The sequence below is a fragment of the Artibeus jamaicensis genome, unplaced genomic scaffold (assembly GCF_021234435.1).
Source record: "Artibeus jamaicensis isolate MK-2021 breed Jamaican fruit bat unplaced genomic scaffold, CSHL_Jam_final contig_685, whole genome shotgun sequence".
NCBI lineage: Eukaryota > Metazoa > Chordata > Mammalia > Chiroptera > Phyllostomidae > Artibeus > Artibeus jamaicensis.
In genome coordinates, this window is record NW_026521924.1 from 26,146,037 (window position 1) to 26,429,926 (window position 283,890).

Consider the following 283,890-nt stretch of genomic DNA (forward strand, 5'->3'; position numbering starts at 1 on the left):
CTGGGGCTGCTTCCAAGCACCAGTGCGCTCCAGCCCTGGTTTCTGCCCTGGGCCATCGCGTCCCTGCCCCAGGCCCTGCAGAGGTGCTGAGGAGGCGGGGGCTGGAGAAGGGCCAGCAGGGAAAAGGCACCAGCCTGGCCAGCTGGGTGCAGGAGCAGGTGGGGGAAGGGGCCTGGAGGGGCCATCCTCCTCTCTGCTGAAGCCTCAGGTCCCCCAGATGTCTCCCACCCTGCCTTGTTTCTCCCTCCAACTCCTGGTCTCCCAGGACTGTGGGGTCTCTGCTGGCTCCACTCTCTACCTTGCATGCCTCCTACATCTCAGTTTCTTGGTCCCTCCCAGCAGGGCTTTCAGAGAGGGGCTGAGGGCTGGGGAGGGAACAAGGAGCTGAGGGAAATGGGTAGCAGAGGGCAGGCAGGAGGGCAGGAGACAATTCAATTTCCAGAGTTGGTCCTGGCAGCACAGGTGATAAGAAAGCCATTTCTGTGCTGGGCTTCTAATCCACGCCCTCCTGCCTTTGCATTCTGAGGCTCCCTCCTCCCTCTGCCCACCTCTTTCCACCTGCCCCACCTCCCCTGCACAGGCCCAGAGTTCCACGGGGGGCGGGTGGGGTGGGGAGGGCCGGGGCTGGGACCTCCCTGCCGAGGCAGCTCAGCAGAACAGCTGGTGGCGGCAGGGCTGTGGGTGGTGGCGAGTGGGGACTTGCTTTAGTGGGCGAGCTAATCTCATTTGGATGCTGCAGCCTGCACAACCCAGCTGCATGCTAAGTGGCCCGAGGCAGCAGCCAGACTCAGGACAGACCAGAGAGAGGAGATGGGCCCATGTGTGTACCCTGAGAGCCCAGACACCAGCCCTGACTGGTTAGTGGCATGGGGCAATAAGGGTGGCTGTGCACCCTGTGGGGTCAGAGGTGACTCCCAGAGGGAGGGGGAGGCTTGCAGGGCAGGAGTGCACACCTCGGGGTGGGAGGCGTCTACAGAGCCAGCTGCCTCCCGCTCTTTGGAGGTAATTGGGGGGCCCGTGGAGCTGATGGGAAAGCACAGGGGCAGTGCTGGGACAGAGGAGGAGAAGCAGGCGCTGAGGCCAGATGGGAGGGAGGCGTTGAGCCTCAGGGCTCTGCTCGGTCAGTGGCTGCTCTTGGGCCTCCAGGGCCTCGTTTGGAGGGAGGCCCAGGGAGGTCTGCAAAGGGCCCTGGCTGTTAAAAGATGACCAAGGCTTTGACTCTTGGGAGGTGGTTGAAACCATCTTTGGCTCAGAGAGGGAGGATGGAAGTGCCCAGGATGTGAGGCCTGGGTAGGCGCCAGGCAGCATCTCCACTCTGTCAGCCAGGCGCCACCCCTCAGGGCCGCCAGCTCCCTCTGCACCCTGGGAGCCTCCTGGGATCACACAGGTAGCTCGCGCCTTTGGGCAAAGACCTGTGGCTCCTACTCAGGGTTGTGGGGACCACCTGTGTCATGGTGAGCGATGGAGACTGGGGGTGGGGGGCCACTCGTGGAAAACTCCATGACTCAGTTTCCCCATGCGCACCTAGGCTGCTGATGAAATGAGGCGGTGCACGTCCAGTCTCTGGCCCAGTGGCCGGTGTCAAGGAGACGCTGTCATCACTTTTCCGCATCACGGCCAGCACAGTGCTGGGTACCTGGTGGTGCCCGAAAACCCTTGAAGCACCACAGTGCCCCACCGCTGGGGTCCGATGGGCCTGTGGAGGACAGCTCTGCCCTCACCTGCTCTGTGGCTGCGGGCGAATATCTTTGCCTCTCTGACCCTCAGATTCGCCACCTGGAAATGGGAACACGAATATTCACCTTGCAGACATGTTTTGAGGAGCTACATAGGAAGAGAAACATAAACATGAATAAGACAAAAAACATAAATAGAGACAGTGTCCCATATGCAATAGGTGCTCGAAAAATACTCGTCCACTCCTGCAGGAGCCCCTGTTAGTTATAACTCTCGGGGCACGCGCGGGGCTCAGGGAGGGCTCCGGGGAGGCTCCAGGGCTGGAACAGAGGCCCCCTGGCACTGCCAGGGGCACGAGAGAGACAAAGTCTCTGGCCCTCAGTGGCATCACCTGTTCAAGGATAGGACTGGATGGGTCTGTGGCTCATAGCTTGGCTCCGGGCTCTCAGGGTCCCCGTTGGGGTCCCTGCCAAGCCCCTGGGGCCCCAGGATTGTCTTTCCTGATTCACCCAGACCCCCTCGCCCTACTCACTGTGGGCTACAAGAGACTTGATCTGGAAGTGTCTTAGCTGCTGCGAAACCTCAGAGGGGTGAGAGCCCCCGATACGTTTATGGCCAAGGGTCCTGGCAGCAGAAACCCTGTGGGATGGGGATCCGTCCCCACGGCCCTGCCCACGTGGACCCTCCTCAGCTCTGCCCGGCAGGGGTGGAGTGAACAGGAGAAGCGACCCCACCCTTCCCCAGCCAGCTGGAGCCGGAGCCCTGGAAGCCAGCGCCATTGGCAGTTAAAGTCCCCCCGGTTGTCTAATTTAATCACAGCTGTGTGCACCGTGACTCTATAAATAATTTTTAGTGCGACATAACCATTATTTCACTAATTGCTTCACGCACACCCCTGGCCCGTGAGATGAATTAAAGTTTGCTGAGTCAGCACCTCTGGCTGAGGCCGCTGGGGACTTGGGGAGCGCGGCCCAACAACTGGGCCGTTCCCAGGCCAGCTCAACTCGGGACCCCGAGGGGAGGTGCCACTCAGGTGACAGGGATGGGGCCGGGAGGGGTGAGGAGGAAGGAGGAGAAATGGGCTGATGGGGGTCGCCGAGTACAGTCTATGGGTGGGATCTGCACGAGGATCCTTGCGGAAGGGGCCATCGGGGCCGCAGCCAGCACACGGACTTTATCAGTCCGTGTGCCCCGACGTGGGACGTGCCGACCCAGGGCGACGACACCTTGCTGCGGTCTGCACAGAGACACTGCGTAGACCAGTCAGAGCGGACGCGAAGGACGCCTCTCCTGGAAACAATACCATGCGTTCTAGGTCTGCAGCTGAGTGACCTTGGGCAAGTCACTTTCCTTCCTCTGGGTTATGATTGTTTTTTAATCCTCACCTAAGGATATGTTTTTTAAAAAATTGATTTTAGAGCGAGAAGGGAGAAAGAGAAACGTCAATGGGAGAGAGCAAACGACCAGTTGCCTCCTCTATGCTCCCTGAATGGCAATCAAACCTGCAACCTACGTACATGCCGTGACTGGGGATCGAACCTGCAACCTTTTGGTATAAGGATGACGCTCCAACAGGGCTGGGTTAAGATGTTTTGACAGTTTATCAAGTCACATTATATCTAAGGCTGGGCTTTGAACTCAAGCCACTGGCTCTAGGCACTGTATCCGTCCCACTGCTCCAGCCTATTATGAAGTTAGTAGGTGTGGCTTGAAACACAGGTTCATGTGGGTGCACACATTTGGGAAGCATCGTGTGAAACAAGTGTCTTTCCTGCCCGACTCTCCGGAGAGTCTGTAGCTCGTGCCAAAAGCAGCGTGGTTCTCAGAGAGGGCGGGGGGTGGGGTAGCATTTCCTGAATGCTTGTGGCCACAGAATTCTTTATTTGAGGATTCTTGTTCACGCTGGGATAGTGCCTGTCTCTGGATTTATTAATGATTTAACCCCGAGGGCAGAGAGCTCTTCTGTTCCTGACCTGCTCGCTGCTGAGGTGGGACAGGGAGCCGTGACTCTGGACTCTGGCACCTCCTGATCTGTCGTCCCCGAGCAGACACGGACCTTCCTGTGATCAGTGCAGAGTGGCGAGAGGCCTCCGGGTCCCGAGTCCACCAGCCTCCCGGTTCCTCGAGAGCAGCGTCGGGTCTGCCCGGTTGTTGCTGTAGCCCGGGGCTGGGGTCAGGGAATACCTGATGAGTCAGTGAGTATCTTCATGAATGACGTGAAAAGAGCTGGCAGCTGAGATACCTGGTTTCATGTCCTGCCCGAAATCTTACTGCTGCATGACTTCTGAGCAGATGGCTTCTGTGAGTCCGTCGCCATCTGAGCTCTCCTGTGTCCAGTTGTCAAATACAGATCAAACTCTCAGTCCCGCCCATCCTGAAGGGCTGAAGTGAGGCTCCCACGTGACGGTGGATGTGAAGGAGGGCTTTCTGGAGTGTGAACTACTGGGCAGAGCAGGGGTGTCCTTACTATTCTCGCCGCCTCCTTGCACGGGACTGGGACCGTGATAATGCATTCACGGGGACTGCTGACTGAGCATGCACTTGGGTCAGGCCCTCTGCCTGGGCCCTTTCACATGTCATTCTTGTCCAGGAAGCCTCACGGCGCCCTGAGAAGAAGACACTGCCCATTTTTTGAACTAAAAAGCTGAGGTTTGGAGCAGCGATGCAGCTTACTCAAGGTCACGTAGCTAGACTTGAACCCAGGTCTCTCTCACCCCAGAGCTCATTTTCTTTCCCTCCACTCTGCTCTGATTGGCTCCCGTGCTATCACCTCGCCCTCCTGTCTCCAGAGTGATAAAGTGGCCTATTATTAGTGCCAGCTAGCAGAAGAGGGACTATTGGCCCCAGTCATTTGCTATATGTTAACAGTGACAAGGGCAACCGTTTGTTGAGTGTCTACCACGCACCTGACATTGAGCTGGCTGCTTTAGATTCATTATGTCCCCCTCCCCCCCCGAACCTTCACGCATCCTCACTCACAGACATGGAGACCGATATGGAGCAGTCGTGCAACCCGCTCAAGAGCATGCAATTAAAAAACAAGTGGCCGATCAGAATGTCACCTGAGTTGGGCTGAGTCCATGACTTGGCTCTTTCCTCAGATTCCCAGGTTGCTGTAAAATCCATGGGCCCTAAATAGCCAGCCCCAGGCTGGGAGGGGTGGCCCATCTCTTCCTGGGCTTCAGGGTCTGACACGCCGGGTCCCTCCACAACAGCTGCATTGACACGTCCCCAAAGCGAGTCAGGAGTGTTTGGGAGTCCCCTTCCCCTCCCACTCCCCGGGCTGCCTCCTTGGCCCGCAGGCCCTGTCCTTTCTGCCTGGCTCAGCATCACTGCCTGGGAAACACAGCGCTCTGACCCGGCTTCTCCGAGGTCCCTGTTTAACATCCAGGGGAGGCTGGAAAGAGGAGACGGGCCAGCAGGGAGCTCAGTGACTGCAGACAGTCGCGGTTTAAACCTGACCCTCGGAAAGCTGCCTCCGGACGACAAGCTCAGTCTGCTCACCTCCCTGTCACCCTGTCAGCCCGTCTGCGACGGGGACAGTGACCTCCCTGGGGACCCATCTCCCCTCCCAGAGTCACAGCCACGCTCCTGAGGGAGGCATTCAAGACCCTTCGCATCCAGCTCTGGCCTCTCTGTCTCTCCAGTCTTATCTCTTGCTTGTTTATTTAAAAAAAAATATATTGATCACGTCTGTGCCTGGCGGTGTTCTGGGTCCTGAAGAGACAGCAGAGAAGAGAACAGATCAAATCTCCGCTCCCCTGAGAGGACCTGACAGTGAGCGAGGTAACAAATAAATGTATACTGCCAGGCAAAGGGAGGGACTTAAAAAAATAACCCAGACTCCCCCCTCAACAGACTCAGGGACTCAACAGACACAGAATTCAGGGAGCCGGTGAAGTCAGAGTTGGGGTCGGGGGAGAAATCACCTGTTTGTTTCCTAAACCTCTGACGGAAATAGCGCATTCCTCTCCCTGAGGAATGTTGACCACGCACCTCGACTTCATTAGCCACGCCTGCAACTGTCTCCAGCCGCAATCAGATATTTCCTATCACGTTAGACTTGTTGCAGATACTTCGAAGCATCACTGACACTCATCGCCGCGCCACAGTTGTGGTTGACAGAGCTGCCTCCACGCCTCGTTATTTAGTGCATTAATAAAGACACGCCGGAGCACTGTATCACAGCATTTGTTTTGCAAATATTTTGAAAACTGTATTCCAATATAATTGATTTCCTTTGGAAGTCTGCACATTTGCTTCTGTGCCCATCTGGGTAGGTGTCTCGGGGCGTCACCACTGGCCCTGGAGTCTGGGGCCCCCGGGTGGGTCGCAGGCTGGAGAACGGAACCATGGCGAGGCGGTCGCAGGGAGAGTGGTCAGGGGGCCTCTCCGAGGAAGTGATATTTGAGCAGTGACTTGGAGGAGGCAGGGGAGGGGCCTCACAAAGGTTTGAGTGAAATTCATCCTGGGCAGCAGGAACGGCACGTGTAAGGGCTCTGAGTGGGAAGGAGCCGGATGGCCAGCACAGCTGGAGCAAAGTGACCTGTGGGGGCAGGACAAGGAAGCAGGGTTTCCATCAAGTCAGTCCATCAAGTAAGGAGTTGGGGTCTCATCTCGAGTGGTATGGACGCTACTGCAGGGTGTTGAGCAGGGAGCCAGGCTTCCCGATTTATCCATCAGGGGTTGCTGTACATGCCGGGGAACAGGGCCAGAGCACTGGGTGAGAAGGGAGCAGGGAGACCAGGTACACAGCAGCTGCTATGATCCAGGTGAGGATGCTGGTAGCTTGGACCAGGGCAGGCCAGGGAGAAGTGGTCGAATTCTGGAGATGCTTAGAAGCTGGAGCCGAAGGCTTGAACGTGGATGCAGAATAATGCACCGTGAGCTTTCACATCTCTGTGCCTTAGCACACGCTCTTCCCTGCATGCTGTGTCTGTCGGTCCTCAGTCCAGAACCCTCCTCTGATTCCCCACTCAGTTGGCAGAGCCTGCTAGGTGCCCACTCTTTATCCAGTTCCATTTTTCTCCTTACTAATAGATCCCCAATGTTATCTGGGGGAGTAATGCCACCACCTTAAAAACCACATATCCCAGTCCCCTGAGCATCTAGGGGTTACCAGGGAGATATAATAAAAAGTCTCAGTGGCAGCAGGGGCTTCCAGGAACAGGCTTTCTGTAGGAGGCTGGCTCATCCTTCTGCCCCTCTTCTCCCTCTTTCTTCCTCCCTGGAACAAGGACACGATGGGTGAGGCTCCTTCTCCAACAGCTCTTTTGAGACTGTGAAGGGTCAAGAGTATCACAGTGACCTCAAGCCTGACATCCTTGAGGAAGGTACTCTATTGGAACTTCTCATTGAGAAGAAAAGGCAACTTCTATGGAGTTCAGCCTCTGTAGATGGGGCTCCATTAGCAGCAGAGCGATGATCTCCCCTGACACAGCCGCCGTCCAGCTGGACGGCTGCACCTGAGCACACAAGCCCTCGAGACCCCACACGCCTGATGCTGGGTCTGCCATCTCTCCCTGAAGGAACGTCTTTTTGGGGAACAGGGGCATCTGGGGGAAAAGGAGCATCTGGGGGAAAAGGAGCTAACAGTACAAGAGCAGCACCTGTCCACCTACCCACCCACCCATCCACTCATCCACCCACCCATCCATCCATCATCCACCAAACTGTGCACCCATCTATGCACCCACCATCCCTCCATCCACCCACCCACCCACCCATCCATCCATCTGACACGTTTGTGTGTCCATCTGTCTTAACAAAGTTTTATAAAGTCCCTACTACTATGCACTGGACCCTGTTCCAGACGCAGGGGCTAGAGATGTGAACGACGCGTTTCACTGGATTTTTCAGCAGAACGCCTCTGCCAGGAAACCTCGGGAGCAGGGGACCGTGACCACCCCCACAGGGGGAGACGGGCTCCAGATGCCACCGATATGTATTCCTTTTAAATGCTTTGAGTTTTGTATCATGCGTATGTATCCACAAAACGTTTTTTAATTTAAAATATATGTACATTTCATCTGGAGTTTCAGAATTTTCCTTGCTCCTGAAAAGATTTGAGGTGGCTGACAAGAACACACAGAGACCAATAGATGCAGCCTGCTGACAGGGAGTTGTCGGTCTCATGGGGCAAAGGAATGAGTAAGCAATTCCTTCCAGTGTCACCTGAGGGGCAGAGGGTCACACAAGATACCCTTTGGTGAGGTCTTAAATGATCCTGGCAGCTGTGCTCTGCCATGTCCCCCAAACAATGACCATGACCACCTTCACCTCATTCCTGGCTGGACCAGCCTCTAGATTGGATGGCCAAGACTTCTCCCATCCCCCAGGGTTCAGGCTCCTGTGAGCTGACCCCCAAGTCACTGGGCCACATGTATGTCCATATGCCCAAGTCAGGGGTGGCTGGGAAAGCAGCCCAGGCCTCGGGGAGCACCACCATCCCCAGTGGCGCGTTGGCCCTGTGTTTACTCCTTGGGAGCCCCACTGGGACTGGGGTAGAATGTGCGGGGCACAGGGAGGAACTTGTCTCTGGCGCCCTGGTGCCCAGCAGGGCCGTGAAGGCCCCCACAGCCTGGGGCTCGGCAGCGGGGCTGAGGGCTGAGGGGAGGCAGAGCTGGGAATGCGCAGTGGGCCGGGGGAGAGCGAGGCCCAGCCGGGCTGCTGGGACAATGCAGCCCTTTTCAAAACAGCCCTTTGAAATCGAGCAAGAATAACTTTAAACAATAAGATGCTTCTCTCTCCCCCTCGGCCGTTGCCCAGGCAACACCAGAGTGCTTTACAACTGTTTAGTTTTTTAAGAAACCAAATCTCCCTTCCTTTGGTCAGCTACTGCCAAGAAGATGAAGAGACAGCCGCGGCGCCCCTCGGGGCCCATTGTGTGGGAACCCGGGTCAGCCGCCCGCGGCTGTGACATTTAAATCTGACGCTACATATTATATATGAACCTGGAATCGCGCTCCTCAGTGACTCGAGCTCTCTCACAGGGGGAGGCCTCAATCTCCCGCCCCGGACTCCTTGTCTCCCTCCCCCCCCCCCACCGCCTGTGGCTCCAGCACTTTGGGGCAAGGGGGGGCGGCAAGTGTCACAGCAGAGGCTGACCTCCCCCTGCAAAGCAGCTGGTGGCCAGGGTGGGTGTCCAAAGGCACTCTGTCCCCCCACCACTGCGCCACCTGCCCCAGGAGCGCCCTCCTCCAGGGGTTATAGCACCCCCCGGTGGGCAGCGTTCACCACACCCCCTCCCAGGCTCCCCGAAAATCCCTGCTTTGGAGGGGCCTTGACCAGAACACATGCAGCTCGCCTGGGTCACATGTCCCTGCTTGCCAGGCAGAGTGACGCCCATTATCTCTTCGGGGCTCCAGCGGCCCAGCGAGGGAGGCTTTTATATGTAATCCCCGGGTTACATATAAAGAAACCCAGGTGCAGAGTTCTGAAACAAGGCACTGGATGGTAGGCACTTTCAAACAGAAATCGTACAATTGTCCAAGGAGGTAGGTATTCCCAGGAGGCCACTTAGTCTGAGTGGCAGCTGGGGCTGCAGGGTGCACGTGACAAGTAGGGGGGTGTGGTAGGATTTGGGCCCCGGCCCCGGGGACTGCAGAGCCTGTGTAAACCGGAGTCTCACCCCAGGCTGCCCAGGGGAGGCTCCATGACCCGGGGACAGAGGGCAGAGCTCCCCTGGGTCCTGGGGCTTGGTCATCGTGCTACTCTGGAGGGGCGATTGACCCCCCCACTTTGATCCCAAGGGAGGAAAGTGATGAGCTTTGGCAATGTGAAGTTCTGAGTGGTGTGTCCCCAGGCAAAAGAATGTGTTTAAAACCTCACTTTGGTCCTGGCTGGTGTAGCTCAGTGGATTGACCACGGGCTGTGAACCAAAGGGTTGCTGGTTCGATTCCCAGTCAGGGCACATGCCTGGGTTGTGAGCCAGGTTCCCAGTGGGGGCCATGCGAGAGGCAACCACACATTGATGTTTCTCTCCCACTCTTTCTCCTTCCCTTCCCCTCTCTCTAAAAAAAAAGAAAAATAAATAAAATCTCACTTTGCTTGCCTGTGAAATGGCAGCGTGGCCTCGAAGATCACAATAGCTGCCACTCAGGGGGACCCGAGGTGGGTCAGGCGGCAGTCCAGGCGGCGGTCCCAGAGCATTCGTGCATCGCTCCGTTTAATCACGGCCCTCGCTGCACACACAGGCGCCTCTGTTGTCTCCCTGCCTCTCCCTGCCCAGATGAGGACCTGGAGCCCCAGGGAGTGGGCCCAAGTCACACCTCTAAATACTAGAGCTACTGCACATGAACCCGAGGGACAGGTCCCGGCAGGGATCGGTCCGTTCGGAGCGGGAGTTGGGGGGTGGGGAGGGGGGTGACTTCCGGGAAACAGAACATGGGAGGAAGTTAAATTTAGAAAAGTCAGCCCAGGTGAGAACAAGTCCCTTCTCCAGCTCAGCTGCAAAACCAGGATGGGGCAGTGGTTTCGGCCACAACCCAACCCGAGGGGCGACGGCTCCACACTGGTGAAATGGGAAAGGCCGTGGTAGGGGAGGGAGGACGGAGGCTGCAGACAGGGTGCCTTAGCTCTGCTCCTGGCCCCTGCGCTGCAACAGGGAGACCCCACCCACGGCCGGTGGCCCTGTATGGGGGTCCCCAGAGGCCGAGCTGAGTCCCTGGCAGTGAAAGGGAGCAGAGGCTGGTGACAGGCTACAGGAATAACATCTCCAGCGGACACTTCCGCTCTGCTTCTTGGGCCGTTCTCTCCCGGGAAACTGCTGGTGTTCATTCTCTCCACCCCAGCTCCACCCTGAGAAGGTCCCTGTCCCCCGCCCCCGCCCACACACGCCTCGTTTAGCGCTGCTAAATGGCAAGCTCAGAGATGCGGCAAGGAGGGGCTGGGGTAATGAACTCCCATTGGCTTCCTTCACAAGATCACTGTCTTAATTTACGAGGCCTGAGTGAGTCTCATTTCCCCAGTGCGCGTTGAGTAATTAACTATTAATAAAAGCATTACTGAGCGAACCACGGGGGCATGTTTAATTCATGGGGCAGCCCTGCCACAGGACGGAGGCTCTGGCTCAGTGGGGGATTCCTCCCAGAGCAAAATAGGGCCAGTGGGATGCTGCCCCTGCAGCCCCTCGGCCCCCTGCGGGGGGCTGTTCTTTATGTCCCTAACTGGACCAGTCCCAGGAGGGTGCCCGGGCCCCTGCTGCCGACCCAGCCAGAAGGCCAGGCTGCAGCGATGTGCAGGGCAGCCTGGGACGTGTGAGCCCCAGGGAGGTCCTGCCGCACCTGGGGGCTGGTGAGGTGAGTGACCTCGGGCGGGTGGCCTAGACTCTCCGAGCCGTTTCTCATCGGGAAAGTGGGGTGTCAAGTAAAACCAACTTCCAGGGCGGGGCTGCAGGAATGGAGTCAGGGGTGGGAGAGAATGTGGTGAATGATCTGATGCCTCTCAGGTATGTGGCAATGTATTTGGGACCCCTCGTTCCCCACGCAGAGACACAGGAAATTGGTGAGTGTCGGCAGGAGGGGCAAGGGAGAGGGCACCTGCTGGTTTAAGAGCGACCTGGGAGAACATGTCCTATCAGGTTACTGCCTGCCTGCCTGCAGGACTGGGGGCTTTGCAAAGGAGGCCCCTCCCCTTCCCCCCGGATTAAGTAACCCCTGCAGTGCCCAACACACCCTCCTTGCCCTCTGTCTTCCCATCAGCCCCCCACCCCCGTGACCTAACTCTCGTGTCTGCTTGGCGACTCGCACTCAGCCTTCCAGACTCAGTTCAGTGTGGACAGCTCCTCCCGAATATCTTTGCTCTCCTGCCCGGGGCCGAATTGGTTGCTCCTTTGTCTGCACCTCCCATTCACTCTCCAAATACGGCATTTATTCACCCATCCGTCTACCCGCCCACCTCCATCTGTCCATCATCCATCCATCATCATCTATACCAACTGCCTGTATCAACATCTCCGATCATGTTGTTTGGAAGTTTTGGACAAGTCTGGCTTTCCCTAGACTAGTGGTTCTTATTCTTTTGGGGGCCAAGCACCCTTCCCCAGAAAAAATGCCCATGGGCATGTATTTGCCAGATGTTCTCTCTCCCTCTTCAGGGACCTCTGGTCATCCTGGAAGCCAGGCTTGGATACCCGGTGTGGACACCTCAGAACAGAAGGCTGATTCCCCAGCTGCCAGGAGTGGGGCTGGAGGGCGGCCCTCCGCTGCAAGCCCTCTTTGGAGATTCTCTGGACTGGGAGAGAACAGCCTCACTCCAAGTCACACCTCCTTCCAGGAGTAGGCCCGCTTTCAGTGACAGATCAGTGAGGACACGGCAAGGCCCTCACCCCCCACCCCACCTTGGGACATGTCTGAAGGGTTATCTCACCTCGGGGCTCTCCTCGAGGCCCTGCGCCCTCGGTCGGGACTCAGCTTCTCTCACTCCACACCTTGCATCCTTCTCCTGCCTCCCCCGTGTTTCCCCTACGACCACTTTCTAAACAACATCTAATCCCCATCCCCAAGTCTACTTCCCAGGGAACCTACTGGATTAAAAAGGTCCCGCAGAAGTTCCTGGGCACAGCGACAGCATCTTAATGACTTCTATTATCTCCAGCAGCTCCCACGGGGCAGGGAGCATCGTAGAGGCACCAGGAAAATTTATCAAGTGCCTGTTACTGCATTTTCTCCTGGTTCTCTGTTCCCTGGCTGTCATCCGGCAGGAGAACTCTCATCAGACACCCAGGGGAAGGGAGAGCCCCACCAGCAGGAGGCCAGCAGGACCAAGGCCGTGGGTCTGTTTCTGGGAAATGAACCAGTTGCCAATGAAACTGCAGATAACCATGGGAACAGAAGTCAAAGTAACTGGTTACTACAGAGCCAAGGTAAAGGGCCTGGCGGCTGTCAGGGCTGTGAGGTCAGGGTGAAGGCTCAGGGCATGGCTGGTGGGCTGGCAGCCAGCAGGGACGGGTGGTGGTGGTAGAAAATAGCTTTCTTGCAGGGCCAGCCATTCAGGTTAGGACGGTCGCCGAGACCTGGAAAACCCTGACTTTAGTTCCCACTGTTGGAAATTCCTTCACAGAACAATATCCAGTAAGTGCCTCTGCTGTGCCACCCAGAGGCAAGGTTGGTGACCCTAAAAGCCGGGACTCCAATGCTTGTCCTCCTTTCACTGGCTGTGTCCCCTGGGCAGGTCATGACTTGTCTCCCATGGCTGACATTTACTAGGTGGCTATCACTGCCTGCCCAGCACTGTGCTACTGCCCTGGGGTTGGCTGCGCAGGTGGCCTGTGTGAGAGGCCCCGAGGGTGTCCAGGGACTGGTCCATTCTGGTCTTCTCCCTGTTTCCCTGGTCCCCTGCCTCAACACACCCCCGGGCTAGAAGGAAGGATGACCCCACTTGCACCTCTCCAAGGACAAGTGTCTCTGTCCCGAGTTCAGCCCACTGCCTGGTGTGGCATCGGTGTCCCCTGGATGCCGGAGACCCAAACAGATGAGCTGAGCCCCCACTCTCAGGTCTCTGCAGGTCAGGGACCCGACTCAGTCCATTGCCAGTCCCTGATGCCGAAGTCTGCACCGAGTACAAGGACCATTCTCTTGGTTCCATCAAGTCCACTTGCAAGCCCCTGGGATTTTCCTTTTTTTCTCAGCAGAATGGAGCAGAAACAGATGGAGGTAAGGCCCCAAGCCCTGGTGGCGGAGAAGGGCACCGGGGTGAAGATGAAGGCATTCCTAGTCCTGCCTGCCGCAGGTCCGCCCCGCGGGCAAGCCGTGCCTGGCTCTCATCCCCACCACGACTGCAACTGCAGGCTCCTCATATATTGGGGGCAATCACCTTCCTTGCACGGGAGGCTCCCGGGAGAGTCGGTGGGCATGTAAGCACTTAAAACTGGAGCCTGCAGGTCAGCCCTCATCCCCTCCTCCCTCCTCTGCAGAAGCCCTGAAGCTGTAGCTTCATGGGGACAGACACCACAGCCTTGGAGAGACAAGTCACATCCTCAGCCTCCTGAAACCTGTGCAAGCAGTTACCATGGCAACACTGCAGCCCTGAGATGCAATGGCTGCAGACAACATAGGTGCTTCTAGGGCTCAAAGCTGAGGGTGAACATGGTCTGGCCTGGGAGGCCAGGTGATTGGGTGGGAGAGGAGCGGGAGGAGGGTAGGGAGCCCTCCTCTAGGATTGCTGGTAATTGCTGCTAAGTGAGGGGCTGTCACTGAACCCAACATGCAGGCGGCGGGGCCCCTGCTCTGTACCCTGTAATTATGGCACCAGACAGCAGCTCTTGCTCCCTGTGTGGGAAGAGGGGGACAGTGGAAGAGGGGAAGGGAGGTGCAGACGGAAGGTCTCACCCACCTGAGACGAGGGGGCTCTGGCAAGCTCTCCTGCAGCCCAAGCAGCTTCTCAGGCAGAGGCCGGGGTGAGGTCCTGGCCCCTCCTGCTGGCTCTCCCTGTGTCACCTTGCTCGGAGCATGAACTCCCTCCAATCCTGGCCTCTGAGCTTGCAGAGTCCAAGGGAGCCAGGGGTGCAGGAACCAGATAAGGCACCACCTCGGGTGGAAGTCTGCACTGAGGACCTCAGGCTAGTCTCCCCCCAACCCCCGCCTCAGTTTCCCTCACTGCAGGACTGGGAGCAGGACTCAATTTTTAAGGTTTCTCCTACAGCAGGGGTCTGAGGCAACAAGTCAACCCTGCTCTGTCAGTTTCACTGGGATGCTACCACGCCTGTTAGTGTCCGTCCGTCTGCCAGTGGCGGCCTTCCTGCTGCCACCGACAGGCTGAAGAGGCTGCAGCAGAGGCCATATGGCCCCCAAATGGGACGTATTTACTACCTGGCCCTTTACAAAAAGTTTGCTGGCCCTGTTCCTGAAGCATTAATGTTCTCCCAGACTTAAAAGCGAGCTTTCGTGGCTCCAATCTGATTAAAACAATTCATAACAAAGGCCGTCCAAGTCACCACCGGTGGACATCCATGGTCTTCCTCCCAGGACCCCTGCCTGCATCGGATGGTTACCCAGGGTAGGTCAGGCAGTTCCGAGCCACCTCATGGTGCAATGGCGCCACCTGCTGTGAATGCCTAAAAGCACTTCTACTTGGGATGATGTGACCCCCTGGCCCTCAGCCCCTCCCAGGCCAGGGGAACTGACTCCCTGCCTCCTGGACGGACTGTGGTGTGACGGGTGCAGGGTAGGTGACCACAGGAAGGTCCGGAGGCTGCAAACCCATCCGCGTACATTCAACGGCCACACACATGGTCACACAGAGCTGGCCGTGAACCCTATGTCGGCCACTCATTTAGGGTCTTGGTTCCATGGGCGTTGAGAGGATTTTCAAAATAAATACTCACATGACACCGAAACTGTTTCCTATCTTCAGAACAACTCTGAGACGACTATTCTCCCCATTTCACAGATGACAAAGCTGTACAGAGAGGTTACATAATTTGGTTAAGGTCACACAGCCAGTAAGTGACACAGTCAGGACTCACATCCAGGCTGTGAAAGCTTTCAGGTCCCCAGAATACGGGACTCGGTACAGGTGTGTCTAGGCTGCCAGACAGGGTCCTGAGGCTCCATCAGGGGCACAAGTGATGCAGTGCTGAGGGCCTGGAGTGTGACCAGTCTCCTGCAGGAGGCCCCGGGCAGAGAAGGGGGACGGGCCAGGCAAGGACCGCTCCTCCCGGTGCCCACGTCTATAGGCAACATGAGGCGGCCAGAGGACAGAACACCCTTTATTTGCAAACCGTGAACAGGTCTGCTCTCCGGGGAAAAACTGTCCAGCGAAAAGCTTCTCTCCATGTCCCCGTCCCAACTGCTCCGCAGTCCACACCAGGCCCCTCGGAGAGGCCTCTGGAATCCTGGTCCTGGCAGCCAGTTGAGAAACAGCCTTCCCTCCGTCTGCTGCAACTCCAGCAGAGTGCGGCCCGACTCGGGCCGGGCTGAGGCACACCGGGCACTCGGCCGTCAACCAACTCCTTGACCCAGCCCTGCTGCGTGGTCACGTGCTCCCGAGTCCCCGCCCGGGGCCACTTCTGGCCCGCTGCTCCCAGCTGCTGTGAGGAGCCACCGGGTCCCTGAGTTGCCACTTGGCACAAAGGTTGGGAGAGGCGGGTCACTGCTATGCCTGGGCCACAAAGTACTCTTCCTCCTCCGCCGCCTCGTTGCCATCCTCCTCCGGCTGGCTGCTCCGAAGCAGCAGCTCCAGGTCTGGGCTGGAACCCAGCCCCTTGGGGGGTTTGGGGCCACTGTCCCCTGGGGATAAAGAGAGACAGGTTACAGACCAGGTACTGGCTTCTTGGTGTTTCTCAATGCGGGGTGCGCTTCGTCACCCAGCCCCACCCCAGCTGCTCAGAGAGGAGTCCAGTGTCTTCTCAGAGGGGTGGTGGCAGCAGAGCCACCAGGCACATTTCCTGAATTAGAGCACCAGCCAGCGCAGAGGCAGCTGAACGGCGCAGACTGGCACTGCTGTGGCAAGCTGAGGGCCTCCTGCCTCTTCCTGGCAGGGCTGGGGTGTGTGAATCAGAGGGGCTGGAGGTCACAGGGGAGGGTGTCACTGGAACAGGCTTCTGAAGGGGCCCTGGTCACCTCTGGAGGGCAGGGCCTTGAGGGCGACGTGCAGGGATATCCCCGAGAGGCAGAGGGCGAAGCCCAGCCAGTTCAGGAGGCTGATCTGGTCACCCAGCAGATGGGCTGCCAACAGCAAAGTGCAGACTTCCTGCGGGCAGAGAAGCAGGAAGGGGAAGTGATCAGCCGGCCCCTGAGCCAGGAGGGCGAAGGCACCGAGCACACCCATGGGAGGCGGCCAGGCTTTGCCCCAACTCCCAGGCCAGGGCGGGCTGCCCCGCAGGGCAAGGCAGCAGCTTCCGCGGGGCTCCGAGGACCAGGCCAGCAGGCAGGGCTTTCCGCCTGTGTTACTGAAAGGCAGCAAATGAGGCGCTTCCCAGGGCCGTCAGGATGAAGACAGACAAACCAAGTGCGCCGTGTTCCTGGGAAGGAGGAAGCCGCCCTTCCAGGAGGCACCTCCATGAGGGCCCTCCGCTGCCGCGGAGGGTGCACATCACCCGGGCTCCGCGGAACACGCATGGGTCCCGGGGTTGGCCGCATAAGGTGGCTGCAAGTGGCACCGTGACAGGACGCAGTCTGAGGACCACGGTGTGCGCCTTGTCATCTGGTCGGCAACAGTAGACCCCCGGGGAGCCCTGCATTTCTGCTGCCGGGCCACACGGCTCCAGTGCCACAGAGGGAGCCCTCCATGCCCGAGGAGGAGGAGGGAGGCGTGGTGGTGGAGGGAAGGGGAAAGGGGAGAGAGGGGGGGCCAGACCGCTGCCAGGCGGTGGGAAAGGCGGGCTCGGCAAGCACACGGCACCTGTGACCGCACTGTCCCTGGCTTTGCCAGTGGCAGATGTCACCAGTCGATCAGAGAACGTGTCACTGGTGAGTCTGGACGGGGGTGGGGCACTTCTCTTCCACTGCTGGCACTCCTGGTGAAATGCAAATGCGCCCCGAGCCTAGTGGAGCCAGACTCTGCACCCCAGCTTGGCCACCCGGCTATTATCTTGGGTAGCAGCAGCTCTTCCTGTCTGACGGCCGGGCTACCCCCACCTCATAGGCCCGCAGGGAGGACGGGAGGGGTACGGATGGGAGCATGACGCCCAGCGCCAGAATGAGCTCCCTCCTCTGCAGGCCCCGGGGTGTGAGAGCTGGGACGGGAGCTGCTGGTAAAGGAAGACCTTCGGGGGGCTCCTCTCCAAGACAGGCCCGGGGTCACCTCTGAGTCTGTACCTTGAAAATGCCCGCAATGGAGAGAGTGAGGCTGGAGGTTCTGGACACCAGGAGGAACTCGGAGAAGCCCAAGCCGAAGGCAAGAACCCCGCCGAGGACGAGGCTGCCGAGCACCCGCAGGAGCAGCCCTGCGTCCTGGAACCGGAAGACTTTCTCGGACGTGGACAGATGGAGACCTGGAGGCAATGGGGGAGAGAGGGGTGGCCATGTCCTGGGTGTGCCTGCCAGGTGGCCCCACGCTCCCTGCAGGCGGTGAGCCCTGCCACCTCACCTGCGCAGGGCAGGCTTCCTGGGCACCTGAGGACAAGGACTCCCACACAGATGGCCTGAGGCTGGGGGAGGCCGGGGAAGCGGTACAGGCTGCCAGAGAGCCCCGGGGCGAAAGGAGCGGAGATCCTCACAGGGAGTGACAGGGAGGACTCTGGGGCCCCAGGCTAAGTACAGGCACAGCCCGCAGAGGAAATCCACGGGGGCGCCCTGCTCTTCCTGTGACGCTCCCCGCCCACCTGTGGAGGGGCAGGAGGGCGGCACTTCATAGGCCTTCCTTCGCAGCTGTGGTAGCTGTTGGTAGCTAACGGGCCAGAAAGAGGAGGGGCAGCCTGTCCGGTGAGGGCTGTGGACGCCCTCCCTGCTCCATGGGGCGGTGGGGCGAAGGGGAGTCCCTTGTTCTCAGTCTCAGGCGAGCCACCTATAAACCGGGACAAAACCCTGTCCTTACCAAGCCCAGCCGTTTGAATCCAGGCCTTACTATCGCACAGCTGTGCGACCGGGCCGAGACACATGCCCAGTTTCTGGAGCACGTTTCCCTGATAATAAAATGGAAGGGTTGGGACCAGACCAGGGTTTCTCAAACAGGTGGTGTAATTTGATGAACAGTTCTCAAAAACAATGTGTTGTAAATAGACTACAAAAAACACAGTCCCCTCGCTCCGGGGACACCCACACAGGCATCCAGGCACTAAATTTTGCTCTGACTTCTCCAGTGCCACACCTCTGAGAGGGCAATCCCGGGGTCCCCCCCTGCAGGAAAGGCCACTCAGAGCAGGGTGTGAGCTGAGCCCAGAACTGGGCACTGAGGACACACCTTCGGGGGCAGGAGGCTGGCCTGGGGCTGTGAGATTTTTGGAGAGAAGCAGCAAAGAAATGCAGAGTGACAGAGTTGCCCCCTGATCCCCCACAGGCACGGGGCCTCCCAGTGCAGGACCTCTTGTCTGGGGCTGTGCTCGGCAGTTCTGCAGAGGCACGGGCAAATTGAAGGGAACTCGGGGAAAGCAACAGAAGTAATGAAGGCGCTTGGGGGATTAATTTACAGAAAAGATTAAAGGAGCTAAATCCATGCAGCTTTGCTAAGTGACAGCGGCGACCAGGGGCTTTCGGATGAGGGTTTGCAGAGATGGGGAACCATGTAAACACCCAGGGAAGGAGGGACGGTGTGGCGTTTGGTGCAGGGGGCATAATGAAGGGATGGGGAGAGATTTTAAAAAGGAAAAAAAATGAGGCGGCAGCACAGAAGTTTCCCGGACAACGGGGCTGCGGAATAATTTTCTCAGAGAGGTTCGAGACGCTTCACTGCTTGAAACTTAAATGGATGTAGAACAGAAGGGACTCCAGGACAAAGAATAATCCCAAAACATGGGAGGGAGGGGCATGGCGCTGCACCTGCCGCCGTCGAAATAATGCTCCCGCTCCTCCGGGAGAAGACAGTGCAGGGGAACCGCTCACCTGCCCAGGCTCCTGAGCACGGGCCCCGGGCCCCTGCACCTGCCCCCAAATCCACGCTCCGCCAACCCAGCAAACACTCCTCTGACCTACTGTTCCCACTTCCTGGGATGCCCTGCGCCCACCAGCCTGTCCGAGTCCCAATCACTGCCCGCAAATACCCTGTTGGAGGAGCCTTTCTGACTTGGCTTTGCACCCTGCCGTGCCGAGACAACTCAGGACCCTCCTTCCGCCCAAGGGGCAGCACGCAGCGCGACGGCTGAAAGGAGGGGCTCTGGAGCCTGTGCCCGCGCCCACTCTTGGGTTCCTTTAGGAGCCCTGGGACCCGAAGCAAGGTTATCGTTACTGCTCTTGGCCTCAGTTTCTTCCGCCTGCGAGATGGGGATGTTAATAGCACTGCCCCGTAGGGTTTTGGGCAGCATTAAGAGTTAGTTGTATATAAAATGATTAGAACAGCCCTGGCGTACCTTTAGGGCTGGGCACATTCACTGTCACCATTGTCTGCTATTCCTCGTACACTTTCTATGATACCATTTATCGTGCTGGACTCCGGCCATTGGTGTGAGCATCTGCCCAGTCCAGGCAAGGCCAGGGGACGGGCCTCTTCTCTGCTCTTGGCACCCTCTGCAGCGAGCACAGCGCTGGGCTCAGAGCAGGGGCTGGGGATCTGCGGGCCACGGTGCCCGAGGTGGGCGGCCTGACCTACCTTCGAAGATGGCAAAGAGAGGGAAGAGCCCGAGAAACATGAGCGGCTGCAGGTGGAACATGGTGTCAATGGGGTTCTGGAGCCCTGTGGAACGGGGACATGGGTGAGCCGCCAGGCCGGGGCAGCCCGCCTCCACCGCGCCTGCCTGGCACCCGGCCCCTTCTCACCAAGTTCCGCCTTCTGCAGGAGAATCTGGGTGAGGGTCCAGCGGATGCCGCCAATGAATGAGGCCCCGAGCACCAAGGCAAAGCCCTCCATGTTGAACTGCGTGGACTTGTAGGTGAACATGAAGAGGCCCCCCGCGATGAGGAGGACCACCAGGACCAGCGCCGCACGCTACCAGGAGGGAGAGCAGGGGGCATCTAACTTGAGAGTCTGAGGTCATCACACCTGCAGCTTGAGGGCCAGCGGCCGGTCTTTGCCGTCCCTCCTGCTCCCACGGCCAGCTGCTTCCCGTGGATGTCTGCAGGGCCGATTCAGCTGGCACGTCCCCAGCACCCCTACCTGCCCTAAACCGTGGAGGTGCTTTGCTAGGGCTGTCCTAGGCCCCCACCTGGCCTCGCTCCCCCCCAGGACTGGGAAACAAAGGGTACCGCCTCACACAGCAGGGGGCCTCTGACCCAGCCTGACCCACACGGGGCTCTCTTCCCTGAGTCTTTCTGCCTTTGGTCATTAACCCCCCTCCACACTTTCTAAACGTTCTCAGCAGCGTCCAGTCCCACGTTCTTCCTCAGCAACGGGAGTCTCTGCCACCTGGCGGGGCTGGTTTCTTCTGTCACGTAGTGACCAGCCACTGCTCAGACCCTCCCCATTCTGTGCTCAGCATCTGTGGGGGCAGGAAGGGCAGGGGTGATACTGGGCCTCACCAGCTCTTCCAGCTTGAAGATCAGAGAGAAGATCAAGATGAAGAGGACGGCTGAGGATTTGGTCATCGTGTACCTGGAAGTGAAAATCAGAATCACCACAACGTGTGGCTGGAGCCCAGGGCTCAGACCCGCCTAGAGAGAGGAGCTCACAGCACCATTGGTAGGCTGAGAGGGAGGAGGGGTGGAGCTTCCTGACTTCCCCGAGGGTACTGGCTCCGCTCAGGGGAGCAGTGCAGTCGGGCACAAAAGACGGCAGAAGGTGGCCTGAGTCATCTGTGCTGGAACGTGACCTTTAATTGAAAGAAATCTCTAGGGAGCCTCTCATTATCCTAGGGAGAACTGGCTGCAGGTCCAGCAAGGCGCTCACCAGGCCTATTATTACCTACCCCCCAGTGGAGTTGTGGGGGGAGGAAAAAAGGGCGGGAGGAGGAGGCCAAGTGACTGCTCCTGGGCACAGAGTCGGACATGACGAGTCGCTGTCCCGCCTCCCTCCATGTGGCCGTGGGCACTGCCCTTCCTCCCCCACCACACCTGTCCTGTCTGACGGAGCCCTGGCCTCCCCAACCACTGAGCAGGCACTGCATCCCCTGTGTGCCCAGCTAAAGGGCGAGGCTGGCGAGTTTCTGGAGAGCTGCTGGGTGTCAGGGCGCAGCTGCCAGAGCAGGGCTGGTCCCAGAGACTGGTGGCGGACTTGTGGAAGGGGCGGGCGTGGCCGACACTCACAGTGAGACGGTGATGTAGAGGAAGCTCCAGTTGGACAGGCCCACGTCCAGCGCCGTTGCCAGTGCTGTGGAGGAAAGGGGCGCTCACAGGACCGTGGGGGACAAAGCGTAGGGGGCGTGGGGACACCAGTTACCAGAGCACGGCCGCGAGGCACTCGAGTGCCTCCAGCTTGGCCCTGCTCACCCCAGCTTTCTACGGGGGCCCGAGGGCCTTCCTTTCCACCCAGCATCGAAATGGTGAACTCCTGGCCCCGGCCGGTGAGATTCAATGGGTGGAGTTGGAGCGTGACTGTGCGGCAAACCCAGAGGTCAGGCTGAGGGTTCAGGCCGCGTCCCTAGGTTGCTCTTTTGGTCCCCCAGTAGGGGCTCATTCGAGAGGCAGCCGACTGATGTTTCTCTCTCTCACTGATGTTTTTTTCCCTCTCTCTCCCTCCCTCTCCCTCTCTCTAAAAATCAGTGAACATATCCTCAGGGAGGATTAAAAAGAAAAAAGTATAAGAAGAAATATTAACTCCATGCCAAAAACTAGGGGAAAGGGCCTGCTCCAGCGTCCAGGCTGTGGCCCTCTGACTGGCAGGGGCCTGTGCTGTTATCACTTGCCCACTATCCTGAACACCCCCCAATGACAGTTGTCAATCTGATCCTGAGAACCTGGCCCTCCAGGACCAGACCCCTCCCTGCTTCTCATTTTCCCAGTGACCGCTCACCAAGGCCCAGTCCTCACCACCTGGGACACTCTCAGGTTTTCTTTTGGGCCATCGCACACACCAAACCTCTCCCTCCCAGGACCTGCTGGCCCTGCTTGCCCTCCAGGCCTCGGCCACCTCAGCCCTTGTCTGGGGAACCTGCCCAGCCCAGTACCCAGCCTAGCCCAGTCCGGCTCACTTCCCCTCTGCCCAGCACTAGCTCTGGGAACACAGCTCAGTGCACATGTTCAAGGGCAAGGGAACGACAAAGCCACTGCTGCACTGGGGCTTCTCCAAGGGGTGGGGGGGTGTGAGGGGGAGTATGTCAGAAGCAGAAGTGCGGGTGGGGAGGGCAGGAAGAAAAGGAAGAGAGGAGTGAGGAAACACGGGGGGGGGGGGGGCAGGGAAAGAGCCTCAATTCAAGCCTCTTGAAGGCTTGAAGGCTTTCTTTTGCTCCTGGCCTTTGGCTTCCAGAGTAACCATCCCCCCGCCCGCCGGCCCTCCCCACAGACACACCTGTCGGAGCCACTCTTCTGAGGTAGTCGGGCCAGCTCAGCACCACGCGGGCCCTGTGGCTGGAGCACTGAACCAGCGCCCGGGACAGGGCGGAGAACAGGAAGATCACGGCCAGGTGCAGCATCGTCATGAAGAGGGGGAAGTGGAAGCTCTGCGCGGCCCAAAGCACAGCCGGTCCAGGCGAGGTTTGCACAGCCAGCCCTCACCTGGCTCCCTCTCTGCTCCCCCACACCCACCTCTACCTGGTGGCCCTGGGGCAACCTCGGTGCTTCCTAAGGACTTTTACCTACATTGCGATCAGGAGAGACTGAGCCCCAGTTTTGGAGGTTGCACACACAGCGGATGGAAGAATAGGGCTCATTGTGAGCTGGGTGCTGTCCGCACCCCTTCAGCCACCTGTTAGCTACCTGCGCCAGCCCCTGCTCACAGCTCACCCCGGGTAACAGCCAGTGTGGGCCAGGATGGCCATGGCAATTAGTAGAGCACGGGGTGACTTTTCTCCCTGTTGGTCGGCAGCTGCTTGCTGCCCAACCCCCCAGTCTCTCCAGCGCATCTCTGTGCACCAGCCCCCTCCCCCATCCCCATTTCTGCTGTATGCAAACATTTCAGGGGAACCCCTGGTGTGGCAGGGCTGGCTGTAGGGCCCCCGTCTTATCGCTAGTGTGACTGGCTTCCAGGGTGACTGGTGGAGGCCCATGCCTTCCTGTTGCTAAATATTAGGGACACTGTGGCCCCAGGCCCCTCCTCCCAGCCCCACTCCCCGCCCCAGCACCACAGGTCTTCCTGAGTTACCTTCGTCAGCCATTTGTTGTAGAAAGTGATGCCGATGGAGAAGCAGTAGTAGAGAAGGACCAGCCCCAGAGTCAACACCGCCTTCCACACAAAGGCCACGTCCAGGGCCCACCTCCCCATCCGGGGCAGTGGCAACCCCCAGCCGGGGCCGGTGGGGGCAGGCGCCTCTCCTGAAGACGGGCTGCAGGAAGAGCCGCTGGGCCTGGGCCTCGACTTTCACCAAGATCGTCGTCTGCTCGGAGCTCTCTTCACCCCCATGATTCAGGGTGGTTCTCGGAGCCCCAGGCGGAGCCTCACCCGAGGGGCTGGGGGCCCGAGCTGAACCTGGCCATGGTGAACCGTCTGCAGGGCTCGTGGGGCCCCAGGTCTGGGGGCTAGAAGGATGGAAGGCAGCTCTGGTGGTCCGGGCCGAGTGAAGGCCGCCGGGCCCACCCGCCCCGTGCCTGTCCCGCAGGGAGTGGACGGGGCGCACGGGACAGCGGGAGGAGCCCAGCCCCAGCGAGCAGAGCAGAGCGCCCTGCCACATCCGCCGTCTCCTCGCCTCAAGCTGTTCTCCTTGAATTACCGAGGTGACCTTTTAAAACGTGAATCCGGTCATGTCAGACCACTGCTCAAAGCCCTTTGGGTGGTTTCCAGTGCTCTGGAGATACAGATCAAAACCCTTCCTGTGGCCAAAAGGGCCGACCGGCCTCTCCGGCTCCGCTGCAGCCCTGGCGCCCTAGTCCAACCAGCCAGGCTCCTTCCTGCTGCCTCCAGGGACCTAGTGCTCTGTCCCCGCCCCCGACTTTCTCAGCAGATCTACTCAGCTTCACCTCAAATGCTGCTTCCTCAGCCCAGCCTCCCCCCCCCCCCCCCGCATGGGAAGGCTGCTCTCGCAGCTCCCCTATGATTCCTTCATCCAACTTGTGCAGGGTGTGAAAACGTGAGTGATGTCAGTGTCCCCTGGAAGGCTCCCACGTCCCTGCTAGCCTTACCCCCTCCGTTCACCCCCCAACCCACTCTACGGTCTCTGTACAGTGATGCCTCACTGCGAGACAGTGGGCCTGTGGGTTTTGGGGACTAGTCTGGTCTCAGGAGTTAAAAATGGCCTGGGAAACACGCGCCTGCCTGGCCCCAGTCCCTGACAGCCACTCTCACAGACAAGGACCCTGCTTAGGTTTGTGTCAAACCAAGCCCCTCCCTGGCCCCCCATCACCCAGCCAACCCCAGGGAGTGCCCAGAGCATGCCAGGCCCCGGGGAGACCTGGTGCACCCCCCAGTCCAGCATTATCCCGCCTACTGCTTCATCTGCGCCCCTCCTCCCGTCTCCTCCTTTGAGACGGTCCCACCCTGCTGGAATGCCACCCCCTCAAGGCCTTCCTGGCACCACGAGATCAGGCCTACCCCAACCTCCCCTCCCCGGTCCTTTCTGAAGGGACTGTTTACGTTGGCGCTGTACTCTGGAACCTGGGTCATCACTTCCCTCCCCGCCCGGCCAACTGGGAGCTGGAACAAGGTTCATGTCCCAAAGGACACCCTAGGGCTCGGGTTCTCTTCAGGGGAACTTTGGAAACCCATGGTGGTGTTGTGGGGGGCACCCCTGGCTTTCAGTGAGCAGGGACCGTGAGGGGGTGGTCCACGAAACCCAGAAATGTCCTGCATCCTGCGTGACTTCGAGATTCCAGTAGGTGAAAGACCTGCTTGTAATTCCCCGAACCCAGAACCTAACTCTGTTTCGCCGGTAACAGAGCAGCTTTACCCATGGCTCTCCCAGGCACTGACATTTCCGAGAACACGTTTACCACGTACGCCAGGGGGAGAGGGAACTGTTTTTGATACAATGGGCACTACAAGCTCCCGTCTGGAGAAGACCCAGCACAAAGCAGGTTGAGCGGCTGCCAGACACGGGGGTGGGCCCTGCCCTCCCAGAGGTTCTGCAGGGGCGGGGAGAGCACCCCTGCTTCATTGTAGCTTCCAGTATCCTGTGCCTGCCCGGGAACTTACATATTGAAACATTTTACTACCAATGGCTTCCTTTTATTCCTCTTTTACATTATGGTGAGGGAACAGCCAATTTTTATAAATTTATGTGTAGGCAGTATTTTTTGAACCACAGGTTTCATCTTAAGGTAAAAAGGGGGGAACACTGTTAACAACATATTTATCATTAAAAAGAGGGTGTTGCCTCCATGACGCTGAGAACCAAGGTGCTACTGGGCCTAAGGTGGGCCCACCCCTTGAAATGCCTTCTGAAAGCTGATCTCCCTGTTGGATGCCAAACACCCAGCTGCCTACTTGTCTCTTCGCTCGGACGGCTAACGTCGGGCGCCGCACACCCAGCCTGTCTGGGACAGACTGCTATGCTCCAGGAATCACCTGCCCTCTGTCCAAACCTGCTCCTCTTCCCATCTCAGCCAGTGGAGCCACCGTTCATTCACCCAGTTGCTTAGGCCATTAACTGTGTTCTCATCCTCAATTCCTTTTCCCCTCAGTCCACGGATTTCAATCAACAAACACGGTCAGAGCTATCTCCCCGAAATATCCCCAATATGATCACATCTCTTGGCCTCCACCGCCACCATCCAGGCCACCATGCTTTCTCCCCCCAACACGACGCATCAGTCTTCCATGCAGTTCTCTCTGCACCCCCACAGTCAGCGTCCAGTGGCTATCACAGCTGGGGTGGCGTCTAACTGACCTCGAGGCCCACACTCTGTCCTCCAGACTGGGCTTCACCCCCATGGCATTGCTGGGATTGGAGCCAGAGACCACGTTGTGGAGACGAGCCCTGCCCTGCGCACTGTGCCACACTTAGCAGCACTTCTGGTCTCTACCCAGTAAATGCCTGTAGTAGCCCTGCCCCTCGTCCCAATAATGACAGACAAGAATGTCCCCAGACATTGCCCAATGTCACCTGGGGGCAAAACTGCTCCCTGTAGAGGACCGCTAACACTACACGGGTGACCGCAGGGCCCGCCAGCACTAAGGGATCTTCTTTCTAGCATTCACTCCCCGCGGTTCCTACCCACGGCTCCCAGGCCAGGGTAGTCTGTTCCCTCTGTACCTCTGCGTCTGCTGCTGTTTCTGCCCCAACACTGCAGTGCCCTCGGCCCTCTACCCCCCCCCCCCCATTCAAGTCCTGCCCTTCCTTCAAAGGCCCAGACCAAGTCTCCCACCTCTAGGAAGTCCTCATGATTGACCCAGACCCCAGGGAGCACTGTCTCCAAGTTAACACTCCTTCTCTTATTATCACTTGGAAGGTCGCTGAACCCCAACACAAAACCAGACCTCAGCGAAGAGGGCTCTTGGAAATCATCTGGCCACTTACTCACTGTGCACTTATTAAGCACTCTCCCACATCTAACATTGGAGATAGAGACCCTGACTGATAAGGTCCCCACCCTTATTTCATGATAAAGGAAACCAGCCTTAAAGGAGCAAGTGCCTTTTTCAAATCTCGCTTGCTCAGGAAAGGAATCCCTCGCTCTGCCCTGCTTCCTCAGGGGGCAGCGCAGGTCGGAGCAGCAGCATCGCCTGGTGCACCACCAGGGCACCCAGCTCCCCTAAATCACCCCAAGTGTGACATGAGCCATGCAGCTTAGTGCTCAGAAGGGTGGGCTTGGACTGGGGAAAGCCTGGGATCCAGCCATGGCTTCCCTACTAGCTACTTCTTGACCCGAAGCTACCTGACTTCCAGGTCTCAACTTTCTCACCTGCAAAGGAGGATGAATCAGGAACCTCCTGGGAGGGAAGTCGGTGGCATCAGGTAAAGCCTGTGATGGTGCCTCACGTAGGGGCTTATTCCCTTCTCGGTCCCCTCAGAGTGAAACTTCCCCAGCCTGTCCCACTGCGTCACCACGCCCTCCTCCTTGTTCCTCCTTCAAGGGCCAAGTCGCTGGTCTCATCGGCATCTTAAACATCTGACCCCTTCCTCTTCCTGGGAAAACCTCTTGGATGCCACACCATACCCTCTAGGCGGCCTTCTGCTTTTCTGGACTCCCTCTCAGTCCACACAACCTGTAAGCGCTGGGTGCCTGAGGACCGTGGCCTCTCTTATCTTCATTCTCCTCTTGTGTAATCTCAGCCCAGCTGACTGGCAGGCCAATGGTGTCTAAATTCCTTGCACTAGCCCTAACCTTTCCTACAAACTCCAGGCTGGTACATCTAACTTGAACCTAAAACTCTTCGATTCCCTGATTCATGCCCACAACATCATTAGTAAATGCCAGCATAACACATCTGGTTACGTCAGCCTAAACCTCCAAGTCAATGCCTCTTTCCCTCTTCCCTCAAATCCTGTCCCGTCAGGGCCATCCCAACAAACTCCTTCATTCATCTGCGCTCTTGGCCTCTACTCCGCCATCACAGCCCCAAGCCACGATTACTTTTCAAGTACTGACTGCAACAGTTCCCGATGTGGTGCCCCTGAACTCCACCCCTTCCAAAAGCTTTCAGAACCGAAAGCAGACCATCAGCCACGTCTCAAACCGCAACTCCTCAGAAGGCCCACCAGGGCCCACCAGGACCCAGCACCTGGCCGGCGCAGGCATCGGCGACCTCGTTCTCCCATCACTCCCCTGGCATCCGGTACTCGGCACCCAGCTCGCGGGCCCTGGCCATCTGTCAAACACAGCAGGCCTGCGTCCTTCGCACCTGCTGTTCCTCTCCTACAACACTGTTCCGCAGACCTTGGCGTGGGGGCTCTCCCCACGCCAGCCCCCTCCTCGTCCTCTTGGCACCTCCCACCACCTGACCTTTTCTCATCTGCCCACGAGTTCACTGTCGGCTCCCCACTCCCACCCCACCGCGGGATGCAGCCCCTCCGTGGGCACAGCCCTGCAGCTGCGATTCCCGTCTGGGTCGAGGGAACTCAGGAAATACCCAGGGCCGCGCGCGCGGAAGGCGGCCGAGGGGGCGCGCGGAGGCCCGGGCCCCTCCACGGCGGGCGGGAGTCTAGGCACGCGCCCTACGCCGCGGCGCACAGAGTCCGGCCAGGCACCGGCTCCCGAGGGCGCCTGGGGTCCAGCCGCACTCCACTCACCTCGGCGGCGGGTGCTCCCGCCGGGCTCCTCCAGCCGGAAGTGCAAGGCCCGGAGCTGCGGGATCGGGAGGAGCATTTCCGCCAGAAGCCGCTGGGGGCGGGGCCGGCTGCCCATGGCGGGGCGGGGCGTAGGTGCCTTCTCGGCTTACTGCCCGCGGGGACCCCCGTCGGTGGGTGCTCTCCACGGGTAGCATTCCTTGAGTCGGGCACCGGACACCCCCTCAGGCTGTAGGCATTTATCCTCCTTGCGCTCAATCCGGCCTCGTTCTGGAGCCGGTGCCTGCTGCAGAGCCCCGCGGGGACCCAGAAAATAGTCACCTATTTACTTCCGTTGAACGAATTGTTTACTTTATTCCAAGCTGGTGCTGGGCAACCATGTAAAAAAGCAGAGATAAATCTCTCACGGGCTTTTTCTTCTGGTTGCTCAAGCCGGCTGGGGAATGCTCAGTTAGGGCATTACATTCCAGGAGTTAGAAAATCCATGGGAGGTAGTAAATAATAAACATTTGTGAGCCATTTTCTATGTGCCAGAAACTTTGTAAGAACGATCTCAATTTCAATAGGTCACGTAAGGGGAAAGAGCTTGTCTCGGAGGAAACGGGGAGGGGATAAGAATAAAAACCATGGCTGGGAAAGTAGCCAAGGGGCAGGATGCAGTGGCCCCAAAATGCCAGCTAGGGAGCTTAGGTCTTAACTCACGTTGTAGGATGGATTAGAGGCAGAGCCAGCAGACAGGGAGGTCCATTTGGAGGCCAGGGCAGGCCAGGGTTGCAGATGGAGGACCGCTTTGAGGCTTTTTGCTCCCCTTCCACCTCAACCCACCTCCTGGGCTAAGACTGGCTGCAAATGTGGATCCTTGACTTAGCTGAGCTCCCTGGCCCCTCTGAACGAAGGTTCAAGGCCAGAATGTAAGCAGTTTATTATGCAAACTGCTGCTTTCCCGGTCCCCCCACCCCCAGCAGCAGCTGGCATTTCACAGGCATTAGTTCATTCTACGCTTACCTGTCACTTATAATTGCACCCATCGCTGCCCAAGGTCTCAGTCCTCAAGGCCTGTACTGCACGCACTTTCTATGCCTTTTGAAAGAGCTTGTCCTTGCCCCTTTTCTCTGAGGCAAGAGAAAGTATTTCCATCACGGCCCTCATTCAAGCCTCCCAGCTACCAAGGCTGAGGTTTGCAGCAACAGCCCAAGACACCAGCTGGAAGGCTGGGCACTAAGCACGGCGACACAAAGGGTGAAGAGCGTGTCTTCTTTGTAAGGTACAAGTACTCGAGCTGTTCCCTGGCTGCGTCCCTGGCAGGAGGAAGCAGGAAGATGTGTTCGCAGGAGTGTGCAGTATGCCTTTCCCTGATGCACCCAGCAGGCCTGAGCAGAGAGCACTTGGTCGGGATGTGACATCTGTGAGCAGGTATGTGTGTGTGTGGGGGGGGCGGGTGTAGAGGCAGGCTGGTTGAGGAGGAGAAAGTAGCTCTCGGGAGGGGGCTGAGGACTCCAGCTGCAGCCCTCCAAAGTCTCCCCAGCACAATGCAGTGAAGGCGTGTCAAGGTGCAAGTTCCCTTTGGCAGGAAACCAGGAACAGAGGAAGAGCTGTTGATAGGAACCGCAGTTTGTACATGAAAGAGTATTTATTGAAAACATGGTTACTAACAGGAAGCTCCTGGCTGCTCGCAGGCTGTACAGTCTTGGCTCACAACTGGAAGTGTTACTATTTTTTTTTTTGCCTCCAATTTTATTTCCCCTTAAACATTCCATTCTAGGATAGGGAGAGCTTATATATAAATATATATACACGTCTGTATAAGTATGGCCTATAGTAAAGAAAATATATAGTACACTCTTCATTGGGTAGGACCTACCATGCCGGGCTACCAATACTGAATGCTGGGTTGACAGACGTCCAAGGAGAGAGGCTGTGCGTGTGGTTTACAAGTGCGGCAGCACCAGGGATGCCCCGTTGGCACAGCTGTGGCCTCGGCCAGCGCCCTAAAATCATGGCCCAAGGGAGGAACCACAGCGCTGGGATGGGGAGGTCTGGAAGGCCAAAGGAAAGCCACCCGGAGGGGGACACACTTCAGGTTCAGTGGGAGAGCTCTCCCAGAGGAAGGGAAGATGGATGTGTGGGGGGAGGGGGGTGGCTTCACCTGACCTCACCAGCCTAGGCCCGGGCTCATCTGGGCTCTTCCCGCAGAGTTCCTTGAGACTAAGAGAGTGGGACTCAGCCCTCCTGACTCTGACTTGCCAAGATGACGGACTGGGAGCTTGTAGGTAGAAATCACCATCTGCCCAGACAACTGCGTGGGCGAGAGGGCTGGTGGCTCCGGAGGCCAGGGCTTTAGAGACGCACCTCAGCAGCAGCAGCAGCAGCAGCAGCAGCAGCCTGTGGGCCCTGCGTGAGGCCGGAGAGAGCCCTCACAAAGACGACGCAAGCAAGGGCAAGGCCTCTGCTTAGGTCTGACACAGGCAGGCACGGGCCCGCCAAAGGCGGCCTCTCCAAGGCTCCCAACACGTCGGTCCTCTGCAGGCAGCTCTTGCCCACACGGGGAGACAGCTGACCACTGGAGAGCAGGCTCAGGAAGAAAAGGTGAGTGGCTTTTGTCAAATCCACCTCCAGAAGCAGTTTCTCGGCCTGAAGAGCAAGGGCATCTGCTGCTCATTCCTCATGGCCCGGACCCAGGCTCCGGTGCTGGGGAAGCCAGAGCACCTGCCTTCACGACTCCCAGGAGACGGGGTCCCGGAGGAAGCTCTGGGTGGTCTGAGGTGGGTTGGAGGAATGGTTGGTGTTTACTGGCCACCACGGTCACTACAGATTCTGTACAAGCAAAGGACAAGGCACCAGACCAGAGTGTTTCTTCTGGGCCCCAGATCCCTTCCTGGGCAGCGCTGCCGGCGGCTGCAGGCTCAGCTGTAGTGATAGACGAAGTCGTAGCTGCTGGGCTCCTTGGGCACCGGTGGGGGGGCCTCGGGAATCTGGACGTTCTCCAGGTCCAGGAGCCGCAGCTTCATCTCCATGCTCAGCAGGGTGTCCAGGTCACTCTTAGTCAGCTCGCTGGACATGTCCTTCCCCAGAAGGGCGCTGAGGCCGTCAATCCAGATGCAGTACTAGGAACAGCAAGTTGCCAAGCATCACCTGGCGGCCCCTAGCCAGCAGGAGGGCCCGCCGAGGTCCCTTTTCTAGGGTCCACACCGGTCTCTTTGGGCCCTACTCGGAGACGCAATTCTGACTTGGGATAACAAGGAGAAGCTGGGGGCTGGTCACTCCCTTTCTCAAAAGACCTTTTGGTTTTTATGACGGACTGACATTTAAGCTCCCAAAGATATTATAAAGTATAATTTTGAAAAATGCAATTACAGAATACAGCACAAGAAGACCTGAGCACCCAGGCATCAGGTTCCTGAAACTGCTCCTGAAATTAGTAATAGGGGAAGGGAGAATACCCGGTAGGTGAGAAAGCGGGACACGAAAGCAACCACTGGGGACCTCACACGAAGTGCACTGAAGAACACCCAGTCAATAAATGTGGAAATTAAATACCAGAGAAGTGAAACCTGAGGGTGTCAGGAGAGCAGGGAGTAACAGGGACTTGTCAGCCCACCCCTCCCTAACCTGTTATATCTTTTCCTGGTGCCTTTTCTCACCTGTCTCCCCACCTGCTAGTGCTTCACTCCCCCTCCCCCGCCCCCCACTGGCAGCTCTGGCCCCGCCTAAGTGTCTCTTCCTCCAGAAGCCCCGCCTCTTGCTTCCTCCGATGGCTCTCAGAGCTCCCCAGACCCATATGGTTTCAACCGCAGTGAGTCAGGCAACATCTCATGGCTTCTGTGCTGCCAACGAAACTGTAGGCCTGTGTCAACAGCAAGACAAAGCCATCTGGCTTCAAAGCCCAGGCCAGATCTACCCCTTCGGCAGGAGCCCTGAGGTCTGTCAGGTTCGCTGGGGTAGGTGGCCACACAAACGGAAAAGAGGAAAATTTCCCTACTCCCAGGCAAACAGGTTATTCCTAGCTGGCCCATCTTTCTAAGACCCCCTATAGCTACTGCTGAAGGGTGACCTGAGGGCCTGGCTCTGGGGAAAAGGACCCCCCGCTGGCACATTCTCAGTGTCCGACAGCGTTGCGGCTTCCTGCCCTTAGGGACTGGGCATTTCCTGTTCTGCCCGCTCCTCGCCTCCTGCTGAGGAACCGCAGGGGGCTGGGCTGTGCAAGGCAGTGCCACGCCGCTCACCTCGTACTTATTAGGTGCGATGAAGTTTAGGGTCTCGTCAGGGTCGTACAGGATGGAGAAGGCCAGTTCCAACACCTCCTGCAGGAAAGAGGTTTCAGTGAGTTGGAGCAATGGCCCGGCTTGGGCTCTGCACACCGAGATCTCGGTCAGAGTCCGAGGAACGTGGCACCACCGCAGAATGTGCTGGTTCAGTTTGGACGCCCTCAGAGCCCCAGGGCATGCGCACAAGAGTAGCTGGAGATGAGGCCCAGTGGTGCCTGACCGACCTTACCTCGCCCACCCCCCACCCAAGTCAGGTCTAAGATGTGGTGATACTTTTAAGATCTGAGAAAAGGCATTACTCAGTACTCAAGAGCTCCCGAACATCAGAGTCCGTGACAGTGTACTACCTTAGGTAAGTATGTCGGCAATTAAACCGAAAGGTCTTAACAGTTTAAAGCCAATGAAAACAAATTGTGGCCAAAGATGGAAACATTTGGTTACTGACAACATAACTGTTGTGGGCTGAAACTGGTATGATTTGCTTGTTAAATCCCGAGTCCATAATAATACTAAAAAACAAAACAAAACACATCCAACAGTGGGGACTGTTGGGTGATGCCAGGGGACTAACTCTTTCTTTTTTTTTTTTTCTCTCTTTTTTTTTTTTTTTTAATTTTATTTGATTACTTTTCAAGTACATTTTTTTTTCTCTTTAACTCTTTCTTTTTAAAGAAAGTGCAGAATAGTAAAGGATCCAGCATTTATCCTCCTTCCTTACATGAACCACATCACTGGGAGCTAACAACAGGTGACCGCAAGTTTCTCTCCAGAGAAGCAGTTCAGCTAATAAGTGAAAAGGCGTCAGAACATCACTGGTCAGCAAGCCGGAGCTGCTAACAGCACGAGGCGCTGAGCAGCCAGCACACTGACTTCACAAACAGACAACCACACCTGTGTGTCTCCTGATGGAATGGAAGACCATCTAGGAAGGAGTCTTAAAAAAAAACAGGTCGAACCTGAAATGGATCAAGCCTCTAGATCTCTGTACCAGGTACAGGTCTGGAGCAGAGGGACAAGTCAACTGCACCGTGGGGGGACCATCGGCACATTTCAGACCCCGAGAAACTACCAAACAAGCAACCTGGTTTCTCCAACTAATAAACTGCAGAGGAAAAATAAGATGAAAATGATGGATGGGGACCTTACGAACTCAGAAACTTAGAAGACGAATCACAGAGTGAGCCCTCATTTAGATTCTGACCTCGCAAACACGATGGCAATGAACATATGGTATCCGTGTGTACAGACATATAAACGTGCATATTTATAGAAAAATTATGTTATTTATATGATAATGGGTGGAAATTCAAACATCAGTGGAATATTTGACACTAAATAACTTTTCTTTTTAGGCGTGATTAACGGTGGTGTGATTATGTTGAAGGAGTCCTTTTAATCTAGAGATAGTCTAAATATTTACAGATGGACTGGTGCACCCCTTGGGGCTTTCTTCAAAGTGGTAAGGGAGAGAGGCAGATGCACAGCATCCGCCGTGGCCGTGGAGGCTGGGTGGCGCAGGCGTGGGAGTTCTGTCTACCGCTGTGTGCGTTCAGAACTGCTCGTGCGTAGTGAAGCGTGCAGGCGCAGTCTGGGGCGAGACCGCGCACCCAAAGCCGCCACCACCGGGCGCCCGGGAATCACCACAGCGGTGGCGCAGTCTCGGGCGGCTTCTCCACCCACCTTGTTCTGTTTCAGCGCGCTCTTCTCCTTCATGTGGGGGCAATCTTTCCCAGTGACAATGGCCTTAATGTCTGCAACAGGAACTGTTAAACGGAGGGCATTAGTCTCTGGAAGCCTCACGCGACAGGTTGGTTCTTGGTTCGGGTCTAGAAGGGAAGCCCCCGCCCCTAGACGCAGAGGGCTGTATCGGCTCCGGGAGTGTGGCCTCCATCATTCCCTCCTCCATGGTCACTTCCCGTGGGCCACGGCCTGCTGGGCTGTGTTGAATCCGACTGGAGGGCAGTTCAGGGCTTTTGGGTCGTCTCCCCAAGGCGTGGGGCCTCCGACACCCGCCTCACTTTCACGTCACCGTAATGACAGTGATGATGCCACCACAGCAAATGGCAGTGACAAGACCTAACGGTTTTGCTTGTTACCTACTTGCTACTGGTTCTAAGTGCTTTACCCACACTACTCCTTCACGCCTCTTCTGAGGGAGGTGTGGCTGTCATTTTGAGAGAAGAAACTAAGGCAGGAGGGAGGATGAACTTGCAATCCATTAGAATTAATTAAATCAGTAGCAAAGCCTGGGTGTGAACAGCCTCCACCTCTCACCTTGGTTTTGTGTCGCCCTCTGCAGAGTCAGCACCCGCCCCCTGCGGTCTCACTGGTCACCCTGGCAGCCCTGGGGGGTGGGCCGCAGGAGTGACCCTGGCCAGCGAGGAAATGGGTCCAGGGAGAGAACTGGCCCCAGACCAGGTCAGCTTGAAACTGCCAGGACTGGAACTACCCCGACATCGAGTCCCGCTACCAGGACACAGCAGCGGAGGACTGAACCTACTTTTCTCCTGCAGGGATTCGAACGTCACCTCCCCCTGCGGGTTGTCATCCAAATCTCCGTAGTGCAGGACTTTGTGATTCAGCGCCAGGCGGCAGTACCAGAAGCGCTCTGGAACACAGGGGACGCACGGCGGGTGAGCGAGGACGGTTCTGGGGAAGGCCTGGGCACCCAAAGGGCGAAGGGTGCCCTGTTCCCTGCCTGCTCCCCGCAGGGCCCGCCCTGGCAGGCGACTCTGGGCAGCAAGGACCAGCCCAGGGCCCCAGGGCCCCCTCACCTTGCCTTCGGCGGTTCCCAATCTTTCGGAAGCTGCTGCCCTCACAGAGCCGGTTCAGGCGCTGCTGCTTGATCAGCTCAAGGATCTCGGGCTGGATCTTCTCCCTCAGCTCCCTGGGGTGGGGGGAGGGGGGGGGGGGGGGGAGTAGGGGAGACAGGCACCAAGGTGAGGAGAGGGCCCCAGCGACGATTAGCCCGCCTCCCCGAAGCCTGCTCTGGGACGGCACTCACACAATCGGCGGGGACTGGAAGTCATCCTGACTCATCCTCTCGGACTGGCGCAGCCTCAGGATCTCCGAGTAGCTCAGGCTGCGCAGTTTGCTCTTGAACTGATCCAGAGAGTTGGGCTTGGAGGGCAGCGCGCGCGTGATCTGCTCTCGGACCACCTGCATGACCTGAGGAGGAGGAAGGAGGCGCCCTGCTCACGCTCTGACACGGGTGCTGCCTCAGGGGCACGGAGGCTCTGCCCTAGCCCCTGGCCTCGGAACGGTGGGCACTACAGACCTGCGCTGGGGGCGCAGGGCACCCCGTGCTAGGGCACACCTCCCCAGACGGTTACTGGGGACAAGCAACTGGTGGTGACAAATGCTTTATTTCTCACAAGTTTCAATTAGTCAAGGGTGTGACATGAGCAAAGGTATTTGGAGTCAGAGAGAAACGGGTTCAGATCCTGACTCTGTCCCTTCACCTGTTCCTTGAACAAGTCACTTCACATCCTCAGGCTTCTGCCTCCTCTTTAAAGGGAGAGACAGACACATGCTGCCAGAAGGACGAGGAGACGTCTGTGGAGGCAGGGTGCCTGGACACTGAGGTGTGTCCATAAAATGTGTCACTTCCCCTAAAACAAGGGAAAAGCCGGCCATCAGAGTGTGTATCCGGCCAGCGCTCCACCAGCGACAGAAAAAAAGGACTACGGTGAAACAGAAACGATCGTCACTGGGTGGTGGGATTATGGAAAAGCCTTCTCCTCTTTACACTTCCAGTGAGAGTCCGTCCTTCCCTTAAGGAAGACAGGAGGGGCAAGACACGTGGTCATGTGACAGAGGAAGCACAGCCAGAGGGGACCGAGGCGCCACTGCCTCAGCGCTTGTGACTCAGCACTTCGGACCACGCTGGTCTCCCAGCTGGGCACTTCTCTGGCTCTGGCCAGCTGATGGTCCCAGCCCATGGACCTCGGAGCTCTGCGACACTGACCTTGTTGAAGTCCTCAGCCGTTGCCCTCATCTCCTTCCAGGTCTTGTTCAGCAGCTGGATGCAGATTCCAAAGAGCTCTTCAAAGGCTCGGTCGTGGGTGAAGAACATCGGGTGGTAATCGTTGCGCCCCTCGTTTGCTGCGGAAGAAAAGGGGTGGGGCAAGGGTGAGCTGGGAGCTCACGCCCAGGACCTCGGGATGCTCTGCACCAAGTCCAGGGGAACAAAACCAGAGGGAGGACCAGGGCTAAGGAGGAGGGTGGGTTGGGCCGTTCTCCACTTCCGGAGCCTTCTTCTCCAGGGCACCTTCTCCCCGTCCGCCTCTACCCTGTGACAGAGTCGGCTAGTCCTTACACATGAGAGTGAGGGGATGGTGGTGTAGCTCTTGCACATGTTCAAATCACCAGCTTGGGCAAAGCCGTAGCCGAGGTTCCCGTTAACAAAGATAAAGTGGATTACTGCTCCCTTGGTGACAGAGGATGCCCGGCCCCAACGACCCCCAACGTCATGACCTTGGGCCTCCCCCCGGCTCCTGACTCAAAGGACTGGCTGAGGGAGAGGGGCTGCCGCAAGGACTTACGGAGTTCCCCAACCTGCAGGATTTCACAGAGCATCTTGGTGAGCTCGATGGCACTGCGGCCAAAGGGGCATTCGTGTTTGTCTTCACGACTGCTGTTCTCCAGGACAATCTGTGGGGGACAGAGGGAAGGGGGTGAGGGAGGAGAGGGAAGGGGGGTGAAGGAGAGTCCAGAGAGGTGGCGCCAGGACTGAGAACGCGGGCTCCCAGCCTTACCCGGATGTAAGTGTCCTGATGGACTTTGGCCAAGTACAGCATGTTGTCCAGGGCCAGCATTCCAGGAGGAGTCTGCGTGAAGTCCATTGCCGGGTTGATATGGTTCTGGAGGAACAGAGACCCAACTGGAGAATCGGGAGTCTCCTCTGGGTGTCACGGAGGGGAAGCCCTGTCGCCCCTCCTCCGAGTGCCACCAGCACTGCAGACCTACCTCTGTCCAGCCCTTTCACACACCACCACTACCTGGAGGCTGCGCCCTGCCCGCTGGGCGGGGCTGACCCCCCCTGTATGCCCAGCACATGGCAGGCTGCTGGGTGCTGAGTAGGTGCCCATTAGTATTTAACCGAATTAACTCCATCCTCAAGCTGCATCCTATTACAAAATATCCACACCATTCGCTGCTGTGGTGAGAGGTGCCCCAGGTCGCCTCTCCATCCCTTTGGCTGCGCTCCTGGTCCTGACTGTGATGCCTTTGTTTCACAGGCTCGTTGTGGACATGAACTTGGGAATCTGCCATCTCAGAGGCAAACCAAGTGTCAAGCGCTTCCTCCAGCTTCTTAGTGCCATCTATTCCACCAATGTGAAGGCGGGGGGCGGGGGGGGGGGACCTGGGCTCTGGCTGGGTGGGCTCTGGCTTCCTGCCAGGGAGAAGGCCTGCGAGGTCTGAGCTTTGGGAAACTCACAGTGAACCCCAGCATTTTGTAGTCCTTCGTATACATGGCTTTGCGCTTCTCAGTCCCGCTCCCGGGGACAGTGCTGGAGTCGGACTCTGCGTCAAACGCAATCCTCCTCAGTTCGAATATAATGTCCCTCTGAGCCTGAGAGGTGGAACAGACAGTCGCAGGTGAGTCCGCTACCAAGGGGAGCAAGGAAAAGGAGGAGGGGGCTGGGCTTGTGAGGAGCTCCAGCCCGATGGGCCTCTGAGGAGGCATCACTTCTGCCTTAGCAGGGCCGGGATGGGCTCGGCCCCGGGTGAACCGGCGGGAAGAGGTCTCGGTGAGACCACAGCTGGGTTTCTCGGAGCAGAGGCACTGGTTTCTGCACAAAGCGGACGCTCAGCACACAGACTGAGGCTGGAATGCACCACGTCCAGCAGCGTACAGTTTAAGCCAGGAAAGCTCTGCCCCACCTGGCACCTACCTGGTCATTGGGGTCCATCTTGGTCATCATCCTTTCTTCTAGGAGGTTAAAGGTCAGGACTTGCAGGACATACAGCTGATGGGCCATCTCGGTTTTGATTGGGCGGTTCCCTCGGATCACATGCTAGAAAAAGCAAAGGCAGAGAGCAGGGGGCTGAACTGATCTCCTCTCACTAAAGAGTCACATCCGTGCCGGTGAGAAAAAAAGCGCGCTGGGCAGGGTCAGGACTTTCCTCCCACACACGGGGACTTCACGGTCTAGGAGGGGGCGGAGCAGGAACGGGTGCATTCGGGCAGAGGTGACTCACTACAGGCCCGAAGGACACCGTCCTCTTCTCTGCCCTCCGCTGGTCAGGGGAAGTGGACTGGTGGGTGGAGGCTACACTGGACCACCCCAAAGAGGAGGGAGGCTACCCCGAAAGATCGTGATACTGGAGATCAGTGGCTGGAGCTACTCCAATCAGGTAGGATATTGACGACTGCAATCAGTAAGTAATCACTACTCTCAATTCGGACCAGTCACATCTCAAATGCTCCACAGCATCGTGTGGCTGGCGGCTACCGAACTGGACCTCAGAGGGGTAGCGATTGCTCACGAAAATCCAAGACAACAGCTAGTGTGACAGAGAAAGGTTTGCTTGTACAATTGGGCAGCATCATTTAGTTTTCCCTGAGACAGACAAAATGTTTTAGACGGCCTTGCCAAGTAGAGAGGCTTTAGAAAAGGTCATTTTCTTTAAATGACGCAGAGACAGCTACATGCACGGAAGCGTCGACCACTCCTCGCCCGCCCCCTCACCGTGACCTCCCTCCTCTCTCTTCTACACTTGTCCCCTCCTTCTCGCACGTCAGTGTCAGCGTGGGCCCCTCTCCCTCCTCCAACTCTGTCCTGCCCACTCTCGGTCCACCACTCTGTCCCTCTGATACCCACCCCTCTCCAGTTCTCACCCTCTATCTCCGCCCTTTTCTTGCCCACTGCACCGTCCTCTGTCCCTCGGGCTGATCAAAGCCGGGTGACGTTCCTGTCTCAGGCGGCCCATGCTCACGGCCACGGGCCTGCTCTTTCCCGCTCCCCACGCTGTCTCCCCGCCATCTCGAATCCTGTCACTCTTGTCTGTCTCGTCCAAAGACGAGACCCTGCCCAGTCCCCAGCGCAAACCGCCCGCGTCCTTCATGTCCTTTGCCTATGCCTGGCAGTGTCTCCAGGCCTGTGCTGTCCGACGTGCCAGCCACCGGCCCCATGTGGCTCTTTGTATGTAAGTCCCTCACAATGAACTTCAGTCAGAACTCCAGGTCCTCGGCAGCACTAGCCACATTTCAGGCTCGCCAGGCACATATGGCAGGTGGCTGCCACTCGACGATGGGGCCGATACGGAATACTGCCACTGTCACAGCAAGTTCCGCTCCAGACCTAGCTCCAGGTCAGTGTCTTCTCCAAGCCGCTCCCTCTAACGTCAGATCGGCTCTCTCTAGGACCCGCTCTGGCTCCAGGTCAAGCCCATCAGACCTGTGCCGTCGAACCTGGTGGCCACCAGCCACGGTGGCTGCCGAACATGTGAAACGCAGCCAAGCTGGGAGGCGCTGCAACACGTGCACAGCAGACCTCAGAGCCTCCGTACAGAAAACAAACCGTGCAGCATCCCACTACTGGTTTTTTCTATCGATTATGTGTTGAAGTCATAGTATTTTGGTTATTGAATTAAGTAAAATCTTATTATTTTTTCTTTTATTGATTTCTTTTAATGGAGGGAGAGAGGGAGAGAAATATCAATTGGCTGCCTCTTGCATGTGCCCTGACTGGGAATCGAACCTGCGACCTTTTGGTTTGCAGATGATGCTCAATTGACTGAGTGAGCCACACTAGCCAGGGCTCCTGTGTTCCTTTTTAATGTTGCCGCGAGGACATTTAAAATAAAATAAGTGGTTCCTGTTGTATGTTTCCAGGGCGGCGCTGCTCTAGACCTCGTCTCTCCCACTGAGGCCAGAGTGCTTTCTCCTCCCCTCTCTCTAGCTCTGTGCCGCCCAAACAGTAGCTACCAGCCACACGTGGGTATTTACATTTCAACTGAAAAAATTTTTAAAATGACAAATTAAGTTCCCCAGTCAGACTAGATGCATTTCGAGTACTCAACCGCCACACGTGGCTAGTGGCCACCACTCTGGACAGCACTCCCAGAGCTGCAGAAATTCCGACTGGACACAGCTGCTCTGCTCTCTCTCTGCAGGGTGGGCTCATGCCCCGCCCACCCCCGAGCCCTCTCAGCCCCCTCCATCGCTGCCCCAGACACTCCTGCCCAGGCTTTCCTCCGCCACTGCCCTGCTGCCCCCCACACTCTTCTCTGCCCCACTCCGAGCCTCCTCCTCTCTGCGTCCCCTCCCGCTGCTACCCCACCTCCTCCCGACCTGTCTATCCCTACTCCCTCCTCGCCTCTCCAGAATGCATCAAACCACTTTAAAGATGCGTTCAAGTTCATGTGATGTTGGTGTTCATTCACCTTAACCCCCCTTTCTCAGACACACCACAGGGGAAAGGTAACTGCCGCAGCCCTCAATGGCTTCAAGTTCAGCTCCAGCAGGTGGGTGGGTTGTGGTCTCCGAGGTTTTAGGTGGCATCTTATTTGACTGTCAGATACCTCAAGGCCTGTGTTCTTTGGCTCGACGCAGTTAAACTCCTGGACTGCAGGGAGCCTGCATTAAGCATTTCCTAGCAGACTATTTAAGTCCCGAGCCCTGACACGGAATTGTCTTCTGTACTGGAATTTTAGCCTTGACACAAACTTTGTCCAGGAATGAGTTGAACTTCTAACTCCATTCAAGTAAATAATAAGCTTCAAACTTCATTAAATTTCCCAGAGGGGCACCCCCCCGCCCATGCACAGCGGACCGACGACTGCTCAGGAATGCGGACAGGGATGCGGGGAAGCCGTGTGCTCTCCGCCGCTCACGGGCAGTGCTCGAGCGTTCGCGGAGGTCCCTCCTCCCCGGCAGGCCACGGGGCCGTGACCAGGGAAGTGGCCAGCGGGCAGGGGCTGGCTCTGTGCCCGAGGCCTGACGGGCTCTGCACATTCAGACCAGCGACCACTGGACCCATACTCAGGGCTCACTGCTTGAATTGTCACCTCTGCACCTGCTTCACAAAGAGCCGCCAATGCAGCACAGCGCTGACCACGGGCCAGGCGGCCTGCCCAGCACCGAATACATATTAGCTCATTTAGCCTGGGTCTGGAGCAGCAACTCGGAGGCCACGGAAGTTAAGTGAGTTGCGCAAGATCAAAGACTGGCTAATGGCAGAGTGGGGGTTGGTCACTCTGAAGTTCATGGACAGAATTACTAAGCTTTTCACACTTGACTCCAAATTTCTATTATTCCCTGCACTGTGGTCTCCCAGTTCTCCCTGGTTTTTGACAACTGATAAAATGGCCTCCTTTTAGCCCACATCCCGGGCTCTTTCCCAGCTCCCACCATCCCCACCTCAGCTCCCCCGCCCCCAGTCACCACCCTGGTGACGAGGAAGTGGACCTCTTTCCAGATGCCCCCACTCCTCACCACCCCGCTCCGCTCTCCTCCCTCGCACCCCCCAGGAAACGTGCAGACCCCGGAGCGGGAGCGTCCTGCAGTGCAAGTCTGGTTGTGTCCCGGTCCTGATGAAATGCCCTCGCCTGGCCTTCGCCACCCTCTGCCACCTCTGCGGCCCTACCAGAAACGCCCTGGCTTCACCCTCTACCCACACGTCCATTCCCTCTCGGTCCCGGCCCTGCCTTCCCGAAATCTTCTTCTTGGTCTGCATACTTGTCCTCAGCCCCCCTGATGCTACTCCTCTAGAGGTGTCCTGACACCCCCGTTCAACCCAGGACTCACTGCCCCTCCTCTGAAGTCTCCGGGGCTACGAGCCTCTGCAGAACCTGACCACGTGGTGCCATGGCCACTCGCCTTCCTACTGGATGGGCCTTGGGGAGCACACACGCTCTCCCTCACCCCTGCCGGCGCCCCACGCAGCTCGGGTTTACAGCCAGTGTTCGTTCAGTGACCTGCGTTCCTTCTGTGTGCCCATTTTAACACGTTCCCCCTGACAAAAGTTTTGGGTTTGCAGGACAGCGAGCAACTCCTGGGGGGCCAGTCGGCCTCCTGGAGAAAGCTCCACAGACTTATTGAAGATAAAAAAAAAAGCTTTTCACTTTAAGTGTTTAGTGCCCATTGGTAGGGTCCCTCTGAGTGTCCTCCCTGCTGAACGGTGACTTCAGTAATAACAATACGACTATGGAATAGTAATAACTGTTACTTATAGTAACAAAACAATAGTGACAAAATAAATACAGCTTGTTCCTAACTTACATTTAGGATTATGGACCGGAGGTGCTTCTGCGCAAACGCATTGGCCATGTCCTGTTGAGAAAAATAAGCGAACGTGAGGCAAGGTGGCCGGCACACAGCTGGACAACCAAGAAGAGGTGGCGTTGTAACTCGGGCTTTTTCTTTTACATTTTTATTCCTCTCAAACAAAAAGTAGACAAATAGAAAAAATATCCACGAACCATCAAGGGGATTTTATACTCTAGCAAATTCCCTCACACTTTTCTTTGTGAGTGCAAATTCACTCAAATAGGGTTTCCCTTCCCAGTGGCACAATCGACTGCACTGTCTTCAGAGAGGGACGGAGACTGCAGCGCGACCAGGACGAGACACAGTGGTACAAGGACACCAGGTGACGGACACCGCACACGGAGCACAGAGCAGCGTGATGGCCCCAGCCGCACCCACTGGTCACTGTTCCAGGCAGACACCCAGGGCCCAGGCTGGAAGGGGCTCTGACCCCAGACCCTCCAGACCAATGGCAGGGCTTTAGCTGCCCCCACCCTGGCCCCCTCCATCCCCCACCCCACCCGGAGTGCCTCACCAGCAGAGGGAGCTGGGCCAGGCCGCTCCGGCCCAGCGAGCAGTCCCCAGCTCACTTCTGACCGTCCTAGAGAACCTGCTGGGTGCTTTGGGGCCATTTTTCATAACATTTAAAATTGTATTTGGTTCTGATTTTAACAGGAACACTTTATTTATTTAACACACTCAGGTAAGTTTCCTACTTAAGTGAATCTTCCAGGGGTTGAAGCTTTAAGGGTCCTCTCAGAACCATTACTTGGACCGTTCTTATGCAAATCTCCTAAAAATACATTATATACACCTTTATTTCGGAAGAGAGGGCAGTGACCGCCACTCAATCACCACACAGGACTTGGCTTCGCCAAACGGCCATCGCTGCTGAAACCTGCAGCTCTCGTCCCTCCACAAACTGCTCCCAGGTCACCCTGCCTTTCATTTTCCCGACAGCTTCTCATAATTCTTCGGACTCTGCCTCCCAGTGTCAGCCATCACTCTTATAATGTTAATTAGTATGACTTCACTTTCAATGCCGCTGCCTTCATCTAATGCACCGAGGACTCCAAGTCCATCGGCCTGAGGCAGCGGCCACACGTCTCCCGCAGAGGAGTACCCACGAGTCTCGTCCCTCACTCTCTCACGTCTGGATTTCTGGCCACGCTCCAAACGCTGATGCTGCCAGGAACACCGAGTTTTACTCTCTCTGCCCTGGGCACACACCAACTGGAGGGGGAGGAGGGTGGCCTAGAAACTCCTCTGGTAGCTACAGGAGGTCAGCTGGAGATTAAATCTTGCTGTGGACCACTAACAAAGTGGCTCATGCAGTGGTCTACGGCTAGAATATAAAGGCCTCAGACCAAAGGCTTCTCTGTGGGGCTGACGGGGGCGGGGGGCAGCGCTCATCCTCTTTCAGATCCCTGCAGGGCTGGCCTCTCTCTAAACTCCCTCACAGGAAATGAGCACCCAACTTCCCCCTTGTCAACTGTCTACACCTTTTCAAATCCTCGAGGTCCAGTCCATGTCCAAAAAGGCCTGGCTTTACCTTTACGCTTCGCTGTATCAGGTTGGGAGGTGATACGTCATGGCATCACTTAGATGAAAGCCACGGGCTGTTTCTGAATCTGATCTTCCTGGGCTGACCTACGGATACGACCACTAAAGGCAAGTTACGAAGGGAAGACTGGGCCGCGTTCCCTGGGACAGGCTTCGCCTTCATCCTCCATGTGACTCTAATCTGTGCTGAAGCTCCGGTGTCCGGACAAATGAGACTGACGGCATGCAACCTGTCCTGTGCCTTGAGTTCCCTGAACGGCTGAGCAGATGTGAGACTCCTGCCCAGCTGTGATCTCCCCACCGGATGGGAGCGGGGGCCCTTTCCACACAGCGGTGCTACTTACAGTGACAGGCAGGTCTAGCGGATTAAGGTGCTTGTCCTGCCGGCAGAAAGCAAAAAGCACAGAGAGAAGCAGATGGAAGAATGAGCTTTTGGCTTACATTCAAAACAGGACAGGGAGGGGAGACATTAACGGAACAAAGCCATCCAAGAAAGACAGACAGACAGAATCACAGATGCTCCCAGTCCTCCCACTAGAGTCCACCAAGAGCTTGGCATGTTGTCTGTGAACTTCACCTGACCAAGCCCAGGGCACTGGCACACAACTGAGGCTTTTCCCAGAGAAATGTAGAAAGTTAGTGTTGAAAGGGCCCTTAGAGATCTTTTAATCTGGCCCCTTCGTTAGACAGCAAGACAAACTGAGACCCAGAGAGGTTAACGCAGGTGCCCAGCCAATGGCAGGAAGCGGACTTGGCCTCTAGTTCCTGGACTCTCTGGCTAGTGCTTCTTCGCCTGCCCAGCTCATCCCTGCGGTCCTCCCTTACAAAACAGGGTCTGGTTGGCCTCCCGACATCCTTACGAAGTGAGCGAGGCAGGTGTGGCTGCTCCCACGTTATAGGTGAGAAAACCGGGGTTCGGAGAAGTACAGCCATTTGCACTGTCACACGGCTAACGCCGAGGGCAAGGAGGGGGTTCAGAACCTGGATCGGAGGGTCTCTATACACGGAGCTTCACGTAAGTCCCTCTGCTCTTGCTTCGTAAGTAAGGCTCCTGTCTGTCTTGCTCTCCTGGGACTCAGCAGTGATGCCCAGAGGGTCTCCTCTCCCTTCCCAATTCTCCAACCAAGGGGCTGGCAAACTAAGACCAAATTTAGGCTTATTGCCTGTCTGTGTCAATAAGGTCTCATGGGAAGACAACCACGCTCATTCACTTACCGTCTGGGGATGCTTTTGGCTACAACAGCAAGGTTAAGTGGGTGCCACATGGACCATATGGCCCACAAAGCAAGAAATATTTACTCTCTGGACCTTGAGAAGAGCAAGCGTGCAGGCTCCTGCCCTAGCTTAAGCCCCTGGTAGGTCTCCTGGCTAATTTTCCCCTGGGTCTTCCTTGGCAGAGCCACTCCGGTGGGCTCGGCCCACACAAGGGCAGGGGGAAGGACTTGGGAAAATGGCTGGCTTTCTGCTCTCTGCAGAGCAAAGGGTGGGTGGGTGAGAATTCTTCTCTTGGAAGAGCCCAGGTGAAAAGCTTGAAAAGGCAGCCACAGACCTGTCTCTTGTCCTCCGGAGCCTTCAGAAAAAGCGCGTTGATCAGGGCAATGGCGTAGGTCTGGATTTCCTGGTTGGAGCTGTGCCAACAGAGAGAGAAGGCAAGAGAGACAAGAAGAGTGACCAGCCAGGTGACACTTAGAGATGGCTCACAGCATCAGTCATGGATGATGAACAAGTAATAATCTGAGGCCAAGTCTCAAAAACCTTAAAAGTGTTCAGTCAACAGATGCTAATGAGCTTCTTAAATCTGAGCTGGAAATACAGAAATGATTGGCCCCTGTTCCCAAAGAGCTCCATTTAAAATGGGACATGGATAATAAGAAATAGAGTATTTCATGTAAATATAATCATCATAGGTACAGAGACTATCTGGCCCAAAGACAGGAAAGCATCGAATTCTGTCTCGTACTGCGATGGTACAGGAAGATTGGGAAAAACTTCGCTTTACCCTGAGGGGCAAGGAGAGTTCCAGAGCATTTTACGCAGGGACAGGACATCATCAGGTCTGAACTATGAGAGGGAGCTGGCTTAGTGTGGAAGAGGTGACAGAGGAATGAACGGGCAGACCAGCAGCTTGGAATACCAGCAGGGCAGAAGGGAGACTGGAAGATTCAGCAGAGCGAGAGGGGAGAAGAGCCAGGGAAGAAGGCGGGGCAGGGACTCTTACTCACACCTGCAGGTGAGAGATGAGCTGTCCCACGGTGATTTCCTCTGCGATCTTCTGGTACAGACTCTGGCTGTTCAGGACCATGCTCTCCAGGATGGCCAGGGACCTCTGGAGGATGGACACGTCTACCATGGGCTGGCTCACGTACCCCGCAATCTAAAGCCAGACAGGAGCAGATCAGTCAGGAAGCACAGGGCCTGTGGGAGCTGGACAGCTGAGGTCCCTGACCTTAGCCCAAGAAGGCTCTCTCCTCACACACCTGCTGCCCACATCGGGGCAGTAGTCCCTGGGCGAGAGTGGTATCTGGTTTATGGCTACCTTGGCCAATATGCCAGGGATTCCCTAGGCAGAGATAACTCAGTTTCAAAGTACAGTATCCAGTCAACTGTGTTTCCTCAAAATCTAAGGGCTTAATCCTTTGTTTTCAAAACAAGGGTTCAGGTGGGACAAAGCTGACTGTAGACAGCAAGGGATCTCACTGACATCACTGGGGTTTCCCCGCACCTCTGGGAACTCTCCTCCTGACATGCGTCGTGTTCCTAGGCATGCGCAGACCACCAGAGCCTTGGGGAGGCAGAGAGGACATGCAGAGTCTCGCCATCTAACCCCCCTTCTCAATCCCCACAATAATATTCTGATATGTCCCTTGTGCCGAAATAGCTCCGGCACCAGGACGTTCCCCAAGTCTCAAGCCAATGATAGGTGTAATTCTAGGTCAGGACATAGTATTCACTGGTTCTTGTTTCCTGAACTGATGTCCCTTCTTGTGGAAGAAAGGAGAGCCAAACTAGAAGTCTCCACTCCCATCCACTGAGTCTAATCTGACAGTCCAAACAGGCTTCTGGCAGACTTGTAAACAGAAGGCGCACTTGTAAATACAGGGCAGATGCTATGAATGCTTTTCATCAGAGAGAAGTGGGAGTCGGGACGCAGGTCAGAAGACCCGGGGATGGCACTGGCCCATGGCTGGTGCTGCTTTGGCCCGAGTCGGCTCTCAGAGCCCAGTTCCATCTTCTTGGGGCAAACCCTGAGGGCAGCAATGAGTAGGTCTATCCCAAGCCCCAGGACAGCCAGAGCTTGAGCATGAAAAATCCGGCCTCAGGGATAGAAAGATAACCGTCATGAAATGCCACAGTGCCCACAGCTCCACTTTAGCCTGGAGAACAGCTGACGGCGGAAGGAGGAGAGACAGACGGAGCGTGGGAGGCCTCACCTGCTTAATGAAGGTGATGGACACCATGTCCCAGGAGACAATGCCATGGTCCATGAGCTCTAAGAAGGCAGTCAGGGTGAATGCCAGCATCTCACTGTAGCTGAGACATGTGCAAAACACACACACAGGAACACAAAGATTCAAAACCGGGCCCAGGTGGGAAGGCAGCCACAACAGGACGGATCTCCTCGTGAGCACCACCCAAGCAATCAGCCAGCGGAGCTCGGAGTCGGCACCCGCGCGCACACGGAGGCAGGCGGGGAGCGGGTTCTGCCCAAGTGCCTGTCACTGACGACACGAGCTGCTGCGTGACTAGGCTTTCCTGCTCCGTGCTGCCTCATCCCAGGAGACAGAATCACTTGACCACTGCCCAAGAACAAGGAGGATACCAGGCCTTGGTCAAGCCCAGCACTGGGTGGAGGCACTAAGGACGCTTATGTCCCGGGCCCACCGTCGGGCCCAAAGGCAGGGGAGCGCAGGAGAGAGACTACAGACTTTGGGCGTGGGTTCAATTTCTGTTCAGCTGTTTACTAACTGCGCAAGTTTTATCTTTTCAAACCTCAACTTCTTCCTCTGTAAACTCCTGCTAATCTCATGGGGTGGCGGGGGGGAGCGAGATGACAGCGTCTGCAAAGCCCTGAGCCTCAAGCTGCTGGGGACTGAGGATGAAAATGTTTTCTCTCCTGTCTCTCCTCTTTATACATTAAATCCTTTAATTTCTGCAATGTGCAGTATACTCAACAAACTATATTCCCACGTACAAGGCACGTGAGGATCCATCTGCATTAGCAGTGCTCCTCGTGACAATACTACCAGTAGATGTTATCCCCACTCTGAAGGGGAGGAAATGAGGGCCCCTCTAATCCCGCACTCTCGGGAGACTGTGGCACTCTTGGGCCAACGCTGATGACGGCGAGAGCTTTAGGATTTCCTAGGACTTCAAACAAACACCCGTGATTAGCTGCTTGGTTTGGCTGAAAATTTCAATAGCTCATCCCCTGGCTGAAAGATTTCTGACTCCCCGTCTGCCAGCTTAGGCTCCAGAGGCTCAGAAGGCAAACTAAACATCTGTTTATTCGCTGCTGATCGTGACTGCGCACAGCTTCCCCCCACATTCATTTCAGCACTGGAGCAGCAAAGAGGGTCGTGGTGTCTCGCAAACCTCTGGGTCTCCTCCGCTCTGTAAAAATGGGTGATAGGGGGACAGCGAATGGGTAAGGGGGAGCCTATGGCAAACACAGAGGAAGGCCTGTGTGCAGAGTGGGGGTGACTGGAGAGGGAGGGAGGGAGGCAGGGGGAGGTTAAGGACAGACAGACACCTGTTCTAGTCGGTAATGGACAGTCTGCTCGCTAACCTCCATCAGGCCAACCACTTTCCACAAACAGGACTGTCATGAGCTGACCTCTCTGCCTGATTTTCTGTGGCCTGTATTTTCACTCCTCACCCAGCACAGTACTGCGTTGAGTGCGAGCCCAGCTAGACTGTAAGATTTAGGACCACAGTCACAAACTGTGTCCCTCTGTGCGCGCTCTAGTGCTCAGCACACTGCTCTGTGTACAAACTGTTCTGGAAACTCGTCCGACTCAATGGGAATGAGAGTCGGATGCTCTGTGGAGAGCAGTGCGCCCCAGAAGCTGCACACGAGACCTTGGAAACACTCACTGGGACAAGAGCTTGGTTCCACTCTCCACGAGCCGCGTGAGCACCACGATGCCGTCCATGTTGATGAACTCAGTGGCGAAGGTCACGTCCGCAGAGAGCTTGGCCAGCTCCTTCATGGCGTCCAGCCGGGTCTCCATGTTGGACGACTGGGTCCTCTCCATCAGCTGCCGTGCAGCCCGGGACTGTGAGGGCAGGAACAAGACACATGCCATCTGCACTGTGTGGCGGGTGACCACTATGTGGACAGCTCTGGGGGGCCACTCTGGAAACTTCCAAGCCTGGGGCAGAACTAGTTTTTGCACTGCTTAGGAGCTGCTTAGGAAATGTTTTCTGGATCAACCAGGAACTGCCAGTGTGCCAAGACCAACTCTGTAACAGTACCTGTGCCCTTTCTGTACCACTCTGGAAATAATGAGCTCTCCATCACTGGAAGCAGTCAAGGAGAACCTAGACAACCATCTGTCAAAGAGGCTACAGAGGGGATGCCGGCAGCACTGGGTGGAGAATTTAATCTGATGACCCCGAAGACCTTGCAATCTCTCAGACCTTGCAATCTGAGAATGTGATAAGCCGCACAATTTTTTTTTAACTTTCAAAGTGTACATCATTGCTCCTCAAAGAAGTGGTCCTGGGGAAACGTTAAGGATATCAAGGAACGGGAAGTAGCTCATTTCGAAATGGCTTTTTGAGACGAGGACTGGTGACAAAGCCCCCCCAGAACGTGGGAATTTCCCTTGCAGGAGGCTCCCCTCGCTGCCAAGCTCTGGTTACAGTCCCTCCTCCAGTGATCACTGGTCTTTCCATTTGCTGAACTTGTTAGCGTTACAGTCGGTGCCTCGCAATTTACCACTTCACCATTCTCTCTCGCTGGTGTGTCGTTTCATGTTCTCAGCCGGAACGGGGGAGCCTTGGGAGCCAAAATGCTCCTGCGGTTTTTATTTCTTCTCACTGAGCTAAGCCAGTGCCTGAAGCCCAGGCCCGCTGCCAGCCAAGGAGTCGGGCCTGTTCGTTCCCCTTCGCCTCTCCTGACACCCAGACGGCCCTGTAACAGCACACTGCTCTCCCAGACACAGAAACCCTCCGAGCCCTCTACGGCGGCGAGCGCGTCCGGAGAGAACAAGCTGGAGGAAATGTCTCGGGGAGCACAGTCTGAGGAGCGCTGGTCTGCGTCACACTCGGAAACTTCCAACTCCAAATGTTAACGTTCCCCGGAGACAGCGGTTCTGGGTGGCTGGCTCCCACTTCAGAGAGACGTGCTTCTGGGAAAGCCGACTGCTCCGTGAGAGAGGTCTGTAAAATGCTTCTGTGAAAGCCAGTGACTCCCAGACTGTGACATTAAATTAGCAGAGCCGGGGGAACAACGAAGTCCCTAAGTCGAGCTCAGAAGAGAGGCAAGCAGAACGTGACGGGAAGACTGGCCCAGGGTCAGGCGGACCTGGGCAGGAGCACCGACCCTGCCACGTTTCCAGCGGGGTGGTGAGTCGTTTACCTCTTCAAGTCTCGGTTTCCTTGTCTGCCACGTGGGGCTGTCAGGGTGCCCGTCCCATCAGGTGTCGGTCAGGGTGCACAGACCGAACACATGCCCAGTGTTCGGCAGGACACAGGTGTTCAGGACACGCTGGCTGTCATTCCCTTGCTCAGTCAAACCAGTCTCGCTTGTCAAGAAAACGGGTGCCACCACGCCCTTCATTTTCTGGCTGCCCTTCTGCAAACACACCTGGGCTCTGCCTGCACCGACTCTCCTCTTTCAGGGCCGAGCAGTCAGGGCGCATCCCTCTGCCTGGGCTGTGGGCTCCTCTGTCCTGCCCCCGGAGGGCCCTGTTCCGTGCCCTGCCCCTCCTTCCTGCACTCTCAGCCTGCCTCTCGTCCAGTTTAACGTATGTTCAAGGCCATATAACAAACTGCAACAAGTTAACAGCGAAGGGTCTGAGGAGGGAGATGAGGGACGGGACTGGGACAGAGACCTTTCACTGCATCTTTGTCAAAATCTGGTATCTGAAGCACTCGAATGGTTTACCTCTTTCAAAAAAGCACCCCTTTTGGACTCCACATTTCTGAGTTACTATGGTCTCCATCTTACTTCCTCTTATAACCAAACTTCTTGATACTGTGGTAAACTCAAGGTTCTCACTTTTTCACCGCTTTCTACTCACGGCAGCCCGGCTCACCCCCCCCCCCCAGAGCGGTGCACAGGAAGCCCGCTCCGCAGCGACCCGCTGACTTCCCTCGTCCACAGACAGCCGCCTGCTCTCCGTTTGCTGGACCTCTGCCCCCCCGTGGACCACATCTCCTTCCATCTCGGCACTGCCTGCCCTCAGCACACAAGCCCTTGCTCGCTCCTGCTTCTCTGCTTACTTCTCTGGTTGCCTCCTTACTTGCCTTTACAGGCTGCTCTTGCAGAAATCGGGGGTCGCCCTGGAGTCTCCCCTTTCCCTCCACCGGGGCATCACCATGTTCATCCAGTTGACCTCTAAGTCTTTTTTGTGACCGTCCTTTCGTCTCCACTGCCATTGGCCTTCACAGGCTGTTAACGTCCCTCACTAGTTTCTTAGAAGATTCTTCTAAGACCACCTTCACTCAGGTGATCTTTCTGAACTATAAATCTAAACATAACGCGCCTTCCTGCTCCAAACCTTCCAGTGTCTCCACCTTCCCTTCTAGATAAGATCCGAACCCAGAACAGGCCACCGGGAACTTCAGGATCTGGCTTCTCACCGACTGCCCCAGACCCTCAGCCCCCTTCCCCAAACAAAGCCCTTGGGCCCCTTTGCATTTTCCTCCCTCTTCAGCTGTTCTTGCCCAGCCTTCAACGTCTGAGCTGCGTGTTCCCGTCTCTGGGCAGCCCTTCTGGGAATCGCAGGCTGAGTCAGACGGTCCCCCTTCTGAGTCCCTACAGCGCCCTAAGCAACTTTCCATCAAGACCCTTGAGTAAGGCCATACATCGTACTTGTTTGTTTACTGCCCAACGAGGCTGTGAGAGCAAAGAATGACTTGTTAATCCCCACAGTCTTTGCCCAGAGTGGAGGCTTGTTAAATAAATCAATTCCTACGGCAAGCGGAGTACCTACCGGGGAGACAGCCAGCTGTAAGATTGTCCCATTCTTAATGTCACTGCGAGTCTGGGGAGCAGAGAGAAAAAAGAGCAACTGAGATAAAATATTAAAATTGTATAAGCAAGTTGAAGAAGAATTTTCTGCCCTGGCTGGTGTGGCTCAGTGGATTGAGCACTGGCCTGTGAACCAAAGGGTCGCTGGTTCCACTCCCAGTCAGGGCACATGCCTGGGTTGTGGGCCAGGTCCCCCATGGGGGTGCATGAGAGGCAACCACACATTGACATTTCTTTCCCTCTCTTTCTCCCTCCCTCCCCCTCTCTCTAAAAAATAAAATTTTAAAAATAAAAGAATTTTGTCATTTTTTAGAGGGGTTATAACAGACTTTGCAGCCAGGCCCTCTCCCCTGCTGCCTGCTTCTCGGTGCAGACTCCGAAGGCCCCTCTTCGAGTGCCCTGGGCCCCCGGGACGTAAAACTACGGTGTCCCAGGCAGTAGTGGAGAACAGGGCTGGTGCTCCCGGTCTGCCCGGGAAGCAGCTCAGTCCCGGGGAGTGGGAGCTCCTGGGTGGAGGTGAGGCCAACGGCGTGGTCTCCTTGGGTCACTCCCTGCAAAGCAAGGCCTGTGCTGACTCCTGCTCCCGGCGCTGACCTGCTCGGTGATGTAGAGCTGGGGCCCGTCCGCGTAGCGCAGGGTGTAATACTCCGGGTTTGGCAACGACCACCTGTGTGAGGGACAAACGGGACAGCCCGGTTGGCACCCCCTCTGGGCCTTTCTAGAAGCTGCAGATACACAATTTCAGTCGAGTTGCTCAAGGGATCCAATGGCATGTTTGGAGGACCAGCGGACAAAAATCAAAGGTTCAGGTTGAGATGTTGAAAAAAATAACCTCCTCCAGGCTACCAATAACCTTGTGAGATTGCCAGCACCGAAGGAGGCACACACAATTCAGCGTGGGCCTCAGATCCCGCCAGGACCTCAGGCAGGGCCCTCCTGGACCTGGAGGAGGAGCCAAGGGTTCACAGAGGTCCGAGGGCACCCTCATTGGCTGCCCCTCCTTCACAAGACAGTGGTCCACGAAAGCCCCGTACTGGGGGCCCGGCCGGCTGGAGGGCCTGTGGCGGAAGTAACTCCAGACCCGGCAGCGCTCCTCAGTCCGCAGCCTGCCGCCATCCACAACAGGCAGTTTCCACTTACCCATCGCACACTTCCCTGATGATGGACGCCAGGGGCCGCTTCTGAAACAGAGAGAGAGAGAGAGAGAGCCTTCAACCACAGCCTCCTTGCGCCTAGGTTCTGACGGCGGGCTGCTGAGCAGGGTCATCCTGGGGCCTGGGCACGGACTTCTTCCCTGAGAGCTTGTGCTGCAGAGACAGGCAGCTGTCCCAAGCCCTAGTGACCAACCGAGGGGTGAAGGACTGGACGGGAAGGGCCTCAGCTTCCCTGTTGCTGGTTCTTACTCCTGACGCCAGTGACCCCCATCCCTAAAGACACCCTCTGCCACGCTCGTCTCAGATTCCCTCCTTGCATCACTGTTTCCCATTTCAGGAGCTTACCTGGTCGATTTCAAGGAGCTGAGCATTAGCACCTGGCCACTCAATGGCCACTTTGACGATATCTGACGGTGGCGGCATTGCTCCCAGTGGGCCCTGCCTGTCCAAGGTGCGCACACAGACACAGATGCCTGGGGAGGAAGAATCAGAAAGAAGGAAAAGGTCACCGCGTCTGCCTTCACCTTTTACTCTCGTGAGCTATTTTGGAAAACTGAAAGACAGTATCCAAAAGCCGAACACACGAAACTACTTAGTTTCTACATCACACCGCAATCTCTCCTTGGGCTTTCCGTCTCTTTAGATTAAATCGGCAAGTCCCAATGGGACCAACCTATCTATCAACTGCAGATCAGCCCCTAGCAACATCTGCCCACGTGACACTTCAGTGTCAGGGACAGGAGGACGCTGTGGCAGAAGAGCGTCTTGAGAGCAGACACGGCCTCCCTCGGTTGGTGGAGCAGCCAGCTCAAGGGGCCAGCCTGCTTCTGCCGTGCGGTCAGGCTAGGGACCCCAGCGCCAGCAGGGCCCGGCCACATGCTCTCTTGCCTCCTCCCGAGTTATCACTGCCACTCCTTCTTCCTCCAAGGACACCTCCCCTGTGTGGGACGATGCAGAGTTCAGAAGACGGGAAGAGAACAGGAACAGGAAATGCTGTTTCAGTTTCTACTGCAACCAAGGGTGAGGGCTGCTGAGAGCTTATGCGTAGGGCGTAGGGAGGGGAGGACGAAGGCCGCCCTGGAGAAGCGCAAGGCCTTGGAAGTACCTCTGACCCCCTCCCCCACTTCTCTCCAAGATAAAGGAAAATAAATCATTTTGAGCAAGTCTGGAAGGTGGGCGCATGTGACCGATATCCTAGGCAACTCTGCTAGCTTAGCGGTATGCCAAGCAGTAGCAGAAGCATTCTCTCTCCAAGTCCAATGAAGGGAAGTCACTCAATTGATGGATTGTTTCCTGGGTATTTACACTTTGCCTGCAGGTTCAGGAGAGGCCTTGCTCTCAATGAAAAAGAACTTTTTCTCCCACCCCCTCCAGGTTCAGCCTTTTGCCCGCAATTCGGCTTCACTGATGGAGAAGGCCTGCCTCCCCGAAATGTGTGGCAGAGCCGCTGCTGAGCTGCAGTTCCCATAAACCATCCATTTTCCACAAAGGTCACGGGAGAAGCGGTACAAGTGCCATCCCCTGCAAACCAGAAAGAGGGAAGCTTCCACGCCCACCTCCTGTTCAGGGTGGGTTGCTTCAGAGGTCAACAGTCAAAAACAAGCATTTAAGGAACATAACCATGTAAAAGATGGTTTTCAAAGTGCTTCCACTGAGTCTGCCGAATCCTCCCAGCAGCCTTATGAAGTAGACAGAATAGGATTATCACCTCCATGTGAAGACGACAAAATGAAGTTCAGACTTCGGTGAAGCTGCCCGAGTCCACCCAGCTAATAAGCAGTAAAGGGGACAGAACTGGGAGCTGACTTTGGCCAACGCTCCTCCCCTCCCACCTGGGGGGGGCCTGAATCTGCACCGAAACCAACGGATGGCGGTGGGCTGGCCCGACGGCCCCTGAAGTTTCCACCACACGGGCAGCTCCAGGCCGAATTTTTCGCATGTAACTGTTCTGTGCCTGGACACACCACAGCCCTCGGTGCAGAAAGTGGCCCCCTAAGAAAAACTCCGGGTTGGAGGGCTCCGCCCCGGCGACGCAGCAAAGCCGGGGTGGAAGCAGGAATCTGTGGGCGCCAGGGCGGCATCCTCACCCCTATTGGTAAACCTGCTGTCACTCGGGGCAATGCCAGTTGTAAAGTATCATTCACGTACGATGAAATGCACAGAGCTTTTTTATACATATATTCCTATTAGCTACAGAATGGAAATACACACATCTCCCTGCCTCCACCACCCAGAACTAGACTGCGAGCATTTTCATCACCCCAGAAAGCTCCCTCCTACACCTCATCCCAGCCAATCCCCACCTTCCAGTCCCCCAAGAGGCGACTTCTTTCTGCCTTCCATCACTCACTGGCCTGCTGTTTCTGTGTTTCATGGACACGGAACTGAACATCACGGCTCCTTGGACCATTTGAATTTAGTTCAGTTCTCTTGTTTTTAAAAAGAGCAGACAGAACAGGTACAAGAGAAAGAGCAGTGGCTGGGATGATTTTACCCGCTGGAGCAGCACCTGGGTTTAGAGCTGATGGACTCTGGACCCTGTCACAGTCCCTCCACTACGTGTCTGGGTGACTGACGTGTACACGTCCCTTTCACCCAAGTCTCAGTTTCCTTCTCCTGGGACATGTGAGTGTTAAACTGTGGCATCTCAGACGCCTTCTAAGTCTAAAAGCCCATGATTCTAAAGCAGAACTTAAAATGCCCATGCAGACTGCCCATTTCAAAGTCCTCGCCCAAAGAAACTGCGCCCTTACTCCCATGGTGCTGAAGAAACAAACCGTATTTTCTGGGACTCCTTTCTGGATACTGTCGCTGGAGATGAACAAGCTCAAGCTCATTAATTCACAGTTCCACTTTACTCTGACCCCATATGGCATTTCCTAGGCTGATTCTTTCTTTCTTTATTAAGTAAGTTAGCTCTGAGTGATTCCTGGCTGTTCCCAAAATTTATACCCATTTTAAAGCTTGGCAATTTGCAACCACCGAGACTATTCCAGAGATACTATAAACCGCATTGTCAGTGACTCTGTCCTTTCCCACAAAGCCCAGGCAGCCCATGGGTGTTGAGGGACCTCTTCCTGACCACGTCACAGCTGACGGACCAAGGCGAACACTCAGCCTTAGCTGGACTAGGCTCTTGAAAGTAAAGACACAGACTAGAAGTTGGGTGACAATGGGCCTCTGCACAGAAAGGTGCTGGTCAGCTTCAGAGCAGGCACCAGGGCAAGCCAAAGTCATTCGTAAGCCAAAGATACGGAGAAGCAAAAACCAGGAGCCTTGCAGAGGAAGCTGCTGTGCAGAAAGAACCCAGAAATGTGTAGGCAAACGGAGTCTATAAACCAGAAACCACAAAGTCCCAGGAGGAGATGGAAGAAGCCAGTGCCGACGACTCCCCAGATTCCACGGCCACACCTCCTCCACTGGCGGTACCTGAACTTCCCCGGGACCATGCCACTGAAACGCCTTTAAGGTAAACCAGCCTGCATTTCTGTTCGCTGCAACTAAAACACTCAAGACTAAGACGGGCCCCAAGCTTTGAAGGAACTTTAAACGGAGGTCTGAACAGACAGCAGCATCACAGGCGTAAGCCCTCAGTTAACACTGGCTGAACTGACGAAGCAGAACCCACTCAGGCAAGGCTGGCTTGTTTGAAACACAGCAGCTACAGGGTGGCTTTACAGCAATCACCTTGTACACACCAGCTATGTGTAGGTGCCTCTTGGGAGTTGATGGCTCACTTCTACAGCATCATTATAGCGGGTACTCACAAGAACACTGAGAATCATCCCCGTTTCACAGGTGAGGCAACTGAAGTTCAGGAGGGTTGAGAAACTGGTCTTCCGTATGGCTCCACTCAGGACTGGGTCACAAGGCCAGGTCTCAGGACCTCAACGCCAGGTCCCTTCCCTCCCTGTAAGAATCCCTTTGATGACACTAGCTAGCAATTTCATAGCGCCGTGGTACTGTTCTAAGGGCTCTGCATGTGTTAATTCATTTAATCCACACGGCAACCCTGTGTGGTGTGTTATTTTCCTCATTTACAGATAAGATGGAGGCACCCCAAAATTAAGCTCCACGGCCGGTGTCACACAGCAGGGAAGTGGCGCAGCCAGAATGCGATCCCAGAAAGACTGGCGTCGTCTGAAAGCCATAGAAGACAGACGACTCTGCACCTGGCCCACAGCAGGCGCTCAGGGAGAATTCCGGTCTGCCGTCCGTGAAGCTGGAGCACTTGGAAGCTAGGAGACCCACAAGCAACAGCTCCCTCTCTGCACAGGACGGCTCCCCACCGTCCATAGTACTCAGTCCTTCACCCTCTGGCCAGTTCCTGGGCTGCCGGCTGTTTCTACAAGGCAGGCCCCGGACTTACACATCTCTTTTCACTGGCTCTTCCTCCAGGCAGGCACAGCCCTGGAGTCTCCCGACCCAGCAGAGCACCAGGCAGAGTTAGGGCTCAGTGCGTGCTGTGTGCGCTCAAATCCACCGGCTCTGACTTCCTCCGCATCCACGCGCCAGGCTGGCTCTACACGAGAGGGACTGGTGCGAATTGCCTGATGTCCCCTCCATGTCCCACCATCTCCCGACTACACAGCATTTCCACTGTGTAAAGCTTTGTTTTCCTATCTGACGTGAGAATGTGTTTCACTGGGAAATCAGATTTGGTACACCCGACTCTCCTTAGGAGAAAGGGGGAAACATTCCTCTGCTCCCCCCCCCCCCCGTGGAGACATCAGGGGGCGGAGGGCTAGAAGTAATGTTCTCCAGACAACCTTCCTGCAATAAAGGATCTCCTTGTGGGCAACTCTTCCAGCAGTTATTGGCTTACTCTTTTCATTTTCATTTTAGAAAGGAAGTTGAACTCGGTGGAAGCAATTCAGTAACACTGCGAACTTCTCGGGGTTATAAAGGGCCTCCTGCTCCACCACTCAGCCCCCCCCACAGAGTTTAGCAGCAACAGGGCAAAGGGGGCCGCAGCTCCACATCCCGGCCCAGGAGGCGCGGAAATAAACGGCCCCTTCCAGATGACATCCCTCGCCTGCCCGCCCCCTTGAAATTGTGTCCGATATAAACCTGCCTTGGAAAACTCAAAATGACACAAAACAGGAGGGAGGTGGACATTGATCTGAAGGAGATAATCCCGTGAGATGGGAATTGAAAGCCCCGGTTTTCAAAGGCAGAGCTGGGGCAACGAGAGAAAAGTGGCAAAGTCAGGGTGTCCAATGAAGCATTTTCTAAGTGGCTTCTGAATGATGTGCTTCTCCAATCTGTGCTGCGGAGCTTCCTCAATCAATCACCCAGGCAGGGACTCCTCCGCGGGACTGGGGCTGACAGCGGGTTGGGCAGCCCATCTTAAAGAAAGGAAGTGAAAGGCGATCCTCCCCATCAGTGAGGAATTCAGAATGAAGAATGTGAGGCTTCCAGCTCTCCCCTCCCCCCTTCCCCTTTAGGACAGAATCACTGACGTTTTGTTCTTTCTTTTGCTTTTCAGTCAGTGGGGGCGGCCAGGGTAAGTTTGGTTTATGTTTCCTGCAGCAGAATCTGCCACCCCAGGATGGCAACTAGAGGTCACGCCATCACTCTCATCGAGAACACAATCTCAACAGAGGCTTCCCCCTGAAACTTCTCCTCTGAGAAGTGACTCAACTTCCCTTAGTTCCAACCACTGAACACCAGTGAGGCCCCGAGGAAGAGAAGGGGAGCTCGGCTGGCATGGATTCACGTTTGACACTCACTGCTACAAAGGCTGAGAAGGACCATCCCACCAAAGGCAGCTGAGGTTTCTCCTTTCTGTTGTAATCTCCTGGACATAGGACTCACTCAGGCATGTGGTTAAAGGCCACCAGATCAGATAGAGCCAAAGTGTGGTGACGGATGCTGCAGGAACTGGGTGACAGTGTGGCTTCTTCCGCTCAACAGCTACTCTCAGGACTGCCTAGGTCTCCTCTTATCCCCTGTGGAACCTCCTGCGCGCTCCTGCGCCTACAGAACAGAGCTTACCCTCCCCGGGGGCGCACTCTGCTTACCCCTGGCCGACGTGGCTTTCAGACCCTCGCTGGTAGGAGCTGTGTAGGTGCTGTGTCCGTCACAGCACACCGCCTCGCTCCCTCAGACCTCATGCTCCTCTAAGTCTGTACTTTTGCTTGTGCCATTATTCCTTTCACCATGTTCAGTGGACACGCCCGCCTCATCCTTCAAGGTCGAGCTCGGATAATCACTCTTTTAAGTGGACTTCCTCGTCCTGTCACCTCGGGCAAAGGTAACCTGCCCTCGTCTGCACACCCCGTCATTTTCACACACCTTCATGATCCCGCTGATGGTAAATTCTCTCTGGGCAGTGTCTTCTCTTGCTGCTCAAAGTGTGATCTGCACTCTGGCAGCACTGCCGTTGCGGGGAGCCCACAGGAAGGCAGAACCACCCACTGAATCAGAATCTGCCTTCACACAAGGTCCCTTGGGGTGGCTCACGTGCTCCTCAAAGTCTGAGAAGCAGCTCTAGGCCAGTGGTTCTCAACCCCAGCTGTGCATCACCAACGCACACCCCCCGTTGCTGAAAAGCCCTACTGAAATTCTTGTGGGTGGCAGGGGCGACGGCCACAGCTCCAGCGTGGTCCACGGTCTGAGGACAGGGACTCGTCGAGCCTGTGTGCTCCCCAGTCTACTCTCCCCCCGAAATTCGCAGCACGGTGCCCAGTACACAGCTGTGCCCACAGAACTCCATACCAAAAACACCCTCCAGGATGCCCCCAGATCTGTCTTTCGAACAGAAGAAAAAAACACCAGTGACAGAGGACCATCCGTTGCCTAGGACTTTGCAAATTCCTGACCATAACAGAGGAAATGGATTTAAAGGGAGCAGTATTTATAGATTGCTTTAGTTTTTGGAAATCAAAGGCAACAGAAACTGAGATGGAAAATATAGATAAACTTTAAGAGAATGTTGCCCTTCAAGAGACTCCCATGCTTGCAACAGGGAGGCAGAGCTGTGCAGGGAGGGCGCGTGGGGAGCTAGGGGTCCTGGTTTATGACAGAAATCCTGGGCTGTGGGCCTGATTCCTTCAATTCTGCCCATAACAACACAGCATTGTGTTTTGTAAAATCAGGCCAAGCCCTGTCATTTTATGAATAGGACAGCCGAGGTCCAGAGAAGCTGGCAAAGCCACACCACCAGTTAGGGACAAAAGACGGCGCAGGCCCCCACTTCTGGGTTCGTCCTTTGGCCGGGAGCACAGGAGGCCCCACTGCCTACAAGCACAAGGCCCTCTGCACCTTCGGCCCCGATCTACATCGGTGGGGGGGGGGGGTCAGACTAGATGTTTCTGAGGTCTCTTCCAACCTTGACCTTGTGTAGACAGTGTAGCTTAACAATTAGGAGCATGTGGTCTGGACAGGGACAAATCTAGATTCGGTCTCAGCTCTCACAATTTCCTTGCCTATAAAATGGGAATTAGAATCACCCTACTCTATACGGTTGTTGTAAACATTAAGTGGGATAATATATGTAAACCACTTAAGCATAATACCCGACACGGAGTGAGCAGAATTCCAACTGTGTGAACTTGACGAAGTTGCAAAAACACCGTAACCATGTTTTCCCAGCGCGAAAGAGCCCTACTAGCCAGGCTGAAGCATAATGATGACAAAATGAAAGGACGTATGTGAAGGGGAGGGAAATCAACAGAACAGGCAAAGCACTGCTGGTGGTACTGTTCTATTATTATTATGATGATGATTACTATTACTATTATTTTCTTCTAGCAGAATACCCTTGGAGAGTTTTGTAATAGTTCCAGAGCTGTGGCCAATATAATGGCACATAATAGGTACTCAACAAACCTCTTCTAGTAACTCAAAACCAGTATGTCTAATGGAAATACAAATTCAAACGCCTTAACCAGCCAGGCAGGTAAGCAAGCAAGTCAGGCAGCATCTGTATGGGAACTGTGGCAAACTGCAAAGTCCCATTCCACCTGCAGGAATTACAGTCAAACACTTTCATGCACATTACGCAGCTGAGGCAGCCACTTGGCTGTCCCCGCGCACCACTGATTCTGGTTCTTGATCACACCACACGGTGTCTCGCACATCATCTAAGCATTCCGTGTTCTGGTCTTGTCTTTCCAAGTACACAACAACAAGCGTCCTGAAGATGAGGCTGTGACTTACATGCCCCAGTCATCCTAAGCGGCCTAGAACAGCACTGGCTGTTCCCCGCAGTGAGGGCCACGCTCAGTGGGAAGTTACTGAACTGACAAGCCATTATGTTAACCCCAGCCTAGTACTCCCAGCACCTTTGAGGTGCTGCAGAGTGTGTGCCCTTTTTCTACCCAGAGCCTCGGACCAGGCTGCCGTGGTGCAGGCTGTGCTGAGGCATGGTGATGGGTGGAAGAAGGACTCGCTCCTGAGCCACCTAGGCAGGTAGTACGTACTGAGGTATCCAGACACATCATCTCTGCGTGGAACAAACCAGAACATGCACTGTACCCACAGGAACCACTGTTTTCAACAGGCATAGTCCCCACTTCCTGCACCCCCCAACTTCCTTGGCTCCCCCTAGAGGCAGGATATGGTATAGAAAGACTCCACATTAGCAGATGGGGGTCCTGTTCCTACTCTTGCTTGCAAATTCTACTTACAAACTCTAGGATGATGGCTGGCCAGCAACGGAACTTTCAGGAGCTTCATTATTTTCACTAGTAAAGTGCAGATGATGAGAATAATGACCTCAAAAGACTCTAAAGGGGATTAGATGCCACAGGCACATAAAGCCCCTGGCACTGCACAGCCCAACACAGCAGCCCCCGCACGTGTGCCTCCCGAGCATCGGAAGTACGGTTACCACGGATCAGGATGGGCTGTAAGTGTGAGACACACACCAGATTTCAAAGACTGAGCACACACACAAAAATATCTCCTTCATAACATTTTTATATTGACTACATGTCAAAATAACATTTTGGAATATATTAAGTAAACGCATAGTACAAAGATTAATTTCACCTGTTTCTTTTTAATGTGCCTATTAAAAGTTTTTTTTTAAGATTTTTATTATTTTTAGAGAGGGAAAGGGAAGGAGAAAGAGGGAAACAAAAATGTGTGGTTGCCTCTCAAACGCCCCCAACTGGGGACATGGCCCGTGCAACCCAGGCATTTGCCTTGACTGGGAATCGAGCTGGCCACCCTTTGTATCACACGCCGGCGCTCAATCCACTGAGCCGCAGCAGCCAGGGCTGGAAGTTTTAATGTTACATATATTGCACTATATTCCTACTGGACTGCACTGCTGTGACACCGGGGCTGCCCTGTGGAAAGTATCCCAGCGCTGGTTTCCTTCCCCCACTGGTAGCACCTCAAGAACCACGCCCTTCCTCCTGCCCGAAGCCAAGCCCTTCATTCATTTTTAAAATAAATATTTACAGTGTCCAGCCCTGTGCAAGACCCTGAAGATACAAGGAGCAAAAGCAGACACTTTCTTCTTCCTGGGGCCCCGCTGTCTGGTAGGATAGGCAGGCACTAACACTGCCCAACACCGGTGTAAAACTGCCGCTGTGCAAGTGTAAGAGAAGGAGAAGTACCCAGAGTGATGAAAGTGGGGAATTCACTTGGAGGGGGTGTCAGACACCACGGATGCCTCTGCAGGAAGTGATACTTGAGAGGAGATTTGAAGGATGAAGAGTTTACTGGACAAAGTCAGACGGCAAGAGACGTCCAAGGAGAAGGAATTCTAAGGGCAAAGGCCCGGAGGAGAAGCGCCAGAGCGCGCTCGTGTACTGAGTAAGACGGATTCTCAGACTGAGAGGAGGCGGGGAGGTCAGAGGGGCCAGATCTCCGGGGCTTGGGTGAGGATCTGAGGCCGGCCCTACAAGACGTGGGAAGTCCGCCAGTTTTAAGTAGCGGAGTGTCCGAATCTGATCTGCACTTGGAAAAGATCCCTCTGGCCACGGTGCGAGGCCCACAGGAGAGGGGCCGAGTGCATGTGGGTGGATCAGTTAGGGCAGTGGCCCAGTCCGGACAAGAGGCGAGAGAGGCCAGACTCGAGAGGGAAGCGACGGAGATGAAAAGTGCATGGACTGCGGGTTACAGAGCCGGTCGGATCCACAGGGAAGAGTGAGGAGCCCTGCGTGTGTGAGTGTGTGTGCGTGCGTGTGTGGCGAGGTGGCGAAGTCAAGATAGACTCCAGGGCTTCGAAGATGTGCCACCCAGACCCAAACACTCCCCCGGCTCCTTCTGAGCCCTCTCCCATCTTGTCCTCCCGTCTGCACGCTCCGCATCTTCCCGTCGCGTCCCCGGGCTCCATCACCCGATCCTCCTCCCTCCGACCCAGCCCCTGCTCCAGGAGGCCAGGCCCGCCCTCTTTCCCAACGGACACCCCTTCCCGGTGAGATGCCCCGTCGGGTCGGCCCGACCCGGCTGGGCCGCGACCCCTCGGGGGCCTGCCGAACCCGTGGGGTGCAGCCCGGGCCCGCCCTCTCCAGCCCCGCAGCCCCCACGGCAGAAGCACGCAGCAGACCCCGGCCCCCTTCCCACCCCGGCTTCGCCTGTCCTCGCTGCGCCCCTCGCGCCAGGCCTTTCTCCCAGGCCCGCCACCACCCGGCCCCCAGCGCGCCCCTCACTCACCAGGGCGCGGACCAAGGCCCAGCTCCCGCGCCGGGGTCTCGCCGCGGCTGCTTCCCCAGCCTCCGCCCGCCCGGCCTTCCACGGACCCCGCCCCGCGCACTCCAACCAAGGCTTCTATTGCTCCCTTTCGCCGTCGCGCTGAACTCTTCTTCTTCAATTAGATTATTTGCCTGTCACTCAAGAGAGGGCGGGCCCAGCTGTCGCGGGAAACGCCGGCTGTCCCCGCCCCGCTCGCGGAGGCCTCTTAAAGAAACAGCCTGCCTTCTCCCCCGCGAGTTATGGGCTCAGGAGGAACGGATTTCTCAGCAAATGCAAGAGACGGCATTTTTTTTTTTAATTCAAACTTTTCATTTGGCACAGCCCGGAAGCGAAAGAAAGGGCTTTGATTCCCTGTGACAAATCAGAGGTTTTGAGGGCTAAGCTTGTCCTCTGGCGGCACTCCGACCTGTGCCCAGCAGCGGGGACAACTGAGTGGGAGGTGACAGTCGTGTCAGAGGCTGTGAGCATGCTCACCACCGAGATGGAGCTAATTATACCAGCACCCAGGGCTGACCGTGGGCGCTGAGCAGAGGCAGAGGGGTACGGCTCAGCTGTACTGTTGATAGAGACCCGTGGGCGGTGGCATTCGTCACTGCAACTGTGATGGGAACAAGGCCGGCAGGGCGCCAAGGCCTCACTTGTGCTATCGTCTCCCTCTATACTCTGAGGTAGGTAAAATACTGATCTCCCTTGTCACAGATAAGAAACGGGCGCTCCAAGCAGAGCAAAGATCATACAGCTAGTAATGGTCAGAGCAAGGCACCAGCTTGTACCAAAGTTCATCTTTAACCGTTCTCTCGTAGATCCCTGCACCAACTTCTGGAGGCAGGCATTTCATTGTCCGTTTTACAGGTGCTCAGGGGAGACTAAGGAACGAAACTGATACTCAGCAAAAAGACTAAATAATGCTGTTTATATGCGAAGCGGTTTTACATATGCTGTCTCCTTTGGTTTTCAAAACACCTCGGAAGTGAAGATGATAATGAATAAAATGATGCTCAGGGACGGCTTAGTAATAGCTGACATCCCTGCAGTCTTTGCAGAAGTCATCAGCAAAGTTTCCAGAAAGGTCCAGAGAGGAAATACTTTTGGCCTTATGGTCAGTCACTGTCACAACCACTCAACTTGCCCGTTGGTGTGCAAGTTTAGCCACAGACAATACGTGACCATGCCTGTGCCTGTGTCCTACTGCAACTTTATTTACAAAATGGGCAGTGGCCTGTGGCAGTAGTTTGCCCACCCGGGTCTCCACTTTGCTGGATGTCGAAGCCTTTCATAGACTATTGCTCTGTGGGATCCTCACATCCCCACTGTTATCATTCATACTATCATTGTTTACTAATGCATTATTATTGTTGATGATGCTGTTATTGTCCTTATCATTTTACAAAGGAGCGCTCTAACGCATGTCAAGGTTAAGGATTCACCTGAGGTTAACGCAGGAACCAGAAGTCGCGTTCAGCTATCCTCACCCCAGATTCCATCCTCTGTCTCCTGCATCGTGACGTGAGCTTACACGAGATCTCCACCTCGGTCTAATGTCCAACCCACGGCCTAGGGTGGCTATGAATGCGGCCCAACACAAAATCGTGAATTTACTTAAAACCCTTTTCAGTTGTTGTGAGTGTTTGTGTATTTAATGTGTGACCCAAGACAACTCTTCTTCCAATGTGGCCCAGAGATGCCAAGAGACTGGACACCGCTGGCTAGCAGATCTCCCCACTGTCCCCTGGCAGGACAGGCCGTGTTCACTGTATCTTTTCCCAGCCCCTGGCATCACTCCTCTTCATCCACATTCTCCCACATTACACTAACCCATGAACGCCCCTCCCTCCCAAAGCCACTGTGGGGCTTATAAGCAGCAGCCTTTAATATTACTCAGAATAGAATCTGCCTGAAAATAGGTTCCCTGTGGGCAGTGACTGCAGTGGAAACTGCTAGCTGTCCCCCAAAACTCCTTCTCCCTGCCTTCCACAGTCACACGGCTGCCCAGCTAATCTGGCGGGTTATGAAGTCCTTGCCCGTGGGCATGCGTGTGAACCTTCAGACCAGGCCTCCGGTCAGTGGGCTGCCTCCTCCCTGCTCTTCCACCTGCTCACTGACCGGGGCCGCTTTGACTTAACCATGATGAGGATGTGCTGGGGGTGGCAGTGCCACAACACAGAAGGCGCCAGCGTCCCAGAAGGATGTACAGAACACTTCGCTCTCTTCTGTGAAAGAGAGGTAATCTTTTTTCTCTAAGCTGCTAACTTTTCAGGGCGGGGCGGAGGGGCGGGATCTGCTTGTTAGAGCCAGCCCTGCCCTTTCTCAACCCGGAGGGTGAAAGCTTCCCTAAATTTTGTGCCCTGGGTGCCTCACGTGCCTCTCCTAGTCCTGGCCCTGCTCCGTGCATACTTATCCAAGGAATGAATCGTTCGCTTTAGCTTTACAATGCTTTGTCTTTTTGATTGCTTAACTTTAGCAGGAGAGGAGTTTATTGGCAGGCTGGCGGTGAATTCACGGAGGTAGCAGGAAGCTGGAGAATTAGGCTCTGAAAAGAACAGAGGCTGGAGATGCTTTGGGTGTTTAGATGGCCAAAATGGATCAGTGCCATCTTTTTCTCTCCTTTGTTGACCTTTTTTTTTTATCAGTGTCAAAGTCCCCGGAGCTCAGTTGGCTGAGCTCAGGTAACATGTCCTCCCCTTAGCCAAGGAGGGCGGGCAGCTTGATTGACAGCTCCATCAAGGGGGGAGGGGGTGGAAATGAGAGGGAGGTGGGGAGCACTGGGGGGTGGGCTGGGATGGGAATAAAAGACAGAAAACTACTTGAACAACAATTAAATTTAAAAAAAGAAATAAAATGAAATAAAAGACTGCGCACAAGGGAAGAATGCCAGATTTTTCCACCTCTGCTCCCAGCTTCTACCCCTGGACACCTGAGATGCCCTGTGTTCCTGCTGAGATCAAGTAGAGAATTACCGGAATCTGGACGTCATGATTACAGAAACCCAGCACAGCACATAATAGAGCATAACAGCTAAGATCCCTGGGCCTTACAGTCATACAGAGCTCTGTTACTTACCAGCTGTGTGTACATTCTTGTGGAAGTTACTGGGTCTCTCTGAACCTCAGTCTCCTCATCTGTACAATGGGGATAATATGAACAGTGCCAACCTTACTACATTGTTGTAAGAATTAAATGAGATACAGGAAATGTGCATTTAGCACAATGCCTGGCACATAACGAAGTGCTCAATAAATTGTAGGTAGTCTTAAAAATGACAGTAGGCCCTCAATAAGTACTCATGGTGTGAGTGAGTTGTAATACTTTGAGTTCCTCTAAAATAACATCTAAATACCCCTCCAAGTTCTCTAATCCGCTGACCTTCCACATTTGTATAGTTTGTCACCCCCTTTGTGGCCTCACTTCCCTTCTCCCCCAGCCTAGAACCCTGGTCTTCACTATACTCGCTCCCTGGGTTTGCCTACTTCCCCCCGAAACCCCCTTCGCTCTCCATCTGCTCTCCTAGAAAATCTCAGCTGTGCTTAAGCCCAACTCACTGCCTGTTCCCTGCATGTGCCCAGCAATGGACTTGACCCGGAGAAAAATACGCAGCCTTTCTGGCTAAAGTGGGTCCTTCCTGCTCTAAGACGGTCCTGCAGCACCTGTTTCCCTGTTTGCTCTCACTCACCCACTCAGAGCTTCTCCTCCCTTCTGCCTTCAACTCCTCAATCCTAATTGATGACCTTCTTATCTCTCTGACAAAAACAAAATAAAACAACAACAGCAAAACAATAAGGAGAAATCAGCTCCTCTTCTCATTGCCGAATCCACTGATAAACCTGCATCATACCTGAGTTTCCATACCTGAGCCTACCTGCATCATCCCCCATTGCCATAATGCCTCTTCTCTGATCCTCTGTGAGATCTCCCCGAGACTCCATCTCCTCTCGTCGACTCAGACATTTTGCTCCTGCAGTTGCCCCTGACCCTAGAACATCCATGCTTCTGCCACTCCCACCAGCATCCACCTGTGCTCTAGTGTGGCCCATGTGTAGAACGCTGGGGGCTTAGACAGACCAAAGCTTCACCATGGTCAAGACCTTCCATGGTCAAGACCTTAGATCGCTTGGCACTTGACTGTTTGACTTAACCTGTTTCTACTCGCCCCCGGCCCTTTGCAGGTTTAATTTCTAATCCCTCAAACACAGTTTCTTCCTACCTCTGTGCCTTTGCACTTGCTGTTCCCTCTCCTGGAATGCTCTTCCCCCTGATCACCACAAAGCTTACTTCTTCACTTTGGTCAGGTCATGTTGTAACACCTCCTTGGAGAAGTCTTTCCTGGCGACCTCGTTTTCTCTAATCCAGTCCTTCCACCCTCCTCTGTTTGTTGAGCTGGCTTTAATCTTCTTCATAGCCCTTGACATCATATAAATGGGTTTTGTTTCTTTGTTTTTATTTACTTTTAGAGGGAGGGGAAGGGAGACAGAAAGAGAGGGATGGAAACATCAGTGTGTGGTTGCCCCTCAAACACCCCCTGCTGGGGACCTTGCCCGCAACCCAGGCATGTGCCCTGACTGGGAATGGAACTGTCGACCTTTTGCTTCTCAGTCTGGTGCTCAATCCACTAAGCCACATCAGCCAGGATGATGTCATACTATTGCTTTGTTTTCTGACTTTTGCTTCTGCTGTAAACTCCACAGTAGCAGGGATGTTGATTGTCTTGTTTCCAGCCGTATACCAGCCCCTGAAGCACATCCAGAACATAATATGTGATCAGTATCTTATTTATTGCATCACTGAATAAACAAATAAACAGAACATGATTAAACAGAGCGTCTGTATGAACTTGACTCAAGCTATGTTTGAATCTTCCTAAACACTCATAAGTTAAGCACGGCCCTTCTCACACATAATTATGGTTGAAGTACCATTGCTGTCACCATGCCAGAAAGATTTTTGACATGGTGGCACATAAATGTCAAAACCTATGTTTATGTACTAAAGCAAAAGAACCAGTAGTTACTGAGTTGTCTTGGTGGCTGTTATACACATGGCCTCTGACAACTTCCTATAGAGCATTAGAGTGCCCATTTTACAGATGAGGGAGACTGAGGTTTAGAGATGCAGAAAAAAGGAGCTAAGGCTACAGAGCCTGGCTGGTACCCCTTAGGCTGATGTCAACGTATGTGTCCTCTTTATACCGCTAACTGAAAACCATATACCTGGGTATTTCATTCTTCAAGTTGTCCTCATTTTAAAACACTTATTATGGCTCTGATCGTAGTTGCTCGGTTGGTTGAACTTCATCCCACAAAGCAACGTCACGGGTTTGATTACCGGTCAGGGCACATGCCTGGGTTGCAAGGCCCAGTCCCATGTTGGGGCATGTGCGAGAGGCAACCGACTAACGTTTCTCTCACATATCAATGTTGCTTTCCCTCTCTTTTTCCTTCCCTTCCCCCTCTCTAAAATAAATTAAAATCTTAAAAAAAAAAAACCTTATTTATTTCATGTGATCCTCACGTTCCCACGTAGCGCACATGAACTCTTCTACCACAGAGAGGTTGAGGCATTTTCCCAGGCCTGCTGTGAAGTGGCGAAGCCAACATTCGAATCCAGTTCTGTCTAATTTCAAGGCCTGGGTCTTTTCTGCAATACTGTGCTGTCTCCTTAAGACAACTCCCTGCCTCGGGTAGAAAGAGAAGAAAATGACTAATGTAGGCACATAAAGTCTCATTAAGAAAATGCATGGTGACTTGGTTCTTTAAGCGGGAAGCCGAGGGCGGGAGGCAGACAGCCAGTCTCGCATGGGCACTCGCAGGTTGGGGGTTCACATAACTCATGATAACAATTTGTGAAGATTGTTCTTCCAGGAACTGGGGCTTATTGTGTATTTGCTTGAGTAGAGGCGGGGAGAGAGATGGGGGGCTGGGGGGCCCTGGCGAGCAGTCAGCTGTCTGCCCCAGCGGGGTTTGCTCGAGCCCGCAGTGGGAGCCCAGTGCTGCCCGCTGGCGTGGGAGACACCTTCTAACGTCTAAAGCTCTGTGTATACTTTTGGGGGGCAGTATTGGGGCAGGAGAGAGAGAAGTAGCCTTGTCAGTTCAGGGCCCCTCTGTCTCCCCATCCCCTGCCTTCATCCCTCTAATCGTAAGCCCAGCCCAAGAGATCAGAGCCGGGTGGGAGCTGGGGGTTCCTTTGCTCCTATAGACACCTATGTGAACTTTACTGAACTGGCCTGGTTTGTGCAAAGCGACTGCCCTTTTGTCGAGAAGCCGAGGCAGCCATCACGGAAGAAATAAAGGCCCGCTCTTGCCAGAGGGCCTGGCCTTAGAGGCCTGGCTGGGGGAGGAGACCATCTGGAGAGGCTCCTATTTTTTGTAGGAAGGACCCCCGCCCCAAACACCAAAGGGTTTATCTGTTCCTCCCACGGACAGCGCTGCGTGCTCAGTGTATGCCAGCCAGTGCTTACACAGCGAGGAGCAAAACAAACACGGCCCCTGTCGCTAGACCGTTCGCAGCCCCACCGGGGAGACGCACAGCAAACAAAAGCCAAAAGAAAGTGTGTTATTATACACTGTGTTAGAGGTTCTGGGGAAATGATTCAGTTCACTTCTCTACATTCCGGCAAACAATGCAGGAGAATCATATGATCGTGGGGGTCCTGTCCAAGGAGGGACTGATCACATTGAGACCTGACCGATGAATGGGAGTTTTCCGGGTGAAGGGTGAAGGGCAGGGTGTCCCAGGCAGGTGGGACAGCACTGCAGGAAGACCTGGAGGGAGGAGAGATCCTGACTTGAACTGGGTGGTTAGATCGTGAAAGCCAAGGGAAGAGGAGGGGAGGGGGACGCCAGCCACCGCAGGCCTCGTTGGCTCTGCTTCGAAGTTCCAGTCTTGTTCTGCGTGCCATAGGAACCCATTGGAGAGCCACGAGCAAGGCAGTGGCATAATTTGATTTGAGTTTTGCCCAAAGATCTCTTGGTTGCTGTGACTGGAGACTAGAGATGATGATGGTTGTCCTCTTGTCACTACAGCGGATGTCCCACTGGGGTTCGGGCTGCCAACTGCCGCTGGTCCAGCCTTCTGGGGCCGCCGGCCCCATTTGTAGGGTGCCCTCCTCCTCCGCAGATTTTCGTACCTGTACCGAGGTGTGCAGCCTCATCTCGTCCTGGGGGATGGTCTACCCCTTCACGGGGTCTGTTGCTCAGAGTCTGGTCAGCAGATGGAAACCACAGTAGGTCCCTGAAAGAGAGACGTCAATACAAAGAATTGTCAGCTAGGACCTCGTGGTTAGGTAGGACTCTCAAGAGAGATCAGAAGGACTCTAGGGTCCCCCAGAGTTAGTGACCGCAGGACACAGGTACCGCCATCTCTGAGGCCGAAGACGGTGCAGAGATGAGAATTTAGAGACCGTTCCTGAGGTTCCTGAAACGAATCCCTCTGAGGAGGGGTCACAGGCCAGTTTGGGCTGGAGCTCAGAGCTGGGAGGAGACCAGCCGAGAAGGGGCTGCTGCTCAGCCCGCACCGGGGCGCTGGCGTCTGCAGGGGTGTAGGGAGGCCGTCTGCACCCCTGGGAAACACATGAACTGGTTCACCTGGTGACCCAGGAAGGAAGTGCCACTGCCTAGGGGAAGTAGTGACGCTGCAGTGATGCTCATAGGTGCCCACGGAAGCAGAAGGGAGCAAGGCCTTTTCCTCCCCCAGGCTCACAGCTTCCCACGAGTGTCCCCACTCCTGGAGGGCAGGGGGCAGCTGCTGGCAAAGCCACAGCGCGGTTCTCGGAGCCTCATCTCCAGCATCGCAAGTCAGGGAGTGGGAAGGCGGGGTTGGAGCTGAGAGACCGTGGCTTACTAACCACGCAGGGGATGTGCTAGATCTCTGCTTCCATCCCATACTTTTTTTGGGGGGGTTTGTTTTTATCATTTAATTATCAGAAGGCAGCCTTATTTCTAAAGTTTTGGGAAGTCATCTCATTGTGGCCTCAGGTTCTTCTCTCAGGTGGCTCCCTATTCAATGGTGGGGGAGGAGGCACACACAGTGAACAGATTTCTCAGCAAAGCCTGGTGCCTTCAATGAAAGAAGGGACAGAGGAATAGTGGAATGTGGCGCGAGTCCCCCTGGAATGGTTCTAACCCTTGGAAGTGGCCCCAGTGCCTTTGCACTGTCATTGAAGGAACAGTAAGTAGCATTTCAGAAGAACTGACAAAACAGGCAACTGTAAGTCCCATTATACAGAAAAAGGAACTGAGGCTCAGAGAATCCATTCCTTGAGTCAGAAAACTCCATCTATCTGGCCGCCTAGCTCGGAGTTTAAACCACAGCCTTGTGACTAGAGCTTGTAATTTCTCCAGGTTTATCATCCCGTGAAACGGGGATAATGACAGCTGCCTTACGCGGCGGCGGAGAGGATAGCTGGCTTCGTATGTTACCCAGAAGCATAGCGCCATTTTGGGAGACAGATGCCGGGCACCCTACCCACGCCCACTCACCAGCTTTGGAACGTGCAGTTCAAATTCATGCCTCTGCCAAGTCATAAAGCAGTCGGTGTCATGGATCTGGGGGTGGGAGGGGTGGTGGTGTGCTCATCCCGAAACCAAGAATGTAAAATCCTCCAATATCATTGTCTCAGCAAACACCAACCGCGAGGATAATGATAATAACGATAATGTGCTTCCACTGACAGAGCGCCGACCATGTCCTGTCTTTTTTGGACTATAAGACACACCCCCGATTTGGGAGGAAGGCGGGTGTGTCTTGTAGTCGGACGGTAGCTTGCCTGGATCTCCGTGGTGGGGGGGCGGCAGTGGAGTGGGGTCACAGAGGCAGGAGCAGGGTGGCCGCTGCATTTTCCTCCCAAATTTGGGGCGGGGGGCGGGGTATGTCTTATAGTCCGAAAAATACGGTATGTGCCAGGTAGGTATTCTGTATTTATGATTTTGCTCTGGTCTATTCATCAAATAGGTATTTCAGTGCGCTACACGCCAGGCATCTTGTGATGCTAACTACGATCATCCACAGTGACTGAGTGGTCGGTAGTACTGCTCCTGTTTATCAGATAATGAACCCGGGAGAAGAGAGCAAGTAGAACCGGCCTGCGGAACAGGTGTCGTTAATATCTTAGACAAATGAAAGTGGCTCATTGCCTCAATTTTTTAAAGCACCCAAACAATTTGAAAACTACCAAGTTCGATTCGCTCATATTTTTCTTTCCCCGTCTTCCCATTTTTCTGTCAGAACCGTCTGCTTCTCCTCCTTCTAGGTAACCTTCTTGCAGGTGACTGTATCTTTCTACATAGGTCCTTTATGCTAATAAAATAAGGGGTAGCCCTGGCTGGTGTAGCTCAGTGGATTGAGGGCGGGCCTACAAACCAAACAACCGTGGTTCGATTCCCAGTCAGGGCACATGCCTGGGTTACAGACCAGTTCCCAGCAGGGGATGCACAAGAGGTAACCACACATTGATATTTCTCTCCCTCTTTCCTTCCCTTCCCCTCTAAAGATAAGTAAATAAAATCTTTTAAAAAATAAGGTGTAAATATATATGTCCCTAAGTAGGTTTCCCTCCCTATCACTTACAAAAATGGAATCACAGTTTAAACACTTCTCTGCATCTTCATTTTGCTGAGATGGAAGGTGGAAGCCCCTCCAGTGAGTAGACGGAGCAGTGAGACATCCTTTGCTGTTGGCTTCACGACATGTCCTGGAATAAATGTAACAGAGTTCACCAGCCCTTCCACCTGTGGGTAGAGCACTTGGTTTTCAGGGCCTTATGGCCTCCACCATCACTGTTGATACGAACACCCACATCTACTTGTATTCCGGCGCTTTTCTTTCTATGGGCTAGATTCTCAGGCGTGGGATTGCCAGGTCAAAGGGTACGCGGAGTTGCTTTGTTTTGATATATGTTGCCAGATTGCTCTGCAACACGGTCGGAACTCCTGTGATGTGGTGAAGACAGTCCCCTCCCAGCCCGTGGTAGGTGCTACCAGGCTCCCAATTTCGATACTCTGATATGAACGAAGTGATATTTTATTGTGACTTACTTTGCATTTCCCTAACTCCTAGGGAAGCTGATCATCTTTTCAGGTTTATTCTGCACTTGGATTTGTTCTTCTTTGCATAGTCTAATGATAGCTTCTGACCATGTGGATCCTGATACCAATTTGCAGAAGCCCTTTACCTGCCACCTGCGATGCAAAATGAACAGCGAGGTCTCGCTGAGTGCTAGGTAGAGGCGGTGCTGTGTGTTTTCTTCTAAGATCTGAAATTTTTTCCTCTTTTTTTAGATTTACGTCTTTGTTTCAGCTGGAATTTGTTTTTGCCTAAATGACATGAAATAGGCTTCTGATTTTATTTCTTTTATCTCTGCACCAAGCAATATGGTAGCCTGGAGCCGGACATGGCTTTTGAGCACAGAAAATGCGATTGAGCTGAATTGAAATGGGCTGTAAGTTGAAAACATACTCCGGATTTCCAAGACAGTACACAAAAAGGTAAAATGTCTCATTAATAACTTTTATACCGGTTACATGTTGGAACTATGGTATTTGGGATATATTGGATTAAAGAAAACATTAAAAATAGCTTCACATCTTTCTTTTCTACTCTTTTTTAATGAAGCTACCAGAAACACTTTAATTATATACACAGCTTGCATTATATTTCTATTGAACGGCACTATTCCAGATAATCAACTGTGCCAGGACTATTTCTTAAACATTCTGTTCTCCTCCACTTATCTTTTATCTGCCTCACGAGGGGTGTATCTATTTTATTACTTACAGTAGACATCTGTCTTATTCTTCACTTCTCATCATCTTTTGAATAGCTCTTTTATATTTGGAGAAATTAATCAGAACTCAAATTCCCAGCCTCCCTCACCACTGTGACTGTGTATTTGACCTTCGTGGAGTGAATGGGGAGGGAGCTACACGGGGAGTCGAGTTCTGCATGGAGGGTACATTTCCACAGGCCCAGGTGGCACAGGCAACGAGCTTTGACAGTGGCAGTCCCAGAAGTGGTTTCAAGGTCAAGGTCCTGGCATTGGGGGATGGTGACGGCAGTGGCAGTTCCTCCATCAGGCAGCCCTGAGTGTGGCTTGGGGCATCGATTAACCTCGGGTCTGGCTTTTCAGCCCTCACAGCAGTATCGTGAGCTAATCAATATCTCTTGCTTCCTACTTTTTATTCCAGCTTATTTTCTTGTTCTTTTTCTATTTCTCCAGAAGAGTGCTGTCTCAGCCCGGGTTCCCCAGAACACAGAGCCCACGGCAAAGGCTGACATGCTGACACTTTGGAGACACCAGGTGGAAGGGGAAGTGAGGCAGGGAAGGAGGGGCTGCGGGAAGAGTGAGCGTTACTGAGAAGACCAGGGGTCTGTGAGCGGTGCAGCTGATTGCTCGGGCTCACAGCACACCTTCAGAGAGGTCGTGGGAAGCACTCTGGGAATGTCTCTCTGGAAGAGAAAGTGGCTCCTTCCTGTCCCCCGGGGCCTAAGTTGGCCCCGCAGGGCTTGAACCTGGGCACATCCAGGCTGGATTACCTGGCCTCTCCAGACCGGGGCTGAGGAAGCCAGAGCTTCCTGGCTCATTCTACCCTGTGCATACGGTGGTTTGTCTACGGAGGTCAGGGCTGCCGCAGTCTGCAGGGTAGTCAGTGACAGAGGCAGCGGCCTGGCCTCGTGACCAGGGAATGGCTAGCTGTCCCTTCCGGAGCCTTTTCATCAGGGAATAAAAGCAAGTTTAGGCGGGAGGCTGGTGAGCAGGGGCTTGGCGGGGGAGTGCCACAGACACGTCCAGCACATGCCATTTCTTGGACCTTCAGGTCCACTTTCCCCTCTGGCATATCCACAGCACATGTAAGAACAAGATGCCCTCATTTCCTCCCCTGAAGGACAGATGCAAGTCAGTCTTTCAAGATCATAGCCTGTTGCAGTTCCTGAAAAAAATTTAGAGAGGCTCAACCAATCCACATACGATTTCTGTAGCTGCAGCTCATTGTGGGGGAGTTACTGGCATTCGCCATCTTCCTCCTCTGGCACCCATTCTAGCTTCTCCTCCCCCATGGCCATCACTTCTGCTGACATGTGCCTGGTGGGGTCACCCAGACCTTCTTCCTCAACAGGCCTGCGCCCTGACTTGCCTTGCTCTGGTCTCACTGTGGTTGCTGCAATGAGCCGCTCGCCCAGAAGCCCTCAGAGAGGCCCCAGTGATCCCCTGGGTGCTACATACATGCTGATCCCCATTGTGAGGGCAGCTACCTTAGCTCCAGGGTGGATTATCCCAGCCAGCACAGTCATTTCTCTCTCTGCCTACAATCCACAGGCAGGAAGACCCCTGAACAGCCAGGAGGTAGTGAGAGAGGCCAATTTTACCCCCACCCCGTGCATTTGTTCTGGGACATCACACCATCTATGGGCCGTTGGTGCATATGCCGCAGGCTGGAGGCCAGCACCCCAACCCCCAGAGGTGCTGCCTCCGAGCTGGGGCCGTCACTAGACCTTGGGCGGGCCGTTCCAGCGTTCTGTCGGGCTGAGTGCTTTGGGTGGTGGTGCGCGTCCTTGCTACGCAAAGGACGTGTGTGTGGAGGGGACTGGCGGCATCTGCATCTCCTGGGAGCTTGTTAGCAACACAGACTCTCAGGCCCCACCCGGACCCACTGACACAGAATCTGCATCTTAACCAGAGTCCTGGGCGATCTGCGTACACATCAAAACTTGAGAAGAAGTGCCGCACTCGGTAAGACCAAGAAGTCACGTTCGCTGAAGCCAGGCAACACCTGAAGACAGAGGGAGTCAAGGAGGGGACAGAGGTGGGGAAGGAGCATGGGGTGTAGGATGAGGCTACGGATCTGGAGCTATGCTCAAACTAAATCAGGTACAGGCACTTAAGGTCTTTGCCCTTATAGACACAGTTACTTAAGGCTATAAAAGTTCCTTTCAGACCCAGCTGAGGTGGCTCAGTGCATTGAGTACTGGCCCGCAAACCAAAGGTCACCAGTTTGATTCCTAATCAGGGCATATGCCTGCATTGTGGGCTGGGTCCCCTGTTGGGGTTTGGGGGTGTGCAGGAGGCAACTCATCTTTGGAACACAGGGCTGTTTCCCCCCCCTTTCTCTCTCCCTTCCCCGCTCTGTCAAAGTAAATACATGAAATCTTTAAGTTTCTTTCGATATAGCTTTTTGTGCCCCCTAAAAGCGTTTCAATGAAGAGGTCTCCTTTTCTTCGTTTTCTAGATGATTTGTAATTTCACGTTTTGCTCTCCTTTGATCCTAGAGTTACCAAACAGTATGTTTCTCACACCGAATATCCAAGAGTTACGACATTTTGGTAACCTTTTAAATTATTCACTTCTTTTCTTTTAGTGAATAATGAGCACAAAAGACAGAGCATGAAATATCTAATTTATCGGATTTTTCAAGCGTTTCCTTATGACCGTGATAAATTTTGGTAAATCTCAAGTATTTATAAAAATGTATATTCTGTATTTGAAGAAATACTTATTTATTTATTTGAGTTTATGGATTCTATTGTTTATTCTTTGATGTACCTATTTCTCCCTATCAGAGCTACTGATTTTGAGATATATTGAAGCTTCCTTTTTAAAGTTGTGTTTCCATGAGATTCTCCTTTTATTTCTAATAATTTTTACTTTCTATATTCACAGGCAACGTTGTTTGGGGCAGGAAGATTTATGCTTGTTACATCGTCTTCATAAATTGTGTAGTAATAGTGTCCTTCTCTGTCCCCTTTGGAATTTTGGTCTCAAAATCCAACATGTCTGATGTGTGAATATGGCTACTCCTGCTCTTGTGTTTGTCCTCAGGTCAAAGCCAAGTTTTGAATCCCAGACACACTGGCTGAGCAAGTGCCTCGGCATGGTCCTGAGACCAGCCATCCCCCAATTGGCGGAAGGGGCTGCGGTTTGCTCTTTTATGCTTCCCCAAGTTTCCTTCACTGGAATCCCAAGGGGCAGCGCCTAGAACTTCAACGGGGGAGCTGGCACCGCGTGGCAAAGGGGTGCAATGCAGTCGACCCGGATGCACGGCCCTGATCCCACTTCAGGAGTGAAGGACTGGCCTTGGCCGGTGGCTCAGCTGGTTGGAGCACCATCCTGTGCACCAGAAGGTTGCAGGCTTGATTCCCAGTCAGGGCACATGCCTAGGTTGCAGGTTAAATCCCCAGCTGGGGCACCTACAGGAGGCAACCGATTGATCTCTCTCTTTCTCTCAAATTAATAGACATATTTTTAAAAGAGCGAAGGACTTATTACCATGGCTGCTGAAGGCGCTGCCAGCAAATTAGTCCTCCATTGCCGCCACCATTCAGGATGTGCCTGCACTGAAGAGACTTGCCTCGTCTAAGGTCAAGGCCTTTCCCAGGGCAGCCCATGCCCAATTACGGGTTGACACCGAACTAGCAAGGCCTGGCTCCCCCAACGCCAACTTGGCACGACTCTGAAGTGCTGTCGTAGCCTCAGAGCTCCTCGGGGAGCTGGCGGACGAGCTCGTTGACTCGGTGTCCGGCCGCCTCCTCACTCTGCCCAGGCCTCGCTCCCCTTTGATCGCCGATGACCCGAGGCCACTCCAGAGACACGTCTCTGAGTTGGAGCCTTTCTCCAGAGGCCAGCTGTGACGATGGGAGAGCGCTCTCATTCTTAAGACACGCACACTTTAGAGAGAGGTGTCGTGGTGCTGGGGACATTCTTCAATGACTCAGAAAAGATGTGGATCATGTATAAAAGGCATAGAGATAAAGGAAACATGGCCAAATCATAACCATTGGTGAATCTAGGGGGTTCATGTAGAAATGTTCCTTGTCACATTCTTCTGCCTTTTCTGGGGATTTAAAATTTTACAAAATACAAAAGGGAAAACAAAACCATGTATTCTGATTTTAAGGTATCTCAGATTGAGCAAAATCAAACCTGAACGTCCAATCTGCTCTCTTTACTGGGGACCTCATTATTTTTAACCTTGTTTATTTTTCTAATATAATTGTTGAAATCTGCGAGTCTTCCTCTGAATTCTCCTCTGGGAACGTCTGATGCATTTTAATATTTTGCGTTCTCATCGCTGGTCATTAGAAATAATTTATATTCATATTTTGATTTTTCTCTTTAACCTGATAGGCGGTCGTAAAAAGAATGAATCTCAAACATTTGCGTCTAGTGGAGACCTGTTGGTGGTGAGGTTTCTGTTTGTCTGTTTGGCTTTTCTGGTGGATGTTTTCTAGTTGTAATGCACTAAGGCCTATGAAATGACCTGAAGTGCATTCTACCTTTTGGAATACAGCGAAATTTCCTTGAAGAATTCTGGGGTGATGCTTGCTTAAGTACATCCATGCTGTCCTTACCCTTCAACTAAAAGCCAGCAACTAGATCTTCGTTGAGGCCACGCAACCTTCCGGGGTTTGGGGCAAAGGCTGGGTTTAGGGCACCACCGAGGTCCAGGAGGAGAGAGTTGGCAGGGCAAGCTGCCCACCTCTGGGCCCAGAGAGATCCAGGCCCTGGAGCGGTGGTCAGAAGGACGGTGGTGAAATCTGGGTACACGGTACTTGTGGACATCCAAGGACCACGGGAGGGAGAGGCTGCACCTGCCCGCCTGCATCCCCTTTGAGCTCCCGGCTCTGGTGCATGGAAAGCTGGGGGCGGGGGGGGGGGGAGTAAACAAGTGAGCCGAATTCTCTTTTCCCCCGGAAAACAAGAAAATGCCAGCAGAGGAAAAAAAGAGTGCGGAGGGAGCCCTTCCGGGACCAACCGCCTACCTGCTGAAGCGCCACTGACCCAGAAGACAGCTGGGCTCTCTGCTACGCAGAAACCGACTCTGCCAAGATCTCCAGCAGCTGAACGCACACGGGGCCCCCAGGGCGCCAGCAAGGGAAAATACCCGCGGTTGTACGGCGACCTGGAAGTGAGGGGAGAGAGAACAGCGAGTACAAACCGACCGCAGGAGAGAGGAGACAACCTGAACGGAAATTGATGTCGAAACCTGACCTGGAATACCACGTGGAGAAATAACAGGAAACACAAACCAAAAATTCAAAGAGATGGAAACTAGAAGAGGAGAAATAAAAGAGGTTCATGGGAATGATGCAGGTGATCAAATACTCGTTATTTGAATTAGTATTGGGATTATTATTATCATTGGAATGATGGAAATTCATGAAGCAGAGTGAGTGGAAGACAAACAAAATAGCAAAGGAAATTTTCCCTGAATTTTTCCCAATAAACTTATCTGAAGATTTGAAGGGTTCACTGATTCCAAACAGAAGTTACAAAATATAGTAATAGTCACCTTTAGGTACATTCTGGAAAAAGGTTGCAACTCCAAGTATAAACATAAAACTTTCCACCTTGCAGAGAGGGAAAATAACTTACAAAGACGCACCTGCAATTCTGGAAGCAAACGATGAATCATCCTCTGAGACACTACAGGTAAATGATGATGCACTACCTACAGACTTTGAAGGGAAAAAAAAGAAATCTTTAGGGAAAGTCTAATAATATGGGACTAAAAGTACCGAAGGATCTCAGTCTAGTATTTGTGGAGATGGAGAATAAAAGCATTTAAATCTCTCTGGGTCCTGACCAATGTGGCTCAGTTGGTTGGGTTTCGTCCCACAAAGCAAAATGTCACTGGTCTGATTCCTGGTCAGGGCACAGGCCTGGGCTGTGGGCCCGGTTCCCAGGTGGGCACATGCGTGAGATTAACTGATTGGCGTTTCTCTCCCTCTTTCTCCCTCCCTTCCCCTCTCTCTATACACAAATAAATAAAATCTTTAAAAAGAAATAAATAAATCTCCTCGGGAGTTGGGAACACAGAGATATAAAAATATTATAAATGGGTCATCTTAATGTGGAGAAATAGGTGGTATTTCTACATAGTGGAAGATGATATCATTGCAATCATGTATTTTATTCTGAGTGTTAAAAAGGCAAGGGAACTGGTATTCCATAGCACACCAAAATCTGAAAGAAAAAGAAAAAGATAATAAATGGCTTTGTTATTGAGCTAGCAAAAACAAGAAATGAGAAGAAAGAGAAATAACAAAGAAACGTAAATAGTAAGCCCGGGTTAAAATAGAAGGAGTAAAAGAAAGCATATCCATTTTTCACTAATCTCCGTGGGGCTGAATTGTCTTATTAAAGCCCCGAGTCTGCTAAGCAGGATTAAAGAACCAGACCCGGCCTGTGCTGCTGTGAGGAATAGCATATCAGTAGGACACACAGGCTGCAGAACCCTCAGCCACAGCCGGTCAAACACAGAGGAAATTAGTTTGCGGGGGCGGGGCCGGGGTGGAGGCGCAGGAGGGTCTAGTGGTGATGGAAGGACACCTGACCTGGGACGGTGAACCGGTGACGGGTGGTGGAGTTGTGTCCCTGACACCTGTATGATTTTGTTCACCAATGTCACCCCAATAGATTCAACAAAAAAGGGGGAACCACCACATAGGAAATTTGTATTTTCTTGTGTAATAAGAAGCAGGTGGTGCAGGGCTGGGGAGGCTGCTCAGAAAAGCTGTGCTGCCTGCGGTCCCTTCTAAACCCCCATCACCCTCCGCGCCTCTGCTGGACGTGGTAGCTTACTTACTTGGTGGTGTGACCCCGACCCTCAGTCCTAAGGAATCTGGGTCCTCCCCGGTCAGCATGCCGTCCTCCGTGTGTGGCCATGATGGATGCTCATGTCCACTTGCTAGCGAAATTGCAACAGGTGGGTGAAAAGGGGACCTGGGTTGCTTGCCCACGCAGCTTCCTCCCTCCACCTGGTCCTCTTCTTTCAGTCCTGGGTGTAGCACTTCCGTCCTGGTGGGCTGCTGGGCCCACCCGATCTCAGGAGCTGATTGATTTGACAGACTCCAACTCACTGTGGATAGTGCTGGCTGCAGGGTCGTGTGCTCTTTCGTGGTCAGGTGCCCCATCCCTACCCAGGCCAGGCAGCACACACTTCCCACGGAAAGGTGTGCCGTTCTCTGCTGCAGGTAACATGGCCTGGCCCCAGAACCCTGGGGACCTGAGTTGTGGCTTCCCCACTGAGACTGGACCAAACCCTGCTGAGCATCTTACCTCTACCCCACAGGGCCTGCCAGCTTTGGGGCCACGGGCATTGCAGCTCAGACCTGCTGCTGAGCTCCACCTGCTCCGGGCCCTTCTCCACGGTGGAGGCCTTCATCCTCTCAGTATTTGGATCTGTGTGGTGTTCTCGGGTTTGGAATATACTGCCTCCAGAATCCAAAGAAGTCTACGCAGCATGGTGCTTTCTTTTCTATGGCGGGAGACAGAAGATGAAGTAGTTCCCCGCTTCCTCTGAAGGGGATGATCCAGCAAGCTTCCTTAAAATGTTGCTTCTTTGGCAGATGCTCCATCTTTGAGGAGTCACTCTCACCCCCTGGAGTGCCTGGGTCTTACCAAGGTCTCCGCGAATTCTGGCCACTTCACCCAGTTCAGTTAGCATATGTCATCAACAGAGGGGGACCCGTGTGACGTTCTGTGGATGTCACGAAAGAGGTCCCAAGAGTTAACACAGCCCTGAGACAACACTGCCCGTTCTACAGGAACATGAACGGCTTCTGATCATTTGTTTTTAATTTTTATATTGTTGACCTGGATGGAAAAGAGCACACTGGCCAGGTCGTGGCTGCATGCCGCGTGCCCCGGACCGTGCACCTTGGCTCTCGCAAAGACGCCACCTGTGGGCTGCGTGGGGCTGAGTTTGTGCTGGCTCGTCGCTGCCCTCCAGGTGTGTCTGGTTTTTGCAGGGAGCAGATGATAAGGAAGATATGACGGGACGACCACCTCAGCATCACCTAGGTTTTTGAGAGTGGCGCCAGTTTCTGCCATGCCTTCTGGGTTGTGATGTTACCTTCATTTCTCCTCCGGGTTGGGTGGAGGGGGCCAGGTTCAGCAGTTTCCACTGGCTTTGTTGAGGGATCAGTGGGGCAGTCGGGCCGGTTTCCAATGCGTCTATTCCGACTGGCACTGGAGAAGTGACCACGGGGTTGGCCAGGAGTTTATCTCCTGCCCCTCGTATGCCCTCAGCTTAACATGGAGGCCACCATGATGCTTTGGGTCTCTGGGTCTCAACTCGATCCCGTGCCAACAGTTCCTCAAATGTCCGAGTTTTCCTTTCCCCAGAATGTGCTTACCTGGCCTGGTCTTTCAGGGTCCTGGGGAGCCTGGTTCCTCTTCTTCATTCAGTGTGTTTGGAACCTTAAAACAGGCTCAGACCTGGAAACTGAGTGGGGGATTGTGACTTGGAGAAGAGTTAAACTGTGGGACCCACGTGGTGTAGAACAGACACAGAGTCACACAGTTGTATGTGTAATATGCACAGAAAAAAGACCAGAAGAAAGCACAGCGGACTGTACGCTGTCCTCACCCCTCAGTGGTGGTAAGTAAGGCCGTATTGTGGATGGTCTTAGTTTTCTTCTTTCCACTTTTCTGTATTTTCCACATCTCTGTACTACAGCAGCTGTGCTCTGCCAGGCCAGAGATCATGCGTGTATCTGTGTGTATTCTCTTCACACATATGGTTGCAGAAAATCATCCCTAAACTCCCCAGGGTGGGCGCAGTCTCCCCTGGAAGGACTTCTTTTGAATCAAAGTGGCCTCTCCAGAGGCATTCCGGGAAAGGGGCCCCATTGCCTGGGGAAAGGAGCATCGGCCAGCCCCTCTGTGATAAGAGGAACACACACTTGCCAGACAGCCCATTCATTTAACTCCCAGGTATTTGCTCAAGAGAAATGAAAAGATATGTCCATACAAAGACTTGTACAGGACGCTGCATATGAGAGCCGCGAACTGAACACAGCCCAGAGGCCCACAGACAAGCGAAGGAATGAAAAAATGGTGGTATAGCTGTACAGTGGAACACCACTCAGCAATATGAAGGCATGGACTGTTAACATATGCGACGACACGCACGAACCCACAATAATTGCACCCAGCGCAAGAAGCCCGAAAAGAGGGCACGGAGTGTTTGATTCCACTTACACAGCAGCCTCTAAAACACGCGCACCAGACTCTGGGCAACACAAAGCCGGTCAGCAGGTCCTTGGGGCTGAAGGGGGAGGGACGAGAGGGAGGGAGGAAGTAGGAAGAAGCACGGGAAAACTCGTGGGGGCGATGGGAATGGAGCACTGGAGTTGTTTAAGTTACAGCAACCCCTCCGGCCCCCCCCCTCCACGGAGACTTTTTAGTTATTTTCTTCCCCAATTGTTTCCCTCCCCATAAAAGTTTCATACCACAGATACACTGTGTATCTGTTGCATACTGTGGTACTCTGGGCGTCACCGACCACTGTAACAGCTAAGTTTTTTTCGGGCTCCAAGTACAAGCTCCACCCCCTTGGGAGCAATATTGCCCCCTTATTGACAATGAATGCCTATTCCATAAGAAAAAAAATTAAAGGAGGCAAGGAAATAGCGCTATTATCATTAAAATGATCCGACTCTTTGAAGGAAACATGGTAACACACATAACTGTGAAAAGTGTTTCCCCCGCACTATGCATTGAGGTAGGTTAATGAAGATGGAAGGCGGACAGCTTCCCCAGCAGGGAAGTGGTGGAATCTTTCATGTGCAACTACAGCCCTCTGCTGGCCGTATTGGGGAACTACCTCAGTAGCAGCCCATTCACTTCTCTCTTTCTCCAGCATCTGTAACATGCCATTGATGAGCTCGAGGCTTGGTTTGAGGCTCCTCAAGGTTTAATAACCGAGTCAAAAACCACACGGGGATAAATGGCAAAGCTGACATTCAAAGTCAGATTTGTCCAGACCCAAAGGCCATTCTCTCGTCATGGTTCATTTGCTCACCTATACATGTCCAATTGCCTGCGCATCATCTGTTGAAAAGTCTATCCTTCCTATATTGAATTGATTTTCTGCCTTTGTAAAAAAGTCAGTTGGGCATATTTGTGTGGGTTTATTTCTGGGTTCTCTATTATGTTTCACTGATCACGTGTCTATCTACTCATCAATACCACACAGTCTTGTTTATTGTAGTTTTATAATAGATCTTCAAATCAGCAAACTGATCCATTTTATTCTTCATTTTCTGAATTGTTTTAGCTCTTCTAGTTTTTATCTTTCATATAAACTTTAGAATAACCTTGCCTATATTTACCCCAAAAAATCCTGCAGCAATTTGATAGGAATTGCATTAAATCTACATATATTAATAAGGGGAGAATTGGCATCTTTACTGAATTTTCCAATCCACGAACAAGGTGATGTTTATCCATTTCTTCAGACCTCCTTCAGTCAGCATTTCATAGTTTTTAGCATGCAAGTACTATACATGTTTTCTTAGATCTGCCTCTAAGTATATAGTTTTTGAGCAACTTAAAAAATAGTCTTGTATTTTAAATTTTGGTGCCCATTTGTTCATTGCTGGCATATAGAAATACAGTTAAATTTTGTATGTTTACCTTGTCTCCTAGGACCTTGGTGAATTCACTTGTGAGTTCTAGGAGGTTTTTCTGGGTTTGGGTGGCATTTTTGTAGATTCTTTAGGGTTTTTCTGCTCAGATGGCCATCACGTCATCTGCACACAGGACAATTTCATTCTTTCTTTTCTGATGTGTATGTTCGATCTCATTTCCTTACCTTATTGCATGGTTAGACCCCCAGCACCATGTTGGAGTGGAGTGGTGACCACAGACACCACTTATTCTGGGTCTCAGGGGAGGAGTGTTCAGTCTTTCACCCCTGAGCCTGGTGTTACCATGGGCTCTTACAGACGTTCTTCATCAAGTTCCCCTCTATTCCTATTTTTCTGAGACTTTTTGTCATGAATTTCAAATACTTTGGTCAAATGGTTTTCTTCATTGGTCAATATGGTCATGAGAGCAACCAAAGATCATTTCTCCTTTAGTTTGTTAATATGGTAGATTATATTGATTGATTTCAAATACTGAGCCAACCTCCCAGCTTTGCATCCTCGCAATAAACACCATGGTATATAATTCTTTTTATATGTTCATATGTATTTTCCTGTAATTAATAAATAATTCTATTTGCGAATATTTTGTTAAGGATTTGTATGGCTATATTCATGAAAAATATTGGTGTGTGTTTTTCTTTTTTTGTTAAAATAGTTTTGGTTTTGTTATCAGTGAATACTAGCTTTATCAAATGAATTGGGAAGTGTTTTTGTTTGGTTTTCTTGGTTTTCAGGAAGAAATGTGTAGAATTTGTATTACTTCTTCCTTAAACATTTATTAGAATTCTACAGTGAAAGCTGGGACTGGAGACTTCTTTTTTTGGAATTTTAAATTTGTAGACTGTGATGTTTTGCTTAAAAAACTATGCAAAGAGATATATTAAAAACGCTATATGTAAATAAAAATAAAATTCTAGAAATGTTCAATAACAAGAAGGCAGGATAAAGAAAACAGAGAAATTAGCCCTGGCTGGTGTAGCTCAGTGGATTAAGTGCAGGCTTGCGAACCAAAGAATCACAGTCTGATTCCCAGTCAGGGTTGCAGGCCAGTTTCCAGAAGCGAATGCAGGAGAGGCAACCACACATTGATGTTTCTCTCCCTCTCTCCTTCCCTTCCCCCTCTAAAGATAAATAAATCAAATCTTAAAAAAAATAAAACAGAGAAATTAAAAAATGCTAACAAACATAAATGAACAAAAAGTAAAATGGCAGACTTAAAAGTCTAACAGGGCAACAATTACATTAAATATAAATGGTCTAAACATATCAATTAAAAGAAAGAGATTGACAATGTGCATTAAAGAACATAACCCATTATATATTTGTCATATATAAAACTTTTTATCATTGTCAAATAAAAAAGTCAGCTTCAATAAAAGAGGCAGGTTAAAAGTAAAAGAATAAAAAAATATGATGGAAAATATAAATCAAAAGAAAGGAGTGACTCAAACAGGAAGAAAAGTGGGTTAAAACCCCCTCTGCAGAACTAATGTTGGAGCCAGACAGACCTGGGCTCAATGCCACGCTCTGCTACTTGGCTTCCCTGTAGCTGTAGTAATTTCAAAAGCCTCTATAAGCCTTGTTTTCCTCATCTTTGAAATGGGCACGGGGAGAGGACTCACCTCACAGGCCCGTTTGGAGGGTAAATGTTGGTCTGGCGTGTCCTGCCCGCATCACTGTTGGCTGCGTAACAAAATCCTATTAGAGGTCATTGCCAGAGCAGCAACAACCACTACGGACAGCGCTTGTGAGGTTCTTTTAATGAAACGTCCCAGTGAGCCCTAATATCTACTGCACAGTTCGTATCACCATCCTTCTTTTTAAAATAAGAAAAAATTTATAAATAAGAAAATGGATGCTCAGAACAGTGAGTTAAGTTCTCCAATATCAAAACACATCTGGTTTCAGTGCTGGGGATAAAATCCAAGAACCACTTCTCTTCAAATTTCAGGCTTTTCCAGTGTGTTGCAACGCCTGAAACCTGGGTGTGTACTTTAATCACCTTTGAATTCTAGAGTTTTCAGCCTCACAAAATGCCCTTTATGACCCCAGGAAGTAAATATTGAATTAAAATGGACTCCGGCCTTCTCGTCCTGGGATTTCCTTGTGTCTCTTTGGAGTGTGAGGCCAGGCCGCATTCCTGCAGCTTCAGCACTGCTCAGGGACCCTCCGGCCTGTGTTCGGTGGCCCTGGTTTGAGTTTAGCAGAAGCTAGGTTTGTGATGCCTGGGGCCGGGAGGTGCCCTCAGAGACAGATGTTGGTCACCAAGGTAGAAGTTCCGTGTAAGGGAATTCGTGTGTGGGGCCCAGACGCTGACTCCACACGGTGGCATTGACTCTTAGGCTCTTAGGTGTGAGAAGACATTCCAGGACTAAAAAAACAAAAAGGAGCCACATGCTGAGACGAGACTGCTCACCGGTGCCCTGGGAAAGGGCAGCAGGGCCCCAGACAGGGAGCTAGGCTGGAAGCAACTCCTGACCTTCCCGTTCCATGAACAAGATTTGCAGTTTTCCCCTCTGAAGAGACAGGACAGTGTGACAGTAGATTTAGGGCAACTTCCAGGGAAGTGCACTGAGCTGAGTGATGGGCAGGGGACAGAATCCACAAGTCCTGCTTTGGGGGGTGTCTGCAAGGGCACAGTCCAGGCAGAGGGGTGTTATATGTCCAGGTGAGGAAACCCAGTCTTTTATCTAAAGGCATAGACCGTGCTTTCTTTATCCTCCTCTCCTTTTTCCCCAGACCATCCCCTTTGGCCTCTAACGATGTACCAATTGCCCTGTACATGGGCATGCAGAGTTCAGAAAGATAATCCTGAAAAACACTACAGTTGTTATGGACTGAATGTTCCTCCGAAACTCATGTTGGCTTTCTAACCCTCAATGTGACAGTATCAGGGGTAGGGCCTGTGGGAGGTGATTAGGTCATGAGGGTGGAACTCTCGTGAACAGGATTAGTGCCCTTATAAGAGGGGTCCCAGAGAGCTCCTCACTCCTTGCTCCATGAGCAAGAGGACAGGCACCTGTTCATCAGGAAGCAAGTCCTCAGTAGACACTGAGTCTGCCAGCACTATGATCTTGGACTTCCCAGCCTCCAGAACTGTGAGCAATAAGTTCCTGTGGTCTATAAATCGGTATTGTGATAGCAGCCCGAACAGACTAAGGCAGTACTATTATCTAAATTTTCCTCTTTAAAGACTTAAAAATAGGAGATCAGAAGTCTAGTCACCCCATTCTCAGTGCTCTGCTCATCATTCTCTGTAGAGTCAAAACAAGGCATATTAAAAAGGTCCTCACTAGACCCGATGGACCAGGGAGAGTCATCAATCAAAGAGCTCTTTCCTTCCCTGCCCTTTCCGGGGATTCCTGTGGATTCTCTGACCACAGGGATGAATGTTTAACATTATTTTAAGACAGAAAAGCAAGGTAACCTGAACATATTGTCATAGCAACAGATAGTTCCTTACAAGGTCATTTTTGCTGAGAGGCTGAGACCCTAATGGTTTAGAGCACAGTTGGGTTAAATGGTGTGACACAGGACTTACCCGTAGAAGTTTCCCTTAGTGAATGAAAGTTAAAGAACATGTTTTTGCACATCCCTTAACTCTCAAACTCTCTTCTTGTTTTAGGCACTTTTCCTCGCAATCCATAGTTGGATTTAGCTTTCTAACCAATTATTAAACTACTTTTACCTTTAATGTATGAATTCAACTTATTTACGTTATCATCTGTGGTAACTTAGTGATTTTTAAATTTTTAGGTAAAATTTTGCTAGGGAAAAAAAAAATTTTGCTAGGGAAAAAAGGAAAAGAACAGAATCGAGAAAACCCAGAAGGGGTGGCCCGAATGACTGGTGGTGTGGGTACTCAAAGAAGTCATTACAGAGGGTTTGAATACGGAAAAACGAAAGAAAAGATTAACTGTAATCCTTACACCAATACTTCACTTTTTCTGATATTCTAATGCAATTATTTCAAGCTTGTTTTTTGAAAATCAGTGTACAAACATAAATATATGTGTACGCACAGACATGTGTATATATACACACACATATATACATATATAAAGAAAAATTACAAAAGCAACACCGATATACTCATGACCCATCTAAGAAACATGAAGCTCATGCCCTCTCTAATGTAAACTCCTCCTGGCTGGTGTGGCTCAGTGGATTGAGCACTGGCCTCTGAACCAAAGGGTCGCAGGTTTGATTCCCAGTCAGGGCACATGCCTGGGTTGCAGGCCAGGTCCCTGGTAAGGGGCACATGAGAGGCAACCACAGATTGATGTTTCTCTCTCTTTCTCCTTCCCTTTCCCTCTCTCTAAAAAACAAATAAAATCTTTAAAAGTAAATAAATAAATAAATGTAAACTTCTTCCACAAATGTAACTGCTGTCCTAGGTTTTACATTAATCATCCCCTTTGTAGTTTTACTTTCTATATATGTATCCCCAGCAAATATATTGCTGAATTCTTTGTTTTTGAACTTTATGGAAATGCAATGACATGGTATCTATATTTTTATTCGACACTATTGTTTTCAGATAAAACAGTCGGGACGTGTTTTGAGATGAATTCCTTTTCACTGGTGTATATTAGCCCCACTGACTCACCACACCGACATTTCTTTATCTACTCTATCGTTAGTGGACATTTATTGCTTTCTGTTCTTTACAAAATGAGTACAAAAATTACTGCGATGCTGCAGTGAAACTTTTTGTGACGTGTGTGGTTGCAGATGCCCACGTTCCTCTAGGCCAGTGGTTTTCTGTGATGGAGCTTCTGGCATTGCAGATGAACCTCTTCTTTCTGTCCTTCCACTGGGACACTGTGGGGCGCTGAGCATCTGGGGCCCTCCCACCTGCTAAATGCCCGCAGCACCCTCAGTCCCAGCGGCAGCCAAACCATCCAAACCCGGAGTCCAGCACACATAATGCCCGTTTATTACAAAACTTTTATGACAAAATCATAAGCACGGGATTCTGTAACATGACATCACACTCAAGCATTTGGGGTGAAATGTTCACATTAAAACTATAAATTATGGCACCCATATTATTATCCTACCAACCTCGCTCAAGCAGGCCTTACTTCTGCTGGAGCCTGCATTTCCAAACACCTTTTAGGATAATGCCCGGGAGAGAACTGTTTTCCTGTGTGTATCTACAGGTGGGATTGTTGGGCCGCCAACTGCGTGACTGCTCGACTTTCACCTACAATGTGTACAGGGTGGGGCAAGAGTGGGTTTACAGTTGTACGGAAAATAGTCCAATCATTAATAAATATCAGTATAAGAATAAACTCTGTGTTTCACCTACTCAGAACCATAAACCCACTTTTTTACCCACACTGTATCCTGTATTGCGGAGACCGTATGGGTTCCGATATGAAAATCCAATGTACCTATAATTCATATTATATAGCACATTCATGTACTATATACTTATGTATGCATATATTTATAGCCCAAAATGCCTCAAAAAGTCTTTACATATAAGTCATGCTGTTGTGTCAATAAACTATTCATGCTTTTACAAAAGTACCACATTTCACATTCTATTAAAAACAATATTTTCTGTTACCTTCTCGGCAATAAGTTTGGTCTTACATCTGAAATATGACTTCTAGTTAAACCATATTTCTACAAGAACAGTTTACTTCCCGTGCCTTAAAATGACAGATTTCCCCTTAACATCTTTGAATACTTGTTGAAAGCTTTCACGTGCTCCAAGTATTCAGGGGCCTTCACTCCTATATTAATCCTCTGACTGCAGTTGGCTCTAACCTACTGATGAAGACCTCCTCGCATGTGCTGACATCTTAGCGCTTCTGCCCTGCAAACTTGGTGTTCATTAGGTCTGACTTGTAGGTGCCGCCTTCTGCCCCCGCAGAGGGTTGATGGGAGTTTTCTTCTTGTGTGTTTTCCTTTGATGTTTGGTGAGGGCTGACCTCTGGCTGAAGGTCTTTCTACATTCATGACACTCATAGGGTTTTTCCCCTGTGTGAATTCTCTGATGTTTTGTGAGTGCTGACTTTTCATAGAAAGTCTTCCCACATTCGGGACATTGGTAGGGTTTCTCTCCTGTGTGAGTTCTCTGATGTACAACAAGGTTGGATTTCACGCAGAAAGATCTCCAGCATTCGTTACACTTATAGGGTTTCTCTCCCGTGTGGGTCCTTCGATGCTGAGTGAGGTTCGACTTCACACAGAAGGTTTTCCCACATTCATTACATTTGTATGGTTTTTCCCCTGTGTGAGTTCTCTGATGCACCGTGAGGGCTGACTTCTGGCAGAAGGATTTTCCACATTCGTTACATTCATAGGGTTTTTCCCCTGTGTGGGTCCTCTGATGTTCAGTGAGGTTGGACTTCACGCAGAAGGACTTTCCACACTCGTTACACTCGTAGGGCTTTTTCCCGGTGTGCGTGCTCTGATGCTGCGTGGGGCCTGCTTTCTTACGGAAGCCTTTTGCACACTGAGTACAGTCACAGGTTTTCTTTCTTTTGTGAATGCCCTGATCTTGAGTGAGGTCTGACTTGCTACTTAAGGCCCCTCCACTTTCATTACCCTCATCGGTTCTCCCCCTCAAGTGCGTTCTCTGATGCTGACGGAGCTTCGATGTCTCGCGGGAGGATTTCTCACACTTACCACCTTCACAGCTTTTCTCTCCTCTGTCGATTTTCTGATTCGGAGCGAGGCGTGACTTCTTTATGGCTTCCTCACTATCCTTACATTCACTGGCTTTCCCTGTTGTATGCCCTTCCTGACGTTGAGTAAGGCGTGACTTTTCATGGCAGGATTTCCCACGTTTATTATCGTCATAGACTTTCTCTCCCACGTGGGTTCTCTCACTCTGAGTGGGGCCCGACTTCTGCAGGGCCTCCTCATTTTCGTTACAGTCATCAGGTTTCTCTCCTGTGGGCATTCTCTGGTGCTCAATAAGGTCTGACTTCTTGCTACAGGATTTCCCTGATGTATCACATTCAGAGTGTCTCTCCCCTCTGTGAGTTCTCTGAGGGGCAGGTTTTGACTTCACACATGAGGATCTCCCATTTTTACTGGGTTCCCTCAGGGTTCTAAGACAAGCACTGAACTTGAACTTTTGCTTGAAGGCTGTTCTGTAGTTACTACCCTCAGAAGGTTTCTCTCCCATGTGAGTTCTCTTGTGTGTAACAAAGGCTGTTTTTTGGGGAAAGGCTTTCCCACAGTTATTGTATTGAAGAAGTTGCTCCAAAGCCAGGTTCCTCTGGTGCTGAGCAAAGGCATTATTCTGACTGTGGGACTTCTTCTGAGCACCTTCGCAGGGCTTGTCTGCCGTGTGAGTTTTCTCACGCCCAGTATCGAGGAATCCACATCCCTCGAAATCATCAGTCTTTTTTATCACATGGATTCTATTACTGATCATTAATTCTGAAACGCTTTGCAAGTTTGTGCCAAAGGAGTCGCATTCATGGGATATTTTTCTTGAAGGCATTGGGTTTGTGGCCATTCCTAAGGTTTTATTTCTTTCCTTACTCAGTGTTTTGTTGTTGCTGAATGACGCTTGCCTTGAATATTTACCTGCATTTTCTCGGCTTCTCTGTTTCACATTACTGACTTTCTGGACTTCTAGAAATATTAAAGATTAACACACATTATACATCTTAACACATTTCTTAAAGACTGGGGTTGTACGTAAGTGTCCCGTGTTGAGCTGTTTCGTGGGTTTGAGACACAGTCTCCTGGGATGTAGGAACTCTGAAGCAAATATTTATTCTACCCTTTTGGTTTGGTAACATGAAAACAAAGACAAAAGAACATGCTATAGTAGGAAAATAGAGAGAAAGCTGAAAATTAATAGGAGTTAATTTGGCTTGTTACAAATATGACCTCAAAATAGGTAGAGAGTTTGAAATGAAGCACAAGGGATGGTGACTTGAGAACACAGGGTGTCAGGAAAACAGCTGATCCAAGGATGGAAGGTAGTGGAAGCATGAAGTAAAGGTGAGGGACGCTGTGTAGGGAGAGAAGGACGACCGAAAGGTGACCAAGGGAGGTGTCAGGGCAAAGACTAAGCGTGGGGGCAGACTTGAACCTTTTCCTCCTCTGCCTTCTACTTCGATCATTGCAGTAGAGCCCAAACTACCAGCTATCTGCTTCCAAACTCTTCCTCCTCTTTTCCATTCTGCACACCCACTCACAATTAAATTTATGAAATCATTAAATTCCTCTGTTCCAACGATCAGTTCTATAGTTCTGGCTCCATCTCTCCATACGGTGGGGGAAAGGGAAAAACAATGTCCAAAGAGAATGTTAAAATATAGGAGAGGACAAGCCATGCTTGCAACAGAACCCAGTTCAACTCTGTGCTCTGATTGTTGGTGCTCCCATTGATTATCAGAGTTAATCAATAGTAATCTGTCTCGCCCTGGCTGGTGTAGCTCAGTGGATTGAGCACAGGCCTGTGAAGCCTGGGGTCGCCAGTTCAATTCCCAGTCAGGGCCCATGCCTGGGTTGCAGGCCAGGTCCCCAGCAGGGGACACATGAAACACAACCACACATTGATGTTTCTCTTCCACTCTTTCTCCTTCTCTTCCTTTCTCTCTAAAATTAAATAAATAAAATATTAAAAAAAAATAGTAATCTGTCTCGATTGGAAACTCTATTCTTCCCACTTTCAGTCTGCTGACTTACTTTACCAACTGATCGTGTCCTTTCATGATAACTAATTTTTCATTCCACTTTTATGTCATGTTTTCTTCCTCTCTGATCTGTGAGACCTCAAGTACCTGGCTATTCATCTTGATCCTAGGACCTCCACTAATTTTCATCTTAAAATTTGGGCCCATGGGCAGTTATTATTATCCTCTGCTCTTCCCATTTTATGCCATAATATCAACTGCATGCTTAAAAACTTACGACATTTCTGTAGCAGATAAATAGAATCAGTGTACTAGCAAGGAAAACTTGTTGTTGAATGTTTATACTAATTTCATATGCCCAAATTCACAACAGAAGTTCCAATGATCACTCCAAAAGTCTACCATATTATCAACGTCTGTAAAACCACGATGCTTAATTCCATATGCTGTGCATTTGCAACCACAAACCCACTGCCATGTTCTCCACTGAGTTAGCACACATTCTGTCCTCCACCCGGAACCTACACATCCTTCAGGGCAATGCCACTTTCCTATTGTTTTAAAAAATACCTCATTGTTTGAAGTCCCATTGGTGGTAAACACTGCATGTAAATGCTGTCTATACAGTAAGTTCTAACACCCTTCCCTAAGCATTTCTACTTTCATGATCAAGTAGATCATGGCCATCGCTTGGTCAGGTTTCCCCCCTCTTTTGTATTATGTTTGGGATTTCAAAATATGGAGTTGACTTTAAAAAAGTTTTTTTTCCCTTGTGGCCTTTGGATACTTTTCAGGAAAAGAAGGGACCGTGCTGACTTCACCCTCGCATGGATGTATGAGAATTCACTCCTGCCTTCTAAGAACACTCTGCTCACATAGTACCTGGGGACTGTCTCCTGGCTCTCTCCCTACGTGCGAGGTGCTCCTTCTCAGTCTCTCTGGCTGGAACCCTGTCTTCCTGAACTTCAAATGCAGTGTTTAACGGTATAGTTCTTGACCTCTCCTTTTACTTACTACCTTATTCAGAGTACAGTTCGGTCTTTACCAGACCTGTAAAGTTCCGCCCCCAGCAAACTCTCTGCCATCATTTGCTACACTTTCCCAGTAAACCCTCTCTGTTCCCACTGACTTCCTTGCTGTTCCCTCATGGTACTAAGCCCACTCCCATCTCAGAGACTTGGCACCTGCTGTCCCCTTGGAAATCTCTCGGATGACCCGTGTCTCACTCCACCCCTTTATTCAAAACTCCATTCCACTTTCTTGTTGCTGTTCAGATGTTCACCCCCTCAATGAGGCCGCCCCTGACTTCCCTTCTAAAATATCACCCCCATCACTCTCTATCCCCTTCCTCTACCTCTAATTTTTCAGAGTGCTGATTACCACCCTACCCATCATGTATTTCTCCGCTAACTGGATCTGTGGGTAGGAGCAGAGACTTTGCTTTTGTATCCCTTGTGCTTAGGACGTGACTGATGCACAGCAAGGCACTTGGTAAATAAATGTTCATTAAATAAAAGACTGTATCCTTCAGTGCATACCTCAGAGTGTTTAGCACTGGAGGGAAGGTGAACAACGGCCATCATTGAACAGAGAGGAAAACAAAGGAATAAAAGTCTAGGAAGGGAAAGGCAGCAAATGGGTTCTACAAAAAGCAAGCAAATCTCTATAAAGGTCAAATAGAAAATTTAAAACTACGTATGAAGGTGATATTAGGAGGTGTAATAACTAAGGTATGGTGATAATTTCTGAAATGCATTTCCAAGGCCCCAGCCCCCGAACGGGGCCCTCTGGGACCCAGGTTCTGCCAGTCGCCTGTGTCTGACTTCGTTAACTCACCTGGGTGGCCCTGATTCGAGGACTTTCTCTGTGAGGTCCATGGTTCTTCTCCTTGCTCCAGCTTGGATATCAGCTCAGGTTTGGGAACAGAGTGGCCTGTTGTGGGAAATGACATGAGACTCCGCTTAGGGTTCAGGCCCTTTAAGGAACCCAAAGGAAGAAGCCGCAGGAGCTGACAATGATGGCACCCTCATCAGAGCCAACCGCTGCACTAGGGGAGGTGAGAACACAATCAGTTCAAGTTCCCTGAAAAGGATCTTTGAGTCCAAAATCTCAAGCCTAAAATTCACAACACTCGACAGTGACTGGGTTCCTCAGATGGGAAGTGCATGCTGTTGGGAGTGGCCTGGGGACTGTGCTTACCCAGCGACACCAGGTGCCTGTAGGTCTCCAGCATCACAGCCCTGTACAGGTGTCTCTGGGCGGAGTCCAGCAGCCACCACTCCTCCTGGGTGAAGTCCACGGAAACCTCCTCGAACAACACCGATCCCTGCAACAGCCCAACCCCGCTCAGTGCTCAGGACCAGATGGCATGGGAAACAGATACGGCGCGAATCCTACCGTGTCCGCCGTGAAGAGCTGACCAGGAAATGCTACCAAGGAGGTCTGTGTGCCTTCCTTCATGTTATACTTTGGGGATGAAACAGAAATCACAACAGAAATACTGTGCCTCTGTATTTATTTATTGATTCATAAAACAGTTTGAGCTCCTCTCCCTGCTTAGAACTGTTCTACTTTTGAAGGATGCTAAGGCGAGTAAGACACAGGTCCTGCCCTGGCTGGTGTAGCTCAGTCAATTGAGCGCCGGCTTGCATACTGAAAGGTTACCAGTTCGATTCCCAGTCAGGGCACATGACTGGATTGCAGGCCAGGTCCCCAGTTGGGGGTGTGCAAGAGGCGACCAACTGATGTTTCTCTCACACATCGATGTTTCTCTTCCTCTCTTTTCCTCCCTCTGAAAGTAAATAACTAAATAAAATCTTTTTTAAAACAAGACACTAGTCCTGTTCTTAAGGCATTTGTAGACTGATGAGGAGAATTTCTACATAAACATACACATGTAGCGGTGAATTACGGAAGCCATGAAAACAATGTGTGGACAGTGTCAAGTGAGGTCCCAAAGGAGAAGGGGGGTTAAATCTCTTTGTTTTTTCAGGTTATGCATCCTTGAGGAGATCAAGGTTTGATGGCACACCAACACTGAGTTTTGTGTGAACAAGGGGAGACAGTATGAGCCAAGATGCAGACAGCCTACAATGCACATTGAATTAAGGGAACTGCAAGGAGTGCAGCGTGAGGGAACGAGGTTGGGGGCTTGATGAGACACGGAGCAGTGGGAGCTATCTCGTGGTCAAACACGGGGAATTCTGGACTTTCTCCCGTAGACCAGCGCCCTCCAGCTCTTCAATCAGTAAGAGCTTCTGGGTATTTCTTACAAATGATAGTGTACACACATGATTCTTCAAGCCATGTACCAAGAGCAAAGCCTAACTTTCCTAATGTTTTTAGCTACAAAAGAAACATAAAAGGGCATTCTGATACCTTATTTACATGCCACATGTGACTTGATTGTGAGGTTCTCTGGGACAGACGTCCCTTCTTTGGAGATTACCTCTGAGGACAAAGGGGACCTAGAAATAAGTGGTATAATCAAGATTATCGTGTGCAAGGGACTCTCTAGAAGCAGGGCGGAGGGTGTTTCAAGCAGTAGCTCTCAATCAGACATAATTTTGCCATCCACAGGGAATTTGGCAAATGTGTGGGGACATTTTTGGTGGTCATGACCGTGGGAAGGGCCCAGAGATGCTGCTAAACTCCCACAATGCATAGGACTGCCTCTCCAACAAAGAATTTTCTGGCCCAAAACATTGCTAGTGTCGAAGTTAAGAAAGCCTGTTTTCAAGGGAAGTCAGAGAGGAAGGTCATAGGCTAAGAGAGGACTGACCACCCATTTTAACATACTGGACAAAGGACTTAGAGGTGGGAGCTGATTCTAAATGGAATTAACCATTTAATTTCATTTAGAATCAATGGAATTGGTGATTGGTTGTGGGCTGACAGAACAAGGAGCATCGGTGCAAGAAACTGCAAGAGCAGCTGGGCCTGTGCAGATGCCGTGTCCTGAGACGGACAAAACAGGAGCAGGACAGATCGGGCAGGAGAGAGAGAACCTGGACACGTTATACTGAAGGTACCTGCAACACACACACACAAAATAAGGTGTCCAGGTCTCAGCTGGAGCTCGGGAGAGAGGTGTAGGATTAGGGCACGTTTGGGGGAATCAGGAGCAATCAGGCGGTAGCCGAAGCCACCCGCCTGGGGAACTTGCTCACAAGAACATGGAGACCAAGGACACAGAGCCTGGGGGACAGTAGAGTGAGGACAGGGGGCCCTGGTGACTAAGAAGGAACACGAAGCAGGAGTCAGCAGTTGTAGCTGCAGCATCTAGAAGAGCTCTGGTCTCCGGTGGAGCTCAATAAGCAGCTGCCAAACAAGGGAAGAGTGTCTCAGAAGCCACTGGTGGTGACAGTTTCAGGAATAAGTGACACTCCTCGCTCGATGCACTGAGCTAGGTACATACACACATTCATCTCCTCTGCCTCTAAAATGACACCAGGGAGAAACATAAAAACACTACTGCGTTTATCAGGACAGCGGAGGGCCAGGGAAGAGGACGTCACCAAGTGAGAATCGTTGACAACTTCCTGAAGATGGCGAGGAGGTGGGAGAGAGCGGAAGCCCTGTGCTCACTGCTCAATACAAACAACGTGGCAAAGTCCCGGGTTCTGTTCAGAGCCTGGGGAGACCTCCCGGCTGTTCCTGAGCAGCTGCGACAGGGAGCTGAGGCGAGCGCAAGCCACAGAAGAGGAAGCAGGAGTAACAGAAGGACCGCCACCTCCCTGGGCAGTCCCTTACCCCCACAGGGGTCAGTGGAGGGTGGACACTCAGGAGGCCGGGTCTCTATAAAAAGCAGGCACAGCCTCCGGGGCTCTGCACGAGCTTTGCAACCCAAAGAGATAAGCAGACCACTTTGCTTAGTACCCTGATGTGGTCCCAGCTTTTCTTTTAAGGCAGGGGCAGGGGGGCCCCTTGAGCTCCAATCCCCTCTGCACGGCCTAAAGACAAGCCTGCCTGGGCACGTGTGCCAGCAATTCACACAGAAGATCCCAAGTCAGTCCTTTTGTTCGGGGGAAAAGCTTGCCAAGGACACAGACCTCCGCGTTGCCAAGTAACACGCGTCGGCAATCTGAGTTGACATAATGAGGTTTTTACCTTTCTGTCCACACAGAAAAAAAACAAGGCTTAGATGGAGAGGGAAAAACAACAATCTAAAAAATAAGCCTCCAGGACGGACTTGTAAGACTGTTACATGAATTTAATGTCAATAATAAGCGACAGCCTGAAGAAAGATAAAGACCAAAGCAAGTAGACTGAAGACTTGAAAACAAGCTGAATTCTGATACTGAAGAGAATAACTCTGAAGAATTCAAACTGGTGTTCCCAGTTGATGTAAGAGTCTTTACTGCCAGCAAACGAGAAAAGTTGGCCATGAAAAAAATGTCCATAGACACTGAATATTTTGTTGCTGACTTATGAAAACAGAAAAACACTCGAGAGAAGGCTTGAACACCAAATGATAAAGGTGACAAAAATGAGCCAATCTCTCAACACATAGAAGAAAAACGGCCGAAAAACAGAAATGCAAAAAATGCAAGAAAAGTAAAAAAACGCAGATGGCTGATCGGGTGAGGCGAGGCCAGTGTGATGGGGTCTGGGAGACCAGAGCGGAGACACTGGGGAGGGAGGAAAGCAACCACTGTCAAGCCACTGCAAACACTCAGGAGCACCCGAGTTTGCACCCGGAGGGGGCCCGTCCGATTACCAAGCAGCCTGAAAAAAGAACGAATAAGCAGACGCTGCCTGGTGAAATACCTGAAACGAGAGGATAAAGAAGAACCTGCACAAAAGGAAGAAGAAAACAGGTCGCCCACAAAATAAGCGAGACCCAAGCTGCCACAGGACGCCTCCCCGGTCTCTCCAAATGCCGAGAGCCCATAGAGATGATCTTTTCTCGTCATGCTCTGAAGGAAAAGGATTTCAAACCCAAATCCCATAAGCAGTTATCATTTATGTAACGGCAGAATAAAGGCACATTTAGATACCCAGATGCAGAAGGCATAAAACCACACAGTCGTTCTGGGAAATGCCCAGGAGTCTCTATCAAACTCAGCAGAATCTGAGCAAGAAGGCGTGATTCCCAGAGATTGGGGTGGACAGAGAGAGGGGCTGAAGGACGGGTTCCTGGTAAAGCCCTGGGGGTGACTTACAGGCTATGAAGGGGAAGAGTGTGTGGAGGCTAATGCAACAGGAAACTTTTTTTGAACAGTTACTTGTAAAGCGTATGTAGGTAAAGTTTTGTATTTTTTGACAAAGCACCATATTGTGGGAACCGAGCCTGAGAATACCTGAGATTTTGGAAGAGGAGCTGCTACAGGGATGGACGGTGATGCTGGAGCAGTCCTCGTCAACCGCAGACCACCTGGGGCTGGGTAGGACGGCCGGCCATGGTGGACAGAGATGGTCTGATGCTCTGGGTGAGCCAGGACTGCCAGCCCTAGTGCATGGTCAGCACTGGGCACCTGAACCCCTCCTTCCACCCAAGTAGGTTGCCAGATTTAGCATTATGCTAAGTGACATGGGCCAGTCAGAGAAAGACGAATACCACATGATTTCACTTACACATGGAATCTAGTGAACAAACTGAACTAACAAACGAAACAGAGACAGATTCATAGACACAGAAGATAGACTGAGGGCTGTCCGAGGGTGGGGGCTTGGGAGGCTCTCTGACAATGGAGAAGGGACCAAGAAAAAAACTCAGACACAGATAAGAGCAGAGTGATCGCTAGAGGGAAAGGGGAGTGGGGGTGTAAGGAAGGGCAAAGGGGGTACATGGTGATGAAAGGAGACTTGACTTGGGGTGGTGAACAGTACAATATATGGATGATATATTATGGAATTATACACTGGAAACCTGTGTAATTTTACTATCTGATATCATTCCAATAAGTTCAATGAAGAAAGAAAATAAATAAAAATACAGGGCACTCAGTTAAATCTGAATTTCACGAGAGCAACAAATAAGTATTTAGTATAAGTGTGTCCAATGCAAGACGTACTTTGTTTTATGTGCCCTGTGTCTTATCTGGCAACCCTATGCCTAACAGGTCTCCCATTACAGGTTCTTGGCCAAGTTGGAATATAAGCAGATGATAAACTACCACCAACAATGGGTAGCAAGCTTGCAGTACACGTGGACTTGAGGTCTCTGGCCAAATGTCTAATGATGTCTCCTTAGAACTATTCCAGCTGCCAGGTCCTGAAAAGCTACTTCTATCCTCTGTAAAACGGGCATGATAAAAGCACCTGCCTCATGGTGCTGTCAGGATTATATCAGCTAGTCCGGGTGAGGAAGATAACAGTGACTAGAATACAGCAGCCCTACATGGTAGGTAATATTATAACTGACCAGTTATTACTGTCTTATCACTTTTCTTCAAACTCGGGACAGCAAAAATAACCAGAGAATGGACAATAAAATTTAAATAAGTACTCTCCAAGTAGCTAGAAAGTACAATACAATTGTTAACTAAACATTCCCCAAATAATACTTATTATGTAAAAAAGATTAAAAAATTGATTGTGTGGGAGAGGGAGGTAAGTGAATTGGAAGATGGTATAGGAGGGATAAATGGTAATGGGAATAATACAATGAAAAAAAATTAAATTAAAAAAAGAAAGACATTAGGTGATGTCCACAAAACCCGAGATGAGGGAGCAGTATATTTTATTGAAGGATAATATAAAAACAATTCCTGATGTTGATAGAAATATATGTTTGCATCTGTGCTGAACACATCAAAGGTAACCGATAACAGAAGAAAAAGCAAACTTAGCCCTTTGCAACCACTCGAAGAGGAAGAAATTAAAATAATGCAGGGGAGAAGTCAGGAAATTAAAAAAAATGAAAAATGATTGACAAGAACCTGTTACTAAAAACACAAAAGAACTCCTAGACTCCACTGGGAAAAAAACCGGCAATACATAAACCACTCACCTCGGGTATGTTCATTTTCTTCCGCTCCTGGCGACGTTCAGAGAACCGTGACGGCTGAGCTGCGGAGAGGGGTGGAGCAAGGACAGCATGAGAACTAGGTGTGCCTTGAAGGGCCCCATGGCACGTCCCCCTAACCTGGGGCTCACCACGAGGAGCTTAGAGAAGCAGGCTTTCCATTGGGAAGAGTAAATATTTTTTCCTTGTTGGTTTCTTACAATGGATAGTCTCCTTTGATTCCACAGCAGACAAATGTATCAATAAAACACCCTGGCTGGTGTAGCTCAGTGGATTGAGGGCGGCCTGCCAACCAAAGCATTACTGGTTTGATTCCCAGTCAGGGCACATGCCTGGGTTGCAGGCCAGATGCCCAGAATGGAGTGCAACCACACATTGATGTTTCTCTCCCTCTTTTCCTCCTTCCGTTCTCCTGTCTCTAAAAATAAATAAATAAAATATCTTAAAAAATCAATAAATAAATAATTTTAAAATATATCAACAAAACAAGGCCAAGTTCAACTAAGAAAGACTTGGTTAAACTAATCATAGCATAGCGAGGACAAGATGCCACACCTTTGCTCCATTATTAAGCACATTACATTCTGAATTTTTTGATGTCTGGGATTTACTTTATATTTATTTATTTATTTTAGAGAGAGGGGAAGGGAAGGAGAAAGAAAGTGAGAGAAACATCAGTGTGTGGTTGCCTCTCACATGGCCCCCACTGGGGACCTGGCCTGCAACCCAGGCATGTGCCCTGACTGAGAATTGAACCAGCGACCCTTTGGTTCACAGCCCATGCTCAGTCCACTGAGCTACATCAGCTGGGGCTGGGATTCACTTTAAAATAACCCAGTAGAGGAAGGTGGGAGGGGGGAAGCGTGTGAGGGTCAGAGTGTGTGCACGGAGGCAGAGGGGAACTCAGATGAAATAAAACGACCCATATACTGAAAACTGCTGAAGTTGTGGCAGGGATATGGGAGCCGTTCCATTATTTTCACTCCTTCACTATGTTGTGAATATTTCCAGTAAAAAATGTAAAAGATGATACAGCAGCAGAAGCCTCATAGAGAGCTGTTCACTGACTCTGCTCCTTATATTTTTAACTCCTTGAGGTTAAAGAATCCACGGGAACGGGCACGAGCGTGCTGTCAGGAAATCTAGTTTTCAGGGAAGGGATTTGTTCTCCTTTGGTGCAGGGCCTCCAAAGGCCTTTTTATGAAGAAACTTCCTTTGACTTGTCACTGGGGACAAAACAGCGGCTTGGGATTCAGAGTCGAGGGGCCTTGGTGCTCCTTTTGGTTCTGCTACTTAAATACTGAAAGCCAAAATGATAATAATCCAGGTTTAGTAACATCGGTGATTCTGACAACAGCTGTATAGCGCTCACTATGTGTAACAGTACTGCGCTAAGCACCTCACAAACATTATCCCATTTATCGCTTAAAAGAATGCAAGATGTAGGCACTATTATTACTCCTTTTTTATAGAGGAAATTGAGAGGAGGAAAGTGAAAATGATATGGTAGAGATAGCCTTTGAACCCTGGCAGCCGGCTCCAGACACCTTGCACTCAGCCCTGTGCTGCAGACGCCCTTAGGCCCAGTGCTGCTCACTTTGAACTTGAGGCAGGATTATGTGAACACCCTCCCTGTGCTCCTCCAAAGACAGGAATGGGGTGCGGAGCATAACCCTACATTCCAGATGTGGTGATGCACGTGGCTTAAAAGCTGGGCAGAATCCGAGAAGAGAGGCGGGATCACTGGTGTGGGGAGGAGTTTCTGGGGGGCCTCCCTCCCGGACCGTGTCCTCATCATCCCATCCACTGGACTTCCTCTTCCCTCGAAGCCCACCTACTGCCTCCATCCTCAGTCCAGCTTACTTGTCCCCTTCAACAGCTGGCCCTCACCTTCACTGGCCAATGGATCTTGACAGCCGGTGGTTCAGTGATATGACTCAGGGCAGGATGGTCAGGAATTGCTTCTGACCCAGCAAATTAGGAACCTGTTTGTTTCTCGCATCTCTGCCCTGCAGCCGTGGTAGCCGTGGCAGCCATGTCTGGGGAAGGTGGGGGTCTCCCAGGTGGGAGCCCAGTTCCTGGTGTGCCCCCCTTCTTTCCTCATAAGAATTCCTCAGGAGAATTTGGACCTGGCTGGAGCGGGTAAATTCAAATAACTGGAATCTTTGGCCCAGGTCCACTGTGTCTTGGAGTTCACCATCCTCTATGACAGATTTCTCAGCGTGGTCCCCAGACCAGCAGCATCAGCATCACCTGGGAACTTGATAGGAATGCAGATTCTGGGGCCTTCCCCAGATCTACTGAAGCAGAGAAACCCTGGGGTGGGGCCTGGCCAGCTGCCAGCTTTTAACAAGCTCCCCAGGTGATTCCGATGCATGCTGGAGAACCCCTGCCAGAAAACGTGACTTAGGGGGCTGTGTACACTGCTGAGGGCACAGGCCAGAGAGACAGTGAAGGAAGAGCCCAGAAGCCTCAGTTATGCAGTAACCTGAGGGTTCTGAACAGATATCAAGAAATCTCCAGGGCGCCCCTGGAGCAGACTCTGCATAGACTCCAGGTTCCTTCTTGTGGCTCCTAGGGACGGGCCACCCTGCTAAGTGCTGTGAAGCCTGTCCTGCTGGGCCAAACCCTGCATGGGACTCGGAAATAAAGCTCTATGAGGTTTGCACCTCCGCTCCATCAACTACTGGCCATGTGACTTCACCTCCAGAGTCTCGGCTTACTGCGTGGTGAAAATGGGATAATGAATACAGATTTTACAGGGCGGCCTTGAGAACAAATGATATACTTAATAAAAAGAACAGTGTGAAAGGCAATCAGCATTTCCCTGGGGCTCAGTGAATGTCACCACCTGCGCGCAGTGAGCCACAGGTGCTTTCTGGTTCAGTCCTCAGGTCCGCCCTGAGACAGGGCTTAGGAGTCACTTCATTTTGCTGACGGAGAAACTGAGCCTTAGAAGCTCATCGTTTTGCCCACGGAGACTCAGTTGGCTGGGCTAGAATTTGAGCCCTTCCGTCTTAGTTCACGCTCGGACTCTGAAATCAGCCTGGGGCTCTGCAGACCCACCACCTGCCCTTAGCCGGCAGGCACGTAGTAACTGTTACAAGAATTCATTCTCCTCTCCACTGGGCGTGGAGGATTTACTGGCTAATGATGGTTGCCCGGGGCACATGCACACTCCAGGGGCTTCTGGAAACAGTCCTTTAACATTTGGATGCCTTTTCTGGGGGAACTTTATTCCGACCAAGAAATCCAGGTCCTTATCCCCTTCGCGGAGCAGCTGGTCCTCCGCCAAGCTGCCCTGTCACTTGGCTTTCTCTAGGGGCAAAAGCAGAGGGGACCGGGGAGCAAGCGCTCCAGGGTCTCAGTCAGCACGGGATTCGCGCAGGTTTGAGTTTCCACCAGGTGTGGACCCAAACCTGCCCGCAGACCTGACAAAGCAACCCTCCAAAACTGGGCTCTCACCTGTTGTGCACACCCTCCATGCAGGACCCGGTCACGGAGCGACTGGCACACCGGAGCCTCCACTGTTACCTGCCCCTCGAAGCTGGAGACAAGGGAGCGGACGAACAATGAGGAAGAACTGCACATGCGCAGACGGAGCTGCGAAGGCTCGCAGCTCCGCTCCGGCTCCGGGTAATCCGCCAAATGCGGGACTCGCTTTCCCATAAGTCTCCACGCCCCTCACCTTGGGACCGGGGTTGGGGGCCCCTCCTGATTTGGTGGATTGGCTGACTGGTGGTCCAAAATCACCCATACACTTGTTGGGGTCCTGGTTCCTCCCAGGAACAGCTCCCAGGATCTGAACCTGGCTTCGCCTACAACCGGTGACACTCCGGATTCAAAGCTACCTTGACAAGAACACATGTCTTGTCAACTGCAAGTATGAAAACATAAAAATTTAACTGAACTACTAGAAAACACAGACCAGCAAGTTTTCTCCCGGGATCGCAAACATCTCCAAACTGGACTTCAAGAGCGATGCACTAAAATTGCAGATAAAAGGGCAAGTGCGCATAAATCAACGGGAGATTTAGTTCAAGGAGAGCACTCAGAAGTTCCTGTGTCAGGAATGCGCACGTCAGGTAATACTTTTATTAAAACAGGGCCCTGAAAGTTCAATGTGGTTTTTTTTTTAAGTTCAGATTTTTATTGACTGTGTTACAAAAGAGGTTTCACCAAATCGTCCAAAGCCCAAGTCATCATCAGACTCCTCCGATTCTTCTTTCTTCGCTTCCACTTTCTTTTCCTCGGCGGGGGCAGCAGCAGTGGAGGGGGCAGGACCTCCTGCTGGTGCCGCACGAGCCGCTGGGGCGGGTCGCCGGCCCCGACATTGCAGAGGAGGCTCCCAAGGTTGACATTGGCCAGAGCCTTTGCAAAGAAGCCAGGCCGGAAAGGTTCAACATGTACACCAGCTGCGTTAACAAGGGCGTCGATCTTATCTTCCGTCACCATCACCTCGTCCTCGAGCAGGCCAAGGGCCGAGGAGGTGCAGGCGAGCTCCCAGACGGAGGCCGTGGTGTAGGCGAAAGCGGGGCGAGCGCTGCCCGGAGTGGTGCTGGTCGCCGGATGGAGCGAGGGCCTCACCCCCACGAGGCCTTAGCTTCCTCTGAAGGACCGAGCACCTTAGCGGCAGCTGGGGAAAGGTCTTGATGCATTGTTTTGATTTTTACATTGAACATGTGGTTAATCATGTTCTTACTCCTTTTACCTATTTATTTTGAAAATATTCAGGTGTACAGAAAAGTTACAGGAATGATTCATTCTGAAGGAACACCTACAAACTGTTTAGATTCACCAGCGGTTAATATTTTTTCACTTTTGTACTCTCTCCCTCTCTCTCTCCCTTCTCACCACTGCAGAGTAACTTTCTAACATACACTGTCACCCCTAAAATGAGCATGTATTTCCTAAGAACAAGGGTACTCTTTCACATAACCACAACCAATGATCAAATTGAAGAAACTGAACTCTGATAAAATATTATCAAAGATGCAGGCTGTATTCAGATTTCACCCATTGTTACAATGATACCACTTATTTTCTGATCCAGGATCACACGTTACATCCTTTTCTGATACCGTGTAGACTGCTTTAATCTAATTCTTCAGTCTTTGTTCTTTTTAATTTTATGACAGTGGTAATTTTGAAAAGGACAGACTGGTTGGTTTAAAGAACATTCCTTTATTTGGGTTTGTGCGCTTGTTTTCTCATAATTAGATTCAGGTTGCCTATTTCTTGGTATGACATTAAGGGATGTTGTGTATCAGTGAATCGCACCAGATCAGTTTCATTCACACGATGTCACTATATCACCTGTTTCTCTTACGTCAATGACAGTAAGAGGAAATAGGTTCCATTCACAGCCATTCACAGTCGTTCGGTGTCTAGGACTAGGTGAACAAAACCTGGGCAGAACGGAAGACACTTACACTCCACTCCAGGGGTGTCTGACCTCTTGGCATCTCTGCGCCACACTGGGAGAATTGTTAGAATTTTTGTCTTGAGCCACATATCAAATACATCGTGACACGTAATCACAAAAAAATCTCATGTTTTAAGTAAATTTACGATTTTGTGTTTGGCCACAGCCACAGCCATCCTGGGCTGAATGCAGCCCGGGGGCTGCAGGTTGGACACCCCTGCTGCTGTTTGACATTAAAGATGTGAACGGGCCCTGGCTGGCGTAGCTCAGTGGATTGAGCGTGGGCTTCGAACCAAAGGGTCACGGGTTGGATTCCCAGTCAGGGCACATGCCTGGGTTGCAGGCCAGGTCCCCAGTAGGGGGCACGCATAAGAGGCAACCACACATTGATGCTTCTCTCCCTCTCTTTCTCCCTTCACCTCTCTCTAAAAGTAAATTAAAAAAAAAAGTGAACGGGGACATGTACAGTTTTCCTAAATAGCAAGACTCAGCATTCTTTAACAAAATTCCAATCAGAATCTCAGTAAGATGAATGATGTGACTTCTTTCTTTCTTTTTTTTTTTTTTAATTTTACTTAACAGAACACATTGAAATTTCATCTGGAAGAACAAAAAAACCATAGTAAAACAGCCAGGACTTAAAAATCATAGTATTTCTTATAACACATTAATAATGTATAATATTAATATTCAAAAGATAGCCTCTGGCTCCTTAGAAAAACAGGTACAAATCCAAGCATACCTAAGAATTTAGAGTATAATGAAGGGGGATTTCTGAGTAGAGGGAGGGGAGGACAGAGAGAGGTAAGCAGGAAATCTCATTAGGACTCTAGAGGCGATGGGTAGAGAGAGGAAGAGTACATCTGTCATCCATACACGTTCTAATACATAAATTTTATATAGATTCTTGATGTAACATTGTAACAGTAAACCACCAAGTGCCTAGAGAAAACATAAAATAATTTTCTCATTTAGTCTCTGGGTATGGATGGCGAGCTGTCAAACCTTAAAAGAAATGACTGCCAAATTTTACTCTAGAAAAATTTAAAACCTTCCTTTCAGAAAAGAAAAAAAATCAAGTGAAAAACACTCGGAAAATGTATTTGTTAAGTATGTGAAAGAAATGCTTTATTGACTTCATTTAATTATCTCTTACACATTTATAAAAAGATCACACTACCATAAAAATGATCTATGGATATGAAGGGGAAAGTAATAAAAGAGAAAATGCAAATGAAGAATAAATATGTGAAAGTAACCCATAAACTATGAATAAAAAATGCAAATGTGTTTTGGCCTATACCATTGGCAAAGATTATAAAGAAAAATGATATCCAGGGTGGGCATAAGTTTGGAAAGCATTCATTTTCATAAATTTCTATCTAGAATATAATTTATAAAACAATTTGGAGGCCACTCTACCAGGATTTAAAAGGAACACGCGCTGTAATGTAGCAATTCACTCAGTAGAAATATGACCTAAGAAAATAATTTTCCAAAGTTACATGTATAAGTACATTTCTTATAGTTTATATTAATAGCAATATATTGTTAAAAATATAAATGTAAAAAACTGAAAAAGCATAGACAATAGCTTGTAGGACTCTATAAGGTGGAGGATTAGGTAACCATTAAAAATTATAATGTAGAACTACCTTATTGACATGGTGGGGATTTTATAATATATTTTCAAGTAAAATGCTCTTTACACAAGAATATAAGGCATTCACTTTTTTTAAAAATTTTATTTATTAATCTTTAGAGGGGAAGGGAAGGAGAGAGGGAGAGAAACATCAATGTATGGTTGCCTTCGTGCAATCCCTGCTGGGAACTGCCCTGCAGGGAACCGGCCTGCAACCCAGGCATGTGCCCTGACTGGGAATTGAACCACGAGTGTCTGGTTCGCAGGCCCGCGCTCAATCCACTGAGCTACACCAGCCAGGGCCATTTTTTTTTTTTTGTAAAAATCATACATGTTTTCTAAGGGTATAAAAACAAACGTGGAAACCAAATGCAAGAACAAAAAATTGGACCAAAAAACTTAAAATGTACTCTCATGCATAATGATAGAGTATTCTATGCAAGGATTTTGTTTCTGAAGACCTGGAAGAATTCAAAACCTGCACCATTAAATACTAATGTCCCCATAGGAATAGCTGTATAATAGGAAAGGTGCATTCTTAGGTAGCACACATTCACATCTATTGTGTATCTGCTCTAACGCTACATTTCTTATTTTCTCTGTGCCACCTCTGACGTCGCATTGAGCGTTCTCCACAAAATTCACTGCATACCACATGATGGGGTTTGTTGAAGTGTCTTTGCAGTTTAACATCCAATTTCCACTTCAAAGTAATTGGTCTTCATGAATTTTTAAGCCCCCTAAGAGCACTTCCAATTAATGAATATTTGAATGAGACTGGTGTAATTAAAATATATTAAAATTTAATAACGGTGAATGTTAAAGTAACTGCCGAAGTGACAAAAGTATTCTAAAGCATTAGTGACAGCGAGCTTAACCAAGAACACGCACAGTTCTGGCTTAACCAAGAACACGCACAGTTCTGGGCTTCTCTGTCCAATGGGCACGTTTTAGCTCGTCTGCTAAAGAGACACAGGCAGACCTCAGTGGCGCAAACACAGTTCACATCCGGGACTCCTCACTGGTGTGAGGTATGCAGTTCCTTATGGTTTTTGGAAATTTTAGTAAACCCGTAGTATTTGGAAAATTTGCATCAAATATTAACAATATATGTGACCTTAGATAGGTCATTTACCCGTTCTACCCCAATTTTATTGTTATTTTAAGCAAGGAGTAAGATTGAGGTTAACTTGCAAAGTTCTTTCCAGTACTGCCTTTCAGTTATTCTATATGTAAGATGAAAACTTTTCTTTACCTTGGCCAGAATTGAGGGAAAAATATCAGTCAGGCATGGTTATATATACAGGTATATATACAATATATATAATATAGAAATTAATGACTCTGGAAAGAAGCAGAAAATAGAGCTGGTGTGTAGTTTAGATATATGGTCCCCATGGCGCTGGTCCCCCACCACATTCCGAGTAACAAGGTTCTAAAGCTCTTCTTTCTTAGCACTCAATCCTCATAAGGCACCTTCGTTTTTTGAGAGAGGAAACTGAGAATTACACGGGTTAGAAAACTTCTTCGAGATAAGATTGTGTCTCAGTGGCAGGTCTGGGATTTGGAGCCAAGCATGTTTGTCTTCATAAACCGTACAAGCACGGATCATTGTTATCATGGTCTTACCAGGGGCACTCCAAAAAAAAAAAAAAAGAATAGCAATAGAAATAGAAGTTATGAAAACCGAAAATTCTGAAGTTGAAAAGTACCTTAACTGAAGTGAATATTCTACTAGAAGAGCTCAACAGTAGAGTTGAGGTGGCAGAAGACAGAACTTGGCAGAAAGCAAATGTTACCATATACCAATAGAAGTCACCTGCTCTGAAGAATAGAAAGACAAGAATGAGAAAAATGAGCAGAGCATCAAAGACTTGTGCAATACCAACAAGCAGACAAATGTATGCACAACAGAAGCCTTAGAAGGGGAGGAGAGAAGAAAAGGAACAATATCTGAAGGAGTAATGGCCAGAAAGATCCCGAATTTGGTGAAAAATAGTAACCCGCATATACTAGAAGCTTAACAAATTCCACATTTAAAAAAACACAGAGAATTCCACAACTGTATTTATCACTATCAAAATGTTGAAAGCCAAAGACAGAGAAAATCTTGAAATCGGCTAGAGAAAAATGACCTTTCATGTACAAGAACAACAATATAATTTACACCCGACTTTTCAAAAACAACAGAGCCCAGAAGCCATGAAATGATACTTTTGAAGAGCTGAAAGGGAAAAAAAAAATCCATCCTCCAAGACTCACATATTATCTCTGGGAAGTATTCATGCATTCTAGATAATTTTCTCCCCTGCATCTAATTTTTTCTTTTATTCCGAGGCTTAGAAAAAATTTTTTTCTAATTTTTTTCTTTTATGTCTTAATTTTAATATTTTGAAATCCAGTCTGGATTTTTCTAAATTATTCATAGACTTCCCATTTTACTATTTGTCTTTGCCTGTTTATTCTTCTATTTATACTATCTACAGTACTTATACTCAGCAGTTCTACTTTATTTTTCAAGGTAGTCCCTCATTGTGTTTCATGGTAGCAATTTCTTATCCATCAGCCTGAGACTAGAGTAGCCATTGCGCATGCACTGTTAGGATGTGAGCCAAGGACAGGACACTATTACTAATTACGTTTCTGTGTTAGATTAGAGGCAGAGAGTCTTACATTCCTTTTTTTTTTTTTTTTTTTGGTAATTTGCTTTATTTCATGAAGCAAAAACCAAACATATTTTTCTAGCAACTGAATAAATGTAAATAAAAGGATCAAAGATACCAAATCTTGGTTATTGTAAATAACGCTGCAAGAAAGTTAGGGATACACATATTCTTTTTGGTCCTTCAGGTTTCTTGGGATATATTCCCAGAAGTGGGGTCAGAGGGGAAGGGGGTTGGGGGCTGGGTGAAAAAGGTGAAGGGATTAAGCAAAGAAAAACAAACCAGAGACACAGACAACAGTATGCTGATTACGGGAGGGAAAGGGGTGGGGGAAGGGAGAAGAGGGTAAAGGGGATAAATGGTGATGGAAGGGGACTTGACTTGGGGGGAACACACAACGCCATATACAGATGCTGTGTTGTAGAACCGTATACCCGAAACTTGCGTCATCGTATTAACCAGTGCCACCCCAATAAATTCAATTTTAAAACGTTTTTTGGGAAAAAAGGTCAATGATAAAAGTTAGTATTAAATTGACAATATAAAACACTGATACAACCCAGGGGTTGTAGAAATTATGATAGCAATGATATACCCTTGTATATCTGAAGGTTTAGAATACAAATTGATAAGAACTTACCTGAGTTTTGTGCTTTAAATTGTGGCGACTATATACTTTGCTACCTCTTTTGAAAAAGCCTAATTTTAGGACCTTCAACATATTGTACTGATGATCAAATTCACAAAAACCTATGCACAGGTTAGTGAGTCCCCCGTCACACTGACAAAGGGACACAACTCTCATGTGACGTAGTGGCCATGGGTGAGTCTAGTATGGCACTGTCCTTGTCAGTATTCAAGTAGCGTCAAAACCAATGTAAGATATTTATATTTAACCACATGTTAACTCATTAAAAATCTGTGGCTCAAAACTTGAAATTAACCCCCAAAGAACACTTTATCTATTGAGCGCAACATTGTTTTGGATGTAAAAAATTTTTTTAAGATTTTATTTATTTATCTTCAGAGGGGAAGGGAAGGAGAGAGGGAGAGAAATATCAATGTATGGTTGCTTCTTGCGCATCCCCTGCTGGGAACCGGCCTGCAACCCAGGCATGTGCCTTGACTGGGAATTGAACCACAATCCTTTGGTTCACAGGCCTACACTCAATCCACTGAGCTACACCAGCCAGGGCTGAGCGTAAAATTCTTAATAGGTAATTCTTAGAGAAAAAAAATTATTTTCTGTTCAAAGAAAAAATTATGCCAGTGCCTTCTTACTGTTTATAGAAACATGGATGTTGCTTCTAAATGCCTTGAAGCCGCGTAGCTGTGCTGCACACTCTGCACGTACACTGCCACTTCTCAGTGACACACTGTCACTTCCTCAGCCTGCAACCACTGTGTCCTCATACCATCCACACGCCCACACGCACAAACAGTAAGTCACTGTGATGCATGAGTGGTGTCTAATTTTATTTTACTCCCTTACCGTCTCCCCATTCACATGCCAACCAACTTTGGACTTTTTCTCCTGACTGTTCACCGAATCCGTGCGTCCTGCAGACGGGGCTCACGGTGGAGTGCACAGCACAGACCCCACGGTGTGATGTGAAGCCAGGCGACGGCTGCAGGATGGCATTCGGTCCCGTCTCACGTTTTCCTTGACCCGAGAAAATTCATCCAGCAGAGAAACCACGCACGCATGGTTGGTGTGCCAGGGCCTGTGGCCCTCCTTCATCATCCACTACTCTGCAAAACATGGGTGTGTTAGAGCTAGTCTTTGGCTGTAGTGATTGTGAAAATACTCTGACCTTCAAAGTTTATGCAACATCAGAAAAGCATACAGGGCCCTGGCTGGTCTGGCCCAGTGGACGGAGTGCTGGCCTGCGAACCAAAGGCTCGCTGGTTCGAATCCCAGTCAGGGCACATGCCTGGGCTGCAGGCCAGGTCCCCAGTGGGGGGCATGGGAGAGGCAACCACACAATGATGTCTCTCTCTCTCTTCCTCTTTGTCTAAAAATAAATAAATGAATAACATTTTAAAAAGAGAGAAAAGCATGATGCAGGTGACAAGGCCTTTAAATTTTACGAACTCCTCATTAGACATCAGAGAGTTCACGCTGGAGAGGGACCTGATGAATGTGGAAAGGCCTTTAGCCAACAGGCAGCCCTGAAATGCCACAACAGAATTCATACTCCAGGGAAATGGTACCTCTGACAGTGCTTCAAAGCTTACTGAGCCTTGGAACACACATACTGACCCAACATTACACAAATGTGACAAGTGTGAGAAATGCTTTAAATGGCACTCCCAATTTAGTAAGCTTCCGAGAACTCACGCTGGAGAGAAATCCTTCCAATGTGATCTGTGTGGAAGGGTCTTTAGCCAAGAAGTCCTGAAACGGCATTAAAAATGAACACTGGAGACAAAGGTTTTCATTGTCACACGTGTAGCCATGATTTTAGCGGTAACTATGAAGGAACTCACGCTGGAGAAGCCATGTGGAGGCAGCCAGTGTGCCAAGGCCTTCAGAAATGCACCCGGGGTGCATTACTGACCTGAGGTAGCCCATACATTCCTAAGTTAATGAGACAAGCCAAGACTGAAGACTCCCACGCATCAAACCTCCTTCGTCATCTTACTTTGGTTCCTAAAATCCGGGGCTAAAGCAAATTAAATGTCACACATATAATGATGTCCACGCTGACCCTTATCAGTCCATCACTTCCATACTTGAATCCAAATGACAGGAAAAAAAACACACAAAAAAACCAACCCAACTAAATACAAGACTAAAGAAACTTACTCTGAAAAGCTGGCATTCCAAGTAGGCCATCACTAGACTTGTTAGAATAATAGGCCCCTTATTTAAAAAAAAAAAAAAGCCAAAGTGAATATTCTTCTTCTGTCCCTACTTATTTTCTTGTTTATTTGGGGCTCTCACTTACTGTAAGCCAGTTTCAGCCTCTGAATTCACTTCACATCTTAAGAAGAAATAAAAACACGTCCAATATGAATTTTTGGTCGTTCAAAGATATCTTAATCCAAGAACTCCAAGTAAAATCATTTTAGGTTGAATTTTTCCCATTTTTAATATATTCCTTTATAAATAATTTGCTACATCTAACAGTACAGTGTTTTCAATACAATCAAAATGATGGTCATGAAAGATTTTGTTAACATTTCTCTTGGAACATCTGAATATTACAGTATTAAACACATGCCCAGTTTTCTTTCATTTTTTTTGTTATTAAATCCTGTATATTAGATACCCATAGTCACCTTTTTGAGGAGCTATTCAGCTGTTATCCAACAGAATGGCTCTTGTGGAAGAAGTCAGCCCGAGATTTTGGAGGATGGGTTCCAGACTCCAGTTTCATCACAAAGAACTGGGGATCTACACCATGTCTCCTAACCTACACGCTCCGACGTCTCACAGAAAGTAGTATTGCGTGGTGTCGTTGCGCTTCCTTCCAAGCCACAGGACTAAGGGTGCACTAGGAAATTTGAAAAACCTCAGGTTGGTGGGCAGATTTCTGAGAATCAACTTCAACTCTTCCGTGGTCTGCACTGTAACTTCTTAAATCAGAGTTTACAGTATCTGTCTGATTATCTCCACCCCTCCCCCAATCCCTGACCTCTCATCTATGACTTGCACATTTGTAAGAATCACAGACTTCAAACTTTATCTGAGCACTTCCTTTATTTTATTCTCCCCAGTTCCCCCTTCCACTCTCTTCAGGAACTGTTACGACCTTTCTCATATTTCATCCACTGTGCTCACCTGTGATGTTTTCTCTTGTTTTACCCAGAAATTCAGATCAAACACTCAGGCAGCCCCTCACAATTTGACCTTCGGACCCTCCGTTTTCAACCTCATCTCCACCTTCAATGTCTCTTTACCTCTAACTCTTCCATTACAGAAAGACTTTTCCTCCTGTTTTCTATTGGAATATGTAAAAATCTCCTACTGATAAATACAGAGATAAGGAAGGTGGATTTATTTCCTATAAATTTCTGATACATGCTGTCATTTTACCTACTGTAATAAAATGCAATTTGTTCACTTCCAGGACGATTCCACCCAATTCAGTCAATGCTTGTCTGAATCAGACTCCTGAAGTTGAGGCATTAAATTCCCTAGATTTCAAATTCCATACGTGCTCTCAGGCATGTTCTCTCCTCTCAAGTGCTCCCTCCCTTTTCTCCTATTTCACCTCGGAATTAAGTGTTCCCGTCATGAAGGCTAAACGAGAAGTGAAGGAACCAGGGAGTACGACTCAGGCCTGAGCGCTGTCCACTCCGTCGGGCTGGCCCCTGCCTGGGGCATCTCTCCCCGCTGGGCTTTCCCCTGCAGCAGCGTCTGGTCGCCCCGGCTGGCCCCGGGGCACAGCGCACATCCGAACCGACAGCTCTCCTGCATGGCCTCTGCTCAGACGTCCCCGCTGCATCCACCCCATCCAGGGACCGGTCCCTGTGGCTGCTGCAACACAGCCCCACAAACTGAGAGGCTTAAAACAACGCAAATTCATTCATTATCTGACAGTTCCGGAGGTCGGGATTCTGAAACGGGATTTAAGGGGCTAAAATCAATGGCAGGACCGTGTGCTTTCTGGAGGCTCTAGGGAAAACCGGTTTCCTCACCTTGCTAAGCTTCCATTCCTTGACTCTCGGCGCCCTTCCCTTGCCTGAAGTCCTTGCTGCCCTCTCTGAAGGGCCCCTGTGATTATGTCGGGCCCACCCCACAGCTCAGGGTCATCCCCCATCTCAGCATCCTTAATTTACACCTACCGAAGCCCTTCTGTCATGCAAAGTCAGTATTCACAGGTTCTGGGAATTAGGAGGGGGACCTTTTGAGGGGTTATTATTCTACCTACCACACACTTCCACCCCTCATTTCAAAGATTCAAGTGGGAAGTCTGCCAAAACCCCGTGGGGTGTGTATATATGAGCTGGTGATTGGGGTATATATACAGTCGGCATGAATAAGGAGCACTCGGGAATTTTTCAGCCCAACCCCTCGGACCAGACCACCCTGCACCCCCTAATCCTTCCTGTTGCCACCACACTCTGGGACCGAGGGCTGAGAGCCTGCAGGCAGTGGCTGGCCTTGACTGGGAAACGAGAAGGTTCTGCATGTGATGGTCTGGGCTCCACACACGCAGGCTCAGCCGCAGGCTGGCCTGCCCGCCGGGTGGGGGCCGACCTCGGTCAGAGGGTGAGTTCATGCTGTTCCACAGGGGAGCGGAGGGGAGGTTTTTCAGGGCAGATCTGGGGAGAGGCCCCACATACCTGAAATCCCAGCTGCTGCAGCAGCGTGGCCTGTGGGCTCCTTGGGGGGCTCGGGAGGAGGGGAACCTGAAGGTCAAGGCCGGGAGGCCGCTGTGTCTTCCTGGTTTCTCTCACGTGCGTGTGCTCGGGCGGGCAGCGATTTGGAGTGGGGCGGGAGGTTGAGGCGCTTGGTCTCGCATCCTTCTGTCTTGGCTTTTAGGCCGTGATTTCTCGGAAGTCTGCTTTCTTCTGAGAACAGAAGCCCGAGGAGGAGAAAATGGCTCTTTCATTTCTACGGGTAATATCGCAGGTGAATTGCTTACTTATGATTTTCTTCCTAAAATTCCAATTTACAGGGCCTAAAAATGCCTTTTCTCTTCTGGGTTGTGAGGGAGAATCCGATGTCTGCCTCTGTCCCGGCTTCCGGTGGTGGTCTGCGGGCCTGCTCCGCCTTTCCTCCGCTGGTGGGCTGGTGGGCGCATCACCCTCCTCCCTGCTTCATCTACACGTGGCCTGTCCTCACGTCCTTCACGGAGTTCCTCCTCCCCACAGATCAGCCTCTGGGTCCAAATTTCCCCTTTGTAAGTCACAGACGGTTAGGGCCACCCAGATAATCTCACTTCACCTTGGTTACTTCTGTAAAAAAAAGACAAAACTCTTACCCCTATTTTTAGGTAGCGTCCATTCTGAGATACAGGGGTTAGGACTTCGCTGGACCTTTTTTTGGGGGGGACTGTTATGAGTCCATACAGACCAATACCAATTTATGAAAACTAGTTATTTCTTCTCGAAGGGAGAAGTCTCTCAGTTTTGTTTTGTTTTTTTTTAAGTCTAGCTTGATGTGTATCTTTGCCTTTGTTTTTATTTTTTAAAAAGATTTTATTTATTTATTTTTAGAGAGAGAGGAAGGGAGGGAGAAAGAAAGGAAGAGAAACATCAGTGTGTGGTTGCCTCTCACATGGCCCCCACTGGGGACCTGGCCCACAGCCCAGGCGTGTGCCCTGACTGGGAATGGAACCAGCAACCCTTGGGTTCTCAGCCTGTGCTCAATCCACTGGGCCACACCAGCCAGGGCTGCCTTTGTTTTTAAAGAATGTTGACACTGGGTATAGAACTCTAGGTGCATAGCCCCAACTACATGCTGGTCACCCCGTCCTCCCCTCTGGCCAGGCTGGGGTCCTGCTTTCTTACCAGCCCTGTGTGACCTCTTAAAACTTCTGTTTGACTCAGCATCCCAACAGTGTCCTCACAAGTCAGGCCCTATGCAGACACAGTTTCAAAGTCAGCCAAGGACCCCCGAAAATTTTCATACAGGTGTTTGGGGCTCTTTCCTAGCACCCTGCCCCCCAAAGCCCAGCTGTGTGGGAAGGAAGCTCCAAGCTCTGACGTCCTCTCCCTCTGTGCAGCAAGACCGCAGCTCTCTGCTTGGGTTCCACATCCCCGCACTGTGTATCTAGAAAGGCCACCAAGGAGAGTTCAAGGGTAACGTGTGCCTTTATTTTTGTCCAGGGTCACGGCCGTGGACAGGTTGCTTTCCAGTGCATAAAAACAGTGATTTGTATGAGTATCTTTATTTGTATTAGTTCTTTCACAGGGAGAGGGTAACTCAGAGCAACTACTCCATTATCACTGGAACCCAAAGTGGTCCAGTTCAAGCTGACTTCATTTTTGAGGCATCCCGAGATGCCTCAGCCTGGAGAGTCACCGCCTTTATCCATCCGCACTGTATGGAAGTCAGCAAGCGATTGTGCTCATCGGGGTTCTCCATGGCAACAGAACACCAACAGCACGTGCACACACACACACGCACGATTTAGTGTGAGGAATGGACTCCCTTTGTTATGGAGGCTGAGAAACCCCAAGATCTGTAGTCGACCCAGGAAGAGATGACGGTGCAGCTCTAGTCCGAGCCTGAGAGCCGGAGGTGTAAGTTCTAGTCCAAGTCTGGCAGGCCGGAGACTCCAGGCGAGAGATGCTTCGTTTAGAGCCGCCAGGCAGGAGGAGGACCCCGAGCGTCCCTCCTGGGTGGGATCCCAACTTCCAGGCCTTTGGTCGTCGTCCCACCAATGGCAGCTTCACCCCAGTGACTCCCCAGCTGGGCACATACACCAAATGTATGTTTCTTTAGCTGTTACGTTTAAAAAAAAGTGAGGATAGGTAATTTTCCCTTCCTGGACTCTACAAGGACAAAGTCCCTTTTTTAGTTTCCACTTTCCATTGGTGCTTTTAGCCACACTTTTTTTTTAAGATTTTGTTTATTTATCTTTAGAGGTGAAGGAAAGGAGAGAGAGAGAGAGAGAGAAATAGCAATGTATGGTTGCCTCTTGTACATCCCCTGCTGGGAACTGGCTGGCAACCCAGGCATGTGCCGTGACTGGGAATTGAACCACGCTCCTTTGGTTCGCAGGCCCACGCTCAATCCACTGAGCTACACCAGCCAGGCCATTGGCCACACGTTGTAACATATCCTTACACTCTGTTTCCCTCCTGATTCTGCCCAACTTGAAAGAGACCTACTGAGGGCCCCCCGGAAGCCTGTGCACGTGTGAAGTCTCAGTTGTTATTTCAGGAGTCAGTGAAGTTCAGAGACGTGGCCGTGGTCTTTTCTCCGGACCAGTGGGCTCATCTGAGTCCCGAAGAGAGACAACTGTTTAAGGACGTGATGCTGGATAACTGTGATTACCTCGTGTCTCTGGGTGAGGAGGTCTTCCCTTGTGAGTCTAAAACTGCCCGTGGTGGGGTTTTTCCTCCGGTGCGACTTCTCTGCAGTCCTTGAAAGTGCCTGAGTTTCGACTCAGCATTTCCCGGAGCAGCGCTCGAGCTGTGGGATGTGAGGAAGGGCATCTTCTCCTTGGGAGGACTCGGTTTTACACCCTCCACTGTCTTCCAAGCCACAGCTCCTTCCTCCCAAGCCGTACTAGTCCGGCCACTGTGTGCCCGGGCAACAGCTGCAGAACTGTTAGAATGTAGAGGCTCTTTTTTTTTCCCTTTTAAACAAAAACAGTGTTATGGAGGTTCCTGAGAGATTCTGAGGTGAGATTCATCATCATTAAAAGTGTGGGTCTAAGTTCTGCAATAACCCCAGCATGGTCAAGGTCACTTGTTTTTCCTCAGGACACTGGACTTACAAGGCAGAAGTGATATCCTCTTTGAAGCAAGGGAACTCGCCCAGCATGCTGGAGGGGGAGGTGACAAGTGCCCCGTGTCCAGGTAACGGACAAGCCACAGGCAGGAGCATCACAGCTCATACCCGGGCTGGTCAGAGAAACCTCACCCCTGAGGTGACAGGGGAGGGGCCCCGTCCTGGGCCCTCCTGCACCCCTCTGGTTACTCCTCCAGTCTCAGGGCGCTAACTAATGTGCCTGCAAACTTCTGAAACTCCTGTTACCACATGAAAGGGACGGAAGGACGAATAGCTGAGCTGGTCAAATAACTGATCAGTGATTAGAATAAACGAGCTGGTTAGCTCAAAAATATCATGAAAAGTCTTAAAAAAAAAAAGAAACCAGTTATGTAGAGGGATTTCCCCCCTCTAGATTAGATAATAGGTTCATTAGACATAAAATAACAAACCAGAAAAGCAAAGAAATTTACTGGCTGATTGGAGAGAGACGATACACCATCATCACAGAAAGTGAAAACTGCAGTGATTGTGTAGGAATTTCACAGAAACTTAAAGTCTCAGTGCGCAATACAGAAGGCAGCTCATTAAAAGCCACCTGGAGGTCAAAGGATGAAAAGATAATGATTTTAGTTTGCAACATTATGAGATCTGAAGAGCAGAATAAAACGTTGTAGGCATTTTGGAAAGTGGTCCTGGGATCCGAGAAGAAATTCAAAGGTTTTGTAAGAATGGTTCACAAGAATTCCAAGGAAACCAGAGCCCTCCGATTCTTTAAAAACCTAATAACCTGGCCCAAACTCCTCCTCCACCTTGAAGCCAGTTCATCTGTCTATACACAAGTCATCTTTTGAGTCTTCTCTTTTATTCCGTTAATGTATTCCTGTCTCTTCCTTAGCCTTTCAACTCTTTGGGCACATTTTTCTATCGAGTTCTAATCACTTTTATATTTCCTACAGCATGTTCCTACTCTCTCCTGAGCCTTGTGGTTTTAGGAAACCAGTCTGTCTGCTCTCTGGTTTTGTGTTTCGTGCATAAAGAAACACCCGTTTGAAGACAACAAATCAGACTGCTCAGCGCTGGCGGTGAGAGCTGGAAGTCAGCTGCAGGGAACCGCCGCAGCTGTTCTAGTCGAGGCTCCGATGTCATTTCTGCGTTCCCTGGATCTGAAGCCCATGACGTCATTCTTCCCCCCACCCTGGGACAACCCATCTAGTATCTTTTCTGCGCCATTAAATACGCATATATCAGTTATAAAATACACACTGTTTTATACATATGAATGCATTTTAATTTAAATGGCATGCCATAAGAATCTCATTTCTTGTCTTTCCATTTACCTCCAGCTCTGAGGTGTTTCTATATGGCAACATATAAGCTCATCTTACTGTTTAGTGCAATATGGTATTCTATACCATAGAATAGGTGTGTTGATCACATCTACCTTTGGGAACTTTTCCCTGAACAAGGGCTAAGTTTCTGAAACTCTGACCAAATTCTCACCTGTTCCCTTGAGAATCTGTGTAATAATTTCTCTGGGTCACAGGACACAGTATATAAGTTGTTTCTCAAGACATTCCCATTGCCTCTGTACCTTCGTAAAAAACATCAGTCAGTATGTGTTCATAATATTCCCTTACTATTTTAATGGCTATAGAATCTGCAGTTACAGAACCTGTTTTCTTCCCAACACTGGTAATTTGTGTCTTGTTTTTTCCCCCCATCAGCCGGGCAAATCTTATCAATTTTATGGATCTTTGTAAAGAACTAGGTTTTTGTTATTGTTTTTTTCTTTGTTGATTTGCTGTTTTTAATTTTTTTCATTTTTATTATTTCCTTTCTTTTGCTTCTGTATTTTGTCGTGTATAATGTACACTTTTTTGCTCAAAATTTTTTAGAGAAAAATAAGGATGGACACTGTACCTGGGCAGTACCTGAAATACCTTGTATCTGTTCTTGTGTTTTGTAATTATTTGTTACATAAAATTTCTTGTACTATAATATGTTCAAAAATAAATGCTAAACTTTCTTTATAATACAAAAAAATCTAAATATAACTAAGTAAATAAATAATTGAATTAAAAAATTAAAACAAAATACTTTTTCCTGAAAGTTTGGGCCAAAAATGTGGGTGTGCATTATACATGGCAAAATATGGTAATTTGCTCTTTTCTTTAAATCTTAAGGTAAAAGCTGAGGTCATTGATTTGAGACCTTTCTTCTTTATATTATAGACCTTCAGTGCTCTCAATTTTCCCCAAGTACATTCCACAAATTCTTATATATTTTCATTTTCATTCAGTTCAAATACTTCCTGATTTCTCTCTTCCTTTCTTGTTTGAACTCATTAGTTAAAAGTATATTATTTGGGAGTATTTGGGGAGAGAACATACTCTGTGTGACTTGAATTCTTTTAAGGGAGTTGCTTTATGGCAAGACTGTGGCCCATCTTGGGAAATAGCCCTTGGGAAGCACGTGTATGCTGTTGTGAGTGGGACATTCTGTAAACAGCAGTTAGAGCTCCGTAGCTGACAGTGCCGGGCAAACCTGTCACACTTTTGCTGATATTCTGCCTGCGACTTTCACTGATTACTGAGGGGAACATTAAAATTTCCAACCACGATTATGAATTTATCTACTTTCCTTCATACTCTTTTGTGCCATGTATTTGTTTAAAATCATCACCCGAGGATATGTTTATTGATTGTAAGAGAGGAAGGGAGACAGACAGACAGACAGACATGTGGATCAGTTGCCTCCCACACGTCCCAACAAGGAATAGAAACCTACAAACTAGGTATGTGCCCTGACCAGGAGTCAAACCCTCAGTTTTCTGTGCAGCTGCAACCCACTGAGCCACCCAGCCAGCACTGGTATCATAGGTTTGGAAGCTCTGAAGGTGCATACTCTTTGAACACTGCTATCCTCTTATTAACTGACCTCTCTAATATTATGAAATAAACTTTATCCCTAGGAATATTTATTGCTCTGAGATCTATTTTGTCTGATATCAGTATCGCCATTTTAGCTTTCCTTCAGCTTGCAGCATGGCCTTGCGTCCTTTTACTTTTAACCTATTTGTGCCTTGACATTTAAACTGAGTTTCTTGTAGAGAATATATAATTTGGTTTTGCTTTCTTATCCAATCTTGATAAACTCTACCTTTTCACTGGGGTGCTTGTACTAGTGGTTCTTAAGGGGCGGAGAGAAAGATTTTGCCCCTTGGGGCATCTGGCAACGACTGGTGACATTTTTGGTGGTCACAGCTGGGAGTGAGAATGTGCCACTGGCCCCTAGGGGACAGAGGCCAGGGATGCTATTAAACCCACTGCGTACACCTGACCACAACAAAGAAACTATCCGAGACGCAAAATGTCAAGAATGCCCAGACCGAGAAACCTTCGTTCACGTCACTTACATTTAACGTGATTATTCGTATAGATAGACTTAAATCTGTCTTCTTACTTCATTGGTCATATCCGTTCTTTGTTCTCTTTTTCCCTCTTTACTGCCCTCTCTCCGACTAGGCATATATTTTTTTTAGGATTCCGTTTTATCTCCTGTGGCCTATCAGCTATAATTCTGTTATTTGTTTTGGTGGCTGCACTAGGGTTAGGGCATGCATCTTGAATGCTACAGTTCTGACACTTGAACTTGTCTTCATCCAGCCTTGGTAGTATTGTTGTCTTGCATTTTACATGTTCTAAGCCCCATAATACATTGTGGTTTGTGTTTAATCACCCAATACTCTTCCAAAGAGAAAATAATTTTTAAAAGCCTTTCATATTTACTGTGTAGTTATAATATCAGATGTTCTTTCTTACTCTCTGTAAATCCAGATTTCATCTGGTACCTTCAACCTTCTGCCTCAAGGGACTTCTTTTAAAACTACTTGTAGCGTGCCCTGGCTGGCATAGCTCAGTGGATTGAGCGCGGGCCTGTGAACCAGAGTATCGAGGTTCGATTCTCAGTCAGGGCACATGCCTGGGTTGCAGGCCAGTTCCCAGCAGGGGATGCATTAGAGGCAACCATACATTGATGTTTCTCTCCCACTCTTTCTCCTTCCCTTCCCCTCTCTCGAAAAATAAATAAATAAAATATTTTAAAAAACAACAACAAAAAAAAAACTACTTGTAGCGTGAACCTGCTGGTAATGAATTCTTCTAGCTTTTCTATGTCTTAAACTGTCTCCCTGACCCTTCATTTTTCAAAAGTTTTCCTGGGCATAGAATTCTGGTGGACAGGTTTTGGTTGTTGCTTTGGGTTTTTTTGCACATTAAAGGTGGTTTGTGTATGTGTGTGTGTGTTGCTTGCAGTATAAAGTGAGGGATCCGATGTCATACCCACTTTGGTTCACGTACGCAACGTCTTTTCTTCCTCTGGTTGATTTTACAGCTTCCTCTTCTCCACCAATTACAAGCAGTTTGATTATGATGTGTCCTGGTGTGATTCACTCTATGCTCCTTATGCTTGCAGTTTGTTGGGTGTCTGAGTCTGTGACTTTATAGTTTTCATTGTGTTTGGGAAATTTGGCCCTGTTGTTTCTTTAAAATTTTTTTCTGGTCCTTCCTTCTCTGTTTATTCCCTTCCGGAGATTCCAGTTGCCCCCAAGCCATCGGAAGTAGGTGGATCTTCTAACTTTTTCTCTTTATAGGATTTTTATTTAGTAGATGCTGATACTTTTAACCCTCTGGCTCTGCTAACTTCTGAATTATATGTTCCATTTCTCCAGTCCCTTTATCTTTGAGTTCTCCAAACAGGTTTTCCATGTCACTGTTTTGTCTTTGGCTCTATAATTTTGCAGTAAATGTGAACTCTTTAAGTTCATGTAAATACATCTTCAAACTTGTTATTTCCTCTTTGCTCTCTTTTTTATTACCATTTGATTTTTTCTCATGTTGTAGTGCCCTATTTATCTTTTAGAAAATATTCGTGTATACTTTAAACTATTTCTCTGCACTCATATATTTTTCAGTCATTTTTGTAGCATTTCAAGGTCTAGAATGATGAAGGTAACAGAAACTGATCCTAGTTCTCCACTTTATTAATGGTAGGTTAATACATACAAAAATGTATCTATAATATTTTATTTGTTCTACGGAAATACTCAAAAATAATTTTTCTTAGCAATTAACCAATTTTTATTTAGATTTCTTTATTACCAAAAAAGTAAATGCCAGAACTTATCTTTTGGTCACACTAGGGGGTTGTAAGTTTGATAGAATCTGGGGTTATCAAGATACTAAAAAATAACAAAGTATTCAGAAAATATGAGAATTTACTCACATGTGCTGTGTGTATCCTGGGGACTCCCTTTCATCTCTAAGAATCTATGACTAGAATATATTTCCACAAATTAACAAAGATATGTGTATGATCATTCTTAGTGTTCTCAGCAATAACAAAAACAAACACAATTCAAATATCCAACTAGATCACTGGCCTGATCAATAATGACCTTGTCATATACACCAAAATATTAAGTATCAGTAAAACTGCTAAATCAGATTTATACCTACTAATATAAATTTCCCCAATTTTGCTGTTGAAAGGAAAACAATTAAAGTATAGTCACTTTCACAAATTACTATCTCTATACAGAGATACTTTAAAGGACCCTAATGAAAATAAAACTTTAGTTCATGCTGGGTACTTACATGGGATTCTTTAGATTCTGTAAAGCTCTTCCGTTCTGGTAGTTAAAATTTCAACGAGTCAGTTTTTTTTTTTTTTTACAGTCACAAATATAAAAGTCTTCCAAGTCTAAAGAAGAGTTTTCCTTGGCCACATGTCGATCACTCAAATTATTCTCGTACAGTGTTCGGAGGGTACTTGCCTCTCATTCCGAGCGCCCGCAAACTCCTACTTTCATAGTGCACCTCTAGAGTCCCCGGCCTGTCCCTTTTCTCCCCTCACCCCACTCGCTAATTATCTCCATGTTTGTTGCAATGTCCAGATTTAACTTTATTTTTCTCTCAAATTGTTTGCCTACTAGCGTGTCAACCAGCGCTGGTGAATTATCCCGCCCTTAACGAACCTGTGAATACCTTCAAACAGAGCTCTCCTCCTGCGAAGGATCCAAAACTTGGCGCTTCTGTCCAGCGTTACGAATGCGAACACTGCTGCGTAGCTTTCAGCCACATCACCCACCTTATCGGACATCGGAGAATTCACAGGGCAGTGAAAGCCCACGGCTGGGGTGAAAACGCGAAGGACTTCAGGCATCGCTCCTCATTCACAACATCCCAAAGAACTCATACGCTAGATCAACGCTTTGAATGTAGCCAATGTGGCCAAACCTTTGACAGAGCTTCAAAGTTTATTCAACATCAGAACAGGCACCGGGGACCAAAACCGTACAGATGTGATGTGTGCCAGAGAACCTTTAGGTTCCTCTCCTCCTTTCACACACACCAGCAATTTCATGTGGGCAAGAAGCCCAACCCGATTCAGCATCAGGAAACTCACAGGCAGAAGAGTGTCTATGCCCGCAAAGTTTGTGCCAGGGACTCTCCCACTTTCTCAGAAAGAAACCAACACCAGAAAGTTCATGTGAAAAAGAAATACTACACGTGTAGTTACTGCAAAAAGGACTTCAATCCGTATACGAAATTCATCATCCATCAAAGAGTTCATACTGAGGAGAGACCCTACCAATGTAATGATTGTGGAAAATCCTTTAAAAGCACCTCCAATCTTAATAAACACAGAAAAATTCACACAAGAGAGATGCCCTTCTCATGTACTGAATGTAAAAAATCCTTCCAGCAGCTCACAGATCTCCATCGACATCAACAAGGCCACAGTGGAGAGAAACAGTATATATGCACTAACTGTAAAAAGACCTTTGTTCGTTTCTCGGATCTAACTCGCCACCGAAGAACTCACACCGGAGAGAGACACTACCCATGTACTATTTGTGAAAAAGCCTTCAGACATCACTCGAACCTTATTAAACATCGAAAACTTCATTATGGCGAGAAGCCCTTCACATGTGACGAATGTGAAAAGACCTTTCGGTTTTGCTCGGAGCTGAATCAGCATAAAAAAATTCATACTAAAGAGAAGCCCTATACATGTGACGAATGTCAAAAGAGTTTTAACGACCGTTCAAATCTCAATACACACATGAAAATCCATACGGGAGAGAAACCCTTTGTATGTAATCAATGTGGAAAAGCTTTTAGCATAAACTCGAAACTTACGCGGCATAAGAAAATTCACGATAAAAAGAAATCCTAAAACTATAGAGAAGACACAAAAAGGCATTTATAAATCACTTACTTTTTTCCAAAAACTGGAAATTAAACCAAAGAGATCAATGTGGAAAGGTTCTTACTCCAAGCCCAATTCTCCTGCATGAATTCATCCTCTATGGCCCATTTTAGAAATATCACTACATATATGATGAAGAAACAGGGATATGTGGTCAGAAACAGACTTCCTACATTGCGTTAACTTGATTCTTTGAGCAAAAATGGGTAAACACATTCAACCAAAACTTGAAATTGGATAAGGCGGTTCCTTCTGTGAGAAGTTGGTTAAGAGGGAGCTGGAAGGGTGTAGTGAATAGAACATAGTCGTTTTGCTGTCTGTTCATAATCTATTTTTACTGGATGAATAAAATCATTCCTTTCACAGAGGCAGCTCTCTAAAGCTGTAAACTTTTTTTTGTTTTTTACTCCAGCCCCTAAAGCTATAAACTTTTGTAGGGGGCAATGCAACTCTTATCTAAGTGTTAAGTCAGGAAAACAAAAACTACCTCTTTGGAATTAGGAATTAGAACCACCAGGAAAGAAGAATCTTTGCTGGTGAATAATGAAAAGCAAAGACAATCAAGAGACAAAAAAGTAAAGTCTAACGAGTTAAGAGGGTGGACCCGGGAAATCTGAAGGTCATGGGTTGGTGGGTGATAAGGGGGTCTCTGCCACCTTGTCTAAGTGGATGTGATTCTGAGATGCCCGGCCCGCCCAGAGAACGAAGAGGACTTGGAGAAATGACAACAGTTCTAGGACTCAGATTCAGGACACCAAGACTGTTACTTGTCGTGTGGCCTTATTTGTAATAAGTTGATTTCCTGTTTGTTTTAATAAATGCTAAGTTTTCTAGTATATGCTACTGCTGGTGTGTACTATTAAATACATTCAGGCCTCGGGTCAGAAATCTAATTACACTTTCCTGAATCTTCCCATCATCACTGGTGGCAACTTAGCCCTGTTCAGCCAAGCAGGGTGGGCAGAGTGTTACAAATTTCTTTAGGGCCAGACTCAATCCACAGAACGTGATAGAAGACGATATTCCATTACTTCCCTGGGGGTCATTCTCACATCTTTCTGCGCCCCCTGCTTTCCCAGACATTAACAGTGGCTGCCCCAGAGCCAAACTGCTGCGTAATCCCCACATGTGGTCCCTCTGGTCTGCTTTCATCTTTAAGGAAAGCTGTGTATACGGCTCACTTTTGTAAATAACAGACACATACTAGGTCTCAAATTTAGAAGTTGAAAATGCAACTGAAATAAGTTTTAAAATGAGTACAAAAATGTTATCGATCCAACCATGGAAATTGAGAATGGTTATTGGGATAAAGAAAAAAAATGTGCCCTAAATAGACCTCTTACTCCTAATTTTGGTCCTTAAAGCACTGGTTAGGGTAAAATTTATTTTTCAAAACGATTTTATTTTCAGCCCTCGCTGGTGTAGCTCAGAGGTCTGAGCACGGGCCTGTGAAGCGAAGGGTCGCTGGTTCGATTCCCAGTCAGGGACATGCTTGGGTTGCAGGCCAGGTCCTTAGTAGGGGACACATGAGAGGCAACCACACATTGATGTTTCTCTCCCACTCTTTCTCCTTCCCTTCCCCTCTCAAAAAAGAAATAAAATATTTTTAAAAGATTTTATTTTCAGAGAAGGGAAGGGAGAAAAACATTAATGTGCGGTTGACTCTCATGAGCCCCCCACTGAGGACCTGGCCCACAACCCAGAAACGTATCCTAAACGGGGAGTCAAACAGGCCAGCACTCAATCCACTGAGCCACACCAGCCAGGGCTGGTTAGGGTAAAATTTAAAAGGAACTATTTTACGTCTTTCAAGTGTATTGAGACTCCACCAAGGCTTGTGGAAAGGGTCAAGCTCCGCCCAGCGCCACCCTTCCCTCTGATCCCCCAAGGGCTCGGAGTTCCCCCACTGGTGCGTGCACCTACTTTGGTTCCTGTTTGCACCAGGCCAGCTACTGGGAAACGGGAGGATTCCGAGGCTACAATACGCCACCTGATCCCCCATAAAAGCCTGGAGAATCATCAGGAATGCCCATCAAGAGCACCGAAGGGCACATGCGCAGAAGAGGCTTCCGTGCACTCTTCCCAAGATCCTCCGCAAGGGGGCTGGATGCCTTTCCCTGACTACGTTTCCCATAAGGCTCCTCGGTGCAGCCCCTATGTGAGGGATTCTTTGAAGAACTTTAGCTTTAATTATGGGGCTTGGTTGCTTGATTGCTATGAACCATTACTAAAAAAAAATTGTCAATGCATTTCACCAAAGACTATAGATGAGAAACAAAGTTTACAGACTGTTAAATGTCCACCAAAATGCTAATGATCCCCCAAATCTTTACATTTCTCCGAAGCCTAGCTTAGGAACACCAAAGCTGTATATCTTATATATATATTTTACTACTGCTTTTCCCACTCAGCATCAGAAAACACGCTGGGGAATAACCCCTAGGAACATTCTAAATGTGAGCTCTCATAGAGGGGCAATCAGAAGAATGTAATCAATACTACAGTAAAGCCGTCGCCGGTTTTGGTAAATGCATCTAGATATTTTCCAATGTATGAAAGTGCTGTAGGATTCAAACATTAACTACCCAAGAATTCGTGGTGAAAGGGAGTCTACCAGTGGGGAGACTGGGGCTTGCCTGGCTCATCGGCGTCTTGGAAGGGGCTGGACTGGAGGGTTGGGTGGGGGCAAGGTGACGGAAGCAAAAAAGGTGCGGAAGATCCATGGGATGGGCACACGGCGAAGATGGTTGTGTTCATATTAGTTTTCTATGACTGCATTACAAATTGGTGTAAGCTTTGTGGCTTAAAACTAGGCAACTATATTCTCTTGTCACTTTTGCAGATTAGGAGTCTGGGCAAGGCGTGGCTGAAATCTTGCTGTGGGTTGAAATCAAGGTGTTTTGGGGCTGCGGCTTCCCTGGTGGTTGGAGTTCTCCTCCAGGCTCACTGGTGGTTGGCAGAACTCAATTCAGTGGTTGTAGGACTGGGGTGGACATTGTCCTGCTTCTGTGTCAACCAGACAGCACCTTGAGCTCCTTATCACATGGCCCCACAGGTCTTCCATTCCCCGGGCATTATTTTGTTCCAGGACACCAAAACCATGTCTAATTTCTTCTTTTGTGAAGACTCTGGTTTTAAAGGACTAACAGGATTAGGTCAGACCCATCTAGATAATCCACCTAGTTTAAAGTCACCTCTTTTGGGGCCTTCATTACACCTGCAGAATCCCTTCACAGCAGTACCTAGATTAGTATTTGATTTTGTAAATAGAGTAGGTGTGTGTAACAGGGGCAGGAACTCCTTAGCCACCTTAGCAGTCTGCCTCCCGGCCGTGTTTCATTACAGGGCTCATCCAAAAACATCAACCACGTGGACAAAACTAGTAGTTTGTGGATGTCTTTGTCCACATCAGTGTGTGTACAGCAAACTCATTCACGAAGTAGCCGTTACAACCAGGGTAGGGGTTATGCATGAGCCCACAGCACCGCGTTGCCTCTTGTCTTGGCTGGTCTCGCTGCTGCTGCTGCTGCTGCTGCTGCTGCTGCTACCGAATGTCTGACTTGTCACCCCAGATATCAACCCTGAGCCCTTGATAAGGTGCCGTTCTGGAAAAGAACAGCAGGCTTCTTGGTAGAAAGTCGACCACTGCAGGCCGCTGGAACTCTGCTTGAAGCAGTGGTTCACCCTTGCCGAAACTGACGAGGACTTGGGAGGCGGGTTTCCTCTGTTGACCACAAGGCACCCATACCTCTCGTCGAGGGCTGACAAGACACCTCATTTCCTGACACGGGACTCTGCGTGAATTACCTCTGACCAAGGCACCCATTTTATAGCACAGGAGGTGTGATGATGGGCACAGGGCCCTGAGATCCCGCCCCAACAAAAAAAACCAAAAAAGAAACTACCCTACCTTTTCTTTCTTACCATTTTTACGTTTTTTACCTCCTTTTTGTTGATTACCCCCCCCCCACCAAACAAATTTTTTTAAACACAAAACCACCCCCCTACATGACATCCGCCTGAACCAGCCGGCCTGATAGAACCATGGTATGCATTAATAAAGACTCAGCTAAGGCAGGACCTTTGGAAAAATTCCCTGAGAATTTTGGGTGCCGTCCACCAGGATGTGAAATACGCTTTAACCCAGTATGGAGTCAATGAAGAGCTGACGGCAGGATTGCCCTCTCTCACTGTCACTCCCATTTACAGAATTTGTGCTGTACTTTTCCACAGCCCTAGATTCTGTTAAGATAGAGATCATGGATCTTGTAGGTACTCCACCGGGAAACACAGTGATCGACAAATGTCCTGGCCTCCAGCCCCCATAGGAAAACAATTCTGGGAACATTCTACATGCTTTTCAGAGGTCCTGGCACAATCAAATCCCTGTCATTTATATCAGTGGCATTAATGACACCCCCTAAGGCTAACTTTTCTCCTTTATCTCATTCTTTGCACTTCCTCACTCCTGCTTCCCAAAATCACCTCCCACATAAACTACCTGCACCCTAATCCTGGTTCCAGCTGTTTTTAGGCAAGATGTTTATTTATAGAAATATGTATACATAGCACAAATGTTCTATAACCCAGGAACTTAATGCATTTCTGCATAACACAGTGGGATGCCATGGTATATGTATTGTGCCCTGCCCTCTCTTGCTGGTGCTTTTTTTCCTCAGCCAGAAAGGGAAGAGGATAAAGATCTGAAGAGGAGATTACAGAACAGACATTCATCATCATTCATTTGCTTTGAAGGAAGAATGGAGAGTTAATACCTAGGTCTTTGCATTCTAATTACTAAACAGATTGTGGTAATTGATTGGTGTTCTGCTTCTCACCTAAGAGTATTTTCATTTCAAAACCCATAGATTCTGCTGAGATTTTTATTCAGGGAGAGCTTCCTTTGAAAGACATTTCAAGAGCATTGGAAGAGGACAGTATTTCTCAAGATGTGCTTTTCAACATACCAGTGACATTTACATGCATACTTTTTCTAAGGATGCTCATGGAGACACAGGTTATAATAGAAAAAAGAAACAACCTAAATGTACCTTGGTCAGGAATAACTCGATAAATTATGGTGCGTACTCACGATGGGAAGCTGTGGCGGTGCTAAGAATGAATAAAGTTATTTATGTAATAAAAAATACCCATGATCTAATCCTAAACGAAATAAAATGAAAGGCCAACAACTAATAAAGCATCATCCTGTCTTTTACCTACTCATGATTAGATAAAGGCATGCACATTTAAATACCTGTGGCTATATAAACTTAGTTGAAATTTAGAAGTGCATGCTCCCAAAGTATTTAGGAGGAAGAGGGACTTCCATTGTGCACCTAAACGATTTTTTTCTATAAATGTGTGGTTTTCCAATTCGCATGTGAAAGATATATAAAATGAAAGAGGACTATAAAGGCATTCCACATCCAGTAATTGAATTTCAAATGTGAGTTTGTAAAGAGAGAGATTAGGATACACACCCAGAGATCCTCAATGAGGTAAGCACTGAAGAAAAGACCGAAATAAAAAATATTAAATAGTACTTACAGGGACAGATTTATAGGTAAATTTTATTGTATTTTATTTTTATTCTTAGCCAAGAAGATTCTTATTGATTTTAGAGAGAGAGGAAGGGAGGGAGAGAGGGGGAGAGAAACATTGATTTGAGAGAAAAACATCCATGAGTTAGTTACCTGTAAACTGAAAGGTCGCGGGTTCAATTCACAGTCAGGGCTCAGACCTAGGTTGTGAGTTGCAGTTGTCAGTTCCTAGGTTGTCAGTCCCAGTCCGGGCACGAATGAGAGGCAGCTGATTGACATTTCTCTCTCACACCGATGTTTCTCTTCCTCTCTCTCTCCCTGCCTTCCCCTCTCTCTAAAATCAATAAGCACGTTCTCAGGTGAGGATGTAAAAAAGGAGGGGGGATACTGCAAGAATGAAGAGGAAAACAGGAGGGTGGGCTCTGAGTTCTATAGCTTTACAGGTCCCCACTTCCAGGGCTCAATACAGGCCAGCACAGAGCACAGGGACTGGTCCCCAATATGATGGTTAGGATAGTCTAGAGGATGCAGCAGGGGGAGGGAGAAGAGAGGGGGAGGGGAGAAGAGAGGAGAAAATGCAGGGTGGGGAAGGGAGGCTGGCAGAGGCAAGCCAGTACTGGGTCATGCAGTTCCCACTGTGGCCAGGAGGTGACAGCATTAACACCCTGGGGGATGAACTTAGTTGTCCTGCAAATGAACAGAACCTATACAATTGCCAGTGTCAGCCACTGGATGATGGTCCTGTAAGTTGCCCATCCTACTCCTGGCCCAGGTGGAGCAGATTCTTCCTGACATGGATGCTGTGAAGCGACAGCCCATTCATTCCTGCCAATGGAAGGGGACGTCTGTCCACGAGGGCTGCAAGAACAAATATCTTGATCTCTTCCTCCCCACTTTGGACAGTCTTGTTAGTGTCCCCGTTGACTGCATCCAGCCAGCGGTCAGAGGGCAAAGGACCCAGGGTGTTAGGACTCACAGACTCACGGAGGTCAGACCCCTGGGAAGGAGGGCAGTTGAAAGGAGGGTGGAGAATTATCTGGAGGGGAAGCAGGAAGTGCCAAGACCACAGAGCAGGGAATTGCGATTTATTATGACTTTGATGGGCAGAGAGTTGCCAGTTAAAGCGCAGTTAACCAGTTCAATCTGAATTTCAGGTAGACAACCAATATGAGCGCAGTCTAAGTATGATTAGTATAAGGACAGTATGTCCCAAGGACACTAACCCCATGTAGGTTGTTTATCTAAAATGCACACTGAACCTGGAGGCCTGTATTTTCCTTGGCTAAACCCAATGGGCCCACATGGGAGGCCCCTAAAGGAATTTAAAGCAAAGGGGCAACTTAGTTCTAATTTAGGATTTAATAAATACATTTATTTACAAAATCAAGACCACTTTAGATTACTATCAAGTTCAGATGATTTGGGGGCATATAAATAAGTTCCAGGAGCATTTAGACACATTCATAAGGCAAAGTTGCCACCGACCGGGTAAAGCAGTTGATGCAGGTGAGAGCCTGGCCGGACCCCCACCTGGCCAGGGTGAGGGGTGGGGCTGAACCATCTCTGCACTTCCTTGCCTTCCCCTTGGCATAGTCCTTCTCTGTTGGTGGAGGCCTTTCATGGCCCAAATTTCATTCTGTCCTTACCGCATTTCCATGTGGAAAGTAGATCACACCATTGTCATTATGCAGCTGCAGAAACTGAGGCTCAGATAGGTGCAGCAACCTACCCAAGGTCACACAGGGAGGAAGCAGAAGGGCCAAGGCTACAACTGAGGTTCGTGCAACTCCAAAGATCTTCCCTCTCTTCTGCAAGCTTGTCTGTTTTTCCACGTGTCCACTATGCAGTAGGCCTGTGTGTCCTGCCCTGCTTGCGGGCAGAACCAGGTGCGGGGGTCAGGAAGGAGTCCGCAGGAGCGGCTGCTGGTCTCGGTTCCGGTTGCAGCTCCTCTGGAGCCGGGCATAAAGGTGGCGGACTCTCCTTGCCTCCTGCGCGCTGAAGAAGGAAGCTGCGATGGTGTGTCGCAACCTACGGGCGTAGGTCTCCAGCAGGACTGTGGAACAAGCCACGAGTTGCAGGACCCCCGCGGCCAGCGGGGCTGAGGTGTGGGGGCGCTGGGCAGGCAGCAGAGGGCAGCTGCGGGAGGTGAAACGGAGCTCCCACTGGAAGGAGTTGTGGGCTGACAGGAAGGGGCTCTCCTGAGGCGGCTGGTTGAAGAGGAAGGGGATGAAGCCCAGGACGGTGTATGCAGCCTTTACAAAGGACAAAAAGGCCAAGTCAACCCACACGCTCTCCCGCTATTCCCTGTCCCCCACCGCTATTCCCTGTCCCCCACCACTTCCCTTGCGGGGCTGGGTCAGCCTTCCCTGCCCTCATCCGCAGCAGGGACGCAGGAGTCATGATTGCCTTCTGGGGTTCGAGGATGGATCATAGGATCAGGAGTCTGAGACAGGCTTTTTGCCAAAGGAAAAACACCGTGCAAATGCTATTTTTATTACGACTCTCTTTGAAGAGTAAGTTTATCTTTCTCTCCAAATAATTCACTCTTTAAAGAATAGTTTTTATTATTGCTCCCCTTTAGAAGAAAACAAATTCATGTTTCTGGGGCGTGAACCCTTTGTTGAGCCCGCAGTGGCCGAACACTCCCAATGTCTTTGCCGTCAGATTCGCACCCGCCTACGAGGTCCAGCCCAGCCTGAGCCTCATTTGAAAGATGGGGACCCTGAGCTCATGCAGTGGGTGCACGTTCCAGGGGCAGCCCCAGCCAGGGCGGGTCCTAACATCCTCTCATAAGCATCAGGTTCTACACTTTCCATGAGTTAGGATGGAGGGAGGAAGAATGGTGCCTACACGGAGGTCAGAAGTTAACCCTTTGAACTTGGGAGTCAGACTTCCTGGGTCGGATCCTGGCTTGGCCCAGAGCCCATTTCCCTATCGGGCTCCGTGCTGGGCCCCGCAGTGCTTTCAGGGGCCTATGAAAATGTTTCATTTTCTTTTCAAATCAGGATTTAAAATTAACTTTTCAGTTGAAGAACGTGTTTCACTATATACTATTAATACACATTTGCGTTCATCCCAGTGACGTCATTGCTATTTTTAATGGGGGAAGGAGCTCCTGCAAGCGGATGTGCCGAGGCCACACCGAAGTCCCAGCGCAGCCCTCGTTCCGCCGCTTACGGGCTGGGTGACTGTGGGCAAGATTCCTAACTTCCCTGAGCCTCCGTGTCTTCCTCGGTAAAGTAGCGATGCTAGCAGTTCCTCTCTGGCAGAGTCACAGGGACAATGAAATGAGCTGTCTTATTTCATCACTTCTGGGTTCACATCTTTTACCCCCACATTTGGACTTTTAGATCAAAAAGTGTCTTCCAATCAAAAGGACTCATAACTGCTTTCTGCGCTCATGCCCGTCCCTGCTCTCTAAGAGGGTCGGCGTGCCAGCATCCAACTGCAGAGCGGGTGTCTGCAGCTTGGAAGAAAATGCTGGAAACGAGGGTGGAGCCTCAGCTGTGCGCGCGAGGGCACAGCAAACAGGGTGGCGTGAGAGGCAGCGAAAGCAACCGGCTCAGCCAGAGTCATTCAGAAAAGTCAGGCTTGAGCGGGAGGGCGTTTTAGGAAAACCACCAAAATGACTTCACTGTGTTTCTTGCTTTCTCTACATCAAAAAGTATGATGAAATAAAGCCCTGGTTAAAAATAAGTGTTAAAAATAAGTGAACGAGTTTACATGGATGTAATTGAAAATCTGAACGGTGAGAAGGCATCGGGCAATGGCTTCATTGGAAGCATTTTCTTTCCCGGTGACACCTGAAATGATGGTGTGGCTTGTGATCAACGGCCTCGTCCACATGGGGAAATACAATGCAACAGACAACTCACTGAGGACGTTGCCCGGCATTTCCTTATCGTAACCCGCAGCGTTTCATAGTATCTTCCAAGCATGAATTGCATTGTGGTTGAAGAAAAATTTTGTAAGGCAGTACATACCCTTATTACCTAGAATGTCCTCTCCTACATTTCTAGTCCATTCTATTTCATTAAAAAATAATGACCATGACCCCTAAATTGATTAAATTCATTTCATGCAGTTCGAAGAACACTTTCTTGCATTAAATAAGTACTCAATACATGTTAGCTATTAATATCACTAGCTCAGGGTCTGATACTTTGGTATGTGGCATGTGATGGATCTTTGTGTGTGATCTCACCATAAAAATAAAACATAAAGATCTTATGGCGGAAGGAGTTCATGAACGTGAACTAGCCCGCGAGCGTCGCAGTGCAGCTTGGCTCTGCCAGGCACAGTGAGGCTGGATAACTGTGGGCCAGCACCCTAACTTCTTTGAGCCTCTGTGTTTTCATCACTAAAGTGGCCGAAGAAGAGACTGAAAAACCACAACTCTTGATGCGATAGTAAATATCTAAGAGTAATTCGATAGTAAATATTTTATATATAACTATTAAAATAGTAAGTAATTTCGGCTTTGCTGACCTTGCAGTCTCTGTTGCTACAGCTCACATTTGCCTTTGGAGAACTGTGTTCCAATAAAACTTAATTTACAAAATAGGAAGCTGGCAAGATTTGGCCTCTGGGCCGTACCTGGTGGGCTCCTGATCTAGGCCCTTCCTGAGCCCTGGTATGCACAGTCTGATAGTCACAGATGTGACCTATTAATAATGGCCAATGATTATTAAACATCTCCTGTGGGTCACGGTGCTTACTAGGTGCTTCCAGAGACGATCCCATTGAAAGCTCCCATAACCTTGTAGGGAAAGGAGGACAGATCCAATCTGTATAATAAGAAACAGGGGGCTAGGACCTGCTGCCACATCCCTGGGTATCAGTACTTTCACCTGCAGTGGGGTCAACACAGAGCCCACTGTGCCTGGTCAGAGTGGGAATTAAGTTCATCCGATGGTGCCCCAGGGTCTCAGTCCTTCCCAGGGCTATGACTTGAAGGTAAGTAAAATTCAATCGCAGGCCAAGGATTTGACAAATTCTACCCCTTCCCTCAAGGAAATGACTCTATACCTGCCTTCCCATCACCACACTTACATCATACTTGACCTTGAGTGTAACGGGCACAGAAGGCAGCTTCTGAGCCCAGTCCACGGTGGCCTGTGCCAGGAGGAAGGTCACGTGGTCGGTGGCCACTGTCACAGCTGTGGCCAGCAGGAGCAGGGTGAGTGGCCCCAGCCTCAGTAGACAGCTCAGCAGCTCCCCTTGGGACAGCCTTGGCCAAGCTGCCCGAAGCAGCCAGGCTGGTGGAGACGCCAGCAGGTGTGTGGCTCGGGCCTCTTCCAGCTGCTGGGCCAGCTGCCATGTAGCATAGACATTATCAAACTGCAGGTCAGTCAGGTAGCAATGGAGATATCGGGCTGAGTCCACCAGGAGGCCAAGCATGACGAGCCCTGTGACTACCCTCTGGGTCCCCAGTGCTGCTGCCCGGACCAGGGACTCCAGGCCAGAGAAGTCCTCCAGGACCTGCTGAGTGACCTGGAGCATATGAAGCCGGAAGACAGAGCCATTGCCCTGGGCCTGGAGTGTCAGGCCTTGGCCAGTGGGACTCAGAGTCCTGGACGCTGCGTGCAGCTGGTGTGTGGTGTTGAGCAGACTCTCCAGGGAGCCCTCAGTGACACACCTCAGCACCTGTCCAGCTGCGCCCACATTGGCCAAGATGTTGGGCACCACGGTGACAGCCAGGGTGGCAGTGCTCCAGGACAGGAGCAGACGGCGGCCCTGCTCTGTGCCCAGGGTGGGCACACTGAGGGCAAACAGGCAGCGAGCCGGAGGCACCAGGCCCAGCCCCAGGAAGACCAGGAGGCCACCGACAGTGGACACCATGGCCGAGGGTCCCAGAGGATAAAGCAGCAAGGACACTAGCCATTGGTGGGCCAGACCTGCAGCCGCGGCAGCCAGGGAACCACATAGGAGGAGCTGAGTCAACAGCTGGCCACAGCTGGTTGGGACAGGCTGAGAGAAGGCAACCCAGGCAGCCTGAAGTGGGACAAGGGCCTTGGAGAGTCCCAAGTGCCAGAATCTGCACCTGTACACACAAAAATTGGGGAACCTCTGTCAGGAGGGTGGGGAGTTTGGTGTCTGCCCCGTGTCCCTGCCCCACAAACCCTTCATCTGCTAGCAGGCTCCACCCCATTAGCCGCAGGAGTGGGCACTCTTCCCAGGTGGGCCAATCAGAATAATCCACCTCAAACCCACATGATCTGAGCTGAACCAATCAGAGCCTTCCCCAGGATTATTCTCACTGGAGTTGTCAGGGAAAAGTCCAGTTTCCACACAGTTCTCAGGAAGATGTGAGAATGAATGTTGGAGCTGCCTGTGTCCATAATTCCAATTTTGCAAGGCCAACTGGCCCAAGGGGATGAAATAGTCATGAAGAGAGAAGCGCAGATGAAAGAGAGAACTAAAGACACTGTTTCACTGTTCACTCTGTATAGCACTGAGCATTTCTTCCTTGTGGACTTAAATGTCTCCTCTACAATTTTGAAGGGAGGGCGAAGAGAAGGGAAGAGTGGATTAGTTTACCTCTGAGAAACTTTTCTACTTTATTTTCCTTATAGTTATTTATTCAACAAATATTTATTAAGCAACTACTATGTGCCAGCCACTGGAGAAACCAGAATGAATGAATAGACAAGAATCCTCACCCTTCTAGAACATATACTCATGACAGCAGAGAAATGGAAAGAAGAGGTTGGATTCTGGATACATGTTCCTGGAAGAGACAAAAGGCTGACAGACTGGCTGGCTGTGGGTGTGAGACAAATGCGGCCAGGAGATTTGGTGGCCTGAGCAACTGGAAGCATCGGGGGGTTGTTTCCCGAGGCAGAAAAGTCTGTGGTTAAAGCAGGTTTGAGTGGAGTGGGGAGAGGAGGAATGCAGGTGAAAGGCTTACATCTGAGTTGCCAGTTCAGCCATTCAATGGAGATGTTGGGTATGTGGTTGGAAACATGAGTTGGGGACTCAGAGCAGAGATCGGACTAGAGATACAATGTTGGGTGTTGCTGGTTTATGGATGGTGTCTAAAGTCAGGGGCAGGATGAGATTCCTCAAGTCGTTTGCTGGTGAGGATGAGAGAGATCCGAGCACTGAGCCCTTGTGTTCCAGGGCTAGCAGAATGAGTGAAGGAGACCGAGAAACAAGCCATGGGGTGTTTGAACAGCCTCATAAATACAATGTTTCCAGATGAAGGAAGCGATCAACTCTGTCAAATGCTGCTGATGGGTCAGGAAAATGCAGTAGCCAGTGGGCGAACTGGCCACTGGGTGACCAAGAGAGTTCATTTAAGATGGATCGATTCTGGCTGGTTTGTAGATGGGAGATCCAACCAAGAGGGGGGACACTGGTGAAGGGGAGGCTTCTTGCAGTGACCTCCTCATGGGTGGCAGAGGTCAGACCAAGAACACAAAACGTGGGGCTGCTCTTAGAAAGCAGCAGGGGCCATTCACTCTTAACAGCAGGTGGGAAGGCAGAGGAAATGGGTACAGGGGACGGTGAGTGGACAGGCAAAGGGGGCAATTACAGATCAGTATCATCAGATGTACAGGGAACACAGCAGTGGTTAAAGGCACGACTCCAGACTGCCTGCGTTCAAATCCCACTTTACCACTCACCGTCAGTGTGATCTCGGCTGGGTTTCATAACCTCTCTGTGCCTCAGTTTTCTCATCTGTAAAATGGTGCAATAAAAGTAGTATCTCCTAGGGTCATTTTGTGTCTGGGAAATTGTGTCATGTCAGCTGTGATCTGTTACTAAAGCAGCCACCAGGCAGGGACTTGGTCTCTGATCACTGACATGTCCAGAGTGCCCAGAACAGTGTCTGGCGTGTAGTGGCTGCTTCATACAGAGTTGTGGCTGTGGCGTGTCTGCTTCTGTTTGCTCGGGGGAGCAGGAAGCGTCAGCACTGATGGTGGGGATGCTGGAGGAGTCGATGGCAGCCTTCGGTTAAAGGAGGAGATATAACGTAGGTGTCCAGGAGAGTGGGAAAGGAAACGGACTAGGGAAATGATCCACACGTGGGCGGCAAGGAGCACTCCCCTGAGGCTGGAGATCATGAATTAGGGCCTTCCCAGGCCCTGAAGTCATTTTGACTTGTGGCTAGACACCCCTCCTACGGTATAATTAGTGTTGGAAACCTGGTAGCTGTGAAATACAAGCCACTGTAAACACTATGGGAAAGGAAAGCCAGTTCTAAGTCCCATCGGGTGCCAAGGCCTGTGTGAAGGGTTGGCCATGAGACTTCCAGCTGCCGTTACTGGGCGCTCCCTCCGAGCCACATACCGCAGCAGCAAGCCCTCTGTGTGCCTTTTCTCCTTCAGTTCCCACGCCAGCCTGGTAGACCGCGTTCTCACTCGAGTTTCCCAGATGGGGAAACCGAGGCTCAAGGCGGTGAGGATTTACCCAGTCCTGCTGCCAGGGAATGGCTCAGCCGAGACCTAGACTCATTCCCAGAGGCCTGACTGTTCTCTTGTCTGTGGCCCCCGTGCCCAAGGTCCCCAGACCTACCCGGTCCTGACGAGGTGCTCAGCTGTCCCCCAGAGAGTCCTCATGCCTCCCGAATAGCAGAGGAGCCAGCCAGGCGGCCTTAGGCAGCAATGACAGGTGGAGAGGAAGTGGGAGGAACTGAGTCCTCCAGCGCTCGGGGAGCCCTGTCACTTCTGCTTTTCTGCCCTTGATTAAGTCCTCCTGGTCTCCTTGTCCCGCCCCGTGGGGCCCACCTCCTAGTGGGCTGGGCAGGCTGCCTCCTCCTCTCCAGTCAGGCAGGCGTGGGTAGGAGGTGTGGGAGGAGAGTAAGAGCCTTTTCCAAGCAACAGCTCTAGTCCTGATGACGGGAAGGTGGCATTAGCCCCATTTCACAGAGGAGGAAACTGAGGCTCGGGGAAGCCATCCGGCTCCCTGGTGGTAGGGTAGTGCTGGGAGTAGAAATCTGCTCAGCTTCCTCTTTCCCTCCCCGTCCATAGTTACGTGCCCTAACTCTTAGGGGGTGGGGACCCAAGGGAGACCCCTGGATTTCTGCCAAGGTTCTTCTCCAACCATCAGTGGCTCTGGTCTTTCTCTCCAACTCCCTTCCTATCTTCAGACCAATGGGGACCTGGCTTCAAAGCACAGCTGCGTCCCTCCCAGGCTGTGTGGCCTTGAGCAGGCCACCTCATCTCTCTCAGTCTCACCTTCCTCCTCTTAAAAGATAGTGATGATAACGGTTAACCTTTACTGAGCACTTGCTTTGCACCAGACATGTTTCTATGCAAATTCATTGAGTCCTTACATCAAATGACCCTTTGTGGTAGGGACTGTTGTGATTGCCATTCTCTGTTGCAAAAAAATGGAGACTCAGAGAGTTAAGTCCCTTCACCAAGCCACTGAGCCAGTGCGAGGCAGAGCCGTGATTTACATCCAGCAGTCCTGCCCCACGGCCAGCTGGTCAGCCCCCGTGCTCTGCCGGGTGGAGGCGAGTCCCAGGACTCCCGAGGACCTTGTGGTGCTTCTGGCACTGCAAACAGTAGGTGCTCAATAAATGTGCATTTCCTGTATGCACTTGGCAGCAGTCATTGCCATAGGTACACTTGCAGCTGTCCTCTCCCAGCACCTGTGTGCCCTGGCACTACCTATAGGACAGCCTCCTTAGGAGGTCCCCACCCTGCCAGAGGGGGCCAGTCAGGGTTGACCCTTACGTGGCATTCTTCCCTTATAAGGACTCATTGCCTGGGTTGCTTGCTTGGGCCTGGAGGAGGATGTCCTGTGACCCAGATAGGAGAAGTGACACAGTTGAATGAGACCCATGTGGCCCTCAGAGAGCCTACCACCCTCCCCAGGTCGCAAGCCGCTCCAGGAAGGTGAGCCAGGCACCAAGCGCAGGCAGAGAACTGGGCACTCAGTGCACCAGTAACCTCGTGTGCCCACAGGGCTGGCTAGCCAAGGTCAGGAGCACAGCGGTCCAGGTGGAAACGGCTGTGCCCAGCCATGACGCCTTCACAAAGGGCAGCTTCTAATCTGCTCCCACCAAGGCGGAGAGCCCTTGAAAATGAGGCCTAGCATTACCAGATTTTCCACCCACCGTGTGTGCTGTGTGATCTTGGGCGACACACCATCCCTCTCTGAACTTGCGTGGACACTGCTATAATGAGAATACCGGCACCTGCTTCTCAGGGTTGCTTGAGGGTTCCCTGAAATATGGTATGCAGAGTGCCCGGTAAACAATAGATAAACGCTCCTGCCTGCCCCCTCTCACCCGGCTGACGGCTGTGCCTGAGCGTGTCCCGGGCAGCTCAGACCTAGGTGTACAGGCCTCTGGGATGCCCTGACCAGGCTCCGCTCACACAGGACACTTCAGGGCGCTGTGCTGGTCAGAGAGGAGCAGTCCTGGAAGACACCGGCACTGCCCAGCTTCTGCGCTGGCCCCAGGCAGCTGACCGGGGAAGGCCCATGTGGGTCCTTTCCTGACGGTCTCTGGTGGGTGTGCGAGATTGGGAAGAGGGGGAAACACAGGGAGGAAAGGGGTGGAAGATATTTTTGACTTTTCTCAGCATATGTAGGCGGTCACTTCTGCCTATATAAGGCTGACTTGATTCCAAGGCCCACAACGCCCGGAAGGGGCTTCTGAATCACCAGAACAGAATCAGCTTTGTTGTGGGGGAGGTTTCTGGGTAGAGGATTCAGAGCCATAAGACAGGACCGGAAGAGGAAGTGGTCAACCCTCAGATCTCGAATCAGAATCAGAGGTATATATAGTATGAGAGTCATTGAATTTTACAGCCTGTGGGTGTAAAAGAATGTTACTGCCCTGCAGTTGGTTGGAGATTATGGAGACGCGGCTGGTATCTCCCCAAACAGACAGTGCTGTCCAATAGAAACAGAATGGGAGCCACGTGTGTAATTTTATTTTTTTCTAGCAGCCACCTACAAAGTGAAATTAATTTTAATAACAGACTTTACTCAACCTAATACATGCAGAATAGTATCCTTCAAACATGCAACCAATAGAAAAATTATTAATGGGGTAGTTTACATTCACTTTTGTCGTACTGTTATTAAAGTTTGGTGTATGTTTTTTGGTCTTTTTTTTTTTTAGATTTTATTCATTTATCTTTAGAGGGGAAGGGAAACAAACATCAATGTATGGTTGCCTCCCATGCATTCCCCACTGGAAACTGGCCTGCAACCCAAGCCTGTGCCCTGACTGGGAATCGACTGCATCATAGGCCCATGTTCAATCCACCGAGCTACACCAGCCAGGGCAAATGTTTTATACTTGTGGCCCCTCTGAATTCCAACTAGGTGCATTGCAGTTGCAAGTGGCTACTGTATTGTACAAGGCAGATGCAGACGATTTCCGTCGCCATGGAAAGTTCTGCCATGACTGCTGCTCCGGGGCATCAGAACCTGCAACTACTGAAGCTGAAATGGACCTTCTGGATCACGTTGCTTAGGAGTCAGAGATTCAATGCCTTCAGAAGCCAGGAAGGTGACAGAGTCAAATGAAGAGAGCCAGTGTAACACATTAAGGAGTGGTGGGGACTGTGGCAAACAAGAGGTTCTCCCTCCAAACAATTGTTGTCAGACAGCAATGAAGTCGCATATTGCCAGATCTTTTGGTATTTTCTTTTCCAAGAGAAACATAAATTCACGCTTTAATGTGAAATCTTCTGAACTTAAAATACTAGCAATAAATGAATAGTTTAAAACTTATGGAAGGCAGGGGAGGCGGAACCTGACTGTGGGCTGGAGGTGGTCCTGGGGACCACTACTTTGCAAGCTCTGATAGGGTCTCGACCTTCTGTGCCACGTTTTCTCAGTTTGCCCCTCCAGACCCAGCCATCCCTCGCTCTTCCCTGCCTTGTGCCACCAGAAGTAGACCTGGATGGGCTGCAGCGAAGGATTCTCTTACATTTTAGCTTCTGTTGGTGTGATGGTTCATTTTATGCATCACCTTGGCCAGGCCCAGGCATGTGGTCAAACATGATTCTGGATGTTTCTGTGAGAGTGTATTTGGATGAGATTTAAATTTCAACCAATGGAGTTTAAGTGAAGCAGATTGCTCTCCAAAATGTGGTGGGCCTCGTGTCATCAGTCGAAGGCCTGAAGAGACCAACAGACTGCCTTCCCGAGTGAGAGAGAATTCTGCCAGCAGGCCGCTTTTGGACAATTTCCTGGGCATCCATACATTCACACACATCCCCCTGGTTCTGTTTCTCTGGAGAACTCTGACTACTACAGTTGGGGTCGGCCAGCGGGGTGCCCCAGCAGAAAAGCTGAGGAAGGGAGAAGAGGAAGATCGGGGCATCTCTTTCCCTGTGGAGTCCTCCAGAGTGGATGCGCCCTGGGACCAAAGATGCCGGCCCCAGCGAGGCCTCTGTCCCAGACCTCAGGCCGGGGCTGCTTCTTCATGACGCGCCCCTCCCTGCTACCTCTGGGGCCCAGCCTTCCCTGGTTGTTCCTCAGTCCTCCGCCCACACCTTGTAACCAGACCTTTTGATAAATTGTCCTCAAATCAGCTGGTTCATGTGCTTATTAGCTGCCTTTGAGACCCTGACTACGCGTTCTCAGCTCTCGGAGGCAGAAACCAAAGTGCGAAATGGTATAGGGCCTCTTCGGGTCCTAAGCACATCGGGGGTGAAGCCGACTGCGACCCGGCTCCCTGAAGTCCCCACTCAGGGACTTTGACACCCATTTTTCTCATTGACCATCAGCGCTTCTGTTCCGCTGCCCACTGACCTACACAAAGTTTTTTGATAGCGGGCAAAAGTAGGTTGGCAGTTGTGAGTACGCGAAACACAGCTTATTCTCCCATCGAGTGCGTTAATGGTTGTGTTATTTTCCATGTGAACAGCTGCCGACCGACTTCTGCCCCGGCCTGTGTGCGCCGGAATACACGTCCGTCAGACCCCTCCCCGGGCCTGCTGTTCACCGCTCCCGGAAGCCGTATTTCTCACCCTGTGCCGCCTCCACATTTCATTTAAATAGTGCCACCAGGAATGGTCACCCAGGTGGCCTCCAGCTCAATGGCCCCTCAAACAACAGTGGCACAAACGTCCCCTGATGGGGGCCTCCAACCTGTTGGTGCCTCTGGGCCACACTGGAAGAGTTGCCTTGGGCCACACATTAAATACACAAACACTAATGAAAACTGATGAGTGGGAAAAAAAAGTTTTAAAGTAAATTTACGATTTTGTGTTGGGCCACGTTCATAGCCAACCTGGGCTGCATCCGGCCTGCAGGCTGTGGGCTGGACTCCCCTGGATCTCCGTAGGGACCGTTTTGCTGGGCCGTAAACCCAGGAACAGGGCGACGGGGTACAGGGAATGCAGACAACACCCCCTCGGCTGCTTGCTGGGCTCACAGGAACAGTTCGGCGTCTCCCCAGCAGGACGCGAGGGTTTCTGTTTTCTCCCATCTCAGCCCGCGCATTGCCCGCTGTTCCAGGGTCGGCCAGTCTGACTGGATGGACGTGCATTCACGTGACTACAAGTGGATTTGAGCATTTCTTTATTAACTTGCTGGCTACCTAGATGTTCTTTTTCAGAACGGCAGATTTATATCTTTCGCTCGATTTTCTCTTGGGTGTTATGGCTGAAGGCTCCCAAAGGTGACGCTAACCCTCTCCTCCACTGTACGTGGATGCCACTCCTCCCACATACAGTCTGAAGGGCGGAGTCTATTTCCTGCCCTTGAACCAGGACAACTCGTGATCTGCTTTGAGCAATTGAATATGGAAGAATGGATGTCCTTGGACTCCCAAGTCCAGACCCAAAGGAGCCTTGTAGCTTTTGCTTTTGCCTTCCTGGAAGCCTGCTGTCATGTAAAGAGGTCCAGGCTGGACTCCTGGAAAAGCCACATTACCCTGGAGGGCCCACAGCCATCGCGGACATTCCGGCTCCAGCCACACTCCCAGCTAAGTGGCCCTGACCACGGCATGTGAAGCGGAGACGAAACCATCCCTGTAGAACTCTCTCCAAAGGCAGAAACCTGAGCCAATAAATTGTTGCCTTTTAAGGCCCTGATTATAAAGGTGATTTGTAATGTAACCGCAGGTCACCGAAACAGGTGTTTTGTTTTGGTTTTGTTTCTCCCTGTTTCCTCTTATATTCTAGATACGAGTCCCTGGTATGTTTCCAATGACCCGGCACCACCCTGGCCATCCCCCATCTTCCCATGCACCATGAGCACAAGGCTGACTCCTTTGGCCTCAGCCCAGTGCCGCCTCCCCAGAGAAGTCCTCCCTAATTGCTCCGGCTGAAGTAGTCTCTGAACCAGTTTGTCACGTTGGCCAGTTTCATTTTCTGCTTAGCCCAGATCATGACCTAGAAACACTTTGTTTACTTATCTGCCTGACTCCTCCCCTAGAATGCAAGTGCCATGTGGTGTGGGACAGCGAATGAGCACAGGAGAAATAAACATTGTCCAATGAACAGATAGAAGAAGCAGGAGCCAAGAATTGAACCAAATAGACCCCAAATCAGAGGGGGCGATTGCTTTCCCATTGATTCTGGTATAGGTTCATTTACCAAATATTATCTACTGAGCACCTAGTATGTGTCAGAAACTGTCCTCAGCACTGGAGTTACAGCACTGAGCAAAATAAAGTTTATATTCTCATAAGTTTATATTTTAGAGAGAGAGAGACATTTAGTAAATAAGAAAATAAACACCACCATGTCCTGACTAAATACAAAGAAAAATACAGAAGTATAACAGGATGGGGAGTAATGAGGATGATATTTTAGACCAGATGGTTAGAGGAGGAGCATCTCTGGGAGGTGTCATTTGGGCAGAGACCTGCAGAAAAGGGGGAAGTGAGCTTATGTGCAGGAGCAAAGTGCTCTGGGCAGCGGGAACAGCACGTGCAAAGGCCCTGATGCAGAAGAGTTTACCTGGCCGGAGTAGAACAGAGAGGGGAGAGCAGTAAGGAAGGTCACTTTCTTAGGGAAGTGACCTCTCAGGGGGGTCAGTTCTGTGGATTCCTGACGCAGCTCAGGAACTTGGGGCTTTGATGCTCTTTTACATCCCAAAGATAAAAATTCTCCAGCACCAGTGTCGATTCACATTCTTTACTTTATAGCATTTTCGATCAGAAGTATTTGAAATCGTGCTTCATCTGGTTACAAGTACCACGGGTTTCTCTGTGAATGCATGTCTTCCCGCCCCTGCTGCACGGGAGTGCGCCTCCCCCACCCCCCAGGGGCTGTGACTGTGACTAAGTACTGAAGGTCTACTCCTGCGGGAAGGGGGTGCACTCATTCTCTAGCTCAGGGGCCTCTCCTCCAGCCTCCCCTCTGCTTCCAGGGAAACACCCATGACTCACTCCTGCTGAACAGAGGATGGGCTCAGTGTCTGGGAACTGCTTCCCCAGCCCAGGCAGCTGCTCAGGGAGCCTCATTCCTCACAGGTGCGGGGTGAGGAGAGGAGAGGCGAGGCGTGCGGGTGGTGCTGATGCTGGACCACGAATTCATTCCACAGACACGGCCGGAGCATCCGCCGGGCCTGGTACTGTGCAGCCCACTGGAGATGCCCAGAGGTTTCCACTGGAAACCAGAGTGATCAAATCCCCTAGGAGAGCCCCCACCGGCCACTGACTCACGGAAAGTCCCAGGGTACCCCTCTGTAGAGGGGGATTATGGGATTTGCCTGCCCGAGACATTGTAGCAGCTCTTTTCAAGACTCTGGTTTACCTTTTGACTTTTCTCTCACCCCCGAAAAAAATGCGGCCTTTGCTAACCAAACATGCTCACCACTCGGGGCAGCTTGGGGAGGTAATGACCAGCTGATAAGCACACAGCAGCCACAAAGGCCGTGTGGGTCACACGCAGCAGGGGCCTGGCTGGAGGGGCCCGACTCCAGAATCACGGACAAACTGAATCAGATTAAACAGGAGAATCCTAAAAGCTTGAATAAAGATGTCAGTGGGGGGTTTCTAGAACTCCCCTGGTGCGCTTGGGAACCAGAGAGACAGCAAGGAGGCTTTGCACGGTCTCCTTGTCCTCAGGAAGTCACCTGTCCCTCCCCGTGTCTCCGCAGACTGAAAATTCCCTTACCCGCCAGGTGTCAGCAGGCAAATGGTCAAACAATCGGTGCAGAACGGGCACCAGCTGAACAGAACAGGCATCGGCGGTGGCGAGCAGCTGGAATGAGTGGAGCGGAAGGAACATCACCAGCCGCCCAAAAACCTCTCTGGGGCAGGTGACCCCTGAAGGCAGGATGGCCCCTCAGGAGTGCAACCTACAGAAGCCAGTGGGGAATGTTAGCTGGGCCCCGGGGATGGACTCCCCGTCCCAACTGTTAGGGACAAATGCCGTCCTGGAGTTGCTTATTGTCGCTGAAGTTGGGCTCTCTTGCACCCCGGCCACATGCTGGCTTGGAGATAAAGGAGCTTGTTTCTCAGGAAGCAGGTTTGTGAAATATCTGGGCCCTGAACTGCACGAGAGAGGAGGAGGAGTCCTAGATAATGAACCTGTTGACCCGAGCGGGGCCCTCGAGGTCACCCTTCCTTGCTGCTTACTGGATCACAGAGTGCCTCTGGACCGTCCTGTCTGGTCCTAACAGCAGGTGACGACGGCAGAGCCTTCTGGGAGGGCCCGGGCCAAAGAGACGCTCCAGGGAGGACTCAGACGGTCCCCAGTGTGCCGTTGGCCACAGATGTGGTGGGCAGTGCCGTGACATTGGCTAAGTGGTTGTGGGCCCAGTCTGGGAAGGTGCCCAGCTGGAAGATGGTCTGTGCCCAGGTGTTGATGGCCACGTTGAGCAGCAGGACGCCCAGCAGGTTCATCAGGAAGCCAGTCCGCACCTAAAACAGAGCGCAGGCTCGAGACCCCACCTGTGGATGGAAAGCCACCCACCAGAGTCCTTCACCCGAACCCAGCTCGGCGGACACCCACTTCCACCTTCATACCACCCCAGGCTGTCGCTCAAGAGCTGCAAACGTCACCATTCAGTGAGTGGTTTCCAGCTGCCAGGCACTGCGCCTTGCGGCTGTCATAGGGCCGCTTAAACCCGAGAGTAAGCCCACAAGGGCTGTTATTGTTGTCGTTCTCATTCTACAACAGAGGAGCTGGCTTATGCGAAGCCACACAACTCGGAAGCAATCTGACGGGACCCTCCAACAACCTCCCCCCTGCCCTCCACCACACAGCGTGTCCAGTGAAGGCTGCACTAGTTGACTGGGAAGGCTTTGACCTCTGGAAATTTTTACCTCTTAAGTAGCTGGAAAGACCTGCCCACCTGCCCCCTGCCCAGGCTGACCTCACGTACTATACCATCGAATGTGGGCTGAACACCCTTTTCCCAGCTTGCTTTTCTGATTGGTCCACCCTGGCTTTCCAGCGTGGACCTCACGGTGAGAAAGTGACTCCCCTTTCAATTGCTGTTCAAACCCTGTCCTCGAAGAGCGAGTCTCCCTTAGGTGCTGCCACTGTGCCCTGGATGCTTCCTTCCTCCTCTCCAACTGCCCTCTTGAACAAGTAGGGGTCCAGAACCTTCTCCGGGCGACTGTCATCGGAGAGAACGTCAGTATTTTGCTCCCTTTTCCCCCTTTGCATTTATTTTTAGACTTGCCTTCAATGACATGCAGTACTGGTTTTCCACTTACATGTGCATCGCTAACTTTTCTTTTTAAATACTCTTAAGTTTTTTTTTTTTTTTTAAATGCAAGTTGGTTTAGCAAAACTGTGAAAAGAATATTACCCCAGGGGCTCATGGGAAGGGTATGTCGTCCACCGTGAAGGAAGGAGGGCACTTGGCAAGGTCGGAAGCTGCCTGATGCTGCCTCTGAGCTGGGGGCTCTTAAAGCCCCTGGCAAGTCTGGGGGACTGGAAGGAGCCCGGCCCACGCTTCGGAGGAACTGGGGGAAGGCTGGCTCTTCCTTTGCCAGGCCCTCGGGAGCCTGACTCAAAATGCCTGCTCGGTTCCACCTTATTAGTCACTTAGTCACTTAACAGCCTCGGGTTACACTGTTTGCTCCGGGATCTCTTTCTCCCTCTGGTTGTCTTGTCTATCCTGTGGGTCCCTGACACCAGAAGCCAGCATCACGAACTGGTGAAGCAGATCACCCTCACGGTTGCACCAGCTTAGGAACGTTTTTTGCATTCTGAGTGCCCAGTGTACAGCCCTCCAGGCAGGGGTGGAGGGGAAGGGGCAGCTGGAGGCCGGAGGAGAGAGGGAGGGGCGGACTCAGCAAGGAGCCTGGGGGAGGGGGACGCACTGCCCAATGCCAACCCTGCCGAAAGCCGGGGCTCCCCCCCAGTGCCGCAACCCTGGACTTCCGTCTCACTCCCCAGCTGGCTGGGGACTGACATCTACCCCTAAGTCCCAGGGTGTGGCCTGCTGATCCTCTGTCCTAAAGATTCTGGGCACAGAGCCATCAGCCAGACGAGCAAGAAGAGAGAGCAGTGCCCACAGCAAGGGGCAAGCCCCTAGTCCCTGAAGCAAACTTTTGGCAAATGGTCTCTTAGGCAGTGTTCCCTGGAGTTGTCTAAGCAACGAGTCTTTGCTAATGTATCTTCCTGGTCCTGCTCAGAATGACCTTGACCTATGCAGAAATTGGAGGGGGGTGGGGCTGGGGGGGGAGCAGAAGTCCTCCCCACTACTCGGTGTCCACCCACCTCTCCGGGCTCCACCAGAAAATGCCCAGACTCACCATGTCTTTGACCAGCAAATGTCCAGAGGAGAAGGCAATTGAGTTGGGGGGCGTCGAGACTGGGAGCATGAAGGCGTAGGAGCAGCCCACCGTGGCAGGGATCATCAGGTACAGGGGGTGCACTCTCAGACGGACGGCCTGGGCCCCGGAGGGGGCGGCGAGCCCAAGACATAAAGAACCAGACAGAAACCGCAAGAGGTAAAGGCAGTTGGAAGGGGAGGGACGTGGAGACAGACACAGAGACAGAGAGGTAAAGACACAGGGACAGAAAAAGAGTGAGAGCGAGCAATAAAAACACAGAAGACAATTTAGAGACAATAAGAAATGCAACCAGAAATAGGAATACCCAGGCGAGAGAGAGGCGGAGCACAGAAATCGACAGGGAGAACATTGTCAAGGTTAGTGACGGTCCAGAGCCCCACTGCAGGGCTGCTGGGGAGGATGAGCTGGGGAGATGTAGCTAGGACACTCCTTCCCCAACTTGCGTGTGCGTGGGAATCGTGGGGGGGGGAGGAAGCGGGGCTCGTTAGAACTCAGGTGGCTGATTCAGCGGGTCTGGGTCCGGGCGACCCAAAGAATCCGTACTTCCAACAAGTCCCCAGGTGATGCAGAGGCTCAAAAATAACACACACCTCTCCCCGCCCCCCTGCCTGGTCCTTCTCTCAGCCAAATAGTCCCCACAGCCAGGCTCTGGGCACCTTCTCTGGGGGCCTCACTGGGCCTCAGGGACAAGGAGAGCTCAGGATGGCACCTGTGGGCAGCATCTCCGGGTTTCTGACTGTGGATCCAGCGGGCCTGCCACTCGGCCTCAGTCAGGGGCCACCGGTGCGCCACTTCTCTCCAATGACACGGTCACCTACAGTTCCTGCCGATGGCTTCTCCAGCAGTGTATTTGCAGATAGGAGAGTTTGGGCCTCTCTAGGGGAATCACCCCCTTGATTGAAACGTTCTGATTTTGATGATGAACAGCATTTGGAAGAGTGTGTCGTTTGCTGGTACTCTCCTCCAGTAAAAGCGGCCCCTGCAGATCTGGCTTGCTCTGTGCTCCCCCCTCCATGCCTCCGTACGGTAGCCCCTCCAACTCTCTCAGTTGCTGGGTCCCTCAGATCCGGGGGGAGGGTGTGATTAAACCCCATCGCACTCAGCAAGAGGCGGGGAGCCCCCACCCGGCACTGCGGGTGAGAGTGTAAATGTCACACTCACTTTGGAGGGCAGTGTACCTGTATCTAACAAAACTGTAAGTGTACAGGCTCTTTCATCCAGAGATGTCAATTCTACCAGCATAGCCACATGCCACCAAAGGTGCGCAGACAGGGAACGTGTGGGGCAGTGTTGCTGGGTCGCAGCAAAGCCCGGAAACAGGTGGCCTGAACGACTCGACAACTATCGATTCCTAGTGGACTACTCTCCAGCCACTGACAAAGAACCACACGCATCTCTGTGTGTGCAAATACAGCGAATACAGTGTGATCTCCGTTATAACTGATGCATAAGTAAATCAAAATAAATTGGTACAGACAAGCATGCCTGGTATGTCACCGTTTGTATACAAACCGTATACTCCCAACAGTGATTTAATTTGGCCGGTTTTGGATTGATTTGAGGTGAGATGGTTTGGTCTTCTTTAATCCACTCAAATGTAAAACTCCTGTTAATCAGTGTTTAAATCCCTAATATAATCCCTTCCTGATCCCGCATGTTGTTCTTTGCCTATGGCCCTGGGTTCATTTTGCCATTTGCAACTTTATTTACATCCGAGGTGGAGTTGTTACAACTTCCCCCTTGTCTCCCCTCGTTCCCTTCTGGTGTCGGGGTTTGGCTAGCTTTCTGCGGGGGTCCAATGGCCTTCTCTACCTTTCTGCGCCCTGGAACCTGGGGTGAGTTGAGCACTCTCTGTTTCTCGAAGGTTCCAGCTCTCGCCCAGCCAGCTCTCCAGGACTGGAGACCTTCAGAGCAGCGGCTCTCCCCTGGGGATGAGCTTGTCCTTCCAGGGGACATTTGGCAATGTCGGAACCTGTTTTTGATGGCCCTGATTCAGAGGGAGTGCTACTGGTTTCCAGGGGGTCGAGGCCCGGGGTTGCTGGGGGTGGGGGCACTGAATGTCCTAGAGTGCACAGGACAGTCCCCAGCACTGACCCAAGGTGTCAGCGGTGCCAAGAAGCCTGGCTCCCCAGGGAGGCCGCCGCTTTGACTTCATCAGCATTTCTTACGTGCTTATCTGGCGACTCAGCTGTTCTACTTCCGCTTAACCCAAATTTAGTCATTTATATTTTCCTAGAAAGCTTTCCAAAGGAGGGTAGTGGGGCACTTTGAAGACATCGACTCTGTTATGCATTTTTGAAAAGGGAAACAGAAAGAGTATATATGTTTTTTAAATCAGGGTTCTGACACTTCGGTGCATTTCGGAAGAGAACGGGGACAGGGGAGCTCCCTGGTGGCGCTCCCGCCGGCAGGGAAAGCTGTCTGACCTGTGTTGTCGGAGGCCCCCGAGCAAGAGTGCTCCCCACCTCCCCCTCTTCCCCAGAAGGACCCTCACCAGCTCCGCCAGGACGGGCAGGAAGATGATGATGGTGGCCGTGTTACTGGCAAACTCGGTGAAGAAGATGATGACCGAGGTGATGATCAGGACAGCCAGCATGGGCGGCACGTTCTCCAGCGGGTGCAGCTGGTCGCTGATCCACATGGACAGCCCGGACTGCTGCGGGGGGAGGCAAGGGGCGTCTCTTCACACCCCAGCCCGCCTGGGCTGCCACCCCGGAGGGCAGGGCCTGGGCGGGAGGGCTGGAGCCAATCACAGTGCCGACAACGGTGCTCCCTCCTAGATACAGAGTCTGAGGTTCAGAGGGGCTAAGTGACATGTCCAAGGTCACACATTTGAGCCTGGACTTGAATCATCTCTGTTTCTTGAACTCTTCTCTATTCCATATGCTATAGACCTGGGGCCCGAAGCCTTGGACCCTCAGACACTCCAGCAGGTTCTCCAAACAGTCTCTTTGGGCCTAGCACCAGTAAGTTCTAACTGGAATGGGAGAGGGGAATGGGATTCTCCAGGACAAATCTCCACATTATTCCAATGACAGTTATTAGTTAAAATGATATTAATGCAAATGTTATACAAAACCTTAGTCTTTTAATTATTATATATTAATATGCATCAACTGTATAACATATATTAGATATACTATATATCATATATATGTATCAAGTATGTATTAAATATAATACTATCAATATGATTATAAAGATTTTGTGACCAATAATAAGGACATTTATTACATGATAACACAAATATGAATGTTATAACATTGTATTATTATTCATTATCACAACCATCAGCATGACTGTGGCTTTACAGGGTGCCAGGTACCTGCATGTACCCTGAGTCTTCCCTGCCACCCTATAAGGTACACATTCGTCCCTGTGTTACGGAGGAGCGACCTGAGCCTGGGAAAGCTTCTGTGATGCTCACGGCACCCAAAAGTAATGACTGAGGTGCCTTTCACACTTAGGACCACACGCTTCTGTAAGCTAACGTGCTCCAGCAAAACTCTCTGTCACCCGGGTGCCCTCATTTGGACACACCGGTCTGCCACTGCCCCTCTTCATATGACGAGCAATGTCCAGAGATGCCCTGAGGGCAGCAGGATAGAGGAAGGTCCTGTTAGACTGTCTGCCCCCTTGCTGGCCCTAGACTACTCTGCCGTCAGAACTGCAGAATTATCTCCAAGCTCTCTCCACTGAATTCTCAGAGAGTTACTCTGTTTGCAAGCATACACTATGTATACCGTCAGACCTCCTGCCTGAGGAGTACCTGGGAGACAGTATCCTTAAATACCGAGAGTTCTGACACACTTTCATTAGGATTCCAAAGCAGCTAAGCTGAAGGTGTAAAATTCTGCTCTATTCTGCCACCTGGTGGTGCCGTGCAGCAATATCTTAAAAACCTACCAAGTCGTGTCCCGCGGGTCCAGTGTTTTTTTTGTTGTTGTTTTTTAAACAAAGATAACAAAGGCATAAGCTTAGATGTTGATGGAAGGCAGAGTTGGGTTAGTCCCCTAATATTTATAATCAAGTGTGTGTCATCACAGCCCTTTTATCAACCCAGTGTCATCTGGTACCAATACACTTTGGTCTACCAAAGAAACTTCATACATTTCTTCTATGATTAATAGCAAAGGTACTGTTTGTAAAGAACCTAAAACTTTGTAAGGGCTTCTAGAACACAGCATACTGCTTTTCAATGAATTAACCCACACACTGGTCCCTGTGATCTGACTTGAAAATTACCTTCAATGAACAAACATGCTTCAAAATATTTTTCCCTAGAAGAGGCCTTGTAAAATTATGCTGTTTCTTTTATGTCTGCACCGTTTGTCTGAGAGCCTAGAAATTATGGCGCTTGGCCGAGTCAGGACCCCAGCCCCTTCCGGGCCCAGGGAAACTTTCAAGGGGAAAACGAGGCCACTGGTTTCCCCCAAGGCCACCACTTTGGCAAAGGGACCGACAGCAGTGTGTGCAGTTAAATAGAGAGAGGCTGGAGAGAGGGAATGTTAATGACTTGCAGGAAGGAGAAGCCAAGAACTTCCCCGTAGCCAGACTTCTGGGTGACGGGCTTCCAGCCAACGACCAGCGGCCACTCAGGCCTTTGGCTTGGTTTCCACGGCCAGAGTGAGGTCTGGCAGCTTCACGAGAGAGGGAAATCCCCAAGTGCCTGGGGTTCTCTTGAGGGCTCCAGAGGGCTTCACCTGCCACTCCCATTCCCTTAGGATTCAGAAGCTCTGTTTCCTTGGAAACACACAGCGCCCCGTGTAGCCAGAGGGTGAGGAGAAAGGGCCCTGGAGTCAGACTCAGTATGCTCCCCACCTTCATCCCTTCCAGCTGTGACGTCCTGATCAAGTAGCTTAACCCCTCTGTGCCTCACTTTCCTTCTCTGTACCTGGGGATATCTCAGTACCTATCTCAGACCGTTATTGTTGGGAGAAAAGGAGCTAATCTATAAAGCATCTTAGTAAAGTGCTTGGGCACCTGGTGTGTGCCCAGCACAGGTCAGCTGTCATTAGTAGCATCAAGTGGTGACATGCCAGACGTGTCAGGACCCTCAGAAGTCACCCAGTGCCGTGGCTGTGAAATCCTGTTCCTTATGACCCTCGAGGATGCCCAGAGGTGCCTGAGGTCACGTCGAGGGATAGGAGGGGGGTTGAGCTGGCAGGACAGTGCTCTCTTCCTCTGCCGCCTCGTCTCCCACGTCAATCAAGTCCTTTTCTAGGTCTCTTTGATAACCGCAGGGTTGCGTCTGGCAAGGAGGGTGTTATGGTATAAGTTAAACGCTTAAAGTTGAACCCTCAATAGAAAACACCTGTGGCCATCCTTTGCAAGATTCATAAATCACAGTAGGCTCCACTGTGTGTGTGCAACTCTGTACCCTAATTCTTAGGTACAGAGCCTGTGAATTCGATTAAAGGAAAGGAAAGGAAAGAGAGAAGGCTGCCTATGTGAGGTGAGCATTCAAACCATTGTACTGCCTACAAGCTGTGTGATCTCGGGCAAATTAACGAACATCTCTGTTCCTTGACTTCTCCAAGGGGTTGTGGTAAGGGTTAAACGAGTATGCGTGAAAACAGTTCCTGTACCGAACATGATTTATTGTTATTTATTTAATTGAACAATTAAATAAATTGGGCGCTCTTATAGGTATTTTGCTACTATTAACCTATCTAATTTTCATGGCAACCCCATGAGCAAAGTACTAGAACTCTCTGCATTTTATGGTTAAAGAAATGGGGGCACCAAGGAGTTGTGATTTGCCCAAATAAGTGAGATGACTTGCCCTATAACTGGAACTTATAGCTCACAGTGTGACTCTTAATCATTCCATTGGGCCACTTTTCCAATTAAAATAACAACAACAACCACAACAGTAAAACTCAGATCTCCAGCAGGAAATGAGGGACTGGGAAGAAGACGCTCCTTCCTGCTTGCTCCACTCTGATTTAACAGAGTGACCTTTGGTGACCTCAGTACATTCGTAGGCTGGTTTGCTGTGCTGGAGCTTAAATGAGATGTGCATGACGGTGCCAGAACAAGGCCAGCTTTTCATCCATGAGATGGTAAAATTCTAATAATAATGAGAGTAGCGAGGTTGGGGGAGACCCCGGTTTCCAGGTCGGGTACACACCAGCCCCCTGCTGGGCGCTGTCCACGCCCCCATCAAGTCACCGACCCTCAAACACAGCCCATCCTGCAGGGCGGGCCCACTAATATTACTCACTCAGAAGGCACGGCACACGGCAGATAAGACAGATACCATTCTTGCCCTCACAGACCTTCCATTCTGGTAAGAGACACTAGTAAACAGAAGAGTGAACAGGGCCACATGAGGGTAGACAGAGGATGAGCAGAGCAGTAAATGGAGAGTGACCGTGTAGGTGGGGAGGCTACTTTACATGTGTCGGTCTATTTACATGTGTCGGCCTATTCTGTGTGGTGACCTCATAGTTGAGAGGTGAAGGGTGAGGACCCAGAGATCTCAGGGGAGACCATTCGGCAGAGAGAAGGCAGTGCAAAGGTCCCTCGAAGCAGATGACTAGTGTGGCCGAGGAGCGCTAAGGGGTTGGAAGGACTGCAGTGGAGGTGCCGGGAGGAGCGAGACAGGGGCTGACCGGGTCTGTGTGGGGGCCAGAGGGAGCTTTCACACTAGAGTCTAAACAACTGGGGAGCCAGGCCTTGGGGAGGCAGGAGAAAACCGGTGAGAACACGGAGCGGGTGTCAGCGAGTTGCCCGAGCTCAGAGTAAGCCCTGGGATCTGATTCCAGCCCTGCAGATCCAGCACGTGGGAGTCCACATGCCCAGACTCACCCCAGCCCCATCTGAGGACCCCTAAGCCACAGGAGGCCTCTGAGGCCTGGCAAGGGCACCGGGCAGGGGCTAGGAAGCAGGATGTGCCAAGAGCAGTCTGGTCCCTCCGGGGCAGGCTGCACTGCCTGGGGAGGGGCCGACACCAGCAGGGCCCCGCGGGAAGGCGGCAGCTGCCACACAAAGCTCCCCTTGAACAGAAATCCCAGCCTGCTCCTGGGGCTGGGCCAGGAGCCAGCCTGGCCTCCCAGCATGCTCAGCGGCCCTGCAGCCCAGCCTCCATTGAGAGGCAGGCTTTGCCCACCACGCTCTGAGCTCAGAGAAGCCTCTGGGGTGTGGGGTCACCTCTCCGTCTCCTGCCTCAGGCCGGGCTCGGTGCATCTCTGTAAACACACCATTTCCACAGAGTTGCTCAGGGCAAAAACCATTGTGTCATCCTTGACCCTGAATTCCCTCTTTTTCCCCGATATCCAACCATAATAACCAGTTCTGTAGGCCATGTTCTAAGTTCTGCACATATATGGATGCATTTAATCATTGTAATGACGCTATGAGATGGGATGCATCAGTATTCCTATTTTGCAGACGAGCAAACTGAGGCGCACAGCTAAGAGGTAAAAGATTTGTGACTCTAACCCAGTGGCTTCATGCCACACCCGTGCTTTCTACCTTTGCATTGCATGGTCCTCTTAAGGCCTGGATAACATGTCACTTCCTCTGAGAAGCCCTCCTTAATACATCTCCAGTAGGAGGCAGTTGTGAGCGTTATCAGACAGACACCCATTCAAATCCCAGCTCTGCTACCTATGAGCTGTGTTACCTAGAATCCGTCACTTAACCTCTCTGGTCTTTGGGATTCTTAAAATGGAGACACCAAGAATACTTTTGCTCATCCATCCTTTGGCTCATTTTGAAACTATGTTATTTACTGAAAAAGTGAATAAAATAAAAATGTAGTTCACGAAAAAGAGTAGCTGGGTGGGAACCTAAGCGCGCCCCCAGAACCGCCTTTCTAAAGGGCCTTGTTGCCCCAGCACAGGGAGAGCGGACAGCAGACGACCTTCGCTGTCAGCCCCAGACTCAAGGGTGGCCTTGCCCAAGGTCACGCCTGCTCCTGGGGAGGCCCGAGCCCACGGATGATGGAGGGATTCGGGATAGAAAGGCCTGGCCATCTTGGACCACCTGGGACATCTCTGAAGGGCTCTCTCAGTTTGGCGACCAGAGGTTTGGTGGACGCGTTATGGGGGGGTCTGCCTCACCCTTGCCACAGGAGATGACCTCACAGTCCCCAAATAACCTAATATACCCCCTGTCTGCTTCCTGGAAGCAAAGCCTGCACGAGCCAGGGTATGAGGACGCGCAGCACCCCCTGTGTGCCGGGGACCACATCAGCATCATCATCTTTCACGGCTTCCAACCGCCCGGTAGAGTAAGAACCTCGAGCCAATTCATAGGTGAGAAAACTAGTGCCCAGAGGGGTGAAGGGACTTGCCCGAAGTGCCCCAGCGAGGGGTGACAGAGCTCCGGTTCGAATCCAGGTACTCGGGTCCCCAAGCCCGGGCTTCCGACTGGTATAGACCTTCATGGGTATCTCGCAGTGTAACACTATTTGAACCTGGAATTTTCAATTGAATTTAAAAAGAGAGCAATCTGAGAAGTAGATGCGGGTGTCCTTCACCTTCATTTTAGATGGCTCTTCTGCTGGTTGGGTTTTGAATGTGTGGGTTCACACGGCGCAATGTCGGGGCGGCGGGGCCCCCGCATCGTCAGCTGTGGTTGTAATCCTGGCCCTCCCATCTCCTGTTGCCTCTCTGGTCCTCATCTTTCAAGGGGGGCAGCACCAGCGTCCACTTTGGTGGTGTTCATGAAGACCGATACGGTCCATATGGGCAAAGCGCTTCCAGCAGCGCCCGGCACTTGGGAAGCTCTCGAGACCGGCCCGGTCACTGGGAGCCTGGACTCTGAAATTCCATTGACAGAAGTTTGAACCTCAGCTCCTAGCAGAGTGTGATTTTGTGATTTTAAGAGGGTTGCTTAATTTTTCCACGCCTTCGTTTTCCTAGTTGTAAAGTGGGAGTTGAAAATATTACGGGGACCCTCGGGCCCGTGTGCAGCCCAGTGAGATGACACATTGTGCCTCGTGCCGGACACTGAAGCTGTTCCTCTTCTGAGCAGGGCCAATGACCTCGAGACTGAGCATCTTCTGACATCCTGCACCCTTGGGGGCTCCCTTGCCTCCCTCTAGTCCCAGCCCTGCCTCTGAGCTCACAGAACCCTCTAGAATAACATTAATAATTAGTTAATAGTAAAAATATCTAACATTTATATTACAGTGACTAACAGCACACATTCTGGAGCCAAACTACCTGGAGTCCAATCCCAAGCACATAGCTGTGTGGCCTTGGGCAAGTTGCTTTACCTCTCTGTGCCTTCCTTTCCTAGTCTATAGGATGGAGATTAGGATGGCATGGACCACCTAGGCTTGCTGGGAGAGTGGAAGTCAGCTATTGGTAAAGCACATTGGACGGGCAAGCACAACGCGGGGTGTTGCTCCTCTGTGCTCGGAGAACACAGAGTCGTGACGTTACTGGTACCAGTAACAGCACTACGTTCAACGTGAGCTCCTTGAGGGTCCGGTCATACCTTTTTCCTCTCCTCCTTCGCAGCACCAGGCACTGAGATGGGAACTATGATTATCCCAACTGGCAAATGAGGTGGTGCCTGCTGGGCCTGTGGCATCACTGCCGCTTATGCTGAGCCTGCGGCTGTGGCTGGGCCCGCCCACACCTCCGGCCCGCAGCCCGCCTGCCGTTCTTACCTCGCAGCCCTTGGCCATGGCGAAGCCTCCGCCCAGGAGAAGGATGATGCTCCAGGGGATGGTGTCCTGGGCCTTCCTCCACGTCAGCAGCGGCTTTGTCTCCGTGTTGGAGGCTGGGCAGAGAGAAGACACTCGTTCTGAGGGGCGGACCCGGGTCCCTGCAGCCCCGTCTCTGTGGGGACATTCAGGGTCCTCCAGGAAGCCACACCCCAACTCTAGCATCTGATTCTGGAGCGTGAGGGAGAAAACCCACGGCATCATGGTGGGGCATGTGCCCTACTCAGAACAAAACGGTTTTCACGGCTCCCTGCACCTTGAGGATCTCCTGGGACCCAGCACTCCGCACCCAGGACCCCCTGCAATCTCTCAGCAGCCCTCTGGGGAAGCGTTACTTTCATCTTCACACAGAACAAAAGGCTCTCTTTGGCACTGGCTGTACAGAGAGGAAAGAAAGAGGAAGGATATTACGGAGAAAAAGGCTACGGGAACCGTCGGCCTGTGGAATTATGAGATGATTTTTATGTTTTCCAAAGCGGCGGCATGCGCAGTGGTTAGAACAGGGGTCAGCACACTTCTCTGCAGGGGGCTAGGGAGTGGGTGGGTCCTTTAGACTTTGTGGCCGCTGTTGGAACTAGGCTGCCACGGTGGCATGAAACAGCCGTGGGCAAAACACACACGGACGGGCGTCCCACAAAATCCTACTTCCCACCGGGTCTTCCCACTTCCTATCAGCCCCAGGCGCTATTTTCTTGTAAGACAGAAACCGTTCTCTGTTTCAAACGTGTGGAAGGAAGATGGACAGGGAGGGCCATGTCGCCTGAAACAGACCGTCCTGCACCCAGTCTGCTGCCTACGTGAGTGTCTCTTCCCTGCAGGAGTCTGAGTCCACAGCCTCCATTCAGCAGAACTAGGAAGGCCAGAGGTTTGGCGTGTCTCAGGGGGACCTGCTGATTTCTAAGTGGGGAAGCAAGGCCCAGAGAATACAGGCACTCGTTCGAGGTCACCTAGCAAACACTAACTGAGCTGGGGTAGCAGACATCTAGGGCATCTGCCCCCAGCCCAGAGGCAGCTCTGGGCCTGTGAGCCCACCCCCAGTGGCAGAACCACGGACGGAACCTGACCCGGAGGAGCCACGCCACAGCCTGGGCAGGAATCAATGAGGCTACGAGGCCGCTGGGTGCGGGGGGGCGGAATCTATCACAAAAAGAAGTACTGATTCATGTTTGAATATGGCTCAAGCGTAAAAACATGTTCATTGAAAGCAGCCAGTCACAAAGGATCACATATATAACTATGGTTACATTTATTTAAAAAAACTTATCTAGAATAGGGAAATCTATAAAGAAAGTAGACTGGTGGTCGTCTAGGGCTTGCAGGGAGGGGCAGGAGTGACCGCTAATGAACCAGGCTTTCTTCGTGGGGTGATGAAAATATTCTAACGTTGGTTGTGTTTGTGCCTGTACAACTCTGTGAATAGACTGAAAACCATTGAATGGGTGATTTATACAGCATGTAAATTATATCTCAACACAGCTTATATATATATATATATATATATATATATATATATATATATATATATATATATATAAAGAATAAGCCAGACCAACCAGATTCTTACTCTCAGAAGTATCTGTGGGAAATAGAGAGATCACTGGGCAAAAAGAAGTGATAATAAAAGGTGGAAGACTAGACAGAGAGGCCACCTGACATAGGAGGGGCATTAGCAACTGAGGTTCCCTGGGGGAAATGGAAACTGGGAGGGAGTGGAGACTACCAGGATGTGGAAACTGGGAGGAAGCAGAAACAATGAGAAAATAGTTTCTGGGAGGAAGCCGAGGCTCCGAGGAAGCAGACAGACTCGAAGGAGCAGGCTCTGCAGGACCAGAAGCTACGGGGGGACGGGCACTGGGGGGACGGGCACCGGGGGGACAGGAAGCAGCAGAAGCCGCTGTGGACGTGAGTGGGCAGTGGCAGGGAGGAGACACTACAGGGGAACAGAAGTGATAAAAAAGCAAGAGCTATGAGGAAGCAGACGCTGGAAAGACACAAAAGCTAAGAAGCAGGAGGAACTATGAAGAGACCAAGGAAGGGCATGTGGAGCGGAGGGCGGGGAGAGCCATCTGGGACCGGAGACGCAGAGATGGTGGAGCCCAGGGCACCCGCTCGACTTCGCGGAGCCCACGGCCTGCGCTCCTCGGACCCAGGGCTGGCCTCCTAGACGGCCAGCTCTGCCTCAGCAACCGCCGGTGGGACCCCGTCAAACCCTCTCCGCCCGATCCATCGGCTGTATTTATTCCCCACCCTCCACAACTGAAACTCTCCTTTGAATGCTCCATTTTCTTCAGCAACAGAAACTACTTCAGTTGTGCCTCACTCCGGCCCAGAGCTCAGCGCTCCCCTTAGATGGAGACGGGCGCCCCCCCCCCCAAGACAGAGAAGGGCCAGGCACACAGGTGGCAGGTGTGGGCGCCTTTTCCTGGCAGACACCTGCTGGAAATCCAGGAGGGTCAGGAGTTGGTGCTCTGAAGACCAAGGATGGTGTGGGAGGGCTCAGTGATTGTTCGAAGCCGAATTTGCATGCTTTTTGGCACTTTCGCCTCACCCTCCACCACTTCCTATTCATTGAAACCCAGCCCGAGGTTTCACGTCTGGCCCCTTACGCAACTGAGTTGCAAGTCCAAGGGCAGGAAAGTCTTCCGTGAACAGGACCAGAAAGCAAATATTTTGGGCTCTGTGGGCCAAGAGGCAACATTGAGGCCATTGCTTAGGTACTTAAATAACTAAAGAAAATATCAGCCCACACATTTCTTACAGAAGGCATTAAAAACTATTTCTGGACACTGAAATTTGAATTTCAGGTCATGTCCATGTGTCATGCATATTTTTCTCCTGATTTTTTCAACCATTTAAAAATGTGAAAGCCATTCTGAGCTCATGGGCTGTGAGAACGCGGGCAGCCAGCTATATTTGGCCCGTGGGCCATAGTGGGTAACTCTGCCCTGGGCAGTCACCTCTGGCAGCCCCATGCGCCCAGACAAGGTAACCGCTCAGGTGGGGAACAGGGAAGATGCAGGGGGGGGGCAGGTCCCAGATGCGGGCCCCACCTCCAGGCCACAGAACTCCCCAAGCTCCTGGAGACCCCAGCCCTGACCCCCTTACCTTTCAAGTCAAACCACCACTTGAGAGAGGGCCTTTGGGACGGGAAGAAGAACAAGATGGTGACAACGGCCATGCCAGTGACAGCATCAGAAATAAACCTACAATGACAGACAAGGCCCCCAAAGCACGTGACCCTGGGCCTCTCAGCAGGCCAAGGTCGGGCAGATTTACAAATGAGCATCAGTGGGAGGGGGTTAGGGCCACTGTGACGGGGCCCGGTCAGGTGCCTCTGGATTCTGTCCTGCACCGAACTCCACCCTGATGCCACCGCCCATGGGGGCAAAAGCCCTTCACCCACAGCTCCCTGGGGCTTTTAGAGCCTGCTGTAGCCAAATACTTTTCTCCCCAATCCAAGGACCCTTGGGAAGGGGACATGACCACAGAGGAAACAGTCTGAGAGCTAGAGAATCCTAGGGTCTGGGGGACACCTGTGGGTCTCCAAAACTGGGCTTCCTGAAACAGCCCTGTGTCCGTTCAGCTTCTCTTTGCATTCCTCCTAGGACGGGCAGCTTACTACGTGGCTATAGAGCTCATTCCCATCAGCAGAGCCCAGATGGAGCCAGCCTCATAGACCCTCAAAGCCTAACCTCCACCTTCCAAGGACCCACGAGGTTCCCTGTGGGGACTCAATCTCCCAGAAGCCTGGGGTGGCAGCTTCTGTTTGCGAGGAGGAGTCCACAGCTCAGAGAGCAGAGGCAACTCGCTCAAGGCCAGATCGTGGTCCGTGGAGGAGATTGGCATTGAAACCAGATCTTTCCAGCTCCAAGTTCAATGAAGCTCAGAGCCAACTACTAACAAAAGCCTTTTTAGCCCACACATTTGGGAAGAAGATTATTCAAATGGCTGAGAAACTGAAGAAGATAGTCAATGTCACTGTTAGAGAATATACATCAAACCACTAACGGAGCACCATCCATTTTTACCTCTGTGAACAGACAGTCACACTCGAGAAGGACGGTGATACCGAGTGAAGACATTGGGAAACATACAGCTGATGGGAAAATAAACATTTAACCTTCCGGAGGCAGCTGGCAATGTGTTCCAACACTTTACGTGAGAACCCATTGATCCAGAGATTGTGCTTCTAGGAATTTATCCTCAGAAATAACTGGGCTCTTGTGCACAGATTACGTGCTGGGATGTCCATTATTGATGAGAGTTTAAAAAAAAGATGTTTAATAACATAAATGTAAAAAAACACCCTGTATCTGTTTCTTTAAATATATAAAATAACATCTATCTTTAGGTATTGACAAAGACATGCAACCAAGAAACTTTATATTAGAAAAAAGTTTTTATTCCCAGTATTGGACACAATCCAAAAGGAATTGATAAACAAAAATACTCCTATTCTGTAGAATACTACACAGTGTTGAAAAAGAATGAAATAGCAAGCTGTCCGTGATCATGTTATTATGTTTTCCAATTTCTCATTACATGCCTGTGTGCACAGATACATGTATGAACGCATGCACCCATGAACACGTGTGCACGTGAACATACATGCAAATACACATATGCACGAACGTATGCACGTGTCCATGGATGGGTGTGTGGACACATGTATGCATGCATCCATGAATACGTGCATGTGTTTGTATGAATGTGTGTGTGCCTGACACATTACATACCAGACTTTAATCATGAATGTTGTTAGGGAGTGGGATGGGGGAGATGAAAGGCAACTAAATTTTACTTTTTCAATTCAGCATTGTATAAATTTTTTATCAGGAAACAAACCAGGCAAAAGCATATCACAGTATGTTCACTGTTGTCACATTTCTGTCAAAAAAAAAACAACCTTGTGTCCAGATAGGTTTCTTTTTGGGTAGTTTGCACGTGTTTTTAAAATGAGTTTTGCTGAAATCTATAATTAACATGGAATAAGAGGCACCCCCTTTAAGGACATGGTTAAGCGAGTTTTGACCGGGGTGCTCTTGTAACAACCAACACAGCCAAGGTGTAGGACGGCGCCCGGATAGGGGACTTTTCAAGTCAGAGGGCATGTACATCAGATCTGGAGACGGAGGTTCTAGGTGGCGTTTACTTTCTTTGTGTTGTTAGAGTACTTATAACTCCCACTTTTCAGCTGGAAAAAAATAACTACGTACCTACATTTTGGAAAAATAGAAGAATGGCCATCAGAGCCACTTCTCTTGATTCTGTGAAACTATATATTTTCTTCCTCATAACAGCCCTCATGAGATCAGAACTGGTATCGCCCGTGTCAGCAGAGGGGAGCCCGAGGCCCCGTGGTGAGGCGTGGAGAGCTGGTCCCTCCAGCGTGGGGGGCCAGCAGCCACGTGTGGTTCGTGGACGCTTGAAACGTGGCAAGACCAAATGGAGATGTGTGGCTGTATAACATTCCCTTCCACGCACACCAGATTTTGAAGATTTAGTGTGAGAAAAAGAAATCTCTCAAAAATACTTTTATATGGATTACATGTTAAAATAATACAGTGGGCTATAAAAAAACAGATTGCCACAGTCATTTTCATCTCTTTTGACTTTTAAATGTGGCTATTTAAATGTTTTAAGTGACATCTGTGGCTCACGTTACACTTCTATTGGACGGTGCCAATGGAGACCATCAGATCTCACCAAATCCAGAGGACACACCTGCCGTCTAATCGCGTTTGAACTCACACCGGGATTCGACACCGTTGCCTGCTCACTCTCTCTCAAAATCCTTGCTCGTTTCGCCTTTACCGGTCCGTGGCTCCAGGTTTTGTGACCACCTCACAGACGGTTTCTTCCCCACTTCTCTCATGGGATCATTCTCCACCCAGCTCCTGAATGTCGAGGCTCCTCAAAGTCTGCCACACTCTCTCCACACTCTTTCCCTCACCGAGCCCATCGATTCCTCTGGACTTCAGTTCCAAAATTGTATGATAACTCCAAGATTTACATCTACAAGCTGACACCTTCTGAGGCTTGCGTACCCAAATGCCCACGGCGGCATCTGAGAAGGTATGTTAGACTGGATGCGTCTCCACCAAGTTCAAAATAGACTTGTTGACGAGACACGCCCAGTCTCTCTAAAGAACGTTCTTCTCCCCTGAAGCACCGCCAGTGAGGGGCCTCCTTTCCCACGGGCCCCCAAATTCGACCACAGCCAGGATTGTCATTTCTAACTTTGAAATGTATCCTAACTGTTCTGTCTCCATTGCTACCACTGTCATTCAAGTCACTGAAGTCATCGCCTAGACTGGTGTCAGTCAACTTCTGTCAAGGGCCGCACAGTACATATTTTTGGATTTGCAGGCCGGGCTGTCTCCATCATGATGCCCGTAGCCTGGGAGCAGCCAGAGACAGCACAGGGGTGAGTGGGCACGGCTGTGGTCCGATGGAGCTGCGTTTGTGCACAGGGACACTTAAACTTCATGTCACTTTCGTGCGCCACTCATTGAGTCTAATAGGTACAGTTGTTCATGCGGAAAAGAATACAATGATTAATAAGTAATAATATAAGAATAATCTCTTGATAAGTAATAATATAAGAATAAGTAAAAACTCAACTCTTTAGAAGTTGAGTATTCACAACTTCTAAACCTACTTTTTCTTTACCTGGTACTGTCTTTTGATTTTGTCCAGCCATTTAAAAACATAAAAGCCACTCGAACACAAGGCATGGGCCAGATGTGGCCCATGAGCCTTAGTCTTCTCACCACCTATAGAACGGCGGTCATCGAGGTGGTCCCATAGCTCCTGACTGCTCTGCCCACCCATATCCTTGCCCCCGCTGCCCATTCCCTAGTAGATACAGTTACTGTTCTATGGGGTTCTTCCTCCGAGCAACTCTAATCACGTGACCTGCGCTAACTCATTTATGCTCAGAATGCTCCAATGAGAAGTGTATCATCACAGAACCATTTTTCAGATGAGGACGCTGAGGCGCCCAGACGTTGAGTAACCTAAAACCCTCCCATAGTTTCTATTGCTCTCATTCAAAAAGACCAAAATGCGTAACGTGTCCAGCAAGACCACCACAATCTGGCTCCCGCCTTCCCTCCCGGCCACATCTTGCCCACTCTCCCCCCTTCCCACCGGGCCTCGGTCACACAAGGCTCCTGTCCATCCTTCCCAGGTCCTAAGCTGGTCCCTCCCGCAGGCTCTCAGCGGACTTGCCCAGGGTGTCTCCAGGTTTTGCCTCCACTCTTCCTAGCCTTCGGTTCTCCCCGGAACTCTCCAAAGTCAAGGCCCTCACTCCACTCTTTCATCACGCTCTCTTTCTTTCATTGCACTTGTTACAATAAGCTATTTTGCTGCCTAACTCCTTGTTTCGGCCTGTGAACCCAACACCTAGCAAAATGCTTGGCTCATGTTAAATTCTCAATAAATGTTGATTGAGTGAATGCAAAAATGAATTCAAATGAATGAATGAATGACATGCTCAGGGCCTCACAATTTCTAAGTGGCAGAGCTGTCCCTGGAACCCAGTTTTGTCTGATTTCAAAGCCAACGCTCTCAATATGTGAGAACCCAAATGTCTTATCATCCAGACTTAAATTCTTCTGAGAGCAAAAGAAGGACCTGCTGATAATCACCAGGGACGAGGGGTATGAACCTGTCCCAGGTCCCCGTCGCTGCAAAGCCTCTCCACCTGCACGTGGCCCATCCCAGAATCTTCCCTGTGGGACTCGGTTCCCTGGGTCCCCAGAGGCTCACCCAGCAGGGAAGAGACTGGCCCAGCCAGGGATGAACTTCGGGTCCCGGAAGAAGAGGAGAATGGCGAACACGCAGAAAAGGATGAAAACGGCCTGTTCGGCAAACCTGTGGCACAAACAGGCAGGCACGTGGTGACCGTGGGCTCCAGCAGACCACAGGGCGTGGAGGCCTTGGGCAGGTACCCACGGTGCGGCGGGGCCCAGACCCTGCCTCTGAGAAATGGAAGGAAGTAATTCGCCTCCCAGGAAGCCTCCAGTGGAGAGGGGTGTCCCGTGATGTGCGGGGTTCCTGCCTGGGCCTGCCACACTCAGCCAGGATCCTCCCTAAGCATCAAGCACCCCCTGTCCCCAAATTATTTACATCATTTCTACTGGGGATTTCCCAGAGTCTTAAGGCGAATCCAGAGACAGAGAGAAAGAGAAAGAGTAAAACAGAGTCAGAAAAGTAGAGAGAAAGGAAACAGACAGAGGTGGGCAAAGAGAGAGGAAGAGTCGCACACAGAGACAGACAGATAAACATAAATGCGGAGTGGGGCAAACAGAGAGGGACAGACGTGAAGAGAGACGTGCACAGAGGTGGCAAGAGAGAAGCCTCAGATGTTGAGGTAAATATCTACCCAATGTTCTCCTTTCAGAAATTGGGGGACAGAGCCCAGAGAGGCTTAGTGCCTTGCCCAAGTCACACAGGAAGTTAGTGGCAGAGCCAGCCCTCGGGGGGGCAAGCCTGCTGACTCCTAGTTATTTTTACCACACGAGACACATACATTAAACAAGGTCCTGGCAGTAACCAGAGGTGATGCCGAGTATCCCATGTACCAGGAGGGAAAGGGTGCATTAGGCAGGAGAGAGGCAGGTCCCCACTCCAAGTACATCCTGGGGGGCTTTCTGGTCCTCAGAGTGCCTACCCTGGCACCAGGGAAAGAGGCTAACTGTTAAGCCACCTCCCTCCCCTCCATCTCCAGGATCCCATCTCAAGCCATTGGTCCTGATATTTCCCTGGGACTCAGCCCCCAAGGGCCCAGGGGTCAGAACAGGAGGACTGTACAGAAAGTCTGATGCCCAGCTCTCCCCCACCCCTCACCCCCAAGGACCATGGGCCACGCACTTCATGGGTCCCAGATTCTGGAATTCCTGCTGGATCATAGCTCGAGCCCTGTCTTCTGCACCAGCTCTGATCTCAGATTTCTTCTTTCTCCAGCCCCTGAAACAAAAAGTGGGGAGGTTAGGAGTGGCCACTGCAAAGGTGACTAACTTTCCCCCAGCCCACTACCACCTGGCCAGGCCTCATTATCTCCATTCTGCAGACTGCAGTGGCCTCTCAGTGGTCTCCCTCTGTCCTGCCTTTCTCACATCTGTTCTCCCCACCTGTCGCCTAGACGATCTTTTAAAAATGTGAATCTGATCATATAACTCTCAGGGAGCCCTTCAGGGGATTAAACATCAACATGAATAAACAGACAAATCAATGGAATAAAATATAAAGTCCAGAAATGCACCCACACATAAATGGGGATTTAGTCTTCGATAAACCTGGTTTCACAGATTAATGTGCAAAAGATGGGCTGTTCAGCCAATGGTGTCAGACATGTGAGTCAGTGAGACTGGAGAGTCCGGAAGTAAGCCCATACATCTACGGTCACGTGACTTTTGACAAGGATGCCAAAACCATTCAATGGGGCAGGAACAGTCTTTCAACAAATGAAGCCAGGACAACTGAGAGCCACGTGCAAAGGGAGAAGTGTGGGTCCCTACCTCACACCGTGTACGGAATTGAACTCCGACTGGATCCTAGACCTAAGTGTAAGAACTGAACCTAAACAACTCTTAGAAGAAAACATAGCGGTAAATTTCATGGCCTCGGACTAGTCAACTGTCTCTTAGACATACAATATCAAAAGCTCAAGCAATTGAAGATAGATAAATTGGACTTCATCAAAATTAAAAACTTTTGTGTGTCAACAAATGGTGTTGGGATCACTGACTAGTCATCCGGAACAGAAAATAAAATTGGATTCAAACCTCACACAGCACCCTAAGAATAAACTCCAAAAAGATTTAAAAAAATTAAATGTAAAAAAGTTAAAATATCAAAAGAAAATATGTGATTACTTTAATACTTCCTTTAATGGGAAGACCCTCTTATTTATAATGGAAAATTCAGAGGCTATCTGAGAAAAGATTGATAAATTCATCTGTATAAAATTTTCTCAAAAATTCTACATGAAAGAAAATACTGAAGAAAAAATATTTGCAATCCTTGTTGCAGAATAACCACTAATTTTTCGATGTATAAAGAGTACTAGAAATCAACAAGACGAACACCAATAGTCCATCTGAAAAATGTACAAATGACATAAACCCAATTTAACCAGTTTAAAAGAAAAGGAAATAACCAATGAGCCCCATGAATGTATCCAAACTTTTCATATTGCCTCTTAACATTAAAAGTTGCTCAAAATTACTCTCAATAAAATAAATGCACCAGTCAGGGCACATGCCTGGGTTGCAGGCCGGTTCCCTACAGGCCAGTTCCCAGCAGGGGACGAACGCATGAGAGGCAACCATACATCAATATTTCTCTCCCTCTCTCCTTCCCCCCTTCCCCTCTAAAGATAAATAAATAAAATCTTTTTAAAAAAAAAGCATTTCTCCTTTAAAAAAAATAAATAAATGCAGGTTATTTTTCTCATCAGATTGGCATAAATTCACTTTTCTGTATGGAAACAGACACTCTCATATGTGGCAAACGGTACAATTAGTACAATTCTTATGGAGAATGACTTGACAATGTTTATTAGAATAAAAATGTGTTTCTGTTAGTGTATTAGTATCGATGATGGGTGAATTAACTGATGGTCTGGGCGTAGCAGGCTGGGCACACCACCCCTAACCCTCACATTCCTGGGAAGTGGCGTCCGCTCCAGTCACCGTGTGAGAAGGCGACATGAAGCTACAAGAACAATCCTCAGCTGACCTAGAAGCCTGAGACACAGGGAGCCCACTCCCAGGTGAGAAGGAAGCTGTGTCAAACACAGTTCAGTCCAGCGCAAAGCCCGAGCAGAACAGGAGGGGTACCTCAAGGTCATTCCCGTGTACAGGAAGGAGATCCAGAGCCAGCCCAGCAGCAGGAACAGCACCATGAGTGGGAAGGCGAAAATGAACCAGGAGCCGAAATTCACCACCTCACACTCTGGGAAGTAACTGGAGGAAAGAGGGTGGTGAGAGCCAGCCAAGGTCAGCCTTGGGGGGCAGGGGGGAGCCTGTCCACGCGCGCATAGAAAAACTAGGAGGAGTATGTTAAATATTAAGAGTGGGATGAAAAGTATTTCAAAATTTTAATTTTTGCTATATTTTCTGAGAGCTCTGTAACATGCCTATTACATGCATAATCAGAACAAGCTAATAAAATGTACTTCCGGAGCAAAGCCCGAGGAGAACACTCGGGGCCACTATTTTCCTGTCTCCCCAGGCTCCCTGCTGCAGAATCAGAACCCCATGTCACTTAGCATTCTTTCTAAATCCCCTCCTCCCCTACCAGAAGGGCCAGGCCTGTGCAATTCAATGCTGCATATTATTTGCATGTGATTTGCATTCAATTTACTCCAGATCCTTCCTGTTTGATATTTTTACTCACATCTCCACATCTCCTTCCCTGATTTCTTTTAAAGTTGGGGCAAAGTGCTGCTCATACCAGGGTGGGCAGACAGCCTGAAAACTTTCTGAAGTAGCTGCCACCTTACCCATGGACCCCACCCCCCAACTCAGGCCCTGCCTCTGAGGCCCCCAGACCTGCATCCTTCCTATCCAACCCCTTCTGAATGAGGAGACCACAGGGCCAGCACAGACTATCCCCTCATCCACAACAGGAGGGCCGTCTTCCGGTGTTTTAGTTGCCAACCAGCAAACCTGAGGCACGGCCAGATTTTGCTTAAAGAACAGAGGTGAAAAGACACCAAGGTCGGCAGTGAGAATTGGTTGGAAAGATACTGATGCCTGGCCCCCCTCCCACACCCCCCGAATCAGAATCTCTGCACCTGAGACCCAGATGTATTTTTTCCTCTCCCCTGGGGGCTCTGATAAGCACCCACTGGCCGAACACCACCCATTTCTACCATCACATCATACAAATCAAGGAATTTAAGAACCTGAGAATATAGCAGAGGTTTAAGGCGTTCAGATCAGTTCATGGGGCCAAACAGGAGTGTGCTTAACATTTCCCATGACAGTAATTTCAATTACCCACAAGTGTAGTACCGATTTATGTGCCCCAGCCCTGCTCTCGGCTAGATCGCCACCCTCCTAACAGGTTCCCGATTCTTCGGTTCAGTAGCAGATAAAGAAATTGGCCAGCACGTGGGGCCATGTTGAGTATCAAGGACTTCTTACTGCTACTTGTTTGACAAATGCGTTCCTTTGCCTTCACGTGGATTAAATAAACCGCTGCCAATCACCACGGCACAGGAGTCTTAGAAACCCTGCCTCAGAATTCTAAAATCTGAAAATCTTAGGATCTTGAAATACAGGAATTTTAAACATCTTTGCACTAAGAGGCTTGGGAGGATGACTCAACGCCTCGTGCTGTCCGAGAATCCCCTTATTCTCATGCCTTCCTCTCTTTGAATAGTTTCCTCCCTCGGGACACTCGTTTTTCTGGTAGACCCCTCTGCACTGCTGGCCCAGGTTCACGGTTGCAAAGCTTCTCGCTGGATGGGACAGCCATGGACCAGCGCCTCCATTTGGGGCATCTTTAAAGCGGATGCCGCATCATGTCACTCTTCTGCCCTCAACTGTCCACTGACTCCCCACTGGGTCCTTAACAATAAATGCCTTAGTCTGGCCTCTTCCCTCCTCACCTCCTCCCACAACGCCCTCCTCCTTCTGCTCTCTCACCCTGCTGGTCTTTGTGCCATTCACCTCTGCATAGGCCATTCCCTTCTGTGTCCACATAGTTCACCTCCTCACTTTTGCTCAAATGTCACCTAGTTAGAAATGCCACGCATCCATGACCAACCAATATAAAATGGCACCCACTCCTGTCCCTCTACCCCCTTCTCCTGCTTTGTTTTATTTCACAGCTTATTATGCCAACATATCCCATATTCATTTGCTTTTTCTTTTACTGCTTGTCTCCCCACCAGAATAGAAGTCCCTTAGAGCAGAGACTTTGCTGGGTTTTGTGCCTTGCGCGGTCCTGAGAGTCCAGCCAATAGAAGGCACTCATGACACAATTTCCCTGGTTGTTAAACGAAGGGGGTAGGAGGAAGAGAAGGCAACTCCAGGGCCAGATAGGGGACACTTGCTTTTACCTCTTGAGTCCACCAAGCAGGATGAGGTTGGGGGGAGTGCCTGTGATAGTGGCAGTGCCCCCGATGCTGGCTGAGTAGGGGATGGAGATGAGGAAGCCCTTCCAGATGTTTTTGCAACGTTCCTCCTCCTTCGCGGAGTCAGCTGGAAGTTCCAACGGAGCCTCTGCCTCCTCGTGGCCGTCTTTGCTTTAAACAAACCCGGAGAGAATCTGCTCAGAACACACCCAGCGTTCCCGGCCTCACGGGATGTCTTCGCACAGTGCTTGGGTGGGGGCAACTGGCGGTCTTTCCAGAAGGTAACTTGGCATGGGCCTTCAAAACCTCTAAAAACACGCAGCCCTTCAGCTCAGGTGTTCTACTCTAAGAATTTGTCCTCAGTAAATAATTGGGTAAAAGCCTCAGGTGTGGGTACAAGCATTCATGTGGTATGAAATGCAGTAAGTTAAATTGAGAACAACGGAAATCTCCATAAAAAAGGGGTTGGCTACATAAAGACCATCCTCTTTCTGGTGGAACCTGGATGCAGCCATTAAAAACAGTGATTCAGATGAGCGTGCTAAGATGAGAGGTGTTCATTACACAAAGGGAAAAGATAGGGAATAGCACTAGTTTTTCATTTTAAAATAGTCACATATTTCATGAATCTCCAAGTATGAAGAAAATCCTAAAATAGTAATAGGCAAAGCTGATTTGGTGCCCTTCTCGGGGCTGGAACTATGGATTTTTTTCTCTGTTTGTATTTTCTGGGTTGCTTTCCTTGCACAAAGAGTTTGGGGAAGGCGTGAAATCAAGAATCGTTAATTATATAATTAAAAGATAATGCTGTTGACACAAATGCATTGAAGTGGAAGATATTTGGTACACTCCATTAAGTGAGATAATAGCATAGGTAGCATTATCAATCTTTTTATTTAAGAAAATGTATTTATGTACACAGAGAGGTAGCAAGAAATAATCTAGAATGGTATTCGCTTAACTGTTTTAATGCTGAATATATATATTTTTGTTAAGGAGTACTTTTGTTTTTGACTTGTGCAATTATAAAATGTTCATAAGTGAGTGAAATTACGAATGGCTCCTGTGCAACCAAAAAAGTGTTCAAAGAATAAAATTCCTGCAAATACCTTCTGGCCTTAATTGCTACATGAGGGGCCCCTTCTCCAGTGGGTGATGGGGACATGATCTGGAATCTGAAAGGAACGTGAGGAAGCAGCTGGAGACCTTTGTCCTGCATGGCCTGACTCTCAGGGTGACTGGCCCTCTCAGGAAGGCGGCCTCTCTCAGATCTGGGGACCCAACCAGGCTGAGCCTCACAGTGAGAATAAGGGAGCAGATAGGGCTCTGGGACTCATCTAGTGAGACTCTTTCTTTGTTCTGATGGGGAAACCGAGTCCAGAGAGGGGACGAGGTTTGCATTCAATGGACACGGAGTCTCCGTCCAATGGACAGGGCTTTCATCTCATGGACATGGAGTTCCAGAGAGTGGCGTCAGGTCTTTCCAGTAAACTCGACACAAGCCTGGCATAGGCAGATGGTTCAAACTGACGCCCGGGTTGCGTGGTAGTGAGTGCTGGGCCATCACAGAATCCGTATCTCAGAGCTGGACTCGAAGCTGCCAAAGGGTGCTGGGGAGGAGCTTGGGCCGTGGGACAAGACAGATGTAAGATCAGGTTCCTTCTCTGCTATCCCTCCCTCAGCTCCCATCTCATTCAAAGTCAAGGCTGCATCAACGGCCTATGAGGTCCCACGTGCTCTGTCCCTCCATGACCACCCTCTTGCCATATCTCTCTGGCACTACTTCCTACCACCCACTCACCCAACAGCGACCACACAGGAAGCACGCAGGTTTCCCGTCTGCCCTGGACTCTCAGGAACTGTGCACCTGCTGGTCCCTTGGCTGAGAACATTCTACAGGTCCCCCATGACTCCCCACCTTTTACAGGTGTCTGTCTGCTCAAGCAGAACCTTCTTAAAGAGGCCTTCCCTGATCACCCATTTTAAAGCTGCCCCTGGTCACGTCCAGTCCCCTTCCCTAGCCTTCTTTTCTGCTTCGTTCTCCTGCGTAACACTCACAACCACCCAACATATGATGGATTTCACTCGGGTGTGTGTTCCTTGTCAATGGGACGTAAGTGCCACAGGTCTGAAATTTTTGGCCTCTGTGTGGCTGCATCCCCAGTAGTGCCAGGCTCATCCTATGTTCTTGATAAATATCGCTGAATGAATGAAACAGACCTGATCGATGCCCAGCAAAGCTGAGAGCAAGTCACTCTACTTCCCACCGTGACATCCCCATCAAACCAAGATAACGAGGCCTTTGGTCACAAGTGCTACCATTGTGTACGTAGGACCTCGCAATGCTTCGTCGGCATTATCCCATTGGCTCTCAAAACAACGCTGTAAGTGTCCACTTGGTAGGTGAACCTCACTGAGGCTCAGGAAGGTTAAGTGACTTGTCTGAATGACACAGCAGGTAAGTGGCAGAGCCAGGGTTCCAAGTCAGGCCTGTGGGGCCCCAAACCCCAAGAACTTAACCATGTTGTCGTACACAACAGGCACCAAAGACCGAACGTGCCGTGGGTGTGAAGGTGCTCTCTGACTCACATGAGTGTGAAGAATCATTATTGCCTTGCAGAATAATTTTTCCTACAGAGCCTCTCAACCTGGTCTGCACCCCTCTCCTCCCTGACCCGCATATGGCCTGCGCTCTGCTGTTCTTCTGGGCTCGCCCTGGAGACCCTCCCCTCACCAGAACTCCAGGGGTTTAATGCACCCCGCTGCCCTGACTACATTTTGCATTTTTAAGGAGTCTGTGCAGGTCTACCCTCAGCCAAAGGTTGGAAACTTGGGCAATTAGGTCATTTGGAGAAAATTTCAGAGATGGGAGGGAGGATGATTGCAGCACTGAGTTCTTGTTCATCATCTCCTTGGACCAAGCATTGGCTCCTCTATGACTTTCACCAGGAACTCACTCTTCTGTGCTGGCAAGAAAGTGCATATCCGTGGGCACAGTTGGCAGGCCTTTGGCCAGTGCAGCAGCTAGGAGAAGAAAACATGATGGCTTTAGTGTCATGTAACTGGGGCGGGAGTGTGCCCACTCTTCTGTGGGCAGCCGAGAGGGCGTCTTCAGGCTCCGTGCTCTGCCAAGGGTCCCCTACTATTCATTCAGTCAAATAAACAAATATGTCACTCAACACTCCGTCTTCCTGTCCCACCCATCTCTGTTTGGAGATGACCCCAGGGCTGTGGGCAGGGAATTAGCTGCAAGACTGCTTGACAGTTCATAACTCAAGCCTAGGCTTACCCAAGCAGCCACTGCCGAAGAGATGTTAGGGAAGGACTAGCTATGAGTGGTAATGGATCAGCGATGGGATGGGTGACCCCAATCTCCCGTTCACTCAGTCAACAAGTATTTACTGAGCACCTACTATGTGCTATTGACTATGAGCTTGAGGTACCCAGTAAACAATATACAACGAGGCCTCTGTCCCCATGCAGTTTATGTTCTGGAAAGGGAGACAGACGATAAACACATAAAGAAAAATTCAGGCAGTGATGAAAGTGATGGAGGACATAAAACTGGGCCATGTGATGGAAAATAACTGCAGAGTGGGGAGGGGGAGCAGGTGGCTTGCTGTCATCAGGTCAACAGAAAGACACCATGTGCTGGTGGCATTTGATCTGAGGCCTCAAGCATAAAGAAGAACTAGTCACATGAACAGCCTTGAAAAGAGAGTTTCAGGAAACAGGAACGGTAAGTGCAAAGGCCCTGGGGTAAGAAGCTTAGCAGAACTGAGGAACCATGAGGAGGCCGGTGTGCCGGGAGGGCAGTGAGGAGGGGAGGCCTAGGGCAGCCAGGGAGTGGGAGTGGTGTCGGCAGAGGTCGACAGAAGTCAGAAGGTAACTCAAGGATGGCGAACCCTTGCAGGATTTAGAGCCCAAGATGGACATTGTGTGATTGACATTTTGCGAACATTTCTGGGTCTGGTAGGGAGAATGGGCCATAGAGGGGCAAAAATGGAAGCTGAGAAACCAGTTCCAAATCTGTTGTGTTTTCCAGATCAGATGAGGATGACTGCACTGCGCTAGAGGCCAGAGATGCGAGAGCGACCAGGGCCAGAACATAGTCATATAAACCCTGGCTGGGCACTCCATCAATAATGTCACTGAGTGACAAGACATGACAAGACATGTCCTTGTGGAACTTACCTTCTGGTGAGGTAGACAGACTAGAAACAAATAATATACCGTATGTCAGATGGCAATGAGGGTTACGGAGGAAAATTAAGCAGGAAAGCAGACCAGGGTGCTTGGGTGGGACAACTTTTTCAAAGGATGGTCAAAAGTCTGACTGAGAAGGAAACATCGAACGGAGACCTGAAGAAGGTGAGAGGGTGAACCATGCAAACCTCTGAGGAAATGGAGAGCAGGTGCAAAGGCCCTGAGGTGAGAGAGTGATAGTGTGTCTAGAGGCACAAGGGAGACGAGTGGGGCTGGAGAGCCCTGAGGGAGAAGGAGAGGAGTGGGGGTAAGATGAGAGAAGCAGCAGCGGGCGGGGTGGCAGGAAGTGGGCTGGACCACAGGAGGGGGCGGGGCTTGGGGGTTACAGCAAAACCTTTGGCTTCTCCTCTGTGTCAGGTGAGAGCAAAGGCAGGGGAGTGGTTGAGTAGATGAGTCAGGATAGGATCTGACTTTATTTTTTAAAGTATCCCTTGCTTGATAGGTCAGCCTCCCTGGGAACCTATGATAGCATTCTGAAGACAAGACAAATTGAAGGAATTAAAATTTCCTGCACTGGAATCATCACCAAGGGCAAAAGAACCCATCCCTGGGCATTGAGTGTGTGACTGGCAGCTGGACATGAGGGTTCTCGGTTCAAATCACAGCTCCATCGTTGACTGTGTGATCTTAGACCAGTGGCTCCCAACCATGGCCGGTTCTCCCTCCCATGGACGTTGGGCGATACCAGGGCACGTTTTTGGCTGTCACAATGGGGACACAGAGTGTGCTGCTGTCATGTAGTGGGTGGAGGCCAGGGATGCTGCTAAATATCCTGCAATGCACAAGTCAACCCCCCACAAAGAAGAATTATCCAGCCAAACATGTCAATAGTTTAGAGAAACCCTGGTTTAGATAAATCTGTTAATCCTTCTGTACTTCGATTCTTTAACGCATGAAATGGAAGTAGTAATTTTCCTAGGGTTCTCAGGGGGGTTAAGGAGTTGCCTCATTTGCTCTAGATTGAATGTTTGCATCCTCCCAAAACTGGGTATGAGGAAATCTCATCCCTAATGGGATAGTATTAGGCAGTGGGGCTTTGGAAGGTAATTAGGTCATAAGGGTGAAGCCCTCATGAACGGGGAGAGTGTCCTTATGAAAGAGACCCCACAGAGCCCTCTTGCCCCTCAGCTGTGTGAGGACACAGCAGGAAGACAGCCATCTGTGAGCCAGGAAGTGGGATCTCAGTCGACACCAAATTTGCTGGCTCCTTGACCTTGACCTTCCAACCTCTAGAACTGTGAGAAATAAAAACCTGGTCTATGGGGTCTTTGTTACAGCAATTTAATGGACTAACATACCATTTAAAGTAGGGACTGGCAAACTTCTTCTGTAACAGGCCAGAGAGTAAATCTTTTAAGTTTTAGAGGCCTTATGGTCTCTGGTTAACTATCCAACTCCGCCATGATATCATGGAAGCAGCTAAAGACAATACGTAAACAAACAATAAACATGGCTACACCTTTATTTTGGGGCACTGCAATTTGAATTTCATATAATTTTCCCATGTCCCAAGCATTCTTCTTCTGATTTATTTCAACCATTTAAAATATATGTAAATTATCCTTAACTCACACCAAACAGGTGCTGGGCTGGATTTGGTGGGCCAAAGCTCGCCAGGCTGTGATTCACAGAATTTCACAGGAATCTGAGCGCCCTCAAGGATGTAGTTGGTGTGGGTTACTCTTGAGAGAGAGTATCAGGATGGCCCCAATGCCTGGAAGTGGTCTGACTCAAACACACTGTGTTGTTCTCTTGTTGGACCGAAATGATCTTACACATCACTGACCTCAGACAAAGCCACTCTGAGACCGATGGACCAAGGTGAGGACACTAGCGTTGTCTTAGCACAAAGCCACTTGCCTCCTAGAAAATACTGAGCACCCCCATGCTTGCGAAATGAATGGCTGCTACTTCCTTACCCGATTTCTGACGGCGCCCAATCTAGAGCAATCCCTTCTTCCTTAGATCCCCCTCCACACGACCCGACAAGAGCCTGAGTCCTAGGATAGGTCCTTTCTCACAGCCTCCGCCTGAGGTGAGCGAGCCTGCCCTGGCGTGTGTGCTCTTCCTCACTGTGGCAAACTGGGGACGCGTTTCTGGGATCCGTGGCCTTGTGGACTGGGAAGGTGGGGCTAAGGCTCCAGCCCCCACTCTTTCCCTGTTGCACCCAGGGACCTGGGGAAGTCAGCCTTCTGCTCTCCACTCTGGGCTGCCCCTTTCCCGTTTGTATCACGAGGGAGCAGGATTCCTTGCTGGCTGCCTGCGTTTTGTTGACTGTGCCCGCGGCTGGCCCTGCTGACCACCAGCCAGGGTCTGAAGGCTAAACGCAGGCCAGTTCACCCGGGGCCAAGGGGATGCAGGCCTAAGGGTTCCTGTGGTGGGAATACACATCCACGTGCAATGCACACAGGCAGGGGCCAGGGCACTGAAGCGGGAGGCATTAATAGGACACCAATGTTAGAGGCAAAGGTCGCTCCCCAGGGGATGACTAGACAGGAAGAACTCTGAGCCAGTGACCCCCACTCAGCCCCCTACCCATTGCTAGCTCACTGTGTCCCCTTCCCTCCACAGCCCCAGGTAAATGGGAGCATTTTCTGAGAATGCCCAGGTCCCCACCCTGGAACTTCTGGTTCAGAGGCTCTGGGGCCTCAGTATTGTCGAAAAGCCTCGCAGGTGATTCTCTTGGAAAGCTCTGGGATGAGAACCGCTCCCCGGAAGGTACAGATTGGGAAACTGAGGCCCCCAAGGCTGCCCACACCCTCCGAGGGGGCATGTGTTCCCCAGTGGACCTCAGTCCCCACCGGCCCCTATCGCTCATCCATGCACCATGGTTGCTGCCAACATCTGAGCTGAGGCACTGTGAACATGTGAACGGCAGTGAAGGAACTGGTCTATTCAATTCTTAATTTCACACATTTATTGAACACCTACTATGTGCCAGACGCTGTGCTAGGGGGACGAGACCACAGCAATGACAGAGATAGACACAAACCCCTCTGCAGCCTGGAGTCTACAAGGAGACAGAGAAACAAATCCCTCTCAAGCAGGAGGCATAGGAAACTTCAAGGGCGAATCACAGTGTGGGGTTTATTACTGGCTTCTCTCAACTCCTGGAAGCCTTATCATGGTTTTTACACAACAGCCACACACTAACTGACCTCTTCCTAGGTCCCCGGTTTTCATTTCTCATGTAAGTTTCACGATATGTGTGAAATGGGAGGGGTCGTCCTCACTTTATAGTTGAGGAAAGAGCCCCTACTCCTGGCCTCATAAATGAAGCACGAAGGGGGAGGGCAATGCTTAACCCAGGCTCAAACTGGCTTTCTGAATGCGAGCCCCTTGGACACTCCTAAAGGAAAGGCATGGGTGGCAAGAAAGGAGGGCAGAGCTTGGATTCAAAAGCCAGGCGGGCCCCTTACAGGCTGAGGGACATTGAGCAAATGCGTCACCACTCTGAGTAGCAGTTTCCTCCTCTGCCAAATGGGCGCCAGGAGAGGGCCGCCCCTGCAGGGTAGTGGAGGACTGAATGAGAACACGCGGGTAGAAGGACAGTGAAGAAGCCACCGCGCCCCCCGCCCCAGGACCCTTCAGTCCCCAAGGCAGTGCTAGGAGCAAGGCTGGGTAAAGGAGCTGCCCTCCCACGCAGCGGACCCCTGGGGACTTGCCCAGAGAGCCCCACCCTGCCCCAGGCAATGTCTCGGTGCTTAGGAGCACAGGCTCCAGGTTCAGGCAGAGCTCAGTAGCTAACGTACCATGTTACAAACCATTCTGCCTCTGAACCCCAGTCTCCTCATCTGTAAGATGGGGATCGTTAGGATTAAACGAGCTAATGGGAATGAAAAATTTAGCACAGTGTCTTTAGAAAACTGAAAGCGCGTCATCATTGTTGTTGTCACTGTGGCTGTCCCTCGTGGACTTAAAGCCCCGGAGCCCCCTCACCCCAGACTTGGCTCGCCAACAGCGCCTCCATTCCCTCCACCCCTGTCCTCACCTCACCCCACAGAGCACAGGAACTGGGTGAAAGGGAGCATCTCCCTTTGCCCTGGAATTAGCTTTGTTTTAAGGTCTCAGGGCCGATCATTAACCAATCTTGGCTGTCTGATTCTACCACCCACGAAGGCAGGTGGCTGCCCCGACCTCCCAGGGTCTCCTACATACTGACACCCTGCAGCATAAGAGAGAAGACTGAACCGCACTCTGTGCCCAGCATCGTGTGTGACCTTGGGCAACCCTTCCTGGGTGTCAGACTTTTTCTTTATAATAAGGGACTTGGCTTTCAAACTTTTTTTTGGCAGGGGGCACTAGACTCAGAAAAGATCTTGTGTTGGAGGCAGAATAATAGAGGGTAAGAGCACAGGGTCTGAAGTCAGCCTGTGTGGCTTCAAACCTTAAGATGCTTTATCTTCTTTTACTGCTTGTACAGAGAGGGAAGGGGAGGGAGAGAGAGATGAGACTCAGCTTCCACCCTCTGACCGGGGTCAATGCAGGCTGCATCTCACTCAGAAGTGAGACCTTAAGAAGTGTCTTTGCGTAAAATAAGCACTCAGCACACATCTGTTTGTTACTTGGAAGCTCAGTGGGTAAAACAGATAAAGTAGCGGCAGCTGGAGTTGAAGTGGGAGAAGGAGTGAAGCCTTCACTGTTTACCAGGCAGCTCTCTTGGATCCTAAAAACTTGGGGAAAACAGTTTGAGGACCAACGAAGCAGATACTACAAAGTAGGGATCCACAAACTATTGCCCTTGGGCTGTATCCAGCCCAGAGCATGCCAGCTAGAATCTTGCTAACATTTCAAAATGGCTGGAAAAAAATTGGTGGAAGAATATTGCATGATGTAAAAATGGTACACGACTTTAATTTCAGCACCCATGAATAAAGTTTTATTGCAACACATCCACGCACATTCGTTTATGCATTGTGTATGGATGCTTTCTGTCTGCAAGGGCAGAGTTGATTGGTGGTGACAGAGGGGCTGGCAAAGCCTAAAATAACTATCTGGTCATTTGCAGAAAATGTTTGCCCACCCTGGCCCTAGAGCACCTCTTTCCTTCCACATGGAAGCCTTTGACCTTGCCTAGATCCTGGCTCTGCTACATTACCCACAATGCAGTTGATTCTGGACATACCACTTCACCTCCCTGACCTCATCTATAAAGTACTTACAATCATTTCTAGATTTCAGGGCTGCTATGGAAATAAAACAAGCAGGACCCCTCATTGCATGACGGGGAAATAACCTTACCACAGTACATGAGATTAATATAGATGGGACACGGGTCAATATTTATATTCTCAACAGATATATATTTATTATCATGCATATGAGAAAGAACATAACTAGCACACAAAAACTCACGGTGTCATGGATAATGGTTGTTGTGTTAGTTGGGGCAACAATCCAGAGGTTCTGGGATGGATCTGCCATCCCTCTCTCAACAAGTGACTTCCATCTTTGGGTGCCAGAGCGTCTTTCGCTCCCACCGTCACATTTGTTCCTATTGGCTAAACCTAGTCACGTGACCACATCTAATTGCAAGGGAGGCTGGGAAATTCAGCCTTTTCTCTGCCCAGCTATGTGCCCAGGTGGGGGTTCTATTACTAAAAGAACAAAGGAAGAATCGATACTAGGTATAAATTTACAATCTATACCCACATATGTACCAGTGTTTGAGCTTCCTGCTGGAAGATATTTATGTAAATAAAAAAAAGATGTTTTAATGCAGACAGGATGTGGCAGCCATTTTGCAACCATGTTGGAAAGACCAAGGGAATCACAGAGATGTCAATGAAGAGTCCTGATGTCTTTGTGCCTCTGAATTGATCCCGGAACTGCCTTTCTCTGACTTCTTGATATTTGAGGAAACTAAATCCTTTAAGCCACCTGCAGACAGGTATTCTTTTACCTGCAGCCAAAAGAATTCTCACTGATTGCAGCTGGTTTCATGGGTAAGAAACCCATGGGTAAGAAGTCTGGAGCCAGACTGCCAGGGTGCAAAGTCAGGCTCAGTCGTGTGCCTGCTGTGTGACCTGGGGAAGTCACTTTTCCTCTCTGAGCCTCTCAGTTAACCATCTAAAAACATGGTCGCTACTTGTGTTTTGTTTTATTTAGAATAGTTTCAGAGGTTGGAGTGAATCCAACCCCGTCAGTTCTCGCTATTTGTTGCACGAGGCCTTTCTTCTATTGTATCTATTTATTCAGCCCCTTTATCTCCATTTCTCATTCCCGTCAAGCACGACCACTCTGATGTGTTTGTACTGTGTAGCTCTTCATTTGTTCACGTTCCAGCAAAATGTTTTGTCATCATGTGTATTTTAATTTACATAATGGAGATATAGTCTAGCTTTCCTTCTGGCTTTTAAAAAAATCACAACTGTTTTATGAGATTCATTTTCATAATTATTTGCTCCTAAAAGCAGCACAGCGCTCCACAGTGTGCGCCCACCACACCTCCCCTTCCCTTTCCCTAGTGATCACCTCCATGTGGCTACCAACTCGCCGCCACGGAGAACGCTGCAGTGAGCATCGTTGCCTGTGTCCCCTCATGGCCCTGCGCCAGAATCCCGGTAGCATTTGCATTCAGGTGCAAAACCGCTGAGTTACAGGGCATGTGCACATTGAATCTGATCACATATTTGCAGAACACCCATAAGAAATGCAGACTCAGGTTCCCCTCTCTCTAGCAGTGCCCGGAGTTCCAACAGCCCCCATTCTTGCCAACACTTGGCATTATCCAGCTTTCTCATTGTTTCCTATTGTTGTTTCAATTTGCATTTCTCTGGGCATTAGTGATTTTGAGCATCTCTTCAAGTGCTTTAAAACAAGGTTTAATTCTAATACCTATTACATAAGACTGTTTTGAAAGGTGGAGATAATGTATGGAAAGTATTTAACTGCATCATACATAGTAAATCCTCAATAAATGCAATTTTTAAAGTACTATGGTTTGACTTAGTTAATTTTCAGTTATTCTTATTACTATTAAAATACTTGGCACATAGTAGGTGTTCAGTAAGTGTATTCCCTTTACCTTCCCCGACAACCTTTGGACGTTCGCACCCCCAACCCTCCACCTTGCTGGGGTTGGTGCCCCGTCGCTTCCCCAGCCTCACCTGCGTTCTCTTCACTCTCCCAGTTGAGGTCCTTCTGAGTCTCCTTCTGGCCAAAGAGATTCTTCAGGATGGCGATGGCGATGGGCAGCATCATGGTGGTGGAGGCGGTGTTGCTCAGCCACATGGACAGGAAGGAGGTGGTCACCATCATTCCAAGGATGAGCCTGGGAATGGAGGGAGTGAGAGGTGGCTCTGGAACTGGGGCCCAGGAGGTCCCCTGGTCTGAGTTGGCCTCCCCTGAAGCACACGGCCCACTCATTTTTACAGATGGTCCCCACGGCAGGGCATGGTGGCCATGATACCCAGAGCCTCCAGCACCTCACCCAAAGGGCTCTCCCAGCCCCCCTTCCCCTCCCCCCTCCCCCCCCACTGCTCAGGCTCTGCCCACCAGGACTCTTCAACTGCTCACACCCGGCCCTCATTCATCCCCTGCTGCCCTCCCTTTGCTTGGCCCCGCCCACTACCAGGAACTGAAGTTTCATGATCTTTGTTCTTTACATTCAACTTTTAACCTCCTGGCCATTTGTTTAGATTTGTAGTCAGAAGTCAGCTCCGAAGTGGATCTTGTTTCAAAGGCTCAGCTAATTATTTCAACCCCCACCATTTACTGAGACATCCTTCCCTTCCCCATAGATTCAGGTCTCTTCTAGCTTATTTATTCAGTGTTTTCCATCTGTTTCTGAACTATCGCCATCGTATTTTCATCGTGGAAATTTGAAACATGTTCGCCAGCAGCCCCATCCATTCTTCAAGGTCAAATGTAGGGCGTCTCCATGACGTCACCCCCTGCCTCTCACGTGGGCTCCTCTGGCAGGTGTGCCCTTTGGGTATCAAGGTGTGTCCTTTGGGTATCAAGGCTGTAGATGGAATCTCTCCCCAGACTTCCGGTTCCTCCATGAGCAAACACAGCTTCCGAGCCTAGCAGAGTGCTTGGCCCAGGGCAGATGCTAAAAAACCTAAAAGTTATTCACAACCTTCTTCTCCCTCGTCCCTTCCCTCACCCCCACCCTAACCCCCATCACGAAAAAGCTCTCAAATTCTGTCCACCTCCCCTGCCACCACCGTCATCCTAGCTGTTAGCACCTCTGGTCTGGACACCCAGAACAGTCCCCTGACTGGGCTGCATGCAGCATCTCTCTGCCCTTCTGCTTGCCATGTGGCAGCCAAGAGGAATTTTTAAAAAATGCAGACCTCCTCACGTCACTCCCCAGTTTAGAACTGAAAACAGGAGGGATCAGAGTTTCACACCCAGGGCACCGTCACGAATATCTTTCAGGATGGAAAGGGAGGAGAGAAATACATCTTTATTTTACTAACATCTGATAGAAATGACTTCCTTCTGTGATAAACATAGTCCATTAAGTTCAGAGGCGTCAGAAGTGCCAGGGACCTGGTCACCAATTATTGAAAGATCACAGATATGCTCATATTGCCTTGTGTGTCGTAGGTAGGGACATCTTGGCATATCACTGACCCTCAAAACCGTCTCGGAACTGCAGTTGTTGGGAGGCCGGTTGCTACACCCCATCATTTACTGGAGAGGGGCAGATGTGGTGTTACGCCATGGACTTGTGTGTTTTAAAAAATTATTCGAATGACTGCGTTTTGCTGTGATTATTGTGGCTGTTGTTTTAAAGTCCATGTGCTGTGCTTTATAATTTAAAAACATTATTCCGGGCACTGGCCAGTGTCGCTCAGTTGGTTGGGCATTGTCCAGCAAACCGAAAGGTTGCCGGTTCGATTCCCTGTCAAGGCAACATGCCTGGGTTGCAGATTCGGTCCCTGATTGGAGTGCGTGATCAATGTTTCTCTCTCACATTGATGTTTTTCTCCCTCTCTGTCTCCCTCCCTTCCCCTTTCTCTGGAACCAATAAAAGGGGGGAAAAAACACTCCAGGAAGGAATCCTTAAGATTCACCAAATTGAAGAAAAATGAAAAAGAAAAAACATGGAATGATCCTATTTAAGAGACCATTCATCCCTCTCATAATAAAAGTTCGAATCCTAGCCAGGGGCCCGAGGCCCTGCGGGAATGGACCCCACCTTCTGTCTCTCTGAGGCCATTTCTGCCCCCTCCTCGCCCACCCTGTCACTGGGCTGGTAAACAGCAAACCAGGGTGACGGTGGCGGCCGGCATTAGCCGTGCAGGTCCAGGCTATGATTTCGCCATTTTACAGAAAGTCATTGCTGTAAGTGACTTTACAGAAATGGGTAGGTGGAATCCAGCCCCAAGTAGTCGTACTGCTGCGTGGCCGCTTCTAACACGAATGGACACGAATCCCTGAGGGTGGGGGCTGGGAATCAGCATTTCAACCACAGTCCCAGTGATTCCTACACACTCTAGAGACTCCCGCCCCAAGAGCCCAGCACTGCGCCTGGTGCACAGAGGGGTCTCGATAGATACGTGAGGACTAATGAAGTACGTGGAAGGCGGGACTCGATGAGTCTGTTGGCCTGGGTGAGTACCGAGCCAGAGTGAATGTGGGCTCCGAGAGATGGGACCCCTCTGCCCCCCGACCTTGGGGCTGGACCCGTTACCTGGCCTTACCAGGCCGGCTGGACCCCAACGATCATCAGGATCTTGAGGGCGATTCTCCGGTGCAGGTTCCATTCCTCGATGGCGGTGGCCATGATCAGACCGCTGAGGAAGAGGAAGTTGGTGTCCAGAAAGTACTGGGGGCAGACCACGCTGGACCGCAGGATGCCCAGGAGGGGGAAGAGGGTGATGGGCAGCAGGGCCGTCACCGAGAGCGGCAGGGCCTCCGTGCACCAGTACACGGCCATGAGCAGGATGACAAACAGACAGCGGCCTTCCTGCGGGAGGGGAGACGCGGGCTCAGCAGGGTCGGCAGAGCACAGGTTAGCAGAGCGCAGGGTGGCGGAGGGAGAAGAGGTCCCGGAGCAGGACCCGGTGCGGCACATGGGGAGGCAGGAGACAGGCAAAGGGCCCACAGCTCTGACCTCAAGCCGGTGGCGCCCACCTGGCTGAGCCTCATGTTGCTGGAGTATAAAATAGGGAAGCTCTACCTATCGGATGTACAAGACTGTTTGAGGAGGGTATGAAATACCCCATTGTCTTAGGAGGAGACCCTGAGACAAGCATGAGAATGAATGGAAACAGTTTACTTAGTAGGGGATCCCAGAAAGTTCTATAAGGGCAGCGGGGAAGTGAAACTGTTGGTCGCTGGGGTCGCTCCTGATGGGGACCCTGGGAGACGGTGTAGATAATGCCTCAGAAGCTGAGCCATTGATCTGCCGATCCCCTGGCCATCACCAGTGGCGGGCTGCTCCCGGAAGCACTGGCTGCCCCGCCCTTCCAGCCTCCCCCGAGTGCAGCCAGAGAACCACAAGCATCTCAGCAGCAATGAGCAGCTCCTGGTGTGTGCGGAACGGGGGGTGCCAGTGGGGGTGCGGAGGGAGCACCAGAAGCAACTGCCACATCAATGCCCCGCACGCAGCACGAGGCCCGACACTTGGCACACACGCTATAAATAATAGTGATGAGTACTTTACCGTGCCTGGCTGGTGGGAATATAAATGGTACGGCTGCTATGGAAAACAGTATGGCGGCTCCTCAAGAATTTAAATAGAATTACCGCATGGCCCAGCATTTCCACTGCTCGGGATCCGCCCCAGAGAACTGGAAGCAGGATCTCAAAGAGGATTTGAATACCCGTGGTCATGGCAGCCTTGCGCACAAACGCTAAAACATGGAAGCAACCCAGTGTCCACTGACAGATGGACAGGAAAAAATGGGACACACATACCCCGTGGAGTATTATTCAGCCTTAAAAAGGAGGGTCGTTCTGACACATTGGGACAACAGGGATGAACCTTGAAGACAGTGTGTTGAGTGAAATAAGCCAGTCACAGAAAGATGAAGATCGCACACCTTTTGAGGCGCCTGGAGTAGTCAGACTCATAGACAGAACGCTGAGGGCAGAAGGCAGAGTCCCAAGGTCTCCAGACCCTGTTCCTTTGAATTTTAACTTCTGGAGTTCGAAGGTTGGGGAGGTGTCTGACTGGACAGGCTCCCTTTCTGGGTCACCTCAGAGTCAGCACTTGGCCTCCTGGCCACTTGCCCTGTCCAGAGCTTTGGTTTCAAGAAGGTGGCCCAGGGCAGGTGGAGTCCTGGCTGCATGTGAGACATCTCCCAACACCCCCGGATGGTCCCCTTGGCCAGGAGAAGCTGGTGCGACTCAGTGGAAACCTCCAGGGGTGGAGGGGGCTGAAGGAGACTGTACCCGAGAAGACAGGAGCCAGAAAAGCAAGAACCCTGGTCCTAATTTTATTTTATTTTTTATTTTTATTCTAGTTTTTCATCCTCACCTGAGGACATGCTTATTGATCTTAGAGAGAGGAGGTGGGAGGGAGAGAGAGAGGTAGAGAAACATCAATATGAGAGAGAAACATGGATCAGTTGCCTCTCATATGCGCCCTGACCAGGGACCAAACCCACAATCTGGGCACGCGCCCCTTTGGTTTACGGGATGACACTCCCACCGACTGAGCCCAGTCCTAATTTGAAAGCCTGGTCCCAGATGCCAGATCTGGGGAGAGCCCGAGGTGGGTGGGGTTCAGTGATGGCTGAAATGGAAGGGGAAAGAAATTCCTAGAGCCGAGCTATCCACATGCAGCAGCTTCAGGCCACAGGGGGCCCTTTAAGTTTAAACTCATTCTGGTTAAATGAAATTAAGGATTTTGGTTTCTCAGTCACACGAGCCGCCGTCCAAGTGCTCAGTAGCCACAGGAGACTTGTGTCTACAGTCCTGGAGAGAGGGTATACGGCACTTCCGTCACTGAAAGTTCGGTCAGCTAGAGCTGCTCCAGAGAGTTCGGACCTCAGGGCCTGGGAGCCTGGGCATAATGGTTTGGCTGCTGAATTTCTGTGGCAAGTCACTGAACCGTCTGAGCCTGCGTTAGTTCGACTGCAAATTAGGTATAATAATCTGGGGGATATGTACATCACAGGGGATCCCACTGAAATCCTTTCTTTAGTTTTTCTGATATTTCATGGAGAAATATCTGCTCAGTGGTTGTTCCAACATCATAACACAATTGTTCAGTATTTATTTTTTACGTTTTATTTGTCGTCCCCTTTCTTCTTATTTCTCACACTGTCTTGTTGTGGTTCCCACACTGACCATTCAGCACAGGATTGGGGCCACTCTTTCAGGTCAGTTCTTTGTTACAGGCAAGTGTGGGGAAGGGGTTGGGAGGGGACTGGCCGGCAGGTGTCTGAGCAACCGCACTGTTGGTGATCTCGGAGTCATGGGTCGCCATCGCTACCCTGAAATGTGTCTCTGCTCTAAGCATTAGGCAAGCTGTGGAGACTCAGTGTGAAGGCCCAAGAATGTCACAGTTTGTTGGTGTCTCTTTCAGCTTTTATGTCTCTTTGACTGACAGAGAGAGAAAATTAGAACAATCACAACAATTTAGCTGATCATTATCCAACCCCTGCTCCCACCCGACTTCCAATACCCTGCTTCTCACCAGAGGCCTTCCAGCCCCCTCATCCAGTCCTTCCGAACTCCATCCTGTCACTTGTGTCTCGGTGACTGTCCCTTCCCCCTGCGTATTCTCCAGGCTTTGCCAGGGCTAGGAAGAGCTCCTAGGGCTGAAGAACATTTCCGAAGAAGTTTGTGTCCTGCCTGGGGGCTACAGAGGCCTGTACGACTGGCTTTTGGTTTCCTTCTGCCCTTTGGTTCAAATCCCGTTGCCTCCTCTTCACACACCGGGGGCAGGGCCGTGGTCTGCCCTTCTCTTCAAAGATGACATTCTCTTCTCCTGTCGTTACTTTTGGGGGTTATTTGCAGAAAGGTGGGTGGTTTCTACCAGCTGAAACCGGAAGTTCTTCCACCTAGTAGTTTTGTCCTTGGAAGCACCGTACTTCCTTTCATTTATCTGCATTTTCTAATCTTTCTGTGATAAACATGTACAGTAGAAGGAGCATGGACTTTGGAACCAGCCAAGCCTTCCACACTCTGGCTGTGTGATCCTGGGCCAGTTACTGAATGCGCTCAGCCTCGGTTTCCCTACTTGCTGCGGGCGCATGATAATGGTACCTACCTCGGGGAGTGATTTACTCAACATAAGAGAACCACTGACCCAGTGACGGACACACGGGGATGCCCCATAAATAGGACTATCGGTGTGTTGGGAACATTATTCATAACCACATGTTCATGTTACTTTATTATTAATAATTCAAGCTCAATTTCTTAAAGTTGGGCTTCAAAAATACTTTTCTTAAAACTTAAAATAAAGTCTTAAAATATGACAGCCAGAATGGATGTGAAATCACTTAAACATTCTCAACAAGGAGTGGTTTTGTGCTACTGAACTCTTTGTAGGGTCCAGGACAGCCCTACAATGGAGAGTTATTCATTCCCAGTAATGTCAATGTCAATAGTGCCAATGCTGAGAAATCCCGGTCTAATCTAACCCTTCTTAGTACAATGGTCACCCAGAGAAGGAAAGTGGCTTGCCTGAGGTCACACAGCAAGTCAGAGGTAAGGACTTGTTTTACCTTATTTCCATGAAAGATCATGGGCTTTATCAGGGCTGAGACTGGGGTGAGGCTGGTGCACAACCCAGGTGGCGAGCCCAACTTGAACTTTGCTCCCTGGGTGCCTCACCTGGCTCACCCTAGTCCTGGCCCTGGCTGGGAGCAAGAGAGGGAGGTCCCCACAGTCCCTGAGCAGCCCTATTCATGCCAACCTAACACAGGCATTTCTTACAGGAAGGCTTATAATCCCCACCCCCATCACCGGTACCAAAGAAAGCTCAGCTCTCAGGTTTAGCCAACCCATTACCACAGGGATTAAAGTCTGCAGGCGAGAAACACGAGAGGCAGAGGGGGAGAAAGAGAATGCCAGGTCAGGCGGTTAATTTTTGAGCCGGGGGATGACTTCCAGGCAGACACAAGGCGGCTTTTTCCCGATTGCCCCAAGCTTGCCCTGCTGGCTCACTCAGGACAGAAAGGGCACTGGTCTGTTCTCTGAGTCCTGATGGGGAAACTTTACTCACCATCTTCCCCCACCCCCTCGCCGGGTCCTCCCTCCCCCCAGCTCCCTGGCATTTCAGGGCACTGGGCTGTGCCGAGGCTCGTGGCAGGCACCAGTGACTCTGTGCCAGGCCCTTTGGGGAGCAGGACTGGGGCCAGCTGCCACTACAGGCCTGTTCCCCAGTGGTGTCCAGGGCCCGGGCAATGGGAAGCCCTGAACTTTGAACTCTAGCAAGGCAGAAGCCATGGCTTAAACTTCCTCATATTCCCTGATCGCCCCCAGCCCAGGGACAGTATCACACAGCAGTCAGAGCTTCTGGAGTCGCCCCGGGCTTGAAGCATCGTGGCTCAGCCACCCATTACTGGGGTTGGGACCTGGGGCAGATGGCTTCCCTGCTCAGAGCCTCAGCGTGCTCACAGGTAATCGGGGAACGATGGCATCACAGAGTCACCACAGTGGTACAGCCCCCAGGAAGATGGCCAGCGCCGGAGAAGCAGGAGCTGCTGTGACCAGTGGACGGGAGGTGGGGGCTGGAATCCGGACCCGATGCCATGAAGCAGAGGTGCCTCTGAGTTAGTGCACTTGGCAGGCAGCACCAGAGTGCCTGCGTTCAAATCCTGCCTCCCTCGCTTCCCAGAGCAAGTGACTTCATTCTGTGCCTCAGTTTCCTCATCTGCAAAATGGGGATGATGTTAAGAATTCCAACCCCATAGAGCTATTGCGAGGATGAAATAAGTCAGTGCAGGTGAAGTGCTGGGAGCCATGCACAGTGGCGTAAGTGGCGTACACTCTAACCGTCACTTATGGCTGTTGGGCTCTGGGGCTCGGAGCACATCTTGACCTCTCTGCATGAGAACTGTCACCCCTGTGATCCATAGGGCACTCAGGTCAGCCACATGGGATGACGGCGATGAGTGCAGTGGCACATGGACACGGACCCCAAAGGAATAAGAGTCTGGGGCACACACACTGAAGACCCAGACAAAGGACCCGGCCTGGCAACGGCACAGAACCCCCGTCTCTGTGGAGGCCACGCGGCAACTCGGCCCAAGGCCTCCACCTGAACAAAGGGAGTTCAGTGAGGCCGGCTAAGGCTCAGGCCACTAGGAGCCACACAGCCCTGGGCACAATCCTGTCGACCACTCACACACAAGCTGCGAGCTTTGGACTGACAGGTGCCCCTTCTGAGCCTCCGTGGCCTCACCCCTATATTAGGCTGCACACTGTGCCATCCCGAGGGAGCTGGGAAGGCGATCACAGGGGCCATGGCCCTTCTTTGAAAGCCCTGCGATTCTGGGAGCGCTGGCCCCGCACTCTCTGAGGCCAGGCTCCCTCCTTGCCCCAGAGCAGCACCACTAGTTGAGATGGCTGTGGGCACTGAGCGCTCACTATGCACCAGGCACGGTTCCTGTGGATTCTCTTGTTGAAATCCCACCCGCAGCCCCACGAGGCAGCTACAGCTGCTGTCCCCAGTTTACTATGGCTCTGTGATGACCGGGGCTTGGAGAGCTTGAGTGACTTTCCCAAGGCCAAGCTGCTCCAATATGAATGGTAGCTGAGAATAAAAAAGCTACCATTTATTGAGGGTGTACACTGGCCAGGCGCCAAGCCACGCCCCTGACATGCACCAGCTCACCTACTCCTCATATGACCCTGTTTAGAAAGGAGAAACTGAGGCACAGTAAGGTTCAGCAGCTCCTTCATCCGCATTCGCTTCTAGCTGGAGATGAAGCTGTGATTCCCACAGTGTGGTCTAAGCCCAGGGTCCTAGTCCCAGCTGTGGGCCCTAGTGCAGAGCTCAGTGATGAGGCTACCAGTGATGGGAACAGCCAGCATTTACTGAGCACTTACTATGTGTAGGTTCCGGGCTCAGCCCCCAACACACAGTGTGACTCTTGTTCCTCGCACACCTGGTAGGTTTTATTAAGGGAAATGAAAGGACAGACACTCCACAGAAAAGCACTTCACAGGCCCTTCCACATCCCCTCTGGATCTTGAAGATAAGCAGAGCCAACTTTATGGTACCCGCTTTGGAGGAGGAGACTGGGGGTTGGGAGGTAAGCCAGAAATGAGCACAGGGTGACTCAGAGGAAAATAACTGAGGCCACTCAGAAATCTGGTCTGAATTCCAGCCAGGGCTCCCCGCTACCCTCAAAACACTCTGAGAAAGCAGTTAGAGGCCACCTGTCTGCATTTGGGCCTGAGACTCAACGGGGTAAAAAGGAGAAAGTAGAGAGGGCGACTTGCCCCAGGAGACCTCTGAGGCCAGCCTCCCCTGTGCTCCCCCCCTGCCTCTGGGCTGGAGTGTGTTAGTCCCCCAGACCCAACAGCAGAGGATGTACAAGTTCAAGTGCAACTTCAAGTTCTCGGAGCCATTCATTAAAAGTGTTCCTGGGGTGGCTCACACGCCACAGCTGCCCAGGCCTCCCTAATCATTCCTGAGCCAGGTCGGTGGGTGGCGGGGGTGGGAGCCGCACTGGACCCAGGAGCCCCCAGCAGCCTGGCTCAGCCCCAGGCAGATAGAACACGTCGTTCTGAAAAAGAGGCCCCTCACCGTGTGACCTTGGGGTGCTCCTTCCCATCTCTGGGCCTCAGTTCCCAGAAGTGTATTTATAGCCCCACTCGGGGCTTCTCCACCTCCCCTGCTTCTGAGAGCCTCTCCCACACCCATGGGGGCCTTTCTCTGGTGGAAGTGGAATCCAGCCTCAAGGCGTCAGGGTGGGGTCCGCCCTTGAATCCCTTCTAGGCTCTTGAACTTCTCTGCCCTGTGATCAGAAGGCCAGAGGCGAGCCCCAAGCTCCTGGAGGGGCTGTGATGAGGGCTCGGGAATAAGTTGCTCGTTTCTCGAACACCTGCCCACTCCCACCTCAGGGCCTTTGCACTTGTAAAGTGCTCTTCCTTTGCGCATGCTCAGGGCTCCCTCTGTGAGCTGTGCAGGTGAAATGTCATTTACTTGAAGTATTAGTTCAAAGGTCCCCTTCCCATGAAACCTTCCTGACTACAATGGCACCACCCCATCCCTGCTGAGGCCTGACCCTTGGAGTTCTTCACCCCACCCCTATGAGGTGGGTCCTGTCAATGTCCTCATATTATAGAGTAGGAAACTGAGGCACAGAGAGGTTAAGTAACTTGCCCAAGGTCACACAGCCAGGAGGTGGAAGAGTAAGACCGGAGTCTAGGAAGCCTGGTACTAGAGCTCACATGCTCATAATGCTGCCGCCTCCTCCTCCTCAGGTTGTTCAGGGAAGACCCCCTCCCTGGACTCCCGCAAAACAAGATCAGAAGCAGAAAATGAAGTCAGATCTTCCAGGTTGATGACCAGTTTAGCGGGGATGAGACAGCCCTCTCAGAACAGGTCTCAGACTCCCTTAACCCTCCCCGCCACCCAAACAAGAGGTGGGATCTGCGCTACAGGCAGGGCACAGCGTCAGCCCCCTGCCAGACTCCCTCGGGCCCGGGCACCCCCTGGTCTAAGCAGACCACCTTCCCAAAACTTACTTCTGAGTAAACTGCCTGCACTTCGTTTTCGGGAGGACTGCTGTAAACTCTGTCACTTTTCCAGCCCTTTCCAGAGAAGTCCAAGGGGGCAACGGAACGGGGCGGGAAATGGTTATGAGGAGCAGAAAGAATGTTCCTTCCCCTTCTCCCTCACCCCCAGACCTCCAGAGCCAGCTTGTCATGAGAGAAAGGTGTTAGCGAGCTCATGTGAAAGCGAGGGGACAATCGGGGCTCTGGGTGGCAGCGAACAAGGGCTTCTCTTGTTCCTTCTCCCAAGCGAGGGACAGGCACTGTTCCCTCCCACTGCGAGCCCAGAGGGCAGAGGGGACAGTCAGCTCTGGCCAGTGGAGGCCGAAGTCGGTCTCTGAGTCAAGCTAGGAGGCCAGGGGTGGTGGCTTGTCTTGCCCGGAACTCCCTCCATTTCCAAATCGTGTCCATTCTGTGAGGCCTTCTGCCAGGCTGTGTGCCCACAGGCAAGCTCGGCCCCCCCTGGGCCTCAGTCTCCTCGACAGAAAAGGCCTGGCCCAGAGCCTCGCTGGGGGACCACCAGAACGAATGCATTCAGGACAGGGCTTCTTACACTCGGTCGCACTGACGTCCAGGGCCTGAGGATTCCTTGTGTGTTGTAGGCTGTTTAGCAGCAAACTTGGCCTCTGCCCACCAGACACCAGTAGAACCTCCCCCTGCTGATTGTGACAATCAAAAATGTCTCCAGACTTTGACAGATGTCCCCCATGGAGCAAAATGCTTCAGAACCACTGATTTCCAGCATCTTCCTCAGAGGTGATCTGTCCATGGAGGAAGGCAGCCAACATCGGTTCAGCCCTTTACAAGCATCATCGATTATATTATACCCATTTACAGACGAGGAAACTGAGGCACAGGGAGGTTAAGGGGCTGGCCCAAGGTCACACAGCATATCAAAAAGCCAGGATTTGAACCCAAGCAGGCAAACCCAAGCTCCCCTCCACCATGCCTAAGCACCCATGTTAGCTCCTATCTTCAGTGAGCTCTCCGACTTCAAAACAGTGTCAGGATGACATCCTCTCCCCTGAGAAGCCTTCCTGGCTGTCCCCACCCCATCCAGCCTCCACTGAACCGTGGGCTGTGGAGGCAGACATGGGCTTGAACGGCAGCCCCACTACTCATTCAATGGCTGTGAGGTGCAAAGCAGGTAGCTTTACCTCTTTGGGTCTCAGCCTCCTCACCTGCAAAATGGGTCCGTTCCCCTTGTGTTGCTCAGAATGGTAGACAGCACAAACTCTGGAGCTAGAGTGCCAGCCTTTGAATCCCAGCCCTGCCACTTTTAGGGTTGAGAGCTTGGGCAAGTCGCTCAGCCCTCTATGCCTCAGTCTCCTCATCTGTGGGTGTGGATCCTAACAGCACTTGCCCCACAGAGCTGTGGGGAGCACAACTAGCAAGCCAACCTTAGGTGTGTTGAACCACTCCCGACACTCACTAACTGCTAGAGAGGCATCGACTGCCTCTCGGGAGGCCTCTTGGGGGACAGAGGAGAGGGCATTGGATAAGCCATGCGGTCCAGGACATCAATGTACTTGAATTCACTTCCTGCAGCCTCCCAGGGACCAATGCATTCCTGCAGAAGAGCGTAATCCTGTTGAAATCAAATTCCTTTTTTAGCCCAGACTGCTGATGAGGATGGGCTAAGGCCAATGATGAGTGCTGGGAGAACTGAGCAAAAGGGACTGGGCGGAGGGAGCTGTGGGCTGGCTAGCAGGGGCATCCTGGCTTCCCCAGCCCTTTTCCAATGTCTTTAACCAGCTGGGACCACTGTTCTGTGCATCAGTACCCCTACTCCCTCTGGCACAGGTTCATTTCCATTGGCTGCCCTTCCCCCTGTGAATTTCAGGGACGAATAGAGCCAGGAGCCTAGTATTCCTATTTTGCAGATGAAAGCAGAGCTGCAGGTTTTTTGTTGAGCACCTACTTTGGACCAGGCACTTTCAAGTCTTCCCAGCTGGTATGTTTTGTTATGCCCACTTTGCCAGGAGGTTGTGTGGCCTTGTATGTCTCTTCCCTGATGGGTCTCAGCTGGAGCGAGTGGTTCGGGCACACGTGTGTGACTCATTCCAGGCCCGGCCAGGTCAAGCCTGTCTAGGGTGCTGACTTTGTGTCTTCAGTGTCTGGGGGGTGTCAGAAAATGCTACTCATCAGTCCAGAGGGCACTGTCCTGTTGTGTCGGGTCAGGACACACAATCCCGGTTCCTGCTGCATCACGGGAATCACGCACGCTGGCCTGTTTACACACCTGGCAGGAGCTCTGAGACAGCGGAAAGTTGGCGGGGCCTCAGAGGAGTCATTCCGAAACCAATGGGGCAACGGGTCAAACCCGGCGGGGAGAGAGAGCATGGTGGGGGCACCGGGGAGGGTTCTGGGACCACCTGGCTGCAGGAGGCTGCAGAAGTCCCTCTGCACCCGCCCTGGGCCTTCTCTTCCCAGCTGAGAGATGAAAGGGCTGGCAACACCGGTTCCAGCTCAAATCTTTCATGAATTGGCCATAGTCTGGGCTTCTAGAAAGTGCATGTCTTCTGAAGTCAGAGCTACCTGGGTTCAAGGTCACATTCGTTCATTCACCTATTTACTGAATACCTTCCATGTGTCACACGCTGTCCCAGTACCTAGGTGCAGGGAACATGACAGACACGGCCCCTGCTCTTAAGTCGCTCACAGCCCTGTGGGGGAGGCAGATGATGGACAAATAGTGATCATTTCAGTTTGGCGTGAATGCCACAAAGGAAATAAAAAGAGGAGGCCGTTTCAAAGAGAGTTTTGTGGGGCGGGGAGAGCAAGCGTTCTTAAGAATGACCAGAGGATCCAGCTGCAGAAGACCAGGGGTAACACTCAGGCAGAGAGCAAGTGCCGAGGCCCGAGGCAAGAACAAGCTCCACACGTTAGAAGAACCAAAAGAACTCAAAGTCGTTCTCTTACAGTTTTGCAGGCCAGAGAAGTCAGAAATCATTCTCTCCAGGTGAAAGTCAGGGTGTCCTCAGGGTTGGCTCCTCCTGGAGGCTCTAGAAGAGATCCTTTCCTTGCCTTGCAGCTTCTAGAAGCCGCCTGCATTCCTTGGCCGTGGGCCCACCTCACATTCCCTTCTGACTTTGACCTTCATGCCTCGAATTTGTACAGACCATGTGATTACATTGGTCCACCCAGATGGTCAGAATCATCTCCGCATCTGAGGTTCCTTACCTTGATCACACGTACAAGGTCCTTTTTTCCATGTCAGGTGACATCCACCCAACCAGTAGGACACAGGCATCTTTGGTGGGCTGCTGTCTGGTCAACCCCAGGCCAAGAGATTTCCTTCACTTGTCAGACACTAAGGGGCATGGTGGAAAGAAGGTCACCTAGGTGTCCCCCTCGTTTTACAGACAAGGAAACCAAGAAACGAGGCTGACGGCCAACCCTACCAATCTCCAAACAGGGTACAGAGCTATGGAGCCTGGCACAAACAGTGCCCCCTTTTTATTACAAAATCTTTTATTACAACATCACAAGCACGTAATTCTGTAACATAACCGTATCACACTCAAACACACCATGTGACATTCTAGGTAAAATGTGCAAATCAAAACTATGAATTAGCTCTGGCTGGCGTAGCTCAGTGGATTGGGCATGGGCCTGCGAACCAAAGGTTTGTGGTTCGATTCCCAGTCAGGGCATGTGCCTGGGTTGCGGGCCAGGTCCCCAGTAGGGGACCCATGAGAGGCAGCCACAAACTGATGTTTCTTTCCCACTCTTTCTCCTCCCCTTCCCCTCTCTCTTTAAATAAGTAAATAATTAAAACAACAACAACAAAAAACTACGAATTATTACACCCATATTATTATCCTACCAACCACACTCAAGCAGGCCTTCCTTCTGCCCGACCCTGCTGTACAGAGACAGGCTGCGAGTCTAGTATTTCTTGCAGCGAAGGGGGCCAACTGTGGAAGGTTCGGGACCATTCACCGGACAGTCAAGACCTCTGACATTACTCCCTTTCTGCTTCCTTCTTCAATTTCCCTCCAAAACACAGTCTCGGTTTGGTACCGGCTTATCTTAACACCTCTCTTGATCACACCCTTCCCTTCATAACAAGGAAAGGGCAGGTCTCCGGCCCCCAGCCTCAAGCAGGCTATAGATAGCTGTATACAGCCAGAATTAACCAGCACAGGACATTTGTCTTTGTATTGCCAGTTTTCTTCTATTCGTTGTTCATGAGCCTGATTTTCCTCACACAGCACTGACATAAAACTTTCTTCTAAGTCATTGTATTTATGTATTTTTAAGAAGCAGGGGCAGTAAGGAATTAACACAACACATGAGTAAACCATAGGAATATGCATGTAATTAAGTGGTAAGAGGATCTGGCCAGAATGTTGTGGGTGGTATTTGGATGATGAAAACAAAATCCGACTCCATGCTATTTTGGGGGTGCATATGGACAAAGTCCCTCTCCTAGCTCTGGGGTTCAAGGAAATGACACAGGTTAAAAGCACTAGGCAGTGTCTGGCCAGAGAAGATGTTTGATCAACAAGGCTTCGGCTTATCATTTTGAGGGGTTGGGAGGAGAACCCATATTAGGGGAAGACTCATAGGGTTCTTGGAACCCTGGCCACCCTGTCTGCCAAAACCCAGGACCAAGAGAAGAGAAGATATCAGACTAATATTTAGTAGCTGTGTGACCTCGGGAACATTGCCTAACTTCTCTGTGCTTCACTTTTGTCATCTGTAAAAATGAGGGTAATTATTATCCCTGCTTCTTATGGTGTAGGTGAAAGGTAAGTGACCGAAAATGTGAAGGGCATCTAAAATAACATAAATGGGGGAAATGAGGAGTTATTATTATTAAAAACTCCCACTAATGTTTGGCACTGCACCGGACAATTTCTGTGCCTTCTCTGAGCAGTTCTTTGCGGAGTATAAACCCTCCCCACTTCGCAAAGGAGGAAGCCGAGACTCACGAATGTGAGGTCGCCAAGTCGGGCTCCCCTGCCTCATAGTTTCAGAGCCACAACTCAAACCCGAGTCTTTCCAAATCAAATCCACGCTGTTGCTATCACTTAACTTCTCGGAGTCTCAGTTTCCTCATCCGCAGAATGGGAGAATCAGAACTTACATTGAGCATTGAATAAAAATGCAAGAAGTTACGGTGCAGGCATAATACATGACTTCACTTGGCCCAAATAATAAGCAAGGAGGAAGCTAATATGACCATGTTATAGATGAAGAAACTGAGGCCCAGAGAAGTAAAACAACTTGCCCAAGGTCACAGAACAAGTATGTGGAATGAGAATTAGGGTTCTGATCCAAAACACTCAAAACTGAGAACAAAAGGACCATTCTCCTGGTCACCCTTCCCAAATGCCCCCACCCAAGAGTTAGGCAAATGCAAAGAAGCAGGTCTTTGATCTTACAGGTGCACTACCACTCCCTAAAAAGACCCACCACCCCAGCGCAAGTCTGCTGCTGCCTTTGTACCAACTGGGAAAGGGGGCTCTCCCTTGGGTGAATCCAGCCTGGCACTAGGGTGCGTGGTTTTGCTTGTGGAGTGTGGAGGTTGGAGGTGGAGTTATTCATTTTGCCTCCTCAAGGCGCCTGTACCACACACTGCCTGCACAACACTCTGTAGCAGGCCTGCCTGCCAGCACCCCCAAACTCCTCCTCCTCAGAACATCCTTAGAAAGAATGACGGGGGGGGCACCCACTGTCAGAACTGGCCAGAGGGTCAGTCCGGCCAAATCTGCTTTCGGTGGGTGGAAGGCAGAAAAGGGGGCGAGCCTTCTGTGCAAACACACGGGGCTGGCACTTATTCGCAAGCCTGCTTTGGTAGTCTCGTCTGTCCCCACGAGCTGCCCAAGGCCAGTCCCCCCCAGCAACATCCTGACTTCCCAAGTCTCCAGCATTCTTCATAGCAAAAGCCGGATCCCCAGTGGCGCTGGAAACTGCAACCACTGCATTCCAGAAGTGCACCCCACTCCCTCTCATCCCCGCTGACAGCGTTCTCAGCCAGGAGGACAAATGTGAGATTGTTCCTCCCCCTATCCATCTGCCCTTCAGATTAACCACAGCTTTCCCAGAGACCAGCTCACCTGTCACCATGGGCCAGGTGCATGAGAACCAACCCATTTAACTGATCAGACTCCTAGGACCCCAGAGCCACAGTGGCGTGGAAAACCAGGACCCAAACAGGGGCCAAGGGCAAACGCCCAAGCATCTCAAACCTCTTTCCTGACCTGATATCTGCAGTTTTGCAAAAGTTTTGGGGCACCCATGTGTACAATACGACTTGCATTGGTGCTTCCAGAATTTCTAGGTGACAGAGGCTTAGAAGTGGCGATCTGATGTTGGGGGTGGGGGTGGGCACCGAGGACCCTGGCCTTGAAGCTACATTTGCACAGTCAGCATATTGTCAAACCAATAGGCTTTGGAAGAGTTATCGCAGGGTTGAAAGTGAGTAAGATCACACAGATTGTTCTGAAGCTGTGTTTGCCTAAGCAACCCACTCTGTTTGTTTCAAATGTATGTCAGGGATCAATAAAAACAGCAGTGTTCTCTGTTCAATGTTCTCTCGGATGCTTTTATTCACAGCGTGCATTAGGCTGAGAAACAGGTCCGTTGTTAATATCTAAAATATATACATGGAGGAGGGGCTTCAAGGGCGCTAATGGAAGGAGGCCAAGATCTCCCAAGAAGCCAGACTTCCCTCCTTATTGGTTTGTCAGCCATGCAAAGAGGCAGTGACATCTAGGGCCACCAGAAGGTCCCCACCAGGGATCTGTAGGGAACCAGGAGAGGTTTTCATTCATTTATAATGAAGGGAAGAGTAGAAAGCACAATGATTAGAAGCACAGACCCTGCATCTGGCCTCGTACAGGCTGTGTGACCTTGGGCAAGTCTCCCAACCTTGCTTCCATTTTCAATAGGGAAGCTAATGGCAGCTGCCCCTCTGGCTATATGGACGTTGCATAGCACAATGCCTGTGAAAGTCTTAGCACGGTGCCTGGGAGCAGTAAGAGCGAAGCATTCCGTGAAACACCTTGCTCATCGGGCTACCACCATCGCAGGGGGTTACAGGCACTCCTGCTACCCCTGCACGTGGGGTTCTCGGGGAAGCAGATCCACCGCCCAGCTAACGCAGCTTCACACTCCTTTCCCAACCTCCACACTCAATCATGCATTTGTAAATCTGCGTGCCTGTTCTTAAACACAGCCCCTCAAATACTTTAGACTCCAGGCCCCATAACTCCTGGACCTGCTCCTGGGTTCAAAGATCTTGCTAGAGGGCAAAGCAAAGAAAGAAGTTTCCAGAACCTTCTGCTGAGGAGAGAGACCCTGCGTGTTTCATCACTTCTTCCCCGGAGCTCCGCCGACCCATCCATCCTTGCACCAGGGATGGTGATCGCCCCACTTTACAGGCAAGGAGAGTGAGAGCCTTAAAAGAAAGGAGGTCGGTCCAAGATCCTGAGACCAGCAAGTGGCTAGGGATGGAATGCTTTTTGAAAAAGTGACCTAATTCTATTAGCATTTATTGTTCTTCTGTTCCTTGTCCAGAAAGTCTAGTTGCAGTCTAGTGGGATAATTCCGCACTAAAGGGCTCACTTGCGCAGCAGCTCTGGGTCTCCTGGGCACCGCCTGGCATCCCCTCCTCGCTCCCTAAGCCCAAGGAGGGTCCCTTCCCCCAGGCAGTTCTCTCTGAACACCTGTCCCAGCTCCCCTGGTCTGTGCTGGCAGGTGCTGGGTAGTGCACTGAATCACACCCTCTCGTTACTCTTACTTTTATGAACATTAATATCTCATTGAGGGGCAGCTGCCATTAGCTTCCCTACTGAAAATGGAAGCTCAGCAAGGTTGGGTGACTTGCCCAAGGTCACACAGCCTTCTACTTCCTGGAAGTAGAAGCCTTGTCTTATGAACCCAGTGTCTTCCCAGGGTGCCTCAGAGGGAATGGGCACGAGTGAGGGACCCGCCCACAGAGACCTGCCATAGCATCTCCTTCCAGCCCCCGTAGGTAGTGATTTCCATTCGACACTCTCGACATCATCCTGCAGCCTTTGATCTTCAAGACTTTTCTTTGAGAGTCTGGAAACAGCTCAGTTTGTCCGGCTCTGGATTCTGACAAGCTAGGGACCAAACCTCCACCCTGCTGGCTGTGTGATTCTGGGCAAGTCACTGCACCTCTCTGAGCCTCGCTCTTCTTCTCTGAAAAATGAGGTAAATAGTCCTCCTGCTGGGAGAGTCACTGGGAAAGTACAGGGACTACGAAGCGAAGGGATTAAGAAGTAGGAATTGGAAGTTACAGAACAGTCATGGGGATGTGGCACAGGGAATACAGTCCACAATATCGTAATAAATATGTACCTTGTATGGTGTCAGATGGGTACTAGATTTAACGGGATGACCAATTCATAAGTTATATGAATGTCTAACACCGGGTTGTACACCTGAAACTAGTATAATATTCTATGTCAACTGTAATAGAAAAATAAAAACATCTTTTAATAAAAGAAAGGATGGAACGAGATGAAACACATCGGTAAAGCTTAGCCCTGTGCCTCGCTCCTAGTAAGTGTTTGTTAAATTTGGCTGTCCCCGTCGTGCAAGGCGCCTGGATTAAGACCCACCAGTGCATTATTAGGCACTTACTGCATACCGGGCTCAGTTCTAAGAGATTTACATATACAGTCATGTGCCACTTAATCACGGGAGAAAATACATCTTCAGGCAATCTCATCACCCTGTGGACATCACCAAGTGCACTTACACAACCCGAGATAGTCTAGCCCAGGGGTCCCCAACTTTGGACGCAGACCGGTACCGGTCTATGCATGTCAGGAACTGGGCCGCACAACAGGAGGTGAGCTCGAATGGAATGCTCCTGAATCGCCTGAAACCAACCCCTACCACCCCAATCCGTGGAAATATTGTCCACAAAACACACCCAGGCTGCACGGTCTAACCTACTGCTCCTGGGCTACAACCTGTGGAGCAGGGTACTGTACCAAGCTGGGCCAGATTAAATCAAGCACGTGAGGACGTGATACAATCAAAGATTGTATGCATGTGATGTGGGAAGCTGCTGCAGGCATAACAGGGCTTACCGCTTACAGCAAACTTGCTTTTGTAGGTAGAAATAACAATAAAAGTAACAGTGAAAAGTATAGGAGAGTGTGGATGGAAAGGGGGCCACATCCCACACCCAATGAGCTCAGGGGAGGCCTGCATAGCAGGCCTTACAAACTCAGAGACCGTAAGTAACCTCATGGGATGGTCTGAACGTAAAACTTTCTAACCAAATGTGAGTCAGGGCAGGTGGACTTGTCCTGGGCCCGTGGTCCAGAGTGTGCTCCCCTCCAGGGAGCCTTGTCTGTTGTCTTTTTGCATCTACAATAACAGGCCTTTGGGATGTTGGAGTGGTCCCTTTTTGCGCAGACTCCTCAGGGCACAATCTCCCACCAGAGCAGGGGACGACGCCAGGACCCCTCCTGATATCCTGTCCCCCGCACACCATCGCTATGTGTGGAAACGTGCGTGGCTCACTGTCTGGTGCCCACCCAGTAGAAGTGCGGTCTCCCATCCTTATCCGATCTCAGAGATGCCCCTGCTTTGCACCCTCCCACCTCCTAACCCACCACCGGTCACCCCCTTGCCCCTGCCTCGCCTCCTCCTTTGGTTCTAATCTATAAAACGAACCGCGAAACTGCCACCCTCCCGCATTTTCTCAATCCACTGAGATCTTGCCTCCCTGCCGTTGTCATCAGCTCAGCTCAAATGGACCCACAAAAATTCTCTCCAGGTTTGGACGTTTCGTACATTGACAAGAGCAAATCGTAAACCAGCACCATAGTCGTGCACTGTCAAGGGTCACATACGGCACAGAACTGCATGTTCTGTGCTTTCATGGGACTGGCAGCACGGTGGGCTTGTCTACCCCCGCATCTCTACAAACGCATGAGGATGGGCACCAGGTTTATCGAGGTGATCACTTACTTCATAAGTTACGTCAGTCTGATCACCCACCGGGTTGTATACCTGAAACTCACATAATGTTGTCTGTCAACTGTAACTGAAAAATAAAAACATTTAATGAAAAGGTTAAATGAGATGAAGCCTATAAGGCAAAGCTCAGTGCCACATGGCCTGGCATACAGTAAGTGCCTAATAATGGTGGGTCTTAATCCAGGCGCCTTGCACGATGGGGGCAGCCAAGTTTAGCAAACCCTTAGAGAGGCCCAGGGCTAACTTACATGCTTCATCTCATTCCATATTTGTTTCAGGTGTGCAACCCGGTGATTAGACTTATGAAGTGATCACCCCAATAAATCTGGCACTCGTCTGACCTTGCTCCTAGTGTGTGTTGAACTTGGCCCAGGTTTCATTGCATCCAGGTGGCCACATATCACTTGGGCAACAGGAACTTTTCAGCTCCATCGTAATGTCAGGGGACCACCATTGTATATGCCACCGAAACACCGTTATGCTTCCGTGTTGCTGCTCAGTTTGTTTTGTCCGTTAGATTCCACGCCTAAGTGAGATCATACGGTATTTGTCTTTTTTCGGACTGGCTTGTTTCACTCAGCATGGAGCGGACTGACAGCTGTCAGAAGGGAGCGGGGAGGGGGCACTGGATGAAAGATGGTGAAGGGATTGGCCAAAGGACAAACATGCATGATCCACAGACACAGAAAGAAGGCAGGCGGGTCGGGGGCTGGGTAGAGGTGGGCAAAGGGGGAAAATGGGGACATATGTGATAGTGTCAACAATAAAAATAAATTTAAAAGGGCACCTCGTTATGCCTACCTGGCACATGACTATTGCCTCATTTAATACTCACTACAACCTTAGGGGCTGGCACTATCACTTCCCCCAGAGAGGTTAAGTGACTTGCCCCAGGTCACTCAGCTTGGCCTTCAGTAAGTGTTCATTGTGATCACAGAGGGAAATGGGCCACAAGCACAGCAGCCAAGCCTGTAGTTAGAGCTCCAAAAAGAGAAATCATTCCCGAAAAAGCGAGAAGATCCAGAAAGCTGGGTAGGACTCCGGTTCCAAGGAGCAGCTGGGGAACGGTAGGAGTGGTGGGGGCGTTCAGAGCATCAGACAGGAGAGGATAGAGGGGGAACTGGTGAAACCTGCCTGGACTAGGACCTCATTGGTTCCTACTCTCAAGTGGAGGCTTGGGAAGAGAGGGTCCCACTGGCAGCGCTGCCGGGAGGCGGGACTGGGGCTCACCGGCAGAGGAGGCGTTACCTTGAGCGGAAGGGCGAAGACCACCGGCAGCAGCGCCAGCGGCGTGACCAGCAGCACCAGCAGCCGCCGCCGGCTCCACAGCTTCTTGGCCACCGCCGCCAGCGCCGCCATCTGTGCAGTTGCGGGGGAGCAGGCCGGCCCGGACTGCCGGATCCCGTACCACGCGCCCCTTTAATAAAGCCTGGGGGCGGGCCGGGGAGGGGACTGCACTTGAGGACCTGCCATCTCTCCCTACTACCCTTGGAGGAAAAGGGTGGTGCTTGCCCTCCGCACGCCCAGCCCCGGGACTGGGTGAAAGAGGCCAGAAAAGTTCAGAAGAGTTAAGCACGATAACTAGGCACCGGACTCCAGCCCTGAAGGCACTTTGGCCTCGGGTTGAAGCCTCGACGACTTTCCAGTTATGTGACCTGGGGCAACTGGCTTAATCTTTCCTTGTCGCTGTGTATTCACCGGCGAAATGTGCAATAGTGACGGTGTGAGGACTAAAGCACTCAAGAATATTAATGGGATTCAAATCCTGGCTCTGTCTGCCACGGGCTAGCTGCGTGGGCTTGAGCAACAGGTCTCTGCTCCTCAGTTTACTCCCACAGAGTGAGAGTGACGATAATGACGGTCCCTGACTGAGGACAGGTCTGTGGAGCAGTGTAACCGAGATGATGCGTTTAAGGGCCTTAGCACAGTGCTGGGCACTGAGCAAGCCCTCGGTGGGAAAGATCGTGTGTCAATATCGATCGTTATTCTCATTTTTCTCCCAGGGTGGGTGAGGCATCTGCAGGCTCGACCTTGGAGGAGTCCTTTCCTTCCTCTTGGATAAATGCATGGGAGGGACCACGACTGCTGGGTTGTATGGTAGCTTTTAAAGAAACCGCCAGACCATCTTTCCAAAGTGCACCACTGTAGTTTCTATCAGTGATGCAGTTTCTCCACATCCTCGCCAGCATTTGGTGTTGTCCCCGGTTTTATTTTAGGCATTCTGAGAGGGGTGTACAGACACTGCATTGTGGTTTTAATCTGTATTTTCCTACGGGCAAACGATGTTTAAGGTCTTTCTGTGCCCCTCTTTGCCATCTGCATATCCCCCCAGTGAATTTCCCCTTCCTGCCCTTGGCCATTTCCTAACAGGACCGTTGTCTTTTCAGTGGCACTTTGTCTTTCATTCATTCTGGGTAGTGGTCCTTCAGCAGATCCGCTGTTCGCAAATATTTTCTCCCAGGCTTTTCATCCTCTTAACAGCCTTTCGAAAAGTAAACATTTATAATCTCAGTGAGATCAAGTTTATCCATTTTTTTTTTTTTTGGAATCATGCTTTTGGGTATAATACTCTTTGCATGGCCCTAGATCCTGAAGATTTTCTCACTTCGTTTTTTTTAGAAGTTTGACAATTTATCGTTTTGTTTTATATTTTTCAAGTTAATTTTTACATAAGGTGAGAGACTTAGAATGAGGGTTTTTTTCCTTATTTCTCTTTTTTTCTGTTATTGACCACTGGCTGCAGCATATTTGTTCAAAAAGGGTTTTGGGTTTTTTTGTTTGTTTGTTTGTTTGTTTGTTTGTTTGTTTGTTTTTACCCCATTGCATTGCTTTTGCACTTTTGTCAAAAGTCAATCAGGCATATGTAGTAGGTCTATTTCTGGATTCTTTATTCTGTTCCATTGATCTAATTGTCTGTCCCTCTTCCAATAGACCACACAGTCTTGATCACTGTAAGTGTATATGACATCTTTAAATTGGGGACATTGATCCCTCCCATTTTATCCTTTAAATATAATTATTTTAGCTATTGTATTTCCTTTGAACTTTCATGTAAATCTTTAGAATAATCCTGTCTATATCTACAAAAAAATTCTTGTTGGGATCTTGGTAGAATGCCATTAAATTTGTATATCAATTTGGAGAGAATTTACATCTTTTCTATGTTGACTCTTCTAATCCATGAGCATGGTATGCCTCTCAATTTATTTAGAATTCTTTAATTTCCTTGATCAGCATTTTTGCAGTTTTAGCCTAAAATCCCTATATATTTTGTTAGAGTTACACGTGTTACTTTTTTGCAGAATGTAAATTGTTCTACTTTTTCAGTGCACTCATGTTTACTGCTAGTATACAAAAATAGACCTGAATTTTGAGTGTTTATCTTGTATCAATTTATTTATTACTTCTAGGACAGTTTTTTTTTTTGTCAAATCTTTGGGACTTTCTACTCAGACAACCATGTCATCTACAATAAGGACAGTTTTATTTCTTCGTTTATGATCTGTATGCCCTTTATTTACTTTTCTTGCCTTAGTGCACTTTCTAGCACTTCAAGCACTGTGGTTAAATAGGCGTGTGAGAACAGTCGCTTCTGTGTGGTTTGCAATCTCATGAAGGAAGCGTTCAGTCTTCTGCCCTTACTCAGAGCGACTGCTGTGTTTGGCACATGCTCCTTGGGATGGTCATCCTAGTGGATACACTTTTTACTTAAAACATCCTCTGGGCTGAGATGCTAATGGTTGAAACCAGAGTAGCAGGGGCAGGTTTGGTAAGAAATGATTCCATTCTTGATATATTTTGGCAGGAGGGCGGGAAGCTCTTGCTGACAGTCTGATGAGGCCAGGAGAGAAAGAAGCTGGTGCTATGATGTAATGAGATAGTGGGATCTTTCTCGCAGTGGGAAGCGCACCAGAGAAGAAACACAGACTGTTTCACATTGTGCCACACGGCATTTAAATAATGACATTTCATCCCACAGAGTGAAAAGTACTCCCTGTAACTCTTTATTACACCATGAAGAGGGTCTCGGTTGGGTGTTCGTATCCCTTTAACAACTCAGCACTTGGGCAGCTCTCGTAACAGCCCGAGAAGGCTTGAGAACCAGAGGCTTTGGACAACATCGGACGGTAATGATCGATTTTTATTTTATTTATTCTTATCATTACTTTTGACTTAGAGCAAGTGAGTTTTGTTGTTTATTAAAGCCCATGATTTATTTTTTAACATCCTCATCTTGAATTAAACCCACTGAAGTTTACAATGTGAAGCCACTCCAAGGAAAATATCGAGTAACTCATGAGGCAAAGTGCATGCCACAGCGAAATCCCAAACCTGAATGCGAAGGTCTGAAATTCGGGGAGATAAGAGGAGGCAAGAGAAAGCCCCAGAAAGGAACGGGGTGCTCACTTCCTACCTGGATCGTGTTTCTTTTTTCTTTTTTTTAAATTTTATTTATTTATCTTTAGAAGGGAAGGGAAGGAGAGAAGGAGAGAAATATCAATGTATGGTTGCTTCTGGTGCATCCCCTGCTGGGAACTGGCTCCTGCTGGGAACTGGCTCCTGCTGGGGACTGGCCTGCAACCCAGGCATGTGCCCTGACGGGGAATCGAACTGCGATGTTTTGGTTCGCAGGCCCACGCTCAATCCACTGAGCTACACCAGCCAGGGCTGGATCGTGTTTCTTTGATTCCTGGAACCCTAGGTAAGTTATTTCCCAGTGGACCTTGTAGGCTGTGACGAAACTTTCTCCCATGTCCTTTCTAGGGACATGGGACCTGACCTAGTCAGGTCCCATGGGTCAGACTAGGGACCTGACCGTGAACTAGCCCAATAACCAGCTTCATCAAAGGTTTCAGTCGGGTTCACATCAGACAACACTGGATGGAGGGAAAGGCCCTGTGGGGAGTACCTTGGACATTCAAAGCCTGGGAGTGGGAGCATGGGGTACCCCAAACTGGAAAAACTATTCCTGGGGGTTTGGACCAGCTAGCATCATAGAAACTCTGGTCCATTCCCTGAGTGGACATCTCTGGCCTGACTCCTTGTTCTGGAACCAGCTAAGAGATTAAGAGTATAATACTTAGTATTAGAGCAGAGGTTTCGACCTGGCGGCTCAGAAGTAGTAATAATAATATTGTCAGCAGTAACAACAACATACACTGCACGGACCACATGCCAGGCATGGTTTCCAGTGCTTCACCTGGATGATCCCTTTTAACCCTTCCAACAGCCACCCTGCATGAGACAAAGCTACACTGAGGTTCTGGCTGCACCACTTGCTGTTGCACAACCCAAGGCAAGAGGTTTGATCCCAGTGGGCATCAGTTCCCATTTCTGAAATGGGAACGAGAATAGAATGGAAGTAACAGCTGTTTGGAGAATTAACAGGCAAGTGTGTAGCACAGCACCTGCCCACAGTCGATGCTCAATGAGGGACAACAGTTAGTGTTCTGCTGGTGACAGATGCACTTTCCAAGGAGACACCAGTGAGTGTTCCACCCTGGATGTGCATGGTGTGCTCCTCGGACTCACGCTCTGCCCACTCCGGGGGTTCCGGACCACTCAGCGTGGGAGGTGGGGTCTGTCTCATCTCTTGACAGTGGGTGGGGGCTTGTGATGAGCCAATGAACAGAACACGGCAGACAGATGCTAGAGATTGCCAAGGCTGAGCTACAAAGAGGGTGCAGCTTCTGCCCAGTTCCCTCAGCCTTGAGACCCTCACCCTTGAACCAGCCACCATATTTGTCATTCAAACTAAACCAGGAAGAAAAACCAACCAGAGAGAAACCAAGGGAACTGGCAAGCAGCCAGTGATGGTGAACTGGAGGAGTGATTCAGCCTTCAGATGATTCCAGTCCCCACCCCAGCCCACTCCCACCTGTGAGTTCTTCAGCCCAGTTGGATCAGAGATAAGATAACCCTGTGCCGCCCACCCAGATTTCTGATCAGCATGATCTGTGAGCGTAAATAGTTGTTTTGTGCCACTAAATCCAGAGCAATTTGTTACACAGCAACAGTTAACTACTACTTCTCACCTGGAGAAGAGCTTCTTAGAAGGAGCGTCCGAAAGCCAGGAGCCCTCAGCAGGATGGCCTAGAGCCCTGCAGGAGGGAAGGGGACCCCAGACTGGACCAGAGAACTTCCTTTGTCTCTCCGCCCTTTCCACTGAAGAGGAAGTAGAATGTGGGAGGGAATTCTTAAAGAACTTCCACAGTCAGCGGACGATTTGATTACCATTTATTTTCTTTCCCTAGTAGGTATGCCCATTGGACAGACGGGGCAACTTAGGCTCAGAGAGACTGAGACAACTGTCCAAGGTCACACAGCTAGTGCACGGTAGAGCTGAAATTCCAGTGACATACACTGCTACTCTGCCGCAGTCCATTTTTAAGGAGTGAATAACAATCTATGTACACTGTGCATCATGTATTGATTGCAGTCATTGGCCCAGTTACTGAGGGCTCACTCTGTGACCAGCGCTGTGCTGGGCACTTACATAAATGACCAGGTGCTGCCTGCCACCTTCTCAATGACTGTGCACTGCCCTCTCTGATCTTTTCTCTGCTCTTTGAATATGCCAAGTTCTTTTTCTTTTATTTTTAAAAAAGATTGTATTTATTTATTTTTAGAGGAGAAGGGAGGGAAAATGAGAGGGAGAGAAACATCATTGTGTGGTTGCCTCTTGAGTGCCCCCTACTGGCCCACAACCCAGGCACCTGTTCTGACGGGGAATTGAACCAACAACCGACCCCCTGCTTCTCAGGCTGGTGCTCAATCCACTGAGCCACACCAGCCAGGGCTGCTGTTTGCATCAGCTGCTCCCTCTGCCTGGGTCTCACGTTCTCCCACCTTCCCCAACTTCCTATCATAGTGGCTGATTCCTACTCACTCAGGTCTCAGCTCAAACGTCACCTCCTCGGGGGGGCCTCCATGATCACCTCATCTGATGAAACACAGCCTCCCTCACTCGTTCTGTACAAAATCCTCCTGAGTTATTTCCTCCACAACATGGTTTATCATTTCCAATTAGTCCCTGCTGGATTAAACCCTATGAGAACAAAGAGTCCAAACTGTTTCTGGCCACAACCCCAACACCTGGAACATAGCCTGGGACACAGTAGAGGCTCAAGAAATATTGAGTAATTAAACCTGCTTTAAATCATTGTATTTTGTTATCATGAACATCCATTAGGATTCTGAATATCATTCATTCAACAAAAATTAATTGAGCAGCTACTGCGGATCAGGCATCGCCTGGGATGCTGGCCTATCACAGTGATCCAACAAGACGAAAGCCTCCGCTCCTACAGATGCCTCATTTTAGTGGGGCCTATAGCATTCTACCCGGTGGTTGGTGCTATGGAGAAAAATGATGCAGGGGGAGGGGAGAGAGCGTGAGGGGAGAACTGGCACCAGCCTTCCCCTTCCCAGGAGGGAATCTCAGTGCCCGCGCCGCCCCCCCCCCACTCTACTCACCAAGCCCTGGACCTCGGCCAGCGTCCTTCCATGTGACATTTGGTGAAGGCCTCTGCTGTTCCAAGAGCAATATTGCCACTGAAGCAAGTCCCCGCTGGTGGACCTCAGGCAGCATTTGGGGTAAGTCCCCCCTTGCGATGCCTTGGGGGTGGTCACACAGCAGTGTGACTCTGCAGGGTCTTCCCTCGCTCTGGGGGAGGGGCAGGCAGGCCCTGGACTCCCCTGGCCTAGCACTGGGACCCCCTCTGTTCCAGGCACGGAGTGAAGGTTTACAAACACGAGGAGGCCTTTGATCAGAGCCAGACTCCCAGGGTTCTGACTGTTGTTTGTTCCAAGCTGCAGGTCAGGACCAACTCGGCTTTGAACTCCAGCAGGGAAGACGGAGGGTAGGTGGGGGTGTGCATGTGTCTGTGTGTGTGTGTGCGTGTGTTCGTGTTTTTGGTAGCTGGGGGAAAGCTCACGTGGCTCCTTGGTTTTCTTCCCAACAACCAGGTTGGGTTTGTATAAGAGAATTCATTGCAATCCCGTACATGTTTACAGAGCACCCACTAATACCTACCACTACCCACCACTTTCCAGGCACCTAACCATGGATATTAGGGCAGAGGCAGTGGCACCAGCAAGGCCCCCTGCCCCTGGAGCAGATGGAAGCAACTGGGCACAGAAACATGGAAGACAGCAGTTGCTCGTGAGTGGGTGCGGAGCTAAAGCTGGGGAGGCAGATCGGGAGGGCTGGGGGTGTTACCTTTCACACAGCACGCTCTGGGAAGACAGTGGTGCTTGCTGGAGAGCGGCAGGAAGTGAGGGAGGCAGCCACACGAGGACCCGTGGGAACAGTGTTGCAGGCAACGGGAACAGCAAACACAAAAGCCCTGGGACGGGAGCGAGACTTGGAAGAACGGTGTGGCTGACTCAGAATGACCAGCAGGGGTCAGAAAGGGCTGGGGCAGGGCAGGAGGGCCTACTGACCTTGACTGAGGTGGGAACACTGGAGTGTTTGGAAGAGGGATGGCATGATCTTCAGAGAATTCTGACCAGGTGGCCTCGGCCAGAGGGCCGGCTGGGAATGGCTGCATGGCCGAGGGTATGACCCTTCGTCTTACAGATGGGGAACTGAGGCCCAGGGAAGTCTGTAGTTTTTCCCAAACTCAAAGAGGAAGTAGGTGGCAGAGACGGGCCAGGCCCTGAGTAGGCTGAACTTCAGTCCTGTGTTCTTGCCTCGGGGTTCCTGGGGAGCAGGTTCTGGCATCCTCCTGCCATTGCTCGCTCCCTTTGATCTAGATAGATGCCCTTGCTGCCCAACATGCCCCGACCTGGCCCAGGAAGGCATAGATGTCACGAAACAAACATGGCTTTGGAGACTGGAATCTGTATCTCTTTTGATTATAAACTCTTGGCTTCAAACGAAAGCAAACCTGATTAAAGCAACAGCTTTAAAGATGTTTACTTATGCATGCAGTAAGTCAAGGAGAAGAGGTTGAACGTCTGATGTCACTAGGGATGAAGTTATATTCTGTCCATTTCTCTATTCCATGGTCCTCTTCTCATTGACCCTTTACCTGCAGGAGTGGCCAGGAGTGGCCTCATGGTCTCAAGATGGCTGCTGAATCCCCAATTATCACCACTGCATTTAAAGGCAGGAAATGTTGATGGGCAGGTGTGGGAGTCTGGGCATGGAGAGAATTCTCACATCCCTTTCGTCTTCTACAAGAAGCAGTATCTTCCCCAAAACAACTGTGCAGATTCCCTCTTGTGTCTTATTCGTCAGATAAAGGTCATGTGACCACCCTGTATCAACGACCAATCTGAGATTCTCTGAGATAAAGCTGTTTTCCACTAAGAAATAGCTGAACAAGTGAGGCTCTGTCCAAAAGGGATGGAGGGGACGGTGGAGCTTTTGCTAGGCAACAATGTCTGCATGATCTCTGCTATTTACAGGATGACGACTCTGGGCAAGTTTCTCGGCATCTCTGAGCCCCAGCTTCCTCTTCCGTAACACGGGTGTAGTTTGTCTCCTGAGATACCCTGAGTTTCTTTAGGGCAGTGGTTCTCAGAAAGGCAGCCTCAGCATCACCTGGGAGCTTGTTAGAAATGCAAATTCTCAGCCCAGCCCCAGACCTTTTGATCCACTGAGGGAGGCGCCTGGCTACGTGGAAAAGTGTGTCTAGTGCGTGTGCGACTGAAGGAGTGAGAATGGTGACCAAAATAAGATGGGATGGGAGCAGGCATCCCCATGTCCGTCTTGCTCCCTGCATCCTGAGTGATTGGCGTGGTGCTCGCTCGCCATACATGGATGCCCAGCTGAAGTGTGGAGGGAATAAATGAACAAGTTCAAGAGAGGGAAATGGGAAGAAAAGAGGGAAGGAGGAGGAGGGAGGAGAAAGGAAGAAAGAGGAGGGATGGAGGAAGAGAAGGAAGTGCCGGAGGAAGAATGGGAGGGAAGATTCTGGTTTATAGCTTTGCACCGGGAATGACGGTAACTTGCGACCTCTGGTGGCAAGAGAGAGCTACTCCTCTGGGCTTGGGAAAAGGGAATTTGGCGCTATGGAGTTGCAGTGCCCTGAATTCAGGACCAGAAAGGAGACTCCCGGTTCCCCAAAAAGAGGTTTGGAACAGGCCCTTGAAAGCACATGGTCACAGTCAGAGACAGCCAGCTGACTGGGAATAGGCGAGAGAGGCTCTTATTAGGGCACAACTTAAGGGGGCACCTAAACACTCAGGAATCGAGACAAATGTTTTAATGTATTTTAAAAAATCAAATTGGCAAGTGGGTGGCCCACAAGCCAGCTGCTTGTTTTTGTAATTAAAATGTCATTGGAACCGGACCAGGATTAGGATTGACTTTCTTAGTTACAGCAGATTGTACCTCACGTGCTTCAATACTGTAGGTGGTTCCCAGAGCCGCTCAGCCAGCACTTGATGCTAGTGTGTACGGCACATCTAATGTAACCGGAACACGCCTGCACGGGCACTCACTACGCCAGGACTGCCCACGAGGCTCTTTGAAATATTCTAGGAGATGTGGGCCATGTCCTTCTGAGTGCTGGGCACATCTCAGCGTCACATCACATGTCCCTGCCTATGCCGCCCACTAGTTGGGTGACCTTGGGCAATTTAATTTCTCTCTGCCTCAGTCGCCTCCTCTGTGAAATGGGTTAATGCACATAAAGTACTTCAAACTTCTCAGCAAATTGTTGTTAAAAATGTGGGCTTGCGTCCTACTTCTGCCACTTACTGTGACGTTAGGACATGGTATTTTGTATTGCTCAGAGTGTTTCCTCGTCTACAATGTGGGGACTGTCACTCCTGCCTGGGGGGTTTCGGGAGGGAATTCACACGGAGGGTGTCTCTGCACTGTGTGAGGCACTGAACTGCGGAAGGATCCGCTGCCCAATTAGGCCGGTCAGTGCCGTGGGCCGAGTACAGAGCACTCCCGGGAACATCTGTGAAGTTTCTCCAGTTGGCCGCGCCCCTCTCCCTCTCAGTGCCTGCAGGGATCAGTTCCGCTTCCCCACGGCTGCTGGCAGCCACCTCACTCACACCAGTGGGCGTCAGTTTACAGCATGCTCACCCACGCCTCCACCCCCAAGTTACCATCATCACCGGCCCAGTCAGCTGCGTAACCTTCTCACCCACTTCCTGCTTCCACTCTTGCCCCCTTTAGTCCTTTTTGTACCAGTGGAATCCTTTCAAAACAGGTCTCCCTGTTTAAAACTCTCTGTGGCCCATGAAGAATAGAACCCAACCCTGTTACAAGACCCTCAGCCACCGCTCTGATCTCATTCCTGCCCGCCCCCCCCCCCCCCGGCTCGATGCAAAGCAGCCACACTGGCTTCGTTCTGTGAGGATGTTCCTCCCTCACCAACTCTGCACACGATGCCCTTCTTTCTGCCTGGGCACACATCCCGTCTCCCGGTTCTCCTGCACGTCTTAGCTCCCTGACCAGCCCCCCCCCCGCCCCGAGCTCACTCAGGATCTCAGCACCCTTTACAGCACATGTGTCGTGGGTGCTTAGACTACGCTTCCCAGGAGAGCAAGGGCGGCCCTCGTATTCCCTGTGCATCTCCAGTACCCGGCACGCAGTGAGTGCCAGGGATCTGCTGCTTACCCATCGCACACATGGGTCAACCGGTCGTTCCCCAGCCAGGTCCCCGTCAGCCTCAATCCACCGCAGGGTACCTGTGAGGACCCTGTGGAATGAGCCCTCTGCCGTGTGGAGGACACTCACTGAAAAAGAACTGCCAGCTCCTGTAGCCCTTGGAGATCTTGGGAAGTGTTCCACACGTCAATGCATTCCCTAAGACAGGCCTGTCGTATCCAGCATGTCGCTTCTTAAAGGGTCAGTGGAAAGAACATGGGCTTTGGAGGCAGGTGAAAGTAGCCCTTGCTCCCTGTGCCGTCTTGGACAAGCTGACGGCAGTCTGAGCCTGTTTCTCCATCTATGAAATGGGGCGACACCTAGTGCAGAGTTCTTTCAGATCCCAGATGAAAATGCCTGGCACATAGTGACCAGGTGGTGGCGCTAGTTCTCTCTACAGGTCACCACTGCCCAGGAAGGGTGTAGGCCGTGCCAAAGGGAACAGACACAGGTCAGACTCAGTCCACCTGAATGCTCCCTCCACGCGGACAGGCACCGCGTCCGTCTTGCTCCCACTGCACCAGGTGCCCACCCTGGCGCCAGGCACACAGCTGCTCTCGGAACACTTACTTGCACTCACTTGTGAGCTGGAGCCGACAAGGAGCAAAAGGGTTTCACTACACCTTCCACACTCACTTCCTCTGGGGCAAGCAACCGAAGCTGGGCAAGGTTAAGTGTGAGCTGGTCAGTGGCACTTGGCATCCCGATTCGGTTTTCCTCTACCTTCCCCTAAACCAGGCTTCGTCAAACTGTGGTCATTCCCAACCACTTCATCAATTTTGCTCTATCTACTTACTGCCGGTGATACAAATCGATTCATTCTTTTACCTACATAAACTAACAGGAACTGTATTCGACCACTTGTCTTAATTAGAAGTTAACATAAAATTACAAAGCTACAAATATAAAGACAATGTCATATAAAAGGTTTTTAAGAGAAATTAGTCACGTATTTTCATCCTCTTTTCCCACCATGACCCTCAAAAATACATTTTCCTTTAAACCCAGTACACACCTGTGTCTGTATTTACATATGTATAAAGTCTCACAAAACAGTGTCCACCATACCACACATGAGGCACATGTAGCATCTCCTGGCCTATGACTCTACATTTTAAAAATGCGGGGTGCACCCCTCTACAATGCTTTTGAGAAGAGTGTCATGAACACAGCAGAGAAACCAACGTGGGGTTAAAAGGGCCGGTAAAGACACACTGTCACTGAGACTGTTCTGGTCTCACCAGGAATCAGTAGAATCGTCTCACGATGTGGTTCTATGTTCTTGAATGTCACGCCCATGTACCCGCGGCAGACACCCGTCCCAGGTTTGCTGTATACTCAGTCCCTCCTAGAACACGGGGGACGGACAGACGCGGGGGGAACAACCGACCGCAGGGAATAATGGCATAAGGAACCTGACCACAGACAGCACACAGAAACGGCCTGGCTTTTTCAGGCCTAATCCACGCTCATGGCATCCCTTCAAATGTACTCGAAGAAAACGGCCTCTCTGTCTGTGGCCGTCACGCGTAGGCTCCTACCCGACCATGGACCTCTTCCTTCCTCTCAGGCGCACTTCATCAAGTTTTTTGAGCACTGGCTTGGCCTTTTTGGAGGAGGCAGAGTAGCTCTTCAGACAGGCCTCGAACACACTCTCGGTGTTGGGGTGGGTGCTGAGGAAGGCCTTCTCCAGCACGTACAGGTCAACCCCCTTGTCTTCTGGAAGCGCCGAGATGAAACTCAGCCCAAAGTCTATGAGCACAATGTGCAGCTGCTCCGGAGGTGGCCTCAGGAGCATGTTCGAGGTGGTGAGGTCGCCGTGAACGAGGTCTTCGTCATGCATGCGAGCCAAAACCTGCCCAACCGTCTGGGCCAAGCCAAGGAGCCTTTCGGGAGTTTTTTCAGTCTCCATGATGGACTGAATATAATCTCGAACAGTCACCGAGCCTTCAATTTCTTCCATGAACAAGCAGTTGGAAGCGTAATCCACAAAAAAGACGACGGGGGCGGAGATCCCTGCAATCAAGATGGAGCCAGTTACTGAATTAGATACATTTTTTCCCTAGTGTTAAGCTTAAATTTCCAAGGCTGATCCAGTTTTTTTACAGTGGATATCTGCTAATCTCAGGGACACAACTGAGAAATGCTGTAGAGTGGTCTAACTTAACCCATCTGAAAGCACCCCCTGCTCACGGTCGGCCGACTGTGCCTTACACCGCCCCACAGCGAAGTTCGGCAGTGCCAGAGCTCCCTCCCGCTTTCCACCCAGACTTCGTTCCTGCTTTTTTCAAAAAACAAAAAAACAAAAGCAAACCAGAAGGGTAAGAGCAGCCCAAGTAAAGAACTATCTATCTGATGAGGACACAAGCAGGAGGCCAAGCCAAGTACTGGCTTTGAGATTCAAGTCCAAAGTCACAAAGGACGAGTCCAATCCCATCTCCCTTCCTTATCAGTTGTGATGAAGGAGTGAAGCAAACAAGACACAGTCAGCTAAGCTGACTTACAGTGGAGTCTGCACAGCCAAGCTGACCAAAGTGGTGCAGACCAGGTGAGCAGAAGCATGAGATTTTACTTAACTTGAACTAGCCTGAGGACTTAAACTGTTCAGTTGTGTATACATACCTGGGAAAGTACATAAATACCACAGATAGCCCCTGAAGAACTTCGGAAACAATATTCATGGATCCAGACCACCTGACACCATTACGCCGCAGGCTGCCACTCACCTGGAGAGTTACCATCTCAGACCAACGCAGAGGCTAAGATACAGGTCTGATTCTTCTCAAGAATGAACTTGTTACTAGAACTCTCAACTTGTCTCTTTCCTTCGGTACACTCTGGGTGATACCTGGTAGCGTTTCTGATTTGCAAATTCTAAGACCCTTGAATAAAACCTCATTTACACTCCGTCGAACACTTGTATAACCTTAATGTCACATCAATTTCTCTACATCTCCATTTCTGTAACATGAGAACAAGACTTCCAAAGATTTAATGAATTTTTACTGAATGTCAACCATGCACAGAACACTTCTAGATAGTGGGAATATAGGGGGAGGGGGCGGGGGAAAATACAGCAGGAAATAACACCACCACATCCCTGCTTAATGAAACTTACCTCCTAGAGAGGATGCAAAAAGAAAGTATGAACACACAAATAACTTCATTAAATCCAAGGAGGATATGCCTGCTAGTTCACTACTGAATTTTTTCCCGATCTCCCAGCACCTAACAATGTCCAGGTGTACACAGGTGTCTATGAAAAGCCCGTTTTTCTGAGTCAGAGCGATGTGAGCTGAGGACCGGGCTCGGTCACTAACTAGCTGAGTCACTAACCTTGGGCAAGTTACTTCCCCTCTCTGAGACTCAGTTTCTCATCTGAGAACAGGTTTCAGTGATGGCGCACATGGTGTTGTAATGAAAACAAAAATAAGCTATTTAATGACAGCCAACTTTATCAAGCGCTATGTGCCAGTCATACAGCCAAATGTAACAGGTGGCATACACACTCATCTAATGGTCCCAATATCCCTAGGAGATTATTACTGCAACTGTGAGTTCCCTTTACAGGTGAGGGAACAGGCTGAGAGGTTAAATAACGTGTTGATAGGACAGTAGTGTGGACACTTGCACTCAGAGGGCCTGGCTCCAGGGTAACTACTTGTATTCTGGTTTGTAAAAGAAATGAAGAGACAATGATCACACACCGAGACGGCACAAAAGAGGAAACCGAGACTGAGGGTGGTTAAATAAGGTGCTCAACGTCGAGCAACAGTGGCAGAACCGGGGACCGAACCAGTCTCAATGGCTCCAGGACAAAGGTTCGTCGCTACAAGGCCAAGAGGCTCCTTAAGAATTAATGGAAGAAGAGAGGTAGGAAAGGATGGCATTTCTTAAATACCCAAGGCCACGCAGAAGGCACTCGGCGCAGGGGAGTCCCGCACCCGCGTCGCCCGGACCCCGGAGCCTCGGGCCTCCCCATGCCCCCGAGCCGGGCCGTCTCACCTGCGCGGCGGCAGCGGAGCAGCGCCCGGGCCTCCTGCACGGTCCGCCGCCGGCTGAGCCGCGCCTCCAGCGCCGGGTGCCGGTAGCCCTTGGGGAAGCGGTGCTTCACTACGGCCGCGCGGCCCTGGAAGCGGCCGCGAAACACGCGCGCCTCGGCGCCCTGCTTCACCAGCTCCAGTCCGCTCAAGAAGCGGCTGCTCCGCTCCCGCGCCGCGGCCAACGCCACGGCCTCCGCCGCCGGTTCCTCGTCCGTCTCACCAGCTGCAGCACCGGCCGCCGCCATGACTGTACCTCCGCGACCCTCGGCTCTGCCCAACGGCTCGCTCCGGAAATTCTCGGCTCTCTCCGGAAACCCTCGGCTCTCTCCGGCCAATCGGACGCCGGCACTTCCGCTTTGCGCAAGTGGTTCCGCCTCCCAACTTTCCGGCTCTTTCTGAAGCCCTTCGAGAAGACTTTCGTGGCCCCGCCTCCCAGTTCTTCGGCGCTCTCTCCGGATAACGGTGGACCGGCTCGAGAAAAACTTTCTCCAGAATCTCAGTTCTTTCCCTGAGCTGGGTGTTGTTATTAAGGAGATAACGAAAGGTGTCTGGCACAGTGTGTAAGGCAGCAAGAAGCATCATTTCTTTGAGTGTCAATGTCATCATTGTCACCACGAAGATATAATCAGTTTTACTTTGATCATTGCGTATTAAAATGAAGATGTTGCCCGTGAGGGTGTCTATTGGGTTGCATACACTCCTCATATATTCATTTTCCTTCTCCTGTCTATCATTGGGACTCTGAAATACTGTAGAAAAAAAGGCCCGTTGGTCCTAGGGTTGCCGCGACGCCAACTCTCAGCTCTGCGGCTCCATTCAGCACAGCGCAGGTCACGTATTCAACCTCAGACCCTCCATGGTGGCATACTGTGGTTTCCAGCAACTTCCATCAACCCAGACTTCTCAAAGTTCACCCCAAACCAACTCGATTTGTAACGCCCAGCCTCCCAAGCGTGTGGCTGCATTATCGCTCATTGTTAGTGTCCACATAACCTTCTAGTTCTATAGTTACTAAATCTGCCTGAACCCCGCCTTTGGAAAATGCATTGTGCAAACATATTTACAGGTCTCAGGCTTGCTATGGTCAGACTGCTTCTGGCTTCTATGGCAGGTAACCTAGTTTAAAACTTTTCAACGGCTCCCCACTGTACTTAAAGACCCGTGGGGTCCTGCATGGAACCACTATGTCCTGTTTTCCAGACCCATCTCCCACCAAACTCCCTTTGCCCTGGAATCTTCCAACATAATTGCCTTCTCTTGTTCTTGCCGGGCTCCCTCTTGCTGCAGAGCCCTTGCACCTGCTAGATCCCACTTCTCTTTCCTCTCTTCGTTTCCTAGGCCCATCTAGACATCTTTTCCTTCCCAGCTCAAATATCACTTCCTCAGGGAAGCCCTCCTGGCTTCTCAGAAGAGACAAAACCCAACTTTGATAAGCTTGGCGTCCCTATGAGGCTCTTCTCTTTTACACTGTCACGGACTGTGTTTTCTGTTTGTTTGTGTCAGTATTTGATTGGTGACAGAATTTATACCTTCATGGGCCTTGGTTCCTTGCTGGCTATTGCCTGGAAGTCCCCCTCACTTCTTGCCACGTGGGCCTCTCCATTGGGCAGCTCATGGCATGGCAGGTGGCTTCATCAGCGTGAATGAGTGAGAGGTCAGGAGAGGATGAGCAAGATGAAGTCTTTTACAACCTAATCTCCAAAATGACATAGTCACTTCTGCTGTATTCTCTTTGTTAGAAATGAGTCACTAGGTCCCGCTCACCCTCAAAGAAAGCCGTTTTTGAAGATGCTGCTGAAATGCTTGATTAGACTCTCCCTATCAGTCGCCTGCTGTGTCCCAGACACTCTGGCTTTATTTCTGTGGTTATTGTTGTGGTTTTTTTTTAATACCGCATAAGCTCCTTCCACTGCAGGGCTGTTCCTTTGCTCTTCCTTCTTCCCGGAACCTGAGGGCTCAGCCCTCCTCCGAACAGCCTTCCCAGACCCCGGGCTGAAGCAGCCGCCTGCGCCTGCCCATCACCCCAGTTTAATTCTCTGCCTAGCCTTTACCTTAGCTGGTACCTCCCTGGCTGGTTATTTAACTCTTTTCTCCCCCCACTAGAAAGAACAAACAAAATTTGCACAAGAATTGCACAAGAACAAACAAATCTGTTTTGTTCTCCAAGCCCATCCCCAAGGGGATGGCACGGTGCCTGTGGTCATTTGGGAGGTGTCCAAACCTGCGTCCAATGGATCAAGGATGAATCCCTGGGAGAGTGAGCGGCTGAAGTGAATATGTCTGTGTCCCCATTACTGTAAAGGCATGAGTGTGTGTGTGTGTGTGTGTGTGTGTGTGTGTGTGTACACATTGGAGACCAGATCCACGTGGACTGAAGTAATTGGGAAGTTTCTTCCCTGAGGGGGGAGGTGGGTGGTTGGAGGGGGAAACCTGTGTGAGCCCCCAACAGGAGTGACAAGGGGCAGCAGCTTGGGGGAGGACGGTAGGAGACATCTCTCCCCGGGAGGACAGCGAGTGGGGGCCCCAGCCTGGCTCGGGCGCCCCTCTCTCACGCCTCCAGACACAGGGGGCCAGGCCCGGCCTACGTGGCAGCGGCGCTGGGGGCGGGCAGGCAGAAGGGAGGGGCGGAGGCGGGCCGGCCAGAAAGTTTGTCGGCGGCCACTGTGGGGACACCGGTCCGGGGATGTGCTCCTGGCCCCTCAGCGCCCGCAGCACGCCTGGGTGTCCTGCTCGCTATGGGTAAGTCGCAACCAGGCGCTTCCCGCCAGGGAGTCCCCGAGACCCCATCAGTGCGCGCCCCTCCGCCCCTTGCTGCACCCCCTGACCAGATACCGCCCACTTGGGCGGCGGCGGGCCCCACACACCAGGCCTTGCCTGGGGCCTGGGAAGGGACCTGGGCGAACTTCCTTCCAAACTCCTTTCTGCCCAGATGAGGGTGACTCGAGAGAGTTCCTTCCTCAGTACTGAGCGCTCACTTGGGCCAGACCCTCTCTTACCCGCTTCCAACCTTACATCAAGCCCAGGCAAGTGAGATTGTTCTAGCCTGCAGATGAAGAAACAGAGGCTCCGCAAGGAGCAAAATCCATTAATCGATCACCCGAACACCACTGTTCACCGGGGCTGAGGATGCTGCGGTGAACAAAACAGACAAAACCCCTGCTCTGGAAATAATTCAACAGAAGGGAGATAGGGGGGATCAGAATGCGGCACTGTGTGCGGGTACCGGGAATTTCTTTGTTGCTACAGGGACCAAGGTTTTTACATCTTTCTCTGGATTCAGAGCCTCAAAAGGTCACTCTGTCATTCATTCACCTACCGTGCGGCAGACACTGGGGACTCAGAGGAACATACAGAATAAGGTGGTGTGACAGCAGTGATGGAAGCAGGAAGGGAGGGCCTCGGGGACCAGGAGGCTTTGGATCTGAGGTATTGAGACAGATAGGAAGATGCCAGGAAAATTCCTGGGTGAGTGGAATGGGGGAACTGAGACAAGAAAATGAAACAAGGCCCATCAGTTTGAGCAACTTACAGCCACCTGGTGAATTGCGAGATCTTATCTCCCCTGACCCAGGACACTAGAGAGCAAATGGTTTATACTGCTCCTCCCTGACCAGAAAACATGGTCACCTCCCTGGCCATAAACCACAGGTGTTCAGGGAAGAGGGGAAGGCTGATGCAAATGGAGAGATAACACGGAACAAAAGGAGCCAGCCCCGGAAGAAGCTGCAGACCCCCCTTTCAGCTCCCCTCCCCTTAATCTCCAGAGAAACAGCACATCTGTGCTTCTCCTTGGAGTTTCCCCCTCCCAAATTCCCACGTTTCCCCTGCATGTGTTTGGGTTTTTACCTGCCCCCTTCTCAGAGTGCTGGGCTCTGAGATTAATAAAAGCATGATTATAATCCAATCCCTGCCTCTGCTTTTTGGCTGGGTGGTGGCAGACAGCATAAACCTCAGTCTCAAAAGAAGTGGGCTTGCTAAAACCTGAGAGGAGGGCTTCCGGATTAAAGGAACAGCAAGTGCAAGGGCCCTGAGGCAGGAGTAAGCTTGCGTGGTCCAGGGCAGCGTGGCTGGAGCCCGGTGAGCAAAGGGAGAGTCAGAGAGGTGGGCAAAGACTGGATTATGCAGGACTTTGTAGTTTATAGTGAGAAGCGTGGCTTTTATTCCACATGACATAAGAAGGGAGAGATGGGTTTTAAGCTTGAGTGGGACATGACCTGAATTGTGCCTTAAAAAACTGCGCGCTGTTCTGTGGAGAATCATACTAGCTCACACTGGCTACAAGGTAGGCAGGCATCTGAGGCAGGTAGGACTAGTTTCCTCCTGTATAGATGGGGAGGCTCAGCGAGGTCAAGTGAGCTGCACAGGGTCACGGTTGCGAAGAAGAGAAGCTGGGATGGAACCCCAGCACTCTGGCTCTTGTCTGCATTCTTGACCGCTGCACCACCCAGCCTCTCATGCACAGGGTAACAGCATAGCTGCCCACCAATTCCAGCTCCAGAGCCCTAATTTGGGGGCCAGGATTTGCTCTATTCCTGCCCATGGCTCCTTCTAGGCCCTGGACCTTGCCAGATGCTCAAGAGCCAAGATCCTTTCTCTCTGGACTTCCTGCATCCCCAGAGTTCGTTCATTCATTCATCCCTTTATTCTTAAATGAGTATTTACTGAGTGCCTACTATGTGCCATGTACTTTCCTCAGGATCAGGGAGACAGCTAAACGAACAATTCCTGTTCTTTGGGGCTGACATTCTGGTAGAGAAGAACAACAAATATGTAAAATATGTAGTTATTTCAGACAGTGATGAGTATCAGGGAGGAAAAAAAACAAGCAGGGAAAGGGGATACAAAGTGCTGGATGCTATGGGGAGGTTGCTATTATAGGTAGAGGACCAGGGAAGGGCTCAGGAGAAGGTGATGTTTGACCGGAGAGCAGAGGGAAGGAGGGAAGGAGCCCTTGGCATGGAGGGGAGGGCTTCCCCATCAGAGGTGAGAGCTGGAAAAAAGCCTTGAGTGGAGACGTGCTTGGAGTGAGGAGGAACAGCAAGGAGCCTGGTGTGGCCGGAGGAGCAGAGTGAGAGGAGGCAGATGCTGCGGGACCTTGAAGGTCACTGTAAGGGCGTTGACTATTTTCAGAGAGAAGGGGGAGCCTCGGAGGGCTCTGAGTAGAATGACACCGTCTGACTTAGGCTGTCACAGGGTCCCTGTGGTTGCCGAGTAGCATTAGAATAGGTTCCCATGTCCCCGACACAGCCCCTGCAATGCCACGTGGTGGTCCCACCCTGGTCCCCAACTCAGTCATCGGTTCTTTCAGCGGAAAGAACCCCATGAGCCCCTCTTGGGTGTTAGGACGAAGCTGGGCTGCCCCTTCCCCAGCCCCTTGGAGACACAGAGACAGTGTCTGTGTCCTGTCCTGTCCAATTTGCTAAGGAGGACACATCAATGAACCCGCAGAATGGTGTAAGCAAATGGGGCATGCGGAGTTGGTTGGAAGTGGAAAATGTGGCTTGGAAAGTTGAGGAAGACTTGTGGGAATGATGTCTAATGGCCCCGACTCCTCTGAGACTTCCCTTCGTGGCCCCTGGGACAGTATCATTCCCCTAGGTTTTGTGACGTAGGGTTTTCCCGAGAGCTTCACCTCCCCTCCACTTCACCCTGCTGTGTCCCTGCTCTCCTCACACCCCACCCATCCCTGATTAGCCCGTCTTGCTTTAAGTCAGTTTAGCAAAGCTCTTAAGTATGTAGGTCTGGGAGTCAGATGGGTCAGTGTTTCAGTCCTGATCCTGTTGCTTCTCGGCCGTGAGAACACTCTGACCTCAGTTTCCTCATCTGTAAAGTGGGGGTGACTGGAGCCGCACCACCTAGTGTTGTTACAAAGATGAATTGAAGAAGGCGCCTAAAGTTGCATAGAGGGGATACTCAGTAAGTGACGATTTATTACGACTGTTCCATTTCATGTTTGTGTTTGCCGTTCTCTTACCACTGTGGCTGGAATCTGCTCCAGTGCATTTTCCAGCCAAACCTGGAGACAGTCAACTTTGCCTCTGAACCCTTTGGCTTGCTTCCCTTTCACCTCAAGAGGAAGCCAGGATATGGCAACCCGATTCTGTGCTTTCCCTGATTGCCTCATGTGGACCGGAAGGACCTTCCTCTCTGGCTGTAAACTCCAAGAACCGAGGGAGGTGGGGCCAACGGAGGTGACTCGGGGCCAGCGCCTGGGCAGCACAGTCTCCCCGGGATGTTCGCTGATGGTCATGAGGAGGGACAAGGCCGGCCAGTGAATGAACACAGGAGGTTATTTCCCTCGGAGGCAGAAGCGATGGGGAGAAGGCTGAGCAGAAAGGGGGGCATTTTTCCACCTATGAAACTCCTCCCCGCTGTGCAAATATTGTCTAACAGAGATGAGGAGAGGCAGACATGAGCGACAACAGATTGGAACCATATCATGCCAAGGTTTTCTAATGGAGTGGTGAAGAGAATGGGCCATGGAGCCAGATGTCCTGGCTTTGAATGTAGGCACAGCTACTCACTACTTTTGACCTTGGGCAAGTCACTTCACCTCTCGGATTGTGTATTCGTTCATAAATAATACAGAACCCCAGGTCAAAAAGTTGTAGTGAGAAGCAAATGAGTTATTGCTCTTAAAGTTCTCAGAGCAGCGCTTTAAGTGCAGTTTGGGCTGGAGAAGACAGTAGATCTGGTTATGGTGTTATGGATGCTGTGGTCAGGTCTGGGGGGCTCGGCTGGGCCGGCTCACGAAGGGCATGGGGTGAGATGGAAACTGCCGGATTACTCTAGATACTTCCAGAAATATTTAAGTTTAAATATGTGAATTAAAAATTCAAAGTAGCCCTGACCTGTGTGGCTCAGTTGGTTGGGCAGTGTCCTGCAAGGCAAAAGATCACCAGTTCAATTTCTGGTCAGGGCCCATGCCTGGGTGGTGGCCCGGTCCCCAGTGGAGGCCTGTACAAGAGGCAACTGATTGATGTTTCTCTCTCATATTAATGTTTCTCTCCCTGTCCTTCTCCCTCCCTTCACCTCTCTCTAAAAAAATAAATAAATAAATCCTTTTTTAAAAATCAAAGTAAACCGTATAACTTAACTGCTGATACGGTGGCCGCTAGCCACCTGTGGCTGTTTTTACATTTAAATTAATTAAAATTAAATACAATTAAAATTCCACTCCCTAATCACATTGGCTGCATTTTAAGCGCCCAGTCCCCACAGGCGCCCGTGACGATCGGAGATCACCTCTCTCCCCAGCTCAAGCCTTCAAACGCATTCACCCCCGGCAGCAGCAAAACTCATCATAGTCCTCGTGCCCTGCGCCGCTCCAGCTCATCGGGCCCCATCTCCTCTCGCTCTCGCTCGCTGTGTTGCAGCCACTCTGGCCTCCTCTCCGAACAGCGTGGTGGCTAAAGGCCTGCACTCTCTGGCTACCTCAGCGCTACCACATCCTTTCTGTGTGACCATGAGAGACTGTCTTAACTTCTCTGTGTCTTGGAGGATAATGCCAATAATAATGTGTAATAGGGTTGTTGTAAATGAGGAATTAAGTGGGTACGTACATGGGAAGCTCCTAAAACAGGGTCTGGTGCTTAGTAAGTGCCATATAAGCACTAGCTATTCATATTAATAGTTATTGTTCAGTCATACCAAAACCCGTCCTGCTTCAGGGCCTCGGTTCTCGCTGTCCCTCTGTCTAGAATGTTTTTTTCTTCCATATTTTGTAGGACTTTTACCCTCACTTCATTGATTACCCTCCGTTTGAATTTTCCCTCTTCAGAGAGGCCTTAGCTGACTACCCTACTTAAAATAGAAGTCCCCAACCACTCTCAGTCCCCTTTCCCTGTTGTGTAAGTTATAACACATATATATTTGCTCATCGTCTGGCTTTTTCTATGAGAACATCAGACCCTTAGTAACACCACTGTATTGTCAGCCCCAAGAATATGGCTTGGTGTATTGCAGATGCCAGATAAATAAGTTCTTGAATGAATGGTTGGGTGGGTGGGTGGGTGCTTGCATGTATGGGTACGTAAGGGATGGAATACAAAGATGGAGGGATGAGTGGATGTATTTGCAGACAGATGGGTCAATAAATGGGTCAACGTTTGGGTGAATGAAGGGGCATATGAGTGCACAAGTCAACGGATGAATATGTGATGGGTGGAGTAGATAGATAAATGGAGGAGTGTGTGATGAAGGGATGGGTAGATTGGTCCATAAATAGATGTGTGAATGGATGAAGGAAGGAGTGAATGGGTGGATGAAGGATGGATGGATGGATGGATCAGTGAGTGGATAGAGAGGTGAATGGGTAGAGTAGATTGATGAAGAGATGGGTGGATACAGGAAGGAGTGGATGGATGGTGGAAGATGAGTAGATGGCTCGATGGATGATGGATGGATAAATGAGTAGGTAGATGGGTGGAGTAGCTGAATGAACAGATGGAGCAGCTGATAGATGGAGAGGAGTTGGATGGGTAGAGGCTCTGGGCAAGGAACCATTCTGACTTTGGTCCCCGTCACTTTTGTTTTCCAGGCCACCCACCGCCCCTCCTGCCCCTGTGTGCCTCTGTGTCTTTGCTGGGGGGCTTGACCTTTGGTTATGAACTGGCAGTCATATCAGGTGCGCTGCTGCCGCTGCAACTTGACTTCGGGCTAAGCTGCTTGGAGCAGGAGTTCCTGGTGGGCAGCCTGCTCCTGGGGGCTCTGCTCGCCTCCCTGGTAGGGGGCTTCCTCATCGATCGCTACGGCAGGAAGCATGCCATCCTCGGGAGCAACGTAGTGCTGTTGGTAGGCAGCCTGAGCCTGGGCCTGGCTGGCTCCCTGGCCTGGCTGGTCCTGGGCCGCTCAGTGGCTGGCTTTGCCATCTCCCTCTCCTCCATGGCCTGCTGTATCTACGTGTCAGAGCTGGTGGGACCACGGCAGCGGGGAGTGCTGGTGTCCCTCTACGAGGCAGGCATTACTCTGGGCATCCTGCTGTCCTACGCACTCAACTACGCACTGGCCGGTGTCCCCCAGGGATGGAGGCATATGTTCGGCTGGGCTGCTGCTCCTGCTGTCCTGCAGTCCCTCAGCCTCCTCATTCTCCCTGCTGATACAGATGAGGCCACAGCTCACAGGGACCTCATCCCGCTCCAGGGAGGTGAGGCCAGCAGGCTGTGCCTGGGGAGGCCAAGATACTCCTTCCTGGACCTCTTCAGGGAACGGGATAACATGCGAGGCCGGACCACCGTGGGGCTGGGGCTGGTGCTTTTCCAGCAGCTGACAGGGCAGCCCAATGTGCTGTGCTATGCCTCCACCATCTTTCACTCGGTCGGCTTCCGTGGGGGATCCTCCGCTGTGCTGGCCTCAGTGGGGCTCGGCGCTGTAAAGGTGGCAGCTACCCTGACTGCCATGGGGCTGGTGGACCGAGCGGGCCGCAGGGCCCTATTACTAGCTGGCTGTGCCCTTATGGCCCTGTCAGTCAGTGGCATAGGCCTCGTCAGCTTTGCTGTGCCCATGGACTCAGGCCCAAGTTGCCTGGCCACGCCCAATGCCACCGGGCTAGCAAACCTCCCTGGAGACTTGGACCAGCCAATGGGATTGCCTTCACATCCACCGCCAACAACCAGCAAGAACCAAGGGGAGCCAGTCTCGTCAACCTCTGGGAAAACCAGGCGCCACCCCAGAGCTGGGGACCCCACAACCCCTCCTGGGCCAGCCCTGAGCACCACCTCCCAGGCATCGCCTTCTCCTGCCCCCGGGCGAGCCCTGCTGCACTGGACCGCCCTGGTCTGCATGATGCTCTTTGTGAGCGCCTTCTCCTTTGGATTTGGACCAGGTAGGCGGGAGTTTCCTGCAGGTCACTCAGCTTCCTACCCTTTAGGGGGCAGCTTGGGGACGGTATCCCTCCGGGTCTCAGAAGGACACTAGAGGGGCCTCGACTGTAAAGCCAGTGAAGCTTTAGCGTCAGGGCCCCTCGCATATTTCCAGACACTCCTTTTGAGGGCAGGGGCCTGATTTTTATATTTTTTACTAAAAAAAAAAAAAAGCCCCCAAATCATTTAAGCTTCAGGCTTTATAACACCTGAATTAGCTTCTGGGTAGCTAGCTCACTCAAAAAATTCTACTTGAAGGGAATGTAATGCATAGGAATGACCAGCCACCCGGGTTTGCCCAAGACACTAAAACTCCTGTGTGCCAGGCACCCTCGTCCGTCCTGGGGAAACCAGGACTGTTGGTCACGCTAAAGGGATTCTTACAGCCGGGTGGGGAAGCAGCGGGGAGAATGTGGTGTCAGGAGCCTGACTCCATGTGAATCACGCCAGTGGGAGGCTGCCTGCTGGACTGTGGGTGTGGGTGCAGGCCCCGGCCCCGCCCCGGCCCCAGCCTAGGAGCCCTCCCTGCCCTCCTGTCCTAGTGACCTGGCTTGTCCTCAGCGAGATCTACCCCGCGGAGATCCGAGGGAGGGCCTTCGCCTTCTGTAACAGCTTCAACTGGGCCGCCAACCTCTTCATCAGCCTCTCCTTCCTCGACCTCATCGGTGAGTCCTCCTGACCTAATTCCTTGGTCCAGTTCCTTCTAGATGCAGGAATAATGTCCCCCCACCACGACAGAGCCAGGGCTTCCTTATTGGTCTGGGTACAAATGACAGGAAACCTGATGCAAGCCAGTTTATGAACCAAAGGGAGTATTTTTGTGAGGACTCACAAAGCCGTCAGCTTCACGCACGGCTGATCCAGCAGCTCCAGTACAACTGTGGCCATCTTTCATCTCTCTCCACTCTGCTTGCTTCCCACACCGTGGGCTTCACTCTCAGGCAGACACCTCCACCTCCAGGTGGCAGGTCTCCTCGGATTGGCAGCCCCTTGGAAAGAGAGCATTTTTTTTGCCAGTGGCTCCTCCCCGAGACCTAGAACTGCTTCTCATTGGCAGCAAGGTCACATGCCCCCGAATCAATCACTGTGGCTAGAGGGCTGTTTCCGTACCCTAGGCTCCAGGCCTGGGTCATAACCCACCCTGGGGTTGGGGTGTGGACATGGAGGCTACCTCGCCAACCAGTGGACCAGAAGCTGGCTGGAGTCATTTCCCAAAGGAAAACTGGTGTCAGATAAAGGGAGAGGATTCTTTTTGCAGCTGGGCTTTGCCAAGCCTGCGTCCCACAGCTGGTTCGCTGTTGAGGGGAGTATTATTTTCCCTCCGCTCATGTTTTCAGATCCCGAGCGCACTCCACTGGTAGAGTTTTCAGTGTGGGTGAGTGGGCTTCCCCAGAAAAGGCAAAATGCCCTTGTCGGGTTTGGGGTCTGAGCCGTGATCATTTGCCCACCTCTGGGACAACCAGTCTACTCCTGCTGGAAGGTCCTTACCTGACAGTTGTTGGTCCTTCTGCAAATCAACCATCTGGAGAACCCTCTGTAGGTGAACTGACTTTCCCTGTGCGACCTGGAACCAGCCAGTTGGCCGCACACTGCCTACAATCCCTCCCCCTGTTCCCAGGCACCATCGGCTTGTCCTGGACCTTCCTGCTGTATGGGCTGACCGCCGTCCTTGGTCTGGGCTTCATCTACTTATTTGTCCCTGAAACAAAAGGCCAGTCGTTGGCAGAGATAGACCAGCAATTCCAGAGGCGACGGTAAGGGGGACAGGGCGGGCGTGGGGGAGAGTCCCATCCATCCCGAGCCCCCCACTGCAGGACTTCGGCTGCCTTCTGCAAGGGAGCGGGTTCCTCTTCCGCTTGCCTCTGGTACTGCCCAGACACTGCGTGTTTTTTCCCTGTCTTTATGTGTCTTCGAGCTGCCTTTGTGCCTTCCTACAGCAGAGTTTCTTTCCTTTGACTATAAGCCCAGCTTAAACCTTTAAATCGTGCAATTGTGGAATCCCCGGACGTTGGAAGAGTAGAATCTCTGAAACCAGAGAATCTTCGAGTCGTGGAAGCTTGGCGAAACCAAACATTATGACTGTGGCCTTTTAAAACCTCGTGCAGCCCTGGCTGGTGTAGCTCAGTAGACTGAGCACGGGCCTGCGAACCAGACAATCGCGGTTCGATTCCCAGTCAGGGCACATACCGGGGTTGCAGGCCGGTTCCCTGCAGGCCAGTTCCCAGCAGGGGATGCATGAAAGGCAACCATACATTGATGTTTCTTTCCCTCTCTCCTTCCCTTCCCCTCTAAAGATAAATAAATAAAATCTTTAAAAAAATTCCTGTCATTTAAAAAATAAATAAGTAAATAAAATAAAATAAAAAAACCTCGTGCAAAGAACTGTGGGCTTAATCCACTTATTCAGTGGGCATTTATTTATTTATTTTTAAAGATTTTATTGATTTTTTTTAGAGAGGGGAAAGGAGGGAGAAGGAAAAGGAGAGAAACATCAATGCGTGGTTGCTTCTCGAACATCCCCTGCTAGGGACCTGGCCCGGAACTCAGGCATGTGCCCTGACTGGGAATTGAACCAGTGACCCTTTGGTTTGCAGGCCAGTACTCAGTCCACTGAGCCATACCAGCCAGGGCAAGTGGTTGGTGTGCCAGGCAGTGTCCTGGGCCATAGGCTACATGGCTGAGAATAAGATGGAGAAGACCCTTGTCCTCATGAAGCTTCCATTCTAGACGGAGAGGGACAGAAAATAGGCAGGCCGACAAAATAGGCAAGGGCAGGCACAGGAGACCCAGAGGAGCAGTCGGGACATTCAGAAGATGGACATGCATGTTAAGGCAGGAAGTAGGAAGGGACAGGTGGGAGCACGGCGGGGATGGGACAAGGGGTCCCAGGGGATGCTCCATTGCCGTCTCCTCCAGGAAGGCTCCCAGGCCCTGCCACCCGCTGACTACTCACCTCTGCTTGACAGGTTTGCCCCGAGCTTTGGCCACCGGCAGAGCACATCTGGTGTCCAGTACAGCCGCATGAAGGTCTCTGTGGCCTCCTGAGGAGTCCATCTGCTTGGAAAATGCCAGGACCGTGGTTTTAGCAGACTGTGTCCAGCTCCCTGCTTGCCTGGGCCCCAGAGCACAAGTTCTAGGTGGTCCTTTGAGACTGACCCCTGCCCCAGAGGAGGTCTTTTGTGGGAGGGTGGAAAGGACGAAAGTCTGAGCACCCAGAACTCTTCGTGTTCAGTCTCAGGCTCTGCCTTCTTGCCTCAGTTTCCCCACTGACTGCACATCTCTGCAGGACTTATAATGAGAACATCCTATGGCGTTTCCGCTGTTCCCTGGGCCTTCTCAAAGAATCTCTGGGGTACCAGACCTGGCAGGAAGTCTCTTCTGGTATCACCCCTAAATCCAGCTGAGGATACCATATTCTCTGCTCCCTTTTTTCATCTGGCTGGGACTCTTCAGTGAGGTGGAAGCCTGTTTGTTTGGCTTTCAGAGATCGGTTTTGTTCACCCCTCTAATTCTCTTACCCAGAATATTTGCCGTTCACCAGCAGCCCAGACTGGTTGACAGGAGGCTTGAGTTCTAGTCCTGATTCTGCTGGTGTCATTGCTGTGTGACCTTGGGCCTCAGTTTCCCCCATATGTACAGTGGGTCCCCTGGGTCAGGTTGTTCTTAAAGATGGCTTCCGACACCGGTGAGTTGGGATTCTAACTGCTGGTAATACAACAAATACTCAACATGGGTACTCGACCTGGTCTCAGGTCGTGCATTGCCTTTCTTGGGGAGGGACGTTTTATCGGTGGAGAGGCCAATAGCAGTCCAGAGCCGTGTGCGCTAACATCCAAGAGCACGGAACGCCTGCTGGAGGCGATGCCGGGATGGTGCTGGTTGCCTCTTCATGCAGAAAGCTGCCTGGGGGCCGACAAACCTGGTTGTCAGTGCTGCCCGCACCTCTTGGCAGCTGTGGACCCTGGGTGAGTAACAGCTCCCTGGAGCTCCAGTGTCTGCCTTTTCAGTCTGGGGCGATTATGCCCCCCGGGGTGTATGTCACTCTGTCTCCCTTCACGAAAGTCTTCAGCTGGTCCCATTTAGCTAGTCAGGGAGTGGGGGGCCGGGGTGTCTGTTCACCTCAGTACCCAGGCCCCTGCCTTTGGGACATTATAAAGGGTTGTTCCCCAACAGGTGAGTCAGATAGAGATTGAACAGGGAGCTCAGGCCAGAGGTCACTGGCAAAGGAAGGGACCGGCAAGGAGTTCCTGGATGCTGAGGATGAAGAGCTAGAGTAGGCCCGGGTGCTGGCGTTGGATGAGGCCTCGTCACCGTGCCTGCACGTCTGGGTGCTGACACAGCCCCCAGCACTCTGGTCCCTCAGCCCCTCTCCTCTCCTTTCTGGCCCCAGAAACAAGATGCTCCTTGACTTATGGCATGACTACATCCCCGTGAACCCTTCGTAAAGTCGAAAGTGCATTTAATGCACCTTACCAATTAAACACCATAGCTTAGCCCAGCCTGCCTTAACTGTGCTCGGGACACTTACGTTAATTAGCCTCCCGTTGGACACAGTCATCGAACAAAACGAATACACCTCGGAGTATCGGCTGTTTACCTGCGTGATGGAGTGGCAGCCTGGGAGCTGAGACTCGCTGCCGAGGTCCAGTGTCATGCCAGGGTATTATACTGCGTATCACTGGCCCAGGACAGGTCAGGATTCAAACTACATCTGTGTATTGTTTTCACACCATCGTGAAGTCAGAAAATCCCAAATTGGACCATTTTAAGGGCGCCTGTACTTCCCTTAGATCCAGTGGTGTGCCGGAGCCGGCTTGTCCTGGCTTGTGAGAGCTGATTGTTAAATTTTCAGGATCTTCGCAAGCTGGTTGTTAAACACAGCCACTAAAAGAAATTAAGTTTCTTAAAGTTATAATTAAGTAAATTGTATTAAAAACAAAGGAGACAAATACTAAAAAAGTCATCACTTCCTTCCTTATTTTACCACATTTTACTGTTACCTGTGCTCTCAAGGTTATTTGTGTCTTTTGTATCGTAGGAGGGACATAGGGGAGAGATTGAGCGCTCCTTCCTGGTCCCCCCTTCAACGACATCCTTCCTGTAGGTCTCTTGACACTGGCCATGGGGAGCTTGGTATTCGCACCATGGAGATTGGGGACCATTGAAAATCCAGGCTTGATTTATTGTGTTGGTTTTACAGTCCTAAGAACATGATGGCTATAATGTTAACAGTGCCAATTATACTTAAAACTGTGTCTGTTGTGTCTAAAGCCAGTACCTTGGGAATGGCACAAAAAATTGCGGAAACTCGGCTCCAGGACGTGAGCCGTTATCCAGTCTGGCCGGCACGTTGCTCATGTCAGTGATGAAGGAGCTCCGGCCTCCACCTTCACTGCGTCCCTCTCTTCTGACTCAGTGGCGTGAGCAGAAATTGCACCAGTGTCTGTGTGGGAACCACGGCGGTGAGCGACTTCCTGCTGAGTCCGGCGGTCGGCTCGTTATCAGCAGTTACTTTGGTGGGGTCAAGGCTCCTTGGCAGTCACAGCTGTTCGGGGGAACAGGAGTTTGGCAAAAAATAAATACATAAACATTCTGTGAGAATTAATTGGTGGTACGGAATTTATAATAAAGAGTATTTTCAGTGAAGTGTTTTTATTATTTGTAGATTTGTCAGTTTTGTGCAACAAACACATTCTTCATCCCAGGAAAATTCACACACACACACACACACACACACACACACACACACACACACAGTCTTTTTCCCCTGGAGAGCAGTTTTTCCACACTTACCAGCACATCACCACTAAAATCTGTCCCAGGGCCCCTTCGAATCCAATTCTCTCCCCAGGGGCTCCCTAACTCTCTCAGTTCTCCTTTCCTGTCAGCCTAGGAGAAATGCTTTTGTAGCCTTTGGGTGGATTCTCCCCACTACACTTACTGTTTAGAGATGCTCTGTGGCCACAGCTAGTTCAAGGCTGAGCTCATAGTAGGTGCTCAAAATGATGGCGAGGATAATGAGGGCCAGGGCCAGGTGGCAGTTCAGAAAGGGGGGCATCAAAAGTTACTTTTTAATTTGGGGTACCTACTAGGTACCCAGAGGTCTTTAGGGCCCATCAGGAAAGAGATGTGGTCTGTTCACTGATCTGCAGGGTGGATGCTGGGAAATTCTCCCCGATAACCCAGAATCACTTCAGTCCCTGGCCCTGCTTAGCCCTCTCACACACGCCCAGCACTCAGCACCTGCCTGTTTGCCACAGTGCAGGACCCAGATTACTTACTGAAAGCTTTTCCTTAAAGTGATTTGCCTTCCAACCTGTCGTGCAGATGTGTTCACCGTAGGGCTTACTTACGTCTTGGTTACGATGTGATTGATTGTGGGGTTCCCCAGAACAAAGATAATCTGAGGGGGGCTGCAGGGGGCGATGGGCTACATAGAGAGGAGGTGACCTGGCCCAAAGGGAGGGCTCAGAAGTGCACATGCGCAGCCAGGACACCAGGTTCGAGCTCTGCCTCCGCTACTTGCTAGTTTTGCCTCTCTGAGCCTCAGTTTCCTCATCTGTAAAATGGGGGCACCAGCAGGCCCTACCTCAAAAGTTTGAGAACAACTGGTCGAGGTACCAGATGGGAAATCACTTTCCAAGCTGTAAAGGGCAGTGCACCCATAAAGAGGGGGGACCCCCTGAAACTTCCCCCCCAGATGTGGGCAGGGCTCCTTTGCCCAAGGGCTGCCCCAGACCCTGTTCTGACTCAGGACCAGACTCAGTTTCCATATTAGCTCCTTTTGCTTTCCAGAGCAAATATTTTTTCGTCTGTGGCATAGAAGGAGGGTGGAATTTTGACAGGAGGCACAAAATTTTCCCAGCGCCCTGCTCTGAAAATGTTTCCAGACCCCCACACGCTGGGTCCTGTCCAGGGTAGACAAGACTTCTCATGGGTGGTTTGGTACATGGGTTTGGAGTTTCTCCTCGTGAGATCTGAAGTGGAAAAGCTGACATTCTGCATTTAATTGATCCTCACAAGATGCGAAAAGTTCCCAAGTAGGTGGTTATGTTGAAAGCTTCGTATTCTAAATGAAATGGAATAACGAAATCGAATTTCGTTCTTAAAAAATTGTTTCATTTAATGAGGTGAATGGCAGCCCACCAAAATATTACACATTTTTCAGGATTATTTTATAATCTCTCTAGCTCTGCTTTGTATTAAGATTGTATTAAAACATTTGTTGACTCAGAGTCAGGTCTCCCTAAAGTATCTACTTCACTACAGCCTCTCTTACTGTTCATTTCAATTCTTACTTCTCCGGGACAATATTTGAGACTCTAGTGAGTGTTCTCGCACATACAGCCGGTGGCTTTCACAGCCCGTGTGTGTGTGTCCCCACTGGGTGTGGCACCACAGCGTTGCTAACGCCTTCCAGATTCGGGGTCCGGTGCCACCCCATTTCTTCTGATTGGACGGTATGGGTTGCTGGTTCCTGAGATGTGACCCCCAAATACTCTCTCTGTAGCATGTTATTCTTGCAATAATAAATATTGTATTTCCGTTAAGCTGCTCAGTACAGTTTCAATATATAAAGCAAAAAAGAGATTTTTCTGAACCTCTAAGTTAGATGTTGAAGGTGATTGACACACTGTGTGTGTTTCATTGACTAGATAGCGAGAAACCGCCCTGATGACAGAACCTCTGGGGACACACAGCTGGGTGACTGTCTCTTTGACTTTCCAGAAGCCAACGCTAAACCCGATGCTGAATGGCCATGGTTGTCTCAATGATGCGGCCCATGCCAGTCTGGGATGTCCGTGAATTTTCTCCTCTGAATGGTTACTCAACCACATATTGCCAGTGTTTATCTCTAAGTAGTAGAATAAGAAGGAATTTTATTTTGGTCATTAATGTTTCTCTGGATTGTCAAACATTTCAACAATAAACACAAAATGTGTAACAAAAGTTTTTAAAATCTTAGTAAAATTGTTACAAGCAATAAAGATCAAAGCGAAGCTGTGGTGTATTAGATGATTGTTCAGTAACTATTTCCTCCCTCCTCACTCTCAGCAGAGTACACTCTGTGGCCTCATTGGTGCTGTTCTTGTCCACATGACTTGCTTTGGCCAATAGGACATGGGCTGAAGCCACGAGGGGCCGGTTCCCAGCCTAGAGATTAAGAGGCATTAGGTGTTTCCTTTCACTCCTCTGGGAACTTCTAACATCTACCATAACAGTAGGCCTTGGCCCTTCTAACCCAGACTCTAGAATGGCAAATTCGTTACACACCTGAACCTGACCTCAGCCAGGTACACAGCTGTACCGGGCAGCTCACATACCTAAAAGCGAGAAAGAATGCTAACTGAAGATTATGGGGTTGCTTCTGATGCGGCAAGTGCTGACTAACACAATTTAATCAAGTAGGGGGTGTTTTTACCACCTACTGAGTACACCCTTGCCATGCCTGAAAACCCTAAAATAACAACAACAACAACAACAATACAGTTTTTGCTTTTAAAATAGTTAACAGTTAGAAACAGGTGAAAATAAAAACCACCCATACCTTATCACCGAAACGTAATCACTAACAACAGCTTGGTGTGTATCTACCTAACCTCTTATCTCTGATGACTTGACAAAAGCTAGATCAAAACCTTGGAGCCCTGCCCGAATCCTCGTTCTCTCTCGCTCACATCCAGCCTGTCAGCACATTCTCCAGGCTCGGCGGAACTTGACCTTCCTCATCACCTCTCCCCTCACCATCACTGCCACGACCACCATCTCTCACCTAGATTAGATTATGGCAACGTTAGATTATGTAACGGTCTCCTTACTTCTCTCCTTGCCCCTCACCTGCTCTCCACACAGCAGCCAGGGGGCCCTTTAAGAACCTAACTCAGCCCATGTCACTCTTCCGCACTGAACTCCCTGAGGCTCCCCCCTTACTCCGGGAGCCTCCGTCGCCTCTTCTCAGGCCCCCCCTGCTCGTCTGTCTGGCCTCATCTCTTCTCCCTCCCAGGACCTCCCACACACTCCACCGCCCACCCTCAGCTCTTTCTGCGCCCAGGGGTGGGGCTGGACACTCGGCAGATACTCACATGTCCCACTCCTTTTCATCTTCCTGTTATTCAGGGAGACCTTCCCTGGCACCATAGCTAAAAGTTCATGCTCACATGTGCATGCACACAGGTACACATGCACATATATGCACACACAAATGCACGGCACATGTACGTGTGCACACACACTGCTTCCTTGCTCCATCTTGGCCCCGGCCACTCTCTAACACACTCTCTGTCTCACCGGTCGGTAACATTATCCACGCCCCCTGCTACCAATCCAAAGGCGCTAATGCAAGTTCCACAACGGCAGAGGGTATTTAGCCTGTTTTGGTTGCCACTGTATTTTCCCATGTTTAGAATGGCACCTGGCACATAATTAGACACTCAACAAATATCTGTTGAATAAACAAGCGAGTGCATGTAAAGTGGCTGGAATGTTGCAGATATAGAATAAAGGGTAATCCTGAGCACTAAAGAGGTTTTTAAAAGGATGCTCTCTTCCTAGTATACTACAGATGCTGTTGAAAGTTGATAAGAAATTTTCAATGGAGCATAAATATATAAAGTCACAAAGGCCACTGGGAGAACCAGCAGTAAGATAACTAATAAAAGCGAGGAGGCGAAAGGAAGAAGAGGCAGTGGAGGGAATGTATGTAAACAAAATTCCTCATCTCTCATCACCATACATCGTTTAAGGTTGACGATTTAAGAACAAGCACTCTACAATTAGTTCTTAAAGTATAGGCCATAAAGCTATGGAAACTGTTCCTCAGATACACTGTATTTGGCCCAGATATTACTTATAAGATTTTTTTTTAGTTAGTTGCAACATTTTCCAGTTACAGATTACTTTCAATATTATTATGTACACAGCACAGTGGTTAGACAATCATTCATTAGTTGCTAACTTTTGAAATTTGGGATATTTCTGCCTTCTCTTGAAAAAGACGGGGCCCCCCTGGGCCTGCAATTCTCAAGTCCAGACACCAGGTGGCGCAGAGTAGAGGCTCCTCCTGTTACCTGTGGCTTGAACCCCTCGGTTTGCTGCTAAGCTTTTCATTCTTGGTGTAAATATTTAATGGTAACAACCTAAAAAATAGATTCAAATAATTCTAACAGTAGGTATGTCAAGGCAGTGGGGCCTGGAAGTGTTGCGAAGAAGAAAGAGGAGAGTAATTGCCCATTCGGAACCTTCTATTCTGTGGGTATGTTCATGTGAGTTCAGGTACGTACGCCTTGTTCCAATAATGAAAGGACCAGCTAGGTGAAAAAATTATTTAAGAATACACTTTTTCCTTTAGAAAAAGTTTTAAGCACTGAAAAACACAAAGATCAAAAATAAAAACTCCTCATGCCCTGCTAGTTACCAAAAACAATTTGGTATATATTCATCTAGTCTTTTGCCTATGAATATAAACCAAGCTAGTTAGAAATGAAGACAGGTATTTGGAGAGATTGATATTTTCACATCATCGAGACCACAGTATGGAAAATGTGGAGACCTCCACTATTTTATATTATCAAGCATTTCACATGAAGCTAAGTTCATATACGGATTGTCTCTGCCAATGTTAAGAATCGTATCAGCAATTTCTCCCAGTGTCTGGCTTTTCTTCACTTCTGAGTGCGTAGTAAATTGAATTATGTGCTTACCAAGTCAACATTCGTTTTCCTGGCAAAGACTGACTTTGCCAGTGGAAACCGAGTGTTTTCATTTTCTTTCTTTCTTCCCATCACTCTATGCTTTTCTGGTTTCTCTGTGTGCATATTTCCCAACCCCACGCCCCTTCACTTGGCAACTGTGAAGTCGCTAAGTTCTTCCAGATCTGGGCTCTGATGCCACCCTGCATCTCTGGGTTTGACGGGTGGGCCAGTGGTTGCTGAGATATGATCCAAAAGGCGCTCTCTGAGGCCGTCTGTCAATCAGATGTCAAGTCAGGAGACGGGAGGCAGCAGCCGCACTGCATCCGCATGCCAGGGGCTGCTGCCTTCTCTCCCTGAAGTGTATCTGCACCGTGCTGGCCACAAAATAACTTTCCACGGTATCCTTGACAATCTTCCACTGTCAGACCACCAGATCAGGTAGCTCTTGGCAGGAATGCTAAGATTTTAGCTCCAGGTAAGCTCTTCATTGCTTTTGACCACCAACTTCAGACTGAATATCAGCGAAAGCTCTCTCAGTTCGCACCAGTGGCCACACTAGCTTCTCTGCCTCCACCGTGGGGTGACTTTTTTGAGACAGTTCCAACGTGACCCTCGTGTTAGCACCTGAGGTTTCCAGCCTCCCAGGCTCGCCCTTCCTACCACCTGATCTGATGCCTCAACAATGGGAAAGCAGGAATGGCCACCCACCTGCCATCGCTGTGTCTTTCAGTTCGCGTGTGGGCTGGACACTCCTGGACACCGAGAGGCCGGAAGTCAGAGGGGCAGGCCTCACCTCTCTTTTCCCTCCGACTACCCATGCAGACACACCTGTGGGATAGTTCTTTATCTGGCTCCACGTGAGCCATTGGACAGTTCCCACAGCTTTTTGGCTCACTCTTAGATGATGATGAAGGACACTTTGATGGTGAGAACAACCAAATGCCTTCCAGTCACTTCCAAGTATAACAACAGTTTGGGTTCAGTAATTACAATGTCAAGTCATAATTCCAAACTCCATTCGTGTTACACCTTTCTCCACCCCATACTTCTTCTCCTCCCCCACGCCCCAACAACCTGACCCCAGAGAGGTACGGAGCATGCAGACTGTACTTGGATGGTGCTATTAGGGTGGGGCATCGTGTTTTCTAGACTCAGTGGGTGTTTGCAGCCCATTTCTTCTCTCGTTAGGATGCGTTAGGGGGCCGTTTCTTGGCAATTCCCCCGCTGGGAACCTTTGAATGAACTTCCGCAGGCTCAGGCGATGGGTCTCCTCTGCCTGGCCACTTTCAGTTTTGCCCAGAGACCCTTAGCATGTCCACAGGACCCCTCACATTTCCACCTTGTCCTCCTACTGCGCATCTCAGGCGATCCCAGGCCAGCTGCTTCTGTGGGATTCAGAACCAGTCCCTGGAAAATTCACACCCTTAACCTACTCTAGAGCCCCTTCCTGTTGCTGCTGGGGGTAATCCATCATCTTGGCAAAGGCTGAGCAGCCATACTCTCGAACTTCTGCTCACCCTCAGGGTGACGATAGTCCTCGAAGAGATTCTCCTTGGTGACCCACCCCATCTCTTGGCAGGCTGATGAGGGCATTTCCTACCCTACCTTCCTGGCTACCGCGATTGGCTCAAGAATGGGGGCGTGACCAAAGCTAAGCCAATCAGAGTCAAGAATGCTTCTGGTCCTGGGAACTATTTTTAAATCTCAAAAGAGAGGTTGGGTTGGTTTGTTTGTTTTGTTTTGTTTTTTACTGATTGCTGAGGGACTAGGATGTGAGCCTAGAGCTGTGTCTGCTACCAGCAAGGAGAGCCTGGTTGAGGATGAGGCTGAGACCGCAGGCAGCATGAGGACAAGGAGAGAAATAGATTCCTGATGGCAGCGTTTGAGCATCTCATGTCCAAAGTCAGACCCGTCCATGAACATTTCAGACATGTGAGTCGATACATTTCTTTTGTTCTTTTAAGCCAGTGCAGTTTACTTTTTTCTTTCGCTTGCAATCCAGAGACCTGGCTGGCACAGAAGGAGGAGGAATCGTAGCTCAGGAGGAGAAATGATTAAGCATTTAATCTGAGACCTGCCTGGTCTTACTTGTCTCCTTTGCGTAACTCCCATCAAGACTTTCATCAATTCACTCATTCAGCAAATATATCTGAAGCACTCTGGTTTCCGTGACACCTGTGCAGTAACTGTTACTATTTAGACTTATTAAGGAGATTCAGGTGTCCACAAGGACACGAAACCTGACCAGTGTCACACACACTGGATGTCAAAGCTGCGTCTCGCCCCGAGTCTGACTCCGAAGCCCTTGTTTTCCCGTTGGCTGCACCCGCTGCTCTGAGCTTCCCTTACCAGCCAGTGCCCCGCTGCTTGTCGGATCTCATTCTGGGGACGAGCTCCTGGGGCGGCAGGGCATAGGCATAGGGTGCCAGTCCCAGGGGGCGACAAAGGCTGTCAGGACGGGGGTGGGCAGCGGCCTCTCTGCCTCCTAGAGAACCTTCAAGTCACGTGGCCCAGGGACCCCGGTCATCCTGCAGTCTCTCATGGGACTCGATGCCTTGAATCTAGCAGGCGTTCAATCATAGTTTATTGAATAAAAGAAATAGGGGAGAAAACGTTTGCCGCGGCGACCACACTGCCAGTGCTAGGACTGAACGTGGCAGTGATGCCCCCTGGAAAGGGCTGCGTACACACGCAGTTCTATGTACGTCTAGGCATCTGTCCCGCAGGTCCTTTTGCACACAGACCGGTATCAGGACCACAGGGCAGGGCTGGCCAGGTTGTGCACTGCCCGGCCCTGGGAGGCACCTTTCACGTGAAGGACGGGGAGAGGTAGGTAACTACTCAATGTCTTCCTTTGTGTGCCGTGTGAACTTTTTCTTTTTACCGTAGTCATATGTAATTTTTTTTCCAAAGAAAATCTTGGATAAGTTTAAATTCCTTAATGCATTGCTTGGCACAGCAGCGCTCAGTTAAGTGTTAACAGCCTCTATCATCATTGTTACTATCTTTATGGTTTTGAAACTCGTAGGGTGTTATTACACCATAGAGACGCACGAGGGCGCACCAAGCACCTAATAATTTTTTTTCCGCGGCAGCAGCCCTCTGAGGCTGTACTTTTGAGGGTACAGGGATGCAGGGAAAAAAGATCGGGGGCCCTCTATGAATGACAAGAACAAATCTTGGGGTCCATCATGGTCCAATCGACTAACCTTTTAAGTGAAATACCAGGCTCATTTTCTGAGCGTTTCCCTAATGGAAAGCAGGGCGACTCCATCCCCCGTAGGTGATGGTGGTGAGGAGAGCCCCTTGGACACGGGATCACTACCCCGACCTGTGCCAGCGGGATAAAAACCCACCGTGCAGGGCTGCTGCCAGGATTAACCAGGGACTCTCAGAGATTAAAAAAAAAAAAAAAAAAAAAAAAAAAAAAAAGGCCTGAACTAGTTCTTTCTATAGTGAAAAACCAGGAAGAAAAAAGGAAAGAAAAAAAATTCCTCCAAAAGGTACCAAAATTGAAGTCACTCTTACACAGTTAGATTTTTTAAATACACATCTCTAACACACACATACACACACAAAATATAAAGACAATAATGCCGATGGGCTGATAGAGGGACCCAAGTTTAATGATTTTCTACAGTCTCTTCTGCCTCCAGTTCTGGTGGCACTTCTCTGTGACTTGGCCGTAACCTCATCTGAAGATAACGCATAAAAGCCTGTGCTTCGGCCTGTGGCGGACAGACTGTGTGTCTGCCTGACAGCGGCCCTCCCTTCCTCCTGGCTGTGAGCACTTGTTCCAGCAGAACAAATGGCAAGGTGCTCCCTGGAGGGACACTCCACCCCTAGCCCCAAGGGGTCAATGGTGATAGTCTGAGTCATTCTCTTCTGCCAGCAGTTGGTTTATAGTTGGGCATATGCCCTGGTTCTGGCCGATGAGATGTAAATCACTTTTCTCCTGGGTGGTTCTGGGAGGAATTTTCCTGTGTGATATGATAAAAACAGGAGAAACTTCTGTCTGTCCTGTCTTTGAATGTAGTCAGAAGGTCTGGAGCTGCAGCAGTCATTTTGTGACCATGAGGAAAAGACCAAGAAAACTGCAGAGGCTCATTGGCAACCACCGACCTATCTGCTCTGTACCCATGAAGTGTTGCCTTCTATAGAATGTCATAGAAATGGGTCACAGAGCGGAGAGCCTTTTGAGACTGGCTTCGTTCATTCAGCATACGGTTTCCGAGATTTATCCCTGTCGTTGCATCTACCCATAGTTTACACCTTTCTGTTGCAGAGTTTCATTCCACTGGGTGGATGCACCATGATTTGTTTTTTCACTCCCCAGTGAGGGACCTCTGGGCTGCTTCCAGTTTGGGGTGATTATGAATGAGCTGCTCTAAACTTTCACATACAGGTTTTTGCATGAACAGAGATTTTCATTTCCTTCAGTTAAATGCCCAGGAGTGGGATTGCTGGGTCGTACGGTAAGTGTGTGTTTAACTTTATGTGGAAACTTCCAGACCGTTTTCCAGAGTGGCCGCACCATTTTCCATCCCCACCGGCCATGTGGAATGCCAGGCTGCTCTGCACCCCCACCTCTGTCTTCTCACCATCGTATCTCTACCACCGAGCACAGAACCTGCCACAGAGTAGGTGCTCAACAAGTAGTTGCTGAGTGAGTAAATGGGTGACAGGAAGCGATCATATCAGGAAGTGATGAAGATTTAATGGGATAAAGTTTGCAAAGCCCTTGGTACCGTGCCAGGTCCTTAATACGCACTCAAGACCTGAGGGGCTTTGTTGGCATAAGAGGCCAGCTGGCCAGGGTCAAGGTCCCTGGTCTCTACCTCCTTTATCTGATCTCTGGCTCCCTGAGCACCAGGCTGTGGGGATAGAAATATCCTCTCCCCAGGAACTGAGGAAGTAAGAATCCCCTACTCTTAGTGGGACCCCCAAACCTGCAAGCACTTTCTGAGCCAACCCTGTGGCTCTCTCTGCTGCCGCGTGGGAGGAACCTGGGGGAGGCTTGGATCCCGCTGTATTTTCTTTGCGTCCACACTCAAGAATGGGAGGCTCGGAGGCCAAAGAACAGAGCACATATTTGTTTTCCTAGCTGGCCCTGTCCCCTCGAGGGGACACCGGTGCTCCCACCCTGCTGAGTGCCGCGGGGCTCTTTGGCCTCCCGTGTCCACCCCCACCGGGGACCTGTTTGCCAGAATCTTTTCACCACCTCTTCTTTTTCACAATGGCTCTGACCCTTTGTGCTGTTATTTTTCTAGGTTAATTGAATACGTACTGCGCGCGGTGGAGGCCCGAAGACGGCGCCAAGCACAACAGGCCCGGCATGACGGGGCCTAAAGAGAACCGTCCCATCCCACCTCTGCGGCCTGGGGGCAGGGGGAGGGGGGGTAAGGAGGGGACATTTACCATTTACGGAGGGGGGGGGGAAGAGCGGAGGGGGGGCAGGGCAAGGAATGTGGGCTTGCCTTGCAGGCCGGCAACAGCAACCCGGGTGGGGGCGCATGCGGCCAGGGAGGAGGGAGTCTTAGGCTCATGTTTCCACCCTCTTTTGCTTATCAGAGAAGATTATCCCTAAATCCTTCTGGAGTTCACGTTGGTATTTCCGGAGCATCTTCTAGCAGCAGAAAACTAGCGAGGCGCCGCGGGTGTAATAACAGAAACCAGAAGTGCAGTGGTTCTTCAGCAGGGGTCGTTTCCGTGCCCCCAGGGGGCCCCTGGCAGTTTCTGGAGACGCTATGCGTTGCCGTGACCAGGCAGTGAGGGCTGCGGGCATTTAGTGGGCAGAAACCAGGGATGCCGCTTAACTTCCTGCAACACACAGGACGGCCTCCATGACAAAAATGACCCGGCCAGGATGTCAAGGGTGCTGAGGCCGAGAACCCGGAGTCATTGCTATCCCATTGCGCGGACGAGGAGACTGATCCAGAGCAGTTAAGTAACGTGTCTTGGGAAACACAGCCAGAAAGTGTCAACCCAGAAAGCCCGACTGAGCTGTCCTCCTGCGCCTCCCACGATTAGAGGCCATGGGGGCAGGGTGGGGGGTAGGGGTGGGGGACCTGGGAGGGAAGGGCTCCTTCAGAGCTGGGGAGGGTGTGAGGGGTCTTCTACAGAGGGTGAGAGGACAGGGGACTTTGGAAAGATTCCCAGGGGCTGAAGGACTCAGTCATGATCCCTCTTCTCACAGGAAAAAAACTGCTTCCAAATTTGGTCAGACACCTTTTTCTGGCACGCCTAAACGCACCTCCTCAGCAGGGCTTGGGAACTGCTCTGCAGTACCCAAACATGAGCAGCAGAGGGCGCAAGAGTTCCTCCGCTCTTTTCCACCTATAACTTTTGCACTTGTAAAGGAAATAGGTGCGCTCTAAAAATAATGGGGAAAATCTAAAAAAGCAGAACAAAGAGAAATAAATTGCCCATAGTCCTACCTGAAGGAACAGCTAAAAATGTAAACAGTGAGCCTTCCTGTCTTTTTCCCAGGTAAAGTTGTTTAACTCTTTTTGTTTTGTTTTGATGTCTTCTAGTGCAGCGGTAATCATCCTGGAGACGTGATTCTGTGGCCTGGATTTTTCTCTTAAGATGTATCGAAGGCTGTCCTGTTGTGTAACAAGCTCTTCATGCCTCCCTCAGTCACGGAGTGACTGACGGCTCTGGCGTGGGTGGATGCTCCACTCCACAATCGTGCATTAAGCTCCTACTGTGTGCGGGGCTGTGTTCAGCACAGTGAGGGGACTGTAACAAGCAAGGAGACCCAGGTGTGGGGAGACAGACATACCCAGCATCGTTTCAGATGCAGAAGCGGTGCTTCTGTGCGGTGGGTGCTGCCTTCCAGGGGAGGGACATTCAAACAGGGACCTGGGTGAGGACCAGGAGTCAGCCTGGCGAAGGAGCTGGAATGAGTCTGGTGGGTGGCCACAGAGGGGACTCGGGTCCTCATTCTGAGAGCAGTGAGGTGTCTCTGACAGGTTGATGAACAGGAGCGACCTACCAGCTCTCTACACTTTTTCTTGGGGTTGGGGACGCTGCAGGAGGAGACTGGCTGGGAAGCCAATGCAGTCAATCGACAAGAGATGACCGTGGCTGAGGCCAGGTCAGGAGAGAACAGAGAGATGTGATCAAATTCAAGATCTATTTTGGATAAAAGTCCGTGGGCCTTGTGGAGGGATGGGGCATGGGGAGTGAGGGCCAGCGAAGGGCTCCCCCTGGGTTTCTTCTTAGTGCTGCTGGGCAGACGGCACCGGATCTGGAGACTGGAGGGAGGAAGCAGGCCCCACGTGCCCGCTGCCCTGTCTCTCCACTCCCTGGTCCCGAGCGCACCAGACCAGGCCCCAGGGGCGCATCCCGCCCCTCTGCTTCCTTCCTGCAAACACAGAGCAGGGGCACTAGGAGAGGAGGGCGAGGACTCAACTCTGGGCTGAAAGGATAAGAATCCCTTGCACTTGACTTTTAAAAAAATTGTTACTTGTTTTCTTTTTCAAATTTTAAAGAATTACCAGGTGTTGGAGCGACATTGATAAAACACAGGTTGGCACAAGGAAGAGACTAGGGGGTCCCCAAGACCCCGCCATCTGGAAACCCTCACTGGAGTCTCCTTCGCAGGGATATCATAATCAGTATCCGTGTCTGTGCCTCATCCACTCATGCGACAGACTTTTTTTTTGAGCACCTACTATGTGGGAGTCACTTTTCTAGACATTGAAGGTGTACAGGGAATAAAAAGACAGAAACCCCCTGTTCAAGGAGCTGACACTCTAGGGAGCCATAAAGAAAATAACCAGTAAATGACGCAATATATTATAAGATGGCAAGTGCTGTGGAGAAACTGAGGCAGGGAAGGAGGAGGAGGGGGCTTGGAGTTTTAAGCAGGGTGATCGGGGAAGGTGTCCCTGAGCAGGTGACTTTCTGAGCAGAAGCCGGAACCCGTGAAGGGAGCAAGCCAGGAGTACGGCTGGGCAGATGGGGGGGGCATAGCAAGTGCAAAGGCCCCGAGGAGGCAGAGCCTGGGGTGATTCGGGAACAGCTCGAAGGCCGAGGAAGTAGAGGAAGGAAGGTCCAGGTGGGGAGGGCAGGCGTGGTGTTGGGGTCGTGTCCGCCATCGAAAGGATCACAGCTTTATTCTGAATGACATGCAAAGCCACAATAGGACTTTTATTTCTCTATAAACACTTTATTGTAAATCCAGACAAAAGTAGAGAAACAGTAAGCTCAACCCACCCACATACCCACCTCTCAGCCCCAACTCCTGGCCCATTTGACTTCATTCATTTCCACCCTCCCACCCACCCCATCCAGCCGGGTGCTTCTGAAACAAAACGCAGGCGCCCGAAGTGGTGTTTGGCCCACAGCAGGCCCTCCTGAAATGGGTGTTTAGTAAATGAAGAAATGAGTGAGTCTGCGTGTGAACGAATGAATGAGAACGATGGGAAGAACCCGGAGAGTGAGAGAAGAGCGAGGGGTGGCTGCGGGGCGGCGCTCCCAAGACAGGGATCCAGAGTTTCCGTCCGTGGGGGATGGAGGAGGAGGAGCTGATCCCCGGGAAATTCCAAGCCTCCATTGCAATATCACAAGTTTTCAAATGTAGCTTTAATGTGATTTTTGCATATTGGGAGCAATTAAAATGTAGGCGATGTCTGCTCAGAACATACTCCCTGATTCAATTTCCACTCCGCCCCTGAGCGTGCTGTTCCGTTGTCTGGTCCCACGGGGTGAGGACGGCAGGTTTGCGGCAGGCTCAAGCGGGAAGGCCCGGTTTGCTGGTCCAGTGCAGTGCCCCCAATCTTTTCACAGCAGCCCACGGTAAACACTACACTTTACATGGTGACCCAGCCCACGCACGAGGGCTTGCACACACACGTGCACACCCCCACACCAGAGGAAACTGCACAGTACTTTCTTTATGCAATGCACTCTGATATTTTCTATTTCATCTTTTAATGATGGTTACAACCCACCAGCTTGATCACAGACTTGTTTAATGGGGTGCGGCCCACAGTTTGAACACATCGGGCCCACCGCCTTTGATGTGCAGACCAGGAAACTGCGGGACAGCCACGGCGGGCTAATGGTCTGGCTAAGGTCACGTCACCTGTTAGTGGCCATTCTAGGGCGAAGGGACTTGCTTGCACTTCCGTTCCAGTGTAGACATCTGGGTGTCTGGGAGTTTAGGGGACAGCAGAGAACCTTCAAAGGGAGGGATTCCAGCCTCGAGGACAGCGGTTTTGCTGTGGTGTCCACTCTGCTCCCCCCACCCCGTCCTGCCACTCGCCTTCCAACACACATGCCGCCTGGTTGCCTTCAGGTTGTGGCCAGCAGACCAGGTCTCATCTGCTTGTTTGTCTCCTTGCAGTCTGTCCCACCCCTCCCCCTCAAAGCACCAGAAACGCCATCTGCAGGAGAGCAAGGACTTCACTGAGCCCCGCTATGCACTCCAGCCCTGGCACCTAGTAGGTGTTCAATAAATCTTTACTAAATAAATACAAGAATAAATGGAGCAGCCGGCACAGGGCGTACAGGTTTTGATGAAAGCCCATTTCAGACCCTATGAAGCTTGTACAAATCGACATTCATTTAACAGGCAGAGGACACGACCATCCAAGTCCGTCTGCATGCTCAGCAGACTGCCAGGCCTGGTCCTTTTGAGGCTCAGAAAATGCCCTGCAGGACAGGCTGGCTCACGGGGGCACAGGCAGCAATACTCCAGCAGCTGGATGTGTCTAACATCCAGGGGGTCAAGACCAAGGCCAGTTAGGGATCACATCTCGGGTGCCATCCCCTAGATTGGCTCTGTCCTGTGTCCCTCTCTCCTCCGCGCTGTTCAGGACCTGAGTCTCTGGACCCTTAAGGCTATAGAACACTTGAAGTTCAGCTCATGCAACTGAAGCACTGAATTATCAATTTTATTTTAACCTTGGTTAATTTACGTTGAACTTGAAATAGCCACGGTATGGCTGTGGTGTTAGGTAGCCCAGTCCCAGCTTGTGGAGCCTTGCTCGTGTGGGGGCAGGGAGCTGCTCTAAAATATTTTCTCCAGCCCTGGCCAGGTAGCTCAGTTGGTTAGAACATTGTTCCGATATGCCAAGGGTTGTGGGTTTGATCCCTGGTCAGAGCACATTCAAGAATCAACCAATAAGTGTGTAACTAAGTGTAACAACAAATTGGTGTTTCTCTCCCTCTCTCACCCTCCCTCTCTTTCTCTCTAAAGTCAATAAAATAAAATAAAAATATTTTCTCTAATCCACATCTCTTGAGTAGCACTGAAGTCACCAAAGAGGACCCATTTCTAATATCCGCTTTGCTAATTAGTCATCAGCCCTGGTGTTTAGCATTGATCCTTCAGTCTAACATTCATCACACCAATTAGCAAAGCCTTGGCCGTGGACCAGACATAAAGCTGGAGGGGCCACTGAAGTCGCTGCCACTGGGTGTGGCCTCTTCGGTCACAGGATACGGGGGGGGGCAGCGTGGAGAACAAACCCCTGATTAGAACAACTCGCCGCCACCGAAGTGGAGATTGGGGTTCACCGATATGTCCGTGTCCCACTGTCACTGCGCGAGTGGCGGAAACATTACATAAATTCGTCTGTCTGACGGTTGTGGAGACACGAAGCTTGCTGAGACAGTGTCCAAAGGGAGACGGTTGTAGCCAAGCCCAGCTTCCACGACCACGTGATGTGGTAAGTGGAAGATGTTTGGAGTGGAAGAAAGAGAAGTCGGCCCTGGCTGGAAACCAGGCGTGCACTTAGTCTGTGTGAGGGACAGAACAAAGGCCAGTGCGGGAAGCCAACACCGGGCCAGACTTTCCTGCTGAGCTATCAGAGCGAGAATTTGGGAGTCGGTCCTCCCAGCAGATGTCCCCATCCTGTGCTCGAGACACTGGCAGGTGCGGGTTAAGCAAAGCTCAGAAGAAGCCAGAGATTTCCAGTTGAGAAAAAAATCCTTTGTATATGCTTTCTGCTACAGGATCTAATTTAGTATTGATATCCTCGTTTAAAAAAATAATAATTTCCATTAGATTGAGGCCAGAATGCCCTGTGAAACCTAGTGTGGTTTGCCAATTGATTCACAGAATGAAATCTTATCTAAAATCTTTTTATTTTATGCTATTAAGGACACAGGAGGGAGCAGCCCAGTAAAAAATCTCCCTGCTAGGTTAATGCACAGGGTCAGCTGAAAGCGGCCCCAGGGCCGTCTTAAAAAGATTGTCATTTGCGATTTCCCATTATTTTGTTTCCCGTTACCAGTAATTGAAAAATTATTTTCTTCCCTTTGGGCGAAGTCAATGGATCGGCACCTCCCGAGAAGCACCTCAGATCTTCGCTGGCAACTCCTTCCCGGGGCTGGCATCACCCCCGGTGCCCTGGGGGGAGCTGGTGGTCAGCGTGCGCTGCCCGAGTCTCTATCTGTCTGCTCCTCTGGGCGGTGGGCCGGGGCCAGGGGACTGAGGGGAGGAGGGGTTGCAGCCCACAGTCCCGAGACCACAGGCCACAAGACACCAAACCCTTCCCTGCAGGGGGCAGCCCTCACACTGACCACGTGACGCCCAGGGGAGAGAGGCCTTGACAAAGTGATGCTCGCATCTTACAGGAAGCCATCCCTGCGCAGCCAAGAGAGGAAGGCCATCCGATGTGCAAGCCTGAGAAGAGGCGACTTCTTTCCTCCCTGTTTCCCTTTCTCTTCCTTCAAAGATGATGGAGGGCTTTTATTCCCACGATGCACGTTCTATGCTCTCCCAGAGGAAACACAGAAAGGGCAGCAAGCCACTGTCCCCTCACTCTCTGCCGCAGCCCACAGGCCACCTTGGTGTTTTGCACACAAACTCCTGCTCCTGCTGTTTCCCCGTCTGGAACCTTCTTTCCCCAAAGAGCCCCACTCCCTCCTGTCCTCCGGCCTCGGCTCAGCCGCTGTCACCTTCTCAGTGAGGCGTTCCCCTCACTCCACCTGTGCTCACGCTCCCCACCCTCAGACCTGGCACTCCCTGCCCCTGGCCGGCTTTATTTGGCTTTCCCAGGCACAATCAGTCCCCAGCCTGCTCTGTGGTTTACTGATTTGGGAGTTTATGGTCTGTCTCCACCCACCAGGGAGTTGTGCAATTCTCGAGTCCCTGCTTTGTCTTCAGTGCGTGGAATATGGCCAGGCACATAGTAGATGCTCAGTAAATATTTGTCAGGCAATGGACGGAGGAGCCAGAAAAACACCACCCACACTTTTCCTTCACCTTCCAACTCTCGTATATTTTGGTACGTGTGTGTATAAACAAATGTATATACATACACACACACACAAAAATGCCCAAATAATGGTGCAAATTTGCCCCTTTTTATTACAAAATCTTTCACTACACAATAATAAGCATGTAATTCTGTAACACAACAATATTGCACTCAAGCACATCATATGACATTTTAGATGACATGTTCAAATTAAAACTACAAATTATTACACCCATATTACTACCCTACCAACCACACTCAAGCAGCCTTACTTCTGCTGGACCCTGTGTCGGGTGCAGCAGACCCACACATATAACACACACACACACACACACATATATAGACACACACATTAACCTTGTGTTTTTGTTTTTACAGTGGAGCCATCTTACACACAAGGTTAGGGTTTAAAGATAGATGCATATGGAAAGAAACTGCACAAGTGCCCGAGAATCGATCGCCCCCAAACGTCCACCCAGAGCCGCTAGTTTGCATTGAGGAGGTGAGTCACACAGAAATCCCAAGTCTTGAGACCCCAGGGGTGGGGGCTCTGCGGGGGGCGGCACAGGGTGGGGGGGGTGTGGGGGACACTCCCGGGAGAACTAGAAGGCAAAGGCGTTGCCCCAGAGTGTCCCCTCGGCTCCACACTCAGTCAGTAGCAAACCGCCATTAAATTAGAGGAACTGCCTGCACTGTTTAAATGGCTTTTTTCTTTCTTTTCTTTTTAAACGTTTCCGATCTAGAACATATCCGTACGTTTCCCCGCGTGTATCAGGCGCCGATGCAACTGCCCTGCGGCGGCTCCAGTCGCACCCGATACAATAGCTCCAGACCCTGCTTTTCCTGATGATGAGTACTTGGTCTCTACGCTGTCGCAAAAGCTCTTTATAAATACCACCTCTGAAGGCTGCGGAATCTGCCGTCAGGACGCGCCTTCCTCTCCCCAGCCCAACCCCTGTCCTCTTACACTGAGGTTAGCGTCCGATGTTCACAGTAACAAAAAACTCGGGAACGAACATCTTTGCACGCCGTGTCCTTTACTCGATTTCAGAGTCCTTCCTTGGGTCGAAATCAGGTTTCTACAAGTGGGAGCTCAGAGAAGCAGTGTCGGGTCAGCAAAGTGAGTAACTGCCAAGGAAGACGAGTGAGTCCTGGAACTGGGCCTTCCAAAGGGAAGCAACCTGACCACTAGGGGGAGCCAGTTGGGAGTATGGGTCACAGAGAGGTGGTATTAACTAAGGTACAAATGGGAGCAGGTAAGGTGGAGAGTGAGCCATAATAGTATTAAAAATAATAGCGTTGAAATTTACTGAGCACCTGTGATGTCCCAGGCGCTAGGCTAGTTGCATATGACCGTCCTAAGCCTTTGACAGTCCTGTGAGGGAGGGTCGTTATCTTCCCTCATTATGGTCACAGAAGTGGGAACTGTGGCGCAGAGAGGCTCCCCGACTTACCCAGCACCACCCGGCTGCTGAGGAGCACGGCCCACATCCGAACCCAGGATGTCAGGCCTCCGGGCCCGTTTCTCTTTCTAAATCACCTTTAAAAAGTCAGAATCCGGGTCCAAGGCATCCAAGGCTGTGGCCAGGAAGACATAGGACCGTGTTGGGTCAGAAGGACGAGGTCAGGCCGGCAACATGGGAGTAAATGACACGGAAACCCCGAGAGGTGACGTTGACAGAGAGGCCTCTTTTCCCTGGGTCAAAGGTGGTCGATTTGGTGGCCATGGTAACTGCCAGGCGGGGCCATGGCAAGGGGTCCTGTGCTGCTGCCTTCCGCTTACCTCCTCACCTCCCCGCCCAGGAGGCTCACCCGTGTGTGCTCTGTCTGCAGGGTTCCAGGGCCGGCGGGTTCTGGCTCCGTGCAGCCAATGGGGAGGGGCCTCCCTCTACCCAAGGTCACGGCTCTCCAACCCAGGCTCCATTTACTGCCTTCCCCTCATGCCTCCAGGCCTTGGTGCATGCCCTTGACAATGACCCTATGTAATTGTGCTCCTACTTCTTCTGCGGGTCCTGAGCCTCCTCCAGTTCACCTTTGCTCATTCCTCAGCCGAGACTGCAAACGGGTGGCCCTCCTGCGTCGAATCCGGCTGTCACACCTGCTTCACTGATCCATGAAAATGAGTTTGTGACTTTTAACCATGGAGAGAGCTCGTGTAAATAGATGTTCATGGAAAGTTTCGATCTGGCCCCACGGGGCCTTAATTCCTGGCATTTCTCAGCCGGCACAGAGGAGCTGACAGTTCCTTTGTCTTTTCAGAAGGTGGCCTGAGAGCCCCAGGTACCGTGATGCCACCTCGTCCCCCTTTCTGACTTATCCCACCTGCCTGGCTCCGTCAGGCATCGTGTTCAGGGACTCTCGAGGCTCCCAGGGGCCGGTCGACATAGGAGGTCGTGGAGAAGCTGTGATGGCCCGTGAGCTTGGCGGCTGTGGTGGGTGTCTGGGAGCCAGCAAGGTGGTCATAGGTGCGTCCGCCTGAGTGGGGGCGGCTGTCCTTCAATCGTGGGTGAAGCTAGTTAGGTCTGGGAATAGCGGCCTCAGAAATTAGCCGCCGGTGAGTGCTGGGAGGGAGCTCGGGAGCCTCTCATCGAAGCGTCTCCCTGTGATACCGAGTTCGGATGGAGCTAAGGGACCATGAGGCTCTGGGTAGAAGGCCACCCCTGGCCTCCTCCAGGTTTTCCTGGAGTCCTGGGAACAGGTAAGAGGGACAAGATCAAGGCCCTTGGACGTCTAATGAGAGGCTGCTGCAAATTCCCCCTGATTTTCTTACCAAGTTTACCAGCTCACGTTCCCCAAGTGCAAGGTTAGGCCTGGAGAGCTCCCTTCATTGTCAATAAGCCAAGAAAGGCTTCTGGCAGGTTCCCATCACAGAGATACAGAGAGAGAGCGAGAGCGCGTGCCAGAGCCAAAAGCCCAGCACAACAGTGCTCAGAGAGAACACACGGAGCACCAGGGCCCTGTCTCAGGTCAGGCTGGGGACAGAAGGTGCCAGCTCTGAGGTGGCCCCATGACATCCTCACAGGGGGACAGTTTTCAGACTGTCAGAATAGCCATTAACATCAACCTCGGCTCTGAGTGTCTGACAGACTTCAAAACCCGGTCCGTCTCTCACAGCTGAGGACCTTTTGTGACCGAACCAGCCTTTCTGACCTGGTTTCACTCATCAGTGAAAGGCATGCATGCGGGTCATCATAGCAGAGTCCAGGCCACCCCGATGGCTGAGGACCAGGGGCCTCAGACGACCCGGGAGCTGATGGACGGACACGCAGCATCTCGGACCCCGCCCAGACCCACGGCTCCAGAGTCAGTGTTGAGGAGACCGCCCAGTGGGTTGCGTGCATGTCCAGTTTTGAGAAGGACCGATCCAACTCGCAGGACTTTTGTGAGGAGTATGTACAATTCATTGATTCCACATATTTTTAAAAAACGTCTCAAATATGTAAGGAAAGATCCTCTAGGAGACCAGTGTGGCTGAAAAGGAGTGAAGGAGTGAGTGGAGGGAAAGTGCTAGAAGGCGAGCTGGGAGGGAAGGGAGGGCAAGTGGCAGTGATGAAGTCCCGAGAACCCTGGCTTCTCCTCCTGGGAACAGGGGCCCCCGGAGAGGCAGGGAAGAGGCAGCTGGCTGATGGGAACTGTGCGATGAAGCGGGACCTCCACTGCAGTTGCCCTTAGTTGGAGCCTGTGGAAACAGGTGGGACTCACCCTGGAGGTTTCAGCTTCGACGTTTCTTCTCCGAAATTCCTTCCCTGACTCCCCAGGCTGGAGGGGGCGCAGCTGTTCAGGCCCCCAGTCTTCTGAAAGCTTTTGGGTGGGTCTGGCGTAGGGAGCTGGCCTGTCTTATAGGTGGTCATATCTCAGCACCTAGCTCCTTCCTTGGCAGGTAATAGGTGCTCAGTAAATACTTCTCAGGTAAAGGAATGAGCATACACAAAAACCTGGGATGGGAAAGGGCAGGGCATTGTTAGAGGCAAACACCCATGCTTTGTCCATTCAAAGCACCTTCTGGAGCCTGACGCCCAGGAGCAGGACGAAAGTCCTGTCCATCTCTGGTCACACCGCTGGGAAAGGTGACTGAGAGGCCACACAGACTCTGTGCCAGGAAATCCGGTTTGTGGCTAAACTTGGCAAGTTCCTCCTTTCCTCCAATCTCAGGGCCACCGCCTGCTTCAGCTCAGACTCCTCCACAAAGTCTTGTCCCCAACAGAGATGGTTGGCACTGCTGGACGGAGGATGCCACTCAGAGAGCCACTTAGCAGCACTCAGAGGGAGTCAGTGTGTCGGCGCTCTGACCGGGCCCAGAGTCCAGGGCAGGTGGTCTTAACCGGAACAGCTCCGCACTCCAGGGGACACTTGACAATGTCTGGAGACAGGCTTGGTTGTCACAACTCGGGGCATGCAACGGCATCGAGTGCGTGGAGGCCAGGGATGCTGCCGAACTCCCCGCAGCGTGTACAGTGTCGCGCACAACACAGCGTCATCCGGGACACTCGGCAACAATCATGGTCCCCAAAGGAGCCCTTTTCGGCTTTTTTCCTAATCACCCTCCACCACCAATGAAATTTTAATGCCTCAGCAACACTGTGTGTTGTACGTCTGTTTATGTGCTGTGGGTGTCGCTGCACTTCATACGTAAAAAGAGTGTGATTTTAAAGTGGATAAACAAAGTGTGGCATAGACGGATGATGGAAGGGAGGTTCTGAAACACGCTGCACCACAGATAAACCTGGGGGACGCTATACCGAGCAAAGTAGGCCAGTCACGGAAAGACAATTACTGTGTGATTCTGTGTGGGAAGTACCCAGAGTAGTCAAGTTCATGGAGACAGAAAGCAGAAGGGTGGCTGCCAGGGGCTGGGGGCTGGAAGCTGGGGAGGTGTTGTTTCATGGGGACAGAGTTTCAGTTTTGCAAGATGGAGCTTTGGAGATGGCTGGTTGCACAAAGTGAGTGTCCTTAATGCCACTGAAGCGTATGTTTAAAATGGTTAAGATGGCAAATTTTATGCTCTGTGTATTTGACAATTTTTTTAGAGTCATATTTTTCCAGCCCTCCAAGAATCAATTCTTGCCCCCCCCAAAGTGTATCTATCATACCTACACAGGATGCATGGTTGGAGAAGTCCTTGCACAGGCCACATGTGTTTGGACACACCACTGGAGGAGATGGGAGGTGGGGCGACCTGGTGCTCCTCCCCTGTGATGGTGGGCGGAGCTCGTGGGAGGAGGAGGCGGCCCAGCCCTGCAGGCTGAGGGCAGGTGCTGATGGGAAGACCTTCAGGCATCGGTTAGAGACAGCCAGTCACAGGTGCTCCACAACCACACTCTCCAGGTTTTCAAAAAATCCATGAAGAGCCAGAATGATTCATTGCTTCCTCTACTTGACAACAACCTCAAACTGACCTCTTCACTAGATGCCAGGTAATTCGTTTATCCCACCTGCCATTCCCAAAACAAGATGCACTGCTTTTTTTTTTTTTGCAAGATTCTATCTCAAAAACAAGATTCACTTTTTCCAGCCTGCACTTTGTGCCTTTTCTCTCCCTTATAGACTGTGGTGTTGCCTTTGTTCCTTGGAACAGACTAGAAAGGTGAGTCTTTCTGGTGTGAGAATGAAACAGCAGGCAAATAACCAAGAGTAATTCAATGTCTCTGAATTATCCTTTGGCAGTTAGTAAAACACACCAGGTGTACGCCGAGGAAGGTTATGAGACAGTTACAAGCTCCGCCGCAGACGTGCACACGGCGACATGGAGACATCTAAACACGCCACACAATGCCGCCACACAGAAGATAAGCACAGGTGCACGCAAAGCAATTATACGTGTTTTGCAAAACACCCCCCGACAGAAGAATATACTCAAACATGCCAATAGGAATGGAGATTAGAGGAACCGAATAGGTCTGTACAACAAGAACTTGACCTTGCCTAGCCAAGGATGATCATGTGACAACAAGGAGGATGGCTGACTCAGCCTTCTGTACCTGGGGTGAGAAACCAAACAAACAAAAAATAAAGAAAAGAGGGAACATCATCTATCATAAGGTCCTTGTTCCTTCTTCTCCACCTCAGACCCACATTCTCTGCTTTGGCTCTGGTAATAACACCCATTCTATTGGGCACTGACTCAGCCCAGACCATCATGTCACCTGTGCAAGACTGTCGACCTGGAAAGATTTATATGAGATGTTTCTGAGTAAGAGAAAAAACAACATGCAGAAAAGAGTATAAATAGAATCCCATTTTTATAAAACAATAATTGAAAAAAACAATTCATTTGTATATATTTGTATGTACACATAGGTATAAGCATAGATATGAACATAGGCAGAAATGAAAATATTTTGAAAGGATACATCCTGAGTTGTTATGTAGGTCACCTAGTACTGGGTTACACAGAAGATGCTGGTGAAAGTGAGAGGAGATAGGAACAAAGGAATTAGATATTGCACTTAAAAATACATACTATTACATGTATACACTTATGTAAAATTGTATATAAAAAGGAAATTAGGCAAAAGAATTAAGAAACAGTGAAAACAAACAAACAAAAGACATAAAAGTGCAAACAGACTGAGATTCAAATCCTTAGGTCACATTCCAAATTCCCAGGGCAGGACTCTGATTGGTCCAGTTTGGATTAGAGCCCACCTTTGAGCCAATCAACTGTGACCAGGAAATACAATCATTCGGTATAATAAATAAGCCTGTTTCTACTTTATCCATGTAGCTGAGGGAATGAGAGGAAAGGTCCAAAAACCTGGGGGCTGGAGTAGCTAATCACATAAAACAAGTTTTCTGCTAAATTTTTTTTCTATGAATTTCTAGGAACTTTAAGAGGAAGGATAGGATGGGGGAGGGGCATGCATCAAGTAAGATCTGAGAGCAGCTTAGGAATTAAGCAGTTGAACAAGGCAGGGAAGAACACATGCAAAGGTTCTGGCCAGGCAGAACCATGGACCCACCAGGGATCTTTTATTAATTCCTGGTGGCGGGAGTGGGAGGAGAAAACAACGAGAGACGAGGTGACAGTAGACATAAGGGCCAGACCATGAGGGACTCTGGTTGCCTCTGGTGAGTGAGGGGGTCAGCGAGTTTCTGGGCCTGATCACCTAGGGTCTTGCACACCATGCGATCTGTATGGACATGGCATTTCCCTAGAAGGAGATGGGAGCCACCGGCGGGTTTTGAGTACAGGCGAGACGGAGTCTGACTTAGGTTCTAACAGGGGGCAGGTACCACTGACATCTGCCCCCCAAACTCAGCGGGGCCATACAACAACTGGAGGTTTGGTCCTCTCTTATCTTGAGGAGTTTCCAAGATGAGAATTTCAGCCTGTCACTCCAAAATACAGTGAGACCATTAGCCCCCTGTCTTAATCAGATCTCTCCTATCCAATTAAGCAATTTGGGCCGTTTCTGGAGAAGATTTTGATATTTCCCTAAATCTCCGGCTGCTTCATTTGGACCTGGTGTTTGGGCGGAATGCAATTAACACATTCCAAACCTGGTTTCCCCAGAAATCCAATCAATTGTAACTCGTTTTTAAATCACACGCTTTCTCTAATTGTGAGCTGCGGCCTCCTCAGGATAGCGATTTAAGTCAATTATTGCATCGCCTGTATGAAAATAATGCTATTTATGTTGGCAGCTCCCCACATTACTGATGAGCCTCCTCGAGCTAATGGAATAATGAAAACACAAAACAGATTTGCTGTTCTTAATAAGAGAAAGAGATAATGAAGGCAAATTAAAATAGAAGCTCGGATCTGAACGGAGAACAGATAATGCGGTTTCTCCTTTTAAATTAACACTCGGAGTCTCAGATGCTGATGGCAGGGAGGCGGGGAGGGACTCAAAATTCTGTCAGACACAAGGGTGCCACTTGGGCTCATTTTGGAGGCTCGCTGTCCTCCATCCCACTTCCTGGAGTTGACTTACGGGACACTGTAGGAGCCAGCCCTGCTGGGGCACCCCCAGCTCCACCCAGTTGATTGAGTGGACCCACTTTCCACCAGCCACCGGGTTCCTCTCCCTCCACGCACTGGGTCATGTATTCCTCCCCAGATTCCATGGGCTTGCTCATGTGATCATCGCCATTTTACGGAAAAGGAGCCTGGGGCTACCGAGTGTGTCTGGGCTTCCATCTGCATGTGAACCTTGACCAGGGTTGCTCAGCCTGAGCACCACTGCCCTTTGGCGCTGGGTGACTCTTTAGAGTGTGGGGCTGCCCTGTGTGCCACAGGACCATTTGGTAGCTTTTCGGGACTCCACTCACTAGATGCCCATTCGTGTCCCCACCCCCTGCAGTCGGGACAACCAAAATGTCTCCTGACATTGCCAAATGTTCTCTGGGAGGGGGCGGGCAATAGCGCCTGGTGCTCGGCCACCATCCAGGCACCCTCTCTGGCAGGGGAGAGCAGGCAGCATGGGGCTGGGGATCAGGAGACTGGGGTCTGCATCCTACTTTTGCTTCATTGTGGGACCGGGACAAATCACAGCCCCTGGCTGGGCCTGGTTTCCTGACCTGTCAGATGGGTGTAATAACACTGGGACCTGGAGTCTGGCTTGGCTGAAGAAGCTGGTCAAGGTCATGGAAGGTCAAGTGAGAAACAACATCCAGGGGGAGGTCAGAGAGGAGAGCATCAGAGAGTCACCATGGGCCAGGCTGGACAGCCAGGGGGTCCAGAGGGCAGGAGGAAGGCCAGCTGAGGTTGAGGAAGGCTGGGACAAAGGCAGGGCCAGACTCTGGGAGGCCAGGAGAGTTGGACCTCCTTCCCTCTCTCCTTTGCCTTCTTTCTACACCATCTTCTCTCCCTCCTCCATCTGCTCTGTGCCAGGCACACAGTGTCTGATACTCATATCGTACCTTTCCCTCTCCATTTCATAGAGGCACAGAGAGGCTAAGCCAGTTGCCAAGTCTGCACAGCTAAGAAGTGATAGAGCTACAATTCTAATTTTGGTGGTCCGGCTCCAGAGTCTATGCCCATGACCCTTGCTCCTCAGAGCTGGCAGCTGCTCGGTGCACCTGGGGAATTTAGGCCCTGGCTAGAGGGACCCCTAATCTCACCAAAGGTTCTGTACCCTAACCGTGGCATGACTGCTTGGGGCTTCCTGTCCTGAAGGGACCACAGCGAACTGGACATCTCATTAAGAGGGGACTGTGTATTGTTTAGCCGTCTGTGACTCAGGCTGCCCCAGACCATGGAATATTTGCACAGGATTTGGATGGGAACAGCCAGAAGGACACAGTCTGGCTCTCCCAACAGCACGTTGACATGGCATGTGGCTTGAAGACCAAAGGAAAGCAATAAATAAAGCAAGGCAAAGCCAAAATATACCTGCACGCATGTGTTACAGAACAGACCCAGAAAAGCAGAGAATGATACACTATTTCCAAATGGACCCACCCTTGTGCTCTGGGACAACCACCCCATGGTAGGTTCACCTTGCCCGCCGCCAGGGAAAGATGTTGCTCAATGCCAGAATTTGGTGAAAAGGAAAGGGATTGTTTATTTAAAGAGTTATACAAACTTAAGAGTAGAGACTTATTGTCTTCACTGAGATCCCAAACTCCTTACAATACCCACAAACGCACAGTCCTTCCTTCCCCCTCTGCCCAATCCAGGGTACCATATCTCAGAAAAAGAAATAAAAGTCCATGATTTTTCTCTGCCCAAGCTGTATGGTCCCAAAAAGATGCCTCATGGCTGCTGTGCCTGGGTTTAAATCCCAGCACCAACTTCCTCTGCAGCTCCATTTCCGACTCCTCCCACAATTGGCTACACCTGCCAGCATTCCCTATTCTTCCAGCTTTACTGGCCTGCCATAGTAAGTCCAGGCAGGTGTGGTCCCATGGCATGGAGCCAATCATCTCCAAGCTCTTACAAAGGCTCTGTAACCAGGGGGACTTGCCTCCCAGTTAGTCATGGGTTAAAGTCTCCCATCCCCCTGGCTCAAAGCATGGCCGCAGCTGTTTAACATATCTATGAAACCAGTTAAAGGTTATAGATATGTTAAATAATCATTCCAGAGGTTACATACAAAGCTGTTGCTATGCAAAACAACTCTCAATGTCCCTGCTCCATGCATCCCATCCCCCAGTTCAGATTTGTGGGGGTGAGGACATCCTATATCTATTTTTTCCTAATATTTCCTGGACACCAAGTTCTGAACCCCATTACAAATCTCTATTTGGGGCCCTCTCCCCCACTTGGCTGCATCCTGTTACAAATGGACCAAGAATAATCCAGGAACAACAGTCAGTCGATGAGAAAAGCGCCCAGCACACAGGCTGGCCCCCTGCAGGAGCCTAGTAATTTCCTGCCTTCTGCTGCCCAGCACAGCTCTGAGCCTGCGGGCTGGGGTCCATTTGGAGGAGTTTTTTCTGTTCTCCAACGGCTACCTCCCATCACTTGCTGCAGAGCACCCTCTCTTTGGGCTCACCTCTCTTTTCTGAGGCCAGCGCTGAGCTGTGTGGCCTTCAGCAGGTTGCTTGACCTCTCTGAGCCTCCATGTTCTAGGGGATTAGGCAGGATCTGTGGACTCTCAGCTCCAAAATGGCCAGAGTCTCCACTCTGCTCCCCCTGCTAAACCCTCCCCCATCTCCACCTGTACCTGTTCCTTCTGCCTACGAGTATGCTCATCTCTGCACACTGTGCACACAGCTCCCAACATGCGTCTAGGTCATTCCTGCCCCCCCAGAGGTGGGGGAGCAGGACAGGACAGAGAAGACCCTTCCTTTTCTGAGGGCTTCAGGCTACACATCAGGGCACTTGGCTTGCGTCGTCCAGAACCTTCTAGCACAGGTAGATCTCAGGTGACGTCTGGTCAACAAGCTAAATATTTATGGAGCTCCTAAGATTTCCCGCCACGTTAAGCCTGCTGCTTTGTCTCGAGTCTGCACACAGCTCTCCTCTGCTCCCCTCTGGGCCGACACTTCCCAGAATCCTCTCGGCTTTGGGCTCCGTCTCTCAGGAGGGGGATGAAAACATGTCCATTGCTAATCACTTCCAGCAATAATAATAGTTCCCAACGTTGTATAGGATTTCTCCGAGCTCGTATGCATGCATTATCTCGCTAGCTGCTCACAATAACCCCATGACTTAGACTTTATGTTGAGTCCCGTTTTGGGGAGTGCGGCTAGGCCACCTGCTCGGGGCCTTACAGCCAGGGTGGGGCGGAGCCGTCGGCCGGTGCCCTCCTGCCCTCCTCCGAGGCCAGAGGCCGCTTGCCCAGGTCCAGCCCTCCACTGGGCCCCACGACAAGAGTGTGAGCGGAGGCCCATGTACCAAATGTCTGACATGTAACCATGACAAATGAGCTCAACACGTTTTCTTTTTCTCTCTCTCTTCCTAACTTGACAAATATATCTGGAAGGTTTGCATCTAGAGACCTCACACTCCGCGGAGTTTCACTCAGGAATGTGCTAGAAGCCATATCGTGCATGGCTGTTTTAGTTTCATGAGCCAGTGAATTTTCTTTCTGCTTAAGCCCACTTAAATTTCTGTCACTTATGACTAAAAGTCCTAATGACACGTGGCTGAGGAAGCCGGACCAAAGGAGAGGAAAGGCACCTAGCAGTCCCCCTGTGAACCGTGAAAGTCAGAGACTCGTGGTAATTACGACCGGCACCTTCAGGTAAAGGAGTGGCAACATAAAGTCGAATCAAAGAGGGGGACCAAAAAATGCACAGCTCTGTGCATGGCCAGTCCCCACACCACACATCCTATAATACAGAAATACCGTGGGCACCCTGAAATTCTCAGCCACCGGGTATCACAGCTCAGCTGGCCCAACCTCCTTGTTTTACCAACAAGGAAGCAGAGGTTCAGAGAGAGGGAGTCACCAACTCAAGGTCTTACAGCTGGTACGTGGGGAGAGTCATTCAGCAAATCATCAAATGAGTGTGGACCACACACCAGGTCCCATATCTCACAGTGAGCACTGGCTGCCACAGGGCAGGGGTCGGCGCACTGTGGCCCACCGCCTGCAAATAAAGTTTTATTGAAACACGGCCTTGCCTGTGGTTGCTTTTGTGCTGCAGGGGTAGTGTTATAACTGCAACAGAAACTACACCTACAGTTTGGGCTCGACCTTGGGTTCTGACCCCCTACAAGGAGCTGCAACATGTCTTGATGCTTCCACAGTCCTCTTCGGAAGACCCAAGGACCCCTGAGTCAGAGGGGGTCTCTCCCCTTGGAAGGGGCCAGGGCAGTAATCTTGAATCTTCACTGGAAAATAAACACTGTTAATGTTCAAGAAATCCCATCCAAGGGTCCAGTCAAAACATCCCCGTGTAGAATTGATGCCATACTAATGGGCTCCAGATGTCCCCTGGTCTCGGTGTCCCTGTGACCTGAAGGAGGCAGGCAGACCCGGGGGAGACATGTGGAGGGTTAGGAACCCAAAGAGGCATCTTCGCCACCCCAATTTCACTCTGCATAGGGAAGTCTGGGGACCCTTCTCACGCCACCTGCTCCTCTTCACCAGACCCCATCCTCCTCTGCCCGCTGTGGTCTCTCCAGCCCCCTCCCCTTGAGTTTATCAATCAAATCAAAATGCCCAGCCTGGATGGTGAGGATTCTACTTGGCACCAGAGCCGAGGGTGACTTCCTGTAGGCTGGGTCGAGCTGGGGCCATTATCACGTCCTGCCTTATCAGGTATTTTACTTATTTTCACTTTAAGATCTTTCTCCACCCTCTGGGATGCCAGCTTCACAGGGCAGGGCCTCCCTGCTGTTCCACGCTATGTAGTAAAGATGCCAGGTACGTGGGAGACGCCCAACACACCCCTGCCGACTGCTCTGATGTCCGAGGGCGTTACATTTAACAGGTGAACACATCTAGGACCAGCACGGCGAGGGGCTCGCACAAGTCACACGATCAATCAGAATCAGTGCTCACGTCCTCCTGCTGCCATAACAAAGTACCATGAACTGGATGGCATAAAACACGGGGAATTTATTCTCTCACAGTGCTGGAGGCCAGAAATTCAAGATCACGGGGTCGGCAGGGCTGCTCTCCCTTCAAAGGCTGTAGGCGAGGATCCTTCTGCTTCTTCCAGCTTCTGGAGGCCCCAGGAAACTTGGGGTTCCTTGCCCTGCATAGCTTCATCTTCACAAGTCCCCTGCATCTCTGCGTCTTCTTCCTTCTTATTGGACTTAGGGCCCATCGTGAGATCCGTAACTAATTACATCTGCAAAGACCGTTTCCAAATCCACATTCTGAGGCTCCAGGTACAGGTAAGTGGGGTGGACGGGCACTCTTCAACCACTGTGCTGGCAGAACTAAAGGGGCTCAGGTCTCCCCACAGCCCCTGCCCCCAGGGGCTCCCTGGGGAACTCTGCTTTGGGAGGTGGAGTTGGCAGCTGGCGGCTGTGGCTGCCAGTCTCCCATGAACTTGTCAAGAAGGAGAGGGAAAAATAAACTCTGGGGTTAATGAAAGCAGCGATGATCTCGGCTGATCCCCGTAATCCCGGCTCCGAGCTCGGCTTTCCATCCTCAGTGAGGGTTCGTTCTTTCTTCTTCGGAGTTTCCCCAGAGAAGCACATCCCCAAATTTAATAAACTGGCCCCTCCCCCAGCTTTCCCCGAAATCATGTAACAGTGGGATGATTTTCAAATGTCTGTCTTGACCCTGTGATTAATGAACCCCGATGAGAAAAATGGAGGGGGGTGGTGGTGAGTGGACGAGAAGGAGGCTGTCTGTGTGTTTGACTCTGTGCCCAAAGTAACTGTGAGGGCAGCCAACACACACAGGCGTGTCAGGCCGGGGATCTGGGGCCGCGTGCAAGCCAGCATACAGGCAGGCTGATATCGATGAGCGTGTAAGTGTGAGGGGATAGAAATAAGTGCACATGTGTATTTGCCACTGTGTGAGTGCTCGTGTGCACAGGTGCATGTCACAGAGAACATGGGTGAGTGAGCTGGCGTGTACATGTATGTGTGCCCAGGCAAAGGAGGATTGTGCAGGAAAAAGCGTGGACGAGTGTCCCTGTGTGAGTGTGGACGTTCACGGGTCCGTAGGCCAATATGTGTGGTGGTCTGAATGTGTGTGTGTGGCCTGTGGGAGTCCGGGCGTACATGTGTGACCAAGAACGTGTGTACCGCTTGCAGCGTGGCCACTACGGTTGAGAGTGTCACATACTTTTGCCAGCAGAGCAGCAGCGCCTCAGTGTTCTCCCCGTAACAACAACAAAACGGTAGTTGTGTGGGTGGAAGATGTGTTAACTAACCTTATTGTGGGAAGCATTTCACCATCTGTACGTGATCAAATGATCACATGTGTACCTTAAACTTACACAATTCTATATGACAATTATATCTCAAAGTTGGGGGGGATCATAGGACCAAAATAAATGTGTAACTCTGAACATCCTGTTAGTATTAACACCCAATTCCCTCCACACTTTGTCCCCTCCCTCATCTCTTCTCCAACCTTGCTTCCTATCACCCTACCCGTCATGCCCTTCCCCCAGCCCCCAGGCTCCTGGAACACAGCAGGCTCACGCCTGCCTCAGGACCTTTGCACGTGCCGTTTCTCTGCCTGGAATGCACTTCCTCCAGAAACCTACATGGCTCCCTTCCTCACCTTTTCCTGATTCTTCTCAAAAGTCAGCTCATCAGAGCTTCCCACTGCAGCCATCTGTCATCTCGCAGTGCTGCCAAACCTCTGTCCCTGGGGTGGGACAGAAGGACTAGGAAGAGTGGCTGGCATGGTAGCTAAAGCTGGACAATAAGTCGGTGACTATAGAAAAAGTTTCACTAGCTTGGCGAGATACCCCAGATAACAGAAAATTCCTTGTTGTTAAATTTTGGGAGGGATTTTTTTTAGAATGTTGGGCTGGAGGGGAGTTTAGAAATTATCCAGCTTCATGCTTCTTAAATGATTTGTGGTCATGAATGAGCATTAACCCTCTTTGAATCGCAAGTGATAGAATATAACACCTCAAACTGGCTTCCGCCAACAGGCACGTTTGTCAGCTCCTGTCACTGTAGCATCCACAGGTCAGACTGGCTTCGAGCCAGGCTGGCCCCAGGGCCTCGCCCGTGTCACCAGGGCCGGTCCCTGCCCAGGGTTCAGCTCTGCCTGCTCCGCGTTGGCTTCAGAGGGAGGAGGCCCTCTTGGCACGGTGGCCTGCAGCAGATTTGGGCTTTCCTTCAATCAGCTTAGCAACCTGAGTTCATTTCTCGGCAGCAAGGAGTTGGGGTGACACTTGCAGGCCCAGCTGGAGTCATCTGCTCACCTGAAAAGGTGTCTTAAGGTGAAGAGCATAGTGACAATCTGTGATCACTATGAGAGTCAAGCACAGGCTTTTAGCAGATAACAGGAGTCCTGCTTTTCATCCCGGAAAACCACCTTCTCCCACTCTCGGTCCACAAGCTCACGGGGCAATTGGCGCCCCTGACCACCATGACTGGTCTGGGGAATCATGCGTGTCTCAGCTCAGTCTAACAATAAACACGTGTTCCTCACCATCCTGAAAGTCGAGAAGTCCAAGATCAAGACGCCAGCGAATCCAGTATCTGATGGTTGCAGACAGCTGTCCTCTCCCTCACCTGGCAGAGGGCACTGCCACGGGAAGCCAGCACTCTGGTGCCTCTTCTTCCAAGGCACATCCATGACCCAGTCACCTCCTGAAGGTCCCCACCTCTTCCCCATCACACTGGGGATTAGGCTTCAACACAGGTATCCAGGTGGACGCGACACCTACTCCAAAAGCACGTGATTTCAGGCAATCCAAGCAGGGCGATCCCAGCAAACACCTCGGCTTGCACTTGAGTGGCGGCGGAGGGAGTTCATTCCTCTCTTCCTCTGGACTTCATCTTGTGCAGATGCATTGGCTGGAGCCCGGTCGGCCATCGCGACAACCCAAAGGGAAAGCCCAGCTCAGATTCAGCCCAGAGGAGGAGGCAGTGGTGAGAGGTGAAATCGGCTGAGCGCTGGCAATGAACCGCCTGATTTCCTGGGGGTGTTTTGAGTACCCGAGAAGTTCCTGGGCGCATTCTCGGGGGAGTTATCGGTGAACGTGGGCGGAGTTTCTGTCTGGGTGATGCAGACGTTCTGGAAATGGACATGGGATGGTTGCACCTCGTGAATGTATTTAATGTCACTGAATCACACACTGAAAAATAATTAAAGTGGTAATTTCTATGTAATGTGTGAATATGTATGTTTTAGATTTTATTTATTTATTTTTAGAGAGAGGGGAGGGATAAAAAGAGGGAGGGAAACATTGATGTGTGAGAGAAACATCCACTGGTTGCCTCTTGCACACCCCCAGCTGGGGGCCCGGCCTGCAACCCAGGCATGTGCCCTGACCAGGAATCAAACTGGCAACCTTTCAGTGCTCAGTCCCCTGAGCCACACCAGCCAGGGCTAATGTTTCTTTTACAACAGTGAAAATATAGCAAAAATACCCATAAATTATGTTTGAATTGCATTTTTATCTTGTACAATCGCAAATTCATGGTAACACTAGTTACATGCCTTCGGCACATTGAAAATTATCTGTCCCGTGTCCCACCCCTCATGGGTCCCACCCCCATGGGTCCCAGTGGCAACCAGTGAAGGGTCTGGGGGAAGGTTCTGGCAGGTGCCAACATGCTTCTCTCTTCTGGGTGTTGCGGTGTGTATGCAGGGGGTCTCTAGTGGGAGAGCTCAAGCCCAAAGCCGTGGCTCCAGGGGCGGGCGTTCAGGCACAGGGACACCGAGGGAGTGAGGCGGCTTCCCCCAAACACACAACAGACCATTCAACAAACAGCGCTTCCTGGGACACCGCCACCCCCTTGCCCTCTGGCATCTGGGCTGCAGGAGCCTCCAGAGACGCCCGCTCCCCCAGGGAGTGGCCTGCCCTCCCCCTGCAAGGAGCGGACCAGTCTGCCCCACTTACCCACCCTGCTGGGCTTTAAGAGCTTCCCCAACTGGATTTTTATCCCTTAAGGCGATTACAAGTGATTTGCCGGTGACAGATGCTGTCAGATTCCCAGGCCCTTGTGGGGCAGGCAGTGGGGGGATCCCCTCCCCACCTCCTCTGGCAGCCTTCCTCTGCCTCCCAATCTCCAAATGGTTATGAAAGTACCAAGCAGCGTGTCTGGTCCAGCTGCAACATCTCTGAAGGGTTCCTGCCGCCCTGCCGGATGGCGGAGTCCCCTCTCCCTGGGACAGGCTCCAACGTGAGCGTTGAGTCCTCTCCAACGACCCGCTCCCCATCTCCACTGGTATCTTATAAACATCTCAGATTAACACGTCTGAAAAGAAAGTCTTGGTTTCTGGCCCCAAAACTTGCTTCTCCCAAGAAAGGTTTCCCCACTCCGGTCGGCAGCACTTGCACTCAGGAGTCGCCTTGTCAGAGAAGACCCCCCAGGGTGAATGGGACATAGAATCCCCTCCTGGCGCCGCCCATTTCTCCACCTGCTTTAGTTTCCCCGACACTGGTATTGCCACCTGACCGATTGTACATGCTTAGTAATCAGCACCTCCCAGCATTGCTATGTTCCCCGTGATATTCTCGGGCCCTAGATCAGGGTGCAAGACATAGTTAGAGCTCCGTAAATATCTGTTTGAATAAATAAATACATAAACAAAAACATGAATGAATGAATGAATGAATGAACGAATGAACAGTTCTGTGTCCACTACCAGACTCTGAGCTGCACAAGGTCCAGGATTACGTCTGACTTGCAGCTGAGGCCGCAAGACCCAGAATTCCCAACCAGCTGTGGCTTCAGTACTCCATGTAATTATATAATTTTACAAGATTTCTAGAGCCAAGGGTAATTTGCCCACCAGGAGACATTTGACGATGTCTGTGCAGACATTTTTTATTGTCATGACTGGGATATGGGTGCTACTGGCACCTATTGGGGGGTGACCAGGGACATTGTGAACACCCTACAGTGCACCGGACAGCTCCCACAGCAGAGTTACTGGCTCCAGAGTGTCAATAGTGCTGAGATCAAGGAACCCCGGTCTGAGTGAGAGCAGCTTCGGGTCAGTCCACCCACTCTGCAAGGTCGGGGCTCAGTCTGTGCCTCTCTGATGCTCTTGGGTCCCCATCCCTGGTTAAATATGGTTGCCATGGTTCCGAGCATCACATTCATCATTCCAAGGAGAAACAAATCAATCTCTGGCTTTCTGTCTGTCAAGGGAAAATCTCTCATTATATGGCCAGTGACACACACAGGGTCACATGTCCGCCCACAGTCCAATCACTGTCCCAGGAAGACTGAGCTGCCGTAATTGGCTGGAACCCTTGACCCCTACTATGGAACTAGACCCAGCACTTAAATCAAAATCAGTGTCGTTTGTGAGAAAGAAGGGGAATGGCTGCTGGGTCATGAACTCAAGCAGCGGGGTCTGCCATTGACAGTTATTTCATTCTTCACTTCTCATGGCTTCTACCGCCCAAACCCAAAACAACCAAGCAGGTAAAAAAACCTCGCTCTTTCTTCCCATTACTTCCCACTCAGAACCCCACTCCTGCTGACCAGCCCCATTTCCTCCGCTTGCTGGAGAGAGGATGGGGACTCTTTCCACTGCCCCATCAGATTGCCTTGGATCCTGGGTTTGCCTTTGAACCCAGTTCAATGGGACGCCCCTTCCAGCATCCATCCCTTCAAGGAAGCCGGGCCCCCTCGTCTGCCTGCCGGAAATCTCTTGCTGGCTCAGCAGATCTAGGCTGCTGGTAACAGTGGCATAAACATCCAAGTTCACCAAAGAGGCCTGACCCCGGGAAGGCAGGTGGGAGTTAAGCAGCCTGAGCCGGCCCACAAATGCCAGACAGCTGTGCACATCTTTGGGGCAGAGATGAAAAACAGATACTTAATGTATCTGGTTAGAAATGAGGATTTTCTGGTTTGGTTATGCCTGTCATTTCTAATGTGTCTCTTCTATTATTTACAGCATTCGTGCACCTGACCTTGTCAATTCACCCTGAGAAGTGGCCTGGTGAACCACCCTCAGAGTCGGATCCGGAGGCTCTGGGGACCAGCCTCAGCCCTCCTGAACCTTTGTTGGGGACGAGCCTGGGTGAAGATGCTTGTGTAAGAAAAGGCACAGGGAGCTGTAGACGATGCTTCTCATTTCTGGACAGAGCTAAGCAAACCGACTCCTTGATTTCGTCCCCCTCTGCCTCGGCTCCCAGACCTGTTGATGGCCCCAGTGCTCAGCCCACACCCAGTCCCACTGTCCCAAGGTTACCCTTGTCTCTCGCATGGCACAGCCTCTCCGTCAGGCAGTCCCGTTGGCTATTCATAAAACGTGTCTCCCAAAGCCCCAACCCCCTCCTGTGCCACTGATGGGAGGAAGCTGTCTAGGGAGGCAGGGAGTGTGGGCCTCCTCAGCTGTCCCCCAAACCCACCCTGGAGGGTGAACCCCGGGGTCCAGGCCCCAGCAGGTGATCAGAGAGCAGGAGCAGAGTGAGGGCGGGGTCTTTATTCCCCTTTGCCCCCTGCCAGGCACCAAGGAATCTCAGGCCCTTCTACTGAGGACCATAGTCTCCCTGTCTGGTCTGTTGACGGCTCCCTCCCAGCAACCCCGGCCTGGACAGGTAATCGCTCCGCCGCACCTCCCCCGCCCGACCCCGCCAACCTCGGTGTCGGTGTCGTTCCCCCCAGTGAACCGCACCATTTCTTACTGTTTTCCTGTCCCTCCACACCTTGTAAATATTTCATTCATTAAACACCCCTCTATTATCCAGGCTGAATGTGCCATCTGTTTCCTGCTGGATCCTGACAGACACATGGGGTATCATCTCATTAGTTGTAAAAAGTCAAATTAGCCATGTGTGTGTAGGCTCCGAGAATTGTTTGGAAGCAAATGCCAAACTGTCAGCAGTCATTGCCTGCAGGAGGTCAGATGAGGGTGTTTGTTTGTTACGCACAATGAATATGTATTGTTTTTGTAATTTAGAAAGTACTTGACTGGAAACAAAGCCCCACCAGCCCCACTAGCCCCACCATAGCCCAGACAGAGCCCACACTCTCCAGACTGGTGGAGTCGACAAATGTTCTTGGGGAACTCAGGTGGAGTTCAGGGATGGCCCGATCCAGGACAGTGTCAGGGTACATCAAAACTCCAGCTTCCAGAAGTGACTTGGAACATAGCACAAGAGAAGCATCCCCAGGCCAGGTTTCCTGTCCACCCCCATACTTGATGCCCCATTGAAGGACACGAGAGGAAAGAGACCAGCCACACACCGGAAGTCTCAGAGCTGTCACCTCCAATGTCCTGATAAGCATTATGCAAGAAAACCAGCATTGCAAAAAATGAATCTATTTGTCATTCCTATTCTAAAATTCCCAATGTCCACTTTTGATTAAAGTTTACCCTTCTACAATGATACATAGGCAACCACTCTGGTGTGTTCAAGATGTCTCTTTGGCTTGTGTGTCTTGCTACACTCTTTGTACTAGTTTGCAGAGATATATATTTGTATCTTTTGTAAATGGTGTTGTGCTGTGTGGCTCTTATATCTTTCTCTCTACACAGGACTAGGTTCTTAGCATCCAGCCATGGTGTGGTGTGTATGCCTCATCCATCGCCCTGTCGGCTGCTCAGAGCTGGGAGTGCGCACCCACATTTTATCCATAATGGACACTCAGTAGCTTTCCCTCCCTGCACTGATGCTAGAATGGCTTCCTTAGATGGGTGCTCTTATGGACCCCAGAGCATCTGTCTGGGATTGAAACCTCAGAGAAGGTTGGGTCCCACACTTTTCCATGCACTTCACTGACCTCAGCTGAACCTGCTTACACTTCAGAGTGGCCACAGCAGGATACCCTCCCACCAGGAAATATTGCTTTATCCATTTTTGATGACTTTGAACATTTTGAGTTTCCATTGTTAAGTCCACAAAAATTCACAACTCTTTTTGCTGGGGTTTTCCTCTTGTTCACAGGCAGTGTCCCTCTCCGTCCTTCCCTATGCTCTTCACTTTGAATTCTAGTTTGCTGGGCGCCGGAGTCTGAGTGCTTCCCAATCTCCATGCTGTCTTTCTGACTCAAAAACTCATGCCTGCAAATCCTGTGTGATCAGCATTTATGCCAATGGCCGTGGTCCATGCCCACTGTCAATGTGGGCTAATTCCTCTTGATGGATCCTCCAAAACAACAGCCCTTTGGGGGCGAAGAAGAGCCTGTCTGTCCAAGAGGAGTAATGAACATCTGTTGTTTACGTCTGTTCAGAACCCATTTTTCTTCTTCTGGCCATAGGACCCTGGTTTTCATCTGGGGATCTGTCCCTCCTGAGTCTGTGGGGATCCATCTGTCCTCCAATCCAAGTCCTGACCCATCAGAGTACCCCACTCTCCCAGCTGGTGATTGGTTCAGCAGTGGACAACTGATCTGGGTTATCTAATAAAATTTGAAGCTGGGGTATTAGCTGAAACTCTTTGGGAAGAGGTATTCTTCTTCCAAGGTTTCTGAGCTTGGAGATTACAGTGTGGAACTACTAGAAGCCATCTTGGTTGCAATGTGAGGAAAGCCCACTTGAAAAAGGAGACAGAGGCGAGAGGGGAGTAGAAGGTGGAGGATGAAGAGAGGGAGCAGAGAATCGCAGATTCATTATTATATCAACATTTTTTGAGCTGCTGGATTTAGCCATGCCTGAAGCCCATTACCTCTGTTTTTGTTTTTGAAACATGATTCAATACATTCTGCTGTTGCAAATAAGATAGCTTGAGTTGGATAGTTGGATATCCATCGCAAACAGCTGCAAAGGGCCTGACTAATACAGTGAGTGGCAAGCAGCTTACCCTCGTGCAGATAGGAAAAGAAATCCCTGTCCATCAATCATCATTAGGCCCCTGCCCACCCCTTGAACCTCACAGCCTACTTGCATTCCTTCACCCACTCTGATCCAGCCACTGGAGCTCACTGGTTTGCCCCACCTCAGGGCCTTTGCACTTGCTTTGCCCTCTGCCTGAAGTGCTCTTCTGCCTGATTGTCACACAGCAGTTTCCTTCTCGTGCTGCAGGACTCAGCCAGAATACTGATGCCTCAGAGGGACCATCTCAATGAGCTGACCTAGATGGTCCCCCATCAGCCTGTTTTCAGCTTGGCAGGGCAGCCACACTGAGATGCCTTCTGTTTGCTTATTTCTTTACTTGGTTGCTTCTTGTCTCCCTAGCAGAATTAACCTCTTTTTTTTTTCTTTACCATTGAAGTCCTGATGTTTAAAGCAATGTCTGGATTATAGAAGATACTTAATAAATATATTTGAAATAATGGAGGAAGGAAGGTTGGCAGAGAGGGAGGAGGTAGGGAAGAAAGGAAGGAGAGAGGAATAGAGGGGGGGAAGGGGGAAAAAGGGGAAGAAGGGGTGGGGGAGGGTGGATTCATGCTAAGACTCCACATTTAAGAGCCCTTCCCTATTCTTGGTCCAGAACCAAATTCAGAAACAAGAGCCTTTGAAATCCCATCTTGGAATGTCCCTCTGGCCTGCCACTTAATTAAATGACCCCATAATGAAATTTCTCCCCACTGAGTCTATATTTAATAATTAATTGACCTCTTTAGCCAGCCTGGCTTAGAGTCTCATCAATTATACATCTCTCCCTTCTGCACTCAGCATTCGCCTCTTAGGAAAATGGGGCCCAAACGGGAGCAGCTCGAGTATTTGGAGACCCAGAGGGCCCCTCTGGGGGGGAGAAGGTATCTGAAAGTGTCAACCTGCTGGGGATGAATGGGGTGGGGGCAGGGGATGGGGCACCTCCTTTTTTGGGGCCTGAAGCTTTTACTATCTGCAGGGCCCTCTTTAAGAAGAAGACAAAATTATAAATACCAGATCAGGCATAAAATAAATACTTAGGGGGAAAAAAAGAGCCCTGACTGGTGTGGCTCAGTGGCTTGAGCACTGGCCTGCGAGTCACCGACTGGGAATCAAAGGGTCACCGGTTTGATTCCCAGTCGGGGCACATGCCTGGGTTGCAGGCCAGGTCCCCTCTGAAGGGCATGAAAAAGGCAACACTGTTTCTCTCCCTCTCCTTCTCCATCCCTTCCCTCTGTCTAAAAAATAAACACATTCTTTAAAAAAAGTAAAGACAACCAATACTTTTTAAAAGCAGATACTAACCACAAAATCTAGCAAAAAAAATCGCAATACTTTTTATTAATAAATTGCCTGGCACATTTTGAAAGCTATCAGTTCCACCAGGATGTAAGATTAGTCACTTCAGGAGAAAACTTGGGTTGCCCTAAAATGTTTTAGCTCACAGAGGAAAGAAACGATCATCATTACCCCCTTTCAACCACGGATTTCTTGATTGTCTTCTTATAAATATAATTTTTCGACAGAGGAAAGAGAATGGTAACTCATTTGTACCTCTAAAAACTTTGGTCAGAAGAAAAAATTAACAGTTTGTAAAAGTTTCTTCTGGCTGGTGACCTGTTATTGGTGATGCCACACTCTGCGTCAGTTTTTAGGGCTGTCATTACAAAGCACCACGCACTAGGGGGCGCTCTGAGCAGCGGAAATTTACTTTCCTGCAGATCAGCAGGCGGGCAGTCAAAGATCAACGCGTCGGCAGGGTCGGGTTCTTCTCAGGTCTGTCCCCTTGGCTTGTAGGTGGCCCTCTGCTCCCCTCCTCTGCGCATGTAAAAGATAGACAGCACGCTCCGATCTGTGTGTGTCTTTCCTAATCTTTTCTTCTCGCAAGGACACCTGTCCTGCTGGATGAGGGCCCACCCTAATGATCTCAGTGTAACTTTATTACCTCTCTAAAGACCCTCTCCCCACATTTGGTGCTGTGGGCCAGGCCTCCACCCTAGGAGCTTGGGAGGGATGCGATGTGGCTCACGTCGCGTACCTTGGTAGGATGGCTGAAACAGTTCGGGTTTTCTAAGCACAGTGGCTCATCTCAAATGCACGCCCTCAACCAGTGGGTCGGCGACATCCCCCCCGCCCCCCTCTGCCCTGGGCTGGGTGGGAGGAGGCATTTTTGGGGGCGCTATCCTCATACCTGGAAGACAAGCAGTGACTTCACTGAACACAGAGGTGACTCAGCAACACCTCGTGTGGCCAACTGACCCAGCCACACGTGCATGTAGCCGGGCTCCTGAGCTGCTGCCCCAGCAAAGCAGCCTGAGGAAGAGGAAGGAAAGCAGTGAACCCGGGCACGTGTCACAAACATGTGGCCCCTGGAATGTGGCTCTAGGGCCCTCCCCAGGGTTTTGAAAGGCACCCGCCTGGGCAAAGGACAGGCCCTGAAGTCTAAGCTTCAGCAGCTTCGCAGGACATCTGCCTCCGGGTGGGTAACCCCGCCCCCACCCCTGCTGTCCTGGCCAGGCCAGAGTTCTGCAGAGAGAGAGAAAGCAAAGGGGGTGTTTTTTTTGTGAGGGGGGCATATATTTGTTTCCTAGAGTCGCTGCCACAAATTACCACAAACTTGGTGGCTCAAACCAGTAGAAATTTGTTTTCTTACAGTTCTGGAGGCCAGAAGAAGTCCAAAGTCAAGGTGTTGGCAGGAGGGACCCTGGCAGTCACTGGCTTCAGACAGCATCAGTCCAGTCTTTGCCTCGCTCTCCACCTGTCCCTCTTCCCTGTCCCTCTGTGTGTCTCCTTTTCGGTCTCTTAAAAGGACACCTCTCACTGGATCATTGGATCTCAGGCCCACCCTAACCCAGGATGAGCTCATACCGAGATCCTTACCTGAGTTACATTTGCAAAGACCTTCATCCCAAACAGGGTCACATTCACAGCTACCAGGGTCAGGACTTGGACCTATTCTTTGGCGGGGGACACTATTCAACCCGCTCCAGGGGGGTCAACAATGTCCTCAGCAGTCATGACCTTAGGAGCACAGGCCTAGTCGTCAGTGGTTTCACTGAAAAGGAACAACCACCCCTCGTGACTGAAATCCCACCAGTCCTGCGGCTCTGCTGACCGCAGCCCTTCTGCCCATGCCCATAGCTGAAGCCCTGAAAGCCGATACTCAGGGACCGGTGCTTCTCCCAAGCAACAGAGTCACCTGGAATTCAGTGATGGTTTCCACCTTCTGCACCACGTCCCCGAGGGAGGGGGGCAAGTGTGGAAGACCCTGCTGGAGGGCCCCTGGCCCAGGCCTGAAGGTAGCGTCCACCACCTCCACCATGTTCTGTTGGTCATGCCCAGCTGCAAAGGATGCTGGAAATGTAGGGGAGGGGTTTGCCTGACACAGACATCAGAGATGACTAGCAATAAACAAATAAATATACGGTATGTCAGAAGGTGATGCGGACTATGGCGACAAAGCCAAATAAAGCGAAACAGGTAATTCTAGCAAAGAGCATGACATTCAGTAATGTGGTCCGCAAGTAGTGTGGTCCTCCCCACTGAGGAGGCAACATTGAACAAAGCTCTGAAGATGCTGAGCCTGTGCATGTCTAAGGAACAGTGTGGCGGTCCATGGGAATAGCATGGGCCAAGGTCCCGAGGAAAGGGCAGCTGTGACGATGTTGAAGGACTGAGAGCCAGCCACACTGTTGTAATTTAATTGTTTCTTGTCTGCCTCCTCCACTAACGTGCCAGCCTGGTACAGATGGGATTTGTGTCTGTTTTGTTCACTGCTGCCTCCTAAAAGCTTAGAGCAGTGCCTGGCACCGAGTAGGCACCTTATTGTGGAAAACTGCCTGAATGTGGCAGGATTAATACACACCAAGGAAAAGGGGGAGTCCTCAAGCAAAACCGCTCTCCAGACGCTGGGCCACGAGAGGCACCCACATTTTCTTCGGTGAGTAGGGAATTTTTAGAGGGTTTGCAGCAGTGGGGGGATACACTTTGATTTTCGTTTTGAAAATCAGCAGTCGCTCTCACCGCTGCTGGGAGAAACCTGGCACCAAGTCTGACACTGAGAGCGTGGGGTCCATTCAGCGGGCCTTGGGGTGGCCTGGCAAGAAGGTGAGACCGCTTGTCCCTGAGCTGCTTGGCTGAGAAGGGCCTTATCTTGAGTCTTTGGAAATTACATCTAAGTGAGCTCGCCCCTCGGTCCCAAGGACCGGGGAGCCTTGGCCGCACAGGAGGGCTTGCCGCCCCGCAGGACCCTCTGCCGCATCACTGGCCCACCTGTCCGCGAGGCCTAGGGAACTCTGATTGTACAAATCAGCCCTGCAAACGTGCTTTTTAGGGAAAAGCACAATTTGACTTAATTTTGATTGGTGTTTACGGGGAAGAGGGGTACTCAGAAGGGTTGAACAGGACATAATTTCAAAACCCTCCTACAGCATTTCACACATAAACCAAAGTAACAAAATAAATAAAATGGAAGTGGAGGAGTCCCTCAACACCACTGAGAATCTCTTGGGGACAAGCCTGGAACAGGAGTCCCTGGTGGCACTGCCACTCGTTGGAGGTCCTGGAGTGTGAGTCTGGTCCCACCTGGCCCCAGTCTCCTCTGATGAGAAAGGTCACGGGGGCTAATACGTTCCTAGGAGATCTAAGGTCCTGGCAGAGGAGACTCCTGATGTGACAAAGGAGTCTGGGGTCCCCTCCCCATCCCCTCGCCCACCACCTTGCCGGGTATCACTTGCTCTCTCACTTTACCCTCACCCCACCTCCAGGCTGGAATGCTCCAGGGAGGCCGCGGTGGTAATGACCCCTCGACAGCTGCGCTCCCACTAAGCAGCCACCGGCTCCCGACCCCCACCGCCTCCGGAGACAGGTTCGCACCTGCTCAGGGCCATTTCTCATCAATTAGGCCTTGGCAGCGTTTGAATGGGGCCCGTCAAGGGTGAGTGCTGGCGGCCCCTCCCGGCGACACCCGTCCCCCACACCCCCCTCACCGGCCTTCCCCGGCGGCCCGGTGCACACAGATGGCAGTCCGGGCACAGCTGCCAGCCGGGCTCGCGGGGGCCACAATCGGCCCAGTGTTCGCAGCCCTCAGGTCGGCCAGGGGGGCGGGCACACCTGCGCGGCACAGATGGTGCCGCCTGCGGCTGCAGGCACCAAGGATCCCGCAGGGACTGAGAGGCAGGACGAGAGCCGGGGGGCCCCCCTCCCCGCAAGGAGGTTCCTTTCAGGCTTGGAATCTGGGGAAGGAGCCACAGAGAAAACGGTACAGCCGGTGGGACCAAGCCACGCCCTCGGCCCTGCCCCTTGCCATGCGCCTCTGGCCAAGTGACCTCCCACGTGCCCCTCCCTGCAAAGAGCCCCTTTTGGTAACCTAAATGCCCAATAGCGGGTTAACTCGAAAATGTGCAGCACAGTTAGTTCTGCAGGGCACTGGCGAAGGCAAGCAAGGCACAGATCAGTACACAGTCCGCGGTGCAGTCCTGCTCTGGGGACCCAGGTTTGAATCCTGACCCCGGTGCCCTGGAGCTCAGCAGGCTTGGGCAGGCCCCTTCACCTCTTCCTGCACCGGTTTTCCCACCCGTAGACCCGTGTGATAAAGGGGCTGTTGGAGAGCTGAGTGCTTTGAAAGTGCCCAGCGTAGGCCCTGGTCCACAGCAAGTCCGCAATCATGTATTTGTCTTGTTTCTTATTATGAAGATACACATACTCGTCGTTAAGACTTTACACTTTATTAAATTATATAAGATGCAAAGCTAAAGTGTCCTAAACTTTCACCTCCATCTGAGATAACCATTAGTAATAGTTTCGTGTTTAGGTCCATGATTTTTTCTACATTATATGTACATACATAAATATAGACTCCAAAATCAAGTGAGAAGCACTTTAACTTGGACTCTGGGACTAGACTGTCTGCACTCAAAAACACCTGATTCCGCTGTTTGCTTGCGGCATGTCCCTAGGAAAATTACTCAACTTCTCTCAGCTTCGGTCTCCTCATCCAGAACCTTTTAGACAGGATGTGAGAGTCCCTGAGCTAATGCACGCAAACCATTTCAAACAGCGCAAATAGACATAGTAGCTTCATTGCACAGATGATTTTGTAACTTTTTTCTTAATATTTCTTAGACGTTTTTCTGAGCCGGCAGAATCAGAGCAATCATACGCATCTTTTACAGCGACAGTGTAGGCTGTGCAGTGATGGACCATCACATGTTGAAGCAGACCTTTCGGAGCGGGGGCGGGGCTTTGTGGTTGCTTCCCCAATGCTACAGTGAATAGCACGGGACACACCCCTCGGCGCCCTGTGCTGTGAGTTTTCTCTGTGGTGTCAGGTCCTGGGAGGGGGGTATCTTGGGGTCAGGCTCAGTGTGGTTTGGACTGAGACTGGGGTGAGGTGATCAAGTTACTCAGCCAGGCCCAAAATCTAAGAGAATACAGACACACACAAACTTAGTAATCAAGAGAAATCATATCAAATGTAATAGTTTTAAAAATCAAAGTTCATGCTAAAAACAATCCCGAGTGAATAAAATATTGAAATTTTACTGCCAGAATCCAGCAACGCAGCTATATCGGAGCCTGTGGCCAAAAGAAATGTGTGCACCAATATTTTTATTTATTCTTTAACAATAACTTTTTCCAGAATATTAAGGCAGTTGGAAAAATATACTGAAGAGTTGAAAGCTGGGTGTATTAAACTCACAGCATTATTTTATATTTGAATATTTGATATATGCCCTAAACAGAATTTGTACTTCCCTGGCTTCCATAGAAGCAAACTCATTATTAATATTTTCAAAATATCCTTCTGGAAAGAAATAAACCATGAAAAAAGTTACAGAGAAGCATATGTATTAGGGATG

General features: G+C 50.8%; 7 protein-coding genes and 1 long non-coding RNA gene across 14 annotated transcripts; 2 read left to right on the top strand and 6 right to left on the bottom strand.

The window, feature by feature from the left end:
• Positions 1–15,012: 15,012 nt before the first annotated feature.
• On the bottom strand, positions 15,013–28,522 carry SLC35C2 (solute carrier family 35 member C2). 2 transcript variants are annotated; one of them, XM_037164528.2, is made up of 10 exons: positions 28,463–28,522; positions 23,443–23,816; positions 22,651–22,801; positions 21,450–21,513; positions 20,727–20,799; positions 20,028–20,196; positions 19,861–19,944; positions 17,436–17,611; positions 16,239–16,368; positions 15,013–15,905 (listed from the first exon to the last, which is right to left on the bottom strand). In XM_037164528.2, exons 2-10 carry the CDS (start codon positions 23,560–23,562, stop codon positions 15,772–15,774), a joined length of 1,101 nt encoding a protein of 366 aa, XP_037020423.2. In that variant the 5' UTR covers positions 23,563–23,816; positions 28,463–28,522; the 3' UTR covers positions 15,013–15,771. The 2 variants fall into 2 exon arrangements, with proteins under 2 accessions (XP_037020423.2, XP_037020424.2); XM_037164529.2 differs by lacking the exon at positions 28,463–28,522 and adding an exon at positions 27,135–27,798.
• Positions 28,523–30,065: 1,543 nt separating this feature from the next.
• Positions 30,066–64,614, bottom strand: ELMO2 (engulfment and cell motility 2). 3 transcript variants are annotated; one of them, XM_037164485.2, is made up of 21 exons: positions 64,511–64,614; positions 54,242–54,369; positions 53,883–53,923; positions 53,337–53,409; positions 52,705–52,755; positions 49,637–49,818; positions 47,974–48,073; positions 46,765–46,916; positions 46,092–46,170; positions 42,953–43,003; positions 38,622–38,744; positions 38,165–38,299; positions 37,482–37,586; positions 37,269–37,377; positions 36,692–36,828; positions 35,729–35,892; positions 35,499–35,611; positions 35,225–35,332; positions 34,405–34,487; positions 32,683–32,760; positions 30,066–31,563 (listed from the first exon to the last, which is right to left on the bottom strand). In XM_037164485.2, exons 2-21 carry the CDS (start codon positions 54,317–54,319, stop codon positions 31,363–31,365), a joined length of 2,163 nt encoding a protein of 720 aa, XP_037020380.1. In that variant the 5' UTR covers positions 54,320–54,369; positions 64,511–64,614; the 3' UTR covers positions 30,066–31,362. The 3 variants fall into 3 exon arrangements, with proteins under 3 accessions (XP_037020380.1, XP_037020382.1, XP_037020381.1); XM_037164487.2 differs by lacking the exon at positions 64,511–64,614 and adding an exon at positions 59,920–59,940; XM_037164486.2 differs by lacking the exon at positions 64,511–64,614 and adding an exon at positions 54,570–54,795.
• Positions 64,615–91,817: 27,203 nt separating this feature from the next.
• LOC119063223 (zinc finger protein 25-like) lies at positions 91,818–116,712 on the bottom strand. Its single transcript, XM_053671195.1, is given in 8 exon segments — positions 91,818–92,935; positions 96,424–96,519; positions 96,787–96,913; positions 102,542–102,600; positions 106,736–106,876; positions 106,879–106,927; positions 106,982–107,114; positions 116,567–116,712. Coding segments are annotated over 8 exon segments (1,869 nt in total).
• An 18,187-nt stretch (positions 116,713–134,899) lies between these two features.
• On the bottom strand, positions 134,900–142,091 carry OCSTAMP (osteoclast stimulatory transmembrane protein). The gene is made up of 3 exons (XM_037164554.2): positions 142,020–142,091; positions 138,552–139,542; positions 134,900–135,751 (listed from the first exon to the last, which is right to left on the bottom strand). Exons 1-3 carry the CDS (start codon positions 142,061–142,063, stop codon positions 135,395–135,397), a joined length of 1,392 nt encoding a protein of 463 aa, XP_037020449.2. The 5' UTR covers positions 142,064–142,091; the 3' UTR covers positions 134,900–135,394.
• Positions 142,092–148,542: 6,451 nt separating this feature from the next.
• Positions 148,543–208,254, bottom strand: SLC13A3 (solute carrier family 13 member 3). 4 transcript variants are annotated; one of them, XM_037164448.2, is made up of 13 exons: positions 208,089–208,254; positions 188,882–189,147; positions 186,335–186,498; positions 177,917–177,983; positions 174,945–175,130; positions 172,714–172,839; positions 170,744–170,839; positions 169,640–169,744; positions 164,972–165,069; positions 161,810–161,922; positions 154,676–154,837; positions 152,140–152,277; positions 148,543–150,291 (listed from the first exon to the last, which is right to left on the bottom strand). In XM_037164448.2, the coding sequence occupies exons 1-13, from the start codon at positions 208,197–208,199 to the stop codon at positions 150,112–150,114; spliced, it is 1,812 nt and encodes a 603-aa protein (XP_037020343.2). In that variant the 5' UTR covers positions 208,200–208,254; the 3' UTR covers positions 148,543–150,111. The 4 variants fall into 4 exon arrangements, with proteins under 4 accessions (XP_037020343.2, XP_053527039.1, XP_037020344.2 ...); XM_053671064.1 differs by lacking the exon at positions 208,089–208,254 and adding an exon at positions 206,832–206,907; XM_037164449.2 differs by lacking the exon at positions 208,089–208,254 and adding an exon at positions 199,788–199,854.
• On the top strand, positions 204,867–212,384 carry LOC119063227 (uncharacterized). Its single transcript, XR_005085116.2, has 4 exons — positions 204,867–205,055; positions 210,820–210,967; positions 211,473–211,542; positions 212,071–212,384. It is a non-coding gene; the product is annotated as an uncharacterized LOC119063227 (long non-coding RNA).
• A 6,903-nt stretch (positions 212,385–219,287) lies between these two features.
• TP53RK (TP53 regulating kinase) lies at positions 219,288–222,804 on the bottom strand. The gene is made up of 2 exons (XM_037164606.2): positions 222,460–222,804; positions 219,288–220,470 (listed from the first exon to the last, which is right to left on the bottom strand). Exons 1-2 carry the CDS (start codon positions 222,740–222,742, stop codon positions 219,992–219,994), a joined length of 762 nt encoding a protein of 253 aa, XP_037020501.2. The 5' UTR covers positions 222,743–222,804; the 3' UTR covers positions 219,288–219,991.
• Positions 222,805–224,115: 1,311 nt separating this feature from the next.
• Positions 224,116–237,950, top strand: SLC2A10 (solute carrier family 2 member 10). The gene is made up of 6 exons (XM_037164585.2): positions 224,116–224,144; positions 225,058–225,236; positions 231,037–232,320; positions 232,900–233,022; positions 233,976–234,111; positions 235,324–237,950. The coding sequence occupies exons 1-6, from the start codon at positions 224,116–224,118 to the stop codon at positions 235,400–235,402; spliced, it is 1,830 nt and encodes a 609-aa protein (XP_037020480.2). The 3' UTR covers positions 235,403–237,950.
• Positions 237,951–283,890: the final 45,940 nt, after the last annotated feature.

Coding starts and splice junctions, on each gene's coding strand:
- SLC35C2 (XM_037164528.2), bottom strand. CDS start 23,562: ATGGGGAGGTGGGCCCTGGACGTGGCCTTTGTGTGGAAGGCGGTGTTG. Junction 21,514..22,650: donor CAGAAGAGTGGCTCCGACAG/GTGTGTCTGTGG, acceptor TTTCCTCCACAG/CACTGGCAACGGCGCTGGAC. Junction 15,906..16,238: donor CAAGGCCCTGCCCTCCAGAG/GTGACCAGGGCC, acceptor CTTTATCCCCAG/GGGACAGTGGCCCCAAACCC.
- SLC2A10 (XM_037164585.2), top strand. CDS start 224,116: ATGGCAGGTGGCTTCATCAGCGTGAATGA. Junction 225,237..231,036: donor GGGTGTCCTGCTCGCTATGG/GTAAGTCGCAAC, acceptor TTTGTTTTCCAG/GCCACCCACCGCCCCTCCTG. Junction 232,321..232,899: donor CTCCTTTGGATTTGGACCAG/GTAGGCGGGAGT, acceptor CTCCTGTCCTAG/TGACCTGGCTTGTCCTCAGC.
- TP53RK (XM_037164606.2), bottom strand. CDS start 222,742: ATGGCGGCGGCCGGTGCTGCAGCTGGTGAGACGGACGAGGAACCGGCG. Junction 220,471..222,459: donor GCTCCGCTGCCGCCGCGCAG/GTGAGACGGCCC, acceptor TCTTGATTGCAG/GGATCTCCGCCCCCGTCGTC.
- ELMO2 (XM_037164485.2), bottom strand. CDS start 54,319: ATGCCGCCACCGTCAGATATCGTCAAAGTGGCCATTGAGTGGCCAGGT. Junction 53,410..53,882: donor ATCAGGGAAGTGTGCGATGG/GTAAGTGGAAAC, acceptor TCCCTCACACAG/GTGGTCGTTGCCAAACCCGG. Junction 49,819..52,704: donor TACAGCTGGCTGTCTCCCCG/GTAGGTACTCCG, acceptor CTGCCCTCACAG/TCCCGGGCTGCACGGCAGCT.
- OCSTAMP (XM_037164554.2), bottom strand. CDS start 142,063: ATGAGGACTCTCTGGGGGACAGCTGAGCACCTCGTCAGGACCGG. Junction 139,543..142,019: donor GAGCACCTCGTCAGGACCGG/GTAGGTCTGGGG, acceptor TTGTGTGTACAG/GTGCAGATTCTGGCACTTGG. Junction 135,752..138,551: donor CACTCAAGGTCAAGTATGAT/GTAAGTGTGGTG, acceptor TCCTTTGTAAAG/GCTGCATACACCGTCCTGGG.
- SLC13A3 (XM_037164448.2), bottom strand. CDS start 208,199: ATGGCGGCGCTGGCGGCGGTGGCCAAGAAGCTGTGGAGCCGGCGGCGG. Junction 186,499..188,881: donor GTTGGGGTCCAGCCGGCCTG/GTAAGGCCAGGT, acceptor CTCCATTCCCAG/GCTCATCCTTGGAATGATGG. Junction 172,840..174,944: donor CTGCTTGGTGGACTCAAGAG/GTAAAAGCAAGT, acceptor TCTTTCCTCCAG/TTACTTCCCAGAGTGTGAGG.